The following is a 285,515-nucleotide window of genomic DNA, read 5'->3' as shown; positions in this document are numbered from 1 at the left end:
AGAGGGGAGTTCAGGTCACCCCTCCTCCTCCTGCTCGTTCCTTGATGGGAGGCCCTGCAGCAGGCTGGCAGGTGGCTGCTCTTGCCCTGGTGGCACCTCTGCTGGACCAGGTGCCCCCGTGGTTTAGGTAGAAATCCACGGGGAAATGTAGGCTCCACTTTGCAGATGGGAAAAGAGTGGCAGGGGTTGACAGCTTGTAGAAGGCAGGGGCAGGAGCGATTCAAGTCTGCCTTCTTGTAGCCCTGTGGCTTTGGGCAAATCTTTTTTTTTTTTAATTAAACTTTTATTTGTTTATGTATGTTTCCATTTTAGATACAGAGTTACAGAGAGAAGGAGAGACAGAGATTTTCCATCCTTTGGTTTACTCTCCAAATGGCCACTTTGGCTGGAGCTGAGCCCTTCTATAAGACCTGGGTTGAATTCCCCATGCTGTGTCCAGCCCTCACCCTGACCCTTGCCCCAGCCTGCCTGCCTCCTCATAGGTGCAGGGTCCCAAGGACTTGAGCCATACTCCGCTGCTTCCCCAGGCACATTAATATGAAGGTAGAGCAGCAGTGGAACAGCTGGGACATAAACTGGTGCCCATACGAGGTGTTGGTACCACAGGCGGAAGCCTAGCCTACTCTGTCATGGTGCCAGCCCTAGGCAAGTCTTTCTATTCACTTCTTTTTTCCAGTCTGAGAAACAGGCTGTGTGTCGGGGGGGGGGGGGGTTAGCCTAACAGTGAAGACACCTGTGTCCTCCTTGGGCACTCCTCCATGCAATTCCCAGCTCCAGCTCTTGACTTCAGCTTCCTGCTAGTGAGGACCTTGGCAGTGGCTCAAGTGGTTGGGGTCAGGCTCCCCACCGGGGAAGTCCGGGTTGGCTTCCCCAGACTGGCTCTAACCCTCACCCTGACTCTTGCCCCAGCCATGGACAGCGTTTCAGGAGTGAAATACAGGAGTGAGAACTCCCAGGCTGACTCAAATAAATCAAGCTGAAAAAAGAAGGAGCAGGCCTCAGGTACAGAGTCTGTGCTGGCAACTTTTACTGTACTTTAGTTGATTTTTCACAGTTACCTGTCTATTTCAAGGGAGTGATATAAAGTTTTCTTTAAAAAATATTTTACACAAAAAAGCACTAGCTAATGTAAACAAATGGAGATCTGTGTATTGTGGTATCCTGGCATGGCAAGTATCCTGTCTACAGCCCAAGATTCCAGCTTTAGTTTTGGCAAGAAGTAGCGTCACAGATCTCTCACCTCCCACGCTGTCAACCCATCACTCTCCTGGCTCCATCTCACAGACCACACTCTGGCTTTTCTTCTGTTGCTGCTGGGTTTGGAGTTCCTCGAGTGCTAAGCAAGTGTCCCAGGCCTTGGACTCTCCCTCATCATCCAACACTGGCCCTAGACTGGGACAAGTGGACATTTAACAACTGCTGAGGGGGCCTGTATGGTGGCACAGGGGGCTAAGCTGTAGCCTGTGATACCAGCATCACATATGAGCAGTAGTTTGAAGTCCCAGCTGCTCCATTTCTGATCCAACTCCCTGCTAAAGCGCCTTGGGAGTGTGGCAGAAGATGGACCAAGCACTTGGGTGTCCTGCCATTCACATGGGAAACAAGGATGGAGCTCCTGGCTCCTGAATTTGACCTAGTTTGGCCTTGACCATTATGACCATTCACTGGTGAGTGAACCAGTAAGAGCTCTGTCTCTCCCTCTCTCTAGCACTCTGCCTTTCTATTAAATAACTAAATAAGTCTTAAATACACAACAACAAAATAAGGGCTGGAAACCAGAAGTCAGCTCCCTGTGGTCCAAGAGGGAAAGCAGGAACAACTGAGTTCTGAGCCCGAGCCCGACACTTGCTGGCCATGGGGGTTGGCCAGGTCACTGGGCATCTCGGAGCTCTTCCAGCCTCATGGAGGCATGAAGGGGCTTGAGGCCCACATCCACTTATCAGGATTGGGGTTGGCCCAGTCACAAATCCAGGCCCTTCAAACCCATTTCAATGCAGATAACTGAAAGTACAAATTGGGCTAGAGGAAGCAGGGGTGGCGATGAGATGGGGGGTGAGGAGTAGGAGGGCTTGAAGGTGAGGGTGCTGAAGATTGGGTGGCCCCTTCCCAATTTTGGGATCTGGGCCACACACTACCCCCCTCGCCACTCCTACTCCCAGAGTATGCCACCTCCCAGAAACCTGGTGATTGGACCAGCAGGATTGGCTTTCCAGTTCAGCACTGGATGGCTGGATGACTTGAGTAAGTCACACAACCTCCCTGTACTTGCTGATTCTCATGGCTGATGCCAGCATCTGGTAGGGAGGGGAGGGCACTGCTGTGAGGACTGCAGGGGTCAGGCATGTGGGTTTTTGACCTGACACATGGAAAATTTTCAATGGATCTGAGTTCCAGCAAATTCTGCAGGTTCCTGGAAGATCTGGAAGTGATTCGGGTATCTGATGTCATGTGAGTCATTAGGTACATCATGGGGGCTCCCCAAGGCATCCCTGATTGGAGGTTGGAGTTGGGAAGTTAGAGCATGAATGGCGGATGTCAACTGCACATCCAGCTCCAACTCCATTCCCACTCCCAGCCTCCCACTTCCTTATACCCAGGGCAAGAGCCAGGCCTGTCCTTGGACTAAAGATCTAAGATCTCCTAGCTGCATCTTGCAGATGAGAGAAGCTGCAGGCAGAGGAGGATACACAGAGAAGCAGCAAGGATTCTTGGACCCACAGGGGTGCCTGAGGGACTGGCTAGAAGTTCACTAGACTTTCTGTCTCCTCCACCGTAGGGGGAGCTACGCTGGCCCCCTCTGCAACTCTGGTCCCAGATGCATGCTCCTGCCTCCTCTTCCTGGGAGAACATGGGAGCTGGCAAGGCAGGATACATCCAAGAAGAGGCCGGTCCAGCTCAGCCTGGCTGGCTGCAGCATCCATGTCTGTGATAGTGATCTTCCTGTTCCCACTTTAAACTAGGGGCTGTGGGGATTGGAGAACAGCAGTGCTCCCACAAAGTGGCAATGCAGCTCTGCTTCCAGGATGGTCCACGGATAGGATTGCCTTTTCTCTGTGAAACACTAAGACTATGCGACCCATTTCCTCACCTTTGCAAGACCAATGTGTGTGACAGTTCAGGATTTCACAGACACCCCAAAAGTCACAGTGGCTGAAACAGGACAGAAACGTATTTTCTCCTCTGGTATAAGTAAGATGATAAGTATGCCCAGGCTGAGATGGCGCCAAAATTTCAGGAGGCCAGTTCCCCTGCTAACCCATTCTCCTGGTCCACGAAGATTGCAAGAGCTGCTACCATCACATTCTAGCTCCAGGAGAAGTTCAGTGGCTAGGGGAGTAGAAAGGCATGCTCCTTCCTTTGGGAATATTTCCCAGAGCTCCAGCCCAACATTTCCACGCCCACCAGAACCCTATCAAGTCTTAGGGAGCAGGAATTGGCCAGGGTTTAGTCACATGGCCACAGAACACCAAGAAACAAACAGGGTGACACTTAGTGCTGAGTGTTGCCATTGGCTCCCACAGCCACCTGCCTGATCCTGGCTACACTTGGCTTGCTGTCGCTGCAGGCCTGTCCTGCTCCTTTTGCCTCCATGTCTAGCAACCCACTAGACTCCTATTGTATCTCCCAGGTCAACGTCTCGTTACATAATCCTCCTGCTCCCTGGAGCCTGTAGCGTAAACCACACTCTTAGCAAGGCCTTCAAAGTTCTGCGCAGTCCAACCCCGGCCTCATCTCCCCACAGGGACTCTCTCCTGCCCTGCATACACAGGCTGACCCTACCACAATCCTTGACATCCTTCAAACCATCCATACCCCTACTCAGCCTCTCCTCTTTTTGTAGGTTTAAATAATTTGTCCATTTATTTGAAAGGCAGAATGAGAGAGAGAGAGAGAGAGACCTTCTATCTACTGGCTCACTCCCCAAATGAGCAAGGCCAAAGCCAGGAGCTAGGAATTCTGTGAGTCTCCTGTACAGGTTAGAGGCCTAAGCACTTGCCATGTTCTGCTGCTTGCCCAGATGCATTAGCAGGGAGCTGGATCAGAAATAAGGCAACTAAGACTTGAACCAGTGCTTCCATGTAGGATGCTGGCTCTGTAGGTGGCGACTTAATCTCCTACAGGCCCCCGCTACTCTCCATCTTCATTGCATCCTGAAGACACTGCCTAAACATCATCTGCTCTGTGGGAAGCCTTCTTGGTCCCCTTTCTTGGAACACCCTGTACGTCACATGCTCAAGGGTGTGCGAGAGTACTGGCAGTCAGGAGGGGTTCAAGCCACTCGCCCTCCTGCTGCTGCAAGGTGGACTGGCAGATGTGCATCAATAAGGATGACACCAAGCTGGAAGTCCCTCAGGGCCACTATGGTCTTGTGTCCTCGGTGCAGTGGCCAGGCCTGTCACTCAGTGGAGTGGAGGCAATGAGGCACCCCCAGGGAGGGCAGCTCAGGCCAGGCCAGCCTTGGTCTCCAGGGCCAGTCTCTGGGGGAAGGTGCTTCTGTAACTGCAGAGGAGTCCAGCTGCTCCTTGAGCTTTACAGGGGATTTGTTCCAGAGTTCCCACTCCCCCCACCCAGATCTTCAAATCCTGCAAAGTCCAATTCTCTTGTATACAGTGGTGGTGTTCTTGTGTATAACCCATGCAAGCCTCCCATACAGCTCTCACGCACTCCAGCTTGCAGATCATGTTACGTCAATCCCAGGCAAATCATTCTACTATACTATTTAGGGAATTATATGAGAAAAAGAGTCCGAGATGATGTCATTTTCCTAATCCCCTTGGTTGGCTGTTGGCTGACCATGCAGATGATAAGGGACCGGGCACAGACACTCCCAGGCATGACACTCTGATGGAGCTGATCAGACCCTCGAAGGTTGCCCGCAGCTCTGGTTCCGAGTTGTTTAGTCTACACCGTCTCCACTGACCTCTGGCTCGCTCACAGACACAACGTCACTCCCAACAAGGACAGGAGCCTCTTGACACCCCCTTGGGCTCCAGGGATCAGGGTGAGCTCTGCATCTCTTGCCAAGTGGACTCCAGGCTCTTCACCCCATTGCCAACTCCAGGATGCTGAGGCCAGGCTGCGGGGCCAGGCTGACTGCCTCTGCAGATGGTGTCACCTCTGATGCAGTACCCTTGGTGTGGAGGGGCACAGATCCCGAGGCCCTCCCCTAGCTGCTTCAGTGGATGTCACTGCTGTTTTGGTTTGTTTTCGAGCTCACGCACCAGCGCCATTGTCCACCCTCCATGCACCTGCGGCACTCTGCTCCTTGCATGTGGTTCTTCAGTGCTGATTGTAATTGTCACTGACATGGGATCATTTGTCTCCTTGTCACACATCTGTGTGCTCGGGACACAGTGGGGACTCATGATGGAGGAGCCCTGCGAGCCTTGTCCTCTCTCATCCGCATGCTTACAGCTTATCACTCCATGGGGAAGGTGGTCTTCAAGTTTGGCTCTACCCCTGGAGCACAAAGGGTAAACCTGGAAGTTTCACCCGTGTGGGCCCCTGCACCTAGACGGGAGATCCAGTAGAAGTATCCGGCTCCTGGCCTCAGATCATGCCAGCTCTTCCAAAGCACTTGGGCCATCTTCCACTACTTTCCCAGGAGCATTAGCAGGGAGCTGAGTCAGAAGTTAAACAGCCAGGACTTGAACTGGCACCCATATGGAATGCCGGCATTGCAGGCAGTCGCTAAACCCATTGCACCACAATGCTTTCCTCACTTCTAGCTGGATTTCTGGAGATCAAAAATGTTTGTGTTTCTTCAAGAATGGGTCCAACTCTACAAGAGTGACATTAATCCCTTCTGACACAGCACCTCTTAGAAGTCCCATCATGCCCTGCACATACACTGAGAATCAATCACTTTCTAAGATTTATTTATTTGTTTGTTTGAAAGTCAGTTACAAGGGGAAGAGAGAGATACAGAGATCTTTTATTCAGTGACTCACTCCACAAATGGCCATAATGGCTGAGTTGGGCTGGTCTGAAGCTGGGAACGAGAACTTTCTTCCAAGTCTCTCATATGGGTGCAGGGGCTCAAGCACTAGAGTCATCCTCCTCTGCTGCTTTTCCAGGAGCATTAGCAGGGAGCCAGAGTAGATGCTACGGCTTGAACTTTTGCCCAAATGGGATGTTGGTGCTGCAGATAGAGGCTTAGCACACTGTACCATTTTTCATGACAGCTCTCACACACAGCTTCCTCTTCACAACAGAGTCCCTCACGTTCAGGGGTGTAACGGAGTCTTACATCAAGAATACATTCATATTCATTGTAGAAAATACAAGCCAGCCTAAAGAATAAAATTTAAAAAAAAAAAAACCAGGGCCCAGCGGTGTGACCTAGCGGCTAAAGTCCTTACCTTGAACGCGCCGGGATCTCATAAGGGCGCCGGTTCTAATCCCAGCGGCCCCGCTTCCCATCCAGTTCCCTGCTTGTGGCCTGGGAAAGCAGTTGAGGATGGCCCAAAGCTTTGGGACCCTGCACCCATGTGGTGAGACCTGGAAGAGGTTCCTGGTTCCTGGCTTGAGATCGGCGCAGCACTAGCCGTTGCAGTCACTTGGGGTGTGAATCATCGGATGGAAGATCTTCCTCTCTGTCTCTCCTCCTCTCTGTATATCTGACTTTGTAATAATAAATAAATAAATCTTAAAAAGATGACATCCTGTTGTATAGTGCAGCATGTTCATCATGTACTGGGAATGGCTTTTCCTACCAGCACCATAGTTGCGCTGCTCGAGACCTGGAAGAAGCTCCTGGCCCCTGACTTCAGCTTGGCCCAGTTCCAGCTGTTGAAGCCATTTGGAGGAGTGAACCAGTGGATGGAAGCTTCTCTCCCTGTCTCTCCTTCTCTCTGTAATTTTTAAATCATAAGAAAATAAAAAGATCCCTGGGGAATTTTTAAAAAAATATTTAAAAATATTTATTTATATGAAAGGCAGAGTTACAGGAAGAGGGAGTGGGGAGAGAGAGAGAGAGAGCTGATCACCTGGACCCAACCTGGTTGAAGCCAGAAGCCTAAAACTCCACATGGATCTGAAGGTGGATGCAGGGGCCCGAGCAGTGGGCCAGTCTCCACCGCCTTCCAAGGCACAAGAGCAGGGAGCTGGATCGGAAGTGGGTCAGCTGGGACTCGAGCCAGTGCTCATTTGAGATGTGGCTCCACAGGCAATAGGTTAATTCACTGTGCCACCACACACACATATGCTGGTGCAGAGTGAAGTGTGAGAGTGCAACTGACTGTTGGTCCTGTTGGTAAGGGTTGCAAACCCAGGAAACACACTTCCCAGTCATGGTTTCCTTTAGGTTTGATTTGTTCTCTCCATTATTTATAATACTGTGTTGGGCAAGCTGAAGTTCACTGTCAAATTGCCCTACTGAAAACTTGTGTCAGTTTGTACTCCTTCTTGTAAGGCCAGAGTGTTGAGGTCCGTGCAGCCTGGCAGGCCCTGGGGTTTGCACTTACGTGCTTGCCTATCAGATGCAAGGAAGTCACGCCCCAGGTTTGGCTTTGGACTTGGTTTCCTTGGTGATTAGCTGTATTACTCAGCATTTCACTGCTTCTGTGAGGCACCAGAGGAAAGCAATTTTTGTAATGAGAGAAGATTTGGTTAGATTATAGTTTCGGAGGGTCTAGTCCAATATGGGCAGCCCCACTGGTTTGGCTTCTGGCAAGGGTGATGGGTAACCAAGGAAGAGTGCGCATGTAGCAGGGGTGACGTGGGAATTCTGGAAGCAAACGTGGCTGCATCCATTTTATTTGAAAGGCAAAGTTCCAGAGAGAGGAGAGACAAAGAGATCTTACATCCATTAATCCACACCCCAAATGGCTGCAAAGGCAGGAGGTGAGCCAGTCTAGAACTGGGCCAGGAGCCTCTTCCAGACCTTCTACTGACTTGGCTGACTTGAGACAACTTCCACATTGCTTTCCCAGTCTATCAGCAGGGAGCTGGATCGGAGGTGGAGCATCGGGACTCGAACTGACTCCTATATGGAATGCCAGCACCACAGACAAAGGCCCTTTCTGCTACCAGAAACCCCCCAACACACTCACCCCCACCCACCCCTACCAGCAAGTTAGTTTTTATAATCAACCCTTTTGTAAGAACTGCCTTCTACCATGCCTCCAATGACATTGCACTAGGCCTGCCTCCCAAATGTTGTTGCTGGAATAAGTTACTACTTACTAGAATTTAGGCGTTTGGCATTGAAAAACCTGTATGAATTCAGGAACTGAATGATGTTTAGACCCTGCATCTGCCACTTCACTTAATGTTTTTGTCCGATGCATTTCTTCCAGCTATCTGTCTGCTAGGGTCTTCTGTACCCCAAATTCACTGAAATGGTGTGTGGCATTGCCAGGAGGGCTGCAGGGAGGGTGGTCTGAGCCCCACTCTGGTGTCTCTTGCATCACTGTGGCCAGACAGGCTGCTGCCCGGTGGAGGATGCCGGGAGCCTGGGCCAAAGCTTAGACCCTGTCTGGCTCTCTGGAGGGCTCTTGTGTTCAGTCCAGCTCCCAGAGTAAGTTCCCAGCCAAAGCTCCACCTCCTGGCCTGTGGAGGCCCAGGCGCTGCCGGCTGCCACCCAGGATGATGCTCACAGCCTCCCTGCCGCCTCCCTCCCTGCCGCCCCCCCCCCCTTGTGGTTCTGCAAGCCAGCAGGCAGGCTGACCAGGTGCGCTGGGAGGAGCCGGTGGCAAGGACAATTCAGGGAAGTGACCCCGCCTGGACTCAGAGCTCCTGCCCCAGCAAGAAGCCGCCCACTGGCCACAGTTGCTGAAGCTGCTGACCGTGGCAGCAGGAAGTGGGGCGCTTACTCAGCTCCCGGCTGCACGTGGCTGTGTTTGTGGCTTCTTTCCACTCAGCCTTCCTCCCAGGCATAGCCTCCCAGCCAGCAGCTGGGGGAAAGCAGTGTGGGGAGGAAGCCGGAGGGACTCCCCCCACTCCTCAAAACATCCCCTGCGAAGGCTGCACCTGTGCCCTGCCAGCTCTGGCACCTGTTGCCTCACTGGGCACCAAGCCTGCCCTGCAGCCTTTGGCAGCAGAGTGAGGAGTGGGGCTGGGTAGGGACTGGACCAGCAGGTTAGGAGGGGGACTCTGCCCTGAATAGACCACCCTGTGGGTCTCCTGCCACTCATTCTCTATAGCTGCTGCATGTGGAATCTTCAGAAAGTTCATGGAAATGCACAATGGAAAAAAAAAAACTACACACAGATTTCAATTCTTTTTTGCATCAAAATAAATTTCTTTTTAAAATTTGAGAATCGAACAGAAGTTTCTATCTAACAGTTTACTCACTCACATGCCCACAACAAGAGGTTCAAAGCCAGGAGCTGAGAGGCCAGTGTGATGGCTCAACAGGCTAATACTCCACCTCCAAGCACAGCATCCCATTTGGGTGCTGGTTTGTGTCTAGGCTGCTCCACTTCACATCCAGCTCTCTGCTTATGGCCTGGTAAAGCAGTATAGGATGACCCAATGCCTTGAGACCTTACTCCCATGTGGGAGACCTGGAAGAAGCTCCTGGCTCCTGGCTTTGGATCAGACCAATTCAAGCCATTGTGACCACAGGGGAGTGAATCAATAGATAGAAGATCTTTCTCTGTGTCTCTCCTTCTCTCTAAATCTGATCTGCCTTTCCAAGAAAAATAAGTAAACTTAAAAATAAGCCAGGAACTTTACAGTACAAGTCTCCTACCTGGGGTGGGGAGGCAGGAATCTAAGTACTGGGGCCATGGCCTACTGCCCCCAGGGTCTGCATCAGCAGAAGAAGCGAATTCAGGAGCCAGAAGTGTTAACTAGACCTGGGCCCTCCACCTGGGGTCATGAGCATCTTAACCTACAGGTCAAACACTTGGCCCTAAACTCATTTTTTCTTCATCCATTTTCCTCTGAACCTTCTGAAGTGTGTCTGTATTATCACCTCCCTTAAACAAATAAGAAAACCAAGGCACAGAGACAAGAGTCGCAGAGAACACCTACAAGTGAGGGGACACCTTACAGAGAGGAGCTTTCCTCAGGCACACAAGAGCAGTGGTACAGTGGCCTCCCCGTTTTCTGGAAGGGGCAAGCAAGGCTCAGATGGGTAAAGGTACCTTTTCTGGGTGGCACAGCCTGTGGCAGGCAGCCCTCAGTGTCTCACTCCAAAATATCTCCAGCCCCTGGTGAACCCCCACTCTCCCACGTGCCATAAGCTCACACCTGCTCCTGCTTTTTGCCATCTAGATTCTGGCTTTTTCTGACTCTTCTTCTTTTTCAAAATGTATTTATTTGTTCAAAAGAATTATGGAGAGAGAGAGAGAGAACACTTCATGATGGCTCACATCCTAGGTGGCTGCAATGGCCAGGACTGGACCAGGCCAAAACCAGGAGCCAGGAGTCTCTTCCAGGTCTCCCACATGAGTGCAGGGACCCAAGCATGTGGGTCACCCTCCATTGTTTTCCCAGGCGTATTACCAGGGAGCTGGATTGGAAGTGGAGCAGCTGGGAAACCAACTGGTGCCTGTCTGGGATGCTGACGTAAGAAGCAGTGGTTTTACTAACTATGGTACAACACTCACCCCTCCCCAACCCCTGGATCTCCTGGTTCTTCTTTCTGCTGGGCAAAAGAGACCATGAAGGACCTTGCATAGAAGATAGCATGTGGGGTGTTCCTGGAGCTTCCGGAGTTGTCATCCACTGTGCTACCTAGTTGTCATCCACTGTGCTACCTAGTATCTATGTGTTGGCATCAGCAACACATAGATGGGTTAAAGTTAAAACCGGGGAGAGAGGGATAAGGCTGCTAAGAGGCTAGGGGGCAGCCAGCAGGTTTGGTGCCTGAAAGAAGCAAGCGGTCATCTCCCCAGAACTAAACAGGTGGCCCAGCTCTTGGCCCTTTCATCTCCCATGGAGGTGCTAGTGGGCAGGGTGTCTTTGAGTGCTGGAACAGTCATTACTGCATGGAAGCAAGGAGGAAGGGGGAAGCTGTGCTTAGGGTAAGGTTCTCTGTCTTAATGGTCAAGCTTCGAGTCTGCAAGGTCCACACAGGTTCCCAGGCTATCCCAAGCAGAACTCGGGGACAGGCCTCCAGACCATTTGCGATGAGTGGAGTCTGACATCTGCCCTGGAGAAGCAGCCTGCCACCTCGAGACACAGGAACTCAGAAGATCTTGGCATGGGTCTTTATGGAGGGTACCAGGAGGAACCCTGGGTGTGTGTGGGGGCGGGGTGGAGGCCCCAGAAAAGGGGCCTGTCTTGGCCCGGCTGCTTCCTTCCAGTCCTTGCCTCTTCCCGGCAGTGTCTCCTGGGTCTGGCCTAACTGAGCTGGGCTTCAGCCAAGCTGGCCAGCCTCCAGGTGGATTTGGGACAGACAGCTGGGATGTGGTGTTTCCCGCTCAGAGGAGATGGACACTGGAGCTGAGACTGGAGGCCTGGGGCTGCAGCAGGACTGGGCGGGGATGGGGGAGTGGGGGCAGGAGCAGTTGGAATGATTTTGATGGAAGGTTCCTAGGGGTGGGTGTGTTGAAGGTTCAGGGCCAGCTCCCCTTTTCCCGCTCCCCCCACCATGCCCCACCCATCCCTTTCTCTGGGTGGGGAACCAAATGGCCATTACCCTTGGGACCTAGTAGATCCTACTGGCTGGCTAGCTGCTCCAAAATCTCCTCCAGCGTCTCCAGCCTGTGGCTTCCCTACTGCCTCGGAGCCAGGCCTGCAGGGCGCTGGGCAGCTCAGAGTGCTGTTCCCTCACTGGTCCCTGGGGACTCGCAGAGCCACAGGAACGCCTGGCTTGAGTGCAGACACTGTGTCCATTTCCTTGGGACAACCTGTGCTTGGCCCACTGGCATACCCAGTACTCAGCTCAGCTGCGCTCATCTGTCCATGGAGGCCTGGGTCAGACGGGAAGCTGTCCTTGCTGTCCCCAGCCTGCCCCCGGCGAGGTCATTGACGTCCCCTTCCGTGTTCCCTGAGTATAAGGCACACAGCAGGCGCTGTCAGATCCTGACATGGTCTGTTCTTGGGTTCAGAAGAGCTCCGTGGCTCCTCCAGTGCACTTTTTGGCTTCAGCCCCTCTAAACTGGGCCAGAGAAGCATCCGCTCCAATGCAACAGTCCCCTAGCCTTGGGCTAAACTTGACCTGAACCTGCCCTCCCCCTGGAATTCACCCCCCTACACACACCCTTCCACCATGCAGCAAGACCTGTGGTTACTGGGCACAATGGGAAGCTGGAAACTCATCGAGGGTATGGGAGAACCTTGGGGACCAGGGTTCCTCTAGATGCTGCACCCCTACTCCCCAGAGCCAATGGCATTGCACAGCTCCCATAGTGGTTGCCATATGGCACGTCAGCAGTAGCTGACAGCTCCCCGTGTTAAGGTTGCCGCAAGTGTGAGCATGGAGTGTGTCACTGTGTATGGATACATGTGCATCTATGGGTGTGAAGACTGGAGCAAGTGTGTGCAGACAGGCCCTCTATATGTGCTAGTGTGTTCCTGGCTATGTGTAACTTGCATGTACAGGCAAGTCTGTGTGTGTATGTATGTGTACACATGTGTTTGTGTGCACACACTGATCCAGGTATCCTGAGAAGGCCAAGGCCAGTCAGGCTGCCTCATGCACTGCCCCACACCTCCTTAACCCCCCACAGCTCGCACCCCACATCCTGACTTGTGACAGAGACAAATGAAGCCTCCCTGTGAGGTTACTAGGCCCTGAATGATGAGCAACCATGAGTGGCAGGAGCCCAGCCCTGGGCAACCTGACCCTTGGCCTCCAGCCTTCAGCAGGCCCTGTCTCTGATTGAGCCAGCAAAGCAGAACAAGGAGGGCTCTGGGGTTGGCTCCAGAGGAGATAGGGGTTCTGGCTGCCCAGTCCCCAATCTGGGCATGTGACGAGGCCACAGGAACCAGGAGGAGCTGGGAGGTATGCGGAAAGCTGCATCCTTTGGGGAATGTACTTGCAGTAATAAAGCAACAGGTAACACTGGGGGCGAGGTGGGATGAGACCTCCTTGCCAGCAAAGATGCAAAGGGCAGCAGGGAGGTGAGGAGAACCTGCAGTAGTCCATCAGCAGCAAAGGTTACAGGCTCTGTTTCCACCAAGATTTAAATCCCAGGATGTACCTGCACTGGGTTTACGAGAGGTGGCTGGCACTGAAGAGGCCCGGATGGATGAGCTATCCTCCACAGAGCAGCAATGGGGAGAAAGGTGGAGGGTAGGGCTGGGCTAGTCACCCTGCACTGCTCCAAAACCCCTCTTCATTCCTCCCTTAGGAACCTTTGTACCCCATTTTCCCTGCTGCTGACCCTCCACCCCACCCCAAGGAGCTGCCCCAGCCTCCTCTCCAAGGCTGTCACAGGAGAAGCTGTGCATTCCCTCTGCAGGGCCACCCCCAGAGACTCAGCCCTGCTCTCCCAGGGCTTCCCACCCACAAGAGGTGCTCATAGGCCGAGAGGGGCAGGCACCTGATTGGACACTGTCTCTACACTGGGGTGGTCCTGAGAAGGTAAGACCAGGGCCAGGACCACCTGGGTGCTGGGAGCCCTCTTCCTTGGGGGCTTGGGGACCCTGGCCTCATCTTTTCTGGTAGCTTCCCCTTGCTTTCTAGGGATTGGCCTATAGGAAGGTGTCAAGGGGTGCCCCCCCGAGCTCCCTTTTGCTACCCCCTCCCCCTGGCAGAGGGGTGCTCCTGTGTCTCCCTGGGGAGGTCTAACCCAGGCGAGCCCGGGGCCGAGGGGAGGAGGCCATTCATCACCGCTATTTGTTATTTCTTATGTAACAGAGTATTATGAAACACACAACCTTGTACCAGGCAGGGCCAGGAACTGGGGGAAGAGGACCTTACCAGGAAGGACTTCCTGCTGGGTGAGCAGGTGGGCCCAGGCACCCCCCACTGGGGCAACCTGCAGACCAGCCTGGAAAGTGGAGAGTAGGCTAGACTGGCCAGCTCACTGGGTTGGTTCCACTGTGGCAGGAAAAAAAATGAAGGAAGCCCAGTGGATATGGCAGGAGGCTGCTGGACCTCTTTGGGACTCCCAGGCCTCCCCAGGTGGAAGGAAGCCGAATGTGTCCCCGCTTCCCATCCAACCCCCCCCCCTCCCGCCCCAGCTCCTGCGTCACACCAGGCCCAGACCAACTCTGGCTCCAGGGTGGCCTGGGTCACAGCTGGAGTTGTCACAATATTGACCCAAGAGGAGATAACATCCAGAGGGTTCGGAGCCCCAGTCGGACAAGGAGGGGGGTGTCGCCGGAAAAGATCCTCGGGGCCCCCAGGGGATCAAGCTAAATGGGGCTTTAATAGGTCTCTTCCAGCTCAGATTTCATGGATAATTGGAAGCAGGTCCAGAGCCCAGCCGAGTGGGCAGTCCTAGTGGCCTGCCGGCTGGCTACCACTTCCACAAGATAAGTGGTGACTGGGGCCGGTCTGGGATGCCGCCTCCACACCACCCCACGCCTTGCCTTGCCTCGCCTCCCACTGGGCCCTTCCTTCCGTGACTCCCACTCTGGGATGACGCACTTTAACCCCTTTAGGCAAAGAAGGCGGACCCATGGGGAGACAAGCCCTGACCCAGAGTCAGTGAGTCTAGAAAGAACAGCTCGTCCTGGACCAGAGGTGCACAGGCCTCCACTTCCTGGTCTACCCATGCATTCACACAATGGGCACACCCATACTCCCGAGGTCAGGACCTGCTTTCTGACCCCAGCCTCCTAGCAAGGCACATCCTGAGAGGCAGCAGGGAGGGCTCTTGTAGCTGGGCTCCCGTGCCCCAACACAGGAGACCTGGATCAAGCTTCCCAGCTCCTGGCTCGGGCTTCAGTCTAGCCTCTGTCTGCCAGTATTTGGGAAGCAGCCAGCAGATGGGAACTCCAACTCTCTGTCCATCTCTCTCTGCTTCTCCAATAAATAAAAACCTTGACAAGTGCCAACAACCCTGTAGAAGCAAATTTTAACATTTGTAACAATTGCAAAACAGGTGCATACTTGTTGAAACAAAGTTCAAGATAAACTGTTAGGGAAGACACATGTCCTCCACCTACACATTCCTTTGTTCCCCCCTAACTCCAGGGATTAACCTCATCCACTGCCTCCAGAACATCCTCAGTGCCTTCTGTGCCACAACCTGCTATTTCTGTGCAACAGTGCCTTGTGAACACACCTGAAAGCAGGAAGTAGTGAGCATTTTTCTTAGTTTCACTTTAGACATTAAAAAAAAAAAAAAAAAAACTAAACTAAAACTATGGCCCAGAAAGGTTTTTCTTTTCATCTGAGAGACACACAGACTGATGAGGAGTTATGATTTCCTGAATCACTCCTCCCAAATGCTCAAACCATCTGGGGCTGGGGTTGGGCCTGGCTGGGGCCAGAAATTATGTTCAGGTCTCCCACATAAGTTGGCAGGGTCCCAATGACTTGAGCCATTGCTGCTGCCTCCCAGGATCTGCAGAACAGGAAGCTGGAACCCAGGCTGAAGCCTGGTACACAACCCCAGGAACTTCCTGAACGTTGCCCCTTAGGCTGCCCAAATGGGCTGGCTCTAGACCTGCCAGAAACCACAGAACCCAACCTCTTTTTGGGGGTGGGTAGACAGGTTGGGGCAGAGGGGCCAGAAAGCCCCTGCAGGAGGAAGGGGGATGGCTGGAATGGGAGAGAAGGGGCTAGAGAATAAGAAGGGAGTGGTGGGCCAAAGCAGGGGTGCAAGGTTGGCTCAGCACACACTGACACTCCTCCAGGGTCTCCGAGGAGCCCACGCTGTGCTCATACGAGGGGCCTGGGGCTCTGCAAGCCTGGGCAGCTGGCAGTGGAGGGTGAGGTGGGGTGATGGCACTTCTACTCCAGATGTGTCTGGGCAAGCACACTCTTCCTTGGGCAGTCCCCCTCCCCATGCCCCAAGAGGGCACTTCTTGCCTATGCACACATGCTCACGCACACTGGTTACGTGTTCACTGATAGTGAACACGGGCCCTGCACTCTCCCTGCCATCTCTATCCACGGGTCTCCAGTGTGTGGGGCAGCGGGGAGCCAGCTCCTACTGGCAGGAGGCCTGGGCACCTCTCCTGGGAGAAGAGCAAGTCTGTGTGTGTGAGGGGCAGCCTGAGGCTCAGCCTGAAGTATAAACAAAGCAAGCTTTGCCGGCTGGCCTTCCTCCTCCCTGCCTGGGACCTCCAGAAAGCTGGGAGAAGACGGAGGCTCCCAGGGAAAAAAAAGTCACCAAGCGTTCCCCGTGTTGGCAGACCCAGCCACACGTGTCAGTGCAGGGAGCAGCACGGTGCAGAATGCACTGACTGTCCTGTAGAGATGGAGTTAGGGTTGCCTCACTTGGGCACAGGCCATGTACAGGGGGACCCAGGACAAAAGCTGTGCATTCCACCCAGACCTTGAAGGCAGTGCAAGGATTCTCCCACAAGGCCCTTCTGTGAATGCAGGTAGATGCACTTCCCCTGTGCCTGATGCCACATGGGGTCTGGGAGGACAGAGTCTCACTGCATGGCTGGACGAGCACCAGTCCCCACCAGGAAATGTGGGAGACAGGGGGACTCTACCGGGACAAGCAGGGCTCCCCAACTTGTTGCTAGCTGTGCAATCTGCAGAGAAGTCTTTAGCCCAGCCCTGACAGAAGGGAGGCCCTGCAAGCAAGCAGCTGGCAAAAGGCTCCTGGCAAGGCCAGGGCCTCCTCTCTGTCCCCCAACCCATCCCCAGTCACACAGTTCCCCTGAGGCCCCAGGAAGGAAATCACAGAGGAGGAGGAAGATTGGGTGTCAGCTCCCAAACTAATCAACTTGCACTGGGCCCCAGCCCGAGCTGTTCCCCACGCATAGGCCCCCTCCCCTGCTCTGCAGTCCCTAGCGGCTGCCGCCTGTCAGCCCTGGCCCCTGCCTGGCTGCGAGACCAATTACTGCCGCCTTAATCACCAGGGAGGCGGCGGCGCGGCGTTAACTGTCTGCCCATGGGTCTCCTCCTTCAAGGAGCATGAAACTGGATCTCAACAAGAGCCTGGTGGCCACTGTCCAGGGCAGCGCCTGGCTGCCTCTTGCTGCCTGCTGGTCTCCTCCTGCCGTGGGGCTGGATGGCTGCGACGATGGGCCCAGGACTGCGCATCCCCGGGGGTTAATGCCATTGTTTCCTGCAGCTGGCAGTGCCCACAGCTGAGCCTGAGAAGGCGGGAGCTCCCTGCCAGCCATTGTAAATGAGGTGCCCCGGACACTGAGGTCTGGTTGGCATTTCCTGTGTTGGCTTTGGCTGGCGAGGCCAGGCCTCTGGGCTGCCCTCTTGACCGGAGCTGAGTCAAATGGGCACGTCCTAATCTCTTGAGTGCCCTGGCTTCTTTTGCACTGTGTTCCACTGGGAATCCTGTTCCAGCAAAAAAAAAAAAAAAAAAAAGATACCCCTTTCCCCCGCCCGTCCATCTTGGGTTCATGCTGAGCAGCCTTCCCTGCCTTGTAGGGTGCTCCGATGCTTGTGGTGTGGTCAGTCCTCATCCTGGCTGTCTTGGGGCCTTTCATGAGGCTTGTGAATGGAGCTATCAGTGTTCAGATCTTCCCAGGGCTTCCTGGAGGTGGGGGCATCCCTTAGCATGCAGGCTTCAAGACTATGTTGCCGGGGAGGGTCTGAGTGCCTTAAATCTTAGGCTCCTATCTGTTCACTTTATTTTCACAATTCTATTTTTATTGTATTTTTGCTTTATGTGAAAGAGAGACAGATACAGAAACACACACATAGAATTTCTGTCTACTGGCTCACTCCCCACAAGGCCTGCAACAGCCAGGGGCTAGATAAGGATGAAGCCAGGATCCTGAAACTTAGTCTGGGACCCCCATATTTGTGATTTGATTGGCAGGGACCCCAGTACTTGGACCCTCACTTGCTACTTCCCAGGGTGACCATGAGCATGTAGCTGGGACTGGAAGTGGAGAAGCCAGGTCTGAGACCCAGCATTCTGATCTGGGATGTGAGCATACCAAGAGTGTTCCAAGAGACATCTCCATGGCTGTGCCAAGCATCTGTTTCTCCTGCTCCCTTCTGGAGGTGGAATCATTTTCCCAGCTCCAGTTTCGACCCCTGGGTTCCAGCTCAGGACCCAGTGGAGCACACAAACACTCCCCTTCCCTTCCCCCTCCCCCGGCCCTGCCCCAACAGTCTCATAAAGGCTGCTTTCACTTGGGTAGACTGAGGTCCTCAGCATTGGGTCTCTGGGACATCAGATGAGCCAAAGCAAGCTAACCTCATGATCCTTAACTTCCAAAAAAAAAAAAAAAAAAACCAGCATCTTTCCCATAGCTGTGTCCTCCAAGTGCAGTGTGGTCCCAGGGTGTTTCCTTCCATGCCTGCCCAGCCACGACCCTTTGAGGTACAACCTCTTTCATTCCCTATGGCTGCAGAGCTCTGGCCTAGGAGTTGCCATGGCTTGGCCAGGAAGGCAGAATAAAATCCCACTTTCATGGACCATCCCTGGTCTACAGCTATCCCCACCCTTCTCCCCACCAATCCCTGCAGGTGTGGTAGGGGTGGCCAGGCGCTGGAAGAAGCAGCAGGAAGCAATTGCAGTCTGCAACTCCACCTCAGGAGCAAAATGGAACAATAGAGGTAGCCACAGTGTAGGTGGTAGAGGGCCCTTGTGAGGAGTCCTTGGACACGCAGCCTGGAGTAAACCCTTTGTAAACCCGCAAGCCTCAGCACGTGGTGGGCTGAGCAGTTACTAAGAGGGGTCTGCAGAGGGGTCTTGGGCTACACCTCAGCTGGACTCCACACCCTTACCCTCCTGGTTGCTTTCTTCTCTCCAGGCTGGCTCTACACTGCCATCTCCCGGAGAAGGCGCCAAGTCTAGGCTGGCCTCTCTCCTGAGTCATTTTGCCCTAAAGCCATCAAAATGTGTCACTTCCATTAGATGGACCAGCTCACTGTGACAGCAGCCATCATGGTCATTGACAGAAGATGCTGGGTTCCTGGAATCTCTGTGTGTGGGGTTTTCTACTTTCGTCCAGGAAAAGAACAAGGAGTTGGGGTTGGTGTTGAGGCACAGTGGGTAAAGCTGCTGCCCATGATGCCGGCGTCCTATATGAACACTGCTTCAAATCCCAGCTGTTCCACTTTCACTCCAGCTCCCTGCTAGCGCATCCAGGAAAGCAGCAGAGGGATGGCCCAAGGACTTGATCCTTTATACCCATTCCTCAATGGAGTTTCCAGGCTCCTGGCTTCAGTCTGTCTCCCATTCCATTCCCACCAATCGCAGCCATTTGAGGAGTGAACCTGCGGATAGATCATTTCTCTCTCCCCCTACTCTGCCTTTCAAACAGAAAAATCAATCTTAAAAAAAGTTTTCTAAGAGTAATGCATAGCACAGTACCCTGATGCTTAGAAATTTGCTGGGTTGGGAATGAGCCAAGGGAAAGGGTTTCTCCACAAGGGAGGGGCACCAGGTGTAGGTTTTCTGGGAAGTGTCGGCTGATATGGATCCAGATACCAGGGAGTGTTTCGCGCCTTGATGAGCAATTCTACTTACGCTACTCTCCCTGGTGCCAAAACTCGGGCTGGGCAATGGGAAGCTCCATCACACGTTGCTCCAGGGGCGGGTAGTTGGCCCAGTGGTTCATACGTGGCTCAGGGCAGGGGTGGGGAACCTCTTCTGTGCCAAGAAACTGTGTGGATATTTATAACACCACATAAAATGATCAGCTTACACAGTTGCCCGCTCTGGATTTATTGAGGCTGGAGTGCCGTCTGAGCTTGTCTTGACAGGGCCAGACAGAGGCAGTTCCCAGATGTATAGGACCCGTAGGTTACATGTTCCCATCCCTGGCTTAGGTCATCGGCAGCCCCTATCAGAGTGTCTGGGTTCAAGTTTTGCCTCTGCTTCCTATTCAGACTTCCTGCTGGTGTACACCCTGGGAGGCAATGTAGTGTGTCAGCTTAAGTACGTGGATCCTTGCCACCCAGGTGGGAGACCTGGATTGCATTTGGGGCTCTTCAGCTCAGCCCAGTCCAATCCTGCCTGCTGTGGACACTTACAGGATGAACCAATAGATGGGAGATTGCTGTCTCATTGCCTCTCAATTATCAATCATAAAAAAAGTCTACAAAGATATTCTTCTTAGTGTCAATAGTGAACAAAGAAAAGATTTCATTATCCAGTGGTAAGAGATGGACTAAGAACATCACACTATTTCCATCCATACAAGGAATTAAAGGACAAGTACCACAATTATATTTAGGAAAAAAAATGTTAATGTCATAGCAACATCTGAAATCAGGAAATGTTACTACTGAAAAAATATGAACTTCATCATGTTAAAAAAAAAAACAGACTCCAAATACATAAACAGAATATGACCACAATGGAATATTATTCAGCCTTAAAAAGGAAGGAAATTCTGACACATGCGATACCGTGGATGAAACTTGAAGATACACCCAGCTGGGGAGACAGCCAGGGACAAATGTGGTGGGCTTCTACTTACAATCTGGGCAGAAAGCAGAATGGGGGCTCCTATGGTCTGAGTCTCTCCCTGGGGTGAGAAAAAGTTCCTCTTATGACATATGTATATACACACATAACCAATATTTAAAAAAAAATAGGTCATAAGGAAATGTGTCCAAACATTCATGATGAGTAATTTTTTGAGCAAAGGGATTTGGGGTGAATTTTCATTTCTTTTGCCTTCTCCCAGCTTTTCCCTCCTGGCAGCTATATGCGATTTGAGTTTTGCTTGTTGTGTGTTTGAAGGAAGCTCACGCCAGATGTGTGTGGGGGCTGGGGGCCGGCTGCCCCGTGCAGCTGCAGCAAAAGACGGGAGAACAGCAAACTGGCCAGGCGGGGTCTGGGGACCCACCTCACCCCACACCACCTCAGTCACCGCATGCCCAGCCTCCTCTCCTGCCCGCGTGGGCTGGGCCCAGCGGCGCCTCTCCCCAGGCCTGGCCCAGTTGCTAGTCTGCAGGGGCTGTCTCAATGCTAGTGAGAATGTGGGCTCGGGGCTTTCTCAGCCTGCCAGGACCCAAGATGCCTTCCCGCTGCTGCTGCTGCTGCTGCTCCGCCCCAGTCCAGCTGCAAAAACAACAGCCAGGACCCAAAGCCCTGTTATTGCAGCATAAGGATGGGGCTGGGGGCTGTCAGCCATCAACAGACCCCCGGGCCAAGGGGAGTGGGGGGTGGGTCAGAGCAGGGGTATCTTACTGGGTGGTGCTAAATCCACCACCTGCCCTGCCCTGGGAAGCCTGGCCCGGCAGCAGCCGCGTGGGTTGGGGGAAGCCGTGGAGGAGGGGAGAGATGGGGAGGGAGGCTACTCCCTGGGATGGATGGAGAGCAGCCTCCCTAGGGACTGCGGGAGGTGGAGGCGGCTGGGAGAGGAAGTCAAGCCACTTGGGAACCCGCTGAGCCAGGCCGTGGGTAGGAGGCGGCACCACCGTGGCTCCCGGGCAGGCCAGGGCCAAAGCTTTCCCACGGGGTGCGACTGGCTTCTGGGCTTAGGCAGCCCCGCGCACCCCAGCTTTGGGCTGACTTCTCTTTCTGGGGTAGGAGGCTGGCAGGTGGTATCTGAAATCTCCCAGGAGCTCCCAGGTGTACCCCTAGCATTCCAGTAAGGAGAGGAGAGGACAACTACACACCTGCTAGCTCCTGAGTCACGTGCTGGGGTATAAGGATGTAGAGCTGAAGGAACCACGACCCTTAAGCCTTGATAGCTGGGAGGGACGCCTGGCCCCTGTTTCACCCCTAAAGGCCAATCCTCCCACTCTACCATGAAGGGTGTGGATGTTGTTGTGAAATTAGAGGCACTGTGAAAGTCTCCACGGACAGACCACACCCGGCTAGGACCTGTGCACTGCTCCCCTGGCTGGGCCACTGGGCTGTCAACCAAGCTCTTGTAGTCTCCACATGAACACTGATGTGGTGGAGTTTGGGAAAGCCCTGAGGCCCTTTATAGCAAGACCAACATGGCGCAGGTGGTCCGCGCAGCTCTGGAGTGTGAAATCAGCTGGGGTTTGAGAGACCCTTCTGATCTCGGCGGTCAGCTCCGTTATCCTGCTCCTGCATCCTGGGCGCAATGCTGAGCGCAAGCCTGCAGTGTTGTCCCTTCTGCCCCATTATGCTCAGGAACCAGTCCGTCCCACTGCCCGCTGGACACTGAGTGTCATTAGGATGTTCTGGCCTCAGACCAAGCAGAGCCAGGTGGGAGAGGGTGAACCTTGGGCCCCGGGGAGCAGCCCACATCCCCTGTCTGCAGACACTGAATGTTGTTTCCACACACCCAGAGCAACAGCAAGCTGCTGGGACCAGGCCCAGGTGCCCTGGCCCAGCTGCACCTGCATCATGCAAGGCTGCTGTTCTGAAATCTTCTCAGGTGGTTACAGCAGCTGCTGAGTCCTTGAAGGAAAGGACTTGTTGCTATGAAAGCTGGCACTATTTTTCTCTGGTCTTTGAAGTTACAACCAGGTTCTTAGGAAGGACACTAAAATCACCCCTTCTGGAAGTTATTAAAAAATATTCTATTAGGTAATGACTATCCAGGTCTACTGCTTTGAAGATCATTAATGGTACAAGGTCATTTAGTCTTCAGGACACCACCGTTTACCAAGGGTCACGGCTGTTACCACCCCCTGCATCCCCTGCTAACCAAGATTACCAGCTTGGGACAGGCAAATGTAAGGACAATAGTTTGCCTTTTAAACTCTTTTTCTAAATATATTATTTTAAAATGTATTTTAAAAAATGTATTTGAAAGGCAGAGTTACAGAGAATGAAGTGGAACGAGAGATTTATATTCTAGTTCATCCCCCAAATGGCTATAATAGCCAGGGTTGCACTAGACTGAAGTTAGGAGCCAGGAATTCCATTTGGGTCTCCCACATGGGTAGCAAGGGTCCAAGCACATGTTTTTTCCCAGGCACATCAGCAGGGAACTCGATCAGAAGTGGAGCAGCCAAGACTGACATTGGCACCCATATAGGTTTCTGGCATCACTGCTGGCAGCCTAACCTGCTGGTTCAAATTAAGATTTCTTTACTTTTATTGGAAAGGGAGATCAGACTTATGGAGAGAAGGAGAGATAGATCTTCCATCTAGTGGTTCACTCTCCATGTGGCCACAACAGCCAGAACTAAGCCAATCCAATTGGAAGGGAAGTGAGCAGTCAGGACACAAACCGGCACCCATATGGGATCCTGGCATTTGCAAGATAAGGATTTAGCTATTGAGCCAGGCCCCTAAACTTGGTTTTAAACTTATTTATTTGGGACTCAGACAGATGCACACACACACATAAAGACACACACCCATACAGAAAGAGAGAGAGAGATTTTGTCTACTAATTTGCTCCCCAAATGCCCAAAATGTACCCACACAGGTCAAAGCTAGCAACTTGGAACTCAATCTGGGTTTTTGCAAGGGTAGAACTGTTATTTGAGCCACCCTTGTTGCTTCCCAGGGTACATGTGCTGGAGCCAGGAGCTATAGGCACGTAGTGAACCAAGTACTCTGGGGTGGGACAAGGGCAATTTCACCTCCAGGCTAGATGCCCACTCCCCATTTATGGGTAATTTAGCATTCAGTGTCACCACTACCACAGCTAAGAGAATAACTGGATACTGGACCTTGGTTTCCATTTTATTCTCCCCAGAATAACAAACTGAACTCATTTTTACTTACCTATGTACTTGGTACATTTTTTAACCGAATAGATTTATCAATTATGGAATATCTTAAACTCATAGGGTCATTGTAGACACTAAAAAAAGGGACATGAGATAAAGATTTTTAGTAATAAAAGAAAAGGTAGAAAGATTTTGATTTTAACCCAAAGGCAGAGTCCTCTAATGTGCTAAGGATTGATGTTGATTATTGAGTGTCCTCTTACGTAGGAGATGATTTTAAACATACAGTTATGCAATATGGTGCTTAGCATAAAGGTGTTAAATGAACACATGCTACACATAGAATATGTTGATCTATGAAAAGTAACTATTAATATATAATCCTAGCATCCATAGGGAAGCATTGATTTCTTTCATTTTGTATCAAAAAATGTTATTGATTGACTGATTGATCTGAAAGGAGAGAGCAAGTGGAAAGAGAAGTTCCATCTGCTGATTCATTCCCCAAATGATTCCAACAGCTGAGGCTTAGCCAGGCTGAAGCCAGGAGCCTGGAACTCCATCTGAGTCTCTCATGTGGGGTGCCAGAGGACTAAGTAATTGGGCCATCATCTACTGCTTTCTCTGGCTCATTAACAGGGAGTTAGACTGGAAGCAAGCAGCTGATATAGGATACTGGCATAGTAAGCAGCTTAACCTGCTGTGCCACAATGCCAGCCCTTCATTGCTTTTTCTTAATCACGTTCCCTGGCACTATTCCTGTGTCTGTCATTAGAATTTCTCTCCAGGGTCTGGTGTGGTAGCTTAACAGCTAAAGTCCTTACCTTACAAGCACCGGGATCCCATATGGGTGCCGGTTCATCTACTGGTGGCCCTGTTTCCCATCCAACTCCCTGCTTGTGGCCTGGTAAAGCAGTCAAGGATGGCCCAAAGCCTTGGGACCCTGTACCCACTTGGGAGACCCGCTGAAGAAGCTCCTGGTTTCAGATTGGCTCAGCTCCAGCTGTTGTGGCCACTTAGGGAGTGAATCAGTGGATGGAAGATCTTCCTCTCTGTCTCTCCTCCTCTCTGTATATCTGCCTTTCCAATAAAAATAAATAAACCTTAACAAAAAAATTCCCTCCAAATTCCTAAAAATTAACCATGTTCAAGTGGCAAACACTATGAAGAACAGAGCTAGATTCCCCCAAAATAAAAATCCACATTTTAACCAATATTCAATTTCTATTGTAGCAGAAGCAGTCGAATAGTGAAGTAGCTGACTGACAGATGGGTGGGGTCCTTGGATGACAAGAGGGAGGTTTAGTCAAGGCTCCCACAGACCAGCAAGTTAAGGCGAAGGGGGACGGTTAAGACGTTCAAGGGTGGCCCTGCGTTTGGGGTCGGTTAGATCTAGGGCCTACCCACGTCAGCTCACTTGCCCTTTCTCAGTCTAGAACTCAGTTCCCCTTGGTTCTGCCAGAGCAGTGGACTCCTATATCAGACAAGCAGGGAAGGTGGCCACTGGCCATCCAAGGCCAACCTATTCACAGGAGATCCACAGGGCAAATGACCAGGAAGCATTCACACAACACGTCCATGCAGGAGCTAGGTGATGGATCAGGACCCGGGAGGTTAGGGACTACTTGGAGGCCCACGAGGTGCTTCCACCAAATCACATGGGACGAGAGGGCAGTTCCCAACGGAAAAGGGGGGCAGGCAGACACAAACAACAGGTGTCCGCTACAATAGCACTTGTTCTCAGGTTGCGTAGAGACATGACTTAACCACCAAAACAATCGGAGAAGGATCAAAACAGGAGTCATCCACATACCCAAGCATTGAGTCAAAGCCCCTCAGGAAAAGGAAGTGATCCTGTGACCTAACGGAGACCTTCCAGAACAGAAACAGAAGGACACAGATATTTGGTCACAAATATCCCCTCGATTGAGGATAATCGGTACAGATCTCTTTATCTTTCAAATTAAGTACAAGGAACTGCTACTTGATCATGACTCCTGTCTTCAGTCAGAAGGTATACTATCAGAACACTCTAGCAAAGTGGGCAAGTTCTGGCAAGTTCTGATCTGCATAATCATATTCCTGGTGGAGAAAGTGCATGCAATGAAGGCCTTATTTTTTTCTTCTTCTCCTTACAAATATTTACAAAATGAGTTATAATTTTTTGAAGATATAAAGATGTATTTTTAAATGGGTTATACTTATTATAGACTTTCTGGAAAGTACAGAACACTACACAAACAAAAATAAGTCACTCTTGCATTTACTAAGAGTGGGTACAACTGCAAGTAGGAGAAGCCCCAAAATAACAGTAGCTTGGACAAAACTGGAGTTTATTTTGCTATTCAGCCATATGAAGTTAAAAGATAAACAAACAGCCCAGGCTGGCCCGGGAACTGTAATCCTTAGAGATCTCTGGGTGCCCAAGCTTCTTCCTGTCCTCAACTCTGCCATCCCTGCAGTGTGGCCTGCAGCCTCATCATTTATCTAGCTTGGTAAAGCAGAAACACAGTAAGCAAAAGAAAGCCATTGGGGTCAAGGACCCAGCCTGGCTGTCTGCTAGGGAAGCCTCTCAGAAGTGGCATCACATGACCGTGCTCACATTGGTAAGAAGGTACTTGGGCCTGGCACGATAACCTCATGACTAAATCCTTGCCTTGCATCTGCCGGGATCCCATCCCGTGCGGGTGCCAGCTCTTATCTTGACTGTTCCACTTCCCATTATGCTCCCTGCTTGTAGCCTGGGAAAGCAGTTGAGGATGGCCCAAAACTTGAGACCCTGCACCCACATGGGAGACCTGGAAAAAGCTCCTGGCTCCTACCTTTAGGATCACCTCAGTTCCAGTTGTTGTGGCTATTTGGGGAGTAAACCAACAGATGGAAGATCTTTCTCTTTGTCTCTCCTCTCCATTTTTCTGCCTTTCTGATAATAATAATAATAATAATAAATATCTTTTACAAAGAAGGAGGAGGAGGAGGGGGAGGGAGGGGAAAGTATCCTATTGCCTATTTTTTCCTGTGAAGAGACTGGGAAATGTAGTCTTTATTCTGAGTGGCTATTTGCCCAACCAAGTTCCATTACTATAAAAGAAGGGGAGGGTGGTTTTTCAAGGATTAGGGGTCCCAGATAAACCTGAAATACTACTCAGAGATAATCACTGCTAATATCTTGGTGTGTGTCATTACACACATGAGTATACACATAAGGGTACACCAAAGCATTTGTGGAAAATGCGACACAAAGAGACTGCATTTTTCAAGAATTTTCAAAAAGACCCCACAGAAATGGATAAATATATGAATATGTGTATATGTTTTTATGTGTAATAATACAGAAATACATTAATATTTTAGAAAAATTAAGGTCGCACTAGTACATTATTTTTGCATTTTTAAATTGTAGACTATCTCTTTTATTATTTATTTTGAGATCAAAATGTTTAACAACTCTAGCTAGAGGGTTTTTTTTTTTAAGATTCATTTATTTTTATTGGAAAGGCAGATCAGATTCATGGAAGAAGGAGAAGCAGAGAGAAAGATCTTCTGTCTAGTAATTCATTACAAAATGACCACAACAGCCTGAGCAGAGCTGATCAAAAGTCAGGAGCCAGGATCTTCTTCCGGATCTCCTACATGAGTGCAGGCACGCAAGGACTTGAGCCATCCTCACATGCCTTCCCAAGCTACTAGCAGGGAGCCGGATGGGATGTGGAGCATCTGGGACACAAACCAGCATTCATGTGGGATGTCAGTGCTTGGAAGTGGGGGATCAGTCAATTGAACCATTGTGCCAACACCTATAGCTAGAGTTATTAAAATGACCACTTTTCAAGAATAATGCTTTATAATTTGTGCTTACCTAGATGTTTTTACTTTATAAATCCTAATGTAAACACTTTTTGTTTATGGGAAAATAATCGCAGATTCATAGGAGGTGGCAAAGCAATGTGCACTCTCTCCTGCGCCTCTTCCCTAGCCTCCTCTATTAGTAACATCTTAGAAAACCAGGACACAACATCAAAGCCCGGAATTTAACCCCAGGATGCCCGCTGAACTCATTCGGCTTTCTCCAGTCACACATGCAGTCCCTGCGTGTATGCATATGCATCCGTGCGTAGCTCAATACAGTTTGGTCATAGGTAGCCTCATATAGCCACCAGCACAAACAGGAAACTGGAGAAGATGCCCTTGTGTTAGCCCATTATAGCAACACTCATCCCCCTCCAACCACCCATCCCTCACTCCTTCCAGAAACCAGCAATCCATTCTTTATCTCTCTATAATTATGTTATATCTTGGACGTTACAGAAATGGAATTCTGCAGTGTGTAGATGCAGCAGACTGGTTCCTCTACTCAGCACAATTTCCCTGAGGTTCATCTGCTCTGTTGTATCTGCCAATAGCTTGCTGCTGTTCTTGCTGGGCAGTATTCCCTGGTATGGATTTAGCCGTTTGTTTAAACATCCACCAATTGGAACACATTTGGGTGGTTTCCAATGTGGGGCTATAAGGCTTTTAGGAACAGTCATCACAAGTGCCTCCCCAGACATTCCTCACTCCGCTGGGGTAAGTGACCAAAGGCACAGCAGCTGGGTTATAATGTAAATCCATTTTTAGTTTTGAAAGGAACTGTCAAACTACTTTCAAGAGTGGCTGCATGCAACCTTCTTTTAAACATCACAATATGTTGCCAACTGGTCCCCTTATCTTTAAGAACTCATGTTGTTATTCTCCTAAAACATGTTAATCCTTTATATGACTGTTTGTGTTACAAGCAACAGTGAAACAGTGTGGTTAACTCTTTATGCCTATTTATGAATTTTTCCTTAGAACTAAACAAGGACATGCTGGCTCAAGGGGTTTAGGTGAGCATTTTGAAGACTTTTGCTTGGGCCTGGCATGATAGCCTAGTGGTTAAAGTCCTCACCTTGCACGTGCCAGCATCCCATATGGGTGCCGGTTCTAAACCCAGCGGCCCTGCTTCCCATCTAGCTCCGTTTGTGGCCTGGGAAACCAGTTGAGGACAGCCCAGATCTTTGCAACCCTGTACCTGTGTCGGAGACCCGGAAGAGCTCCTGGCTCCTGGTTTCAGATTGGCTCAGCTCCAGCCGTTGCGCTCACTTGGAGAGTGAACCATTGGACGGAAGATATTCCTTTCCCTCTCTTCTCTTCTCTGTATATCCACCTTTCCAATAAAAATAGATAAATCTTAAAAAAAAATAAGACTTTTGCTATGTTTTTCCAAATTGTGCCACGAGGAGGTACGTCAAACACTCCAACACCTACCTACATAAAACTGTTAGAGCAAAGTTTCTAAAAACATTCATCTCGCAACACAAATGGCGTTCAAATGGTGAGTATCTTTAATGAAGACACCGATCTTACAAATCAACTGAGAAGGGCGGTGGTGTTGTGGTGCAGTGTGATAAGCCTCCACTTGAGACATTGATCTTTCCTATCTGAGCATTAGTTTGAGTCCTGGTTGCTCTACTGCTAATCCAACTTCCTGCTAATAGGCTCATGAAAGTAGTGCAAGATGGTGCAAGTGCCTGGACCCCTGTTAGCCATGTGTGTGTCTAGGATGGAGTTTCTGGTTCCTAGCTTCAACCTGGCTTGGACAGCCATCTGGCATAGAGAAACAGTGAATGGAACATCCCTCTCTCTGTCTCTTCCTTTCTCTGTCACTCTGCCTTTCAAGCAGACAAATCATTTTAAAAATCAACTAGAAAGAGCACCTGTGCTGTGGCGTGGCAGAATTAAACAGCAGCCCACACTGCTGGGATACTGTTGGTATCCCATGTGGGTGCCAGTCCCAGTCCTAAATGCTAAAGACCCAGGAAAGTGGTGGAGGATGGCTCAATTCCTTGAGCCCCTGCACCACCTGGGAGACCCGGGAGACAAACCGATGGATGGAAGATCTTTCTCCGTCTCGGATGGAAGATCTTTCTCCGTCTCTCCCTCTCTTTGTAACTCTGATCTGCAAGTGAAACAAATACATTTTGAGAGAGAGAGAAAAGCAATTTTGGCTTCTGTTAAAAAAAAAAAGACTGTTGTAAGGATGAAAAGTTTTTATCAATTATCCATAGGTATTTATTTTATCAAAAGCATAGATTTTGTTTTCGTTCTACCATCCTCAGCATGTCAACCAAGAGACTACATAATTTTCTCTATTTCTTCCTTTCAAAAAAAGATTTTTTTTTATTGGAAAGGCAGCCCTACAGAGAATACAGACAGAAACATCTTCTATCTGCTGGATCACTCCTCAATGCCAGAGCTGAGCTGATTTGAAGCTAGGAACCAGGAGCTTCTTCGGGGTCTCCCACATGGGTGCACAGTCTCAAGGCTTTGAGCCATCCTCCACTGCCTTCCCAGGCCACAAACAGGGAGCTGGATGGTAAGTGGAGTGGCCTGGACATGAACCAGCACCCACATGGGATTCCAGAGTATGCAAGGAGAAGATTTTAGCTAGTAGGCTATTGTGCCGGACCCATCTCTATTTCTTTCTTAGCAAGGAAACTTTTCCAAATAGACCTTTCTCGTATTTTCTCTGATTACAAAATGGGCCACCCCATACTGGTTTAAAAAAAGAGGGGGTAGAAAATTCTTACATCAATCAGGATTTATTCTTGACTTAAGGCCACTTTCTTTGTGGGTAGAAACCACAAAGAAGAAGAAATGAGTGTGGGTTGACAATCGGAATGTCCACCACATTTAACATGAGAAAAAGGACACACTATACGACTAGTAATTTGTGAGAGAAAAAATGCAAGTGATCCATAAGTATAAAAAAAGTTCACTTGGATTAATGAGCAAAGAATGCAAATTAGAGAGTTGTAGGTACACAGTTTAGCATAGTGATTTAGAAACCTAAATTCCATGTTGGAGTACGTAGTTGGGATCCTTCCACCCAGCAGGAGACACCTAGATGGCATTCTTAGCTCTCAGCTTTGGCCTCAGCCCAATTCCACCTGCATTGGGTGTCTGGGGGTGTGAGCCAGCAGGTGAGAACTTGGTCTCTCTGTCTCCGCCTTTCAGATAATTTTTCAAAATCCGAAAGGAGATGTACCGTATTTATAAAGTAAGCAATGATGAACAATAGTGATCATCATATATAATATCAATAAATATGTAACATGGCCAACAATAAATCTTACACAATGAGGGCAAGATCTGTATGGCGATCGCTTCATGCTCCTGGAAACAACCCACGTTCTTGGCCCCCCTGGACCTAAACGGCACCCAGAAGCAGCTTCTGCCTCCTGCCCGGTCCTAGCTAACGCCGCCATTTCAGGAGTGAATCTCTTTCTCGCTTTTCAGTATACATAACTCCACCTTTAAAAGAAATCTCTTTTTGAAAACAAAGGTTGATACTTTAATTTTATCTGAAAGTCAGAGAGAGGAGAAGCTGAGACAGAGAGAGAAAGACAGAGACCTATGATCTGCTTGTTTACTCCCCAAGTGGTCTCAATTGCCAAGGCTGAGCCAGGAGTTTCATCCAGGTCTCTCACGTGCTGAAAACTTCCGTTATCTTTCCCAGGGCAAAAGCAGGGAGCTGGATGGGAAGTGGAGCAGCTGGGACTTGAACTAGCACCCATGTGGGATGCAGGTGTCTCAGGCAGACACTTAATACACTGCACCATAATCTGGCTCCACGTGGACACATTTGAAGACATCAGAATAAAGAACTTTGATTAAACACATCTCATAGTACAAAAAAAAGCTCTAAACTGAGAGAATGTATTATTTATTTTTAAATTTTTTTAAAAAGATTTATTTATTTTCATTGGAAAGTCAGATATAGAGAGAGGAGGAGAGACAGAGAGGAAGATCTTCCATCCACTGATTCACTCCCCAGGTGGCCACAATGATTAGAGTTGAGTCAATCTGAAACCAGCAGCCCAGAGCCTCTTTCAGGTCTCCCATGTGGGTACAGGATCCCAAGGCCTTGGGCCGTCCTCAACTACTTCTCCAGGCCACAAGCAGGGAACTGGATGGGAAGCAGGGCTGCTGGGATTAGAACTGGCGCCCATATGGGATCCCGGCGCATGCAAGGCAAGGACTTTAACCACTAGGCTACTGCACCAGGCCCTATATTTTATTTATGAGAAAAACAACTGAAAAAAAGTAGCATCCAAAATATATAAAAGCACTCCTATGAATTTACTAGCAAAAGATTTTCTAAAAATCAAGAAGAATGTAAGCAAAAGACACTATCAGATGCACACACACCCCACATTACAAGGTCAACAGACATGTGAAGAAAAGGAAACACCTGATTGGTATTCATGAAAATACAAATTAAGCCACATAGAATATTCCTGTATGCCTACCCGCTACCCAGAAGAAGATACTTGGTAACGTTTCATGATGCCAGTGATACAGATCAGCTAGAATTCAGCGTGGCTGCAGGGAGTACCCATTAGGCCAACCACCCTGGAAGAGGACATCTAGCCACCATGTGGGACATTCACTTAGTCCGTGACCCAGCTGTTCCACATACAGACACGCCAACATACACAAAAGTAGAGTTATTGTTTATACTCACTCATGCTTGCCCCCTAAAAAAAAAAATACTGGAAACAACCCAAATGTCTCCTGAAGGAAAATGCACATGTCACATGTCCTTGTGGTGTGTTCACATGCCAGGAGCGCAAAGAGAACTACAGAGGCATGGAACAACGTGTGAATTCTAGGAATATTCTAGAAAATCACAATACCATTTGTTGAAAGAAAAACTCTCAAAAACAAGCAACACTAAACTGTATGCTGTTTGGGGATTGTTAATATATATACAAAGTATATTTAAACATAATATATATGGATTTACAAATCTATATATATTTAAAGGCATATCATTCAAAATGGTGTTTAGCAGACAAGGATGTGTTAGTATTGTTTTATTTAAATACACAAACCACATGTTATATTTTATTATTTTAAAATTGTTTATTTTCTTTTTACTATAGTTTACATAGTTGAGAGCCTCTGATTCTGGGTGAGAAGGTTCAGGTTACAGAGGAAGGTAGGTGGGACACATGTTTGAGTTTTATTTTTTTTTCTCCCTCACTGCAGGTGAGGAGGGGGAGGGCGCTGCTTCCGGTTGTCAAAGCACATCAGCACCCTGGGATAGGCGATGGTCATTTGATGATACCTTGGAGACCCTGATGAAACCACATGTTTAAAAAACACCCAAGGGCCCAGTGTGAGGGCCTGGTGTGTAAATATTCGCCTTGCATGAGCCAGGATCCCACATATGTCAGTTCTTGTCTCAGCTGCCCCACTTTCCATCCAGCTCCCTGCTTGGGAAAGCAGTCAAGGACAGCCCAAAGCCTTGGGACCCTGCATGGGAGACCTGAAAGAGCTCCTGGATCCTGGGTTTGGATTGGCTCAGCTCCAGCTGTTGTGGCCACTTAGAGTGAACCAGTGATGGAAGATTCTCTGTCTCTCCTTCCATAAATCTGCCTTTCCAATAAAAACAAATAAATCTTAACATAAACAAATAATTGCACCCCAAATCAACCCGGCTGATTTCAAGAGTACGCCTGGGCAGCTGCACTTGGACAGACTGAAAATACTCCCTGGTGTCTTTCAGAGTGTTCCTCCCGAACGGCTGTTGAATTTCATCAAATGCTGCTTCTTGCACTGACTGGAATGCTGAGGCAGCTTTACTTCCTACATCGTTCACGTATTACCTTGAAAGATTTACAAGTATCGAACCAGCTTTGAATTCCTGGTTTAAATTCTGTGTTTAATGTATGCTTGGGTTTGGTTTGCAAGACTTTACTTACATGACACAAGCTTTAGGTGCTGCAGACCTGGACAGAGCGAGAGAGAAAGAGCGCGAACTCTGGGAGCCCACTCAGCCCTCGCTGGCAGAGCCAGAGGTGTAGACTTGGCTGTTCCCATGGCAACGGGACCAGCCACACTCCGGAGGCTTGACTGGGCCACCTCATCGGAGCAGGGAAACCCACTTCCGTTTCTCTGCCGCGAGCTTCCCGTCTCATTGGCTCAGACAGACGGAGGGGTGGGACAGAGGAGTGAGGGGCGTGGCCTGCCGTCACTCAAAGTTGAGTTTTTCGGCAGAGCGGAAATCTGCCTCGTCCGCCCCGGAAGTGTATCCTCCACGGTCTCGGAACAGGTGCGGGTTTCGCCGGCCCGGCGAGGTGGCTGCGGTGGAGATGCCGGGAGCCGCGGAGAAGGACTCGGAACTGTCCGAGCGGATCGAGGGCTTCGTGGAAAGCCTGAAGCGAGGCGGCGGGCAGCGCAGCTCGGAGGACATGGCCCGGGAGACCCTAGGATTGTTGCGCCGGATCATCACGGAACACCGCTGGAGCAATGCGGGTGAGATGGGCGCAGCCTTACTCGGTGCCCGGCCCCGTTTTCTGCCTTACCGCGAGGCTGAGGGTCGCCCAGGCCTCACATTCCGCGTCTTGGGCTGCAGGGGAGCTGATGGAGCTGATCCGCGGGGAGGGCAGGAGGATGGTGGCCGCGCAGCCCTCCGAGACCACGGTGGGGAACATGGTACGCCGGGTGCTCAAGATCATCCGCGAGGAGTACGGCAGGTGAGGCTAGCTCCGGGACGCTGCCCGTGCGAACTCACTCGGCCGCGGGAGGCTGGGAGGCCCTTGGGACCCACCTGCCCGCGCCTGCCTGTCCTACCTCCCCTGGCTGCCCCTGATTCTCCCTCTCCCACCTCCCCTGGCGGCCCCTGGTACCCACCTGCCCTTATCTCCCTCTCCCATCTCCCCGGGTGGCACTGGTACACCTCAGGAGGCCCCTGGTACCCACCTCCCCACTCCTCCTTCTCCCGCTTCCCCTGGCGGTGCCTGGTACCCACCTCCCCACGCCTCCCTCTCCGCCCTCCTTCTGTAGACTGCATGGACGCAGCGACGAGAGCGACCAGCAGGAGTCCCTGCACAAACTGCTGACCTCCGGAGGCCTGAACGAGGATTTCAGCTTCCATTATGCGCAGCTGCAGTCCAACATCATTGAAGCCATTAATGAGCTGCTAGTGGAGCTGGGTGAGGGGCGCGATGGCCAGGTGCACGGAGCAGGCATGGGAGGATTGAGGGAGGTGAGGGAATCGGGGGAAGAGGGAAGCAGGGGGCAGCCCCAGCAGGTTGTTGAATGGGGCAGCAGGGACTTGGGGACCCCGACCCTCTGTGCCCAGGTTGACCTCCATCTCGATGCTCGGGCAGTAGGGCTCTCCCAGTTCTCTCTGCATTCTCTTACCGACCCACCTGTACACCCAGCAGCAGAGAACGTGACTCAGCTGGAGTCTTATTTTCCTTTAAAAAAAAATGAACTCACCAAACCATGCTTGGTAGACTTTTCACTAAGCTTCCTCTTGAAATGTTACACGCACCCATTCACATACATACACACGAGGGGTCCTCAGAAAGTTATAGGAAAACTACAGATTTCCAGAAGTTTTTGCGCCAAGAGAGCTTTCACATTAATGTCCATTTCTTGTGGACTTTGGGGAGTTCCTTTGCCTATCCTGTCACCCTCCTGCTTGTCCTGGGGACCAGGGACCCTGCAGGGGTCCTCGGGATTGGGAGGGGCAGCTGGGTCAGTTCCTGCCTGTGTCTAAAGCTGTTCTCTTGCTGCCTCCTGTAGAATGCAGGTGTCATGGAAGCATTCTTATAGGGGAAGCTCGGCTTACCCCCAGATGTCTCGGGTTGTGGCTTCCTTGGAAAGTTGTGAGGCGCTGGTGTAATGCCCATGGTGGGGTTGGGGAACGCAGGGCTCTGCTGGGAGAGAGAGCTGAAGAATGTGGGAGGCAGAGAGTCCCACAGGAGTCAAGCTGTTAGCAAACTGGAACAGCTCCCCTTTGAAGCCCATGCTACCAGCGTCTGTGTAGCAGGCAGGGTCTCCGAAGGACACATGTCCCCTCTCCTCACTCCTATTATGTGTGTTTGTGGTACAGCGTGGCCTGTTTCTATGTCTGGTTTTGCAGAAGGGACAACAGAGAACATTGCAGCCCAGGCCCTGGAACACATCCACTCCAATGAGGTGATCATGACCATAGGCTTCTCCCGAACCGTGGAGGCCTTCCTGAAGGAGGCTGCCCAGAAGAGAAAATTCCATGTTATTGTGGCTGAGTGCGCTCCTTTCTGCCAGGTGAGGGGCTGTGGACATTGCTGGAAAGGAAGACTAGTCGGGAGGGGGTCTGGGAGAGCTGCCACTTTGGAACCCATCTGTGAGCTGGTGAGACGCTGGGGTGCCAAAGCAGAACAGGAAAGGAATTTTCATCCTGGGACCATTCTGGGATGCTGGTTTCGGAAAGTCGGGTGAGCTGCTGGGTCCTAGGAGGGATGACTGTCGATTCTTTCAGGGGGAATGTCCTTGAGGATAACCGAAGTGTGATCTCACTCTATCCGGAAATCCCTAACAGGTCTCCAAAAGGGAGCGTGTAAGGATGCAGGATGTTGTAAAAGGAGCCAGGAGCTGTCTTGCCTGGGGTGCTTGCCTCTGCAGACAAGTGGTATTTCCAGCTATGTGGCTGCCCCAGCCACCATGGGCAATTAGATATTTACTAGCTTCCCCTGAGCTTCCTGGCAGCCTTCCAAAGAGTGCCTGCTCTCTTCCGGGGAGTATGCGAGGTGTGCCAGGCCACAGTGCCCGCAACTCCCAGCATGACCGAGGGCTCTCACTGTCTCCTGCCCATTCTCCCAGCAAAGGCCTTTCCCTCCTACCACAGGGTCATGAGATGGCCGTCAATTTGTCCAAAGCAGGCATCGAGACAACTGTCATGACGGATGCGGCCATTTTTGCTGTCATGTCAAGAGTCAACAAGGTGAGTGGAGGTAACAAGGTATTTACAGTGATGCTGAATTCACGAAGGTTTTATTCCTGAAAAATTAACATTTTTTTTCCCCCACTCCTCCCATAATATCTATGATAAAAGAAGAAAAATTTGTGGTACTTCTTGAAAGTCCATACCTAGGTCTTTTAAATGTATGAACTCAATTTCTTTGTGTCCATGTCACATTTTTCACAGTAGCCCTAAATGGCTAAAGAATTGACAAGAATGAAGTGGAGCCGAGAGATGAATGCCAAGTGCCAGGGGTTGGCTTGCAGGGCTGCTGCCTTCCTTATGCTCACAGCACGTGGCGATGGTGGGCGATGAATGACAGACCTTCTGGCTTCTCAGGGCCTGTAGATTTCCAGAAAAAAACAGGGCCAAGAGTGTGGGTATTATGCTTCTCTGTCTCATTGTGTGTTCACTCTTTCCAAGGGAAATCACTTTTAAGCTAGAACTTGTGATACTGATCCTTGACCCCTTTCCCTGGATTGTCTTGTGACCACCAGAACACTGGAGCAGGGGCCTGAAGCTGCTGCCTGTTGTAGCCGATGACCCTCTATCACCAGGCAGTCCCATTGTTTGTCTTGTCCCCAAAGGTGATCATTGGCACGAAGACCATCTTGGCCAACGGGGCCCTGCGAGCTGTGACAGGCACCCACACTCTGGCGCTGGCAGCCAAGCACCATTCCACCCCGCTCATCGTCTGTGCCCCCATGTTCAAGCTGTCCCCGCAGGTATGGATGTCTGTCTAGGCTGTGTCCAGCAGAGGGAAGGAAACCAGAGCGTGGGCTTGAACCTGCTCACCCCAGGGTGCCTTAGGTCTGCATTTACTCGCTATGTTAGAGCCGGTGGGAACTAAAGAGAGCCACAGAGGGCTGGATCTGGGAAAAATGACTGGTGGGCCTATCCTGCCAGCACTAGGAGGTCAAAACAGAAACGTGATGACAAGGTGTAATCGAAAAAGTCCCTTGGTGACAGTCACCGCCACTGCCTGCCACCCTGCTTCTGAATGTGCCAAGCAGGTTGAAACCAGGACCACAGGGACAGTATTACCTGCATCCCATTTGGGGACTGGTTATAGTTCCAGCTGCTCCACTTCTGATCCAGCACTCTGCTTGTGGCCCAGGAAAACAGTGGAGGATGGTTCAAGTCCTTGGGCCCATGCACCCACGTGGGAGACCTGGAAGAAGCTCCTGGTTCCTGGCTCTGGGTGAGCTCAGCTCTGGCCATTGTGACCATTTGGAGACTGAGCTAGTGGATGGAAAATCTCTCTCTCTACTTCTCTCTGTAAAACCTTCCTTTTAACTAAAAATAAATCTTAAAAAAAAAGAAGCTAGGACTACAGATTCACAGATTTTTATTTTTGTTTTGTTTTTTAGCATTTACTTATTTTTACTTGAAAAGCAGATTTATAGAAAGGAGGAGAGACACACAGAGAAAGATCTTCCATCCACTGGTTTACTTTCCAAGTGGCTGCAGTGGCTGGAGATGAGCTGATCTGAAGCCAGGAGCCAGGAGCTTCTTGGTCTCCTCACATGGGTGCAGGGTCCCAAGGCTTTATGTTGCCTTCTACTGTTTTCCCAGGACATAATCAGGGAGCTGGATGTAAAGTGGAGCAGCCAGGACCAGAATGGTGCCCATATAGGATCTGGGCGCAGCAGGTGGAGGGTTAGCCTACTGAGCTCCTGCATCTGCCCCCACAGACTGGGTTCTGTGTATCGTTTTTTGAGGTTCTGTGCTTTAAATGTAGCAGTACTAAGTGGAGAGCCATTCATCAGCGATGGGAGCAATTTGCTTGGAAAACTTGAGCCTATTTATAGGTCTCCCTGTTTTTTAATTGAGATGAAATTCACACAGGGTACAATTAGCCATCTCAGATGTGCAATTTAGTGGTGTTCAGTGCTTTTACAGCATTGTGCAACCACCGTTCTTCTGGCTTCAGCACTTTGTCATCTCTGAAAACACCCTGAACCCATTAACTAGTCACTCCCCTGCTCTCCCTCTCGCTGTTTTCTGGTAACCACTCGTCTGTTTCCCATCTCCATGGATTTGCCATTCTGGGATATTTTATGTAAAGAATCATGCCATTTGTAGCCTTTGGCATCTGACTTCTTCCACTTAGTGTAGTGTTTTCAATACAACATCGTGTTGTACTGTGTCACAACTGCCTTTCGTGAAGGCTTAGCCTTTCTGTTGTGTGGGTATATGCTGATTGGTCCAGCCCGCCAAGAGCTGGTTCCACCCTTTGCCTTTTCTGTATAATGTCATTGTGAACCTGTCTGGGTTGTTTCCGCTGTAGATGCAGGTTTTAATTTTCCTGGATTTGTATCCAGGTTTGAAATTGCTGTGGCTCTATTAAAATAAATTTTCCCCATAGTTCCCCAATGAAGAAGATTCGTTTCACAAATTTGTGGCTCCTGAAGAGGTCTTGCCATTCACGGAAGGTACGGGAACTGCGTGTGATGGGTCGGGCCCTCAGTAGAAGTAGACACTGTACTCTTCGCAGTTTACAGAGCTTAGGGACCTGCTTTAGCCCCTGAGATAGATATGTGAGGCCATAGTGAGTTATGTCATCCAGACTGACTGGGTGTGGCTTTGCACATGGTTGGCAACACAGGCAACAACTGAATGGGAAAACGTACTTGTTCTTGGCTGTAGGAGTCACTTCAGTGAACTTGCTGCCAAGGGAGGCGGCCTCTGAATGTTCCCACTCAGCATGGTTGCCTGTGGCCTGTATCCTTTTCTCTGGCTTCTTGTGCGGGCAGCCCGGTGCACCTGCTGCCGCCTCTGAGAGCACGGCACAGGGCCTGGGGTCCTTGTTCTCCTGAGAAGTTGAATCGCCCTGCTCTTGATTTAAACGTTCATTCTTTAGGCACTCTTACTGAGTGCCCACTCTAACCAGCACTACTGTGAGCACTGGGCATTTGACCATAACTAAAATGGGTAAGGCCCTGCTCCCACAGAGATTCCATTGTCTTGTGGAAGACAGATGAGAAAACATTGAGTTCATGGGGTGTTTGAAGAAGAAAACAAGCATGGGTGATGTGACAGAAAGTGACAGGGCAGTGCCTTAGCTTTGGGAAGGTTGTGGAGAACATTCAGTAAGTCCGTGAGTGAGTAGAACCCAGCAGGTGCAGAGCCAGCAAGTAGTGCTGTGAAGCCCAGGATGGGTGTGTGCTCAGCCAGCTGGAAGATGGTGGTCACTGGCCAGAGGAGAGTGGGAGAGATTAGACTTCTGGTATGGGAGGAGGGCTGGAGTTGGGGCTGACGCTGGAGTTTGACTGTGAGGGCTACGCAGAAGCACTGGAGAGTCTGAAGAGGGGACTGGTGGGATATGGAGTCGCCTCTTCTGGCTGACATTTGGCATCCCTGCCCGGGGGAGCTCATCTGCCTGCATGATTGAGTCTGCACTCGATTTGCTACTTATTTCTCATATGAGGTCCCGAATGTCCTCTTGACATTGGATTGCCTTGCAGGGGACATCCTGGAGAAGGTCAGCATCCATTGCCCTGTGTTCGACTACGTCCCCCCAGAGCTCATTACCCTCTTTATCTCCAACATTGGGGGCAATGCCCCTTCCTACATCTACCGCCTGATGAGTGAACTCTACCACCCTGATGACCATGTGCTGTGACCACCTTGGCCTAGGCGGAAGCTGCATCTGCAGTTACAGACCAAGAGGGGACCGCAGTGCTGCTGCTGTAACACCTCCTCGGCCCATGCCCAGCCTGAGAAGTGTGACCTATTCCCTGTCTTTATGGTCACCACGCCATAAGGCCCATCCCCCAGTCCAGGACCACCTCTGCCTCATGGGCTGTCAGGGCAGCAGGTTCCCCAACTGGGTCTTGGGGCCTCCCAGGGACCTGGCTTCGTGTGCCTCAGGGACTCAGCCTTTCTGGTTCAGTGGCGTGTTAACCATAACACTGGATACCTCACTGGGACACAGACTCTTGCTCAGAAGTGGCCCCCACGCCTTTTTGTTGGCTGTGCCAATAAAAGCTGGAAGCCTCATAGCTCAGTTTATTTATTGTCCCGCCCCCACTGGACCTCTCGCCAGAGCAGAGCCCTTGTCATGTTTTCACAGAGGCTGCAGTCAGGTAAGGGTTGATAGCACAGAAGCACATATCATGGTGTTCACTGTTTTCCTGTATAACTCCCTGGAAGTGGCTCGCTGATGAGGTGCAACAGTGGCATCCTGGGGCCTCTGCATGTGCAGAAATCACCTGGGAACTTAGAAATACCCTGCCATATGCTGTCATGGGGAATCCATTTAGAGCATCCCAGAGAAAGACCCTCTTTTATCTTGTTCATGGGACCAGACATGGGTTAGTTTGGAGCCCACACTTGTAGCAGTAGTTGTACAAGCTCACTGAAAATGTTCCAAAAAGCACCTGCAACATCAGCCTTCATCACAGTGGGAGAAAGGTTGAGTGGGTGGTATTTACACTGGCAACATTTTGTCTACACTGCAGGAGAGGGCTTAGAGGGTGGCACGAAGGCCAGGCCGTGTTTTGACTGGAGACTGGTACACCCAGCATTTTATTTGAATTAGTTACCAATATTTAAACATCTGAAGAGTGCAAGCTTTTAAAATATTTTATTGGAAAGACAAATTTATAGAGAGAACAAGAGAAAAAGATCTTCTGTTTGCTGGTTCTTTCCCCAAGTCCCTGCAACAGTTGAAGCTGAGCCAATTTGAAGTCAAGAGCTTCTTCCAGGTCTCCCACATGGGTGCAGAGTCCCAATGCTTTGGGCCATCCTCTACTGCTTTCTCAGGCCACCGGCAGGGATCTGGAAGAGAAATGGAGCAGCCAGGACATGAACCGGTGCCTATATGAGAATCTGGTGCATGCAAAGTGAGGATTTTGCCACTGAGCCATTGTACAAGACCCCAGAATTTTAAAAATTCAAGCGTTGGGAGCTCTGAGCCCACATTCCTAAGTAGCAGTAGTTGGTGGCATCTGATTTTGTTGCTGGGAGAACCCCCTTGAAGTTCTCACCAGATCTGTTTAACTCATATGTGCTATCTACCTAACCCCTATAGGCATTTGCGTGGTCACTTTCACAAACCAGGATGGATGTATAAGGGAGCCTATTTCATTTTTTAATCCCATTTTTTATTATTTTAGGAACAGAGTGCCCATCTACTGGTTGACTTCCCAAAGACCTGTAGTGGCTGGGACAGAGCCCGCCCGAAGGTGGGCATTGGGGATTCAGTGCAGGTTTCTCACAAGGTGGCAGGACCCAGCAACTTGAGTCATTATTGCCTCCCACTGTGCACATTAGGAAGCTGGAATTAGAGGATCCAGCAGTAAAACCCAAATATTCCAGTATGAGATACAGACATTCTAATCTAGGCCAAACACCTGCTCTGGAAGTCCATTGTGTATCATTAAAAACAAGCTGTGGAAAAACCAAGCTGTAGAGCAAGCTTTGGGTGAGCCTTCTGTCATTCCAGCAAACCAATATGTGTATGTGGCACAGGGGGAAAACTTGGAATAACAGCACACAGTAGCAAGTGTGGAGACATCTGATTTTAATGTGTGTATACACTGCTCCATTTTTGTTATTTATTTGAAGGAGAATTCCCAGTTACTGGTTTACTTCCCAAATACTCATCTTGGCTGGGCCCGCTCAGACCCAGGATTTGAGAACTCAGTCCAGATCTCCCATGTGGGTGGATGGGAATGAGCTTTGAAAACATAGGTCACCTGTTGCTTGCCAGGGTACATATTAACAGAAAGCTGGAAGTGGGAGGGAAGCTGGAACTTGAACCCAGGCACTGTGTTATGGGACGTGGGCTTCGCAGGCAGCATCTGCCGGTTTCCGTCTTAATGACATTCACACTTGGCTACTGAAAAGCCTCTCCAGGTGATCTGGATGATGTGTGATACTTGGGAAGCCAGCTGCTGTTCACAAAGGCTGGCCTCATCCCTTGCACCCTGTGGGGGAGGGAGGGACCACCAGGAATGGAATGTTGAACAAACCAGCACCCCGTCTGCATGGGGTTTGGGCAGAGGAGTGGAAGAGCACCGTTAGGAACACTGGTCTGTGGCAGGTTATGAGGGAGGGCCCTGTCTACCCCTTGATTCCCATATGAAAGCCATCATGGCCTTAAGCCTCTGGTTTTCCTAGGATGGAAAAAAATCAAGGCTGAAGGGGGTCGGTCTGTCATTACACTAAGCTCAACGCTGAGTGACTCACAAAAGCCTGACTCATTCTTGCCTCAGTCTTGTCAGTTATTTCTTGAAGCATCTAGGACCCCACGCTTTCTCAAGTGAAGTGCCTTTGAGCTACCAATTACACACAGTTGTCTCCTCCAAGACACCAGTCCTAACAACAATTCACTTGGGTACAATTGTGTGGTTTGGAGTAAAGCGCAGCAGTGAATCAAGGAATTGAAATCTGCTCTTGGCTCCAAAAAAAATGCTTTAAGATGCTTGTCCTTTGTGCATCTTGGTCTCTGTCTAAAATTAGCACCAATATCCTTCCCAGGCGTAAACCAAGTTGGTGAAGGTTGCAGGGTGGAAGCTCTGCCCCGTTTTGGTCAGCTCATAGGGGGCCTGGAGTGGCAGGACTGCAGGCATGCGCACACTGCAAAGTCCCTGAACTGAGCAGGCTCCACGGTGCCTCCTCTTCCTCTCTCCCCTTTCCTATCTGAGGAAGGCTGTGTTGGACAGCTGAACACAGGGCAGGGAAACTGCAGAGCCCATGTCCATGCACCCTCCTTCACTCTTGAGCAGGCAGAACCCAGAAGCTGAGGGGCAGGAATGGGGGGATGGAAGGGACCACGGTTGTAGCCTGGACAGCATTAATAGCAATAGGATTCCTTGCATGTGAACATCTTTCTGAACATGCTAAATAAACCAAGTCAGATAATGCAGTTTGTAAAGACACTTTTTCCCACGGTTTATATCTTCCAATTTGGGCGGAGGGCAGGAAAGGCATAATTCTTGGAACTCAAATAAGGAACAGAAATTCCTAATTTAGCCTGAGAAGAGAAGCTTTTGAAAAATACTCTAGCAATAAAAACCGAAGTTGTAAAGTGATACCTCAAAGGAAGGCTGGGACCCATAGGACCACGAGTTTCACAGATGTACTTCAAAACCATTTCTCAGAGCAGTCCGTCGGTCTCTGAGCTGCTGCCGGCTGCCGGTCACACCCTCCTGTCTGAGCTATGGGACCAGAAGACTGCATGTGCAGAACCGCTCTGCCATCAAGATGACACCAGATGTGACAGGTGACCACAGAGACCCATACAGTCCACCTGTTCTTGCAGACACACACCTAAAGTGACATGAGTGAGCTATTTTGAAATGTGGTTTAGGAATGTTTTTTTATCTGGACTACTTTGCTCTGTATTATTCTTTCATTCACACCACAGCTGTCGCAGGATATTGTGCAATGGCCAAACAGTTCCTATTGAGAGTTGTAGTCTAAGCTCTCTTTGTGTCACTCACATGATAAAGGACAGCCTCTGGGCTGAACTTGCACTTGAGACAGTGATGACCTGGTGTTTGCATTAAATCCTGGGCTATTGGGAAGGATCCCTTCTGCAGTGGTTTTCCAGGCAAGTTACATTTAGAATTAAGACTTGCCTAGGAGGAGGTAGCATTGGGTAAAGCTGCCAGCTTATTGTTTTGCTGATGCATGCTTCCTGGTTTATAAATTAAAACTGGAAAACTTACTGAGCTGCTCAAGTCAGGATAGCTACAGAGACTGGCTACATAATTTATGGAGAACTTTTTCTAACTTTGGGTACTCTCAAGAAGATAGTTGGTGGTTACACATAGCAAAACCTTTTGAGACTGCTCTCATCCTAGAAGAGATACTACAATGTGTTTTTAAAAATCCATAAATTTGTTTTTCACACTCTTGGGACACCTGGCCCCTGTGCCACCTCCAGAGAGTGAGGCAGAGGCCCATGGTAGGCCACTTCCCAGGAGGCTTGGAGACGGCCCCTCACATCCTTGCAAATCCCCTGAAAATGCCCTCCTTCTGAAGGTCATGCTCCTGGTCTGTGAACCCCTCCGCCCTCGTTCACATGCAGGGAGAAGAATAAAGCCTGTTTTTAGATGGCAGGGTCCATTCTTCAGGGATCCGGTGACATCATTCAACAAGGATCCCCGGGAAAATGAAGCGGCCCTTCCCTGAACCTTCTCTGGGGCACACATTCATGAAGGCACCACTTTCACTACAGAGATTCACCCTGGGGCGGCGGGTAACCAAACTTTCTTCTAGATTTGTTTCCTGTGTTAAAAAGTGAGGAAAATCATCTCACTGATCTAAAGGCCGACTTAGGCAGGCTGCTCAGGAAATAAGGAAGTGCACCATCTCGCTGTCACATCCTGGCTGCAGTCCACATCACCAGCTGGCTGTCTGCCTTCACGCCCCTCCCATATGACTTTAGTCTGTTGAGTTGTATTAAACATAAATCACGCCATCGGAAAAGGCAGAGGAAGAGCAGACTCAGTGGCGTAAACGCCTTTGCGAGGTAAGCGCCAGTCTGAAATGAAATCGTAAGCCTATTAAACACACACCATAAAACCAAGGTACAATTAAAAACAGACCAAGAAAACCTTTGGCTCTTTTTGGGCCTCCTCTTCCTCTCTTCCCTTTCCTATCTGAGGAAGGCTGTGTTGGACAGCTGAACACAGGGCAGGGAAACTGCAGAGCCCATGTCCATGCACCCTCCTTCACTCTTGAGCAGGCAGAACCCAGAAGCTGAGGGGAAAAGTACTGAACATGTATGGTTAGATTGGAAGAATATATGTTACCTTTGGATATGACAATTTCTTTCACATAAAGAAATACTTTGTGGGCCCGGCACGATAGCCTAATGGCTAAAAGTCCTCGCTTGCATGTGCCAAGATTCCATATGGGCGTCGGTGCATGTCCTGGCAGCCCCGCTTCCCTCCCAGTTCCCTGTTTGTGGCCTGGGAAAGTGGTTAAGGATGGCCCAAAGCCTTGGGACCCTGCACTGCCATGGGAGACCTGGAAGAAGATCCTGGCTCCTGGCTCCAAATCAGCATAGCACCAGCAGTTGCAGCCACTTGAGGAGTGAATCAGTGGATGAAAGATCTTCCTCTCTGTCTCTCTTCCTCTATATATCTGACTTTCCAATAAGAATAAATAAATCTTAAAAAATAAGTAAAACCACTTTGTAAAGTACACCAAAAAGCATAATAAGAAAAAAAGCCAGATGCATGATATTTCACTGGTTTGGGATATGAAAATCAGTCTCTCAGTTTTTAAAGAGGCAATAACACAAAACCAACCTAAAGCCAGGGAGAGAACCTTAAATTTTCTTATATCGTTATCCTTGTTTCTCTTTACCAGCACTTTTTATCCCTAAAGTAATTTAACTGAGGGTCTGATTGAAGGTTTCAGTGAATATTTTCATTGAGAACAGAGGAATTCTTTTAAGTCTGTGATTCAGAATCGAAAGCAGTAGCAGAGGGAAGTGGAGAAGATTGAAGGGTAGAGAGGGACTAGTGGGAGAAATCTGGAACCGTGTGGAAAGGCAGACCGACCTGTCCTGGAGTTTACCCTTCAGCTCCATGACACATTTAGAAATTTGAGAATTGCACAAAAACAAAATCACAGGAAGAAATAAATTTTAAAAAATCCTCAAACCCTTCATACATCAACCAGCCAACCAACCAATCCATTAATCATTAAATTTTATCCCAGAATAAGTCACAGTCCCTATGATGTGGTAACTGCCCATGTCCACAGATGCAAGCGCATGAACTGTCTTTGCACTTGGATGTCATCTGGCTATTCCCCGAGAGGGACCGTCTGCCCCAGCCAGCCCAACCAGAAAGAAGGCTCAGTGGTCTTGAAGCTGCATGGGTGCCAGCTCCAACTCAGGGACATGCGGACAGCAGCCTTAAACCCTCTGGCTTCTCGCTGCTCAGGAATCCCAGCCTTAGGGTGGCTCACAAGGAGTCAGACTGCTGCACACACTGCCTCATGCTGGAATCTTCTGCTTTCCCAAAGAGATGCCAGGCCCGAGCCATTTTGCGAAGTTTAGCAAGATTGGGTTTATTCTGTGGGTACAAAGAGAATCATTCCAGTTAGTAATGCGAAAAATCAGGTGGCATAAGTGTGTTTGAATATATGTCCATTTACAACTAGTTAGATTTCTAATTTTCAGATTAGGGAAAGGATGTAGGGTTCCTTAGGATTGGGGAAGGACAGCAAACTAGATTCTCATCTCTCCATCACCAGGGAGAAAACTTCTAATTATTTTTTCCTTTGTCATGTTGAAACAAGAGTTTTTAACAGAGGAAAATCACCTGGATGAAATCAGAAACCATTAGCAGCTGAAAACTCCAAGCAAGAAAAGTCGTTGTAGCCCTTAGCAGGAAAGATAAGCAAAGAAAACGCTGGAGGTCAGCAGCATGGACATTACTGTTATGCTTTCATGTTCTGTTTCATTTAAGATTGCAACAAGGACAGAATACGTCCTTAATCCAAACCACTCTGTACTTTTATTGTATTATCCACATCATTGGGCTGCTGCGTCACCGCGGCCAAAGTGCACCGTGGAGGTCTCAGGGCTGGGCTCCCTGCCTGACGAGCCTCAAACCCCAACTCAAGGATCCTTGGAGCTGGCTGGCTGCAGCCACCGTGCACCCTGTGTGCTCACAGGAACATATTCTGCCAACAGCAAATTTGTTGTGTTTCTACCATCCAGCTCCAGGAAAAAACTTCTGTCTCTTAGTAAACCTAGTGCCAGGAGGCAACAGATGTTCCGGACACATACATTTGCACATGTGTCAAGCTGGAGCCCACAAAGTGTCACATGGACAATTCGCCAGATCAGTCTAAGCTCCATTTTTAATTTGAGCTGGAAGAAAAAATGGGTGAGGAAACTTCCAATGCATACATTTTAAAACTCACGGTTTGGAAGGGATTAAAATATGTTTGATTCGCAGGGGCTGGAAATGACAGCAGACCAGGCCCTGTTCCCCTCTGCTCTTGGCGGTGAGGTATGTACCTGCTTCTCCTGCTCCAAGTGATCTATGTTGGCTAAAGGCAGCATAGACGGCCTCCCGTGAGCACACTGGAACGGCAGCTGGCAGCAGGACAGGGCTTCAATCAGGCGACAGCTCTCCTCTAGGCTCAGGCCATCATTAAACTTAATGGCCCCTAAACCAGAGACAGAAACAACAAGTTACGGTGTAGACGATGGGAACCCAGTGCTGCCCCTGGGCCAGAGCCAAACATCTGGAGAAGGCAATGTTTCCTGGTCACTTCGATGCAGCTGTGACTGCCTCCAATGGATGCTCATGGCCATGGCCGTGACAGAGGCTCGGGCTAACTTCTGTCTCTGAGTTTTCCCTTTTGGGAGACCTGGAGGGAGCTTCTGGCTTCAGATTGGCTGAGCTCTGTCTGTTACAGCACTTGGGGAGTGAACCAATGGATGGAAGATCTTTTTCTCCTTCTCTCTGTAAATCTACCTTTCCAATAAAAAATAAATCTTAATAAAAAAAGAGGTAGGAGCAGGATGTTTGCCAATTTCTGATGGGTTTATGAAATTGAGATTATGGTTTGTCTGTGGATTATCTAATATCAATTTCTGTTTCCTGTTGAGCACAGTGGCTCAACAAGCTAATCCTCCACTTGCAGCACCTGTATACCATACTGATGCTGGTTCATGTCCTGGCTGCTCCACTTTCAATCCACTTCCCTTATTATGAACTGGGAAAGCAACATAGCAATGGTTCAAGTCCTTGGGCACCTGTACCCACATGGGAGACTCAAAAGAAGTTCCTGGTTCCTGGCTCAGCTCTGGCCACTGCAGCTATTTGGGGAATGGACCAGTGGATGAAAGATCACTCTCTCTTTCTGTAATTCTTTCAAATAAAAATAAATAAATCATTAAAAATATTTATAATCATTAGTTGAAAGGCAGAGCTACAGAGGAAGACACACAAAGAGATCTTCTAGCCACTAGTTCACTGCTCAAATGACAGCGATGGCCAGGGTTGATCCAAGTCAAAACCAGGAGCCAAGAATCCCAACCTGGTGTCTCACACAGATGACAAGAACCCAATAACTTGGGAGATCATCCACTGCTTTCCCAGACGCATTCACAAGAAGTTGAATTGGGGCTGAGGTAGCCAGGAATTAAACTGGCACCAGGATGCCAGAGCTAAGGTGGCAGCTTAATCGGCTGTACCATGACGCTAGTCCCTGCAACATTCCTGTTACTTTCTTCTAATTTCCATAATAATTTTCTGAAACTACTCTCATGCTGCTGGAACCTGCCTTTATGTACTCATGAATTTACTTGACAGTAAACACTAAATACCTAACTCTGTGGCAGGAGCCTTATAGGCAGTGAATGAGACAATTTCCACGCTTGTGGAGTGTGCGGTCTATCAGGCGAGCAAACATAAATAATCCCAAGATAATTTAAATAATAGAGGGAAGCACTATAAATCACTATAAATCCCAGATTAGGTTAAGAAAGGCTTTCTTGATAAAATGCTATTTGAGCCAACTCCTTAGGCAAACAAAGATGCAGCTGCCTGAGAGAGGGTCAGAGAGGCTCTTCCAGGTCGAGGCAAAGCAGGTGCAAAGGCCCTGAGACTGGCAGCACTTAGCACACAGCAAAGACAAGAGCAAAAGATTGGCATGCGGGGGATCCGGGGAATGGTAGGGCATGCCACCATGACGTGACACCCCAGGAGGCCAGCCTGAGATGGTGAGCGGTGGTTGACATGTTTTAATTAGAATGACAACATGCTCAGAGAGATGCCTTTGAAAGATTCCGTATGGTGCTGAGGGAAGAGCGACTTGAAGAGGAACCAGAGCAGATGTGAGGAATTAAGTAAGATGACGACAAAGGATGACGACCAGGGAGGTGGCAGTGGAGACAGGTGGAGCAGGAAACGGGACAAGGAGACAGACTTAAGGTGGACCATGGTTACCAGGCAGGGGAGCAGAGAGAGGAGAGTAGAGAGGGTGAGGAGGCAGGCATGTCACAGCCTAGGGCCCTCACTGTGGTCTGGGCCCAGATGCAGTGGGTTCTGGAGCTGTCTGGATTCCTGAAGTAAATTCCTCCCAATCCACTTTCTATGCTTTACCACATGACCCTACTCAAGAGGCCTCAATCAATTTAAAGCCTTCTCGATCCAACTGAAAGGCCTTGCTGTGGCCTTCTGGGCTTCCATTCTCTTTCTGTCTCTCTCTCTTTAAAGATTTATTTATTTATTTGCTTTTTAAAGATTTTACTTTATTTCAAAGTCAGATATACAGAGAGGAGGAGAGACAGAGAGGAAGATCTTTCATCTGCTGATTCACTCCCCAAGTGGCCGCAATGGCTGCAGCTGTGCTGATCCGAAGCCAGGAGCCAGGAGCCTCTTCCAGGTCTCCCACAGCAGTGCAGGGTCCCAAGGCATTGGGCCGTCCTCGACCACTTTCTCAGGCTACAAGCAGGGAACTAGATGGGAAGCGGGGCTGCCAAGATTAGAACCAGCATCCATACTGAACCCCAGCACGTACAAGGCAAAGATCTTCTATCCACTCCCTAAATGGTGGCAATGGTCTGAAGTTGCAAGCCAGGAGCTTCCTTTGGGTCTCCTGCATGATTGCAGGGACCCAAGGACTTCAGCTATCTTTTGTGGCTGTCCCAGCCCATTAGCAGGAAGCTGGATCAGAAGAGAAGCAACTGGGACTAGACCCTGTGCCTATGTGGGATGCTGGCACTGCAGTTGGATACTTAGGCAGCTATGCCACTGTGACAGCCTCTCTGCTCTTTCTTATGAGGCACTTCTTGACTCTCCACTGCTGAGTGTCTGCCTCTGTGTGTCTGACCCGCAGCTTTCTGTTCAGGTAGTGAATCCCCATCCAGGCTACAAACCCATTAGAGCCAGAAGTCTGTGTTGGTACTTTATATTGCACAAGTGATTTTTTTCAGGCTTCAAGCATACACATATTCTGTGCCTTGACCTAAGCTGTGCTCCCCAGGAGGTGAGCAGTCAAGGCCCCGTGCTGCTGCCACCACCCTGGCGTTCCTCCCTGTGCCTTATGACACACAGCACTCAGCGGCCGGCATGCTGAGGGTCTCACCGTGGCAGGCCTGGGATGCCAGCACCTTCTGGACCGTCAGTGGCAGCGTCCCCTGGATGCTTCCTGTGGTCTGGAGCAGCTAATGATGAAACACATGAACAGGAAAAAGTACGAGGACGATGGAGCTTGTTGCACATGGTTCCTTGGGCTGAAGCTCCCCAACAGGAAGAAAACTTACCTCCACTTGTTCTCGAAGGAATTCCTACAAAATAAAAAGGAAAACAGGCCTTGATATTGCAACTGTCCTTTGAGTACCTATATAAAATATTCCAATTTTCTTCTTTTCTTAAAAGCTGAGTGAAAGAGAGAGAATCCTTCATCTGCTGGCTTTCTAAATGGCTGTGACCGGGGCCAGCATTGTGGCGTAAAAGGTTAAGACACCGCATGCAATACTAATGTTCGTTATGAGCACTACTTTGAGTCCCAAATGCTCCAGTTCTGATTTAGCTCCTGCTAATCCACCTGGGAAAGCAGCAAAAGATGGCCCAAGTGCTTGGGCCTCTGCACCCATCTGGGAGACTCAGCTGAAGGCCACCCTGGCCACTGTGGCCATTTGGGGAGTGAACCAAGTAGAAGATATTCTCTCAGTCTGTTTCTTCCTCTCTCTCTCTAACTCTTTCAACATAAACAAATACATCTTTTTTAAAAATTTTATTTTATTATTGATGATGTTTACATAGTTGATTAGGATGGGAAGGTTTGAGGATTAGGGGAAAGTGGGAGAGACCACTGTTTCACATTTTCTTTTCCCTCTTCCTGCGTCTGGGGGGAGAGATAAGGGGAGAAGCCACACCCAGCTCCCCAACCGCACGGTCATGCTCCCGACATACAGCATGCTCTGAGGGTTCTGCTCAAATAGTTTCAACAAACAAATAAATCTTTAAACACAAAACAAAACAAAACAAAAAAACACAGCACTGTCAGGAGCTATGACTTCCCTCTGTATCGCTCCCATGGGTGGTAAGTACTTGACTTCAAGTAATTGGGCCACAATCCACTGCCTTCCCAGACACATCAGAAGTGAAGTGGCTTGGACTTAGTCTGGTATTTTTATAATGGAGGCTTAACCGACATGGGGCCATAACACTGACCCTGCCAATTCTAATGCTGAAGTTACATCTCCTGAAAGAGAGGGTCCCAGGAGATAAATGTGCAGGATGCTGAGACTCTCTGAGCCTGGACCACTGAGATGGTGGGAAGACCGCTCATTCCCGTGACTCACTCCTGAGAGCGCATGGGAGGAAGGGGTCCTGGGATTGACATGAAGGGCCCTGATGAGTCAGCTGACTCGGAACATCAGGCAGGCTTCTCACCAAGAGGCTGGCTATCTGAGTTTAGACTCTAAGCCAGAGGGGCCCGGTGCAATGGCGCAGGGTTAAGGCCTTGCACGCCCAGGATCCCATCTGGGCTCGGGTTCTAATCCCGGCAGCCCCGCTTCCCATTCAGCTCCCTGCCTGTGGCCTGGGAAAGCAGTCGAGGACGGCCCAAAGCTTTGGGACCCTGCACCCGCGTGGGAGACCTGGAAGAGGCTCCTGGCTTCGGATTGGCTCAGCTCCAGCCGTTGCAGCCACCTGGGGAGTGAATCTTCCTCTCTGTCTCTCCTCTCTGTATATCCGCCTTTCCAATAAAAAAATAAAATAAATCTTAAAAAAAAAAATCTAAGCCAGAACCAGGGTAGTATTACACACAGGGAGAATCAATACACAAAAATCCTACCGCAATGTATACTCCCAAACACACTTGGGTAAAAACCATAAACAAAAGCCCACCAGCTTTTGGGGGGCAATTCCCTTTAAGTCAAAGGCTTATTTTTCAAACACATTTTGTTGAGAAGTTTCTTCTCCACTGTGTATCTTTGACCCTGGAGTAGTCCTTTCAATAGTTACATCACTACAGGTAGTAATATTTTAAAAGAACTCCAAAGCAGACACTTTCTCATGCTACCAATTTGTTAAAACTCTGGAGGCAGAATAAAAAAGTCTTTTGAGATATGGCACTTTTAATAATTTCCTCATAAGAAAAAAAATACACAGGATTTCTTTATTCTTGGAAATGGTGATGGGGTGGTGAGTGTTGTCATATGGCGGGTAATATTCCTATGATGCATCTCTTAGTCACACTGGTTCAAGTCCCAGTTGCTCCACTTTTGCTCCCAGTTTGCTCCACAGCTCCTTGCCAATGTGTGTGGGAAAGCAGCAAAGGATTGTCAAAGTGCTTGGTTCCCTCACCCATTGGGAGACCTACAAGGGTCTGCTGACTCGCGGCTTCAGCTTTGGTCCAATTACTTCAAGTCAAATACTTGCCCCCTATGTGGCCATGTAGCCATTTGAAGAGTGAACCAGCAGGTGGGAAACTGTTTTCTTTGTCTCTCCTCTCTCTGTAACTGTGCCTTTAAAATAAATAAATCTTTATTTATTTTTACTGGAACGTCAGATACATAGAGTGGAGGAGAGACAGAGCGGAAGATCTTCCACCCGATGATTTACTCCCCAAGTGACCACAATGGCTGGTGCTGTGCTGATCCGAAGACAGGAGGCAGGAACTTCCTCCAGGTCTCCCATGTGGGTGAAGGGTCCCAAGATGTTGGGCCATCCTTGACTGCTTTCTCAGGCCACATCAGGGAGCTGGATGGGAAGTAGAGCTGCCAGGATTAGAACCGGTGCCCATGTGGGATTCCGGTGCATTCAAGGTAAGGACTTTAGCTGCTAGGTCACAGTGCCAGGCCCTAAATCAATCTTAAAAAAAAAAAAAAAAGGAAATGCCTATTTATAAATAGCTTCCTACAAGGGTACATTTTCTTTTCTTTTTAACCAGACTTAGAACATTCTCTCCCCTCCTGCTAGTTGCCATGCTTAGAGATGAACTATTACCAAGAGCAGATACTACATCATGTGTGCTGTAAAAGCTGCCGGCCATCTGCCAAGCAAGCCTGTCCCCCTAACGAGAGCTCAGAGTGGGTGGATAACAAGCCTAATTCCTGGGCTTGTGCCCCTGGAGTGGTAATGTCTAGTCAGGTGGAGATGGGTCTCGTCCTCGGTTCACTTCGTATTTCAATAGTTCAATGAATGTTGGACAGTTTGAACGATGTTTAACAGGCCCACGCAGCAAGCCAGGAGATAAAGCTTCACAGAAGCATGTATTAATGAGCTTTCAACTGGCAGGGTTCAAGCAGCTACTTCCTCAAAACACCAGAACTGTTCCAACTTCTTCCATAGTCAACAAAAGCTCTCCTGATGAGCCTGCCTTAACATAATCAAGATTTTCCGAAACCATAAGCTTTGTTCCAATTTGAAGTAAACTGCTTAACAGTAGTCTTTGAAGTCACTTCAGGAAAAGTTTTCATTATAATTTTCTGGTTAAATATTTAGGGATTGAATTACAATAAGAGATCCTAACAGATCCTATCTTTTGAATTGCAGACAATTGGGAGCAGGAGGTGTAGGAAAAGTGAGCTCCATGGGGAGAAAAGAGCTGAGTGTGGAGCAGCGCAGAGGCTGTCTGGTCCAAGGGCACTCAGGAAGGGGTCAGAGCAAGGCAACCGAAAAGCTGGCCTCGTGACTGCCCTGTCCTCCAAAGGCTTTCTCATCCTCACCTCCCTACCAAACAAACCAGGGTCCCCTTCAGCCGTGTCCTGCCCACACTCCCTGACCACTCTAACTTTCTGTGCCTCCCTCCTTCTCCCCTCACTGTAGCTCTGTCTTCTGCTTCTCTTCCTTCCCAGGAAGTGATCCCACGGGGTTGCCAACATCCTCTTATGGCCACAGGCCACCTTTCAGCTTCACTCTGTGGCCCCTGCTGACCGCGCCCTTCTTGATTAAAACTTTCCTTGGTTTTGCCAACGCCACCCTTCCTGGTTTCCCCCCTTTTCTAATGAAATATTTTCAATCATGCTCACAGCTTCTTGTTATCAGGAGCTTTCCAGACTGTTCCAAAACACATGCACCCTGGATGCTGGCGCTCCACAGACTCTACACTGCCTTCTTGCTTTTTCACTCTTCAGATTCTTCCCGAACAATCTCACTTCCCCTGTGCCCTTCTACGGCTTCTGACAGTATCAAAATATACTCTCTAATAGAAGCATAGCCCAGACTCCTCCATGACCCATTGGACATCTCCACCTGCAGCCACACTCACTGCTTCTAACCTTGGCTCAGAACCTACTTCCTCAGCCGGGTGTGCTCCTCCTCGTGCTTCCTGCCCCTGGCAGTGGGGCCACAGGCCTTCTAGCTCTTTAGGCTGGCACCCCAGTCACTGTAACTTCCCTTTTTCCCCTTATCCTCTCTACTTAGTGGATCACCTGGTCCTCCACATTCTACTTCCTAAAGCATGTCTCAAATATGTTGTCCCTCCTCTCCATTCCCAGTGTTGCGCACTGAGTCACATCTTCCTTGTCTGCTATCTCAGTCAGGGCCATGGCCTCTCAACTGTTCTCCCTGCCACAAATTTCCCCATATCAGTCTGTCTCCTAATTTATCACTAAGTTTATCTTACAGTTCTTATTTTAGATAATAATTCAGATTCCCAGACAAATGAAAGACAAAATGGATGTGGATTTGCCGGTGCTTCAAATAAAGAGAACTAGAGATAAAGGAATAGAAACTGCAATAAAGAAAAGATCACCAGTAAGAAAAAGGAAGACTTGAAAAAGAACCAAATAGCGGGATCCAGTGGATTCGCCTATTGTCTAAAATCCTCGCCTTGCAAACGCCTGGGATTCCATATGGGTGTCAGTTCTTGTCCTGGCTGCTCCACTTCCCTTCCAGCTCCCTGCTTGTGGCCTGGGAAAGCAGTCAGGAACAGCCCAAAGCCTTGGAACCATGTACCCACTTGGGAGACCTGGAAGAAGCTGATGGCTCCTGGCTTCGGATTGGCTCAGCTCCAGCCATTGTGACCATTTGTGGAGTGAACCAATGGATGGAATATCTTTCTGTCCTTCCTCTCTCTGCAAATCTGCCTTTCTAATAAAAATAAATAAATCTTTTATTTTTAAGTAAATACATCTTGAAAAAAAAAAAAAGCTGTATCTGGGACCAGTTGGGCATACGAGGGAGGAACAAGGAGCCCAATCTGTATTAAAAAATGAAAGAAAAGCAAAAAGAAAAGAAAAGAACCAAATAAGACTTATGGAAGTAAAAATGTGGTCATTGAAATAACACTCAATGGATAAATTAGACATATTACTAAGCAGCAGATAAAGATAGTGAGGAAATTTCCCAGGACATATCAAAGGATGATAGAATAATGTAAAGTAAGGGAAAAAGTTCATGGGACAGTGAGAATAGGAAAAAAAAAAAAGATAAATGAGAGAATGGGAGAAGCAGCATTGTTGGATGTGATAATGATGCACTCTTTCTCCCCTCTCCTTGTCTCCCCTCCTCCCGTTCCCTAGGTCTCACTCCACTGTAATCACTTAAATGGTCTTCCTCACCGGAGCTGACTACTAGCACTCAGCAGGTACCATGAATGCTTACTGGATAGAGGAGGAGGACAAGGTTACCCTGAGTTTCCCTGACATCTCCAGCCACAGCTCACCTCCACAATACTCTTGGTCACTGTAGATCTTCCTCTCCGAAGTTCATTGGCTTCTCTTTCCACAAAACAGAGCGGGACTTTTCCCACAAGGACCAGGGAGTCATTGGTGTCTGGAAATATAAATTCAAGGCCCAGATCTTCCAGATTCTTGTGGTAACACCTACAGAGAGAGGCTCAAATGTGAAAGCCTTACTTCATTCACACTGCAGTGCTCAAACCCCTGACTGCCTCTCCAAAGCTAACCTGAGCTTGAAAGCTCAAGCTGCTTTTCTCCCACTTGCACGTGTGCGTTCAGGGCTTTCCTCCTGAAGGACAGCAGTCCCTCTCGACCAGCAGTCCTGCTTTCCTCAGTCCCAGTTACCCGGGGTTAAGAGCAGCACAAAAAATACTCAATGGAAACTTTCAGATCTGAGTAATCCCTAAGTAGTCAACTGTGTGCTGGGCTGCTGTAGGTGAGACAAAGTTGCACTATCTTACTCTATTTTAGCTGCACCACCCCCTTTGTCCAGCGTACTCACACCATAGTTACTTCATAGCCTTCTCTATTATCACAGTGACTACTGCAGAGCTCGTGTTCAAGGAAAACTTGCTTTACTTAATAAAGGTTCCAAAGGGCATGAGTAGTGATGTAATGGGCATGGCAAGACATAAAATACTGGACAGATGAACGCACAGGTTCACAAGGGAAGTGACAGACACCCAGGGTTCAGTCCTGTCCATGATCTCAGGGAATCAGTGGGGGTCCTGAATGCTTCCTTTGCAAGTAAGAGGGTACAATCCCGTATGAACCTCCACATTTTCCCTTTTTTCCATAGGGAGCAGATATCGCTTCCTAACTCTTATCCTGCCTGAGGTCTTTATTTTTCACAGGGGAGTTGCTGACTTCTCCTTGCAGGCATTTGAACATGTTTGGCACAAATAAAACGACTGAGACTGTTTTGATAAATATTACAGCAGGGGGTAATTAACAGCCCCAGGAACTGTGAGGTCTTAATTAACAGGATATAAATAAATGGATATGCCTCTAGCAAAAATTAAACCCCAGAGAAAGAGATATATTGGCAGTAGCATCTTCCCAAATCTGAAATAAACTGGGCGATGAGTCTCTTCTCATCTTCAAGAAGGTGTACTGCCCAGAGTGGGAACTATTCTAATCACTTTCTATGGTAATGAAAGGTTAGGACTCTTAGGATGCACCAAGGCAATGGAGAATGGAAGCAATTACTGCAGTAACTTTGCTTTCAGAAATGGCAAAGCATAAACACTGGCTGTTCCAAGAAATGGGAAGAGTGGTCTAAGCCAACTGCTGGAAAAGATTATCAGGGCAACTCCATGCCATATTCAACAGCTGGGATATAGTGGAAAGAACAGCATTTCAAGCCCAAAGACCTGCCTTTGAGGGCCTGTTCCACCACTTCATAATCATTAGGACTTGGGATTGATCACGTAAATTGTCTTGGCCTCAGGTCCCACCCCGAAACTCTGGGCTGACAGCTGTGCTTATACTTCTAACCAGGATGTTGTACTCTGAATATCAAGTCCTCCTGGTGGTACTAACCATAGCAATCTCCTTTGTTCCTCTGTCACCGATATCTCCAGTGGAGGAATTACAGTGGAAGACAGTAGTTTTTTCCGACCTGACCCTTGTGGCTGTTGCTTCTCATAGGATTCTATTGGGAGAAAAATGGGTGTGTTAAGAGTTGGAAGAAGGCCTGGCACGGTAGCCTAGCAGCTAAAGTCCTTGCCTTGCATACCTGGGATTCCATATAGGTGCCAGTTCTAATCCCAGCAGTCCTGCTCCCATCCAGCTCCCTGCTTGTGGCCTGGGAAAGCAGTCAAGAACAGCCCAAAGCCTTGGAACCATATATCTGCTTGGGAGACCTGGAAGAAGCTGATGGCTCCTGGCTTCGGATTGGCTCAGTTCCAGCCATTGTGGCCCCCTGGGGAGTGAATCAGTGGACAGAAGAGCTTCCTCTCTGTCTCTCCTTCTCTCTGTATATCCATCTTTCCAATAAAAATAAAATAAATCTAAAATAAATAAATAAAGAGTTGGAAGAGAAGGCTTGGTGAGATAACTCAACTTGTTAATCCTCCATCTCCAAGCACCAGGATTACATATGTACACAAGTTTGTATCCTGGCTGCTTCACTTCCCATCCAGCTCCCTGCTTATGGCCTGGGAAAGCAGTTGAAGATGACCTAAAACATTGGTACTCTGCTTCCATATGGGAGATCTGGAAGAATCTCCTGGTTCCTGGCTTCAGACTGGCTCAGCTCCAGCCCTTTGCAGCCACTTGGGGAGGAAACCAGGGGACAGAGATCTTTTCCTCTGTCTCTCCTCCTCTCTGTGACTTTGCCTTTCCAACAAAAATAAGTCTTAAAAAATATTTGGAATGGAATTCTTCTACATCCGACTAAAATGAAGTATGATAAGGCACAGACAAGACATAATTATTCTAGTATTTGTGAATGTGTTTTGTGTTCAGTTTTAGATTTTGAAGTTCTATTACTAAAGTCAAACTGTTAAACATCCAGCCTACTTACTCACTTTAACAGTATTTTCCAAAATAAGGGGGAAAAAAGACTTTAAATATTACAATAAAATGAACAATGCAACGTTCCTGTAGTTAATAAATGTGGTTGAGTAACAGAAGCAAATAATGTGGGTAAATGGGAAAACACATGGGTTTACCACATACTCCCATGATTCAAGAAGGCTTTCCAAGTCCTTCAGAAAAGGTTCCCAGGTTTTGAAGGGAATTTCAAACGGCATAGCACTTGTAGCAAGTTTTTCTAACACTGTTGATATTACTTCTTTCCCAATCCTTAGGCTTTTGTTTTACAAGAAAAAATGCAAACGGTAGTAACCTCATTGACGCTGGAGTTCTGGTAACAGCTCCCATGTCCTCACCTGATTCCGACTTTGAAGCTTTGCATTATTCAGTCCTTGGAGGCTCCTGGGATTTTTATATCACTTAAACAAACTGCTTCAGGGTGAAAAGTCTGAAGAGCAACATTTACCTAGCATGCACTGAACCTGCAAAGATCCCTAGAAAAGCAGCGACAATGGCTGCTCCTGGGACGGAAGTTAGAGGCCAAGGGTCCCAACGAGACTCAGTGCACTTGCCCTTCTGTGCCATTCAAGGGTTGGAGCTATCAGATGACACTCTTCAATCCAAAGAAAAACTAGTGTGTAGGATGTTCAGAGCTGCTGGGACTCTCAGACACACAGGAGCAAAACCATTCTCCTGGCCTGTTTCAGACACTGTGAAGGAGCCCTGTCTTCAGGCCTCACTAGGTTAATAGCAAAGAAAAGCAAATACGCGCTGACCATGTAAGTGAGGCCTACATGTTTGAAGGGGGGAAGTGAACTTTACATCCTTTCAGTTGTGAGCAGCCAAACCAAGGATCTCACTATTAAACACATAACGCATCTTTTCTCAAGACAGGCAGAGACTCTTTCTGGGGGCCTCACCTGTAAGAAGCTGCTCCAAACGAATGCGTTCATGGGCGGCATGCTGGTCCACCAGGACGAGCAGGTTCCCACCTGGAAGGTTAGCAGGTGTTACTGGGGCCCCACAGTCTCAGGTGCGCATTATGGTCATCCTACTGTGCTGAGGCAGGAAAAAGCTTTATTCCAACCATTCAGTAACGTGCGCGCGCGCGCGCACACACACACACACACACACACACACACACACACACACAGACTATATCATTAATACTTCATATAATTTTAATGTGTAAAGAAACACCATTATTTTACTTTCCCTCCATCCATTTAAACATGTAAAAACTGGGGCCAGCATAGAAGGCAAGCTGGCCCTCTTCCTGCAGTGCTGGCATCTGATATGGACACTGGTTCTAGTCCTGGCTGCTCCACTTGGCATCCAGCTCCCTGCTTATGCTCTGGGAAAGCAGTAGAGGATGGCCTAAGTCCTTGGGACCCTGTACCCTCATGGGAGACCCAGAAAAGCTCCTGGCTCCCAGCTTCAGTTCAGACAAGCTCTGGCCATTGCAGCCATTTGGGGAGTGAGCCAGTGGATGAAGACCTCTGTCTCTCCCTCTCTCTGTAATTCTTTCAAGTAAGAAAAAATAAACCTTTTTTTTTTAAAAAAAAAAAAAGAAGTAAAACCTATTCTGATCTATATAAACACCATTCCTGGGGCAGGCCCTGGCACAGTGGGAGATACTGTATCCTGTATTACAGTGCCTTGGTTTGAGTTCTCGGCTTCACTCTCAGAACCAGCCCCTGCTAACGCACACCTGAGAGGCACCAGGTGATAGCTCATGCCCTGAATCCTTGCCACTCACACAGGAGACCTGGACTGAGCACCTAGCTCCAAGATCTGGCTTAGGCTTGGACTAGACTCATTTTTATTATTATTACTATTAAAAGGTAGCATCACACAAAACTAACTCTCTCTCTCTCTCTCTCTCTCTCTCTCTCTCTCTCACACACACACACACACACACACACACATTTTCTCTTTTCCATCCACTGATTCATTTCTCAAATGGCCAGAATGGCCAGAGCTAGAACAAGGCTGCATCCAGGAATTTCACTAGGTCTTGTATATGTGTGGCAGGAGCCCAAGTTCTTGGATCATCATCCACTGTCTTCCCAGGCACAGATCAGAAACAGAGTGGCTGAACTGGATCCAGCACTCTGACATGGGATGTTGGTATCGCAGTAGTTCAACCCACTGTACCACAAGACTGGCCCTGAAATGGATGCTTAAAAATTTAAACTAAAAAGGATATGGTAGCATCACACTGTGGGTTAGGCACTCGCCTGCAACTCCAGCATCCCATACTGTAGAACCAATCTGAGTCCCGACTGCTCCCTTTCTCCTACAGTTCTGGTAAATGCATTTGGGAAAGCAGAGGAAGACTGCCCGAGCTTCTCAGGCCCCGGCCACCCATGTGTGAGAGCAGGATGGGGCCTTGACATATCGTGGCCTTCTGGGGAGTAAACTAGCTATGGGAGATACATTTCTGTCTCTCCTTCACTCTGTCTATTGTCATTCTGTCTTTAAAAAAAAAATCTTTGATTAAAAAATACTTGAGCTTTTTAAAAATAGCATGTCTTTCAAAAACAAAGGCAAACAAGAGACACTGCCTGTAGCAGCTACATGTCAAAAGTGTGCCATGTTTGATGTAGTTTCGTATATTTTGATGAGCAGGCACTTCACCTGGGAGTCTTAAGAAAATGCAGATTCTGGTGTGGCAGGCCAGGGTGGGGACCCAAGCTTAACAAAATTCTAGCCAGCTCCCCAGGCAATGCTATCTACATGCAGCAACGCTACAGACTGGCAAGGTCAAGCCAGGAAGCAGAATTCCGGACCCCGAAAAGCCAAAACTCTAGGAAGTTCCTTTCTCATGGATCAGAGAACTGAGTCTCAGAAGTGCTGGGCTCAGGTGGTTTTCTAATTTACATTTGATGACTTTCCCCAAAAGTGTTAAGGTTAATTGCTATGGATAATATTGAAATGAAAGTCTTCCTCTTGAGTCTGAAATATTAAAAAGTTGTTTATAAGAAATCAAAAAATTTATAGTGTGAAAACTTAAAAGAAAAAAAAAAGGAAGCATCTAATAGTGTGTTCAACCAGAGGAAAGGCCCCCAAAATGTTGAACTATACTCCTTTGAGGCTAGGCGGAGCTGCAGCTGGATGTGATGAACACTGTATTGGGCAGAACAACGGAATAAATAACAAACTATAAGGGAGTGACCTCAACCTTGAAGCCAGTAATTACCAAGATTCAGGGACACCAGGAATTCCATCTTGTAACCTGGCTGGCAGAATGGTTTACCTTTTTATGGCTTACACAGTGTTTGCGACATGTTTTGACTCCCTTCAATGAAGCAGGGTACAGGAAGGTAATTTACTCATCCAGATGCTGCATTTTTTACATTATGACACAATGGAATAGAAGCTTCAAGAAGACAGGAATGTTTGTTCTATTCTCAGCATGTCTAACAGAATCTGACCCATGCAGAATGGAACTAGAGGAAATTATGTTCAGTGAAATAAGCCAGGCACAGAAAAACTATGGACCATATGTGGAGGCTAAAAATGGTGAGTTAATGCCAATGGTAACTAGTGGGAAGAGAGGAGAAGGAGCAGGAGGCCAAGGGGCTGGCACTGCGGCACTGTGAGTTAAGCTGCCACCTGTGATACTGGCATCCTTTATTGGTACTGCTTCATGTCTCAGCTGCTCTACTTCCTAGCCAGCTCCCTGCTGGTAGCCTGGGAAAACAGCAGAAGATGGCAGGAGTACTTGGGCCCCTGCACCCATGTGGGAGTCCCAGAAGAAGCTCCTGGTTCCTGGCTTTAGATCGGCTTAGCTCCAGCTGTGGCAGCCAGTTGCAGAGCAAGCCAGTGGATGGAAGATCTTTCCGTCTCTCTTCTCTGTAAAATCTGCCTTTCCGGTAGAAATAAATATTTAAAAAAAATTAGTAAACTAGAAAGATTTTTCACTAATTCCCTGAAAATTCTGAGATAATTTTATTTTTAAAGATTTATTTTATTTATTGGAAAGTCAGATATACAGAGAGGAGAGACAGAGAGGAAGATCTTCCGTCCGATGATTCACTCCCCAAGTGAGCGCAACAGCCGGTGCTGCGCCGATCCGAAGCCATGATCCAGGAACTTCTTCCGGGTATCCCACATGGGTACAGGATCCCAAGGCTTTGGGCCATCCTCGACTGCTTTCCCAGGCTACAAGCAGGGAGCAGGATGGGAAGTAGAGCTGTTGGGATTAGAACCGGCGCCTATATGGGATCCCGGGGCGTTCAAGGTGAGGACTTTAGCCGCTAGGCCACGCTGCCGGGCCCGTCAGATAATTTTAGGTAATTTGTATTTGACCTATTATTTACTAACTGTATTAACAAAGGGATACCAACACAATGAGCTGCTTTGGGGCCTTAGAAGCACTTTCCTGTGGTCCACCCATGTGGAGGCACTTCGGCCTACAGCCCAGGCTCTCAGCGAAAGGGGTCTCTTCAGAGCCCTCACATCAGGCAGACATACATGGTGGCCCCCCTTATCTGAGGGGGATCCGTTCCAAGACGCCCCAGCAGAGGTAGCACTGAACTCTGTATACATTATGTTCTCTTATGTATAGATCTATGATGGGTTTCATTTATAAATTGGACACACTAAGAGATCAGCAACAACTAATGATGAAACAGAACAACTGTAATAATTATATACTATGATAAATTGGCCAGCATCGCCACTCCTGTGCTTTGGGCCACTGTGTGAAGTCAGGGCGACCTGAAGCACAAGCATTGTGACACCACGACAGCATGTACACACTGTACTAGGGGATCACACAGTTCACTATGGGGCAGAGCAGGACGGCTTCAGATTTCATCCTACCACTCGGAACGCTGCTCAATTCAAAACGTGAGGTTTTATTTCTGGAATTTTCCATTTAATATACTCAGGCCACAACTGACTCGGTAACTGACACTGTATAAACTAAAATGCAGAAATGGGGTGGGGGAGAGTGCTACTGTGAATGTGCTCAAAGTTCTATTAAAGCAAGGCTCCCCTCTTTCTCCTCTCACCCCTCCCCAGGCCCTGCCTTTCACATCACAGACTTGAGTCTCTCCTGGTGGTGTTCCCCGAGCCCTGAAACATCTCCCATTTGCTACAGTCCCTGATCTTCTCTGTCCCCAGATCACAGCCCTCATCTCACACGACACCTTACTCATCTTGTTTCAACGTTGGCTTTGCAACACAACATTCTGCTTTCTTCCTACTACTCTCACTAGTCCACCACAATCTCTTTTGTTGGTTCACTTTTTTTCTACCTGACCACTAAGATTTGGAATGATTCCAGATTCAGTGTTTCTCCTCATAAGTCACTTTTCTTCTAGATGATAAACTTCATCCTAGGACGTCAATGACAAACCTCAGGCTGACACCTCAAATTTATATCTCTAGAGCAGAGAGGCACATTCCCAGACCAGATCTGTAGTCTTCACCACATTCCTACCATCTCTTCTGGAACATTTCAAAGAGAATTTAGACTAAACTCACCTCCAACATCATCCCACAACATCATTTATGGAAACAAGAAAACTAGAAGTCATCTCTGATACACCCTCCCCGTAGCCAATGCAACACCAAGCCCTGTGAGTTCATTGCCTGAACATCTTTCCATTCACTTCTCTAGTCTTTCCTGGTCCCTGCTAACCACAGTTCCTTACATACTGTGACATTTTTCTAACATCACACTTGCTCTGTAGTTAGTGGAACTCCACCCCAAATGCCAAACCACTCTCCATACTACAACTAGAGCACTCTTTCAAAATGCAATTGTGATGTGATACATACCACCCCAAAAACGATACAAAAACAACAACTAAAGCTAAACTTAAAAAAGCGTTTGTTCTCCCCTAGTGTTGGGACAAAGCAAAGCCTGTTACTGGCTCCTACCTACTTCTCTGGGCTCAACTCCAACTATACCAGCCCCACTTCTGCCTATGTCATTTCCCCTCTTCCACACTCAGTTAACTCATATTTCAGATCTCACTTGATCAACAAATCTTTTTCTGACTCTCCTGAGAAAAATCAAATCTCCCAATACATGTTCCTAGAGCATCTTGTACCTCTCTTCTACAACATAAAACTAGCGTTCAGATTTTATGTTTGTATATTTCTGTCTCTCCCACGTGAGTATCTTTTCCTATTATTGTATTCTTACGGCCTGCCTAGTCCTGCAATACACAAGGAACTCAGTCAATACATGTTGAATGAGGAGCAGGTGTTGTAGAACAGTGGGATGTCACTGCATGGATGCCCACACTCATTTTCACAGCGCTGGTTCAAGTTGCAGCTATTTCATTTACGATCCACCACCTTGTTAATAAATCTAGCAATCAGCAGAGGATGGCTCAGTTTGGGAGACCTCGATGGAGCTCCTGGCTCCTGGTTCTGGCCTGGCCCAGCACTGGCTGCTGTGGCCATGTGTAGAGTGAAACAGTAGATGGAAGGCAATTCTAGCACAATTCATCTATCATTATGAAGGAAAAACATGAAAAGCATTTAAAAGTCAAACAACAAAAATATTCTTCAAAATAAAAGATGAAATTTCTTCTTTGCCTACCATTTTTCATTCCTAAGGTAACCACTGTTGATATTTTATGCGTATATGTAATGTATGTACATACATACACATTTAAAATTATATATGTATATATAAAATACATAAAATGAATTGTATTTTAACATTGTTGCTTCATGATATTGTTAGACTGGTTTTCTTTCATCTATCCAAATCATTGAAACCATACAAAAATAACCTTAACAGAAGGTTTCCAGAAGCCTTGCTGGCTATAATTGACGTAAACTTCATCCTTACCTGCTTTGTCATCCTCTTCAGCTTTAGTGCTCATTAAACAGGCGATAAACTTGTTATCCACTTGCCGGAGAACCTGTGATACATTCAAAGAAGTGACACAACACTATATCAAAACGAACAAAGGCCTTTCTCCATAGAAAAAGATTAACACCACACTTCTATTCAGAGTTGTCTTCATTACAACACTCACAATCTAGGACTTAGGTAAAGCACTGACAAACCGGAGGGAGTCATCAGAAAGACCAAAGAATGGGCAAGAAGAGATCAGCAGATACAGATGGGCATTGGGAGAGACACACCAGCAGAGCTTTGCAGTGATGGGTAACCTGACCCTAGAACTGCATACAGAACTGGAGGCTGCTAACAGATAGGCTGAAAGAAATAGAGAAATTCACATTGGAGGTGCTAACCCGTTAAAGCAATGAGAGCCAGTGGTGGGGTGGATGCTTGGCATAGGGGTTAGGGTGTTACTTGGGATGCTCACATCCCACAGTGACTGCCTAGGTTCCAGTTCTGGTTCCATTTTAATCCACCTTTCTGATAATGCACACCTGGTTGGCAGCAGGTGATGGCTCAAGGATCTGGCTCCCTGTTACCCACATGGGAGACACAGACTCAGTTCCAGCCTCCTAACTCTGGCTTAGGGTGTTTGGGACATCAACCAGAGAAGGGGAGCTCTTTTGTAATTTGTCTATGTGTCTTTTTCAGATAAACAAACATAAATCCATAAAGGTTTTGCTTTTTTCCCCCTTTTAAAGCCACAGTGGCTTTAGACCTTGTGGAATCCTAGTACCAAGTCAGTGCCAGCTTGGGAGTTGAACTCAATCTGTCTACCCTCCCAATTTGTTTCCAAATTAGAAACAAGGTGACTGAGACAGTCAAAGCAGTGCACAGAGGGCAAAGGAGAAGAGCCAACAAGCCAGGAAGGTCCTTCTGTTCACAGAACACCTCAATCTGCGGCTTCATAAACTATTGCAGTTTCACCCAAATGGGCTCTTAAAAAAAAATACACACACACACACACACACATACATATACATAAAATATATATGTGTGTGTGTGTATATATATATATACTGGTTCGTTCCCCACATGGCCCCACACCAGGCCAAGCTGATGCCAGGATCCAGGAGCCACATGCAGGACTCCCAGGGACCCAAGAACTTGGATCATCTTCTGCTTTTTTCCTCAAGCCATTAACAGGGAACTGGGTTGAATGTGGAGCAGCAGGGACATGAACTGGTGTTGCAGGCAATGGGATTACCCACTACTCCTGTAGCGCCAGCCTCTAGAGTCATTTTCTAAAGGGCACTGTTACACATTCAATGAGCAAAGTGTCACTTTGTTCAGATAACCAACATACTGTCAAATACATATACAACTATATAAAATCTTCAGAGATACATTAGCAATCCTTGAAACCTTAAGCCTAAATCTATAACCGAGTTTCTCCAAAATTGCTTTGCAACTGCTTTGCAAGGATAATTAGTTCCATGCTTTTCTGCCAAGAGAAAGTTCTGGTAAGATAAAACTAAAAACAAAACTATGTGCTAAGCCCAACATAGTGTGAATCATTAAATAAATTCAATGTCTCAAGAGCTCATCTAGTTTAGGCCTTATATATATATTTATAAGATTTCAAAGTCAATCTTTTACCTGCATTGAATGAATCATTTCTTTGGTGAAACGATACGGATACAAGATGTTGTGAATTTTAACTGCTAAGCTCTCAGCTTGGCCCCTGCTCACATCAACAGCAACCTGGAAAGACACAGCACAAACATCATCTAAACCTCAATTTCTATGTCTGTTGGACTATTTCATCAATATTTTAAAGTGCTTTAAAACATTTTTATAAAATCTACTAAAAATGGGTTGAATTCGGGGAAGTTACAGAGATTCAAAAACTCTACAAATACCTATCTTACATAGCATTTTGTGTTTACAATTAGAGAAACCAATACTGTTTCAGACCCACAATCTGTTTATACTCCATGATCCAGTCCTTTTAAAGACATGGTAGCTGAAGAATTTGCGATTGTTCATCTGCTATCCAGCCTCCCTACAGCACCCATGGTACATTCCAGGGAGACCCGCTGGAAACAGACACCCAAACCTGTCAATGAATCATTCCCCCAGAAGCAGCTTTGCTACTTTAACGATGAAAGCTGCGGTGTCACCAGCCTCAAGTCTACGCCACAGCTGCACAGCAGGGTTTCTAAGAGCAGTAATCACATTCATTCTTCACACACTGATTATACAGGTTTAAGCCAAAAAGTCTGAGCTTCCGAAATCTTAGAAATGCTGATTCCTTCCTTTGTACATTAAACATTAAGTTCAGCGTCTAATCACAATTATAAGTGCGTGTCTGTACTCTGACTAAACGGAGAGGAAAACTGCTGCAGACCCACCTCTGGGTAGCGGGTAAATACTGGGTTGTCCCACTCTGAGAGCAGAGACTGCAGGGATTCACTGCCGTCAGCATCATTCGCAGTATCTAGGGCAAATGGGAAAGGTCAAGTGGGCACGCAGAGCCAGGAGGATAGGCTGGCCAGGACTGCCCTTGGGAGGCAAACTTAAGCCCCGAGATCGGACTCACTGCCTACAACTGACTCACTGATTCTACAAATGCTTCGTGTTCGCTTGAACTCTGAACTATTCGGCTTTGCTACCTTTAAAAATAGAGTTGATGACTATAGCTTTTGGTATTATAGCTTTCCTCCAAACTGTTAACTAAAGATACTCCAAAATATAAGTCTTGAAAAAAACTACAGCTCAAATTAGTAGCCTCACTACCGATAAGTAAAAAACAAAACACAAACAAAATTTATATATATATTTTAGAATAAACTGAAAAAATAGATGTCTGTATAGGCTTTTCTTAAATAAGGCTACTATAACACTGAATGTGACTCCCATTCTTAAAAATAATAATTTTAAAAAGCCTCCCTGATCTCAAGACAGCAGACTATTCATAATCATTCAGTATTGACCTCAAGTCTGGAAAAGTAATTTCTGATCTCAGTGCGTGCAGTGAATTACTTAGTCCTGTTGTGAAACAGGGCCATGGGGAACGCCTGGTTCCAGGAAGGCACAGCTGGCACTGATGAAGCTTAATAACGTGGCCTGCTTTGGTCTGTGAGTAAGGTGGCATGGAGTGTACCAGGTGTCTGGGCAAGCTATACTGCCCCTACCTCTGGAATTCTTTCTCATCACAGTCCTCTCCTCCTGAGCCCTTGGAAGGAAAGGAAGAACAAGGTCACTTCTAAAAGGATGACATCTGTATTGAGACCCTAAACATAAAAAAAGAAAGAAAAACCTACACATTCGAACTCAAAATACAAAGTACTTAAAAAGCTTAAATTACACAAATACAGAAAATCTCTTTCTGGACCAACTGAATGCAGACATAAAGCAGACTAATCCTAAGCTCTTTAATGAAATTGTTCTAATTTAGGGGTTTACATTAAAAAAAAAAAAAAAGATTTGTTTATTTGAAAGGCAGAGAGAATCTTCCATCTACTGCTTCAATGTTCAAAATGGCTGCTAACAGTTGGGACTGGGTCAGGTCAAAGCCAGAGCCAGGAACTCAATACAAGTCTTTCACAGAAGCTTGGGTCAGCTGCTGCTGACTTCTCAGGCACATTAGCAGGGTGCTAAATGGGAAGCAGAGTAGATAGGAATCACAATACCAGCCAAAAAAGGACCAAAACACGCACCACAGTGATTCTCAATAGGACCACTTTTACATGGGGGCACATTTGGCAATATCATATTTTTTCATTGTCACAACTTGGGTGAAGTATGCTGCTGGTACCTAGCAGACAAAGGCCAGTGTTGCTGTCAAATACCTTACATTGCACATGACAAACCATCCAACAACGGATTGGCTAGAGAAAAGCATCTAATCTATAGAGCATACTTGTCACCCACAACCTGGAACATTTATAAGTCCCCAATATATATGTCACATATCCCCACTATACGTCTCCATGAAAACATTCATGCCATCCTAATCATGTTTTGATAACTGTCTTCCCTAACAGACTGATTTCCTGAAAGCAAAGCCAATTAATCTGCAATGTGAAATCTAACACAGTGTGAATGATCAACTAATGCTGACAGAATAGAGGTGAGCAGTAGTTGTCCCTTGGGACACATCTTATATTGGAGTGCCTGATTTGCGCCCCCATTTCTTTGCTTCTAATTCCACCTCCCACTAACACCCCGCGTGGATGGTAGCATACGATGGCTCAAGCACTTGGGTTCCTACCTCTCCCATGGGACACTGGAGCTCAATTGCTGGCACCCTGCATCAGCCTGACTCAGCCTCAGATGTTGTGAGCATCTGGGGAGTGAGCCAGGGATGGAATCTCTTTGTCTCTGCCTTTCAAATAAAATGGAAATAAATGAAGCAAAAATCTAGCTCTTGAATGAATAAATAAATAGCTGTAAGAATCAGAAGTTCTCAAGTCAAACTATAAACTCCTGTACGATTTGGTCCAAACTCTACCCATCTGTCTCTCAGGACAATCAGATCAGAGTTTCAAAAATAATGCAGATGACAATTTTTTAAAATTTTATTTATTTATTTATTTATTTGAAAGAGTTACAGAGAGACAGAGAGAGATCTTTCATCGGTGGTTCACTCTCCAAAATGCTGCCATGGCTGGGGCTGGGACAGGCCAAAGCCAAGAGCTTCATTTAGATCTTCACATGGGTGGTGGGGAAGCCTTTGAGCCATCTTCTGTTGCTTTTCCCAGGCCATCAGCAGAGAGCTGGATTGAATAGAACAACCTGGACACCAACTGGTTCCCACATGGAAGGCCAGCATTGCAGCTGGTAGCCTTACCTGCTATACCACAATGCAGATAACAACTTTGGAATAGAAACAAAACATGATGAAGCTATTCCCCAAAACATAACCTGTCAGATAAGAACTGAAAAGAGAGATTAATTAAGAATAATAAAATTAGGGACTGGCACTATGGCAATGAGGTTAAGCTGCTTTCTGTGATGCTGGCATCCATATGGGCACCGGTTAGAGTTCCAGCTGTTCCATTTCCAATCCAGTTCGCTTTAATGGCCTGGGAAAACAGCAGAGGATGGCCCAAGTGCGTGGGCTCCTGCATCCATGTTGGAGACCTGGATGAAGTTCCTGGCTTTGGACTGACCCAACCCCAGTGGTAGCCAGTGGATGTAAAATCTCTCTAAATTTGCCTTTCAAATAAAAACAAATAATCTTATTAACTGATTTTCAAAAAAAATCATAATAAAAGAATGGAGTTAAAAAATTGTCATGACGTGGGAGTCTTGACACTACTTTGTTTTGTTTTTGGTTTTGACATTACTTCTTAAAATTACCTTTACAGATCCTCTCTTTCAAACATTAAAACCTACCTCTTACTAATTTATCTTAGGTAACGTGTCTAGGTATGGTTTGACAATGTCCTAATGTTCTGCTATACCACAGCTTCTCAGAAAGGCAAAATTCCACCTGAGAGGATGGTACAGAGGGGCCACTTTTTTAACCTACTTGTTTCCATCCCAAAAATATTCCTCAGCAGGAAATGAGGAGTTAACATGGCCCTTGACGTTCACTGTAAGAAGCACTGATTCAGACAGCCAAGTATTTTAAAGGAGCACATGTGTCTGTTGAGTATGACAGCAGAGATGTTTCTCTGTTTTAGCAACAGTCTTCTCACAGTGTAAGGGAACCCAGTTATTTCCTGGCACTGCATCAGGGACAGGGGCATCTAGCACAGAGGAGGTGCCGTGCCTGAGATTTCTCTCTGATACGCTGTCAGTGAAATCCGGACATGAAATGACACCAACCACAAAGGGCAACGTGCTAGTCTCTACAGCGATGCTGACATGAAGGGTTCTTGCTTCTTGCTTAATATTTTCAAGCAGGAATTACTAATTTTTTTCCCATTAAGAAGAAAAAAAAAGAAAACCTGGCAAACATTGAAAACGAAAGGTCTTATTCAATTATAAATAAATCAGAGCCTCCTATTAGAACTATTCCTCCTAAGGAGAAACTAAGTTGATATCTGCAATTCATTCATACAATTTACATTTTTTTAATAGCATTTAAGACTTCTAATGTAGATACAGAGTTGATGTTAATCCTCCTAGTGCAAAGCCAAGATTCTGGCCAGATGGAAACCAGCTTTACCTCTCCCAACATCCAGCCCTCCACATGCTGCCAAAACAGTGTCACTCCTGGAGTTGACTGAGACCTGAGAACAGAGTCCCCATCCAGCCCACAATGTGACCCTTGTAGGATCCAGAAGTCACACAATTGCTTTCTTGAATAGCTTACTATCACCAGGAATAGTTCAAGTGGATTACCATATGCATTATAAGAAAGGACATTTGAAAAGTACAGATACACAAATGTATGCTTAACCTATCACTTGAAAATTTTATGGTGAAAAATCCCACTTTTCTGGAGAAAAGTCCATAAATATAGTACTGTATTGGACCACAAATTTTACTGAGAAATCTAGGATGAATACAATACAGAATTATTCTGGTCCTCAACCTTGGAGTCAGGCAAACTTCCGGAAAAATATACTGCAGGTGCCTCTAAAGACAAATTTCTAGGAGAGCTGTGCATTGGGAAGGAGGGTAAAATGAGGCAGGGAAGCCTTACCATTAAAATCCAACTGCCTTATCCTTTCTTAAACATGTCTTAGGGTCACTTTCATCCTGTATCAGGGTTTCACTGAGCTCCCATACCTAAATAGTGTTGGGCCTAATTCCCCATTCCCTACAAAGCACCAACACAGGTTTCATACCTGTTTTCAAATATTGTATTTGCTGACACCATCTCTGAACAGGGGATCCCTACTTCCTTGGCGTTTCAAGCTATATTTACCGTTTCAAGCTATACTTACCATTCCCAAGAACTACATCCACCGCCATTGTAGTCAGGTCTTTAGTACATGCGCTCTGGATGTCCTCTGTAGGAGCAGTGAACATGCTAAGCCCTGTCATCCTGTTGATGTAAACCATTCTCCCCAAGGTGACATCAAAGTGCTGCTGCCAATCCATGGAGGATGTGTTGGACTCTTCCAGTCCAGAACAAGCGCTTGTGTTAGATTCCTTACTCTCAAAACAGACTGCATCTTGTTTGGGTGGGGAATCCTCCACCCGCCTCGGTGCCCTTCCAGTGGACAAGTCAGGACTTCCTGTTTGCTGTTCTGAAGCTCGGAGAAGAATGTCAGAATCTTTATCAGTAACTTCAAAATTATAAGGTAAAGCCAAAGAGGTTTCTGATATTACACAGTTCTTTGTTGTATTGCTGTCACAATATGTCTCACTATCTTTGTTGGAACAATTATCCTGTGTAACACAATTTGACTTGGGGTTAGTGTCATTCTCTGCTCTCTTATGCTGATTTTCAAATATTTGACAAAAATCTACAGTTAACCCACTGCAGAAAATACTGTCTTCTGCACTGCAGTTTGAATCTGGAAGTTCATTAAGACTCATCTCTCTTGCTTGCGTCTCTCTTTCAGAATCCTTCAGTTTGGATAATTTGGAGGCTAGTGATTTAGGCAAACTGTCAACACCCAAAGGCCTTCTGTTAAAGCCCCATGCAGTTGGAGGACTTTCTCCCAAACGAGCCATCTGTTGCTCCATATGATCTTCCTCAGAGAGTGGAAACACCTCAGGGCACTCGAGGTGACCTCCCGGCTGACAGCTACCACTCAAATCATCACGCATCACAGCAATGCTTTTACAAATGTCAGAGTTGTTAGAGCAATTCTTGTCTCTCAGGGGAATGTCAGACTCCACTTGAGGGCAGAGACTGGTAGGGACTTCAATGTTATTTTCCTTTGCTTCTGAATGGGGAGAACTGTTAACCTTCCCATACTGCCTCTTGAACTTCTCTAAAGAGCCTAGTGGGCAACTCAAGCTTAGCTTCTTACGGACCATGGGTCTGGATGAACTAATCAATGTGTGTGTTTTCTTACCACCATTGCGAATCTGTCTATGTAAAGGGAAGGCAGATGTACCTGGGAGTAACCAGCCTGTGTGTGCTTTTAGACTATTGTCCTGAAAAGTGGAAAGATTTCTATGTGCTGCTATAGGTCTTTGCTTGAACCCATAACCTACACTGGTTCTGCAGACTTTTCTGTTGGGCAACTGAGCAGATTCTTTACTTAAAATGCTGGTTAAATCTTTGACGTCTGCAGTCTCAACTGAATGACGTGTCTTACTCCCAAATGTTTCCTGGGCACTCACAGGACCAGGTCGAACATAATTTTTCAGTGGATGTTCTGCTTCAGTGGATGGAGTTACCTCACTCTGCACCACATGAGTTATGAAGCCAGTAGAACATAATTTAACTGGTCCATAACTAAACTTGTTTCTTCCTCCACAACCACTAGGTTCTTCTTCTCTTTTCTCTTTTTCTCTCTGAGCACCATGGACTCGCAGAAATCCTGTTTCAAAACAAGGAGACGGGCATTCCGAGACGGCAACATCTTCCAGTCTCTCCAGTTGATTCTGAGTGGCATTAGTTTTTAGAATGTCGGCAGCCATGCCATTAGTAGTCCTATTCACTTTTTGTACTTCTAGATCTTCTTCATTGTTCCCCAAGCGATGTGCTTGAAAAGAAAAATTTTCTGAAGTGGTTCTATGTGGGTTTTCTAAAGAGTTAGGGTCAAGGCCAGAGTTTGCATGTTCCATATTTTCTCTCCAGTCTGGGGCGTCAACTGTCTCTCGTTCTATCACTGAATCTGAGCAGGAGCTAGCTTTATGTAACGGTGACGTCGCCATTTCATCAGGCAATGGGCCACCTGATTCATGGGCACACAAAAATGAATCATCTGTCTTTTTTCTGATAGCTTCTAGAACCTGAGAATTCTCTCTATTTACACTTTCTTGAGTAGCTTTTCTTTTCACAGCCTTTGACTGCAAATTAAACATTTCATAGGAATCCAAAATATTATTACATGCCTCCTGGAAACTTCCCTGGTCACACTTCTCTTCAGAGGTCTTCTGAAGAGTAGCACCCAATAAATTAAAATCATTGTCTTCGTTAAATTCCTTAATGTCCTCACCTGATAGTTCCACAAATAGTTTTTCTTGCTTTAAAAACAGTTTCACTCCTTCTTGAATACAAACCAAGGGAGTATCCCAGTTCTGAAACTCAATCAATGTTTTTGCTGGCTCCATGCATACATCATATTCACAGAATGGGCACTGCACATTGATCACATAAACCCCATGGAGTTCTGGGGTAGACCGATGCCGAGGACTTGAACTCATTTGTCTGCCCACAGTGCCATTCTTTGGCTTGCATATGATGCTTTCTTTCCTTAATAAAAAGTCCATGAGTTTATGCAATTTTGTCCTTAAAACCAATCTTTTGTTCACAAACAAAAACTGCATATTCTTATTGTAATGTGCTTCAGAGCTGATATAGCCAGTAAGCTCAAATTCCTTATACTTAAAATGTATTTCTCGTAACTTCTGGGATTTCCCCAATCCATAAATTTGACAAAATCGGGAACATATGTCTTTGGCTTTAGGGAGCTGAAGCACCATGGAACCAGACACATCGTTTCTTAAAGAGAAAGAGATGGAAGGGTGCATGAGTGAGAGAGCTTCTATCCTCTGTCTAACTTTCTCAAATTCCAGCCTAGGGTCCATGCACTTCCTCCTCACAGGTAACTGGTAGAAAAGGTTATAGACCGTGACCGTCGTCCCAGCACTTGGTCTACTCAGATCAGCTTCACCAGCTTTGAGGGCTTTTCCATTCTGAAACAGTTTCACAAACGTTTTCATTGTTCTGTTTTTCCTAGATGAAATTTCCATGGCACTGGCCATGTCAGCTATGCTTGCCAATGCCTCCCCCCGGAAACCATAAAACTGCGGACTCTCTAAGTCCTGCACCAAGCTGCATTTACTGGTGAAATAGCGATTTCCCGCCTTGTCCACGTCTTCACTCCCCATCCCGAATCCATTGTCTATCACTTGAACTTGAAAGGTTTCCATGTTCACCCTCACAGCCACACATGTTGCTTGGGCGTCGATGCTGTTGAGGGCAAGCTCCTCCACACACTGGCCTAAGGAGCTTATGGTCAGGCCAGAACGCAATCTTGCTTGCACTTCAACTGACAAGCACTTGATCATCATGGGCAGGGGTTGGTGGGTATGCCAGACTTGTTCCCTCAAGCTAGGAAGAACTGCCTACAGGAGGAAAACAAAAGCCACCACATACCTTCAAAGCTCCAGATTTACATAGCATAAACCCTCTTTCTTCAAGCAGCATGAAGAAATACCACTTGAGGAAAATGAAACACTCTTAATTAAACCAAACTGAGAAACAAACAAAAAGACTCTCTGATTTCTACGCAGATGACAAAACTCGCGCCTGGTGTCACAGATTTTAACATCTACAGAAATGTTCCTAAGGTCATAATTTTCACTGCTCCTTTCTAAATCCCACATGCCCTAAAGTGAAATCATAATTAAGACTTAAAGCTGACCCATAAAAGACAGTCCTCAAAAATGCTAACAGCTTCACCAAAAACAGATGCCTGAATTAAATTCAGCTTAAAAACATTAGCTAGAAATTATTCATGAAAAAAAGTCCAAGTTCTTTCATAACATTTATACATTACACAATAACCAGAACTTTTAGGGGAGGGGAAAAAAAAAAACATAATGAAGTGCTAAGATACTGTAATAGAAAAGGTGAAGCAACAACAGTAAATTAAAAACATCCAATTTTCCCAAGGAGACAGAGGCACTCAGGGATCATTACTATTATTATTAGTTAGATGTGGTCACGCAGGGGAAAGAGGGATGGGTTGGAAGGGCTAGGGCAGCCCAGCCCACTGTCAAATAAGCCTTTCTTTACCACTTGATTCTTACATCTTGTTCCTGTATGACTTTGATACAAAGTTTCTGGAAGGTCCTTATGAATACTGGTTTGTAGTAAGACTGAGCCTTGACACACAGGCTGGAACTACCTTGGCCTGCTGAGGGGCTGCCTGAGGACAATGTTAAGGATTCTTGCAGGTGACTAGAATATGAAGGCTCTGGGGGGCCATCAAGCCCACCCTGTCTTCCTCCCAAGGGGTGGGACCTCTCCAATGTGGTAAAGCTGGGTTTGCAAACCTGGGAAAACCAGGAGCTGTACCTGCAGGCCACTCCTGGCGTCTTCTAATACAAGGAAGGTCGCTGCCTGCGGCAAACGGGGATTCGACGGTTCATGAATATCCTGTTGAACGCTACGACTTCCTGATTCCACCTAGCTCCTTTTAGGGAATAACGGGACGTGCCGGTCCCGGGCCCAGGCCTCGGCACCTGCCCCAACCCGGGCGCGCCTCTCCTCCTCGCACCCCAACACGACCCCCGGCCCCCGCGGCCTCCCGGGACGATGGAGCGCCGGCTCGGGGCAGCTGGCCCGCGGCGGCCACCAGGGCGCTTCTGCTACTAAAGAGCGCCCGAGTCATCCGTTGGTCACGTGCTCTCCCCCACGTCACCTCGAATCACGCTTCACCCACACTTTCGGTTACCAACGGCCTCGGACACCGGCCGCGCGCACCACAGCCTTCCAGGCTCGTGCACGTACGGCCCGCGAGCTTCTAAGGGGACGCGCCAGCCGCACGCTTCCTGTGCGACACCGCACCGCGCGTGCGCACTCCGCACCCCACCCCACCCCGCCGGGCACCTGCGGTTCCCCCGCCCCCCTCCGAGTTCTTCACATGGGGACTTACAGTTCTCAGTTCTTAAGCGCTCAGGCATGATGTGAAAGGCTGTCCTGGTTGCTGTTTATTTGTTTTTACGTTTTGCCTGCGTTTTCTGACGCCTATGCAAACTGCCAGGTAATTCAATAAATACATTAGCTGAGGTCTTCTCGTTAGAATGTAAGCCGTATGAAAGTAGGGACCAGGTTTACTTCTGTTACCCCTTCTTTTCCCCCATGGATGACAACAGCGGCTGGAATAAATCCAGAGCCTTTCATCACAGAGTTATGGCCTTTCAGAGCTGGAAAGGATTAAAAAAAAAAAAAAAAAAGCTCAACTCTGTTAATTTTCAGATGAGGACACCAAGACTCTTTTGAGTCTTAAGTATCTCCCCGATTGGCACCACAGCTGCCTTTTCTAACTGAAGGAGGGCGGAACTTTAAGAGCACTCGGAATACATGTTTGGGGGAAGATGTTAACCACCCCTGTTCTTGGTGATTTTCATTGAAACTTATAACAAAAATGGAATTTATGATGAATGTGTCAGAACCAGTAAGTGTTAAGTGTGGACTTGTTTAATGACTAACCAAGCCACATCTAGGGGCTTAGACAGCAAAATTCTGATGATTGCTTATCTTAATTTGCTAGAGCAGTTGTAACAAAATGTGACAAGACTCACATGGTGGCAGTTTATAATGTTCTGCTTCAGGAAGCTGGGAGTCGGGTCAGGTGGTTGGCAGGGATGATTTCTGGGGTCTTAGCTTGTAGATAGCAACTTTATCTATGGGTATGCGTATCCACATTTCCTCTGCTAGGGACACTAGTCACATTGAATTAGAGCCTGCCCTAACAGCCTCATTTAATCACTCCTTTAAAGACTCTTATTTCCAAATACTGGCCATTTCGAGGCAGTGGGGGTCAGGAATACTAACTCTGAATTTCCTGGGGTTGTGGATGTGTGTGTGGCAGGGGGAGAGGGGTCAGTTTTGTGAACACAATACAGCCTGTAACATTATGTGAATTTCTTATTCCAAAGAATGGCAGCAGATGTTTCAGGGAGCCAAAAGTTCAAACACATAATCCAAACAGTTAACAAAGTGAACTTGCGGTATTTATTCTTACTAGACATGTGATTTGCACAAGAAAACTTCAGGGAAACCACTTAAATGATTCCCAAGTAACTGCTTTTTCTTTCAAACCTGTTTGATTTTCCTCAAAATCTTCCCACAAATGTGTACCAAATACTTCCTTATTTTGCCCAAAAGGAGTTCACCAAAGACAGAAAAAAAAGTACCCCATCCGTAAGGTTCTAATGTGTTTTTATTGATTAGAATCATACACCATTGGGATCCTTCCATCATAGGCGATATACAGTAACATTCCAACACCTGATACTGAAATAACATACTGACAAGTTCTAATATTGAACACAGAATAGTTGCTGTCTCTATGAACAATGAAAACTCAAACCATTCAGTTTGTCTTGGAAAATTTAAATTCAGGCCATTATTTCACAATTTGGAAATCTGAATAATCCAACTTTGAGATGGCTCTCTCATTGTTGAAGTTTGCCTTGTCAATGTGCGATTTGGGACTTCCTTTTGTCTCAAGCCATTGCTGCATCAGATGCACCTTGGAGATGGGACCTTGCAATTGTCCTTGCACTGTGCCCCGCTCAGTGTTCTGGACCCAGCCTACCAGTCCTAGCTTTTTACCCTCAGCCTAGGGGCGAAAAAGAGAGAAAAAAAGAAAGATCCAATGAGATTGAACAAAATAAAGTGAGACTACAATCTGTTGCCAGATCCTGGCCTAAAACCAAGCCACTGAAACTAAGCTGACATTGTCCAGGAATCAAAACAAAGACAGCAAGGAGGATCTCACTGCTGATCTTAACATCAAGTGTTGGCCACTTAGCTCCCATTTCCTTCTACCCTGTAAAACCCAGGCCCTACAAATTTTCACTATATTGTCAGTTTGGTTGAGTACAAAAGACTGAGCTTAAAACAGATGCTTTCAAAATGATTCTCTAAGGCTGATTTTTGTGAGCATACTGGGCTGTAGCTTGCTCATTTTCCCTGAGTCAAGAATCTGTTGGGTGTATTAAAATGGGGGGGGGGGGAAGCAGGAAGTTATCTGATCCTTCATTTTGTCTTTAACCAGGACCACACCTAAACAAATCCAGATGAGTTAGTGTCCGTTATATCTCTGAAGATCATTAGGGAGTCTTTCACAACTTCCTTAGCAACTCACCCCATTGTTCTCCCCGTAGGGAAACTGTCTCCTGGATATGTTTATCCTGCATCCAGAGCCCACATTCTGTCAGCCTGCTGGGGAAGGAGAGCAGCTGCTGATCAGCCTCTGAACACTGCACTTCCATGAGACTCCATGACGAGTAGGTTTTTCACTTATCTTTCTTTAGATTCTGTCCAAATAATCAACATGACTTTAAAGTTAAATAAGCTTATGAAGACCACATAGTGACTCTAAGTCGTTCTTTAAGGCACTAAGCTGTGGCAAGACTGGCCATGGAGGAAATGCAGCACTGTATTAGGGGTCATCTTATTTTTCTATAAACATATAACCAGGATATCATAGAAGTCACTGATTCTTAATCTACCTAAATAGAAGGGGTTGGATTACAAAAGAAAATGGGAGTTAACATGATTGCAAGTCCAAATGCCAGAATCCTGACCTAGTAAATGTGGGAAATTGCTGGAGCTTGCCAAAGAAAATGTTATGCACAGGAAAAAAAAAAAGTTTGATGAGGAACTGAAGCATCCATCAAATCAGTTATGTTCAAAGCAGACATGGTTTGCATAATGCACAAGAGTCTTTAGTCAAATAAATAGCAGCTTAAAGGACAGGGAAAATTAAGGAATGAGGAAAAATAAAAGATACCTACAGCATGCACTGCTAAGTGCCAAAGAAGAAAACATCAAACAAAAATGCCAAGACTGGGCTCAGCGCAATAGCCTAGTAGCTAAGGTCCACGCCTTGCATGTGTCCGGAACCCTATGGGTACCAGTTCATATCCTGGCTGTTCCACTTCCCTTCCAGCTTCTTGTGGCCTGGGAAAGCAGTCGAGAATGGCCCAAAGCCTTGGGACTCAGCATCCATGTGGGAGACCTGGAAGAAGCTTCTGGCTCCTGGCTTTGGATTGGCTCAGCTCCAGCCATTGTGGCCACTTGGGAATAAATCAGTGGAGGAGAGATCTTCCTCTCTTTCTCTCCTCCTCTCTGTATATTTGACTTTCCATTAAAAATAAGTAATTCTTTTTTTTTTTAAAGATTTATTTTTATTTTTTTTTTTATTGGAAAGGCGGATATACAGAGAGGAGAGACAGAGCGTAAGATCTTCCGTCCGATGATTCACTCCCCAAGTGAGCGCAACAGCCGATGCTATGCCGATCCAAAGCCAGGAGCTTCTTCCGGGTCTCCCACGCGGGTGCAGGGTCCCAAAGCTCTAGGCCATCCTCGACTGCTTTCCCGGGCTACAGGCAGGGAGCTGTTCGGGAAGCGGGGCCGCCAGGACTAGAACCGGTGCCAATATGGGATCCCGGGCGTGCAAGGCAAGGGCTTAACCACTTGCGCCACCGCGCTGGGCCCCCAAAATAAGTAATTCTTAAAAAAAAATGCCAAAACTGGATTTTGAGGAATATTCCACATCCACATGACTTTGTTTAGCAACTGTACTCTTCTGCTTTGAATTAACCTCAGGGGTTTGACACTCTCCAGTTCTCAGATTACCATATGTGGGGAACATCTTTAAGGATGGCTGGCTGGCTTTGTGCAGGAGGGTGCAGCTGTCAAATAAATCTTTAAAAAGGCAGTGTGATTTATATGACTCCTGAGAGTGAACAAAACACGAACATTTTGACTGGTGTTGAGGATTTCGTTAAACTTGATTCTGTTCTTATTTTTCAAATTATACTCTGATGTTGCTCATTCATGTTCAGTTTTGAATAGCTATCTAAACATGTAAAAAGTATTTTTTCTCCTAAGAAAATTTCAAAAAATTTTACTTCATAAGCATCTTTCTTTTTCTTCTTCTTCTTTTTTTTCTTTTTTTGGTGCTGGTTACACTCTAAAAATAAATTTCTCTCAAATCAATATACCAGGAATTCTACCTACAACACTAGAATTGGAGAGCAAAGTAAATCCAAAACAAGCAGAAAGAAGGAAATATAAAGGAGTATAAAGAGTCTAATAAATAGGGTAATAAAGACAGTAAGACTTATAGTTCTTCAGAGGCAGGTGTCAGGCCTGGTGGTCAAGACACGGGGTAGGACACTCACGCCCCCTCGAGGATGGTGGGCCTGGTCCCAGCCACCCAAGGAGGGATGCCGGACTGAGCTCCTGGCTTCCATCTGCAGCTTTTTTCAGCTGGGGCCCAGCTCAGTTCCAGCCGTGGTGGACATGTGGGAAATGAAGCAGTGAGTGGAGGCTTTTCTCTCACTTGTGCTCTCGAATAAGTAAAATTTTAATAAAAAGTCAATTCTTGGGCAGCCCTTGCAGTGCAGAGGGTTAAGCTGTGCTTTGGATACCTACATCAAATATCAGAGTGCTGGTTCAGGTCCTGCCCACTCCACTTCAAATCCAACTTCTTATAAAGCATATGGGAGGCAGCAGATGATGGCAACAAGTCCTCGGGCTTTGGTCATCTGTATGGGAGACCTGGATGGAGTTCCTGGCCCTGGGCTTCAGACTGGCCTCGCCCTAGCCACTTGTGAGCATTGGGGAGTGAATCAGCAGAGCAAAGACTTCTCTTTGCTCTCCCTCTCTTTTCTCTGTAACTCATTGAAAAAATTAGTAAATCTTAAAAAAAAAAAAGTCATAAAATGGTTAGGATTTACATAAAGAGTTACAAAACACTGCTGAAAGTAATTAATGATGTAACTAAGTGGGAAATTACATCGTGCTCCTGGACTGCAAGACTAAGTGTTGTTCATGTCATAGCACTCCTCAGATTGACCTACAGATTCAGTGTAATCCTTATCAAAAGCTCAGGTCATTTTTTTTTTTTTGCAGAAATTGACAGATTGACCTTAAACTCATACACAAATATAAGGAACTCAGAGTTTCAAACTAAAAATAATTTGAAAAAGAAAGAGCACTATTGGATGACTCAGTTTGACTTCAAAACTCATTACATAAAGCATTACATAAAGCTAGAGAGAGGGTGGTTCTGGCGTAAGGATAGATATATAGGTCAATGAACTAGAACTGAGAGTTCAGAAATAAACCTTAAATTGATGGTCAACTGATTTTTGACAAGGTTGCCATGACAAATCAACAGAGGGAATAATAATATTTCTTAACAAATACTGCTAGGACAGCTGGATATGGACATGCAAAAGAATGAAGCTAGACTTCTTACCAAATACCACATAAAAATTCACTCAAACCGGATCAAAGACATAAATTTAAGAAGTGAAACCATGAAACTCTTAGAAGAAGCTTTTATGAGAAACCATAGCATGACTTGGAATTAGGCTTGCTTAGATATAACGCTAAGCATATACAAAGCAAAAGCAAAAACCTAGCTAAATCAGATTTCACAAAAATTAAAAACTTTTGTACTTCAAAGAATACTATCACAAAAGTGAAAAAGCAATGAAACAGTTGTAAATCACACATCTAATAAGGGAATAGTAGGGATATACAAAATGTTCTTAAAACAGCAAAAATACAAATAATTAAAAATGAGAGGTATCTGTTTGGTGCAGTGGTTCCAGTGGAGCTTGCAACACCTGGATCCCCTGTCAGTGTCTGGTGTGAACCTGCCTCATCTGCTTCTGATTGGGCTTCCTGCTAACGCACACCCTGGCAGGCAGCAGATGACGGCCCAAGTACCTGGGTCCCTACTGCCTAGATTTTCTGAGCTCCCTGCTTCAACCTGACTCAGGCAAATTAGGGAGTGAACCAGGAATGGAAGATCTCTGTTGTGTTTCTTTGTGTCTCTCTGCCTTTTAAATCAATGAAATGAGAAAAAAAAAATGAGAATTCCAAAAATGAGGAATGCATATTTGGTCTATAGTGAAAATGTCAACTGGGAGGTTCAACTCCACATCAGAGTGCCTGGGTTTGGGTCCCAGCTCCACTTCCTGCTGACGGGAATCTTGGGAGGAAGCAGATGGTAGCTCAAATACTTGGGTCACTGCCACCCTTGTAGAAGATCTGAATTGAGTTCCCAGCCCCCACTTTGGCTAATCCCCAGCCCTGGCTACTCTCAGCATTTGGGGAGTAGACCAACTAGCTGATATGAGCTCTCTCTCATCTGCCTCTCTGTCAACTAAATAACTTCTTAAAAAGGAGCTGTGTGTTTGAATGGAAGTTTTTCCAAAAAAGGTATATGGAATCTTCTTCCATGTGCTAATAATAAGCACATGAAAAGATGCTCAGCATTATCATTAGAAGACAAATGAAAACCACATTGAGAGTATACACAACAAAATATTATTTAGGAAGGAGGCTCTGACACATGATATAACATAGATGAAGCTTAGGGACATTTTGTGAAAAATAAACATGTCACAAAAGGACAAACACCGTATGATTCCACTTTTGAATTTCCTGTAACAGCTGAATTCATAAAGACAGTCCTGATGGCCAGAGGCTGGGAGGAAGGGAGAATGGGAAATTAGTGCTTGACAGGTATAGTTCTGTTTTCCCCAGAGAAAGCTCTGTGGAGGGGTGCTGAAGATGGTAATACAACAACGTGTGAACATATTTAAGGTCACTGAACTGTGTGTTTAAAAATGGTCAAAACAGGGCCCAGCATGATGGCCTAGCAGCTAAAGTCCTTGCCTTGAATGTGCCAGGATTCCATATGGTTACTGGTTCTAATCCTGGCAGCTCCACTGCCCATCCCGCTCCCGGCTTGTGACCTGGGAAAGCAGTTGAGGACGGCCCAAAGCCTTGGGACCCTGAATCCATGTGGGAGACCCAGAAGAGGCTCTGGGCTCCTGGCTTCAAAAAAGTTCAGCTCCAGCCATTGCTGCTGCTTGGGGAGTGAATCAACAGACAGAAGATCTTTGTCTCTCATCCTCCCTGTATATCTGACTTTGCAATAAAAATACAATCTTAAAAAAAAATAACATATACGCTTAAATGACTATAAATAGTAAATATGCTCCCAGTCTAATGAAGACAAAATGGCAACTTGTTTTTCAAAGCCAATTAGGTTTTTCTGTATGTTTTTATTCTTTGAACTGGGAAGTGGGGGACAGGTGGATAGAGAAAGGTAGGTTATACCACCATCTGGTCCTTTTTCCTCAACTCATTCCTCTTGGAAGCTGTCTGCTCTAAGTTACAGGAATCTGCCCTGTGTAACTGGCAGCAGAACTAACTGGAACATGGCTCCATCTTCAGTAATTCTTTTCTCAGTAAGTGCTTCATATGTAATGCTTTCAAAGAGGAAGAAATGACTTACAAATAATTGGGGATAAAAGGGTGGGGTTGATCATTACTATTCATACTTCAAAGTATCAGGTTTGAATTCAAAGTCCCACAGTTGCAGGAGCAACCCTCACTCACTACCTGTGGCATTGCAGGTACACACACAGCCTGCACACAAGGCAGAAGAAGAAATAAGAGTGCATTTCGTGTGGGCAGGTCAAGGGAAGATGAGGGACTCTGAGGCAGGAGTAGAGATGGCCACAATTTATTCATTCCTTCAAATACTCACTATCCTGACAGTATCCCAAACTCCACACTCAATGCTCCTCCTTGCTCTTTCTGAAATGGATTTTTAAAAAAAATTTTTTTATTTATTTATTTTAGTGGAAAGGCAGATACACAGAGAGGAGAGGCAGAGGGGAAGATCTTCCGCCAGATGGTTCACTCCCCAAGCGGCCACAACAGCTGGAGCTGAGCCAATCCAAAGCCAGGAGCCTGGAGCTTCTTCCGGGTCTCCCACGCAGGTGCAGGGTCCCAAAGCTTTGAGTCATCCTCGACTGCCCTCCCAGGCCACAAGCAGGGAACTGGCTGGGAAGTAGGACCGCTGGGATTAGAACCGGCACCCATATGGGAGCTGGCACGTTCAGGGCAAGGACTTTAGCCACTAGGGTAGCGCGCCAGGCCTCTGAAATGGATTTTAAACTAGAAAAATATAAGCTATTAAAAAGAGAAATGTTCTTTCAAAGCCTAGAACAATCGGAAGGAATCAAAGTGGGAGTCTAGAGAAGGTTAGAGAAAGAAGCGGTTGTGGAGGAAGCCATTAATGTTTTTACATCATCACCACCAATTCACCTTAACGTCATCTCTCAGATCAGTGATAGATCTCTTCCAGGGGCTACTGAGTTTGATGACGTCACACCAGGGAAACCTGGGGAAGCCCTCGACCTTCTTTGAAAGAAGCAAGATCTCTCTCATGGGGGTCTAGGCACTCAGAGACCCATTAGAAAAAGCCGAAGAATATCAGCATGTTCCATTCACATGATCTTATCTTTTTTTTTTTTTAAACTAAACTGCAAACCATTTTCATTCCCTGTACAAACTGCCTCCTGGCCAGGCACTTTGCAAAGCAACAGCTTCTTCCAATGTCCAGGTATCAGGTGATAGCAGATCCCCACAACCTCAAGGCCACATACCTGGGTATACTTGCGGAAAAACACCCCTTGCACCTTCCCAAACACTTCATAATCCACTGATACCAAGCTGTCCCCTTCCGCCATACTCAAACCTGTCAGAGATGGGGAAAGCAGAAACGTAAAGGCCTATTATTCCAGGGACGTCACTCGCCACCCCACCCGGGGTAGGAAAGGGCCCAGGGCACCTGCTTCCTTCCACGACCACCTCTCCCCGACCTCAAAGTCTCTCAGCTCAAAGAACTCAAAGAGCTCAGGGAGTGACCGGCCCACCGTATGTCACCTGGGCGTGGGAGCTGCGGGTTAGGACGACCTCCGGAGGTCTCCTTTGGGGACAATGCCAGGCTCACTTCATTGCCCGCTTACACCAATGCCGGTCTCGCTCCCTCCCCACATGGCTGTCAACCTTCAGCCACTATTTTAGGGTTAATCAACCTGACGGGGGGCCCCTCCCGGGCTCACCCTCCTGAACTGCCCCTTCAGGGTGCGGATCACCAACGCGCGAGAGCTACCACCTTCCCAACGGCTCCCTAAGTGGCGCTAACCGCCGCGTCCGGAAGTGCAGCGTGAGGCGCCACAGTCGCACCTTGCCCCTCAAGGCTCTATTAACCAATCACAAGGATCTAAGCGGCTCTGAGCCCGCCCATAAGGCGGAACTTCATGACGGCATAATAAGGCAGCCCAATGAGCCTCGCGTTCGGGATCTGTCCAGGGTCCGGCTGGACCCCCACAGATTGAGCCCTCGTCTCAACAGTATCGCTAAACGCACCCCTCAAAGCAGGCAGGAAGAAACACCGGGGATACATTCAAGCAGTCCAGACAGACGGCCTGTTGTGTGCTGATGTACAAGGTACCCGACAATCAACATTGAGCATCACTGAGTAAATTCAATGACTAGGACACAATCTTTTTTCTTGCAATTCTCCTCAAATTTGGGGTCGTGCCTAAGCTAGAATTGGTAGCCTGATGCCAGCGGATGTTATTTTCTTGTAGGTTTCTGAAAGTTACCTAACCAGAGCTATCTTACTAAGAAAATACAAAATAATGCTTCACTATCTGAACCAACACATAAGCAGGAAGCAGGTACAGCTTCATAATCATAGTACAACCAGCCAATGAAGCCAAATGACCACATCTGCAGGAATCCAGTTTTGTTAGAAGAGAATGATCAGGGGCGGGAAGTTTGTGGCAGGATAATCATTAAATTAGAATTGGCTTGGAGACATCCTGTGATTAAGCATGTCTGCGGAGCAGGCGTTGTGGCATGGCTGCTAGAGCCTGGCCTTGCAGTGTAGGTACCTGGTATTGGCATTGCAGGTGTCACTCCCAGATGCTCTGCTTCTGAGCTTGGGAGGGCAGCCGAGAATGGGCCAAGTGTTGGGCCCGTGGTGCCCACATGTGACAGCAGGATGGAGATCTTGCTTTGACCATTTGGACATGAACTGGCAGATGGAAAACTTCTCATTTCTACATTGTTCTTCCATTCAAATATTTTTCAAAAAGAATGTGTGTAGAGGGGGGGGAAATGCGACGTTTAGGGTTCCTTTTTGATTTTTTGGCATACATTCTATTGTGGCATAACCTAGGACTCCATATGTGAATATACCAGGTTGGCAGACTTGGCTTAGTGGGATGGGTCTGCCATGGTTGTATGGAAATGCATCATTTCCCTGTTTCCTCACTAGAGAGAGGCTCCAGATCCCAGAGAATCACAACAGTTGAGTGCAGGGGTGGAGGGAAGTGTGTGGACTGAATTTTGCACCTGACAATATTTGGAAATAAGGCTGATGTTATTTTCTTTCTAGAAAATTAATTTGTAAAAGTTTTATATATTTATTTGAAAGAGTCACAGAGACAGAATTCTTTCATCCTTTGGTTCCCTGCCCAGATTGTCAGGACTGGGCCAAGCACAAGTGAGGAGTTAGGAACTCCATCAGGGTCACCTACCTGGTGGCAGTGGTCCGAGTACTTGGGGTCATCTTCAATTGCCTTCCCATGCACGTTAGCAGGGATATAGATGGAAGGTGGAGCAACTGGAATTTTTTTTTTAAAGATTTATTTTTATTACAAAGTCAGATACACAGAGAGGAGGAGAGAGAGAGAGGAAGATCTTCCGTCCAATGATTCACTCCCCAAGTGAGCGCAACGGCCGATGCTATGCCGATCCGGAGCCAGGATCCAGGAACTTCCTCCAGGTCTCCCATGTGGGTGCAGGATCCTAAAGCACTGGGCGTCCTCAACCACCTTCCCAGGCCACAAGCAGGGAGCTTGATGGGAAGTGGAGCTGCCGGGATTAGAACTGGCGCCCATATGGGATCCTGGCACGTTCAAGGTGAGGACTCTAGCTGCTAGGCCATGGCGGTGGGCCTGCAACTGGAATCTGAACAAACTGCCTGATATGGGAATCTGGCAAGGCAGGTTGTGGATTAACAGCTGTGTCAGAATGCGGTCTCTATAACACTCTTTTAAAAAATTGCCTTATAGAATACAAAAATGTATTGATGCCATTAGTTAATATGTATAGGACACTGTAGGCATTACAAAGATGAATGATAACTTTGGCTCTCAAAGTTTTTAATTTATTGTAAAAGACAGATGTGAATGCAAATACTGACCAAACCAGTGTACATGATAATCTAATCCCATCAATACCCATGGGAAGCTCATCAGGAAGGAGTCCTGTGTTTCCACAACAACAGAAAAGATGAAAGAACAGAGATTAGTTCCGACTGGGAAGATTGGGAAAGGGCTCTTGGAGGAGCCCTTTACACAACCACAATCAGGAAGTGAGCGAATTGGGATTCAGTTCTGGGCAGTGAGTCCAGCATCGACGCCCATAAATGCCATGTTCAGCCACCTCCCAGTACCTGGAGCCACTGAGGTAAGAAAACAGCAGTACTAAGGACTACAGAGGTGAGAAAGCAGGAGCAATCAATTTAGGTTAGACCATGTGTTCTCAACCCTGGTTCACCCTCAGGGAAGCTTTCAAAAACATTAATGCCTAGTCCTCATCCCGATATTGCATTCCAGGTAGTAACCATTTTTTTTTCTTTTTAAGGATTTATTTAATTTTATTGGAAAGTCAGATATACAGAGAGGAGGACAGACAGACCTTCCATCCGATGATTCAGCCCGCAAGTGGCTGCAATGACCAGAGCTGCGCCGATCTGAAGCCAGGAGCACAGATCTTCTTCCAGGTCTCTCACATGGGTGCAAGGTCACAGGGCTTTGGGCTGTCCTCTATTGCCTTCCCAGGCCACAAGCAGGGAGCTGCATGGGAAGCAGGGCTGTGGGGATTAGAACCAGCACCCATATGGGATCCTGGTGCATGTAAGGCGAAGACTTTAGCCACTAGGCAACCGCACCAGGTCCTCCAGGAAACCTTAATGAGACCAACTGGGTTAGCCCCAGGGTGAAGGGGAGGAAGGGATGAAAAATGTGGCTGGGCCCAGCACTGTGGCGTAATGGTTAAGGTCCTCACCTTGAATGCACCGGGGTCCCATGTGGGTACCGGTTCTAATCCTGGCAGCTCTACTTCCCATCCAGCTCACTGCTTGTGGCCTGGGAGGGCAGTCGAGGACGACCCAAAAAAGCATTGGAACCCTGCACCTGTGTGGGAGACCCGGAAGAAGCTCCTGGCTACTGGCTTCGGAATGGCACAGCACCAGCCATTGCGCTCACTTTGGGGAGTGAATCATCAGACGGAAGATCTTCCTCTCTGCCTCTCCTCCTCTCTGTGTATCTGCCTTTCCAATAAAATAAATAAATATTAAAAAAAAATGTGGTTGGACCTATTCTTGGGAATTTATATGATAAATTGTGTGTTGAGACTTTATTCTATAAGAAAGAAGAGGGCCTGGCGGCGTGGCCTAGCGGCTAAAGTCCTCACCTTGAACACCCCAGGATCCCACATGAGCACCAGTTCTAATCCCGGCAGCCCCACTTCCCATTCAGCTGCCTTCTTGTGGCCTGGGAAAGCAGTTGAGGGCAGCCTAAAGTCTTGGGACCCTGCACCCGTGTGGGAGACCTGGAGGAGGTTCCTGGCTCCTGGCTTCGGATCACTGCAGCACTGGCTGTTATGGCCACATAGGGTGTAAATCAGCGGGTGGATGATCTTCTTCTGCCTCTCCTCCTTTCTGTGTGTCTGACTTTGCAACAAAAATAAAATAAATCTTTTAAAAAATAGGCTTATTGGAAAGGCAGTGCAATCAAGAGAGAGAGAAAGAGAAAACTCTTCCATCTACTGGTTCATTCCCCAGATGGCCACAACAGAAGCCAGGAGCCTGGGACTTCATCCAGTCTCCATGTGGGTGGCAAGGGCCCAGACCCTTGGGCCATCTTCCAGTGCTTTCCCAGGAGCATTAGCGGGGGGAATTGTATCAGAGGTAGAGCAGCTGGGACTTGAACCAGTGCCAGTATGGGATGCTTGTTCCACAGGCAGCTACTTAATTCACTGCATCACAATGCCACCTGGGCAGACTTGGGTCTGTAACTAAGCAGAGTCAGAGTTAAGCATCTACATACAGGTGAAATCTGAAACATCAGATTTGGTTGAGATCATTTAAAAAATGTATCTGCAAGTGCAGATATGAGAAGTAAGAGGGATTAGGAGACCCTATAAATTGATCTAAGTGCCAAAGGTCGAGAAGACAGAGCTGAGGTATGAAAGAAGAGAACAGGAGGTCGCAGCAGTAAGCACAGAGTTCTAAAAGGTTCGGTACTCAGTAATGTCAAGTGCGTATCCTGGAGAATTTATGTCTTTGGTCCCTGGAAGGTCACCTGCCTTGCAGTTGGTTACAGAGGATCATCACGACCTCGGGACGCTGAGGAGGGGATGAGGGAATGGGGCAGCAAATAGTTTGTAAATTAAATCTTGCAGAGCAGAAAAGAAGTGAGTTGGGATGGGGAAGGGTTCAAGAGGTGGGAGGTCAAGGGAACGTTAGGCATTCTTCAGAACCCAAAAGAAGGAGCCTGCAGATGTACAACTTGAAGTTACCAGGAAGGAGGCGGGAGAAGCGATGGGAGTCAGCTCCTGGAGGGTCCTGACAGGGACCCATTCAGCACAACTCACAGAGAGGACCTCTTCCTCAGAAACCGCAGGGAAGGACGTCAAGAGACAGGGAGGCACCCTGGGAAGTTCAGCCAGAGAAAAACCGAAGGAGTTGATTAAAGAAGGTCAGGGTCTGACCTAGCTGGGAAACATCTGGAGCTGTGAACTTTAAATAAGTTTGTGGAAAAATGGAATTAAAAGATGAAGTTGATCTTAGTCCAAAATAGGCATGCAGTTTTTTCATAATACACATTTCCATGAACTTTTTTTTGACGACCTCTTGCATGCATAGATGTCAATTTTTTTTTTTTGCAGCGAAATAAACTTTTAAATCTATTTCCCATAAACTTTTGGAAGTACCCTTGTATATTGAGAAGGCAGTCTAGTCTACTAGGAATGAAAACAAGGAATTACAGACTGCCCTGGAGGGCCCACCAAAGCATTTCTCTGTAACAAGTAAAAGCTGTAAGCGGATCTGCTGAAGCAGTCACACTGACTCCTGCCGTCTACACGATTTTCCATGTGCATGAGTCTTTTGAGTAGTTACAGGAAAAAAAAAAACGAGCTGCCGGTTCCAAACAGCTTACACAAAACGAACCGAAGCATGAAGAAGACAAATAAACTCTCTTCTGATGTCAACAAGTCGCAGAGTATCATTTAGTGTTGAAACCAGTTATCCTGATTATTTTCAATCTGGCATGTTAACCTCATGATCATTATATTTGGCTGAGTCATCCCCAGGTCCTGAGGAGACAGGGTCAGCTACCACGTGACAACCACACATTTACAATATCAAAATAATTAGATTGGCCAAGAAATCGACCCCGGAGACATACTGTGTAGGAGAAAAAAAAAAAAAAAAAATGGACCGCAAGCTCCCAAGGCTGGTAAGACAAAGCACAGCACACAGCCATACCTGAGGCCTGTATAAGAAGGGCTATCAGCAGGCCTGCTCCCGCCAAGCAGGCGGACCTCAGGATCCAGAGACGCGAGGACGCCGGGGCACAGCGAGGGGCTCCGCCCTTCGCCCGAGACGGGCACACCCCGGGGCCTGGGAGCATTGTGCTCAGAAAAATACAAGTTCTTTGATGGAGCCCCAGAAAAGCCGCTCCCACCTCCTCCCCCCGTTCCCCAAGGGCAGGGCTGTACTGAGCTGCAGAGTTGGCTGGACACAGGGTCAAGTGACAACACTCAAGCTGGACCGCACCCCCTCCTCCCCATCCCCGCCTGCCCAGCTCGGGCTGCCCAGGATGGCGCGCGGACTGCGCCTGCGCGCGCCTCGGCTCTCCCAATAACAGTGGGCGGGGCTCGGGGCGCGCTGCGCTCTCGTTTCCAGGCAACGGGAATAACAGAAGTCCGCTGAGAGCGCCTGCGTGGCCGTCGGTTGGGGAGGCCAGATTTGGAAAAGGAGGTTCTGGGGTTTTCCCACTGAGAAAGAGCGGTTCCCTGAGAGCCTGAGGTAGGCAGAAGGCTGTGGGGGAGTCATGGGGTTCATACCAGGACCTCCTAGGGGCCTGAGGAGCAGGGGAGTAAGGACTTTATTCCCCCAGATCCTCACCTTACTGGAGGGGGTGCGCTGGTTGACTGCCCCAGGACAGAACTTCCGTGTTCCGGTTCTAAAAGCGACCCTTTTAGCCCCCTATTTCTCAGTTTCCGGCCACCCACTGCCTGTGTCCAGGGGGGCCCCTAGGACAAGGTCTGTGTCAGTTTCCTCACCTGTGAGGTGGTGGGCTTGGCCATGGTGTGAACCCTTGGGTCCACAGGTTTAGTCCTGGGGCCGGCAGTGGGAAGCTGCGGGTTTCCCCAAGCCTAGTAACTTTCTCTCCATCGGGGTTCTTCCCCCTTCAAGAGGGAGTAGATTGTGAGTGGCAAGAGCTGGGTCCTGGCAGAAAGGCATACCTGGGTTGTTTTGGTTTGACCCTCCTCTGGGCCCGACCTCTTGTAGCTCATGGCCCGCACTCACCCAGGGCGTCTGGAAGGAAAGAGCCCTGGTGGACCCAGCACCATGTCCCTAGAAGAGTTGAAGGGAAATGTGAGTAGGGAGAATGTAGCAACAGTTTACTTTAGCAGCCAGGGGTGAACCTCAGACAAACTCTGCACAAGTATCTGGTTTAAATCTCCCGTAGGCTTCCATCCAAGCCCTGAATGGCTGGCCTCCAGTTGGCTCCACATCTGCCCGTGGGCGTCATGTTCCCACATAATAAAACAGAAGCTGCAGGGCTCCGCTCTGCCAAGCAGGACCCTTATGAGCAAGGTGACACTGCCCAGCAGTCTTCCACGGGGCATCCGAGGCACAGTTTCCAGAAGAAGCTTTTGAGCAGCCAGGAGCTGCCACAGGAAGCTCTTGCTACTCACTCCACACAGGACACCTGCACCAAAGCCCAGAGCGACTCCTATCTTCGCCATGTGTACATCGGCCAGCGAGACTCCAGAAGCGACCCCCAGGACCAAGGCAAGGGGTTATGGAATGCATCAGGCCATGCATCCTGGCGTCCCAAAGCAACTAACCAAGACTTGAATCCCTTTGGGAAGAAGCGAGTTGGGGTGGACCGGGCCTACCCACTGAAGCCCATGGTCCACCGGAAGTCTCACAGTACAGGCGAGGCCAGTCCTGATGGGAACCAGCATGCCTACGCAAGGTCCCCTGCGCCATACAGCTGCTTGGCTTCCAGGAACTGTCCGAATGTCTCCGTGGTTGGTGCCGTTCTGGCTGCGGTACAGGGTGAGAAGGCCGTGGCAAACCTTGGCAGGAGTGAGTGGGCGCAGATTCAAAGGCTGGAAGCGCTAGGGGAGAGCTTAGAGGAGGAGATCCGAAGAAAGGAGATCCTCCTGAGGAACAAGCTGAAGAAGACCGAGCAGGAGCTTAGGAGGATCCAGAAGGAAAGGGAAGGGACTGAGGAAAATGACCCCTGGGACCTCCAGAGGACACTCCTCCCCAGGCAGAGAGTGCAGGGCAGTGGTGGCCACCCTACACGCCATCCCCTCTTCCCCTCGGAATTTGAGTCTGAGGAGGTGCCCAGCAGAGATAGAAGAGAGGACGAAACCTGGGCATGGTCTCAAGAAAATTGTAATCCATTCCAGTACTCGAGTCATGGACTGCAGAGGCTGAAGAGGGAGAGGCTGGTGGCAAGCAATACCAAACCCAAAGATGGCATCTCAGGGACATCAGAGAAGTGCTGTCAGCCATCGGAAGTGCCTGACCAGAGAAACAGCCCTAATCCCAACCCGCACAGGGCCCCAGGCTCAGCAGGTTCCGGCTGTTCCACCCAAGAGCTGGCTCTGGGCAAGTGTGACCACTGTGGACGCACCTTTCTGCTCTCAAGGCTGCAGAGACACTCCAACGTCTGTAGCCGGATGCAAGGTGCCAAGAGGAAGGTGTTCGACTCCTGCAGGGCCCGGGCCAAAGGCACAGAGCTAGAACAGTACTTGAACTGGAAGGGACAGACTTCAGTCCAGGTAACAGGGATCTTGCCAGCTTCTGCTGCAGTGTGGAACCACTCATATTAATTTAAGGGCTTTTAGGATTAGTGATTTAGAGTTTCTTTCGCTAAGAGTTTAGGGAGATGATGAGAAAAGTCCCTTCTGTGTTCACTGACAATTTCCCTGGAGTCTAGTTCCCAACGAGAAGTCAACATGTTGATCTGACAGATAATGATAGGGTGGGGAGTTACTGTTCTCTTCCTGTTTTCTTTCTGGTCAGCCCAATAATCCACGGAGGATTCCCTCTTTCCTGCTACAGTGGTTTATATTCAGTCAGAACCTAAAAGAATCTTGTTTCTTAAATTCCTAACTATGAGACCTGGCATGGTAGCCTAGCAGCTAAAGTCCTTACCTTGCATGCCCGGGATCCGATATGGGCGCCAACTTTAATCCTGGCAGCTCCACTTCCCATCCAGCTCCCTGCTTGTGGCCTGGGAAAGCAGTTGAGGACGACCCAAAGCCCTGGGACCCTGAGTCTACGTGGGGAGACCTGGAAGAGGCTCTGGGCTTCAGGCTTTGGATCAGCGCAGCTGTGGCTGTTGCAGCCACTTGGGGAGTGAATCAACAGTCTCTCTTCCTCTCTGTATATCTGACTTTGAAATAAAAATAAGTAAATCTTTAAAAAAAAAAATCCTAACTATAGAAACAGTGCAAAAAAAAAGAATAGGTGAGATCTGAGATCAGCTGCCCTGTGGAAGTTAGTGTGTATGTGTGTTGGGGGGAAGGGGTACTTTGTTGCATGGAGGCTGCAGAGAGGATTTGGATTGAGAGGAACCCCCATTCTCCAGGGGTGCCTCAAGGTTTATCCCAGAACTCTGTGCTTTGGGAAGCTGAGTGGTGCTTTGGCCCTGTCGTTCCTCTGGTGTGATCTTGCAGGTGTCTTTGTCCCCCCACCTGACTTATTGGGAAGGTAGCTGTATAGAGAGGAGAGACAGAAAGATCTTCTGTCTCCCCAAGTGGCTGTAATGGCCAGGGCTGAACTACTCTGAAGCCAGGAGCATCTCCCAGGTCTCCCACGAAGGTACAGGGTTCCAAGGCTTTGGGCCATCCTCAACTGCTTTCTCAGGCCACAAGCAGGCAGCTGGATGGGAAGTGGAGCAGCCAGGACAAACTGGTTGTCCATATGGAGGATCCTGGTCCTTGAAGAGGGAGGATTAGCCTGTTGAGCCACACTGCTGGGCCCCAACTATAAACATTTAAAGGCAGGGCCTACATCTCTGTGCTTTGAGCTGAACATGTTGAATACAATTTCCGTAGTTTTCCTCATAGCATCTCCAACACTGATTTTCTTAATCTGTTTCAGGAGGCACCTCACCTGATGGACTGATCCTTTTCCTTTGATAGGATCTCTTCCTGTTAGCATCTTTAATGATGGTAGTGCATTAAGATCTTTCTCATCCACTGATTTGCACTCCCCAAGTGGCCACAACAGTTGGAGCTGAGCTGATCTGAAGCCAGGAGCCAGGAGCTCCTGGTCTGCTGGGTCTCTCACATGGGTGTACGGTCCCAAGGCTTTGGGCCATTGTCTACTGCCTTCGCAGGTTACAGGCAGGGAGCTGGGAGGAAAGTGGAGCTGCCAGGACATGAACGGATGCCCATATGGGATCCTGGCAGATGCAAAGTTAGGACTTTAGCCAGTAGGCTACTGTGTTGGGCCCTTGCATGCATTTTTAAAACCACGAGGCACTAAATGACCTGCAAGTATAAGACCCTGGAGGTTGTGTTGAGTTGTTATGGGTTCTACTGGTATAATTTCCCTATTTCCAAATAATCTGTTCATTTTCTGCATTTTTCCATTTTGTACCTTATCTGGAAACTCCCTCTTAAGGAGGCTGTGGACGAAGCTTTCATGTCCTGTCTCCTCTTATTTTTCTCCAGCCTTATCTTCCCACTCTAGTTGAATCTGGAGTGTCAGCTTTTACATTTCAATGATCATATTAATTCTGTTCACTGATGAATGAATAAATTGTGCCCTTGCTCACATCTATCTGGAGTTAATAATTGACTTAGTTTTCATTCCCTGCATTCTCTACATATCCACCTGATATCAAACATCTGTTCATTTTTAAGAACATTTTTTTGTATCAAAAGGAGGAAGGCTGAGGGGAGGGGACATACAGGTTGTTATTTAAGGTTTATGTATTTACTTGAAAAGCAGAGTTACACTAAGAGAGATCTGCCTTCTGCTGATTCACTCCCCAAGTAACTACAACGGCCGGGCTGAAGCCAAGAGCCAGAAACTCCATCTTGGTCTCCCACGTGGGTGGCAGGGACCCAAAGCACTTGATCCACTGTGTCTAGATTTCCTGAGTCTGAAACCTAAGTGGTTCCATTTCTACAGGGAATAAGCCCCTGTCCTGTGTGCGCAGGTGTAGGACGCCTGACACGGAGGGCTTTTTTGCGCTGCCCCTCCCACCCCTGTGATCCGGTACCTCCCTCCCAGCACCGGCTCTCTCAGCGGCCCCCCTGGGAAGGACGGCTGGAGTTTCTCTAGCGCCCTCTTCCGGGGCCCTGTTGTCACTGCCTCCACCATGGCAGGTCCGCTGTCACCATGCTGTCTCCTGTTCTCCCCCACCTGTGATACCCTTATAGCCTTCCCGTCCCTGCGAAGGAGGAGACACAGGGTGAGGTGAATGATCAACCTTCCCTTTTACGTTGCAGCCCGAAGCTCCGCGGAAGAGCAACTGGAGACAGAAGCACGAGTGTTTCATCCAGACCCTGCGCCAGGCACGAGAGGCCCAGCAGGTCATCGCCAAAGGTGGCAACCCCTCCGACTTGCCTCCCATCCCACCTGTGGAAAACCCAGACTACATCCAGTGTCCTCACTGCAGCCGCCGCTTTGCCCCCAAGGTGGCTGAGCGACATGTGCCCAAGTGTAAGACCATCAAGTGCCGCCCTCCCCCTCCGAGGAAGCATTATGGCTGAATGGCAGCCGACAGTGCAGCCTCCTCCGAGGCTCAGCTGCTTTGTGGTGGCCATGAACAGAAAGAGACTGGCTCGATGCTAAGCAGAAACAAGCAAAACCTCTCCCAAACCCCCAACCCCAGATATGCCTGCAGAGCTAGGCTGAGCAGAGCTGCACTGCACAGCAGCAGGAGGTAGAAGGAAGCTGCAGCTTCCCACTCAGTGACCAAGTAGTAGGGCTGCTGTGCCTTCTGGCCTGGCCCTAAGCAAGGCGGGTGAAGACCTGGAAGACTGGCGAGCAGGTGACATTAAAGCAGTTCTTCTTGGAAGCCTGATCTGTGGTTTGTGCTAGTGGAGTGCCTGCATCTTGTGGCCACTAGCATGTGTGACTCCCTGTTAACCCTTCCTGCTCTTACAGCCAGTTGGAGGATTAGGCCAAGTTGGTGGCAGAGAACCAGGGTTTGCCCAGATGGGAACTCTTAGAAAAGATATTAGTCTATGCCTAGTCTCCCTGGTGCATGGGCCTGGCCAAAAGCCACTGCAAGTATGTGAGGTTAGGGCGCTAGCACACACTCAGCCCTCCCCACGGTGTCTTGTATAATAAAGGAAACATATTTATGTACATTACAGAGGAGGTTTACTTGTTCTTTCCTAATGGATTTCATGTGTCGGGGAAAAGAGGAACAGAAAGGAAAAAACCTGTTTTCAGCTGTTACTAGTACTCTTTTAGATCAGGTGGAATAACTTTTTAAGAAAAGATTTATTTTTATTGGAAAGACAAGATATACAAAGAGGAGAGAGAGAGAGAGGAAGATCTTTCATCCAATGGTTCACTCCCCAAGTGACCACAATGGCTGGAGCTGAGCCATTACGAAGCAAGGAGCCAGGAGCTCTTCTGGGTCTCCTACACGGGTACAGGGTCCCAAGGTTTTGGGCCGTCCTTGACTGCTTTCCCAGGCCACAAGCAGGGAGCTGGATGGGAAGCAGGGCCACTGGAATTAGAAGTGGCATCCATATGGGATCCTGGTGAATGCAAGGTGAGGACTATAACCACTACGCTATCACGCCGGGCCCAGAATAACTTCTTAAATGAGGCAGTAAAATCTTCCCTCAAAGCTATTGCATATTGAAGTGCTACATGCCCTTGATTTATCAACTTCTATTGTAGATAGTAAAAATGGAAGGGCCCCTTTTTATATAGAGAATTGCCTAGCATATTAGGTCCTCAATAATTTTGGGGTAAATTTAAAAATTCTGGCGTGTGGCATATCAAGTTAGCCACCATCAGCATCCTATATAGGCACCAAGTTCATGTCCCAGTTGCTCCATTTCCAACCCAGCCCTCTGCTAATGCACCTGGGAAAACAGCAGAGGATGGCCTAAGCATCTGGGTTCTTGCTACCCATGTGGGAGACCTGGAAGAAACTTTACCCCTGACTTTGGCCTGGCCTCAGGCTGGCTGCAAACCAGTGGACTGAAGAGCGCTGCATCCCTCTCCTTCACTCTAAGTCTGCTTTTCAAATAAATACTTAAATCTTATAAGAGAAAATGAGAGCTAGGCTTATGAAATGGGAGAATACGCAATTGTCCAAATATCAGTTAAGATTACGGAGATTACTATCCCAGGAACATCATTACCATCAGTGAGTCCCATCATTCCCATCGTACCCATCTTGAGCTGGGCCACAATACCCTACTTTATGAAACAATGAAAGGCCACTCTTGTTTCTTCTCTAGCTTCTGCTGAATGGCGGGGCTATCAGAGAACAACTGGGAATCTGTGGCTTTAGCAGCAAGGCTGCCTGATACTAGGCTCAAACAAAACCTCTGTCCAGATTAAGAGCCACATAGATTGCAATGCTTTGTGCTTTTTCAGTTCTTTCAGGCAAAAGTATCACATAATGGGATTTTTGGTTTGTGCCTTTAAAGCTCTCATGGGGCGGCATGGTGGCTCAACAGGCTAATCATCCATCTTTTAGTGCCAGCATCCCGTATGGCCACTGAATCTAGTCCAGGCTGCTCTACTTCTCATCCAGCTCTCTGCTTAAGGCCTGGGAAAGCAGTGGTGGATGACTCAAGCCCTTGGGCCCCTGCACCCATGTGGGGGACCTGGAAGACGCTCCTGGCTTCCAGCTTCAGAACTAGAGGATGGAAGATTTCTGTCTTCTTTTCTTTGTAAATCTTTCAAAAACCAATCTTGAAAAAAGAAACAAAAGCTCCCAGAGTCCCTGGGTATATAACCCACCGAGTACATTGCCCAGGCAAGCCTGGTAAAGACTTAAGTTTTGCATTTGATGTTAAAAAGCTACCAAAGTCAAGTAGTAGTGGCCAAGGTCAGAGAGTGGCAGCCAGTGGACTGCTCTGACCCACACACCTCCCTTGGCTGCACAGCATTACAACTATGATCTAACAACTAAGAATTGAGGTAAGGAAAATTTCTTCAAAAGAAACTGGAAAGTTCTTGAGACAGTAGGCTAGGTATCTGCATAGGATCAATCGGGTGGGGTCAGAACCAGTCACTTCTTCAGGCTGCGCATCCTCACCTGTCTGCTTCACTCATCTGGCCCCTTGGGCAGGGAATCCCTAGCTGACATTATGCAGCCATAGATCAGGACCTCCGAAGAGAACAGATCCGGATGTCTGGGGGAGTGCTTCCTTTGGAAGCAGTTATTTTTATCCTGCTAAGGAAACACAACAGTCGTGCCTTAATGTTTGCTTTGATCTCTATATGGTTCTTGAACCTATGAGGAGGATCTGTTAGATTTTATAGGGGAGCTTGATCTCGTGTTTGGGGAGAATCTTATCTAAGTCTTTCCTGGAAAGCTTGGGGGGATGATACTGAACAAATAACAGTGCTTATGGACACCCATAATTTGGATTTCTTTATCCAAGAAACCTTAGTGCAAGTAAACATCATAAATTTCAAAGTTCAGTGGGTGAAGCCATGGGAAAAATTTCGTGGTGAAACTCACATGGAAACTTGTTTCACTTAAGACGTGTGTGCAAATGTGTTGAGATATTTCTTTAGGGGCAGTGTAGTTATTAGCACAGCACTTTGGGGCCAGCCCTCGCCTTCAGTCACCAATCTGTCTCTCTTCCCTAGCACGTGGGAGGCGGCAGAGATGTGGCAGAGGCGGCTTTCTTCATGTTTCAGATTCTGGAGTGAATGGTTAGCATGTTTATTTCCATAGTTAATCATTATACCAATGACTGACTTCTGGCTTTGCAGCGGGAAGGAATGTTTTAGTCTAGCTCATCCTGCCCTGACACTCCCATGGATAATCCTTCCTTGGAGGCCCAGGGACCTCACTCGAACGAAATTTCTTTAGAACACACTGCTGCTCCTGATTCTTGGTGTCAGGGCAACCTAGAAACAACTTGGGTTTTAGGCTGCTTTTCCTTAAACTTCAAGTGAAATGCTGAGGGGGCTTGGGGAGACCACACCCAATGCCCCCCCTGCAGGGAGGGAAATGCTCCCAGGCCTCAATGGGTTTGGGAGGTGAGCACTGGGACAGCCTCGCCTGTCCACACTTGGCACTTTCAGCACTCTTCTATCAATTATGGGGGAGGGGAGAAGCTGGAGCAGTGGCAAGGATTCTGCTGGCAAGACGAGGAACTGGAAAGAAGCAAGGATCAGTTCTGTGCCCCGGGTCCCCTGGGCTGTTTCTGTTGCAAAAACACTTATTTATATGAAGACTTGCTAAATCAAATATTCATGCAGGCTGAGGAGTTGAGAGTTTTTATCTCAGTGACCAAGGCCATGGGCAGGCTGACTGAGCAAAGCACTGAGAGTTTAAATGTTTATTTAACACAGAAATGCCAAACCACTCCACCCTCAACCTTCCAAGCATCTGGCCAACAATAAGCTAGTTTTTTGGCGACAGTGTCAGAGCTGAGGAGTAACTCAGCTTATACTAGAACTCGGAAACAACACTGGCAAACTTCAAACACCTAGCGCTGCATAAAGAAAAAGCAAGATGCGGTTTCAGGAGGCCCAGCCACAGGAACCATCCAGGCGCTTTTGCAGCAGGCTGTCCCTCCCCTCCCGAGGTGTGCCACTGCCGCCTTGGCACCGCTTTCCCTCTGCATGGCTGTCTGCTGGGAAAAGGTCTGTGGCTATCCCAGGCACAATTTGAGAAAGTGCAAATTGTCTCTAAGGCACAGAACCCGGATTTTCAGCTAGAGTAATAGCAAACCTAGACTTCTCAAGGAAACATGCTAGAGAAAATGGCCCCTGCATCCCACTGCTAAGACTCCTCTCTGGAACCGGAGGTCTGGTTTGGACACACCTTCGAGGCTCACTGTCACCCCATAGTCTGAGTGATGTGCCCATGTCCCTCAGCTCCAGAGCAGAAACAACCCACAGGAGGAACACCCAAACTGACTATGCCTCAGGCCTGCTGAGAAGGGGAGCATGAGGACCTGGGGACAGGAAAGGCCAGGCAGTCCTTAAGAAAGCTGAAGTTGCATTTACAGGATGAACCAAAACCCACCACTAGGCTTCACAGCAAACCCCCAGGTCCCCAGGACTTAGAGCCTTCATTCAGGGTTGGCCCCTTCCCTCGATTTCAAAAAAAGGTTTCAGTGATTACATTAGTACAATTGTACGAGGCTTCCAAGAACTGAGAAAACAATGGGAACATCACAGCCATGGCGATCCCATGAACAGAGTTGCCCATCCCCAACCAATGGGGCTTTCCCCGAGCACCAGCTTTGACACCACTTGGAGGGCAAATGGCAAAAATTTCCACTGCCCAGGTCCTCCTACAACAGTAAACAGATTACCAAACTTTTTTTTTGTTTGTTTGATTTAGGGAGAATAAAACAAAATTTCATTGTTTTCAGGGGTGGGAGAAGAAAGGATGTTGAAACTCACATGGAGAGCCTTTGTGACCCAGAATACTGAAGGAACAGTTCCTAGGGCTGGGCGGGAACACAGAGCTCACCCCGTTCAGTGACGCCATCGAACGCTCACCTAGAACTGGGCTTTATGAAGTTTTATTCTAGGACATTCACTCTCTTTGGGCAAACTAGCTTGCTCCTGTCTTCAAGGATACAAGGAGGATGGGCCCTCACCAAATCCCATCCGCTTGGCAAGGCTGACCTGTCCCGTTTGGCTGCAGGGACTCCCAGGGTTGGATGTTGGCTTTGGGCCTCTCTAGTAGGCACGATGACACAGATTCACCAGTTATGATATGGCTTCAGAAGACAAAAGGGGAAAAAAAAAATACTGACTAGACATACAGAGGGAATGGCTGGGGCTGCTGATGGCATGAGAAGCCTCCCCTGGGTGGAAGAGTCCCTCTTCGGCTCCATGAAGCTGAGAGAAGCAGCCACAGGAAGGCCAGGAGCCTGCAGCCTCATGTCTAAGACTGTCATCTCGCCGAGGTATTTGGAAAGCGAGGAGACCACGCTCTGCATCACCACAGCCTGAAACTTGGCGCTGTGTGGTGGGGAGGGCCCTGCCCTTGGCCACTTTACCCTCGAGGAAAAGCAACCTAAGCCCACTTTTCCTCCTGGAGCCATTTGGCTACACAGGCACTGAATTTTCTGAGACAAGCCCTCGCTGGACTCCCCCAGGTTTGGAGGACTCCTCCCTGCCCCATGGAAACCTGGGCACCTTGCCCAGCTCCAGCCCACTGCAGCATTGCCCTTTCAGCTTCCGCACCGAGGGCACTGCCTGGTCGTGAATTCTCAGGACGGCTTCCAAGTAATGGTGAAAATGATAAATGGGATTCAAGCTGCTACCAGCATAATCAAGGTGAGCATTCTGTCTCCTCTTCATCAGTGGGGTGGACAGATGCGATAGAGCTGCTGCTGCTGTGCCAGTCACTGATGACGAAGCTGGGGCCACGGGGCCCTGCCATCCTCCAAAACAACAAAGTCACTCCTAGATCCTATCTACAAGGCAGTGCCACTCTCCACATGTACAGGGACAGTGCTTCTGCACCATTGCCTTGCGCTTCTCGCCTGCACGTGAACAAAGCCGGGGAAGCTGCTCTCCGCATGAATGCAGAAGTGTGTGCTGGGAAGTTCTTGGCACCCCAGTTTCCCGGGATCCTGTAGACTAGAGGCTGGGTCGGCAGGAGTCTGTTCCCAGGAGGCACCAGGAATCTGAATCTAAGTCAGGCTTTGGATCCATTTCCATCTCTTCCTTTGCTGTCTGCGTTCCTTTGGAATGCATCCCCACCTGCTCAGAGAGAAGAGTTGCACATTAGCAGCAGTGTCCCCTGGGGACAGTGTTTTAATGCTCATCTCTGAGGAATGGCAGCCACCATCCTGTGAGAGCTCATAGTCCAACCAGAGGAAAGTCTGTTCCTTTCGGTGTGCTGGGTAGGGGAACCAACTCTGTTTGGTTCACACTGCAGGGCTTGCTGAAAGCAGAATTCTCTCTTTTTAAAGCTTTACTTGTTTGAAAGAGAGTAAGTGGGAGACAGAGGCCTTCCATCTGCTGGTTCACTCCCCAAATGGCCACAATGGCCAGAATTGGGCCATTCTGAAGCCAGGAACCAGGAGCTTTTTTTGGGTTTCGCAGGCGGGTGCCAGGGCCTTTTAACTTGGGCCATCCTCTGTTGCCTTCCCACCCATAAGATGGGCAGCTGGGACACGAGCCAGTACCCACATGGAATGCCAGCACTACAGGCAAAAGCTTACCCTATTATGTCATGGCACCGTGAGACATTCCTGTTAAACAATTAACTCAGTTCTTTTCAACAAGTCAATGTCATTGAAATACATTAAAAAAAGTGATGGTGGTAGAGGCTGTCGTTCTAGATTACACTGAGACATAGCCAGAATGTAACGTGAAGCTGTTACAACGGATTCTAGTTTAACAAAACAGTGATAAGGGTGCTGATGCTGTGGCACAGGGGGCTGGGCTGCTGTCTGTGACGTGCACAACAGTTCAAGCTCCAGCCTTCTGCTTCCAACCTAGCTCCTTGGTAATGCACCTGGAGGAACAGCAGCAATACACAGCCCAAGTGCTTGGGTCCCTACTTCAAACTTGGGAGATTTGGAAGAAGCTCCTGGTGCTGGCTTTGGCCTGGCCCAGCCTTGGCTGCTGCAGATATTTGGGGAGTGAACCAGCAGATGGAAGACTTCTTTGTATCTCTTCTTACTCTGCCTTTCAAATAACTAAATAATTTTTTAAAAGTTAAAAAAAACTTAATTTGAAAGCAAAGATCTTTCACCTGAAATTGAAAAAACGGAAAAAGTAAGTTAAAGTACCACTCATGCAGAGAGGTGAACACATGCAAAGCTGCAGTAGATCACAGTGCACGAGATGAAGTGTCACCCACATTCCTTTGCTGAAATGGTTCTGTGTCACTTCCTGTTGGCACTGGCGAGAAATGCGAGTGCTCTGCTTACCTCTGACCGCTCTGCAGAAGCTCTTCGTCTCCCCAGTGAAGTGTCTGCTGCAGTAGCAAGTCATCTCTTGCAGCTCTAGAGGAGCTCTCAGCATACATACAACACACGTGACACTAACAACATGCCTGCTGCTGGGCAGGCAGCAATCAAGAGCAGGCTGTCAGTTGTCTGTGGAGTCAGTTAGATGTGGACTTTTGACTGCACAGAGAGTTGGTGTCCCTAGACCTTCAGTAAGCTTCAAGGGTCAACTCTGTATATTCCTTGACTGACACACACACACTTCAATGTGAGAGCACTAACACAGTAACAATGATCACATCTAGGAGGAGGATGGGTGGGTTCATTGTACTGTCATGTTTAAGGTTTTTCATCATAAAAGGTAAAAGAAAAAGAGTGAGAACACATGGTCACAAAACACAACAATAGTGCTCCCAATGCTTTTGGAATTAACTGCATTAAGAGGAAAGGTCTCGGAAAGCAAGTCCATTTTCAGTACTTGGTGTGCGATTCTCAGATTCTTCAAAACAGACCAGGAAGTTGACTTATGTTTTTAATGCTCACCTGCTGCCCTCCTTCTAACTTCTTATTCAGCTTCTGTAGTTGAGTAAAAATCTGGACGTTTTCTTGCTGTAGCTCCTGCTGTTCAGCCAGACACTTTAACACCAGACCCTGTAATCGTTCCACCTCCCCTTGCAGGGTGCTACACACACAGGCAGGGCTCAGGGGTGTTCCCTTCCCAGCAGGCGTCCCTGCAGGATTCAGCCGAGGGGGCTAGAGACAAGGAGAGAGTGCGGGAAGGTCTGCTCAGGTGCCCTGGTCCCCCAATCCAAGCCTCCTTCAGAGATTACTCTTAAACAAACAAGATAAAACAAATGCAGACATGAGCAGATGTAAAGACATGAGAGGAAAACAAAAAATAATGGCAGCAAACATTCCAGTAGCACTTGGCACTAACATAGTAAGGGAAGGCAACTTCGTCCTTTAGGCGAAGGCACTAGAACAACCATCGACTGAGGAAGACAGGGTGAACAATTTCAAAGTGCACTGATGTCCTCTTGCTTACACATGCTGAGGTGGGGATAAGCACAACCTGGCCGGGGACAAGGGCTCCTGATTACAGTGATTGCAGCGAGGACACCGCATCCCGAGCGCGGCGAGGACACGGGGGATCCAGTCAGCATGATCTCACATTAGAAGAGTGAGGTGCTGGGCAACAGAACCACAACATGATTCCAGGCAGCTAATTAACAGCGGGATTCAAATGTTCCCCACCAGATTCCAAGGTTTGATTACCTCTTCCGGGAAGCTGTAGAATTAATTCTACCAGGGGCTTTTCTCCCTTCGATTGTACTTTGTTTAGAGCTAGCGTCAGTTAGTGTCTGCTCCTGGGCCAAGTGCAGCCTACCACCTGTTTTTGCAAACACAGTTTTCCTGCTACCCAGGCTGCTCCCTCGTTCTGTATTATCTGTGGCTGCTTTTCAGAGTTGAGTAGTTGCAAAAGAGACTAGCTGGCCTGCAATGTCTTAAATTATTTCCTTAGCAGTTTTATCAATATGCTCACTGTAATTCCATTTCTGCCCAGGTCAGGTGAGCATGTGCTGTGCCTGCACTGGACCAGAAGCGCCACTTGTGCTTACGGCCTCCAGCCCACACTGGCAGTGTCGTGAGCAACTGCAGCTGAAATTGGGAGGTTTGAGTTTGGTATTTGGAGGCAGAGAGGAAAGAAAGAATCCTCCGGTGCAGGAAAGTGTCTGCCTTCTACAGATGTGAAAGGATAAAAGGGAACCCCTTCCATTGAGCGGAGGGGGCCAGTTTGCAGTAGTGGACAGACAGGATAAGGAATGGATGCAGGGAAGATGATGACCAAGGGAGCTGTAGGTGGAGCGAGCAAGACCAGGAGAAGCAGAGCTCCCAGTCACCGCCCACCTGGCTGGCATTCAAGGGCAGCAGTCTCATTTACCCAGGCTCCAGCTTGGGGCTTGTGTTCTGAAGGCACGTCCGAGGCCACCTTGAGGCCTTGCAGCTCATCATAGGGAAGGGTGTCTTTCTCAGATTCTGAAAAGGCAGCACTCAGGGGAGAGGGACTGTCAGGCATGGGGATGAACTCCGCATTTTCCAGCTCCTGTGGATGTGAAATAAAAGCCCCTGAGTTCTGTTGCCAGTTCTGTTGCCATCTCTTCCAACACCCTACTCTCTTTGCTACAGCTTTCCTCTGGCTTGACGTTAGCACCCTCTAGTGGGGAAGTGGTGGGTAACACATCTCATAGGACTTGGAAATAAACCACCATCCTTTCATCAGGGAGCAGCAGCGACACAAATTCAAATTCAATGACTTGGAGCACGTGGTGTGTTTCATTACAGGATTGCTAATTACTTGGGATGCTCTCCGGTGACAGTACTGAGGTCAATGGAGAGATTGCTAAAGGCTGAGGTTACGGGTGCAGAGAACAGTGGGCTACCTTCCTCCCCTGTTCAGGAGTTTTATAACTTTATCCCTCCCCCACTTTTGGGTAAACTTAAAATTTCAGCAACTACAAAAGAAAATGCAGATGGGTAAAGGAAACTAACAAAGGCCACTGTTAAATGATCAATATGCAGGGTCTGGCGTGATGGCTCACGGCTGAATCCTCGCCTTGCAGGCACCTGGATCCCATGTGGACTGCTCCACTTCCCATCCAGCTCCCTACTTGTAGCCTGGGAAGGCAGTAGAGGATGGCACAAGGCTGTGGGGTACGGAGGTGGCTCCTGGGTTCTGGCTTCGGATCAGCTCAGCTCCGGCCACTGCAATCATTTGGGGTTATTTGGAAAGCAGCAGATTGAAGATCTTTTCTGTCTCTCCTACTCTGTATAAATGACCTCCTTTGCAACAGAAATACATAAAATCTTAAAAAAAAAATCAACGGTTATGTACCCTGGTCTACATTTTCCAGGACATTCTATATTTTCTAAAAGGGTAAGATCATACTAATGGATCCATCATCTTCCACACAACCGTATTTTGTAACCAACTTTCTAACCTAACTATATTCAATATTTTCACTGCTTTCACTTAAACTTTCACAACCATTTTTCTAACATGTAAAGCAATGCAACATCCCTAACACTCCACTTCTATAAGCAACAGTGCAGGATCTGGAAGCTTAATCTCTGCACACAGGGACTACAACTTATACTCATTTAGATAAAACAGATATGAGAACATTGGTTCTCGTGATGCGAAGTTCAACAGCAAAGTGGAAACTCTGAATCCTGACTGTTCTTTTCTGTTCCTTGTAAAAGACCTGCTATTTTATCAGATGTTATCTTTTCCAAAGGAGTCACCTTGCGAAGCCAGCCAGGGCAGGAGCTGCTGGCCCCGCTACTGTTCCCCATGGCCTCTGTGGGACTCATTAAACCTTCCATGCCTCGGTCCGCTTCCATGGTTCCCCGGAAGCCTCCACTTGGGTCAGGAGTTTCAGACTCTTGCGGACTCTCCTCCTCTTCGCCACCACCGCTGACTCCTGGAGTCGAGCTCTGGACCACTGACAAACAAACAGCACAGAGGCAGAGAACTTTGCCATATACTGCACAGAAGATTCACCTTCACCATCCAACAGCCCCACATATGCCCAGGAAGGTTCTTCAGTTGTACGAAGTGGACAGATATGTGCAGGTCAGATACTTGGGGCTGTATGTATGTATTTTTTGCACAAGGTATTTTCTGTATTAGGATCATCAGGATAATGTATTTTTACTTCCCAAACTTGTTATCTTTATCTGTCTGCAGCAGATTACTAATATTCTAAAGCAGAATCGAAAAGTCCCGCAAGCCACAGCGGAGCATGCATACTTACTCTGCTTCTCTAACAGATACATTCAGACTCCAGCACCCTTCACTCACATCCACTCTGCATAAAACCTCAAACCTCTGAGCCAACCACCTCCTGAAGTAGCTACTTACACCGATCCATGACACCCCTGCAGGGACACCTGAGTGATGAATTCCTCAACACTCACGCGAGCTTTAAATTCCCAGATGATTATTAATTTTAAAAACAGAGTAGCTGCTTCTTTTATTCTATGCTATGTATTTCAAGTTACTTTATGGTGTATGATTAGGAAACAAAAACGAAATGTAAGAAAAGAAGCTATATAGTGTGTTCTAGGTTAAATGCGAAGGCTGCTTCCCATCCTTCACTGTGCTGGCTGTGAACCACACTGTGACCCTACTGAAGCAGCCAAACTAGAGGTACCAGATTCAGCCCTGAAGCTTTTTTTGTTTTAAATGGCTTTTAAGAATTACAGTAATTTGGGGTACACGTAGAACCATTTTTAATATATGTGTGTGTGCATGTTTTGATAGCTAAAAATAACATAAACGTGTGTCACTCTATCAGAACTGATATTCTCAAGGGTATGCCAGTCTATAGACTAGTCCTTCCATTTCCCTAGAAGGAAAAGCCACCAATCAAATGTGGCTATATAAAAGTTAAATTCAGTCCCTCAGTCATACTAGCCACCTTCTGAAAGCTCAACAGACACACACAGCTGACGGCTTCTGCTCTGTCAGCACAGAAGCAGAGCTGCTCTCCTGGAGGTGGCTGGACAAGAGCACTGCCTATACAGCCACGCAGCTGTCACTGGATTCCCTTCCTCCCGATGAAACCACTCTGATGCCTACTAGTTCTTCTAAAAAAGCACTTCATCACATATTTGTGTATTCTTCAACACATTTATTTTGTTTCTTTTAAAACTGTGTAAGAAGGCATGGAGTCTGCTGTAATTTGCTTTTTTACATTTCACATTATGGGAATATCTGGAGAAGCGCATTTTTGTTCCTATGTAATGAGAATCCAATAGGTGTTGAGCAATCAAATATTTGTTGAGCAATTTACCATATGCTGGACACCATACTAGGCATTGTAAATAAAATTAATGAATAAAAAAACCCAAAAACTTCCTGAATTACTGAAATTTACATTTTCTGGATAGTGAACATTTGCTTTCAATCTTAGGTTTTTTCTTTAAATACTGTCCCCAAGTCTGCATTATTTTCAATAATTTCTTTTGGGGGAATTAGCCTGCTTTAATTATGGGTGTTTATCTGTTTTGATTCCACAAAATTCCAGAATTCGGGTTTTGTGATATTAGGTATAACAGATGGGGAACCAAAAAGAAACAATTTCCCATTATAATGATCCTATTATAACACAGAACCATGAAGAAAGCCATCAAGGAAAGCTATCGGAAAATTTTCAGTTGATTGAAAGCTTAGCTAGCTAGCTTTTCCTTCTGCATATCCTTCTGGAAGGAATAGTCTGTAAACTGGAATATCCTTGGGAATATCAAAGACAAGGGCAAAACAAACAAACAAACAAACAAAAAAAAAACCAAAAAAACCTGTGGCTCCTAGGATGCTGAGGGAAGGAATAAGTTACAGGACAATGTTGGGCAAATCACTTAATTATACCCACAGGCATTAACAAAAACGAAGCTACACTGTCGCTTTAATCACAGTGTGAAAGCCTTCACTTCTTATGAAAACTCATCAAAATATGATCTTCACTCTGAATCACTGTATTCCTCACACCCCAAAGAAATTCCCTAGCTTGAGTTTTGGAGCCTGCATGGAACCGAAGCCAACTAAAGCCAAAGACCTGCTTTAGAAAACCACCAATAGCAGACACATTGCTACTTACCAGTTCCAATGGATAAGCCGCTACTATTGGAACGGATGGTCTTAGAATTCAATACTTTCTCTGAGGAAGAATAGTCAGTCAATAAGCATTGTATACGGATACAGGCAGGGAAAATGAAAGAAGAGTAGACTAGGGAGAGAAGGGTTATCTTTGATTCCAGATAACATTGTAGCTGTTATTATTTTAGAAATTAATATCCTAAACCAAGCCTCACTAGCGACTCAAACCATATTGACTGAGGTAGCAATTCTCTATTTTAACTGTTCCCTGGGAGCTTTTGGAGAACTTTAGGAAGTAATGATTCCCAGCGGTCACCTCAGATTCACTGGTCAGGGGCAGGGTCGGCACCAGGACTGGCAGAAGCTCCCCAAGGATTGCTATGTGCATCCCTTACACAGACTTTCATATTTGGTCCATAGCAAAGTAATCTCTATGGAAAAAACATTAATGAGATAGCCATCTTTTTAAAGATGTACTGAAAGTTTCTCAAGAAAGGATAAACACAGATTAAACTGCTGATGGACTACTAGAGATAACAAAACTTTACCATGGGGAAACACTCAAAATTACGTTAAAAAAAAAAGGTCAAGATATTAACAGATGGCAGAAAATAAGCTCGGGAAATGAGAATATTTTGTTCCCATCATTAGGCAGGGCTCCGTGACCATTACAAGACTTCAACAGCCTGTCATTCTTCAGGACACCTCTCTTTTCAAGAATGTGACAATCAGTACCTTAAGAATGGGTCTGTCCTCTGCCAAAGCCACCCAACCTCGAACAGATGCTGACTCTTACCAACAATGAGAATGGTGTGCCAGCCACGGCAAGACAGGTCTGGGACATGATGTAGAGATCCAAAGATAGGCCGAGGCCAGGAGGTACAGATATCAGAACCATGTGGTCTCTCTGTGGGGGTCATTGCCAGGCGGCCATTACCACCATTGCCCCAGGCAAAAATGTGATTATCTAGAGGAATTAAAAAAAAAAAAGAAACAGTTCAGTGTTTCACAGAACAACTTCTTCACTCTTTGTATTCCCTGTCTTTGTGGATGCCTTCACAGTAGGGAGAGCATTATGGAGGCTGACTGCTCCTAATAGCCTAAGTTCTTCCTGATCTCAGACAGTGATCACTGCTCCAATGTGCTTACACATTACTTGCACATTCAACAATTTTATATTGGCTGTTCACCCAAACCTTTATTGGGCATCTCCTTCATGTTGCAGGTGATAGCGCAGCTTGTGTGTAACTGACATGCTAACGGGGAGAGAATGGGATGAACAAGTATCTAATATTTTAGGTGATGGTAAGAAGGAAGATTAGTGATGATAAAAATTAAGCAGAAATAAAGGTTTCATTATTTTGGGTGGGGTGGTCAAGAGAAGTTTTTTTAAACACCTGGGCAGAGATCAGACTGAAGGGAGGGAGACCTGAGGCAGAGCAGGAAGAGCCAAGAGAAGCTCTGCTCAGGTGGTGTTAGGGACAGGAACAAGGAGCAGAGAAGCCTCTGCAGTTGGAGCACAATGGGGTGTCCGTTAGGAAGTCACAATGAGGTGACACATGATGAGGTGACAGAGCAGTCAGTCAGAAGGTGGCTGGGTCCTCCTCCAGTAGTGCCGTGCAGGCCACCATGAGGCCCTAGGTGCTGCCTGTCAGACACAGGAGCCACTGGAGGTTTTAAGCAGTGTGAACGTAAAAGGATTCCTTGGGCTCTCATGACAGCTTTTGGGGTACAAGGGTGAAAGCAGAGCACAGTTAAGGTAGCAAAGTTGGTGAGAGGTGGTCAGACGCATGATGCATTCTGAAGAGCATTTGTGGGATGTGAGGTATAGGATGGAGCTGCCATTTACTAAGACAAAAGGGCTGCATGAGGAACAGGACTGGGTTGAAAATCAGAATAAGCTGAGCTGCCCATGACTTCTTATCCAAATCAGGCCATCTCTTTCAATGAAAACAGGAGTGATGCCAGAACAACAGGCATGAATCAGGGCTTACTGTGTAAGTGTGTCACAATCACTCTTTTCCTTAAGGTTTATTTATTTATATTGATATTGATATTTATTTCAAAGGTGAAGTGGCAAAAAAAAAAAAACAGATCCTATACCTGCTGGTTCACACCAAATGCTTGCAACAAGTGGGGGCTGGAATACGTGGAGGTCAGGAGCCAAGAACTCCCAGGTTCTTCCATTAGGGTAGCATGGATGCAAAACAAGAGGAACCACCCACTACCTCCCACAGCGAGTGGCTGAAAAATGGGAGGCAGAGTGGGTACTTGATCGAGTCCAATTACTCTACCCTTAAATAGCCAAGTTGAAGGATTGTTGAATAAGTGAATCCAGGATGTCAGAGGCAGTGACAGAGCTGGCAGTATTTTGCGGTAATTGAAAGAAAAGAACTGACTTTGGAGACAGCATCTCCAGTCCCAGAGTTCAAACAAAAACGTAGACACAAACGAGGCTAGCAAACACAGTGCACAGGAGTAAGAGAACATTTATAAAGAGCTAATGGGCCCAGGCATAGAATCAAATTTACACCCCTTAAGCTCAACTCATGAAGTATACAGAGGTGTTCCAGAAACAATATTTCTCTGTGGGCCTGTCAGAAAGAGTTATGTCACTGCTTGGGAAGACTCACATTTCACACCAGAGTATCTGAGAGTTGGTCTTAGCTTTGCTCCTGATCCCAACTGCCTGCTAATGTGAGCCAGGTAGGTAGCAGTGATGTCTTCAGCACCTGGGTCACTCATGCACTTGGGAAACCCAGAGAAAGGCCTGCCTCAGACCTGGCCATCACGGGCATAGTCATGGGGTGGGGTGTGTGGTCTTCTTGTCTTTGGCTTTCAAATAAAAAATAACTTAAAAAACAGAAAAATAAGGTGCTACTGGACATACAGCACGACACTGATTTGCAGTACTAGTTCATCCAAGGCTGACCTGAGCAGTTTGCTCCCTGCTCTCCCTTTTTATAAGACACAGCAGAGTTTAATGTGTTGCTCTGAAACTGGCTCATCTAACTAAATGTGGTGACAGATCATTTCACTGACACCACTGCTGGGACCCCCTTCATTTGGACACGCTCAGCAAAACAAGGCTACCTTAACATACAAGCAACAGCAAAGTTGATGAATCAACAGACAAGAATATGAAATGATGTGTTGTTTACCAGTCTCAAGAAGTAGCTACAAAAACAAAACAAAACAAAACAAATCAAAATCTGGCGGGGGAGGGAGATGGAGGAGACAGCTGCTGCTTGGGATGTCTGCATCCCATATGGCAGTCCCTCCTCAGCTTCTAGTCAAGCTGCCCACTGACGTGCCCAGGAGGCAGCAGGTGATGGGCTCGAGAACCTGGATCCCCTCCATCTACGTCCCAGGCTCCTGGTTTTGGCCTGGTCCAGAATTGGCTGTTGTGGGAGTTCAGGAGTGAATCAGCAGATAGAAAACTTCTTTCCCCCACCCCTGCCCCATCATTCTGCCTTTCAAGTAAGTATTTTTAAATAAATGAAAAAAGAAAAGAGGAAGGGAATGAGGAATAGCAACAGTGGCCAAAAAGAAAGCAAGCAGTGGTAGGAGCAAGAAGCAGCTGAGATAGACAGCTGTGAGAGAAGAGAATAAACTTGATTGACACACAACACGGGAGGGAAAACAGTTAAGCCACAGCACATTCATCCTCACAGAGGACATGGCTGCAGCATGGCAGACCCTAGGCAAGCAGCTGGCCCAAGTTCTGCTATTCTCTCTCCAAGCCACCCTGTCAGCATTTACTAAAGCCAGCATGGGGCTGGGCAAGACACCCATACAAAGTCAAAGCTAAAATTACAAGAGGAACTTAGATTATTACTTGCCATAATCTACACATCTGTCCTTTAAAAGAAAAAGTTACTAGGTTGGATGTATGAAAAGCTAATGAAACTCACTCTGGGTTAACAACTAGCCACTGGTTTAACACTACAAAGCCAGTGCGGTATCCAGCTATATAAATGACCACCTCTTTCCCCACCAGCAATGAAAACAGCCGTCTCTGCAGAAAACTTGCAACAACACATGCAGACTCACCATCAGTGGCAGCAATGGTGAACTCATCACCACAGGACACCCGGATCACCTGTTTTCCACCTAGGGGTCCCCCAAGCAAGTTGATTCCCAGACGCTTCTTATAATTCCCAACGCCCAGCTGACCACACTTGTTGCAGCCGAAGGTCAGCAACCGGCCTCGTTCTGAGAGACAGGCAAAAATAAGTCATCAGGAACAAATGGACATAGAGCAGAGGGAGGCAGCAGCCAACACAGAATGCTGTAGTCCAGATTCTGATCCCACAATGCTAGCCATGGCAGCCTGCACCTATGGCAACTAGAGCACCCAAGGTTCCACAGCCAATCAGATCAGTAGGTGACTCAATACTCTATTTTCTCTTGGATGGTATGGCATTTTTAACATGGAAATGGGTACCTTCTACTTCCAGAGATCATAATTATAAACAGCAGATACCTGGATTTACAGGTAAGGCTTCTCCATATTGTTGTACTTTCCATACACTTAAAATGTCAATAAAAATGGGTACTTGAATGCTGAATGTGTTAAAGACCTAACACTGGACACCAGGGGGCAAGCAGCAGGACATGTCCAGTTTCAAGAAAAGCTGGAGCTGAAAGAGTGCAACAGCCTGCCTGCCTGCCACCCTGCGGAGGCCCGTGACGCAGCTGTCAACCCACTCACCGTCAATAGCAGCTGTGTGCGTCTTGCCTGGGGCAATGGTGCGGATTTTATAAAAGGACAACTGTTTGGCCAAGGTAAAAGAGGTTGCGTAGGGAACTTCATGGTATGCCTGCAACAAAGCAAAGATTCCTGAATGAGAAGTGCGGGGATCACAGGCCTAGAAGGGAAACGGTCACGGTAACCAAAGGCCTTGGAAGCATCACATCACTAACGGGGCTGGGGAGCTCCATCCACAACAGAATACACCCAAGAAACAAGCTCAAAATTTACTCAGAGACTCGTGTGTGATGGAGGACTTTTGGACCATGAAGGTGAGATTCTGAATTAAGATGTACAAAACGTGAATTCTCTAACTCCAGAATGACTGATACTTGTTTTGTCTATACACTCACCACGCTTAACAAGAGTAGAGCAGAATTAAAGCCCTGAAGAATTTTGCCAGGCCATAAAGCACTTTACTGTGATTCAATATTCAATTAAAAAAAAAAGATTTATTTATTTTTATTTGGAAAGTCAGATATACAGAGAGGAAGATCTTTCGTTCAATGGTTCACTCCCCAAGGGATCACAAAGGCTGGAGCTGAGCCAATCTGAAGCCAGGAGCTCTTCTGGGTCTCCCATGTATGTGGGTGCAGGGTGCAGGGGCCCAAAGCTTTGGGCCGTCCTCGACTGCTTTCCCAGGCCACAGGCAGAGAGCTGGATGGGAAGCAGGTCGGCCGGGATTAGAACCGGCGCATATGGGATCCTGGCGCATGCAAGGCGAGGACTTGAATTGCTACGCTATTGCGCCAGGCCCCAATATTCAATTTTATTTACACTATTTTCCAACTTGTTAAAACTCATGGTCCTTTTGAATGAGTTAAAAACAAAGGGCCCAGCACAGTAGCCTAGTGATTGAAGTCCTCGCCTTTCATGCACTGGGATCCCATCTCTGTTCTAATCCAAGCTGCTCCACTTCCCATCAAGCTCCCTGCTTGTGGTCCAGGAAAGCAGTAAGATGGCCCAAGGCCTTGGGACCCTGCACCCACATGGGAGACCCAGAAGAAACTACTGGCTTCGGATTGGCTCAGCTTGGGCCACTGTGGCCATGTGGAGAGTGAACCAGCAGATGCAGATCTTTCTGTCTCTTCTTCTTTCTGTAAATCTGGGGCCCAGCGTGATAGCACAGTGGTTAAAGTCCTCTCTGTAAATCTGATATTCCAATAAAAATAAATAAATCTTAAAAATAAAACAAAACAACCTTCTGTAAGTTTAACATTGTACAACAAATCCAACTTTTATAATAAAATGCAAATCAGGCAAAGATAATTTTGAAAATGCCTTTTCATCCTGTACAGATCCTCTCTCTAGCTTTGCCCTGAACTTGTATTCTCCCAACTGAGACTCTCTACTTCACTGACTGCTTAAAAATCAATTCTTGGGCCAGTGTTATGTGTGGCAGAGTGGATTAAGCTCCTGCCTTCAACACCAGCATTCCATATGAGTGTCATTTCACATTCAGGCTGCTCCATTTCTGATCTAGCTTCCTGTAAATGCTTCTGAGAAAGAAGCAGAGCATGGCCCATATTCTGTGGGGAGCCAGATGGGGTTTCAGCCTCCTGGCTTAGAATCACGCTAGCTCTGGCTGTTGTGGCTATTTGGGGAGGGAATTAGCAGGTGGAAGATCTCTTTTTACCTCTCCTTGTTTCTCTGACTTAAAAAAAAACTTTGAAAAAAATCAGGTCTAACCTCTCTTTATCGAGTCTTTTAACCTGCTTCTGTAGAAAAATGACCAAAAATTTCTAATACTACAAAGAGAAAACTAGACTCAGTTATCAGTGATGAATTTCAGAAAACCTTGGAGGGGAGAAAGTAATTACATTTTATGAATCTGTATGTTCTGTTCTGAAGAACTCTGTACGGAGGTAATGCATGGGAATGTTTCTGTTCAAAATGCCCATTTTCTTGTTCTTATTTCAATGACATGACTGGACATGATTCTATCATTTTGTTCTTTGCCAGTGATGAATTACTAACATTGCACAGTTTGGAACATTTTCCCATATGCCTATCCCTGTGCCACCAGACTGCGGGCACCATCCTAGGGTCCTTTCCTCTCACCTCCTCTGCTTACACTCACACTCCTCCCAGAGATAATCACTGTTTTGATCACTGCTATTGCTAGGTAATTCTGTCTCGTCTTGAACTTCGTACTACTGTAACTATATAATATGCACTGTAGCTGCCTTCTTTTCCTGAACACAACATCCACACGAGCACTGCTTTTTTCTTAACTGAAATTCCCTGGTCATTAACTAGCAACAGCATCACAAAGAAATTCCAGGTTAGGATACCACAGGGGGGCACTCACTTCATGGTTGATGATGCCAGACATGCACTGATTCAGACCCAGCTTGTTGAACTCATTAAGCCCACAGGCTAGCACTTTGCCTGACTGGGTCAGCAGAAATGTTCCATCGCAACCACATTGAACTGCGACGATGATCAAAGCCTTGGGAACATCCACCTACAAGAAAACAGTAAGTCAGGAAAAGAAATCTACAACACAAATTGCATTAGGAAAAGCCCCTTCTGTTCTTTCCAAAGGGACATGCTGTACTTGGCAGGGTGGTGGCACAAAAGCAGGGGTTGCCCTGTCTCTCAGACTTGCCCAGCAAGAGTTCAGAGCTCACAGCTCAAGTTCCATAACACAAAGGATTAGAGGACCCTGCTGGGTCACTGAAAGGACAGTCCCAGCGGGTCTGTGCTGGTACTAGGTCCTGCCTGGGGAGATCTCTCTGAGGAAAAATGTGATTGGAAAAGCTTCAGGTCATCACTGATTTTGTCCTCCTTGACAATAGCAGATCCTTACTCTGGGGCCCAATTTAGTCACAGATGACAGGGACTGGTGTAGTGGCATAGCAGCCTAAGCCTCTTGGCTGTCACACTGGCATCCTATGTGGGCACTGCATCCATGCAGGATACCTAGAAGAAGCTCCTGGCTCCCAGCTTTGGACTAGCCCAACTCTGGCTGCTGCGGCCATTTGGGGAGTGAACCAGCAGATGGAAGCGTGCTCTAATTCTTTTTTTTTTTGTTTTGTTTTTGGAATTTTTTTTTTTACATTTTATTATTATTATTATCACTTTATGATACAGTTCCATATTCCCTTATCCCCTTTCTAATTCTCTCTCCACTCCCCCCCCACCTAGTTCCTCTATATCATTACTAACATATAGTTCTTCATACTCAGTCATATGTCCATCATTGCAGGCATGGACAATGGCAGAGAGTCCAGAATCCTATTGTCAAGATATAGTAAACAGTTTCATTGTAAGTCCATCTTTGTCTGGAAGAAGAAATGCATACTACACCGCATCCTCACATCTGGATGTTAGTCTCCATTTCACAGCTACTGTACATCCCCTTAAATGAAAAGTCATGATACAAAATCAACAATCTCTCTTTAATTTTACCTTTCCAATAAAAATAAATAAATCTTTGAAGGAGAGATGTGGCAGTACTGAGGAAGCAGCCAGGGCTTCCAAATGCTCACTCCTGTCAACAGTTAATCAGACAGGGCTGGAGAATGGTGGGGTGACAGAACAGGAAACACCGGCTCTGTGTGAAATCGAAACTGCTCGAATCTCACAATTTCTACTATAGTTTTCTCAAAGCTGAAAATGTAAGTGCAGCTGATAACAGCAACTGGAAGAGCTGTGGCCTCCTGGCAGGTAGGCCTGTGCCAGGGGAGGCTGGGAGGGAAATGTGATGGGTCTTTTCCCTCCGTGGGCTTCGGGCCACACGAGCTTCTCACAGGGCCAGCTCTGGCAGTGCTGAGCGTAACTGGATGTATTTCAGGCTGCACAAGCCCTAGGCTAAACCAACATTTTGCCTGGTATTCAACTGTAGGAGGAGAACTGGCTGTGCCTGGGTAAGTAAGACAGCATGCTGCGTTCCAGTATCTTCGGCAGGAGTTTTCCAGGATATATTTAGCTCTGTGTGACTTTTCTGCTGAACCTGCTGATCACAGCAATCATCCCTGAGTGAGAGGTGACCCCACAGTGTTCACGGACCCCTGTCTGCTTTCTCAATTTCCTGAGATTGAGTCAGATGACAAGACCACACGTAGTGCTAAATCGGGAGTCCCAGAGTGGCAGTCTCCCAGAGAGGAAAATGTTTCAGGAATCAACATCTTGATGTGAGAAGTCAGGGGAAGAGAACACAGCACTGATGCCTGTGTGACGCAGGGCACTACTCCAGGCAGACAGTGCTCGCAGTTTTACCTTCTGAGGTGTATAAAAATCCTCTTCGGAATCTAGTCCAAGTCGTCCTAAAACACACATAGAAAAAAAAAATCAATATAATGAGGGCCTTTTTCTCCAATGAAGACACTGTATGAGACTCTCACTTAACACTTCTCCATAAAGGCTGCATAACATGCTGGGGCGCACATCAGCCCGAGTCAGGTTGTGCGCCTGAGAGGAAGTGCCGACAGGGCCACACCTACCATACTCGCCACAGCCCCAAGAATAGACTTCCTTATTTCGAGTCAGAACCACCACATGATTATCTCCACAGGAGACCTGCTCCACTGGATTGCTGAGGAAGAAGTTCAGCTGCATGGGTTCTAGTACTTCGGGGCCAGCAACCTTGTCCACTCCCATGCAGCCGTAATAGTCTGAGCCGAAGGCATACAGCTGACCTTCATCTGCAAAAGGAAGAAAACACAACCTGTCACAAGACTTATTTTTCCAATCAAAAAGCTGGGCGGGGCTGGAATGAGATCTATCCAAGCCAACGAGCTCACACGAGACAATTACATTACAGAAATCTGAAGGCTAGGCTCTGCAAAAACTCGAGTTGTATTCAGGGGGAATCATGCATAAGATTACCATAATAAATAATTGAAAAAGTGGTAGCATTAGCATGTGAAAAGGGCTTAAAATTTTGCTGGGACCTTCTCTACCATATACAATGAAAATAAAACAAAACAGTGAGAGAAGTACCAAGGAATCATAAAGAGCAACGTCAAGACCAAAGCTGAATTGAGCCCACACTCCTGGTTTTGCTACCCACAGACTGGTGATGTGGTCACAAATGGGACATACACATTTCTCTTAATCCTACCTTTTCTTTTACCCACCTGCCTGCTGGCTCATCACTCCCTCACACATAGCAAACTGAGTATGTTATTATTAATGAGTGTGTTTTTTTGCTCATGTCTTTCTTTCAATGTTGTCTTTTGCTGTAAAATCCCATCTAACACAACCGAGCTTTAAGCACAATACCCCTACATCAGATGCACTTAGGAGGTTTTGCTGGTGGCTTACCTGTCACGCAGACGGTGAAATCATCGCCACACGACACCTGACGGATAGCCCTGCCTTGCAGCTTCTCCACGCGCTTCGGCTGTCGGTACGATGCTTTGTCTCCATGGCCCAGCTGACCATGGAGCTTAGTACCCCCCTGCATGTTCTGTGAAATAAACAGGTTTGATGAGTTCTCACTTTTCATTATAAAAGCTTAGCTCCAACCTAACTGTTAAATCACAGAACAGTTATAAGGATTCTGCCTGTGCCGGAGAAGCTGCTACACAGCATGGAGAACAGTCCTCAGTGACTCTAACAACTCTGTAAAGGTAAGCACCATTTCCATTCAGTGACACAACCACAAAGGCACTAACTAACTTCACTGCACTTCTGGTAGCCCCTAGTTCTTCTTTTTTAAAAATATACATATACATATATATTTTTTTCTTTTATTGGAAAGTAAGATATATAGAGAGGAAGAGAAAGAGGAAGATTTTTCATTCGATGATTCACTCCTCAAGTGGCTGCAATGGCCAGAGCTGCATCTATCTGAAGCCAGGAGCCAGGAGCCACTTCCAGTCTCCCACATGGGTGCAGGGTCCCAAGGCCATCCTTGACTGCTTTTCCAGGCTACAAGCAGGGAGCTGGATGGGAAGTGGAGCTGCTGGGATTAGAATCAGCACCCGAATGGAATCCCGGTGCATGCAAGGTGAAGATTTAGCCACTAGGCTACTGTGTGGGGCCCACCCATGATTTCTGGAGGAGTAAGAACTTTAGGAAATAACAGCAAGTCAAGAACACAGTAACACAGGCCAGATAATTTCATCTCTTGCAACCAGTGGTTGACTCTCTGCTCACACAGAGGATCAGGCAGTGAATAAAGCAAATGCAGTCTCTGTCCTTGTGGAGAAGGTATCTAGCAGCTCTGGTGAAAAATGAACTCCCTGAGGGGGTTGGCATCCAGGGTCCACGACAAGGTTGGGAAAAGAAATTGCCGGCAAACAGTCTGAAAATCAGAGAGACAGGCAAGAGAACATGCTGTCACAGACATCAAGACAGAGCTTCAGGTGGAGTGCCTAACCAGGCCAATGCTGCAGAGAGTTTGAGCTAGGTAAGGACTAAAAAGTATGTTTAATTTGAACAACTTAAAGGTTGTTCTGTCAAGACCAGTTTTAACCTCATGGCAGGGCTGGCAGCGGCACTACAGGTGAATGAGGCGTAGGGCAGGGGGCTCAGGAACAGCAGACACAGTCGTCTTAAGTGGCAAGACATGGTAGAGCGCAGAGTGCAGCCAAGGCACTTCTGCACGAGCCACACCTCGCTCCTGGTGGGCTCTGCAAGAATTCCTGACATACTCCGGTGTCCCACTTGTTTACCGGTCTATTCCCTAGACACTGGGTGCTCTGACAGTCAAGGGAACAGAACAGTGTGTTTAAGTGGCTTGTCTGACACCATCCAGTCTCTTGAGTCCACACTTAGGACTCGTTTAATTTTCTCACGTTCTCCTATTCAAAAAACATTTGCAGGTGGCTGGTTTGTATCAGGCACAGGGAAAATATCAGTGAACTAAACAGTCAAAACCCCATGGCCCCATGCCACTAGTCATGCTTAGAGGCCCTGGGTCCAGTCCACAGGGAGAACTGTTCCAAGGTATTCAGTGGTCACTTACCACCCAGGTGTACAGTTCTTTCTCCACTGTGACCACAGCGAAGTGAGTATTCCCTGCGCACACCTGTCGAGCACTACAGCCACTCTTGATGACATCCAGCTTCTGGGGGGTGGATTTCCCACCCCCCCAGACGTAGACTTCACTGGTTCGAGATGTTACCACCGCGATGGGTGCTTCAGTCACAGTGCTTGACCTGCCAACAACCCCACAACAAAGAAAGGCACATTTAACATAAAAACAATATAGAAGAAAAATGCTTCCAGCCTGCTTCCCTGAGAAGAACTGCCAATTACGGTATGAGAAAGTATGCTCTTTCTCGACAACTTCTTTCAACCCTCTATCATTGCAGGCTTTTCAAGTCCTCCCTCAGGGCTTCCTTACAGCTCTGCCAGACTAACACCTATCCTTTTCAACATTCACCATGGTAATGAGGTCCACTTGAGAGTCAAATTATAGTTTTCCTCTGCTCAGAAATGATTTGCTGGCATGGAAGCAAACTTGGGTTCTTGCAAGCATGCCAAGGCGACTGGGATAAGATCACGCCCAGATCTAAGGAAGCCTGCCCTGATGGTAATTTAGGACACACAGTATCAATTCTCACGAGTCTCTCGAGCATTACCTTGGTCTCTTTGTAGGCGCATTCAGCAGAGTAACTTTCTCCTCCATCTCTCTGCCAAAAGAAAAGGTACATAAGCAAAAGGATGGGCCCTTACACCGCAATAGTGCCTCGAGTTTACTTCACAGGTTTAACCTTCTTGACTGCACCCTACAACCTAACATTACTTTCACAAAAGTACCTTGATACTACTCAGCTATACATGGCTGGCATTAGACAATTCTTTTCATGCAAGAGGGCTAGCAGGTTGGGGCCAATTGTTCTTTGTCTCTAAGATCAAGGCTGGAACAGGGAGTCTTGAGAACCTCTGATGTTCATGCTTAAGTACCTTGTGGACGCCTTCATAACCCTTTTCTTTCTGACTCTCTTATTCCTGTCACTGCCATTATTCTCTCGTTATGCTCCTAATAAAGGGACTTACAATTTCAGTCATCCCTGACTTACCTTGCTCCCTTTCTTCAATATTCAAATTGAACAGGTTCTTCCTGTCAAGTACTGGTAATACCCACCTTGGTTCTAGGTGTCTTTATGAGGGAACTTCAAAAACAAGTTTGCAGGAAAGTGTTGCTTTATGAGAAAACTGTATATGGATTTCAGATATTTTTTCAGTTGCCTCTAATTCCATTTCTCCATGAATTCTTTGAAACACCCTCACTTCTGACCTCTTCTGTGGCAGCAGCACCTGACCAGTCTCACTGCAGCCTAACCCCTCATCACGTCCTCTCTCTGCCAGTGCATCACTGACACTGCTTCTTCCCCAGGCAGGCCTACCACGCAGCTTAGGGCCGCCCTCTCACAAACATCCAATACTTGTGTGCCACCTCTTGAATTAAGCACATACTCTTTGGAATGCAAGGCTCCTTTCCCATCATTTTAGACTTCCCTTTCTTTATATCCCATCTTGTGGCCCATGGTTGTCATTCTACTTAAATTGATGACAGCTAAACTACTGGGATAGCATGTAGGCACAAATGTTTTTAAGAAGCTTCTATGACATTGCACTGAGAACTCCAGGTCTAGAACTTTTATAACAGTCAAATAAAACTTAGTGTTTCCTGAACGTTGTGGTTCTACATTTACTAATTTTTTCCCCTTTGGGAAACTCATGTTTTTCATCAAAATATAGAGTATCAACAAAGCATCAATAATTACCAATCAAAATATTTCCATGAGAAATTAAATCAGTGATCATATTGTTGGAAAATATGCCAGACAAAAATGTTACAAAACAACAAACATGTCTTAGTCTCAAAGGCTGATATTACTTGGATAAGCTCAGAACAAATCATAAATGAAAGGTCACAGTGTTACATCTGAAATATTATGTGTAATGTTAGGATCCAAAACCCTGGCTAGTGACAGAATACGGAACTAGAAAGGAATAATCAAATGATATGACAGCAAAAAACTGATACTGAGCAAGGAGCAGGGATTATGCAACGAGGGATGCATGTAATATATCTAAGCACAAAACTTGGAAAGATTATAAATAAATATTTGGAGGATCTAAAAGCACAAAACCGGTACAAGAAAAAGAAGGGGGTAGTAAGGCAAAAATAACATAAAAGGATAAAATGTAGACTAAAAAACTGAAGATAATGTTTTCCTTTAAGCTGAGGTTTGAAGCCTCTTAGAGGAAGTGAAGGCAAAGCACATCCTGCTGGCCTCCAGGGAGCTGGGACCTAGAATCTCAGCAACAAAGCTGCCAGAGGCAACAGGCTTCAAGCTCAAGCAAGGGGTGAAGAGGACTGCTCCAACTGCAACACATAAGTAAGCTCATGTGCTAAAAGCCAGGGCCCAGTCCAAATCCACACCACTACCTAGCAACTGCCAAGTACCTTCTGCAGGCCCTGGCTATGGGACTAGCTCTCTTTACAGAGGAGAAAACAAAGAAAAGAGATGCTAAATAACTGGGCCAAAATAATGACAGAGGCCAACACAACCTACAGGATGTCTGACTCCAGAGCCACCCCTTGTAACCAGCAGAGCTACCAGGGGAGCAGGGCTCTCGGGCCTCATCACCACCAATGTGTAACAAGGTCAGGTAGCCAAGGCACTGACTATCAGGAGCTGCCCTCAAGCAGCGAGAGCCAAGCTGAGGGCAGTCTAGTTGGGATGTGGCACCCTTTTTCTGGGCACTCTCAGGAAGAACGAGGCAGTGACTTCTCTATACTTCACCTCCGGCGTTTCCTGAGGAGGGGGTGGTCGAGCAACTCATCTGCAGTGGGTCTCTGCTCGGGATCCTGAGAAAGAAACACAGGGTCCCAGGTCACTTAAAGGAAATGGGCAATGCGGGATCTACAGAGCCATTCACTTCATTTTAGAATGTTGCAGGTTAATTAGATCACTGCAATCCCAAAGTCAAACTTCTTACATCACATTCCGTGTTTCATGCACTTGTACCTGAATGAGGACATTTACAAGGCCCCTTTCCCACATGTCTAGTTAGAGCAGTGACTTTCCAATGTCCATGTACACAGCACAGGAGAATCACCTGAGTGCCAGTTACAAATCATGGCTTCTAGGCTGTACTCACAGAGACTCCGGTTCAGCTGGTCTGGAGTGAGGCCCAGGAATCTGCATTTTACTTATAAAATTCCCCTACTTTGGTGATTCTGATGCCAGAAGTTCAGGCACCATACTTTGGAAAATACTAGAACTACACAGCAAGGGCACTGTGAGAGATCAGGACTACACACATTCTATACATTTGAAATTCTATATGATCTTTGCAATTTGATAAACCCACAGAAATTAATCTTGATCATACAACATGGAGTACAATTTAACTGGCAAAATCATTTCACAAATTAATACACACAGAGCAAAATATAGAAAGAGTTCATCTGTGGAAACAAAACTATTGTGAACTGCTAATACCTATTCTGGGGATAGCCATAAATATCTTCCATGTTAGCAGAGGTGGATGTGATTTTGTGTCATACCCTAAACACTCAGGCTGGAAGGGAAAACACATGACTGAATCCACACGGGAATCATGCTTACCTGGTCAAGGCATGCATGAACCATCTGGATCAATTCCAAGGAGTACTGGCTAGAATCAACTTCCATTGCTCGGATTCCTTGTACAATCTTCACACATAAGTTGAGTGGATTCTATGAGAAAATGATGACTGCATTGTTCCTGGTTATATAAAGATGATGTTAAAAATCTACCAGTAGGGGCTGTGAGATGTCTGTGACCATTATTTAAAGAACAGCCAACAGTCCTGCCTTCAATCTGACTACTTTTTCTAACTATTGCCAAATAACAGCCAAGTAAGTTAGGGATGCACTGCTGCTGCCAGATGGAATGAAGCCAACTGGTCACCATGGAGATTAAAACAAGGACTACCTGGCCAATAGAATCAAGCTCAGAGCATATGACAATCTGGTCCTTCAGTGAATTCCCCAACAAAGGAAATCAAGATTAACCCTGCTTCTTAGCTTTTAGGTAGCTCTCTTGTCAACTAATCTTGTTTCCTAATTTCTACATCCTAAAGGCTATGGAGGCAACAATCTTGCTGCTACAGACAAGGCACTAAATAAGTTGAAGATGATCATGATAATTACACTATTACAATAACACCATTACTCAGTTTCAATGTAGACTGAACAATCAGTTCCCTCCTGGCCTTTCAGTCTATTTCTTCTAATAAATTTTGTTATTTCACATAATAATAATAATGATAATGATAATAATAATGATGATGATGTTATCATCCACACCTTACTTAGCAAGACCACAATGGACCAACACAGGCATATTACATATGTGATCATTGCGAGCCTCACAAAAGACAGGCAGAGACAATATCGTTATCAATTTGTGTCCTAGAAAATTAGGGCTCAAAAACATAAAGTAATTTGCCTGAAACCAGAGGATAAAAATAGAGCTGTAACTCCAATCCAAGTCTGATTTGGGAAGTCAATTTTCTTCCACTCTATTAATTACAATAACTAGATGATACATCAGAACAAATTCAGGATTTAGAAAAAGGATTAGACCTGATAAAATGTCACTGAAATTCCATAAATGTACAGTTGCATGTCTCACGCACCTTAGCAGAAGATCTGTGTGTGTATGTTTGTGGTGAGGGGGAGAATAAACAGCATACTGTTCTCATATTCTACAAAACAGGGATTGGCATATTGGCTCACTTGGCTAATCCTCCACCTCTGAGCACCAGCATCCCTTCGGGCACTGGCTCATGTTCTGGCTGCTTTATTTCCCATCCAGCTCCCTGATTGTAATCTGGAAAAGCAGTAAAGGATGGCTCAAGTCCTTGGGATCCTGCACCTGCATGGGAGGCCTGGAAGAAAGTCCTGATTCCTGGCTTCAGATCAGCTCAGCTCCAGCCATTGCAGCCATTTGAGGAGTGAACCAGTGGATGTAAGATCTTTCTGTCTCTCCTTCTCTCTGTAAATCTGCCTTTCCAATACAAATAAGTAAGTCTTAAAAGGAAAGAAAATGAAATAGGAGATCAAAGAAATGAGATAATTTGTCTGCAGGCTCACACCTGGCTGGAAGAAGGGACTGGATATAACAGTTACTTAAGTATGGTCCAGGAGCTCATGACAAGAGCGCCATTGGAAGCTGGACAGAAACACAACACATTCTGCTGAACAGAGCCTGCCTTTTAACAAGATACTTTGGTGATTCTGTGTGCATATTAAAGAACAAGAGGCACCGTTTTACACCAGCTTTACTGGAAAAGGAAAAAAAGACTTAAGAGGATTATTGTCCATAAAACAATGATGTTTTCAATATGCATTAGAGAGTATAAATTTTGATTTAAAAAAGTCAAAAACACTTTAAAGGGTATTATATAATTTGCCTTAGTTTTCAAGACATGATGCAGAAGTGTAACAATAGGAGGAAAGAAAGGAAGGAACGAGGAAAGAAGGAAAAAGAAAGGAAGAACGGACATTGCTGGAACTACTTGGTTATGATCATTTCAGTGCAAAATTCAATTTGGAGATAAATTTGCACGATTTTAACAATACATTATTAACCCAGTGCCTGAAAACAGGGTATTTCTGCCAAAAGTTAATGTTTGCTCAACAAATGAGCAGTTCAGGGATAAATGAAGTAGGCACACTTAACTAAGCTGTACTGTTTGCAAAAGTAATGTTAGGAAAGCACACAACTTACTGTAGCATCAAATGTTCTCTTCAGTGTGAGCAGTTCAAAAATGACACAGCCTACTGCCCAGATATCAGACTTGAAATTGTATTTGACTCCTTGGCAGAGCTCGGGAGACATGTAATACGGGGTTCCCACAAGCTGAACAAACAACAAAGAAAATAAAGAATAACTTACCATTCTGAAGTAACTATAGAATACTTCAGTCACTAAATTAAATTTCCCAGAAACTAGTTCTAACAACCATGCAACATTCATCGGCAGATCCCCCAGTGGTTTTTATGAGATGATGACATCATGGGGGAAAAATGTTACTTGTTTCATAAGAAATCTCTGGTGTAAATTATAAAGGGACGATCCGTGTGGTAAAGGCACTGGGCTCCCGGGGAAGCCTCAAGCTTGCGATTCCCAGGCCACAGAAGCACTAGGCACTCATAGCCTGAGAGAGACTTTACACAGACATACTTAGCAAAAGCTCATCACCAAGAACAAAAACCTAACATTGATGGCAGGGAGATGGTAACTCAAAGCAGGGCTTAAGGATTCCCACTGAAGTGCTCAGAAGTGAAACTTTTACAATACCTCGATGCGGCATTTGTCATAATACAACCAGGGAATTTCTTTTGATTAGGAACAGATTAGGAAATGAAAATGTCCTGAACAGAAATCATGCCTCTCAGGGCTAGAGCTGTGGCACAGTAAGTTAAGCTGCTACCTGGAATACTAGCATCCCATATGAGTGGCAGTTTAAGTCCTGGTTGCTCCATTTCTAATCCAGGTCCCTGCTAATGTGCTTGCAAATATCAGTGGAATTTGGCTCAAGTACTTGGGACCCTGCCACCCACTGGCAGACCCAGATGAAATTTTAGGCTTTGGCCTGGCCCATCCCTTGCTGCTGTGACCATTTGGAGAGTGTCCAGTGGATGGAAGATCTCTGTCACTCAGCCTTTTAAGTAAATAAATCTTGAAAAAGAAATTTTTTTTTAAAGTTATGCCTTTCCCCAAAGTAGAGATAATGAAACACCAATCATTCTAATAAAGTTGATATCTCTCCTTAATGGATAAAACTAATTTCAAGTGGCTTAATGGCATTTTCAAATTTTTGTATCATTCCTTCTTTGCATTAACTTGTAAATAAAATAAAACAAAATAGGTCAAGTCTTGGTTTTATCAGATTGTTCTCAATAAGAAACATGAAAATAAAGACATGACTACTTCCTTGGAAGCTCAATTCAGCCACCATCATACCAACAACCAAGTCCCTGAGGCAGAGATTCCCAACCCCAGATGTCTACTTTGCTTGCAGACATAACTTGAAATTATCCAAAAACATCATTAGGACAAAATTAATTTTAGTATCTGACATTTTCAAGTTTTCTTAAGGATAGAGCATGAGAAATCCATAATTCCGAAAAGGATAAGGTCATGATCCTCAAGATACACACATCCAGTCTCTACCAATGGTAAATGAGGAAAGAAGGGAGTCCCAGTGTCAGACTGCGCAAGGTAAAGAACTGAGCTCTCCGGGTATTGGCCTGACACAGGACTTCTCTCTGAACCAGAGGCAGCATTCAAAAGCCACACAAAGACATGTCCAACACCTTGAGCACAAACATTAACTACGAGTTATGCGTGATCCTAAACTGGAAAAAACACTCAAGCATCTGTCGGCTTCTAGAGAAGTCTCCAGCCAAATGTCAGAAACAGCTGTGGGGTCCAAGCTGTATTGTGGACAGTGATCTTGAAATACTGGACCCTGTTGATGAGCACAAGGAGCCTCCTGTAGACTTGGATTATAAAGGTGGATCCAGCAGGAATATTGGGAAGAACATGTGAAATGTAAGGGGTACTAGAAAGGTGCCAGAAAGGCAAAAACGAAAAAATTACAAGGGCAACACGTACCGTCTCAGCCATGGAATACTCAGAATTGAGTTTCTTTGCTAGGCCATAGTCTCCAAGTTTGATCAGGTTTGCCTTGGTCAGAAAAATATTTAACGTCTTTATATCTCTGAAAGAACAAAGATGCTGCCAATGAAGCTCATGTAGACAAGTGTTTCCTCTCAACCCCTGACCCCGCGATTGGTCCAGGGCACAGATGAGGTGAGTGACCACTGCTCAGGGTGTTATGGGTTCTTAACGCTCACACAGCTTTCAAGTGGGGACTTAAGAGTCAAAGGGGAGAATGAATTTCATTTTCCAGAGGTCCCTAGTATGACAACTGTCTCCCAAACCATTGAGGCTGACAGGAAAGCTGACAGGGAACAGTGCTCTATGACCACAATTTCTATAAAGTGTACTGCCTTTCCAACTGCTGGGAAGGCCTTGGAGTGAGTGGTATCAAGGCAATTGAACATTCGGTTATCAGTTTCAAATGATTTGTTGAGGTGGAAGAGGCTGCGTGTGTGTCTCAGCCACAACATGACTAGGCTGTTCAGAACATTTAAATACAGTCAGTCTTTTTCTACAGACGAACTGATGCCATGCAAAACACCACAGTTTGCTTGCTTCATACTCTGGCTTCCTTATTGAAAGATATGAATCACACTCAACTACTTTTAAATAGAAAGCCAACAACACATAACAGTAGCTACTCAATAGGTATCAAGAGCTAACAGAAACAAACAACAACAACAACAACCCTTGTGTATTATAATTCATCCCTTTAAGAAGGGTATAATGGAGTATTTGGCCTAATGGTTAAGCCATCAGGACTGCTAGAGTCCCTCAGTGGAGTAGCTGGATTTGATGGTACCCAGCTTTAGCTCCCAATTCCAATTTTCAATTCCCAGGATAAACTCTAGGAAGTGGAGGTGATGGCTTCAGTGGTTGGGATCCTGCCAGCCATATGAGAAACCCAGATTGTATTTTGACTCCCAATTTGGGCTCCTGTGGCCACTGCAGTCATTTGGAGAGTAAACTATCAGATGGGGTCTTGCTTTTTCTCATTAAATAAAGGGCAAGGGGCGGCAATAACGGGTAACTTACAATGGTTCTCTTCTATAGCTAGAGATGAATGGCAACCTGTTTTGTCTCTTCCTTTAAAGAGTTGGTGAAACAATACAACTGTACAAAATGATTAGACTTTCTTTTAAATCAAAAGAGCTCAACTGTAGAATTAAAAACAATTGCTAATGCTTATTGTTCAGAGAAAAACATTTTCTATGAATTCCAATCAAACTAATACTACTCACAGCACCTTCTAGGCTAAAAGAAGCAGCACTTGGCAACTGAGGAGAGACGCATCCTAGATCAAATATAGTTTAACCTCAGTAAGGGAAGGTAATATCCGTTTCAACTCACTCTCTGCCTGCCTAAGCATATCAATGGGAAAACCTTGACCGCTTAATCAAAAAAACACATGTACTGATGGGGAGGAACCTAGGAGATAGAATTGGAGGCAGGGAATCTGTTACATGTTTTCATTTGTTACCTATGAAGGATTCCAGCTTTATGGATACAGCTCACTGCTGAAACAATCTGGAAGAGGTACCATACTACCATCTGCAGAGACAAATACATTACATTTGAATTAGAAAGTTCCCTGTAGATACCACACACACACACACACCAAAGGACACCTCAACTAGAGGTTACGATTCAACATGACTGGACATCCCTTGCTTGTAGGTTGAGTATGCAAAGAAAAGTGGTAAGGGTAAAAAAAATATAGTAGGTCATTATAAAATAGTTTCAAGATCATTACAAAATATAGTATGGTGAAATGGATGTGTGGGAAGAAACCCAGGAGGAATGCAAAGGTATAGAAAACTGGGCATACCAGTATGCAGAAACAGAACCAGGTAAGCAAGCCCACAGAGAATCATGATGTGGAGGTAACACGTTTAGGAAGCGGCTATAGACAGCTTCCCTGTTAGAGGTTTCCTCTCTCATGAATCCCCATCAGAGCCTGCAAGGAGTCTGAACAAAAGGAAAAAAACACTCTTCATTGTGGGAAGAGTAAATACAGATACAGAAACAGAATGCATTCCAGCACGATGCCAGCTTCCTGCCTCCGGAATATGAATTACCTCTTCCTCAAAGAGCTTGTCCTTCTGACGCAGGATTTTGTCATATAGGTTCCCTCCTGCAAAGAAATGAGAGACAAGCTTGAAGTGCTGGTAACAGGTGAAAGCATGGCTGCCCCTTGCATGGAGTTTGAACAGGTGACACAGGAAGGGACGGGTCTGCTTCCTCTCCCAAGAAAACTGCTCTCCCTTGGCCTTTCACATGGGGACTACTCCTGCAGTATCCCAACTAACAAAGGGATCCTCAAAATCAGACGATTTCCTTTGCCAGAACTCTTTGAAGGAATCTGCTGTTTCTGTAATGACTTTCGCACTATGACTCTGATAGCATTTGAGTGACACCTGTGATTCAATGTTGTGAACTTAGTGAATAACGTTTTTTTTCTTACTGTACAGTGACGTTTTCTCAAAATCTGGGCTCCACCCCTAGATTATCCCTACATGAGAAGGGAAAGTCCTGGGCATACCAGTATGCAGAAACAGAGCCAGGTAAGCAAGCCCACAGAGAATCATGATGTGGAGGTAACACGTTTAGGAAGCGGCTATAGACAGCTTCCCTGTTAGAGGTTTCCTCTCTCATGAATCCCCATCAGAGCCTGCAAGGAGTCTGAACAAAAGGAAAAAAACACTCTTCATTGTGGGAAGAGTAAATACAGATACAGAAACAGAATGCATTCCAGCACGATGCCAGCTTCCTGCCTCCGGAATATGAATTACCTCTTCCTCAAAGAGCTTGTGCTTCTAACAATAACAATACAGGTTCTCTCCTGCACCACAACATCTCTAACTTTGCTAATCTTTCCTGTGGAGTGTTAATTTACTTCTTTTTATCAAGTAACACAAGTTGTAAATGATGGTGGTTCATCTTACCTCCTACTTGCGACTGGCTTAGTTTTTACAACTTCTCTTCCCCTGCAATTTAGAAACCCAAGAGTTCTAATAAATGTATCCTTTGTTCTAGTTCCTTCCAAATGGAATTTAACTGTGTAAGTTTTCTGCTACTTCAAAATTTTCTCATATAATTTACGAATGTGGGGGTTCATCAGGACTTGAATCAATTACAATACCCAAGAGTCTGGGTAAGTTAGCTAGCTCTAAGTGGAGAGTATGCTGGGTCTTGTTGAGCACATAGCTCTGTGTTCTCCTGTATAACAATGGCATACTGAACACCTGCTGCAAACTTAGTATTAGGCTATGAGCTTCACATACCCATTTTACCACAACAGCCCAAGAAGGCAGGCAGTGTTATAAAATAAACTCATTTTAGGATGAAGTATACAGATGCTTTCTACCCAAGAGTATAGCACTAGAAAGTAGTTGAAGTTGGGATATGCGTTTAATCTATTTTCTTAAATAGGCTACCTTGATACCCAAAGGAATCAGAGACCAGATAAATTAGGCTGTTTTACTTTCATTCTGTTATAATCTTTAGACTACTTCTTGGATAGTCTTAGCTGGTTACTACAAATAAATGTCACCATAACAATTCAGTAAATAGTATATCATGTGGTGCCAAGCCACACGATGTCTCTCATGGCTAACTAATGTCACTTTCACAAGGAAAAATATCCTGAAAAATAGATGGAACATCCCACAGGAAAAACAAGTTGAAGATGACGCTATAACCACAAAGGTCAAGGTAGGTGCGGAAGGGAAACACCCCTCGCCTTGTTTCATGTGTCACTTCCAAACTCCCCCATGCCTGGGTTTTCTCTTTAAACTCTTGAAATCCCCAGGAAGGCTGAAATCATTGTGCGTGCCTTTCCCTTCGGGCTAAGGACGAGCCTCGGGACGCCCTGCGGAGGAAGTCCCGCTGCAGTCTGCTGCCTTACCGTTGCAGTACTCCAGCTCGATCAGCAGGGTGGTATTGTCCATGAAGTGATTGTAGTAGGCAATGATGTTGTCGTGCTGCAGCAGGGCCAGGATGACAATCTCATTCAGGGCGTCACGACGCTCCTTTTCAGACAGTCGTGTCAAATCGACTTCCTTCCACACAACCAGTGAGTCATCCTGCAAGACAGGAACAAAGGCAGTGGGCAAATCCACACCGCGATCGCCAGGCCCACAAGGAAAACTTCTGAAAAGCGCAAACATGGACTCCTTTTATTTTTTTTTTCCCTCAAAACAGACTTGAAAGATGCAAGTAAGTATTGTAACTTATTGCAGGCCCAGGGAAGGGAAAGCATTAAGATGCTGTCATTGGGGCTGGTGCTGTGTGCATACACCATGTGTTATGGTGTTGGTGTAGCAAGTAGAACTACTGCCTGCAGTGTTGGCTTCCATATGGGTGCTGGCTCCAGTTCCAGCTGCTCCACTTCCAATTCAGTTCCCTGCTAATGTGTCTGGGAAAGCAGAAGACAGTCCAAATGTATGGGACCCTGCACCTATGTGGAAGATTCAGAAGCAGCTCTAAGTCCTGGCTTTGTCCTGGCACAGTCCTGCCACTGTGTCCATTGTAGGAATGAACCAGCAGACAGAAGATCTCTCTCTTCCTTCTCTATAACTCTTTCAAATAAATAAATCTTTAAAAATGATCATTTTGCTTCCTGATGTCAGCTCCAGGCAAGATATGGGATGGGTATAGGTGGCACAAACTCTACTGAGGGACACTGTGACAGGTGGCTGGTCAGGGTGAGCACTGTGGTAGGGCCAGAATCCTGGAGAAGCAGAGAAATAGACAGCAGTCACAGCTTCACCTTTAGCTGACCAGAGCTGCTAACCTCATAAAACTCTATCACACCAGTTTGCAACTTTCCGTCACATGAGTATAAAGTATCCTCCTTTCCTCCATTCATGTAAACTCACCTGCAGCTCTCCACCTCTGCCCTCCTCTAGGGCCCGTCCTTGATGACACTGCTTCTCAGCCCAGGAGCCCACAGATCTCTCCCCACTCCTTCCCATGCCTCCACCAAGCCTTTACCACTCCAGGGAGGACACTGGTGAACTACATACTGTTCACTGATCCAGATCCTTAATTTCACTCTGCATGCACCAAAAAGTTATTTGCCCATTCTTCTTCATTTACAAATATATGTAACTTAAATGTTGTTTACTAACATAGTTAACTTTTGGAGGGAAATACATGCAGGTAACCAAAATCAAAAGTTTATGGAAGGTCCCAGCGTGGTAGCCTTCAGCTAAAGTCCTTGCCTTGTACACTCCAGGTTCACATCCTGGTGGCCTCATTCCCCATCCAGCTCCCTGCTTGTGGACTGGGAAAATGGCTGAGGATGGTCCAAAGGCTTGGGACCCTGCACCCACGTGGGAAACCCGGAGGAGGCTCCGGGCTCCTGGCTTTGGAACAGCTCAGCTCTAGCCACTGTGACCATTTAGGGCATGAACTAGCGGACGGAAGATCTTCCTCTCTGTATATCTGATTTTCCAATAGAAATAAATAAATCGTTAAAAAAGAAGTTTACGGAAAATGGAATTGAAAGGTAAATTTATTTTGTTACCAGAAGAAATTGAAATCCATGTATATAAAGTATCTTCAAAAAGTTAATGCAAATATATATTATTAAGAACTAGCTTTAGGGCCTGGCACCGTGATCTAGCAGGTGAAGCCATAGCTGAAACAACAGGATCACACATCTGAGGACGTGCTGGAGTTCCAGCTACCCTGATTTGGATCCAGCTTCCTGGGAAGGCAGCGGATGGTACTCCAAGCCCTTGTGGGAGCGCAGGAGGTCCGTTCTGGTACCCCAGCCCTGACTGCGGCAGCCACCTGGCAACAGAATGAACACACGCAAGAGCTCTCTCCTTCTCTGTCGCCCTTTCACACAGGTACACAAAAGAAACCTGACAAAAATGTTTTGAGTATCAACATAACTTTTAAATTCCATTTTTCATAAACTTTTTGAAGAAGCTTTGTACAAACACCTAGAAGGAATAGAATGCTAAGAATGCGGTTTTTTTTTAACCTTAAACTATCAGGGGTAGGCATAACACTATGCAATTTGAAGCATAAACAAATACAACTCGGCACAAACTTCATCAAGTTCAACAGCATAGAGGAGAACCTAGTTCTAGTAGGAGAGTCACTTCTCACCGAAGTGGGCAAGTCACTTAAAAATAGTTTTTCCAACGAAGAAAACAGGAATACCAATACTCCTCTTTCTTATTTCAATGCCAAAAAGAAAAAGCAATTACTAAATAAACAGCTATGCCAACGTCATTCATGAATGTAATGGCCTAGCAGATAAGAAGTGTCTATCCCCTCTAACAACGCCCAGGTGCAACCTCTGCCCCTGGCTGGCTCCCTCCTGCAGATGCAAACCCCAGGAGGCAGCAATGACGGCTCAACAGACCGGGTCCTTGCCACTCCCTGAGTTCCAGGTCCCTGCTTCTGCCCCTCCCTAGCCCCCCGCAATAACAGGCATTTGGGAGGAAGGAGAATTTCCTCTTTGTCTCTTTCAACACCCCAAACCTCCAAACAAAAGAACGACCCAACAACACACTTAGGATAGCCCGTCCCAGCCACCCCACACCTCCACCTGTCAGCTGGCGCGCGACACACAGACCAGAAGTGCTGATGGATGAATCACCTTCAGCAATCCCAGCAAGGCTTCGCAAATGTTTATCCTGAAGCTAAACTTTTCATACTTGGCAAAACTGAACCCAGTCAGCCGAATTTCACCTAAATTAAACACACAAAACTAAAAGATTTTGGAAGCCAAGTCACTACTGCAGGGTTCTTAGCTTGTGACCTCTGGAATTTCTACATGGAATGTGCATCTGTGAAAACGCAGACGGGGAAGAGGGAAAAGACAGAACATAGGTTCTCAACAGTCCTTGTCTCCCGCAAAAGTCAAGACTAACAGCTTAGCATACGGAGGAAGTTTTTGCAAAACCTCACAATCGGAGAACCACTTTGCATTTTTGTAAAGCACCTTCATTGGACTCTCAATTTTTTTTTAAAGCAGCATTTTTAAGGGAGCTATATGATTCGGCCCATTTCACAGATGGGGGAAAAGCTCAAGGACGATTTAGCGACTGGGTCCGTGCTTCCCAGTGGTCCAGGGGATCCCGACAGCAGGTGCGAGCGCGCGGGCGCCGGGGGAAGGTGAAGCCGGGGCCCAGCCGCTACCTCGGTGCGGCGGTACAGCGTGGCCTCGCCGAAGGCGCCGCGGCCCAGGACGCGGATGGGGATGTAGTGCAGCTCCTCCTGCTCGGCCGGGCCGCCGCCGCCCCGCGGTCCCGCGCTGGCGCTGGGCCCCGCGCTCGAGTCCCCGCCACCCCCGGACTCGCTCCCGAAGTCCGAGTTGAGGGAGTCGCAGTGTCGCTCGTACTCGCCCAGCACCGACATGGCGGCGGCGGCAGCAGCCTGCGTGTCCCCCAGCAGCACTGTGTGTGGCCGCGCTCGCCTCAGACGCCGGGCCGCGGCTCCGTCAACCTCTCAACCGCGCCAGGGTCCATGGTGGCTTCGGCCCCGCTCCTTTGCCCGGAAGCAGTTCTTGGGGTTTCCGGCGCGCCGGACGGGCTTTCTCCGCCTTCGTCGGTTCACTTTTTTTTTTAAAGGCCAGCGGCCGAGGCTTCCCGCGGAGGAGGAGGGCAGCTCCGGGCTTTGGGGTGTTCCTCGTGGGAACGCAGGGGTATCATCCCGTGTCCGTGGACCCCCAGGTCCCCTCTCACAGCTCAGAGAAGCCACTTAACCTCATCTCGGCGTCAGTGCCGTTTTCCGGCGAGGCAATGCCTCAAGTCTTGGAAAGGATTCGGGATGTTGCAGTAACTACTGTCAAGACGGTGCAAGCTCAGGGGACCATGTGAGCAGTGGCTGTTATGTTCTGGTTTTATGGAATGTTCTAGATGATGCCGCCTTCTTCGACGCCCAAGGAGCAGACCTCTGGCTCAGGTGACAGCTCAGATGCCAAAAATGTGGGGATTTTACTGTATGTTAACAAAACCTCTGGTGACAGGAGGTCAAAAGACTAAGGTTGTAGCCATTTATGCCCCGAGAAGAGTCTGGACTTAAGAAAAGCACCTGAGGGGTGGGCTTTGTGGGGAAAACCCCACTCCAGCTCTGAATTTGGGTTCAGGTCCCAGCAGCTCCACTCCTGATCCAGCTTGCTGCTAACACATCCTTGGGAGGCAGCGGGTCATGGCCCAATGGTTAGGTCCTTGCTAGTCTCAAGGGAGACTTGGGTAGAACTCGGAGTTCCTAGATTTGGACTGTTGGCAAGTTACTTAGGGAATGAACCAGCAGATGCAAGATTTATCTTTCTTTCTAGACCTTTCAAGTAAATGAAAAGGAGGGTGTATGGACCCATCTGTGAAGTATTTAGAACTTTTGTGACCAGGTGGGACATGGTTGTTAAGGCAGGTGAAAGAAGAGGTAGAAACAGCCAACAAATGTAGGAAGACAGATTGAGTAGAGTATGGTAAAGCGTGAGAGCGAATGAATTCACCTGTCTGCTGCTGACCCGTGCTCCCGCTGTATCTGCAGCTCATTCCCCGCTGAATAGGAGAGTTCCCACGGGGTCTCCATCCTCTTGGATGTGAACACACTATCTCTGTTAGTCTGCCTGCTGAGCAGATTCTGCCTGTGTGTAACTAATTTCTAGCCTTATCTCAGCACGTCGTGCTTATCTGTGAAATGCTAACACTTTGTTGATCCTGTTTGCTCTATGGGCTGGCCCCACTCCTGAGACCAAGTGCCACCATGAGAGCCTGCACTTGCGCTTTTGTTCTCTGTAGCATCAGTACCTAAAATATGGCACAAGGAGGCTGGCATGGCGGCTCAATTAGCTTATCTTTTGCCTGCAAGTGCCAGTATCCCATATGGGCACCGGTTCATGTCCTGGCTGTGCCACTTCCATTCCAGCTCCCGGATTGTGGCCTGGGAAAGTGGTGGGGGATAGCCCAAAGCCTAAAAGAAGCTCCTGCACCTGACTTTGGATCAGCTCAGCTCTGGCTGTAGAAGCCATTTAGTGAGCAAACCATCAGTCCGATGGGAGACCTTTGTCTCTTCTCTCCATAAATCTGCCTTTCCAATAAAAATGAATATTTTATTTTCAAAAGAAAAAATTATTTTAGTAAAGCCTCAGAAATGATTTGTTGGACATGGCGTGGTGGACTAACAGCTGAAGTCCTCGCCTTGAAAGCACCAGGATCCCAACGGCACTGCTTCCCATCCAACTCCCTGCTTGTGGCCTGGGAAAGCAGTCAAGGCCACCCAAAGCTTTGGGACCGTGCACCCATGTGGGAGACCTAGAAAAATTTCCTGGCTTCTGGCTTCAGATCAGCGCAGCATCGGCCGTTGTGGTCACTTGAGGAATGAATCATCGGACGGAAGATCTTCCTCTCTGTCTCTACTCTGTATATATGACTTTGCAATAAAAATAAATCTTAAAAAAAAAAGATTTGTTGTGTAAGTAGTGCATCACTATCCCTTCTGCATGGATCAGGTTTTTTTTTAATTTTTTAAAGATTTATTTTTTTTAATTACAAAGTTGGAGATGATGGCCCAAGCCCGGGGGTCCACGTGGAAGGGGCCTGGGGCCCCTGGCTCTGGCCTGGCCCAGCCATAGTGCTGGACTTTCAGGGAGCGAAGCAGCAGACTGGAGAGCTGTGGATGCATCTTTCCTTATCCCTCTCTGCCTTCCAAATACCAGAATTAAACAGTTACCGTATAAAAACTTACACTGTCTCACATAAATGACCCATTTGGAGTAGAAAAAGGACTATGCTTTTTCCTCTAACTCATCAGGTGTGTCATACTTTTAACCCAAGGAATGTGGTAGGAATGACTGCCAACCAAGACAAAAGTACTTCAGAATAACTGAAACACACACACTGAATGGTTTCTGCTAGCCTTTATTTGAGAAAATTTACACAAAAGTCCCCAATCCAACTCTTACGTAAGTCATCTGTATAAATCCCACATGCTTCTCTCCATTCCACAGAAAAACGGCTTTATGACAGGGGCTCATGACAAGGGTGTAACAAAGGTCACTTGAACTAATATTCTCGTGTATGTTCCGAGGGGGGAAGAAGGTAACACCCCTGTTTTTGAAACTGATTTGCTCCTGTATTTGCCTTTTACCAAAAGCAAATACTTCTTACTTTTAAGGTAACATCAAGGCATAATATCATTTCACTTCGCAACAAAAAGCACAAATGTCTGAGTCGGTAGCTTTGGCATGAGTCAAAGGGAGAGAGGGGAAAAAGTTTCTGTTTGGAGCCACACTTGGGAACAAAATAAACTACTCTCTCCTACTTTCTTGGGCATTGTGTGAAGACAAAAACCAGAGCTAACAGCAGCCTTGGCTGCACCATACAAAGGGAGAGAGGCACCCGCTGGAACTGAGCGAGAGTCTGGGTAAGCTGGTGCAGCAGAACAGCGTTTCACATCTAAAAGCTGAAGGATGGATATTACTCATAAATGTGTTTATTTTCTCTCCTGGCATTCAAGTTTTGTCATTTATGACATGTAATATGACAGACTTTGGCAACACTGGCTGGCCCTGTGGTAAGGAATTGACTGGCAAATTCCCTGAAGCAGTACTTATCAATTCCCAACAGCAGATGGCGATGTTGTGCAAGCTACAGCAAGAACCACTTTCATGTCGCAGAAAAGGAACATGCCAAGTAAAATGGAGTAAAAGCAAACAAAAAAGACATTTCTAGGTTTGTATTACCTGAAACATTACCACAATAAAAAGGGCTTTTCAGCAACTCACCCCTTACTACCTTTTATACCTGGTCAACACAATGATGTTTTCTGCATCGTTGCTGCAAGGTCCATCTAAATCCTTTCATTCCTGTCACCTGTCATTCATTAGACAAGGTCTGTAACAGTAAGCGGATAGGACGGGCATTTGGCACGGTGGGTAGGTTGCCCCTCGGGAAGCCTGCATCCCATGATCAGTATTGGGGTGCCTAGTTGGGGTCCAGGCTATTCTAGGACCCATCCAGCTTCCTGCTGATTGCATCATGGGAGGCAGGAGGTGCCGGCTCAAGACATTGGGTTCCTCTCACCCCAGTGAGTCCTGCCAAGCCTTGGCTGTGGCGGGCATTTGGGGAGTGAACTGTGAATGGAAGATCTCTCTCCATCTGTCTCTGCTTCTCCACTTTTCAAATACAATCAAAGTAAACAAAAGTTTAAAATGAAAAAAGACACTATAGGAAGAACAGCCTACCTAGTTTCCTGGGAGCCGTGGGGAAGGCTTCCTTTGGTGTTTCTGTTAACTGAGTATGAACGTGCTTGTTTGGGTCGCATTTTCTCTGATTTACACGGCCGTTGGCCTCTGGGCAGCTCAGTCTCCCACAGTGACTCTTGGCTTTGTCCTTATAACAATACTCTTCAAGTTTGTACTCTTCATGACCTTCCTAAATGTCTGTTCTATACCTCATGTCTCAATTCTGGAGAGAGAACCTTTAAGGACAGGCATTAGTAAGTGACTGCCCATACAGGAATTGAGAAGGTTTTTCCATGGCAGAAGTTAGATGAAAAAACCGAAGGAGCCACATACCTGCCGCAGAACTTGTGTCCAGGACACCCAAGGGACCCTCAAAGCTCAATGACTAAGAATGGAAGCAGGACATGGGCCAAAGACAGCAGCAAGTATTTCAACAAGGATCTACGGAGGGCAAACAAGCTCATGACAAGATGTTCAACGTCATTGGCCAGGAAGAAAACCCAGGCCAGAACCCTAATGTGACCTTCACACGAGTCTGTCCAAATGTCTGAAATAAAATTTTAAAAAGAAAGAATAGACTTATAAACATGTGCTGCTCATACAGCCTAGCCTTTTGGGAAATGAACACATGTGAAAGCCTGCACATCAGTGTCCACAGCTTTATTAACACAGGCCAAATCCTAAAAACAAAGTGATGATCCATCCACATGAGGGAATATTACTCAGCAAGAAAGGGAACACATCACTGACCCATGTAACCACTCAGATGGGCCTTGTGGAAAATGTTCTGGGTCAAAATTAAAATGTCTAAAAGGACACATTCCACATGATTCCACTTGTCTTAAATAAAATTAGAGATGGAGAACAGATTAGCGTGGCTAGAGGTTGCGTAAGGAAGGGCGGTGGCTGTGGCTGTAAGGGGCAGCACGAGGGACCATGTGATGGAGCTGCTTGCATCCTGCAGTGTTGGTCACATGAACTGACATATGTGATAAAACTGCATGGAGCTAGACACACATACACAAAGAAGTTCAAGCAGTTGAACACAAATATTTTAATTGTCTAAAATGAAATCTCCTTTCAGAGTTATCTGCAGTTCAAAGCTCATTTTGATGAGGTGTAACATTCATGAGCCTTTGGAGCGACATAAAATTATGACAGGAGATCAGAGAGAAGCCATGTAAACATTTCAGCTGAGGGCCACGAGAAAGGGAAGGGTGTTTTTGCAAGGAAATTAAAGGGGACAATGAGAATGAAATAGGTTCCTTCCATATAGTCATAAAAATCTTAGTGAAACAACTCGAGTGGGAGCCCAGGCTGGTGAGCGAGTGGGAGAAGGGAGGGAAATGGTTCAAACAGATCCCACGGGGAAACCCAGTACAAATGCTGGCTTAGGCATTATCCAGGTAACCCTTATGTTTTGTCTTAGGTGACTAATAAAGTCCTATTGTTGCAAAATGAGTCCAAATCCTACCAAGTTGAAAAGAAGTCTCTCACTGACTTGTAGGCTGTAGGGGTAACTCCAATGTGCCTTGGTGGTGCTGTTGGTAGGATGCCCAAGGCCAGGCATGCCCAGCGATGTTCTGCTGGCTGAGGTACGAGGGGGGGAGGAGGCTGCACCTCATTATTCAATCAACTTCTTGGCCTTGAAGAAGCGGCGCAGGTAGAAGACCTGCCAGGTGGCCAGTCCGATGAGGCAGAACATTGAGAAGATGCTGAAGTACAAGACCCGGGTGTTTGTTGACTCTAAAACACACAAAAAATTTAAATGTAAGGAGGGGTGTGTCTCCCCAGCTGCCTAAACAATAGCCTAACAGTAGGACTTCAGAGAATTAAAGTTCAGGAGTGGGCACTTTGGTGCTTGCGATGCCTACATCCCAGGTCAGAGAAGAGTGCCTGTTTGAGTCCCACTACTCCACTTCTGTTCCAGCTTCCTGCTCATGCGTGTGCACCCTGGCAGTCAGCAGGTGATGGCCCAAGTTCTGGCACAGTCCTGGCTGCTCCAGGCATTGGGGGAACGAACTGGTAGACATGTCTCTTTCCATCTGTGCATTTCTCTGCCTTTCAAACAAAATGAAAATAAGTACTAAAAACTCTAAAAAATACCTATATTTAAAAATAAGTTAGGGGATAGCACTGTGGCGTAGCAAGTTAGGTGGCCATTTGTGATACTGCCATCCATGATTGCAGCGCTGGCTTGAGTCCCAGAGGCTCTGCTTCTGATCCAGCTCCCTGCCAGTGTGCCTGGGAGGGCAGCGGATAGCAGTCCAAGTGCTGCAGCCTGCCACCTGACATGGGAGACTCCAGCAGAGCTCTGGGCTCTGGGCTCCTGGCTTCAGGCTCATGTACCTCTTGCAGCAATAACACCAAAACAAACACTTCTCCTTCCACATTGCCCACTTGTGTAAGATGCCAAAAAGGTACACTGGAACTTAAAGTCTGGGGAGTGCACGTCCTGTGTGGGTCACTGAGAACTGGGCGCTGCCTCCCTCTCACCGTTGGTGTCCCGCATCTCCTCCTCGCGCTTCTTCATGTAGGCAAAGTCGTTCACGATGGACTCGGAAAGGTCTTCGAGACGACGCAGCTCCACCTCAAGCGGCTTGAGCTTCTCAACTTTTGCGATCTAGAAAAAAAAGGAATTAGGAACTCAATCCCGGGAACAACTGCTCTGGCAAGAGCTCAGGCTGCGCAGGGGCTTTCGTGAAAGACCGCACCAGAGTCTGCCTGGGCAGGTGCAGGGGGACTCTCCGAGGTTGTCATTGTCACACGTTTGCATTTTTGTACATCACTGAAATTTTTATATTAAAAGGTTAGGCCAAAAACAGCCAGGTTCTGCAAAATCATGCTTCAACGCTATGAACTGCTAAATACTAAAATTAAAATAGACATGAGACAGCTGAATAGTAATCTATAGCCGTTTTAAGGTGTATAGAACCCAGCTGTATATAAACTAATAATTGTAATGTCAATGTAGAAGTCATAGGATGTGGTTCAGAATTTGCACTCTTTTTTTTTCTCCCCCTCTCTCTTTTAACATGCTGGTTACACAATACCATGTCAACTAATTCCATTACATTATAAATTGTTACTGATGTAATGTCGGGTCTTTTAATTGATTGGGATGATACTCTGTTGGCTCTACCTTCAGACCAGAGACGGTCTCCCCATGAAACTGTTGAACTTATCTGGGCAATAAGAGGCTGGGCTCTATGCTTTGTAGATGCTTGCAAGGAAAGAATCTCAACTGAATTTGACCTGTGGTAATGCAACAAGATGGAAGAATCCACCATGGTGGGGAGTGGGTTTTCGGGAGTGGAGGGGGGAATCCCAGTGCCTGTAAAACTGTGTCACATAGTGCAATATAATCAATTTAAAAAAAAAAAAAAGGTTGGGCCAAAAAATTCACCAAATTTAACTTCTCTGATGTCAGTAATACTGACATATTTTAAAATCTGGCTGTCTTCTTTTCCATACAAACTCTTCATATATTTCCATCTAAGCTTTTTTATTTTAATTTCCATTAAAACATCTTTAGAAGTATTATAGTAGGTTAGAAAGTAAGACATAGTATTTTGCTAAGATTTTTGACTTTCATAAAGCCTCTATCTTGTCTGCCCTTCATGTCCAAGAAATAAATAGTATTAATAATGTGTGAGCCTTATTAGAGCATAGCCTGGCTGCAGAAGGAAAATGACTGAGTTCTGAATAATATACAGGAATTCTGAGAATGTGTATATTCCAGCAGAAAATGTAGTAACTTGAAACACAAAATGAGACAATTCTGGTTGATTCAGATAAGTCCTAGAACTTTCACAGTTTTATTTAAATTTACAGCAAGGATGAATCCTTTATTTGCTAAAAAAAAATTCACACCTAAAATTATGCAGTTACCTTTACTTCTTTGAGTTCTGTAACTGTATCGGCATTGTGGCGGACACAATGATCAAAAGAGGACTCCGAGGGTGGCCCCCGTGCTGAGCAGTGCAAGCAAGCAAGGAACCTTCTTCCTCTCTCGTCTTACGAGTTTACACACCATGCCAGCAGGGAATTGATGTGCTGCTTATCATCAATCTAAGATGGCGATCTGCTGTAAGACGGGCTGAGCCACCAGCTTCCCACGTCTTGACATTCTTACCTGAGGGATTCTTTAATAATTCTATTTCTGCATATGCTTCCTGCATATCCTACATTGTCTACAGAACTCCCCATTTTCTTTCTTTTTTTTTTAATTGGAAAGTCAGATATACAGAGAGAAGAGACAGAGAGGAAGATCTTCTGTTTGCTGATTCACTCCCTAAGTGGCTGCAATGGCCAGAGCTGAGCTGATCCAAAGCGAGGAGCCAGGAGCTTCTGTGTCTCCCAGGAATTAGGAACTCAATCCAAGAAACTCAATCTGGCCATCCTTGACTGCTTTCCCAGGCCACAAGCAGGGAGCTGGATGGGAAGCGGGGCTGCCAGGATGCGAACTGGTGCCCATATGGGATCCGGGACATACAATGTAAGGACTTTAGCCACTAGGCTACCACGACAGCCCTACTTTTCTTTTATTCAATTCACTACTCCTTTTCTTCCTCTCTGCTGAATGTTAACAGCAGCTAATAAGGCAGAAATGAGAAGTACAGAGAGAGATTTTCATATTCTCTTTGCTTACCCTTTTTTTTTTTTTACTAAATGTGTGAAAACAAGTTACTATAAAACCAGACACTATTATTAAAATAGGGATATAAAAACTGAGTTTCAAGCTCACGAAAATGTGACGATAAGACCTGCATTTTCTTACATCTGTAAAACGTTGGCCATAGCTATTGATATGACTAGCAGTTGCCAAACAGTTTATCTGGATGTAAGATTTAACCATGGGCTGCTGCGCTGAGCTGACTTTCCCAAGTGCCAGGCTTTGCCCATAACCTAGGCTCTGCATCTGCTGACTGATTTTACACGGTGTTACAGGGTAAAAAGATTCCTTAGGGAAAAGAAATACAGGGGGCACCTAGCAAGCGGAACCGTGGTGTGGTCTGTTGAACAGCTTCCGGCCTGCTTGCCACTTCCCCTTTCAGAGCTTCCGGAGTGAGACGGAACACAGCCAATGGCAGCACACTGCCCAGAGACCAGCGGTTTGAGGCTCCTTACAGGGACATGTGCAAAAGGCACTGGGAAATGAAATGGTGACAGTGCCTCTGCCAGTTAGAAGTAATGTTTAAAAAATGACCTGGAGGACCCTGAGTGCCCCCTGCTCCACCCTGGGTGGGCAGTGTCACGCAGCAACAGTCTAGAGGCCTGAACGCTCCAGAGGTGACAGAACCAAACTCGGCACTGAGAGCAGCCTCGGGAGGTTACAGGCTCCGCACCTGCTCCCAATCCTTTCCCAGTAGCTTAAAAATTATACATGCAACATGTAACTATAACCTCTTGTTGAAAAGTTACACCATTCAGATAAAAACCCGAGGCCTGGGGGCCAGCACTGTGGCACAGCAGGCTACACATCGGCATCACATCCAGAAGAGACCGTGATTGGGTGCTGGCGAGGGCTCTGTTCTGGAGTGGGAGCCTCTGCAACCAGATTTGAGCACCAGCTCAGGTCCCAGCTGCTTCGCTACTGCTTCAGCTCCTGCTAATGCATCCAGGAGAGCGTGCAGGATGGCCCAAGAACTGGGCCCCTGCCACCCGGGCGAGGGAAGACATGCATGCAGCTCCAGGCTCCTGGCTTTGGCCATGTGGAAAGTTAAGCAGCTAACTGAAGACCTCTCTCTCAGCTGCCTGGATTAGAACTGGCGCCCGCATGGGATCCTGGCATGTGCAAGGCGAGGACTTCAGTGGCTAGGCTACCGTGCAGGGCCCTGTAAATGTTATTAACCTCAAGTTTGTCAGATGAGGAAAACTGGGTTTGGAAAGAATTAATGGCTTGTCCAAGTCCTCAAAGCTTGATGAAACTAGGGCTGGAAACCAGTACATCTGAGTTTATAGGTCATGCTGTGGACTGGGAAGTATGAAGGCAACCAGGTGACTACACCAAGATTCCTCTAAATCGAAGTGAACAAACTACACTGGGTCTTGAAGAACTAGGCAAGTTATCTGGTTTGTTTGAATAACAAACTAAATTATCTAGAATTTCCATTGCTCTCATTCTGATGCTGGAAGGCAGAGTAAGCTAGGCCTCTGCCTATGGCACCAGCATCCATTCGGGCACCAGTTCAAGTCCTGGCTGTTCCACTTCCTATCCAGTTCTTGCTTACAACCTGGGAAAGCAACAGAGGATGGCTCAAGTTCTTGGGCCCATGCACCCACATGGGAGACCCAGAAACTAATGGCTCCCAGATCATGGCTTCGGACGGACTCAGTTCTGACCACTGTAGTCACCTGAGGGAGTAAGCCAGCAGATGGAGGATTTTTCTCTCCGTCTCTCCTCTTTGTAACTCTCTCAAATAAAATGTTAAAATAAAAATAAGTACCTTTCCACTTAAACTCCTCACTGACTATTGTTCTGCTCTTCTAAACACCTGATTTAATGCCCAAAGGATCTATTAAAAGAGGCAGATTATACATATTTCATGAAACCAGCTCAGAATTTGTCTAACTTCTCCCCTGCCAACAGCTTTGTGCAGGAGTACCACAGGCCCTCCACTAGGGGGTGCTACACCTCCAGTAATGTTGCAGGCCGCCTTGAAACACAAGCAATGCTTGAGCTACTAGGGACTTCATTTTACAATGAGCCTCTATCTTCACAAAAGAAACAAAGACCCTACAAAGTTATTCAGGACTTTGGGTGGCAGATCAAGATTAGCAGCTTCCTACTGAGGGGTAGCAAAGTATGTATTCAGCATCAAAAGTAGAAGCTTGGAAAGCAGTAGCAGCAGACAGAAGCGGGAGACCCAGATGGAAGCCCCTAGCTTCCACCTGACCCAGCATGAACTACTACTGTGGCCATCTGAGGAGTGAACCAGTGGAAGACCTCTCTGTAACTTTGCCTTGCAAAAAAATAGATTAAATCTTAAGAACAAATCCAGAAAGCACAGTTGAAACCTACTGCACTGGAATCCTAGCTCAACCACGAGGCCGCCCTTCATCGCCTCCCATCCCCAAAGCTCCACAGGCGGCGGCACTACACTGACCCCCTTCCTCCCTGAAGCACAGCTCCGAGTCACACCTCGTCACAGCCACAAAGGGCTTGGACGGCTGCCCTCCCGCTGCACGAGAGTTCAGCCCCTGAACTCAGGGAAATTGAAACCAGTTTGTATTGTCTTGAAAACCTGATAGACAGTAAACACGTGTTAACATCCTATGTCTTCTTTAAAACAGTCAATTTTCTCACAGGAGGAGTATTCAAAAAGTTCACGGAAACTTTGTCCATGGCTTTCAAATTTTGGCACTAAAATAAGCCTAACTTTCTGAAATCCTTTTATATGTAGCCATACCATAGTAAGGTGTAAACTCTGTGTAAAAAAGCAGCCTGCTTCTTGAAAGCCAGCAGTGAGTCCAGCCTCTGGACAATCAAGACCCAAGTGAGAAGCTTCTCCAGCAAGGCCAAACCCAGGCAGCCGGTCTGCTGCTTCTGTGCCCGCCCACTCGGCCCTACAAACCCTGAAGAATGACACGACCAACTAGACGCAGAGTCAAGGGAAAGACACAGGCCCACTCTGAGACCAACCCCACTTGAACCTTGGGGGGAGGTGTTTGAATCAGAGGCTCAAAAAGGTCAACTAGGTATGCAAATGAGCACACAGTTAGGTTGACCTGATTTACTCTGCCCCGGCCACAGAGCTCACCAACCACCGGCCAGGTGCTCTGCCATGTCACTTCACTCAGCCGGGGTTAAGGAAGGGACTTGGGGTGCTGTACACGGAAGCGGAGTTTCCGTCTCCTGATGGCATTCAGAGAAACAGATCTTCCAGAAAGTGTTTAGTTGTTGCTTCAACCAAGGCAACGGTGCTTTGGTGTGTGTTGACAGCAAATGACAGACTGAGAAGCTCCAGGCAAAAACAGGCTTGTACTCCTGCAAGAGGAGACAGGCAGAGGTCAGGAGTCAGAGCACTCCTCAGCCAGCTGCTCCTGTGGCACAGGAGTGGCCCACGTCCCCCTCGCTGTGCAATCAGCTGCACTAGCTCACAGAGCAGCCCGCCCGTTCCCAATGCGGGGTTCTACAGATGAGCCCCTCTGAAAGCCAAAGTAGGACAGGGCTCGGAGGCCCTTCAAATGGAAAGGGGCTTTCTTGGGGTTTCCCTTCTTGGGTTAAGGAAGAGGTCAAGAAGGACTGAAAGGCCCTTTCCCAAGGCCAGCACAGCCCAGGAACGGGAAGTACAAGGGCTCTAATACGTTGCACCACAGCGGTGGCCGAGGCATATGTCATTCAAATGTCAAGTTTTCAAAGGGAGCAAGTGACACTGGGTGTTTCAGAAGGCACCACGTGTCCTGTGATTGAACACAAACTCTTCGATGGTAGCTACCATGTTAAAGAAAAAGCTACAACAGGCAGAATTCTATATCGTAGGAAAGCTTGTCTGTGAAATGGCCTGTGGCGGGGAGTGCCAGCCAGCCCGGATATAGCGTCACTCCTTCTACCTCTAACCTAGCACTCTTCTTACTGTTTTGGATCTTAGAACAGCCTTCAACATCCTTCATACTATTTCAGTACACTGAACACTCCTCTGACTTACAAAGGCCTAAGACATCTTGGGGCAAGCTTTTAGCATAGTGATTAGAATGGTGTTTGGAATGCCTGCATCCCATATTGGAGTCCAGTGCTCAAGTCCCACCTCCGCTGTTCATCCCAGCTTCTTCCTGCTTCCCCATTCCCCCCATTATAAAGGCATTTTTTATATAGAGAGAGGAGAGACAGGGAGAGACAATATTCCATCTGGAGGTTCACTCTCCAAATGGCTACCATGGCTAAAGCTGAGCAGATCCGAAGATGGGAGCCAAGAGTTTTTTCTGAGTCCCCTGCATGGGTGCCGGGTCCCAAAGCTTTGGACTGCCCTTGACTGCTTTCCCAGACTACAAGCAGGGAGTTGGCTGGGAGATGGAGCAGCCAGGGCACAGACCAGAACCTATATGGGATGCTAGTACCACAAAGTGGAGGATTAGCCTATTGAGCCACCTAACTGGCCCATATTCTGGCTTTTTGCTTCTGCGCACAGCGGGAGGCAGTAGGGGACGGCTGAGACAACGGGGTCCTATCACTATCACCTCCGTAGTTCTGAGCTGCTGCCCTTGGCCTGGCCTGGCCTCTGCAGGCATTTAGGGAGTGAACCAGTACATGGGTTCCTGTTTCTTCCTTTCTGTCTTTCAAATGGAAAAGAAACAGAAATTTGAAGAGACCCCCAATTCACTCTGACTGATCCAATTGATAGACTCTCTTGCTTTATTTCTTTTAATGAATTAAACTGCCAGAAAGACAGAAACAAGCAACTGGTAGTTCCTACTAGAACTGCCTTCTGGTCATCATGGTCTCACTTGTTTGTGTTTATTGCTTCTAACCAACTCTATCCAGCTTCGTTCAACTGAACGCTTGCACCAGGGGAAAAGCAAAAAGGAAAGACCCAAAGAACCGTAATTGTTGGACTATTTCCTGTTGAGAATTAGCCAGTCATTTCCAACCTTCTTCCATTTTAGGTTACTTCCCTTCCAGAGTCCGCTTCTCCTGTTAAACCACTCCTAGAAAATTCTCCTAAATCACCTAACCAACTTTCACTTGTTTAGTTTCTATTCCTCAAAGTCACGTACGGGTCTGGTACCCACTTCTTCTTGCCCTTTGGTACGCTTCTGCTGGGTAACAACATTGTCTTTCTGTGGAGATGGAGGCTTGGGTCTGACATGGTTCTTGTGGTTTCTCAGAGGTGCCCTTCTCTGGAGGAGCCAACATGATATGCTGCCCCCGGGTCTCCGTGATGCGGCTGCTGGTTCTAACGATACTCCCACCGCCCCTGCCTGCTGGGAAAGGCTGGCTGTCAGGCCCCCTCCAGGTCAGCTTCAACCTCATCCTCCGGACCTCTGACTTCCTGCAGCATCCTCCCCCCGCCCGGCCGCCCTCCTGTTTCAAGGTTTACTTTACCTTCAAGGGACTTCTGACTATCTGTCTTCAAGACAGCAGTTGTTCAAGATTAAATTGCCTCGACTCTGCCCTCCTTGCCCCAATAAAGGTCATTTGGCAGTCCCTGGAGAGAGCCTTGGCAATGACCAACAAGTTACCCTCTGTGACCTTGAACATCACCACGTACCTGAGGCTCCAGCTTATAAACATTCTAGCGCCCCAGATCCGGCACCTGCCTCGAGAGCTGGCAGCGCGTGCAGGAGTGTTTTATCACACCAATATTTCTAGGGGACAGTTGGCTCAGTCCTTTGGCTGACAGTGCAGCCAGAGTTATTGCTTAGGGCTGTTAATACAACTTTCTGGAGCAGGAAGCCCCAAGCCAGCTGTCACGTGCCTGCCGAGAAAACCGCCTGCGTCTGGGCAGAGCGTGGCCTGGCTGGGTCACGGACACCGCACGGGGTGGCGTGGCACTGCCTCCTCCAGGCCGGCCAGCCGAACGTACCTCTTCGTAATTTTTTGCCTCCACTCCGTGCTTCATGTCTAGGATCACGAGTTGGTCAGGTGTCCGCCCCGTTCCTGAGAAGGAAATCAAAGGATTCATTGTGCGGAATATTTAAAATTCCGGGAAATCACCCGCCCACCCTCCTGCTCCCTAACCCCCACCCTCTCAAAGACAGAAACAGCCGTGACCCCGCCCCCTACTCAGCTGCAGAAAATTCCTGGCTCGGGCTAAGATCACAAACATTCCAGACAAAGCCTGGATCTGTGTGGGGCTGGAAAGCTGCAGGAACACGCTGCTGGCAAATGTTGCTTAAGCCGCTGCCACTGGGGCTCGCAGGGCAGGCGGAGGGGAGGGCAGGGGAGGGGAGAGGACAAGAGAAGAGAGGAAAGGGGAGAACGAAGGGGAGGGGAAACTGATCTAGGGTCTCGGGTCAGAGAGAAACTCCAGTTTAGGTGAAAACACGCCCCTTTTTGCATCTGACAGTACTGATCTGCCAGGTTCCGAGGGACCTACCCAAGCCCAACATGGCCTGTTGGGCTTGGGTAGCTGAGCACAGGCGGGGCTTGGATTTCCTTAACGTGAGCCTGAGCACGGACAGGAACAGGGCTTCTAGGGAACATTCCACTTGAATCCAAACAGCGGTAAGCCCCATTTCAATAGGCAAACAGGACATTATTGGAGCTATTCCCACTAAACCTCTTAAAAATAGTTGTAATGACTCAAGAGGAAAACCTTTTTGAGTCTAAGTCTTAGGGGTGCCTCATAGGAAAATGCTTATTTGGGACAGGAGGGCCTACAAACAATTCTAAGCCCAAGTCATCAAGTAGGGGAAAGGAAAAGGCTCAAAGAGTCCCTGGAAAACTCCATTCCAACCTGCTGGAATCCTCCTGCCTATGAAGCCAGAAACCTACCCAAGGCAATAAAGATGATTTGGGTAACACTGTGGGGCTCTCGAGGCACTGTGGGCCGTGGAGGACATGGACTAAGCCAGTCGCGTAACTACTCACTGAATAACAGTTCAATGGGGAGCTGAGATACCTGTATACATCATAATCATGGTAAACAAAACAAAAACAATGCAGAGTAGTGTGACATTTTTAAGCCAAAATAACTGGTTCTGGGAATCCCAGCTACAGAGACTGGGAACAGATGAGCTGGGACAGACTTCACTCAGGGAGAGCACCTGCAGGCAAGGGCTCAGATACTGAAATGAGGTCAGGAATGCTTACAGACAGACTAGAAAGATCCATTTGAAAGTCAGTGAAATAAGCCTTTAAAGATAAGATGAAGAACAAACTAAGACACTTTGCAGATGTTTCCAAAGCATGCAAGCAGCAAGTGTCAAACGAAAACAGAACGTGGTGCCTAGTGCAGTAATTCCCAGGGAAGATGCAACTCGCCTGCTTTTCCTTTCTCATTTAAAAAGTTGTGAAATCTAAGTCGTTTAAGTCCCACCTGGCTCAACTCATCAAGAGACCCTCTTCCTACCAGTCTTCCACTCCTGCCATTTGCCATGGCACACTCTGAGCACTGTTCTTGCCTGAGCAAAAAACGGCCCTGCCATTGACCTGCTGTGTGAGGCTGGGTCACGCAGCGAGCAGTCAGCCTAACCCCTTTGGCAACACCATGGTCCTCAAGGTTCTCTTTTGCAAAAAAAAGTCCCTTGGGGAATTTTGCTCTCTGCAACAGCCTGGTAAATAGAGAATCCTTTCTTTTTTTTAAAAAAAGCCTTATTTTGTTAGAGTAGTTTTAGGGAAACCGAGAGGAAGATGCACAGCTCTACAATCGATTCCCCTCTCCAGATAGACAGGGACCACCATCAGCATCACCTACCAGAACAGTGCATTCACTACGAATGGTGTACCTACCCTGACAACTCAGCATCACTCAAAGCCCAAGGTCATGGTAGGGCTGCCTCCGGGGTCAGATTTCAAATGCAATGTTAGCAAGCACACGCAGTTCACACATCTTTCACCACACCTTGAAAATCTCTTAAAGTTACAATCAGATTACCATGTGAAATTAAACACAAATTGAAGCAGAAATCAAACGCTGACTGCAGCAAGTGGTACTTCCACGTTGGAGGCCGTGCTCAACCCAGGGAATCACTCCGGCTCACTTACCCTTGCTCTCAAAGCACACTTCAAACATGTCGTAGTCCTCGGTGGTAAAGGCGAACTTCCCCTTGGACGCATCTTCCTTGGAGTACAGAATGTGGCCCGCAGAGTCTGTGATCTAGAGTGGAGAACAGGCAACAATCCATCCTCAGGAAGAGCTCTTGTAGACCCGGGGAGCGTGGGCATAGGAGATGCCTGCACCCCACATCTGCATAGCTTTGCTGAAGTCCTGGCGCTCTGGCTTCCAACCCAGTTGCCTGCTTTGTGTCAGGGAAGGCAGCAAATAATGGCCCAAGTACCTGAGTTCCTACCATCACGTGGGGGACCAACAGGAAATTTCTAGCTCCTGGCCTCAGCCTGACCAGCCCTGATTGCTTCTGGGGAGTGAATCAGTGAAAATCTTTCATAAAGATTTGTTTTTACTTAAAAGGCAGAGTTAGAGAGAGAGAGAGAGAGAGAAGGAGAGAAGAGAGACAGAGACAAACATCTTCCATCCGCTTAGTTCACTGCCCAAATAACCACAATGGCTGGAGCTGAGCTGATTTGAAGCCAGGAACTTGTTCTGGATCTCCCACATGGGTACAGGGGCCCCAAGGACTTGAGCCATCCTCTGCTGCTTTCCCAGGCCATAATCAGAAGGCTGGATAGGAAGTGGAACAGCCAGGACATGACTGGCACCCCTATGGATACTGGTGTTTGAAGGTGAAGGATGAGCCAGTTGAGCCACAGTGCTGGCCCTTAAAAACAAGCATCTATAAATAAACCAGCAAGCAACCTGGGGAGACAGAGACACACCTATACAAGACAGTTAATAGTCCTGAGTATGATGACTTTTTCAGCCATCCCCAAAGACATGAATTGTCACAGATGTATCCATTTAAATAATCTAACCATACCACAGACTGTAATTTTTTATCATAAGATGTTTATCACACCAAAAACTGGATCCAGCTAATATTCCTAACTTCATAAACACAACTTATTGGCAAAAATTCAATGTATGAAGCGTAGACGTATTCTATCCTCTATGTGCACACAGCACAAAAATGGAAGAATCTTCAAGTAGGAAAATTCCAAAAAACACACTTCTTTTAAAAATGAATCTGGGGGGAATCCCAGTGCCTGCCTATAAAACTGTATCACATAATACAATGTTAATAAAAATTAAAACAAATAAATAAAACTTAAAAAAAAATGAATCTGACAGTGCAGCGAGGGAATGAAGAACAGAATTCAGGTGTGTGATCTGAGAATAGAAGAGAAGGAAGGTATACAGAAGAAAATCTGGGCAAGCTAGTCCCGCACATTGTCCATGGGACGGGGGCAGGACTTTGGAGAAGAATCTAGAAGTTTCTCCCACAAGGTGCAGCATCCATTGGCTTCCACAGTTTATTCCTCTTTTGAAGGTTCTCCATATTTTACAGCTCCCTTCCTAGCAAGTGCAGAGAAGCCCACACACGGCACATCCTTATATATAGCCAAGGAAAAGCCTGCTCACTGAGCAGATTAGATCCAGGTTGCTTTCCTAGCTTACACGGCAAGACACACATTTCATCATCTAGGATAAGGAGGCCACCAGGCAATGTAGAATCCAAAAGTAGTGGCTTTATTACATTAAATAGGATCCTCTTCTATTGGGTGTTAAAATGACTCTCGAAGCCGCTTAGGATGCCCATCACCCGAGCTGCAGGGCCTGGGTTTGTCTTGACTCAACTTGCCATCATGGCTCCCTGATGACACACAGAGAGGCAGCAGGTGACCACCCAAGTACCTGAGCCCCGGCCACCCCAGAGGGAGACAGAGGCTGAGTCCCCAGCTTGGGGTACTTGGGGTACTTCTGTTTTTGTGCAAGTGAATGAGTACTGTCTCCCAAATAAAGGTGGAATTTTCAACAAGAAAATTGATGAGCACATATTTAAACATGTACTTAAAATCTCCCTTTATACAGTACTTATTTTGAGACTGCCTCTTTATACTTTTTACCTCAATTTTTACATGGGCATATATCACTTTGGATCAATAATGATATTAATAAAGCTAACCCGTTTCAGAAAATATCACAATGAGAACAAAGCAGCACTAGATAGACTGGAAACAATAGATCAATAACAAGTTTTATGGCCTACTTTCTAAATTCCTTAATAACAGGAGTAGTTAATATTAATGAAGTATTTTCTGCCACCCAACATCATCCATTAACTTGTTAACTATTTAAGATACCTAAATCTGTGCCATTCACTAGGGAGACAAGAGGAGAGGGAGGAGAGCAGGCCAGCTTACCAAGGCTTTGATTTGTATTTCCCTCATCAATGGTGTAAGTACCTCTTCATAGAGCCGCTGGCCATCTGTGTGACATGACAATATTAACTAACCTGTCTGTGGTAATCATTTTATGGTGTATAGTAGAAAATTGGGTTGAATATCTTGAATCTATGCAATTTTAAAATCAGTCATGACCCAATAAAACTGAGAGAAAAACAAACAAAAGAAAGTAAAAGAAAGACTAAAGAGAGCTTAACTGCAATGAGTAAAGTACAAGGACAGAAGCCTGCGCAGCTGCCAGGGGCGGTACGGGAGCAGGGACCTGAGGGACAAATCCCAGCAAGGGAAGAATAGAAACTTCCAGGGAAGTAAATCAGGAAGCTCGAGAGCCAGGGGCGGAATGCACAGAAGCCAACAAACACCGACAGTGCCTTGGGATGTTCTGTCTGCATGAGTGCGAATCAAGAGAGCTCGGAGTCCTGCCGGGCGGGCACTTCCCACCTGAGGGCCAGCGGCAGGCAGGCCGCCATATGTAAGGGTCTCGGAGTCAGTGACACCCACACCACCCGGAGGGGAAAACTTGCTCCCAAAGACAGGGGCCTCCTAGCGGATACTTTTTCTGAATCAACTCTTAGAAAGGTACCCAGCAGGCCCGACATGGTGACCTAGCAGCTTAAATCCTCACCTTGAACGTGCCAGAATCCCATATGGGCGCTGGTTCTAATCCCAGCTGCTCCACTTCCCATCCAGCTCCCTGCATGTAGCCTGGGAAAGTAGTTGAGGGCGGCCCAAAGCCTTGGGACCCTGCACCCGTGTGGGAGACCTGGAGTAAGTTCCTGTATCCTGGCTCCAGATCGGTACAGTACCAGCTGCTGTGGTCACATGGGGAGTGAATCATTGGATGGAAGATTTTCCTCTCTGTTTCTCCTCCTTTCTGTATATCTAATTTTGCAATAAAAATAAACAAATCTTTAAAAAGAAAAAAGGAAGAAAGAAAGAAAAAGAAAGGGACCCAGCATGATAGCCTAGTGCCAGGATCCCAAATGGGCTCTGATTTGTGTCCCAGCTGCTCCAAATCCCTTCCAGCTCCCGGCTTGTTGCCTGGGAAAACAATTGAGGATGGCCCTATGCCTTGGGACGCTGTACCTACATGGGAAACTTGGAAGAAGCACCTGGCTCCTGGCTTTGGATTAGCTCAGCTCAGCTCCAGCTGTCTCAGGCATGTGGGGAGCGAACCAGTGCATGGAATATCTTTCTCTCTCTTTCCCTCTGTAAATCTGTCTTTCCAATAAAAATACAAAAATCTTTTAAAAAAAATATTGGATTCACATATATTATAGACAAAAAGGCTTGAGAATTAATTAAATTCTAAAGTAACATGTTGTCCCCAAGTGCCACTCTTCCTTTCTTTGGGATCAATTTGTCCACACAGACCCCAAAAGCACAGTACCAATTCTGAAGCGCAAAGAGGGATTTCAAAAAGGCAGGCAGCAGGAATAACAGACCAGAACATTCCAGGCTGATCTACAAACACTAATCTGGGTTTGGATCCTCTGAATAAAGTCATAAACAAAGTAGAACTTCTCCAAGATGAGTTTGGGTAAAGTAAGTTCCCTATCTGTTCATTGCACAAATTTAATTCTTAAGAGAGAAAGTTAAGAATTACAGGCTGTGGGCCCAGCATGGTAGTCTAGTAGCTAAAGTCCTCACCTTGCAAGCACCAGGATCCCACATGGGCACTGGTTCTAATACAGGGGGCTCTGCTTCTCACCCAGCTCCCTGCTTGTGGCCTGGGAAAGCAGTCGCAGATGGCCCAAAACCTTGGGACCCTGCACCCAGGTGGGAAATCAGGAGGAACTCCTGGCTTTGGATTGGCTCAACTCCGGTGATTATGACTTGGGGAGTGGATCAACGGACGGAAGATCTTCCTATGTATATATCTGACTTTCCAAAAAAAAAAAAAAAATCTTTAAAAAATAATAAAAGGATGTATGAGCTTTTAGAAATGTTTAAATGAAACCAAAGGCAGCAGAGTGAGCATCAAGGTTATAGCATGGAACAAAACCATCGCAGATTTCCTGCTTGCATGCATTCAGGCCAAGAAAGAGGTCAGCCACCAGCCTAGGACAGACACCCCATTAAACTGGGCTTACAAGATTTAGCACATGTTGGCCCAGCTGCTTTATTTCCTGGAAGAACAGATTAGCATTTTTTATTTTCTCCTAAGTTGTTAAAAGTGTCCTTCAATTTTTTTTTTTTTTAAATTATTTAAGGAGAGGAGTCTCCCTAGATCAGAAAGAGACTAAAATGTAGGTGATAAAAATTTTCATTAAAGCATTGACTCAAAAAAACAAAACAAAACAAAACAAAACAGGAGCACCTTGTAAAATGAGTGAGGCCTGCTATTTCTCTGAAAGACTCCACAAGAGTCCACATGTCCAATTTATTCTCAGGGCAAAAACTGCTTCCACTGGCCATTTCCATTTGTCACCAAGAACCATTCGTTGTGAGGCTTGTCAGAGACTCCTTCTCCAGCACAGCCTCACCACCTCCCGAGAGGCTGAAGACCCCAGCCCTCCCATGGGTTCGCCTTTCAGCAGCGTGCCATCACCTGCCAGGGCTGCCTGTGACAAGGGCACCCGTCTCTCTTCTGTACTCTCCACGACCTTCCGCACACCTAACCTCTGGGAGCTACAGCAGGGCGTTTAACTGGATGTTTGGAAATTCAGGCAGACAATGTGACAACTCAGCTTTCCAGCTGGACTGACTCACATGGATTGTTTTTACAGATTCCAGGGTTTCTCTAAAACCATCAGGTTTTCTATCTAGTTTATGTCATTCAGCAGTTATTTAGGAACCAATCTATCAGTCTTAGGAAAACAAAACAAAACAAACAAACAAACAAACAAAAGCAATCAAGTCTCCTAACCCCAACATCATTACATAAAGCAGCAGGTAGCTAAAATTAGGGACGAGGAAACTGGGCCAAAGTCAATGACTAACCAGAACTGGCCAAGTCTAAAGGGCTGAAATGATGGTTTTTAATTTCCTTTAATTAAAATGTTCTGATTACAGATCACCTTAAAAGATGATCTTAATTGAAAGGGCTCATTTTTCCTTTGAAAATTCTACTGGAGATCCATCTTGGAAATATGCTAAACACTGTTTCTTTCACCAACTGTAACACCAAGCCAATAATGGAGTCTTTTCTTCCCTTTTGAAACTAAAAATATTTATCACAAATTTCTCTAATCAAACAAAGGTAATAACAAGCTGTACAACTAGCCTCCATGACATCAAAGAATAGGAAGTAATAAAGATTTGTTTCTAGATAACACCTTCTGAAGAAAAGCAAACCTAAGTTCACAACTAAAAAACTACAGAAGAAAGTGTTAATTGTACACGCAGAGTAGCTAGCTGGTTTTGAGAACATGTGAATGCGCACACTGAAACTGTTAGATGCACGAGAAGCGAGGTCAGCAGGGAATAAGCTTGTTTGTAATTGGATTTTCTTGGCAAGAAACAGGCTCTGGATCAGGTGCTGTTTCTAAAGCCTACCCCATGCCTTTACCAAACCGTTCAAGAAAACACCCTAATTTACAGGGCACCTGCATGTAGCTTAGGCCAATAAAGCAACTATAAATAAAACAGAACAGAGATTACCTGGAGCAAGAAAAAAAATAGTATCAGGAACCTGAACTGGGCCCCTCCTCTTCAAGTGCCAGGATCCCACAGGGGTACCTGTTCGTGTCCCAGCTGCTCCACTTTCCATCCAGCTCCCTGCTTATAGCCTGGGAAAACAGTGGAGAATGGCCCAAAGTTTTGGTACCTGGGACCCTGCACCCATGTGAGAGACCCAGAAAAACTCCAGGCTTCAGATTGACTCAGCTCCAGCTGTTGCATCCATTTGGGGAGGTGGGCCAGTGGAAGATTTTTCTGTCTTTACTCTGCAAAGATCTGCCTTTCCAATGAAAATAAGTAAGTCTTTTTAAAAATAATGACAAAAAGAACCTGATTTAAGCAAATGATATCTGTACAATAAGTTTGGCTCAAAGTTTTCTGGGAATCAAGATGCAAAGTCTGAAAGAGAAACAAGTTGGCTCACATATCATTTGTTTTCTGATGAAAGCTTACAAATTTATCTCAGGGACAATTTTCCGGGAACTAAACACAAATAATTAATCAGGAATATACTTGTAAAAGGCTTTGACCAATATTAGATTCCTCATTTTCAACAGTCTTGCTATAAAGATACACACACAGTTCAAGTGCATTCATCCATAAGGCTGAGTAACCCGAGGGGCCAGCACGAATGTCCCTGCTTCTCCCTGGCTCCTCAGCATCACCACTATTCTCCCCACGCTAACTCACTTCTGCTGCTCACGGGATTCCTACCTTGCTCTAAAGTTGCAAGAAGCATTGGACCACTCCTGCTACAACAGTTGTGCTTATTAAAAAAAAAAAGGTGGGGGCGGGGGGAAATAATTGGATGGTGGTGGTGGCAGAGTGGGGTACCAGGAAGATGCTGTGGCAAGTAAAGCCATCACCTACAGTGCTGGCACTCCATATGGGTACAAGTTTGAGTCCCACTGCTCCACTTCTGATCCAGCTCCCTGCTAATGTGCCTGGGAAAACAGCAGGGGATATAATCCAGGTTCTGGGGACCCTGCACCTACATGGGAGATCTCGAAGAAGCTCCTGGCTTCTGATCAGCTTAGCTCTGGCTGTTGTGGCCATTTAGGGAGTGAATCAGCAGATGGAAGACCTATCTTTCCTTGCTCTGTAAAAGTCCACCTTTCAAATAAAAATAAGAAAACCTTCAAAAAAATATTTTAAAAGCTCCAAAGTATACACCATCCATGGATTCAGACTGATACAAATGATGGAATGAAGAGGGAGAAGAGCCAAATTTTCCTATACAGTAGACTCAACGGTTGCACAACCTAACTCAGCCCTCCTTCAGGGTGGGCTCCACACAGTGACTTCCTTCCACAGAATCCAGTGGACAAAGGGTGAGGAGTGGGGAGGGAGAGCAACTTTCCAATGGAGTAACCTAATAGCAACTCACCCAGATGCCCCGGGTTAAAATTATTCTCATTTATTTATTTGAGAGGGAAAGAGATCTTACATCTGCTGGTTCACTCACTAAATACCAGCAATGAGCAGGTCTGGGCTAGACTCAACAGACAGGAAGAAACTCCATCCCTGTCTCTACATCAATGGCAGGTGCCCAAAAGACTCAAGTCATTTTCCACTACCTGCTTCTTAGCTGGATTGGAAGAGCAGCCAGGATTCAAACTGCACCCTAAGTAGTAACTTAACCTGCTGTGCCACAATGCTGACCCAGACCTCGGTCGTATCAACAGTGTCAAATCACGTCAATATGGGATGGTCCTCTTCTCCAAATCTTAGCCCTAGTCATCATCGTTGTCTTCTTCATGCATTTTTAAAAATTATTTATTTATCTTTATTAGGGAGGCAGATTTACGAAGAGAAGGAGAATTAAAAGACCTGCCATCTCAGGTGAATTAACATGGCTTATGGGGGAAGTGACAAGAATACTGGCACAGGTCACAGACAACTTTCATTTGCTGAGTCAACTCCAAACCCCACCATCCAAGAATACCTACCCTTTGATCCATTTAAAAATCAAAACAGGAGCTAGCACTGAGGTATAGTGGGTGACAGTGGAATCTCACTCGGGTGCTGGTTGAGTCTTGGCTGTTCCACTTCAATCCAACTCCCTGCTAAGGTACCTGGAAAAGCAGTGGAAAATGGTCCAAATACTTGGACCCCTACTACCCCACGGTAGACCTGGAAGAAGCTCCCGGCTCCTGACTTTAGCACAGCCTAGCTCTAGCCACTGTGGCCATCTGGAGGGTGAGCCAGCAGATGGAAATTCTATCTTAATCCCCTCTCTGTAATTCTGCCTTTTAATAAATAAATAAATTAATTAATTAAGAACAAAGCAAAGAGCCAAAAACAGGACCTGAGTTGTGACTGGGTTAAACCACTGCATGTGACACTGGCATCCCATGAGCTCCACCTGCAATCCAGTTGCCTGCTAGATGTGCCTGGGAAAGTAGCAGCACATGGCTCTAGTGTCTGGGCTCCGCCATAAACATGGCAAACCCTAACAGAGTTCTTGGTTTCTGACTTTGGCAGGGCCCTGCCCCAGCCTTGCAGCCATTTAGTGAGTAGAAACAGAAGATGGAAGATAACTCTATCCCGTATCAGTTACCCCACCTTTTAAACAAATAAAGGCCACAGTGGCCCAAGCTGGGCTGGTCAAGTACTGGCTGCTCCACTTTTGGTTCAGCTTCTTGCTACTGTGCCCGGATAAGGGAGCAGATGTTGGCCTTACTGTGGGAGGCCCAGATGGAGCTTCTGGCTCATGGCTGTGGAGATCACAAATCAGAGGATGGAAAAACTGTCTCTTCCTCTCCCTGATATTCTGCTTTTCAAATAAATAAATACATCTTAAGGAAGGAGGGAAAGAAAAGGCAGTTCAATAGAGACCTATGAGAGAAAGGAAGAGAGGAAGGGAGGGAGGGAGAGAATGAACCTTCCACCTACTGGCTCACTCCCCAAATGGCTGCAGCAGAACCATGTAGGTCTCTTACGTGGCCGACAGGAGCCTAAGCACTTGAGGTATCAGCTGCCGCCTCCTAGGATGCAGGAGCAGGGAATCAGACTAGAAGCAGAGTAGCTGGGACTTGAACCTGGTGCTCTAACACAGGGTACAGGTGTCCCAAGCAGCATATTAAAGCAGAAGGAACAGCTCACTACAAACACAGTTTTAGGAGCTGGCATTGTGTTACAGTGAGTTACAATGCTGCCTGAAATGCCAGCATTACCAATGAGCACCGGGTCCAGTCCTGGCTACTCTACTTCCAATCTAGCACCCAGCTAACATGCCTGGGAAAACAGCCAAAGAAAGCCTAAGGGCTTGGGCCCCTGTACCCACATGGGAAACGCAGAGGAGTTCCTGGCTCCTGGCTTTGGCCTGGCCCAGCTCCAACCATTGTAGCCATTTCAGTAGCGAATCAGCAGACATAAGATTTTCTCTTTAAAATAAATGAATTTTTTTAAAAGACTGTAGTTTTAGACCAGAGAAACAGTATCAGAAACATTTAAGAAGCTAATACAAGTTACCACCATGTCTAAAAAAGGGAAGGACCATGAACAACTCTCTAACCTAGAAAGACTATATATTTTTTAAGATTTATTTTATTTTTGTTGGAAAGTCAGATATACAGAGAGGAGCAGAGACAAAGATCTCCTATCTGCTGGTTCACTCTCCTTAAGTGACTGCAGTGGCTGGAGCTGAGCCCATGGGAAGCCAGTAGCCAAGAGCTTCTTCCTGGTCTCCCACCTGGGTGCAGTGTTCCAAGGCTTTGGGCCATCCTCGACTGCTTTCCCAAGCCACAAGCATGAGTTGGAAGGGAAGCAGAGCAGCTGGGATACAAACCAGTGCCTGGACATGCAAGGTGAGGACTTTAGCCACTAGCCTACTGCTCCAGGCCCAAGAAGACCTATTTAATGTTCATAAAATGAATTTACCTTTCAAACAAGAGTAAGCTCCCAGCCAATCAACTAGATTCCCAAAGCCAAAGGAGTAATTTAAGTTTCACGCAACACAAAGTCAGAAAGACCATGAGCTACATCTGAAATTCTTTTAAATATCTAACACAATTTAGAGATAATAAAGCATAGTATAGAACCATTGATTAAGTTGAAATACAATCATTGAGACTAGAAGGCTTTTGGTAGAAGTGTTGAAACCAGAAATGGAAAATTTCCAGGCACTGGTATGATAATGGATGGATGCTCTCTTCCTGCTTCTATCAGCATTTGCTACATTAACTTAACACAAGCAATACGTCATGCCTGACTTGGAGCAGGGTGAGTGGGGGCGGAGAAAGAGTAAAGGGAAGGACGTGAGAATGTATGACCAGCAACTGTCCTAACAATACTACTGAGGGGGGTGAAGCCAGATCAAATGTTTTTTTTCATACTGTTCCAAAGTTATTTACGGTAAAATCCTCCAGTGTGACCCTTTTAGACACAAACAAAGCCTTGTTCTTTCTTAACAACTAGTCCCTTGATTTCCCACACGTTATGCTGAAGAATGAGGTCGGGGGCACAGGATAAAGCAGATGACATCAACCTCCCTCAAGTCGGAGGCTTGTTTGGGAGCCCAGATTCTGGTCTGTGGCCAGTTGGCTGAGCTTACAGAGGGCTCCACTGTGCAAGGTGCCAGGCTGCGTAAGCACACGGGGGCCGCAGTGCACACCAACCGCCAGTCAGCAGTTCACACAAGAAACAGCACCGCGGTCACCGCACCCCACCAGGCCATCCTTTCTAAATCTGTTCTGCTGTCCCAGAAACTAGATTCAGCCTTCAGAAGTCATCACAGAGGCAGGGTGCAGCCATTTCAGACACCATACTGCCCCCTTCTCCACCTCAGCTCCCAACAGGGAAGGCTAAGGACATTGTGTTCTGAACAACGTAGACTGTGTAAATGAAGCAGCACAGTCTTTTCCAGCTATGGAGAAAGGTTAACTAAAAGCTAGTCAGCTTGTATAGTATACAAAAGGAAGCTTGACTTTAATAACTACTGAATGTTAATGTACCAATTAGCCTTCTGCATCGAAACATCTAGTTATGGCCTTGTTTCTTTTTCTTCTTTAAGATCCATTTTATTTTCCATTGGAAAGGCAGATTTACAGAGAAGAGAGACAGATCTTCCATCTGCTGGTTCACTCCCTAAATGGCCACAATGACTGGAGCCGAGCCAATCTGAGGCCAGGAGCCAGGAGCCGGCTGGTACAGGGTTCCAAGGACTTGGGCCATCCTCAACTGCTTTCCCAGGCTCCAGGTAGGGAATTGGATCTGAAGTAGAGCAATTAGGACACAAACCGGTGCCCACATTGGGATGCCAACACTTGTAGGGGGGAAGATTAGCCAACTGAGCCATTGTGCTGACCACCATGCATTTGCTTCTAACCCACTGGACAGTAAATATAAATTTGACAAGGCCTTATTTGTTTCCCAGGGTATTAAAAAAAAAATCAGCCCAAGGAAAGGTCCGCAGTGTAGTGTATGTGTATACACACAGGATAGAGAGACAGGCGGACACGTAAGCAGAGACTCACATACACATGGACAGGTGCCCACAACAGCCTGGGGTGGGCCAGGTCAAAGTTGGGAGGCAGGGGCGCAGCCATCAAGTCATGTCTCCCATGTGGGTGCCGGGGATCCAAGTGCTAGGCTGTCACCTGCTACCTCCCAGGGTCTAGGAACTAGGAACGGAGCCAGGACTCAAACTCTGGCCCTTCCTCTCTGCAGGAAGGTCAAGATTAATCATTACCAGCAGGTTCTGTCTTTCCTTTCTGGTCAAGATGATGAGAACTCACTATTTAGGCAACAACCTGTGTCAACCTACACAAAAATCAACCAGCCTAAAATGTTCAACATTAACGACCATTCTGAATCATAAAGAGCACTGGATTCTATTAAGCAATTGTTGTATTAGGCTTTTTTTTTTAAATTTAGTCTTGGGGATGAATATATATATATATATATATATATATATATGTATTTTAAGATTTTATTTTTATTGGAAAATCAGATATACAGAGAGGAGGACAGAGAGGAAGATCTTCTGTTCTTCTGTCCACTGGTTCACTCCCCAAGCAGCCACAATGGCCACAGTTGAGCTGATCCGAAGCCAGGAGCCCGGAGCCTCCTCCGGGTATACCATGTGGGTGCAGGGTCCAAAGGCTTTGGGCTGTCCTTGACTGCTTTCCCAGGCCACAAGTAGGGAATTGAATGGGAAGCAGGACTGCTGAAATTAGAACCGGCATCCATATGGGATTGAGCGCATGCAAGGTGAGAACTTCAGCCGCTAAGCTACCACACCGGGCCCTGTATATGTATTTTAAGATTTATTTATTTTTATTGGAATATTAGATTTACAGAGAGAAGGATCTTCCATCCGCTGGTTCATTCCCTAAGTGGCCACAATGGCTGGAGCCAATCTGAAGTCAGGAGCCCTGAGCTTCTGGGTCTCCCATGTGGTTGTAGGGTCCCAAGGTTTTGGACTGTCCTCTGCTGCTTTCCCATCCCACAAGCAGGGAACTAGAAGGCAAGTGGAACAACTGGGATATGAACTGGTGCCTACCTGGGATCTCAGCGCGTGCAAAGTGAGGACTTTAGCCACTAAGCTACCACATGGGGTCTCTCTCTCTCTCTCTCTTAATTTGAAAGGCAGTGTTATAGAAAGAGAAGACAAACATTGATACAGACACAGAGAGAGGGATTTTCTGTCTACCAGAACAGGTGCCAGGTGTTCCAGGTCTTGCACATGGGTGAGGGCTCCCACATTGCTTTCCTAGGTGCATCAGCAGGGAGCTAAACCAGGAGTAGAGCAGCCGTGACTTGAACTAGTGCCCAACTGAGATTAGGTGTCACAAGTGGGGACTTAACATGCTATGCCATTTCCTCCATAGATTTCAATAGAATAGAATTAGGATTTTAAGCCTCTATGATATGACTGCTATATGTTTTATTATGGTTGTGATATAATGGGAAAACTTCTATATTCACAATGAATTGATATTTCCTACTTTAATTTTGTGCAGCAAAGTCTTTGCATCTAGTAAAATACAGCCCAATTTAGCCTTGTTTTGTGAAACGAGTAGAAAAGGGATTGTGGGATACTCAATTGGAAGTCTCAATGAAATGCATTTGAATACAACCCTGAAGCAAAAATCTGCCACAGAATCCCACACGCATCAATCCACTTCTATTTCTGTCTAGAGATCTCCCCTGACGTCCACTCAAATACTCCTGACCCCATCAATCTCCAATATCTTCTACTGCTTGCTTTTTCATTATAGTATTTATCACTACATGAAAAAATTATTTTATCATTTATCTACTGGAGAGGCAGTAGAACTTCCATCCAGCAGTTTACCCCTCTAAAACCTGTAACAGTTGATCCTGGTTGAGGCTGAGCTGGAAGCGAGGCAGGGATCTGGAGCGAGACGGCTAAGCTGGGAATTCAGCACACTCTGAAGTGGGTCACAGGGGCCAGAAATTTTTTTAACTTTTTTGTTTCATTAACCTAATGAACTCAAGATCTTTTTTTATTTTTAAAGATTTATTTATTTTTATTGGAAAGGCAGATATACAGAGAGGATATACACAGACAGAAAGATCTTCCATCTGCTGGTTCACTCCCCAAATGACCAGAGCTGAGCTGATCTGAAGCCACGAGTCAGGAACTTCTTCCAGGTCTCCTATGTGGGTGCGGGGTTCCAAGGCTTTGAGACATCCTCCACTGCTTTCTCATGCCACAAGCAGGGAGCTGGACCAGAGCGGGGCAGCTGGCACAAGAACCAGTGGCCATACAGGATGCCAGTCCTTGCAGGCAGAGGATTAGTCAGTTGAGGCATCACACTGGTCTGACCTCAAGGACTTTTCTTCATCTGCCCATCGACTGTCTCATTTCCATATTCACAGCCAGGAAAGGCACATACCAAATATCTAACAAATGCTCCTTGAATGAAAAAACAATTACAAAATATTCAACAACTCCTCTCATTATAACATTCCATATCTAGTCACTTCAATGACAGAGAGGTTCCCTGACAGGAAACCAAAACAGCAATTCTGTTTCCACTCAATAGAAGAGAACTAAAATCCAAGGAACATAATAGGAAATCCCATAGGACAAAGACCCTGCCCATCTCAGTGAGTCCTAGGGATGCTCTGAGGCCAGGCACTCCATCACACTGACCAGGGCTGGGGAGGAGGGCTAAGTGATTCCTCCAGCACCCCTCATCCTCTGAGCAATGGAGATGCTAGGATAGGAAGCCCACCGACTCTAGATCCAGGCTGCAGAGACCACCAGACCACAGAGCCTCTCAAAGAGATGAAGCAGTCAGCTCAGATGTCCAACAATGGGTATGTGAACCCAAAAGCACCGAGATGCATGGCATGAAGGAGGTCAGAGTGAGCGCCATTCTATACACAGAGAATGCCAGGTCAAACAGGAGGCATTCCAAGGTCAGTGGTGATCCAGGTACGAGGGCACAGCGCTCAGAAGAACTGTTTAAAGTGTTCTCCACGAAGGAAGAGCAATGGGTCAGGGTTCAGGCAGCAGTCCCATGTGCCCGGGACAAGCACAGGCAGTGCCACAATGAAGCAGGTGGCCTTGGCTCAAAGAGTTTCCAGCTAGCACAGCAGCTGGGTCAATACAAATCCGTAACAAAAGGACTTAGTGCAGGCACAGCCACTGGACATTAAGAAGACATGACAATAGGCAGAAGATGAAGCAGGGACTGCAGCCAGCCAGGAGATCTTTCTGGGAGAGTCAGAGCAGCACTGGATGTTGTGACCAGCAGGCCATGTGGTACACTACGGAGGATTTCCCATTCCCCTCCTTCCTGTGCCCACAGCCGAGCTCCAAGGGCGTGTTCACAGGAGACCCTGTTCTGGCAGCTTGCACTTCAGAAGCTGAAACAGTGCATGGACAGAGTTCTTGAGGCAAAGTCTGAGCCATGAGGGGTCAGGACGGGAGAAGTAGCATAATGAAAAAGGTCGCAGCTGTACTCAGGGGTTGGATCCAGCTCACAAATGTGTTCCAGCCCTGTAGTAGGTAAACTGCATTTTTGTGAAATGACACCCAGCTTGTGGTCTCTAAAAACCATTCCTACAAAGAGGGGCTGGACTTGCTCTGGTTAAAGGCTGACCACAGACAAGAGAGGTCAAGGGCACCTTGAAATGACCAGAGCTCACAGAGCCAGTGTCCAAGAGGAAGGAGCCGGTGGCCCAGGAACAGATGCCACTGACTAAAACACAAGGATTCTAAAAACTGAAACCATTTTTAAATACATTTAGCATAACACTGTTAAAAACAAAAACTCTCACTGGATCAATTCCTTATTCTGAAGAGTACCAACTGGAAGGAAGGAATTGTACATTTACACGCTTACATGAATTGTGGATTTCAGGGTCGTCAAAGGGTCTTAACTGATCGATTCCTTAACAAGAATTTCAATTAGTAAACAAGGTAAAAGAATGACAGAAGGAGAAAACCATCATTACAAAACCTCAATGAAAGAGTAAATACACAGGGTCGTCATCAGTGGATTCCTAAGTGAAAGATTAATGGGAAGCTGGTACCACCTGGGTAGCCAGAAAAATGCCACCACATCCCAATTCCCAGAAAGACAACCATCCCATCAGCCACGGGATTGTGGAGAGGTGACTGAATCAAGGTCAGATATGGGCAGGGTTCGGCACGAGGGTCCTTTAGGAAAAGGGGTGGCAGGAGAGTCCAAGATAAAATCGCTGACGCAAGGAAAAGGAGAGGAGTGAGAGAGAGGTGGGGGAAAGGAGCGAGTCAGAGCCAGGATACTTGGCCACTCACGGGCTTTCACAGTCATGAGCCAAGAACCAAAAACGTACTGGGAGGAGTCCCGCCTGCCAGAATTGGGAAGAAACAGGTCAGCTAGCCACCATGTGTGTGGTAACTGGCACTAATACACCCACTGACGGGTGTGTTAGAAGTAAAGGGCACAAAAGGTCTGAGTTTCTGCTGGGATGCCACAACACCATCCACGTAGGACCTTGACACAAAGATTACCCTGAATATGACCACATCTTTATAACATATGATTTATAAAAACGATATGGCAATGAAGTGTATAAGCCGCATCCAAAACACAGAACTTTTTAAAAGGATAATGGATTTCAAGAACTGTGGTAGCAAGTTACATCAAGTTTCAACATATTACACCAAATCAGAGTGCCAGCTTCCAATACAGCTTCCTGCTAAATGCCAGAGAAAGCAGTGGAAAATGGCCCGAGGACTTGTATCCCTGTACCCAGGAGGGAGCTCCTGGCTGCTGCTTCTGCTTGGTCCAGTTCCAACTGTTGTGGTCATCTACAGAGCAAACTAGCAGGTTAAAGATCTCTTCTTTCTATCACTCCACTTTTCAAATAATAATAAAGTAAATCTTAAAACAAACACACATACACAACTCTACGCATAAAAAGGAGGAGGGGGAGACTGCTTAAAGAGGCTTGAGAGTTAGATGTAACTTTGTTAAAAGATTTATTTTCATGGGAAAGGCAGATTTACAGACAGAGCAGAAACAAAGATCTTCTGTCTGCTGGTTCACTCCCAGATGGCCACAATGACAGGAACTGGGCTCTTATCTGAAATTCACGAGCCAAGAGCTTCTTATGGGTGCAGGGTCCCAAGGCTTTGGGCCATCCTCCACTGCTTTGCCAGGCCACAAGCAGGGAGGTGGACGGGAAGCAGGGCAGTGGGATAGAAACTGGCGCCCACACAGGATGCTGGCACTCGGAGGTGGCAGATTAGCCAGTTGGGAGCCACTGTGCCAACTCTTAAAACCTAATTTTAAATATGTATTTTTAAGACCAGAGGGGAAATTGGAATATGAACTGGGAATTTTATGGCATTAAAGAATTAGTGTTGGTTTTGAGGAATAATTAAACTATAACATAACATTGTGGCTATACTCATACATATATATTTAAGAGATTCATGCTGAAGTATGCTATAGTGAAATATAACATCTGTGGTTTACTTAAAACAGTTTGGCAGGGTATACAATGTGGTGCAGCAGGTTATGGCCCAACCTGAAATGCCCAATTTCCAGTTACTGCGTTGCTGAACTAACGCCCCATGAATGGACTTGGGAAGGCAGCAGACAACAGGCTAAGTATCTGAGGCCCTGTCACCCACATGGGAGACTTGGCCAGAGCTCCTGGCCCAGGAACCACCATGGAATTAATCAGCACATGAAAAATCTCTTTCTCCCTTGTTCTGCCTTAAAATAAATCAATCTTTTAAAAATTAGCTTAAAATGATAAAGGAAGACAGTTAAGATGAAACAAGTTTGGCAAGAATCTACTGGCTCGGACCTGGTGTAGTAGCCTAGTGGCTAAAGTCCTTACCTTGCACATGCCAGGATCCCATATGGACAACCAGTTCTAATCCTGGCTGTCCCACTTCCCATCCTGTTTCCTGCTTGTGGCCTGGAAAAGCAGTCAGGACAGCCCAAAGCCTTGGGACCCTGTACCCGCGTGGGAGACCCAGAAGAGGCTCTGGGCTCCTGGTTTCGGATTGGTGCAGCTTTGGCTGCAAAGAGCCAATCAGTGGATGGAAGAGCTCCCTCTCTGCATATCTGACTTTCCAAAAATATAGGCATATCTTAAAAAAAAAAAAAAGGATATATCAGCTAAATCTGGGTAATGGGGGTAGAGGTAGACCCACTTTACTCACACAGTATTCTCTGTAACAGTAAAAATAAACCCACGCCCAAGCTAATTTGAAGTGGCTGGTAACATTTAAACTTTCACATAAACAATACGGATTTCTGAAAAATCAGGTGTGGCAAGAGTGACCACAGCAGCAGAGGATGGCCCAAGACCTTGGGATCCTGCACCTACAAGGAAGACCTGAAGGAGGCCCCTGGCTCCCACCTTCGGATTGGCTCAGGTCTGGCCATTGAGGCCATTTGGGGAGTGAAACAGAGGATGGAAGATCTGTCCCTCCTCTCTCTGTAAAAATCTGCCTTTCAAATAAAAACAGAAACAAAAAAGAAGCTCCAAGACAAGCTGGAAAACAAGTGAGTTTAAGGGCACTGTTCGTGGTAGCTCTAAATAGAATACAAACTGGGAGGTGAGAAGATACACAGCTTAAACACGATCCTTAGGAGCACTGCAGAGCATTCTGGGAAATTTAAGCCATCACATGAGTAACAGTGAGCCAGATGGGTTTGTAAGTATAAAAACAGGAGCAGGTGTTTCACACAGCCGTTAGGTGGCAAGTGTCCTTCATTACAGAACCTGAGCTGGACACCCTGCTCCAGCTCCTGACCCCCGCTATCTGCTCGCGCAGACCCTGGCGGGCGGCAGGGAGGGCTGGCTGATGATTAGATTGGGTTGATGTGGCTCCTGCCCATACAGGTCCCTCCACCTCACCCTACCCCTCACTGACGGGACTGGGACGGGGAGGGAGGTGAGTCACTGCATCGGAGCTCTTTGTCTAACAATAAATAAAAATAAAAAAAGACCAAATCAGGGGGCCCAGCATGATGGCTCAATTGGTTAATCCTCCCTTGTAAGTGCCAGAACCCCAGATGGATGCGGTTCGTGTCCTGGCTGCTCCACTTTCCATCCAGCTTCTTGCTTGCGGTTTGAGAAAATACTGGAGGATGATCCAAAGCCATGGGACTCTGTAACTACCTGGGAGACATAGAAGAAGCCCTTGGCTTCTGATTTTGGATACACTCAGCTCAAGCTGTTGTGGCTCATTGAAGAATGAACCAGTTGATGGAAGATCTTTCTCCTGTCTCTCCTCCTCTCTTTAAATCTGACTTTTCAACAAAAATAAGTTAAAAAAAAAAATTAAAAAAAAAACCAGAGACCACAACCTTGTAGACCAGAACAAAGCCTCTTCATTGTTTAAATTGCTTCTGAAAATTACACAAAGATCCAGAACCATGAACCCCAAAACCTTCCATCAACCAACATTAAAATTATGACATCATGGCTTTCTTGTGTGGACAGAAGTCTGGTGCCCAGAGAGAACAGTAAAAGGAAGGCTCCCAGTGCAGTCTTCTGAAGACAGTTCACACCTCCCAATACAGTGGAAATAAATTACATCCCTACTGTCCAACACCTTAAACATAAATGGCAGCCCTGCCATATCTGAAGTTCTTTTAAGAAAAAAATGTTTCTTCCTGTGTAGTCTAAGCAAAGTCCCATTCTGTTGAAAAAAAAAAAAAAAAAAAACAGGCCACCGTGTGCTGTTTGTGAGTGTATACAACTACCTAAAACTCAAGAAAATCCTAACATCAATTATGCTCCTGATGAAAACATCAGGCAGGTCACTCCTAACTGCAAAATGGGACCAAATGGCACCACGGAAGTAGCTGTTATGGCTGAGACTTTGCCAAGTCCTAAGTCTGACTAAGTCAGAGACTACTCTGACCAAGATCTCAGCATTTTTCCGTCGACACCTCTAACAACCCAACTAAGAATCTTCATGTCCATCTGACACGAGATGACCTCTCAGAACCTCAGTTTTCTCATTTGTAAAATGGGGCCAATAGCACCGACCTACTTCACGGGGTAGAATACGAACAAAAGTGACCACGTGTATAAGTAGCGCAGCCACGGACACTGCAGGTGCTCAATTCATCGCAAGAAACTTGACTGCCTCCACTTATTCTCCTGCAAACTCTAACCTAGTCTCAGCTCGAGGTATCCTGGGACCAAACACAACCGGAGTTTCACTATATCCCAAACTCCAGGGGCCCTGGCTCAGGGGTCAGCACATCCTCCCAGGCCCTTCTAAGGGTTCCCGGACGCGCCCCGCCCACGCCAACCCGGGGTGGGAGGGCAGTGTCCATCGCGAGTCTTCCGCGCCAAGGGCCGACCCCCTTGGCCTCCGCCCGTCTTATGCTTTCCCTGGTCATCGCCCACGATCCTCCAACCCCGGGCCGCACCTTGAGGTGGGTGCGCAAGTCGACAGCGCCCGCAGACTGGTCGGTGATCTCATAGGCGCCCGTCACCAGCAGGTCCTTGTGGATCTCCTCGCGGAGACACTTGCGAGAGTTCACCGGCAGATGGAAGGAGATGGCGAGGACTGAGCTGGGGCCGAGCAGGAACAGAAACAGCAACGCCACCGGGCAGGGGCCACGCTGGGCTCGTGGGCCAGACAAACCAGACATGGTGTCGGGACACTCGTTCTCGATTCCGGGCCTCCGCAGCGCCGGAACCGGGAGGGCCCACGTGACTCACCTCTGACCTCCCCCGCCTCCGTGGCCGTCGGCGCCATTTTGAAGCCTGGCGATTTTGTTAGTTCAGTGGTAACTGAGTCGGCCATGGCAAGTTTGGGCGGCCCTGGAAGTGATTCTCCTTTAACCTCCCGGAAGCTGTACCTCTGAGTAGTGAGGGCGGTGACACCATAGCAACCAAACCCCAATAAGGAATGGCCACAAGGCCCTCCGTGGGGCCCGCCTCCTCCGTTGCCAAGGCGCGCGGGGCGGAGGCCGAGGCACCTGAAGGCCGCGGGACAGCCGGGACGTGGAACGGCTGAGGAGAATGTCCAGTTAGGAATGTGGGCCAGTGCTTGAGAGGACAGTGTGGAAGTGACCCGGTGGTCGTGAGCCGGGACAGCCGGCCCTGAGCTGCCACTTGGCTGAACTGTTTGGCCTCTCGAAGGTGCATTATTTAGCAAGCATTGACCTTCAGCTGTGCTAGATTATGTTCAAAGTAGAGTTGAGAAATGTGTTTAAATGGAGGAAAACAGCACGGCGGTCTAGGTGCTGGGGAAGCGCTCAGCAGACATCGGCTTGACCGCAGCTTGCTGGTAGACTGCAGGTAATTGGGCTGCAGGTCAGAGAGTTAGATGGAGCCTGCTCCTGGCTTTTGCCACCATTTGGAGAGTGAATCCATGGCTGGAACAACTCTGACTCTGCCTTTCGTAGGAAATATAAATAAAATAGAACAATTACCAGATTTGGGGCCAATCTGAGACCTGAACATCATACAGCTTTACCTGGTGAGTGTTTCCAAGAAAGACGAGTATTTATGTTTTAAATACACAAATACCTTTAAGAACCTATTTCTTGTAAGCAAATTCACAGGGCATTCATTCATTCATTCATTCAACAAATATTGATTTACCTACCATGTGCCAGGCATCATAGTATGCATACATATAAAGATTGTTAATTCAACAAATCATCAATGGGATGGTATTAAAAACATGCAGAGTTGGGGCCAGCACTGTTTCATAGCGTGCTAAGTGTGGCAGCACTGGCATCCCATGTCAGAGTCCTGGCTGCTCCACTTCCACTCCAGCTCCCTGCTGCTGCATCTGGGAGAGCAGTGGGAGGTGGTCCAAGTGTTTGTGTCCGTGCACCCATAAAGAAGCTCCTGGCTTCAGCCCTGGCTGTTGCAGTCATCTGGGGAGTGGACCAGTGGATGGAAGACCTCTCTGCCTTTGCCTCTCTAATTCTGCATTTCAGATATATATATATATATATGTTTATGTGTATATATATATATGGCTGAAAAAATATATGAAGTTAAATAAGAACAACTTGTGTTTAGAACCTCCATCTACATTGACAATTTGAGCCTCTAAGAAATGTCCAGAAGTTGGATTGTTTGCCCTTATAATTTAAATGACTGCTTTATATATATATATTAAATTCTTTTTAGTTTTTTTTTTTTTTAAACATGATACCGGTCTTTTTTTTTTCTTAAGATTTGTTTTTACTGGAAAGTCAGATCTACAGAAAACAGGAAAGATAGAAAGAGCTTGCATCCACTGGTTTACTCTCCAAGTAGTCGCCACAGCTGGAGCTGAGCTGATCCAAAGCCTGGAGCCAGGGGCCTCTTCTGGGTCTCCCACGTGGGTGCAGGGTCCCAAGGCCTTGGACTGTCCTCGACTGCTTTCCCAGACCACAGGCAGGGAGCTGGAAGGGAAGAGCAGCATCCAGGACACAAACTGGCACCTGTATGGGATCCCAGCGCTTGTGAGGGGAGGATTAGCCAATTGAACAATCTCCATGGGCCTAAATCCATTTAGTTCTTTTCCTAAAACTGAAGTCCAATAAACAAAACACATAAAAGAATCGTTCAATATTTTAACATTTGGCAAAGGTCATCCAATGATTATTTCACGAGATTGTCCACCTTGGACTATTTCGTTTGTTTTATACCTGGTCTGTTCAAGTTCTTAGTCAATCAGGGACATCATGATCATTTGCATCGGCCTCTGCCTGCCCAGGCACTGGGCACGGTTATCCCGTTCCTGGTGGCCTTCAAGCGTGAGCCCCTGTTGACTGTCCCCAGGTAGCTAGCACATAACGTACCTGTGCTTGTTTTCTTTACATTTCTGTCTTCATTTCCTTGTAGACTATGTGCTTTGATCCAGTGGCTGAAATGCCACTCGGGACACCTCCTCCCGTGGGAGAGGGCCTGGGATGGAGTCTTTGCCTCTCTCCTACTGCTGCTTCCAGCCTTCATGCTGATGTGCGCCCGGGGAGACCCTAGGTGATAACTCAAGTGTTGGGGTCTCTGCTCCCACGTGATTGAGTTCTTGGCTTTGGCCCTGCCCAGTCCCAGCTTCTATTACCAGCAATTGAGGAATAAACCAGCCAGTGGGAAGCTTTTTGCTGTGTATCTCTCTGACTCTACCTTTTTTGTTTGTTTATTTGTTTTTGCAGACAGAAAAGTTTATTTGCGAAGGGACTAGGTGAGCAGGGAAGGGAGAAGGAAGGGGAAAGCACCTGCCAAGAGAAAGCTGGGAGGTGGGGTCCCTCTCAAAAGTAGGAGGGAAAGACACCATATTTTAATTTTTTAAATGTATGTTTAGTGAGCTTCACCAACTTATGTGTTTCTATTCCTCTTTGTAAAGATTTGTTTTTATTGCAAACTCAGACAGAGAGGAGGAGAGACAGAGAGGAAGATCTTCCATCAGTTGATTTACTTCCTAAGCAGCATTCAATGACCAGAGCTGCGCTGATCCGAAGCCAGGAGTCAGGAGCCTCCTCTGGGTATCCCACACTGGTGTAGGGTCCCAGGTCTTTGGGCCGTCCTTGACTGCTTTCCCAGGCCACAAGCAGGGAGCTGAATGGGAAGCGGGGCCACCAGGATTAGATCCGGCACTAATATGGGATCCTGGCGCGTTCAAGGCAAGAACTTTAGCCACTAGGTTACTGCGCCAAGCCCTAAATTAAAATTTTAAAAAAGTGTTTTTATGTATCACAGTGATCTCATTTGATAATTTCACACACCCTGTGGAATAGTCTGAGCAGATCTGCTTATTATGCAGATGAGGAAACTTAGGTTCTGCTGGGTTCTAGAACTTTGGTCTATTGAAGAAGAGAAGTACCCATGACACTTGTTTGTTTTTTCAGACAGAAAAATTTTATTTGTGAAGGGACCAGGTGAGCACGGAAGGGAGAAGAACGGGGAAAGTACCTCCAGAAAGAAAGCCAGGAGGTGGGTTCCCTCTCAAAAGAACAGGGAGAAAGAGACACTTGACACTTGTTTAAAAAAAAAAAGTGAAGCATCTTTTCTTGATTGGATTGGGACTGTGAAGATGGATATCCAAGCACTGCTACAACCCAGAGAGAGTAGAACGGGGTGTGTGGGGGGGGGGGGCGAGATCCAGCTCAACTCCAAACCCATGGAAAAATAGGAATCTACAGCAAGGATCGGGGTAAGGCTCAATGGATAGAAAACTATGAGGAAGAAATACTGGGGGTGGAGCTGACATTGTGACACAGCACAAGAAGCTGCTGATGACATATCAGAGTGTTAGTTCAAGGATGCTCTGCTCCCTGCTAATGCACCTGAGAGAGCAATGCAAGGTGGTGTGAATCCTTGGGACCTTGCCACCTACATGGAAAACTCAGAAGAAGCACCTAACTTCTAACCTAGCCATTGCACTCATCTAGGATATGAACCAGTAGATAGAAGATGTCTCTCTCTGTGTCCCTCATTTTCTGTCTGTAACTCTATCTTCCAAATAAAGAAATAACTTTAGAAAAGATCCGACATAAGCAGAGATTCTAGTAAACTGGCTTAATAGAATTTGTGAATGGAGTTCACACCCCCAAATGGCCACAGGGTAACACTGAGCCAGCTTTTGTTGCTCTCGCAGGCATACTTAGCAGGAACTGGATTGGAAGCAACACATCTGGAACTACATTCTATGATCAGGTATCTAGTATATCTGATATACTACACCACAGTGCCCGTCCTGTTTGTTTGGTTTTTTTTATTAATTGAAAAAAAATGCATTCTGGTTTCCTTGGGCAAACATAGAAAAACAAACTACCCACAATTCTTCGCTCTCCGCTGGGGAATGGGAGAGCAGGATGGAGTCTCCTGGAACCAGAATACTGAGTCTGCACCTGTATTTAAAAAAAAAAAATGACCATGTTATATCCATGTGGGAGAAAGGCTTCCCTTGGGATTTGGAGAGTGAGGAAACGAGTCCCACAAGTGGAGTAAGCACCTCTGCCTGTGTGGCTCAGTCCTGAAACTGCCCTGCCTGGCCCACTAAGAGAGGACACACCCCCGCAGCAGCCTGTCCCCAAGTCACACGTGCCTCTGCTTTTCCTTTTGCCAGAGGTAGCATATTAAAAACACTCCCACTTCAGCCAGTCCTGGATGGTGAAGTTGGTCTTTGTCACAAACTGGCTGGGAGATTCTGGGACCAGGAGTCCCTCCACCCTCTCCCAAGGCCCCCTGCAAGATGCCCAGTTCTGCAGTGTGACATGAGGCCATTTAGAATTCCTGACCTGATGTTCCCACATACTCGTTTGTGTATTTACATGGCTTAGACTTAGAAGTCTTGGTCATGTGTCCTACCTACGCTGACCTAGAGATGGGTCCAAGGACCTCCTCAATGGATCCCATAGATGTTGGATTCTCCCAGGATTTGGTCAGGGACCAAGTCATGTTATCCAATCCCAGTATTGCAAATGCAACCATAGGCAAAACACTCCCAGCTGTGCTGTGCAGCCCCAACCTGCCCCAAGCTCCCTGGCAGACCCAGCCACTTCTAAGATGTATTTATTTGAAAGGTGTAGTGTTCACTGTCCTTCTAGAATCACAATGTCCTTCTACAGTGTGGTGACAGAAAGAGGGGGCGGGATTCTTCAATTACTGGTTCATTCTCCAAATAGCTGCTCTTCAGACAGGTCTGGAGTAGGCCAAAGCCAGGAGCCACAGACTCCATCTGGTTCACTCACATGTGTGGCTGGGGCCTGAGTAGTTGGGCCATCTTCTGCTGCTTTCCCAGGCACTTTAGCAAGAAGCTGGATCGCATGTGGAGTAGCTGGGACTTGAACTGGCTCATATGGGATGCTAGCATCCCAGGTTTAGGTTGAATACATTATCACTATGCTACAATTTAGGGCACATCTCCACTTCAATGACTAATGGGTAACTCATACTTAACTCTTGATTTCCCTTTTTCTCCCCACTTCCAGATTGCTGCTTTCCCATCACAGGAAACAGTTCTGCCTTCCACCCAGTCCCTAACATCTTTGTTCCCTCTTTCTCTTCCCGCTCCCCACACAGAACCAGTTCATCAGCCAGTCCGATCTGTTCCGCATTCCTGAATGTGTGCCGATCAGATTACTTCTCTTTTTTAAAAATCTTATTTATTAGTACTTATTTGAAAGACAGAAATAGTCCATCTATTATTTCATTCTCCAAATGTCCTTAACAGCCAGGGCTAAACTAGACTGAAGCCAGCGGAGCAGACCCCACTTTGGGCCTCCCACGGGATGGTAGGGAGCCAGGCTCTGGAGCTGTCATTGCTGCCACCCAGGGCACACCTAAGCTGGATCCTGGAACCTGAAGCAGGGCCAGGCCTGAACCCTGGGGCATCCCAAGTGGTGCCTTCATTGCTGAACCAAGGTGCCTGCCCCAGTTTCTACTTCTCTGTAAACTAGGAGTGCACAGACTGTGCCCCAGCCAGCCAGGTCAGGTCCTTCATGCAGCCTATTTTTGTATTGCCCAGGAGCCAAGAATGCCTTTTACCGTTTTAGAGAATTGTTTGCAAAGCAGGAGGTAGGGGGAGGAGGAGAATTTCTGACAATCTACGTGACCCAGGAAGCCTGAAATATTTACTGCCAGATCCTTCTCAGATAAGCTTGCTTCTCTCGTTTAGTCAGCTCTGCTTCCTCTGTTGCCCAAATATAATCAGAGGCCCAGATGGATTTTTTTTAATAAAGCACAAATCAGATCTATTAGAATAAAATTCAGACTCCTGTCCACAACCCCCAAAAGCCACTATGGTCTGGACCCTTCCTTCCTCTCCATTCTCACCGTGCACACCGGTGCCTCCCTGCCTCTCCCTCTCCTGTCCTCCTTTACAGCCACCTGGCCTTCCAAGCAGTTCTGACCTGCCTCAGGGCCTTTGCACTGACCATCTGCCTTTCTCAGATCTTGTCTTGAAGACTCTGGACTCGCCATGTGTTCCTGGTCATGCAGTTTCCCATTCCAGTGTCACTTCCCAGAGGGCCCACCCTTCCTAAGCAACCCTGTCCTCAACTTGCCTTCTGTCACATCACCTGATTTTATCATATACTTGTCCTTATCTGAGAATGTCTTAGATACTTCTTTGCTTGTTGGTTATCACCTTGCCCATCTGGAATTTCAGCTTTAGGAGAGCAAAGCTTTGTGGGTTTTATTTTGCTTTGTTGTTTTATTTTGTTTGGTTTTGCTTTCTGCTCATAAAACCCCTGAGACCCGGCAGAATGTCCTGGCGTAGCAGATGCTCAACAAATATTTATTGAGTGAATGAATGAAACCCTACAGTGTGATACAAAGTGCCTAGCACAGAATGAATACGGAGCAGTGGCTCAGTTCCTCAACTGAACAAGTATTGTATTTGCCATTTTTTGCTTGGGGAAGTTGAGGTCCAAAGCTGTTAAGTAAGTGACTTGCCTGGAGCCACACAATGACTCAGTAGTAGAGCTGGAAATAGAAGTGAGACCTTCTAACTACAGACCAATTTGCAGATATAAGTATCATTGCATTTGATAAAGCATCGTGTGTGTCTTTTAGCTTCTACTCTACTGAATAGTACCCTCTCTTAAATTCCTAACACTGCACTTGCAGTTGATACATGAATTTATTTTTTTTAAAGGATTTATTTATTGAGGCAGGCACTGTGATGCAGTGGTTTAAGCAACTACTGGTGATACCTGAATTCCATAAGGCTGCTGGTTCGAGTCAGGTACTCCATTCCCTAACCAGGTCCCTGCTAATGTGCTTGGGAAAGCAATGAAGATGGCCAAAGAACTTGGGTACCTGGACCCACGTGGGAGACATGGAAGAAGTTCCTGGCTCCTGGCTTTGCCCTGGCCCAGTCCTGGCTGCTACAGCCACTGCAGGAATGATAGATGGATGATCTCTCTCTCTTTTGATCTCTCTCTTTTTCTGTTTCTCCCTTTATTTTCATGTATAACTCTGCCTTTAAAATAAAATAGAAATAAAATTTTTAAAGGTGCTGGATCAGAAGTGGATCAACATGAACTGGCGTCCCTATAGGATGACAGCATCACAGGTAGTACATTCACATGCTATACCACAGTGATTAGATAGAGAGAGAGAGAGAGAGAGAGAGAGAGGGATGGTAGAACCTCTGGTTCACTCCCCAAATGGCTCCAACAGCAAAGTCTAGATGTCCCATGTGAGTGTGGGGGCTAAGTACATGAGAGTTTACTTAGGCCATCCTCTACTTCTTTCCAAGCTGTGTTAGCAGGGAGCTGAATTGCAAGTGGAGCAGCCAAGAAATGAACTTGAACCATGACATAGGATTTGGCATTACAGGCGGTGGCTGAGAGTATCAAGAAATCTGGATTTAGGGCCCAGCGTGGTAACCTAGCAGCTAAAGTCCTCCCCTTGAACGTGCCAGGTTCAATATGGACACCAGTTCTAATCCCAGCAGCTCCACTTCCCATCCAGCTCCCTGCCTGTGGCCTAGGAAAGCAGTTGAGGACGGCCCAAAGACTTGGGACTCTGTACCTGTGTGGGAGACCTGGAGGAGGCTCCAGGCTCCTGGCTTCAGATTGGCTCAGCTCTGGCTGTTGTGGCCGCTTGGGGAGTGAATAAACGGATGGAAGATCTTCCTTTCTGTCTCTCCTCCTCTCTGTATATCTGACTTTGCAATAAAAACAAATAAATTAATTAAAAAAAGAAACCTGGATTTTACAAATGTAGTAACAAAAAAAATATGTATTAGGGGAATATACTAATTATTCTGATTTAATTATTACAGTATTATATGCGTATATCAACATATTACATTATGCTCCATAGGCATGTTTAATGATTATGTATCAATAAAAAAATTAGAGGCAGATGTACACTGGGTGAGCTGTGCCTGGTACACTTGCATCTCATGTTGGAGTGCCTGTTTCCAGTCCTGGGTGCTCTGAAGTTCAGATCCAGCTTCCTTCTGATGTGCCAAGCAAAGCAGGGGATGATGGCCCAAGTAACCTGACTTTCATGACTTTCTGTAAGACCCAGTGGGAATCCTGGATTCAGGCTCAGCCTGACCCAGCCCTGGCTGCTGCAAGCATTCTGAATACCAATGGATGATTCATTCTCTCTCTCCCTTGCTCCTCCTTCCCTCCCCTTTTCATTTCTCTGTCACTCTACCTTTCTTGAAAAAAAAAAAAGATTTTTTTTTATTATTGCAAAGTCCAATATGCAGAGAGGAGGAGAGACAGAGAGGAAGATCTTCCAGCTGATGATTCACTCCCCAAACAGCCACAATGGCTGGAGCTGTGCCAATCTGAAGCCAGGAGCCAGGAGGCAGGAGCCTCTTCTGGGTCTGTGATGCAGATACAGGGTCCCAAGGCTTGGGCCCTTCTCGACTGCTTTCCCAGGCCACAAGCAGAGAGCTGTATGGGAAATGGGGCTGCCTGGATTAGAACCAGCACCCATATGGGATCCTGGAAGCACATTCAAGGTGAGGACTTTAGCCACTAGGCCACCGCACTGGGCCCGTCACTCTAGCTTTCAATTACAGGACCATTTGTTGTCATGCCATCCGTTGGGATGTTCACATCCCATTATCAGAATGCTAACTTCATTTCTGATTCTAGCTTCCTATTATTGTGCATCGCCTGGGAAGCAGCTGGTGATGGCTGAAGTGACTGGGTTCCTGCCTTCCACATGAGAGCCTGAGTTGAGTTCCTGATTCCTGGCTTTTACATCCCCCAGTCCTAGCCATTGTAGGCATGTGAGAGTAGACCAGTAGCTGGGAGCAGAGTTCTTTGTCTGTCCCTGTCTCTGCCTATCTCTCAAGTGGGTAAATAGTAAATAAATATAAATGGGGCTGGTGGTGTGGCACAGTGGGTTAAGCCATCAACTACAATATCAGCATCCCATATTGTTGTACTGGCTTTTCTGCTTTTGAGCCAATCCCTGCTGCTGTGCCTGGGAAAGCAGTGGGAGATGATCAAAGCACTTGAGCCCCTGCCACCCACATGGGAGACCCAGACTCCTGGCTTTGGCCTGGCCCAACCCTGATAATTGAGGTCATCTGGGGGAATCAACTAGCAGATGTCAATCTTTTTGTCTCTTCTGCTTTCTGTCATTCTACCTTTCAAATTAATAGAAATCTATAAGGAACTAGGAAGAGTTTTAGAGATGATACAAGCAAAACATTCAAAATGTGTTGTGTCCCTTTTTCTTTTGTTTAAAGATTTATTTAGGGCCCGGCATGGTAACCTAATGGCTAAAGTCCTTGCCTTGCAAGCACCAGGATCCCATATGGGTGCTAGTTCTAATCCCCGCTGTTCCACTTCTCATCCAGCTCCTTGCCTGTGGCCTGAGAAAGCAGTCAAAGACAGCCCAAAGCCTTGGGACCTTACACCCATGCAGGAGACCCAGAAGAAGTTTCTAGCTTCTGGCTTTGGATCGGCTCAGCTCCAGCCATTCCAGCTACTTGGGGAGTGGGCCAGTGAATGGAAATCTTTCCGTCTGTGTCTCCTTCTTTTTGTATATCTGACTTTACAGTAAAAAATAAAGAAACCTTTTAAAAAATGAAAACAGCAATGCTATTAATAAAAAAAGGTTTATTTAAACAAAATTTGTGTTGGTTGGAAACGCAGATTTACAGAGAAAAGGAAATACAGAAAGATCCTCCGTCTGCTGGTTCACTCCTCAAGTGACCACATCAGCCAAAGTTGAGTTGATCTAGTGCCAGGAGCCAGGAACTTCTTCCAGGCCTCCTACATGGGTGCAGGGGCCCAAGGACCTGGGTTGTTCTCTGCTGCTTTTCCAAGCCATAAGCAAGGTGCTGGATGAGAAGTGGAGCAGCTGGGACATGAACTGTGCGCATATAGATGAGTGCAAGGTGAAGATTCAGCCACTGGCCCATTGTGCCAGACTTCCGAAACAACTTTCATAAAACCATTGCATAGCCATCACCACTGCCATGTGTTTTGGGAGGAAACTAAAGTTGAAGAGCACAGGTCTAGGAGGAGGTAGACATTTTCTGGGCATTCATAAACACTGTTTATTTATGGAGAACCTTGGTTCTCAATCAAGTGCAGGGAGATGGTATTCTGGAGGCCAGAAAGGTGGAGTCCCAAGGTGAGAATGAGATGAGATAAATTCACTAGACAAGTGGAGAGGAGAAACCAAAAGACAAATGGAAGAGGAGTTGGAAAGATGGGATCCTGGGAAAGAAGGAAGTGGAGTTGGAGAGGAGAGATGGGAATCAAGTCTGTAGCCAGTTAACACTGCAAAGAATATGGGGAGGGAAGCATCAAGAAACAAAGCAGTAGGGAAGTTGCTCAGGACTTTGTGGAGCAGTCCCAGAGTTACGGTCCCCAGTGGAGGAAGAATGGAGAGGACAAAGGCCTCTCCTTCAAACATGAGCTGCACTCTGTAACTGGGCATCGTCATACCCAAAGCTGGTGCATGAGCATATCCGCAGAGGGCTTGGGATTACAAGAAAGTGCTCTGAGGGGCCTGCACTGTGGCACCATGGGTTGCCACCAACTACAATCCCATATTTGAGCTGTGTTGAGTCCTGGGTGCACTACTCCAGCTCCCTGCGAACGCACCTGTGAAAGCATTGGGTGCTATTCTGAGTACGTGAGCCTCTGCTACCCACGTGAGAGATACAGATGAAGTTCCTGGCTCCCATTCGCTAGTTTGCTCCCCCAAATGCCTGCAATAACAGGGTTAGGTCAGGACCAAAGATAGAAGCTGTGAATTCAGTCCTGGTCTCCCATGTGATGGTCAGTAAGACTTCAATGACTTACACTATCATCATCATCTCGTAAGAATGGCATTAGCAGGAAACCGGAGGCAGGCAGCAGAGCTGAGCACAAACTCAGGTACTGTGGTGTAGGAAGTAGGTATCTGAAATGCCAGTGCCAAGCTAAACATCACCCCCTGCCGCCCGCCACTGTGGGACTGTTTTTTTTTTTAACCCCCTGTGATCCAGTATGTATCCAGGATTGGAGAACAATGCTCCAGCCGAATCCTGTCCCATTCTCTAACCTTTCAGTGCCTTTCAAGTGGCATGTTCTTGGTGAGGCTTTTGTAGTTTGATTCCCATCACACTTCTGCTGAAGACCTGCCATGCTTACACTCAGGAAACATGAAACTTGTCCTCCTCCAAGTGCCGTCCCTGATTTAGCACCTTGAAGACATGGTTCAGTCCTGTCCCAGACATAGCCAGCTCATTCAAGTGTTAGCAAAGAGGGAGCAATGGGAGACCTAGGCCTTCAGAGGAGGAGGAAGCACTCTCCACAGGCACATGGGGAAACTGCTTCTTCTCCCTTGTGGAATACCACGATGGCACGTGGATGAAGGAAATATTAATAACCTTCCTAAAGATACACTTCTCCAACATTTGGTGTTTCACAGACCACAGCCAGTGCTGTCACTTCTACAGATGGCCAACTTCTGCATTTTGGATGACAGCCTCTGAAGATAGCTCCTTTTGCATCCTTAAAGCAGAAGGTACAGCTATGAGGAAGGAAATTATCTGAGCACTAAGCCAGAGGTCAAAAGCTTCTACCCACATGGTGGTTAGGAACAAGAAAACTAACCACCAGCCAAAGCCATCAGAGGCAACAACTCTTGGAGTTAAAGTAGATAACCCTGCAGCATTATCTCAGCCAGGGCTTGAATGGCACTGAGTGGGGCAAGCCCTAGACAGGAGTCCTGGCCTGGCCCTGCCACCTGCTTGTTGGAAGGCTTTGGGCTGATACTTTTTTGGCAAGGGCTTGACTTCCTTCTTTGGAAAACGTGAGGCTAGAGACTGAGGACAGAACCTTCCCTTGACTTCTTACAAGTCTGCCTTCCCAGAGCAGCAGTGCACAGTCAAGTTCACAAACAAATGGACAACAACACTCTGTCACCAACAGTTGTTCTTCGTCATCTTCCTCCAGGTGTCTGCAAGCTGTGACTTCCATAGCTCAGAGTGTAGCTGCAAAGACCTCCCCCAGGGCGGCTTAGATGAAGAGAATGAAAGCATCTGGCTTTCTACCCCAAGGTTCCCATAATGAAGAGCCACCTGCCAGGTATACTCTCTCACAATTCTGGGGACCAGGAGCCTGAAATCAGGATGTAAGGAGAGACAGCTCAGGGTGGGTGGGGTGAGAGTGGGGAATAATTTCTGTCTGCAGCTTCTGATGGCCCCCGACATCTTTGACTTGTTGTAGCTGCGTCGCTGGGATCTCTATGTCCGGTCTTCTCACTGCTGCTTTTGTCTCCACATCCTTTAGAGATCCATGCGATCTGGAATCCACCCAGATCATCCAGGACGGTCTCAACCTCCAGGAATTTGGGCCCAGTGTTTAGTGGCTAAATCCTTGCTTTATAACCATCAGGATCCCATTTGGGTGACTGGTTTGTGTTCCAGCTGCTCCATTTCCCACCCAGCTTCCTGCCTGTGGCCTGGGAAAGCAGTAGAGGATGGCACAGTCTTGGCACCCATGTGGAAGTCCCTGAAGAAGCTCTTGCCTCCTGGCTTTGGATTGGCTCAGCCCCAGTTGTTGTGGCCACTTGGAGAGTAAACCAGTGGACAGAAGATCTTTCTCTCTGTCTCTCCTCTCTAAAAAAAATCCACCTCTCCAATAGAAATAAATTTTTAAGAAACAAAGACAACAACAAAAAAACAAAAACAGCCTTTAGGAATTTGAATTCAACTTATGTTTCTGGGAAGACACATTTCAACATAATACAGCCTCCAAATGGAGAAGGATGGGGGGTACAAAATTGTCCCCTTGTTTAAGGCCCAGGGCAGGTGCTTCCTGGTCTAGAAGACCTCATCCCTACACACCACACTGGTATCATCTCCACCAGGCTGTCTAGTCTCTCCTATTCTGTGTCTTCTTCCCTTACCTCTAGAATCATCCAAGCTATTAACAATGCCAATCTCTGCCCTTGATGTGCCAGCCTCCACCATAAATGCTGTCACTGAGTCAGGCTTTCTGGGGACAGGGCACAGGAGGGTACATTTCCAGTCATCTCCCTGGGCATTTGTGATGTACCTGTAGTGTGAGCTCCTAGATGCATGCTGTGATTATCTGGGCTCTCTGTCTTTAGCTGTCTTACATTTAAGTGTGTGGTTTTGAAGACAGAATGCCTGAGTTCCATTCCCAACCCAATGCAAGCTCTGCCATCCACCTGAAGCCTGTGTGGCTTCAGCCTGTTACTTGGACATCCCGAGTTGTCACTGCTTTGCCTGGGGATCACTCACACACTTCACTGGAGTGTGTGAGATTAAATACAGCGAGAACAGTACTTGCTACAGGGTAGGCACACAGTAGATTAGCAGAGCAGGTGGGCTATGTGAGAGTATTTTAAAAAATGTGTGGAAAATGAATTCGGAGAAAAGCTCAGGGGCAGGCATTCAGCCCCACAGTTAAATATCCTGCATTGTAGTGCCTCAATTCAAGTCCCAGTTCCAGGTTCCTATTAATGCAAACTCTGGAAGGCAGCAGTGATGGCTTATGTAAAATGGGTCATGACCACTCACATGGGAAGCCTGGATTGAGTTTCCAGCTCCCATTTTCTGGTGCTTTTTCTTTCTGTCTCTCAGTCTGTACCCCTGTGTCTCTGTCCTCTCAAATTAAAATAAAAGATGGGGCTGGCATGGTTGTAGTAGGCTAATCCTCTGCCTGTGGCACCAGCAACCCATATGAGCACTGGTTCGAGTTCCAGCTGCTCCATTTTTGATCCAGCAACCTGATAATGGCCTGGGAAAGCAGTGGGAGAATGGCCCCAGGCCTTGGGCCCTTGCACCCATGTCGTAGAGCTAGAAGAAGCTCTTGGCTGCTAGCTTCGGATCAGTCTAACTCTGGTTATGGCCATTTGGGGAGTGAACCAGCAGGTGGAATTTATCTCTGTCTCCATGTCTCTCCTTCTCTCTCTGTGTAACTTTTTTAGGTAAAACAAGTAAATCTTTTTTTAAAAGAAATATTGTTCATAATACACATTTTCCATAATTTTTGTGGAGACCTATTCTCCTGGATCTTTCCTTTCCAGGAACATGTACTGGCCTTTGCATCCAGTATTGCCAACACTGATTGGATCTTTTTCTCTTCCAGGTTTCCATGCTAAGCTCAGTCCATGCTCTCTCTCATTTCCTCTTTGCCACCATGACTTTAGGTTTCTAGTGTCATCTCTCATTTTATGCATGGGGAAGCTGAGTGTCCAACAGGTAAAATAACTTGTCCAAAGTCCTACAGCCAGGGAATGACAAGCAGGATGTGGAGTTCACCAGTGCCATGTTGTGCCCTGCCCATCCTTATCACCTTGGAACCATTCCTGAACCTTCACAGACCCAGCCAGCTCTCTGAGCCAATCCCTGAACCTCGTCTTTTAGCTTCTTTGTATTCCATCTTTGCATATTCATTCCAACTGTGTTTCTTAATTGCTGGCTTGGTCTGAGTGCTCTGAAAATGTGCTTTCCTCAGAGGAGTTGAGCCAGACTGTGTTCTCTGCCACCTTCTGGTGATACCTTTACCTCCTACACCTGTCCTGAAGGTCTGTCCAACCCAGTTCTCCCAGTCAGCATCTCCCGCAGGCCCTAGGGACCCCTGTGTCAGTTGAGAATTTTTCCCCATTCACCCTTCTTCCTTGCCTATCCCTGTAGCTCCTTCTGGCGGTAGAAAACGTGTAGGCCTAGAAACTAAGGGAGCCAGCTCTTGAAATGCCACCACCACTATCCCAGACATCACAGGCTTCTTGGCCTCTCTTAATCCTTTTCCCAAGCCCTGGCCAAGGCAGGATGGTGTCTCATGCTGCCTCACTCCTCATCGCTGGCCCAGGGCATGGTGTGTACCATCAGACACACAGGCCTTATCACTGTGCAAACACTTCCTCTTTTCCCAGTACCTGTTCTCACCCAATTGGTAATCAGAGTAAACATCCTCTGACAATTTAGTGAGCAAACATTTACTATGCAACCACCTTCAGGAAGGTTCTGTGCTAAGGATTGTTGGGAATCCAAACCTGATCTGTGTCTCCAGGAGCCTCAAGGTAGAGGTGAAGCACACAACTGAATGCTGTCAGATGCCAGCATGTGCCTTGTGGCTGACCATACATGTGTTCTAACCTCAGTTACATTCTTCACTCACTGTCTTACTTGGAGCAAGTTACTCACCCTGTCTGAGTTTGATCCTCTATGACTGTGCCGTGAGATTAATGCTGTCTAGGTTTGTTTTAGAAACTGCAAGAGCCAAGGGTAGAAGTGGAAATGTTACAGATGGAGCAGGAATTGATTCGCCAGACATGCAGAGATTTAAACCCCAAAGTCTTCTGTTTACTCTTAGTGGGTTAATGCTACTGGTTAATGGACTAGGATGGAAGCTTGATAGAATTATGATGTCCAAAGGTGGGGCTTTTGGGAAAGGATCAGATTGGATGAAGTTACCAGGGTGGATCCCCAGGGTCATATAATAACATTATAAGGAGAAGCTAGATGAGGGTAGAAGCAGAGCATACTCCCTGTCTGTCTCTGCTTCCTGTGCCTTCTTGTTTGCCACTGACACTTTCTCCACCATCTTCCTGCCCCCATCAAACGCATGAGCCTATAGCACTACCTGACATGCACTAGGAGACTCCAAACTGGGAGCCAAGATGAGCCTTCTTCCCTCTTGAGCTGCTTCTGTCAGAGATGCTGGATGTGGTAATTAAAGGTTGAGTGAGGCACAGGCCCAGTTTTCCGGTGGAAATACCACAGGGTCAGCCAATCAGTAAACAAGGATGCATGAAAAAACCAATGTTTTTGGTGGAGAATACTAACAAAGTAGGAAATATAGGTACTTGGTTTAACTGGGACAAGTGGGCGGTGGTGCTGGCTAGTCAGACTCTGTCGATCTCTCAATAACAACATTATGGGATAAGTGGGTTTCCCACATGGGCATAACTCATAAAGGGGAGATGAGTGTGGACCTGGAGTGTTTGGGACATTTCTTCCTGTGGAGAACTCAGCATGTGAAGTCATAGCAATCTGGAAAAACAGTGATTGACTTCTCAAAGCAAGTGACCCAGATTGACCACTTCTCAACCTACAAGTCTGATTTTACAGCTATTTTGTGATCTGACCTGGGTTTGTGGGAAGCACAAGAAAAAATGGGAGAGAAGGGCTAGAAGGAGCTGGGCAATGGTAGAATGCATTGGGACAGGTGCAGGGGGAGATGGTTATGGTTGGGGCAGGAATCAGAGCCAGCACAAGTCATTCTCTCCTGGCCTCATATGTGGTGTTATGGACAAAGAGATGATGCTGATTATCCTTCCGTTGACTAAAGATTCAAGAGAAGGACACTAAGAAAGGAACAGAGTGCTGTGATGGCAGGTGTGATTCTGTCTGGTAGGAGGCCCACCTTGATGTTCATCAGGCCCTCAGTGCTGACTAGCTGTGACCTTGGTCAACTTACATGACCTCTGTGGGCCTTAGTTTCCTAATCTCTAAAGGAGAACAAGACACCTGACTTATAGAAGAGGAATGTAAATTATGTGTAACAGAGCCCGTGGAAGGTAGGCAAGCGGACTCCCTGCCCCATCTTGCGCTTTTAGGAATGTTCCAGAAATACAGGGATGACTATGTTTAGTGCCTGGCTCCCTCCTTCACCAACTCATGGTTAAATTGGAATGAGACTATTTATGTGCAAATCCCTAAAGCTCAGAAAGTCCATGGTCAAGTGGAAGATAAAGGCATCATCACTTACCTCCAACACATTGGTTGGTTGCTGTCTCTGCACTCTGAGTGGCACATGCCAGTGTCCCTGGGTATTAAAACCCACTAAATGGGCCCTACCACAAGAAATGAAAAGAACCTGGCAACTCCTCCCTTCCCTACCCAGGGTTCTTGCACTCCCATTTACTGGGATTCGCCTCCGGTAATGGTGGATGTGGGGATGGAGGTGGAGGAAAAGGTTACATGTGGATGTACAGGGTGAATGTTCAGGGGAGCTACATGGATGCCATTTCAGGCCGCTGGGGAAAGGGCCCTGTACTAATGGAGTGGCCGAATGTCTGAGGCAGCAGTAAGAGGATTCACCTAGACACGATAACTTTCCTCTCTAGATACAACAGGGTGTTTTGTAAAAAGCACCAGGAGCCTGGCACTGGCTGCACCAAATGGATTAAAACAACACCACACGTGTCTGGTGCGATGTATACATTGTGATCACGTGCACTTGCTTCCATCTGGGCCCTTGGTATGCTGGCACTGCAGGTGCCTGCGTGCCCTTTACATCACAGTGGCAACCCTGAAGTGATACTCTTCAATCTAGGTTGGTCCCATGCCTTCTATGCTTTCACATCTTCAGCCGAATTTGTCACAGTAGGTAACAAGATGCTGCCACCTCTTTATCCCTCACTCTTCACCACTTGTGGTATACCTTGAAGGCTCTATGTTCTTTTCACCCCATGGCTTCTGCCGGAGTTGTATCCTCTCCTGATGGAATGCAAGAGGCCTCCTCCTCAGAGGACCTTTCTCTCACCTGCTGATCTATGCTGGCCACTGCCCCACCTGTGCCTCTCCTCACCTCTTCAGGATACTCCCTCCTGTAAAGGAAGTTCCAAGAGAATTGGAAACTGGCCTCACAGGTTTGTCACTAAGCCTGGCACAGTAAGTGTCCATTGATCAAATGAGTGAATAGACACAGAGCATGCTCATAGGCCAATGCGATGTTTATGTTCACAAATGTCCACCTAAGCCTATATACCATATGATTAGAGGGCTGGAATGGAAATGGACATGCGGTGCTGGGAAGAGGTGAAGAGAAGGGAAAGAAACCACTGGGCATTTAGCAGTGCCAGTCACTATTCTAAAGCTTTAGATGCATTTGACCCTTGCAACAACCTATCAGACATTGTTAGCACAATTGCAAGGATCCTACCACCAAGGACCAGCAGATTCATTCAGTACCTTGGGGATGGAGGTCAGCATTGTCATCCTTACTCTACAGGTAAAGAAACTAACTCTTAGAAAGATGTAACTTGCCTGAAATGAACTATCAACAAGTTACATAGCAGGATCGAAACCCAAGGGTTGGCGCTGTGACGCAGCTGTTGAACTGTGGCTTGCAACGCCAGATTCTGTATCAGAGTGTGGATTTAAATTCTGGTTGCTCTATTTCCTATACAGCTCCCTACTAATGCACCTGGGAAGGCAGCAGATGGCCCCAGTGCTTGGGCCCCTGCCACCCACGTGGGGAGACCTGGGTGAAGTTCTGGCTATTTAACTTCAGCTTAGCCCAGATGGGCTGTTGCAGTTATTTGGGAGTGAACTAACAAATTATTTTTACTGTGTGTGTATCTGTCTCTGTCTCTCTCTCTTTGCCCATGACTCCTGTCACTCTTTCAAATAAATAAATCTTACACACATGCACACACACATACACAAAGAATGAAAAACAAAAACTCCAGAGATATGAGCTCCAAGATAGTCTTGTTGATTGCATCATTCTTTTAAAAAATATATGTTAGGAGCCCGGTGTGGTGGCCTAGCAGCTGGGCTCCTTGCTTTGAATGTGCTGGGATCCCATGTGGGCGCCGGTTCTGATCCCGGTGGTTCTGCTTTCCATCTGGCTCCCTGCTTGTGGCTTGGGAGGGCGGTCAAGGATGTTAGATATGTTAGATTTGTTTTTATTTGAAAGTCAGAATTGCAGAGACAGGGAGGAAAAGACACACACACACACACAGATCTTCCATCCACTGTTTCAATCCCCAAAATGGCTACTCTGGCCAGAGCTGGACCAGCCTGAAGCCAGGAGCCAGGAACTTCTTCCAGGCTTCCCACATGGGTGCAGGGGCCCAAGGACCTGGGTTGTTCTCTGCTGCTTTTCCATGCCATTAACAAGGAGCTGGATCGGAAATGGGACATGAACTGGGACCCATATGGGATGGCGCCACAGGGGGAGAACTTGCCTGATACGCCACCATGCCAACTCCAGATTGCATCATTCTTGAAGGAGAAATTTCATTAATCATTAATCATTACCCCTCTGCACTATCATGGAGTTAAAAAAAATAAAACTGGCAAATAGAGCCCCAGATAGCAGTGACTCACTAATAATACTGGCAGATAAGAGAGGAAAGTGAATTCACTAATAGTTTCCCCACTGGATCAATACAGAATCGACCCTGTTTCTTAATTTTTAAATCTGATAAGAATCTGTATTGCTTTCTTTTTAAAAAAAATATGTACAGTACACACACATTGTACAGTCAACTTGATTTAAGTAACCAGAAAATAACACTAATAAGCAAGATTTCCTGGGCCATCAGGATTTCCTAAGAGTAAAAATAACTTTTTGACCACTAGATTACATAACCCAAAGGGGTTGAGCTTTACTGAGAGCCATTGAGTTCTCTATATTAAAGTTTCAAATCTTTCCAGCCAAAAAGTAAAATATACCCCCTTTTTTTAGGCCCAGCGTAGGATCTTCGTGGCTAAAGTCCTTGCCTTGCATGTGTCAGGATCCCCTAAGGGTACTGGTACATGTCCCAGCTGCTTCCCTTTCAGCTCCCTGCTTTGGTCTGGGCAAGCAGTGGAGGATGGCCCAAAGACTTGGAACCCTGCACCCACATGGGAGACCAGGAAGAAGCTCCTAGCTTTGGCTTTGGATCGGCTCAGGTCTGACCATTGCTGCTACTGGGGTAGTAAACCAGCAGATGGAAGATCTTTCTCTCTGTAACTCTGCCTTTCCAATAAAAATAAGTAAATTTGTTTTGTTTTGTTTATTGGAAAGGCAGAGTTATAGACAGAGGGCTAGCAAAATGGCTTCAATGATGAGGGTTGATATACCAGGAGCCCCATGAGTGTGGGGACCTTACTACTTGCACCTTCCTCTGTTGCTTTCCCAGGTGCATTAGCAGGCAACTGGATTGGAAGTGGAGCAGCTGGGACTTCAGTTGGTGTCCAAATGGGATTTTGTAGTCACTGCATCAGCTTCAAATGCTATACCACAATGCCAACCTCTAGAATATGTTTTTAAAGAATACCACTAAGGACTGGTGGCGTGGCATGGCTAAGCCTCCATCTGCGACATCAGCATCCTGTGTAGGCTCTGATTCTAGTTCCACCTGCCCATTTTCTATGCAGCTCCTGGCTTATGGCCTGGGAAAGCAGTGGAAGATGGCTTGAGTCCTTGGGACCCTGTACCCATGTGAGAGACATGGAAGAAGCTCCTGTCTTTTGTATTGGGATCAGCCCAGCTCTGACTGTTGTGGTCCTGTGAACCAGCAGATGGAAGATCTCTCTGTATCTCTACCTTTAGAAAAAAATAATCTTTAAAACATACCTCTAGAACTTAGTTTATAAAGATACTGTGGGTAATCTTAAGACTCTAGCAACCATTTCTTTTTTCTCTTAAATATCTATTTATTTGAAAGTCAGAATTACTGAGAGGGGTTGGACACATCTAGTATCTGCTGGTTCATTCCAAATATAATGGTCAGAGCTATGCCAATCCAAAGTCAGGAGCCAGAAGCTTCTTTGGAATCTGCCACCTGGGTACAAGGACTCTCTTCACTGACTTCCCATGCACATTAGCAGAGAGTTGGATTAGAAATGGAGCAGCCAGGACTCAAGATGGCACCCATTTGGAATGTATGTGCTGCAAAGCTGTGCCTTCTTTTTTTTTTTTCTTAAGATTTATTTTTTATTTTTTTTTTATTGGAAAGGCGGCTATACAGAGAAGAGAGACAGAGAGGAAGAACTTCCGTCCGATGATTCACTCCCCAAGTGACTGCAATGGCCGATGCTATGCCAGTCCAAAGCCAGGAGCCTCTTCTGGTCTCCCACGCAGGTGCAGGGTCCCAAAGCTTTGGGCCATCCTTGACTGCTCTCCCAGGCCACAGGCAGGGAGCTGGATGGGAAGCGGGGCCGCTGGGATTAGAACCGGCGCCCGTATAGGATCCCAGGCATGCAAGGTGAGGACCTTAACCACGGCGCCATTGCGCCGGGCCCAAGGCTGTGTCTTAATCCACATGCCACAGCACCAGCCCAACCTCCCTCCTTTTATTTTTAAAGAAATATCTATTTATTTGAAAGAGTTCAGAAAAAAGAGAGGAAAAACAAAGAGAAAGAGAATCTTCTACTTGTTGATTCGCTTCACACATGGTCACCACAATCAGGGCTGGGCCAGGCTGAAGCTAGGAGCCTGAAACTTCCTGAGTCTTCCAGGTGGCAGGGCCCAAGCACTTGGACCAGCTTCTGTTGCTGTTCCATTATGGATCTGAAGTGCAGCAGCCAGAACTTCAACAGGCGCTGAAAAGCACTTATATAGGATGCTGGCATATCAGCAACTTTACGCACTGTGCCACAATTCCAGCCTTTCCAGAAACTACATATAAATGGCTAAATAAGAAATAACTTCCTAGAAAGAAAAAAAAATTGAAGAACAAAGAAAGAAAGGAAGGAAGGAAGCAAGCAAGGAAGGAAGGAAGGAGGGGAGGGGCCAGAAGAGTTAATCATGCATCTGCAAGTGTCAGCATCTCACATGGGCATTGGTTCAAGTCTGGCAGCTTCACTTCTGATCCAGCTTTCTGTTAATGTGCCTGGGAAATCAGTAGAGGATAGACCAAATGCTCAGGCTGCTGCACCAATGTGGAAGACCTAAAGGAAGCTCCTGACTTTGGATCAGCTCAGCTCTGGCCATTTATTTGGGGAGTGACCCAGCGGATGGAAGACCCCTCTATCTACTCCTCTCTCTGAAAAACAAAAACAAAAACAAAATCTGCCTTTCAAATAAACATATATATATTTAAAAAGGAATAAAGGAAACAAAATCTGAAAAGAAATGCCTTCTTATTTTTAACTGTCAGAGCCAGTTGTCAAATCTAGTCAAAATGTAGTAAGCCATCTGGTGCAGAACCTCAAGTGCTTTTGGCTAATCGCCAGCACATAACAGATTCTCACACAAGGGCATAGAACTTGGGGCAGAGCCACTGAGACACAGAAAGGGTGTGGAGACTCTACTGGGATGCTGCACTCCCTTCTGAAGGCAATCCGGACCTGTGCCAGCCAACGCTCTTTGGTTCCAGGAGTCAGAAACCAATTCTGGGTTTACTGAAATAAGAGCAATCTGCTGGGAGGATGCTGGGGAGTTCATGGATGTGCAAGAAGAGTGGACCAGGTGAGAGGGAGCTCTCCAGGGGATGAACTGAGGCCGTAACCTCAAACTTCTCATTCCCAAATCCCTTCCCCAAATTCAAATTCCCAAGAGAGGATCTGGTTGGCTTCATTTAGGTCACATGCTACCCACTCCAACACTGTACCACCTAGGATTGATTATTCTCCAGAATTTTCTATAAGAAAAGGGAAATTTTCCCAAGAGTAGATTACAAGACATGTCTCTAGTAATCCCTTATATCCTTGGGAATAATGGATCAATTTAGAGCACATGTACAGGTGCTTAAATCATTATTAATCTCGTCTGATCTTTACAACAACCAATGATGTAATTTTTCAAGTTGAGCAATTGGAATTACTAATTTTTAAAAATATTTATTCATCTTTATTGAAAAGCAGATCTACAGAGAGGAGATACAGGCTACTGTACCAGGCCTAAATTATTAATATATTTAATTTTTTTTTTACAATTCATACACATTTTTAAGAAAAAAATTGTTGGGCCTGGTGCATTAGCCTGGTGGCAAAAGTCCTTGCCTTGCACGCCCACGGTTCTAATCCTGGAGACCCCACTTCCCATCCAGCTCTCTGCTTGTGTACTGGGAAAGCAGTAGAGAATGGCTGAGAGCCTTGGAACCCTGTACCTGTGTGGGAGATCTGGAAGAGGCTTCGGACTCCTGGCTTTGGATTGGCTCACCTCTGGCTCTTGTGGCCACTTGAGGAGTGAATCAACAGACAGAAGATCTTTCTCTATATATATTTATCTTCTCCATCTCTATATATCTGACTTTCTAATAAGAAAAAGAATTTTTTTTAAAAAAAGCTGTTTATTTTTATTGGAAAGGCAGATTTTTTTAGAAGAAGAGATGAAGATCTATTATTGTTGGTTCATTCCCCAAGTGGCCAAAAAGCTGGAGCTGAGCCTATCTGAAGCCAGGAGCCAGGAACTTTTAGGTTTCCTACATGGTTGCACAGTCTCAAGGCCTTGGGTTATCCTCTGCTGCTTTCCCAGGCCATAAGCAGGGAGCTGGGTGGGAAGTGGAGCAGCTGGGACATGAATCAGCACCCATATATCTCAGCTTGTGTAAGGTAAGGATTTAGCCATTGAATCATTGCACTGAGCCCAATATTATAAAACTTCTTAAAATTATATATATGAAAGGCAGAAAGACAGGCAGACAGAACAAGAGAGATCTTTTATCTGCTGATTGATTCCACAAATGCTTGCAACCGCCAAAGCTGGGTCAGGCTGATGTCAGGAGCCAGGCACTCAATGTGGATTTTTCATGTGTGGGTTCTGTCTGCCTGAGGAACCCAGATATTTGTGCTGTCACCTCCTGCCTCCGAGGGTGTGCATTCATGAGAAAATGGAACGGAGAGTAGAACAGGGCTAAGACCTAGATACTCCGAATCAATGGGGACATCTCCAGTGACATCTTAACCTGTGTTTTGAACACCTGTGCTAGCCCTTTGCTTTTTGCTTTTTAAAAAAATAAATTTATTTTATTTATTTGATGGCGATTACAGGGTTGACCAGAGGGGAAGGATCGAGGATCAGGGAATAGTAGATGAAATCATTGCTTCCTGATTTTCTATTTGTTCTTGTCCCTGGGGGAAGGGGAGAAATGAAGGGGGAAGCCACACTCAGCCTCCCAAATGGCCAGTACCCACGGTTGGGGAACTGCCACCCCATATCAACCCAGGGTCCTGCTATATTGCATGTTCTAAGGGTTCTAATCAAGTGGTTTGGATAGTTCTGAAATGCTGTTGATTTCACTGATCCAAGGGTAAGGCAACCCTCCCAATGTCCATTGGCTTCCATAGTTGACCTCAAGTCTCCATTCACTCAGATTTTTGCTGTCACTGTTGCTGGAGTAGTTGCCCAATTTGCTCTGTTTTCCTTCCTCTGCGACGGTATCAAATGTAGCCCTTTGTTTTGAAGATGAAGAAAGAAGTTAGTCTCAGTGGCTCTTCTTGAGAGATTAAGCCCTCTTTAGACATTCATTCACATTTCTTCTTGTTTATTGCATGACTTTCCTGTTCCTGCAGTATTGAGAGAGAGAGAAGATGAGCTTCGAAGTTATTAGAGGAAAATCACTGGGGAAGGAAGGGACCAGGCTGGGAGGAAGCAACTAGACATGAGACAAAAGAACTTAAAAGGGGGGGAAAAAAAAGACTCTGCAAACTCAGCTGATCATTACATCCATCTGGAAGATGGGTATAATCTGCTGAAATGGCCAATCCCACATGTCCATCTACAGCCAGAACCAGAATCCTTTCTGGGTGGTGAGAGGGGATGTGTCATTTCAAACCACATACTTATTTTCCATGGAAATGATTATTCTGCCTTCAGTTGGACATTGGTCTGGAGACAGGCTCTTGGAAGCTATTGGCCCTTTTTTTTTTCTAAATGTCCTTTAGTGGAGTGTGTCATCTTATCTCTTGGCTGTTGCAGTCGAACGTGACCAAGGCTCAGCCATTTGTACTCATTACATTCAGCATTCCCTATCTGCAGAATCTCTTCTGAGATCTTCAGAATGAAAACAAGGACAGAGAGGTGTGGTGGCTCCTAGCTGTACCCTTATTTTATTAGTGTGTCTAGGGCTTGTGGCTTTTGACCGAGACTCTTGCGGACTGACTTTATCAGGTTTTCCTCCAGTCCTGCATTCTCTCCCTCCTTTTCGCTCCAGTTAAGTCTCCAGAACACACACGCCCAAGCCTGGTGTTTCTGTCCTTGTGCTGTGAAGACATGCTGTCCCAGGAGCCAGGTGTGGCATGATGCTGTCCCAGGAGCCGGGCGTGGTATGCTGTGTCTCTTGCTCACCCCACCCTTGGGTCCTGTTCTGAGGCTCATTAGTCTTGGCATGTGATAATTCACTGGTTCTGAGTGGTTGCTCCACGACATAACAGAATAGTATTGACTTTTCAGTAAGAGCTGGATCTTAAACAAAACAAGACAAAACCTCCAGTGTCTGGGAGTAGGACCTGCTCAGGTGAGTGGACTGCACCTATGGTCCCACATTGGTCTGCGCCCTCCTGACAGTGAGCGACCACACTGGAAGGAGTGAGTAGGACAGGGTTTCCTAGACTTTAGTTTGAATATCTTTCTCATGATTTTTGCCAAATGTACATATCATCCATCTGTTATTTAGTTCATGTTTTTCAATACATTAATAACATGTTTTACTAGAGTAATGACTATCATCACCCCAGTCTGACCCTAAACAATCCCATTTTATGAAGTCATTGATTCATGAAATGAAGTTTGGTAGGCTAACTATACATACATTCATTTATTTATTTGGTTAAGTTTTATTGTGTTTACATGAAAGGCAGAGTGACAGTGAGGGGGTGGGGACGGGAATGAAGGAGAGAGAAAGAAATCCATCTTCCTTCTGCCTGTTCACCTCACAAATGCCTTTAAGCCAAGCTGAAGTCAGGAGCTGGCAGTTCAGTCTGGGTCTCCAGCCTGAGCTGGACCCCAGCCCTTGAGCTGTCACCTCCTGCCTCCCAGGGTGTGCATTGGCATGAAACTGGCTTGAAAGCAGAGCATTTGGAACTGGACCTGACACTCCACTAGGTCCAGGGCATCCCAAGTGAGGACTTCACAATCTGTACCACAATGCATGCTCTTAAGTTGATCCACCCTCCTGAAACTGTGAAGGTTTGCTCACAGACAAGCTCTAGTCCTCCTCTCTTTTATTGGGTCTTGTGTGTCACTCTCTGGAAATAGCCTACGGAAGCTAATAGGCGGTGACTCCAGCCCTCTCCACTTGCCAAAGTTTAGGTACCAGACACAGGCACGTTTTCTGAGTGTCTGTTTATCAAAACTAGCCTTTCACATCCTCCTGCTACAGAAGTCAAGAGACATAGCAGGAAACTGAAGCAACCCACAGAGCTGACATAGTCCAGTGGTCAAGCTGTGGCCTGCAATGCATTTATCCAATGTGAGTGCCAGTTTGAGACCCAGCTGTTCCAGGTCAAGTAAATAAAAGAGAATCTTCCATCTGCTGGTTCATTCCCCGAATGGTCACAATAACTAGGGCTGAACCCAGTTTAAACTGGAAGCCAGGAGTTCCTTTCAGGTCTTCCATGTGGGTAGTAGTAGCCCAAGCACCTGCCCAATCTTCTGATCACCAGGAAGCTAGATCAGAAGTGGAGCAGCTTGGGCTCAAATGGGCACCTATATGGAATGCTGGTGCCACAGGAAGAAGATTTACTCAGCACACAATGCCAGCTCCCCAAATATTTTTTCCCAAAAAAGTTACCCAGGATATTTGAATAAATACATAAATAATTCTAGAGTTATTGGAAGATCCAGGAATGGAGTACTTTCTGGACTGTGAACCCAAGCACGGGGGAGCTTCAATTCCTCCCTAGTTAAGGGGGCTTATCATAGGATAGCTCAGGGTCAGAATTCACCCCAAGGCTGTCATCTGGGGGTCAGGGAGCATCCTACCCCTTCTGTCACCAGACCCTCTTGGCCCTGGTACCTCTGGATATTGCACAGTGGCCTGCTGCAGTTCCCCATCTCTCCCTGACATTGCCCCCTTGTACCCTCACCCCATAGGGCAGGGACAGTGCCCTGGTAACGGGGTGGCCTGTCCTGACTCCCTTCTACAGCTTAAATCTCTCAGCCATGAAGCCAATTTGATAGAAACTGCTTGCATCATCTGGAGTCCTCACAGCAGGGGAGTCTGAGAAACAGAATTTACAGCTCTTCTAAGCCTTTGCAGTAGAAGCAGGCCCAGCAATGAGTGGGAATGGATGCTGGAAGCCAACGAGTCCCAGGCAACACACTGCCCACCCATGCCATTTTTGCTGCCGTGAACCAAGAAATCACTAAGCCAAGGGGAGGAGAGCACAATCAACTCAGGTTCTTATGTAACCAAGCAGTTGCTCTTGTGTGAACCGAAAGTGTGTGTGTGTGTGTGTGTGTGTGTGTGTGTGTGTGTGTGTGTGTAGGTGTGTGGGTGTGTAGGTGTGCATGAGTGTAAAACCACGTGTTGGGTAAATGAAAGATATATGCTTGCAGACATACAAGCTAGGTCCACGAAAGTGACTGGGCCGCACAAATGGACACAGCAAGGTCTCTAAGGCTGCTTGTGGAAGCCATAGCCCTTAAGACTCTCTTACACTTAACACCCTCTTGTTGGATGGCCCTCCACTCCAGCCAAAAAGCTCTAGTGTTTGGGCAAGAAAAAAAACAAAAAGCAGCCACCCTCTGCACCCCATCACGTTTCCTGTTAACAAAATGCACAAGGTTGGGTCCCTTTCCTTTCCACAAACCTGAGTTTTCATTTTCGTTCAAGGCCTTACTGTGCTCTCTGCTTACTTCCTACATTGGTCTTACTACCTTCTTCCTAGAGTAAAGTGCTTCCCCTCAGCTGGGACCTGGTTCCCACTCCCTTCATCCCTGCTTTGAGGTGGTGCCCTTATCCTTTGTCACCCTTGGGCTTGGTACTTCTGTCCATGGCATGCAAAATTGCAAGAGGAAAACATTTCCCAATGTGCTCCCCCATCCCAAGACAAAGGGTTGGCAGGAGGGTGGTTTTGATTTCAGGATTCAATCTGATACATCCTTACAAGCAGTGACACCAGAGCTTTAGGCCAGGTATCAGTTGTGCAAAAGAAGGACTGGAAAAATGTAAAGATTCTGCTTAAGCACAGAGGAGGAATAGGCAGCTGGCGCAGCAGTTAAGGCACTGCTTGGAATTCTTGAAATCCACGCTGGAGTACCTGGCTCCAGCCCCAGCTTGGATCCTGATTCCAGCTACCTGATAATGTGCACCTGAGATCAACAGATGATGGCTCATGTATTGGTCCCTGCTATTCACATGGAAGACTTGGATTGAATTTCAGATTCCTGGCTTTGTACTGACCTGACCATGATAGTGCAGGCCATGGGTGAGAAAGAAATCCTCTCCAAAAGTGTTCAATTAGAGTGCAAAACCACACCCTGCAAGAGCTCATGGGAACATGGTCATCCGCTCACTGCCCTCTTCAGGTGCCGGACAATGCAACTGCCCAATCTTGGAGTGTGAAGCTCCAAAACAGTAAACCTCACTCAAACCTTCCTGCTTCCAAAGAAGCTCCTTTGAAGTATTTCATTTAAAGAAAATCTGTCACAGGAAGTTCCCCAGGGACATCCTAATCACTGGGACCTCTGAATGTGATGAGATTTCACTCTTGTGATTATGTTGTGTTCTGTGGCTCAGCTGATCTTCAGAGAGGGCTGGGGACTTTTGGGGTGGTCCTAACCTAGCAGGCCCTTGAGAACAGAGAAGCTGAATGGTGGAACACTACATTAGACAGACCCAGGTACTGTTGCTTGCTCTAAGGGTGAAGGGCATCGCTTAAGAAGGAATGTGGATAGCACCTAGTCACAGACCAACAGGCCTAAGAGCTAATAAACAGGTGTTATATTCAGCCATTAAGTCTGTCCTAACGTATGCTGCAATAGAAAGCTAATATATCTCTAAGCTCGGAGACTTAAGGATCCTTTTATGGTGTTCCGGTTTGGCCGGGACCCTTTCACTCAGCCCTTCAATCTTTGGTGTACTCTACTGACACAATCACAGGCCTGATCTCCCTGGCAATGTTGCATGCCAGGGATCCTGGGGCCATCCCTGCTTGGCATCTTGTATTTGGTTTAAGGACAAGCTCTAATACACCTGGCCCCAGACATTGCCCACATCCCCAACATTTATCATGGTGCCCAGTGCATAGTTGATGCTCAGTAATATGTAGTGATGAAGGTGATGAATGCAGAGAGAAGACAACCTACTGATCCTTTCCCTCATACACTCCTGACATTGACCTTGGCTGCCATGATGATATTGAATGATGTGCAATTCCCAGAGGACAGCACAGCCCTCCCTGCCTCTGAGTCCCTCCATCCATAACTTAATTTTCTTCACCCTCTCTCTCTGTACCTCCCCCTTGGAACAGTTTAGTCTTTGTGTTCTTCAGGATTTGGGTTAAATGCGATATCTTGGAGAAGCTTTTTTGGGTCCCCAAGTTCTTGACTCCCTGGCAATACCCATCATTAGCAATATTAGTCTATGTCATGACTGTAACTATTATTCCTGACCAGCTGGTATGTTCCTGTGGTGGCAAAGATGAGTCTCTAACTTTTGACACTCCAGTACCTTTCATACAGTAGATTATCAACAAATATTCCAAATATTATAGCTGCGTATCTTGTTAAGGTGCAGACACTAATACTTGCACCTGGGTGGAACCATTCTGAATTTCTAGCACAATCCAGTCATTAGCTTTCCACTACTATAGTGAAGTACCTGAGCCAGACTATTTCATAAAGAAAGGAGGTCTATTTGGGCTCAGGTTGCTGTGGGGACAGGGTCCAAACAGCATGGCAGAGGCTCTAGGGAGTCCCTTAGGACTGCATCCCATCACAGCAGGAAGGTGTGTATACGTAGTCTCTGTAGTCTCTTTCCCTGTCCCTACAAAGTCACCAGGATTGAGGCCTGGGGCTCCACCCTAGTGATCTAATCTCATGGCTTTCTGAAGCCATCCTACTCTGAACTCTTTAGGTGGGTTAAGTTTCCACTCTGCTGACTGCATTAACAGATCTTGAGGATTAAGCTCCTGCGTAAGCTCAGTGAGATGGGGATAACTTTCAGCCAGAGCAAAGCAGCTGATCCACAGACAACACTGACTAGTGAGGTAGGTAAGGCGGGGCTGGTGGGAGGTCGGTAGGGGTAGGAGAAGTGAGGGTAATTCTACCATTACCTCACTGTCGCAAAATGTTTGCATTTAAGAGAGCCTAGACAAGATTGGGAAAGCAAATAATGGCCACAGGACAAGATTTCCCTTGTCATTGCTAAACCCGCTGACTCACAGAGATGAAGCCAGTAACCTTGGCCTTATTAACAACTGAGCTAACTGCTGCAAAAGAATAAATAACAACATTTGGCTAATTTGCATTTCAAAACGGCTTCCTTCCTTTGCTCACACTCTAGTGGAGGTGCTAATGAACCATGAAATGTCTCCAACATTGGCAGCAAAAAGGAAAAGAAACAGAATTGACCCATGACTGTAGAACAGCCATCTTCAGACATCATGAGCTTTTAAATGCAGCATGGCATCCTGGATCAGATCTGGGCACACACACACACACACACAAAGAAATTAGCAGAAAAACTGGTGAAAGCAGGATAAAAGAGGAAGCTTCATTCATTGTCGTGTGCCAGTATTGGTCATTTAGTCTTGGACACATGCATCATGGCAATATAAGATGTTGACATTATGTTGGTATTAAACAAAACTGGGCAGAGGGAGTCTGGAAACTCACTGTGTTATCTATGCAACTTTACTATATAAATCTAAAACTATTCACAAATAAAAACTGGCAAGCTAAATCAAGATCCAGATAGTGTAGGTTCTCTTCACATTGCATCTAGTGGTCCATTAATATAAAATAAGTTTCAGTAAGTATTGAACAACTGCTACATCTTTACAATTGGAGATGGGAATTCATGAAAGAAATTCTCTAACCAAATCAAAATGGTGATCAATGAAGGGACTGGATGGATGGTCCTGATGAGGTACCAAACTTTTCAAGGGTACCTGTACTGTGCCATGCATCATGCTGCCCAAGATCTTTGGGGTGCCATTGATTTCTAATTCTGTTCTTCCTTTCTTCAGCAGATCAGAAATTTCTTCCCCAGGTGTTGCCTTTGTCCATTTCCTGCTGTTATAACTGAATATCATACCTTGAGTCACTTATAAGGAATAAGGCTTTATTCAGTTCACAGTTCTGGGGGTCTAAGATGAAGGAACCACTTCTTTTTATTTGTTTGTTTGAATAAAAGCAGCAGAGAGAGAGAGAAATCTTCCATCTGCCAGTTCATTCCGCAAGTGGCTACAATGGCTAGGGCTAGGTGTGATTGGAGCTAGGAGCTTCTTCTGGGTCTCCCACATGGGCACAGGGGTCCAAGAACTTGGACCATCTTCTGTAGCTTTGCTAGGCTGGGGGAAGCTGAAGAAGTGGAGCTGCCGGGACTCAAATTAACTCCCATAAGTCTTGATTTGTTTAAAAAAAAAAAAAAGACTTGATTTGTTGTGCCATAACCCTGAGCCTCTCTTTATAAAGACACAGTCCAATTACCTTAAGGCACTGCCCTTGCGGCCTCATTGAATCTTAATTAGCTCCCAAAAGTCTCACCTCTAAATTTCATAGATTGTTTCCATTCTCATTGTCTTACAATAGGGGTTAAATTTCTTTTTTAAAAAATATCTTTGAAATTTATTTGAGAGACAGGAAAACTAGAGAGAGTTCTCATCTGTTGATTTCACTCCCCAAATGCTTGCAACAGTGTAGACTGAAAGAGCTAAAACTGGAAGCCAGGAACTCAATGCAGGTCTCTCACAGGGATGACATGAATCTGATTATTCAAGCCAATACAGTTGCTTCCTGGAGTCTGCACTGGCAGGAGACAAGAGCCTTAGCTGAGAATTGAACTCAGATCTGGAATGTGGAATGTAGACGCTAAAGGCTCAGTACATTTGTCTAGGTTTGGGCTGAATATTTATTTCCTAGGTTCTTGATTCTTAAAAAGCATTGTAAGCACAGGCATCAGCACAGCTTAAGCATTCAGAGGGTGAGTAATACAGACATATATAGGCCATGTATTAGAAGAGTGGGCCAAGAAGCGAAAGAGTGAGATTGCTACCTCTGTCCTTGGAGTCCATCCATAGGAATCAAGAGAACAAGTGGGTCCAGGAAAAGCCAAGAGCCTGAGCAGTGAAGTGTGAGAGAGCTAACCTCCCTCCCAGTGTGGGCTTTAAGGGGGCTTGGGAGAGGAGTAGTTATGTAATAACTCAACACCACCCATTGTAGGCTCCAGGTAGAGATAAGTGAACATCATTTGACTCAGGTGGGCAGAAAGGAGGTGTGGCTTCAAAACCTGAGACCCTGAATTAGCTGCCTAGGACCATAGCACATTTATTAAATTTCAGCATGAGTTTTGGTAGGGACATTCAAGTCATAGTCCATGGGAATTCCTGGATTCTATACTCAGAGTGGCTTTGTGTAACAACCTTGTCCTAAGCACTTGGTCCTGTTGTTAAATTTGGCCTTCCCCATTTTCTGTTACTAGGAGCTCTAAATCTGGTGAGTCTGTGAACTTGAACTTATCCCTCATTGTCAATACATTACAGATGTGGGCAAATTGCAGTCTGAATGGTTCTCTATTGAATGGAAAAATAAAGAAGATACTGCAGTATTTGAAGCAAATTCCCCCTTGAAACGCAAGAATTGTTCAGGGCCATTTCTTAAGTAAATACATCCTTTGAAGATTTATTTATTTTTACTAGAAAGTCAGATTTACAGAGAGAGGAGAAACAGAGAGTAAGATCTTTCATCTGCTGGTTCACTCTCCAAGTGGTTACAATGGCCAGAACTGAGCTAATCTGAAGTGAGGAGCCAGGAGCTTCTTTCAGGTTTCCCATGCTGGTACAGGTTCCCAAAGCTTTGGACCATCCTCTGCTGCTTTCCCAGGCCACAAGCAGAGATCTGGATGAGAAATGGAGCAGCAGGGACACAAACCAGTGTTCATATGGGATCCTAGGCATGCAAAGCAAGGACTTTAGAAAATAGGCTGCCACACTGGATTAAGAATCAAACACATTCCTTTGACCGAACTTCTCCTTTAGGCCTTGCTCTTGGTTTCTGTCTGTTGCTGTGGAGAGTTCTGACCAGTTCTATAATCCTGGAGGAGAGTGTATAATTTCCCATCACACCTATAGAAAGCAGTGTAGCTCAGCCAGACAAAGCAGCAGGTCTGTGGGTCTCTGCCTGGACTGGGTGCCTCAAACATCCAGCCAAATTCAGATCCCTTTGCCCACTGCATGACATCGTCCCTGGAGCAAACTGCATTGCACAAGCTTACTTGTATTTATCTGGGAGTGTAGGAGTGAGGATGTGAGTGGAAGCAAGGTGTGTCTTTGTCCCAAGAGCCTTTGCCTGTATCTCCCATGTGGCACATGTTTGCTGTTGGGCTGCAATGCCATGAGGTGAGACAGCAGCAGGTGCACGCCAGGAGCTGCTCCCATCTGCTTGGACTTACTAGCCTCCAGAAGCCTGAGCCAAATAGGCTGTTTTTCTCAGCGAATGACCCAGTGTCAGGGACTCTGATGCAGCCTCACCACCAAGGGACTAAGACATCTTCAGGACAAAGAGACTTCACACTGGGCTGTTAGCTGAATGAACAAGACACTCCTCCCACTGGGTTAACCCTGAAATGCAGGGAATTCGCTTGTGACAGTGGCCAGCATAACTCTGAATGGTCAGTTGCTAGAGGCTAGAGCCAGGCTGAATTGCAGATGTCATAAGTAGGAAGAGGCACTGGCAAAACTTCCAGCAACATCTTGAGAGAGAGGTAGAAAGTTAGAGAACGAAATTCCATGGCCAAGTCACCAAGGGATGACTTCCAGAGTGGAAACAGGAGAGGAGGCAAAAGAGTCAGCCACTGGGTGTGCCCTGTAAGTGGGCACGGGAGATCAGCTCAGGGGAGGATCTAGAGTGAGCAAACCAAGTGGGGGTGTCTGTGGCTTGGTGGTCTGTGGCATCGTGGAACACTAGTGGATCTTCCTGCTTTAGAGGGGCCAAGGTAGGGTGGGGGTGAGGAGGCAGGAAGCACAGGTAGCTTGCAGGATGGCTACCTGGTGTTAGGCCAGAAGGATGAATCGAATCCACAAACAGGAAATCGGTCCTGATGTCAGAACCTCCTGGGCTCAGGAAGACATTGGGATGCAGAGCAGGAAATGGGTCGAGGAAAGTGGGTCAGAACTAATGACTGATATCTTTTGGGATCCTCTTGTGCCGTGGAGTCTGGGGAATGAGCCTGGTTGAGAGTGAAGAGGAAAGCGGGGAGCTGGGGAGGACACAGGCCCCATGCAGAGAGAGCAGGGCAGCCCGACTCTTGCTTCTAATCACTGCAGGTGTGTGGTGCCAGTGCCTTTGGATCTCCCCAGATTTTAAGCAAAGCAGGAAATTCAGATTTTGATGTGCAACCCCCTGAGTTTCAAATGCTGGCAACTAATTCAGAAACACCCTGGAGGCCAAAGCAAACACATTTACAGGCTGACCTGGTCCATGATCTGCCAGCTCTTGATCTCATGCTTCAAGGAAATGGGCAGAACCCCGAGCATGTAAAATATCAAAACAAAGCCCATGAATATTGCCTGCAGTCTCTCCTGATTTCCAGTACCCATAAATTGTTCCCAGAAAAAGTTTTGCAATACCTGCTAGCAAAGACACGATGGATTTAACCTTCAGGAAAGCTACGGACTCTGGAGATTGCCAAAGCTATACCTGGAAACCCCCCAAATCCATTGCAGTCTCCTCAAAACCGTCTCCGGCTTTGCTGTTGGGAGCTCATTTTCATGACTCTTTCCATCAAGTGTGTTAATTTTTGAAAATTTTTCTTTTCCCCTTCACTATTCTGAAAGACCATCAACAATCTTGACAGCTGGGTTTCCTGTAAGAGCAATTTATTGGGTGAAAGCAATTTAGAGAACACGTACTGGAGCCAAAGAAGAGTTTTCTCAACTACATTTTATGATAGGAAGTGCTCCCAAGCCAAATACCTCAAAAGTGATCAAAGAGTGGATCTAACTGGTTCCATTTATTAACCTTGGCCTGTGTCTGAGTCAGGGTCATGGTCAGAGGATGTGGTAATGATGGAATCTGTTTCTAGTGGCTTCTGACACCACTGGCTTCCGACCCGTTCGTTTTGGGTACCCCGACTTAGCGTCCCCTGCCTAAGGCTTTGCCTCTCCTCATCCTCCTGGTGGCCCAGGATTGAGATGTTCCTGGGGGTTGGGACTTGGGGTACCGAAGCTGATTCTTGAGCAAATTAGGAGAGCTGACCACCTTGCATTTTGGGGCCTTTTCTCCTTGGTAGGAGGCTTTGACATCCCTTGACTGTCCCTTCAAAAATAACAAAGCACAAAACAAAACAAAAAGCAAAAAGTTCTCTGCCTTGAGGCAGGCTTTGTGGCACGGTAGGTTAAGCCACAGCTCTGGAGGTCCATGTAGAATGGCAATTCCAGTCCCTGCTATTCTGTATTTCCGCTCCAGCTTCCTGCTAATGTAGTCTGTGCATGTGGGCCCCTGCTACCTAGGTAGGCAATCTGAAAGGAGTTCCTGGCTCCTGGTTTCAGCTTGGCCTAGCCCTGGCTGTTGCAAGCATTTGGGGAGTGAAACAGAAGATGGAATGCCAGTTCAAGTCCTGGCTACTCCACGTTCAATCCAACTCCTTGCTAAAAATCCCAGGGAAAGCAATGAAAGATGGCTCAAATGCTTGGGTTCCTGGCCTCCTTGTGGGAGACTCAGGTTGAGTTCCTGACTTCTGGCTTCAACCTGACACAGTTCTGTCTATTTGGGGCATTTGGGGAATGTACCAGCAGGTGAATAATCTTTTTCTCTGTCTCCTCTTTCTTGGTCATTCTGCCTTTTAAATCAATACATAATTTTTTAAAGGCACTAGCCTTTAAAAGGACTAGTCTTAACAATGTTTTTCAAAAAAAAAGGGCTAATACTGGGTTTTTGACCATCAACTTGGAAATGTTATTTTTGTTCTTTAGGAAAAACCTTCTCCCAGGGTTGCGGGGTTGTGTCTTCCTTTGAGGGAGTGCCAGAATCCCTTTAGTTTGGATCATTGAAGCTGAGGGGTGTACACCTTACACCAGGCCTTCTCAACCTGGGCACTGTCAGTATTTGGGGCTGGAGAGTTCTTTGATGGCTGTGAAGTGGGTGACTGTGTGTTATCCTGTGCAGTGCAGAATTTTCTGCAGCACCAGGTCTCTACCCATCAGACCCCAGTAAGCACACATACACCCCTCTGATTGTAACAGCCAATAGCTCCATCAACATTGCTAATTAGATCCCTGGGTACGAGTGGCCCATGGTTGGCATTCACTGCACTTGTTCTTTTACTGAGAAATGCACACAGGTCCAGGTAAGTACAACACACCTGTTCTCAGGGTCCCACTGGACTTTGCCCTGGAGTATCTCTGGGCAGTGCCCAAGGTTACTGTAGACAGTCAAGGAGGTTCTCATGGGACCCATTATCTTGTCTTCTTTGGAAGGTCACCCTGCACCCAGGGGGGATGGCATGGACGGGGTGCTGGAGAGGGCTGCTGTACTAGGTCCAAGTAGCCCTTGTAGGGGTGGCCTGAGTCAGCAGAGCTGTGCTGAGCTGTGGGGATTTCTACGGGGAAGTGTGTGGACAGAATTCCCCCTGGATGGTGGTCTAGACAGGGTTCACCCTTCCCTCTGCTCACTAGGAGCTTCTGCTTCCCCTTTAGGAAGAGGAAACAGCCTGCCTGTCTATTTTGGGGATGAGGATCTGTCCTTTGAATAAGCCCCGGGATGTGAGTGTGCGGCCTTTGCAGGAAATGCACAGTGCCATAGCAGCCTTTCTCCCACCGCAGCATGCAGCTGGGAGGCAGAGGGGTTAGGAAAGAAAGGGGGCAGGGATTGGGCAGGTGTGCCCCGAAGGAAGACGCATGGGATTAGGTCTAGGGAAGCAGAAGCAGAAGTGATTTTAAAGTAGATTAGAAATCGTGTTCTTTCCCCCTGTCTTAAAACCAACCTGCTTGTTGAAAAATCTAAGACAATTTAGAAAAGCTACAAAATAGAGTGAAGCCACACTCCCATGCAGCTGTGGAGGGCTGTAGGTAAAGAGGTTCTCACGGCCAGATCTGTCAAGACCTGGACTCTGGGATCATACTGGACACTCTATCACACCATCTTGTTTTGTTTGTTTCTACCAACTTATTCTTCCTGGGGCAGGTGTTTGACACAGCAGCTGAAATGCTGCCTGGGATGCCTCCATCCCAGGATGGAGTGCCTGGACTTGAGTCTGGATCCCAGCTTTCTGCTAACCCAAACCCTGGAAGGAAGAAGATGTTGGCTCAAATTGCTGGGCTCCTGCCACCCACAGGGGAGACCCAGGTAGATTCTGGGCTCCTGGACTTTGCCTGGCTCAGACCTAGCTGAACAGAGAAGTATGCCTGCCAATGGAAGATCTCTCTCTCTGTCTCTCTCTCTCTTTCTCTCTCTCTCTCTCTCTGAATTTCTCTTTCAAATAAAAATAAATAAAAGTAAAAAATGTTTTTTTCAACCACTGTTTCATGTTAATGATTATGTATGTTCTTTACCACTTTTAAGGGCATAAAAGCTTTTGGATAGTATGAATATGTCAGTGTTACTTTAAAAAAAAAGATTTATTTATTTTTATTGGAAAGGCATATTTACAGAGAAAAGGAGATACTGAGAGAAAGATCTTCTGTCTGTTGGTTCACTCCCCAATGGCCATAACAGTTGCCAGAGCTGATTCGATCTGAAGCCAGCAGCCAGGAGCTTCTTCCCGGTCCCCTATGCAGGTGCTGGGTCCCAAGGCTTTGAGCCATCCTCCACTGCTTTCCCAGGCCACAAGCAGGGAGCTGGATGGGAAGTGGGGCAGCTGGGACATGAACTGCGCCCATATGGTGTCCCAGCACATGCAAGGTGAGAATTTAACTACTGAGCCATCGCACTGGGCCCCAATGTTAGGTTTTTAGATGTTTGTTTATTTATTTGGAAGGCAGAGTTACAGAGAGCTATCTTCCATCAACAGATTCCCAATTAGCCAGTCAGAGATATCTTCCATCAACAGGTTCCCAAGTGACCAGTCAGAGATGGTCCAAAGCTAGGACCCAGGAGCTTCTTCCAGGTCGCCCACCTGGAAGTGGTTGGTGCAGGGACCCAAGCACTTTGGTTATCCTTTGCCACTTTGCCAGGCACACTAGCAGGAAACTATACAGAAAGCAGATTTGCCAGGATGCAAACCAGTAGCAATAGGGGATGCTTGTGTCTCACTGGCTATGCTGTGCTGCCGGTCCCCCGCCATGATCATTTTCACAAAATTCTGCATCTAGCCACTTCAGTAATTCACATTTTTTTGTTGTTATGAATGTTGCCTGCCACATACACATGTATGTTTATGCTTTTGCTAACTGCATTCTTGAAATCTTCTCATTCATTTTCTTTCTTGTTTGGTCCACCTTTTCTACTCGCTTCTCTTGCACTCCACCCACACGAATGCTGACAATGTGATGTGGCTTTTCAGTGTTCTGTCAATGCTTGGTAATGCCAGGTGGTGCTTTCTCACTCGGTCCTCTTTTGGTGAGTCACGGGACGCTGCTCAGCCCTCTCAGGGACTTGGCATTCCCTCTTGAGAAATTCTATTTATAGCCACAGGTTCTTTCCCAGGTATGAGCACCCAGGGTGCTGGGAAAGCTGCAGCTTTTTTCTTTCCATAGCTTCCCCGTCTTCTCAGAGGCCTTGGGAAGAAGGGACCCTCTCCTCAGACTCTGGTTTCCCCGCATAGTAAGTGGGAAGTATGGGGACAGGCATGGTGGCATGGCAGGTGATGCTTCCACCTGTACTGTCGGCATCCCAAACTGGAGTGCCTTTACAAGTTTTGGCTACTCTGTTCCCCCAGGTGCTTGCAACAGCTAGGGCTGGGCCAGGCCAAGGCCAGGAGGAATTCTGACTGTGGAACAGCCGCTCCCTAAAGGCCTGGCCTTACCAGATCTGGCAGAGGACAGAGGAGTAGCATCCAGCATCTCCCATTTTTCCAGACCCTCTCCTTTTTGGCCTTTTCTGGGAAAAGTCCAAGTCCCTTTGATTTTGGGTCTCACCTTATCCTTGGGACAGCAATGTCTTTGCTGTGTCAGCGCTTCCTAGTCAAGGTACCTGAAGTACAGTAGCGACCTCAGAAGTGAGTGAGTGAATCAGGCTCACCCTGGAGACCATGACCTTCCCAGGGCCAGGAGGGCAGTACGCCCACTCTCTGGGACATACCCCCAGCAGACTGTACCTAATGGGTGGAGATGTGTGTTCCAGGGTGGGGCAGCAGATGAGAACACTCAGGCATTCACCGGGTGTTGGCTTTGTGCCCTCCTTGGATTTCCCCAGGAAACCTTGGAAAAGAACCCCTTGAGATGGGAGATGGCACCCTCCTGGCCATACAGATGCAGAGCCTGGCCAGTGCCAAAGCCCCTGAACGAGACAGTGTGGGTTTGACTGACTCTACCTGCAGTCACGTGTGGCCACCACACCGTTCATTCGCTGGTGCTGCCTACTGGCCACCTCCCTTAGTCTGTGAGTGACACTTGGCTGCTCTCCTTGACCCCACCGTGGCCACCACAGTTAAGCCATCAGCCAGACCTGTCTACTTGCTGCCTCCAGCCTGACTCCAGTTCTCTCAGTCTGGGCCAAATCATCATCCCTCTCTCCCCAACTATTGCACTTGCTTCTTCAGAAAACAACAACCCAAGTTCAGCTTATCTATTTAAATTTATTTGGAAGGCCGAGAGACAGATGGAGAGATCTTCCAATCTCTGGTTTACTCCCCAGATGCCTGCCTTTGCCAAGGTCAGGCCAGGCCACGTCCAGAACTCCATGCAGGTCTCCTATATGGATGGCAGTGATCCAGGTATTTGAGCTGTCATCCCTTGCTGCCTCCCAGGGTTCAAATGAACAGAAGGCTGGATCAGAAGCACAGTGAAGACTCCAACCCGGGCACTGTGAGAGCGGATGCAGGTGTCCCATGCGGGAACTTGAACTTCTGTGCCAAATGCCTGGACCTGCAGTTGCTACTGGATTGGTCTCCCTGCTGCCTTACAGTTTATTTTCCATACCCTCCAAAATAACATTTTTAATGGCTTATATTCCTGCCTTCCTGCTTAAACGGGTTCGCGACAAGCCTAGTGAATCCAAACTGCTTGCCTGGCCTTCAGCAGCCCTACAGGATGTGGTTCTGACTTGCTTCTCAACCTCATGCCCACTACTTCCTCCACTCGCTTCTGTCCAGCCACACCACCCTCAAAGAGCCAAGCAGGCACCACCCTGGGACCCTGCAGCGCAAAGCAGGTCTCCCACTCAGTTTCCCGGGGCTGGTACCTGCTTGCATTTCCGGGCACCGGGGAAAGGTTACCTGCCCAGGGAGGCGCTCCCTCACCCTCCGTGCCAAATAGCCAATGAATCATCGGCGGTCACCATCCTGTTTGAATGATCTGCCTTCCACTCACCACTACGGGGTGCTTTTCATTCATTCCGTGGCAAGAACCTGACATGTCGTGGCTGCTCAGTTTGTTGAGCAAATTTTTGAGTGAATGTCTAATGAGTTAATCCTATTACTGTTAATCATGTGCTGGGGACCAGATGCTAAACTAAGAGTCGTGTGAGAAATGGAAATGAATAAGATGCACTCTCAAGAAAGAGTTGATTTATGTGCCCAGTGTGATAGCATAATGGTTAAGGTCCTCTCCTTGAACATGCCAGGATCCCAAATGAGCACCAGTTCTAATCCTGACAGCCCCACTTCCCATCCAGCTCCCTGCTTGTGGCCTGGGAAAGTAGTTGAGGATGGCCCAGAGCCTTGGGATCCTGCACCAGCATGGGAGACCCAGAAAGAAGTTCCTGGCTCCTGGCTTTGGATCAGCGCAGCACCGGCCATTGCGGCCACTTGGGGAGTGAATCATCGGATGGAAGATCTTCCTCTCTGTCTCTCCTCCTCTCTGTATATCTGCCTTTCCAATAAAAGAAAGAAAGAAAGAGAGAAAGACAGGAAGAAAGAAAGAAAGAAAGACAGGAAGAAAGAAAGAAGGAGAAAGAAAGTTGATTTATGACATCTGAGATGCACTCTAAAACATGTAAGGGTAAAAAGTGGTGGAACAGGTGAAGTGAGGCTGGATAAATATGGACAATGAGGCAGCGGGATGGAAAAGGGGTTTTGTTGGATTATTTTTTTATGTTCTTTAAATTTATTTATTTATTTGAAAGGCAAGGTGACAGAGAGAGATGGGGGGGATAGAGAGAGAGAGATCTTCCATTCACTGGTTCACTCCCCAAGGCCACAGGAGCTGGCATTGGATCAGTCTGAAGACAGGAGCCTGGAACTCCACCAGGGTCTCCCATGTGGGTGGTGGGACCATCTTCTGCTGCCTTTTGAGCTGCATCACCATGGAATCTGGACTAGAAATGGGGAAGCAGCCAGGGTCTTGAACCAGCAGCATTCCAATATGGGAGGCCAATGCTGCAGGTAGCAGCCCAACCTATATCTTTTTTAAAAATCGGTAACACAAGATTTTTTAAAAATTAAAATTGCATGTCACCCTTCTAATAGGGAGAAGTAAATTCTAATAACTACTTTGTTGTGGATTGCTGAGTGTGCTCTAAGTGGGAGAACCTGTTTGCAAATATTTACTTAGTATTATTTAATCTGTGCCCAGGCAATGGGCTAATTGCCATGGTAGAAGCATAATGAGCTACACACAGACTCTGCTATTGGGCAGTAGACAGTCCGGTTTAGCTGATAGTCGCAGGGGGAGCAAGGTGCCAAGAGACTGAGCCAGAGAGTCAGGAAAGTGAAGGGAGAGAGAGGTGAGCAAGAACTGGCAGCACGAGGGCTCAGCAGTGTGGAAAAGCAGGGGTGTTCCAGAAACCCAGCATCCCAGGACAGACACAGCAAGGAGTAAAGTGGGAAGAGAGACAGCTGCATCAGAGCGAGGGGCTGGTCAAATACTCGAGAATTCTGCTCCATTACTAGGGGAGCATGAGGAGATTTCTGTTTTTCTTTTTACATTTTAAAAATTTATTTCCATCCCGGGCCCGGCACAGTGGCCTAATGGTTAAAGTCCTCGCCTTGAACGCACTGGTTCTAATCCCGGCAGCGCCACTTCCCATCCAGCTCCCTGCTTGTGGCCTGGGAAAGCAGTCGAGGACTGCCCAATGCTTTGGGATCCTGCACCTGTGTGGGAGACCTGGAGGAAGTTCCTGGATCCTGGCTCCGGATCGACACAGTACCGGCCATTGCACTCATTCGGAACTGAATCATCAGACAAAAGATTTTCCTCTCTATCTCTCCTCCTCTCTGTATATCTGACTTTGTAATAAAAATAAAATAAATCTTAAAAAAAATTTATTTCCATCTTAGAAGCACAGAGACAGAGATCAAAGAATCTTTCATCTGCAGAGGTTCATTCCCCAACAGGCAGGGCTTGACCAAGCCCAAGCTGGGAGCCTGGAACTCCACCTTGGGAGTCTGGGATACAAGAACCACTACCTGTGCATCAGCAGGAAGTTGGACCTGAAGCTGAACCCAGGTGCTTCCGTGCGGGATGAGGTATCTCAGTGGCAGCTTGACCAAAGGAAGGTGGTTCAAAGCAGCTGGGCTGTGAAGCAGGCCTGGAAGTTGGTTGGTGGGGGTGCAACTGCAATAGGCTACGGCAGCCCCCAAAGACCTTCCTGCAGAAAGCAACAGAGTGAACTCTGCTCCGGAGGGAGAGAGTGCACTGTGTTCAGGAAGCAGTGGGTGTGGCCTGGGAGGAGCCCACAGTGCATGCAGGGGCGTAGAGGGCAATAAGCCTCGATAGGAAGGTCTGAGACAAGCGCCAGACCTGGTGTGCTGTGGAGTGTGGACTTTAGTCTGTAGACAGTGGGGAGCCACGGAAGATCTTTTCAGTCATGGGAGAGCTAGGATGAATGTGATAGAGAAAGCAGGCAGCAGCATATTTATTTATGTCAGGGTGGTGTGCCTCTGATCTTTTAGAGTTTGTTCATCTGACTATTCATTTGAGAAAGAGACAGAGAGTTCATGTCTGCTAGTTCACTCCCCAAATGCCCTCCAAGGCTAGGGTTGAACCAGGCTGAAGCTGAGGCAAGAAGGCAATCCAGGTCTCCCATGTGGGTGGCAGGGACTCAGCCATGGGAGCTATCACCTGCTGCCTCCCAGGGCATGCATGAGCAGCAAGCTGCAATCAGGAGAGTGCTGGGACCTGAACCAGATGCTGTGATGTGAGATCCAGGCAACCCAAGCAGCATCTTGACTGCTGCACCCAACACCCACCCTGGGGGGTCTAATTCTGACACCCCGTGGCTCTGTGAGGATATACCATGTGTCAGGTATTGGGCTGAAAGCTAGAAATGCAAGGAACAAGATAGGTCTGCCCAGTTCAGTGGAGCTCACAGACAAATAAATGATGACAGGGCTGTGAGAGGTGGTTGGGAACCGACCTGAGATTTTACCCAAGCCGGGGGGAGGGGTCCCTGAAATGGGGGAGGGGAGCATGGGGACCAGGACAGGCTTCCGGGATGCAAGGGACAGGGTGGGGAGCAGGTGTAGGGAGTGGCCTCAAAGCCAGGCCAACCTATGTAGAAAAGCATGAGGCTTTGACTGAAAATGGTTCAACTGAGGCCACACAGAAGGCAAGGAGAAGAGCTGCAGACTCACTGCAGACAGCTCTGCCCAGCAGACACAATCCTTGCACGGTGCCCAGTGAGCAACGCTAACTCCTTCCCTTTGTTCAGTTGCCTGGGAGGAGGGATGGGGGTCGGGGGAGCTTCCTACCTCGCTACCTTGCCACCTAGGTGTTCTCTTTTCACTCTCCTAGCTGACAACTCTAAGCTTCATACAGTTTTTTGCCTTGGACAGTCTCTGTTGAGATAGCTGGTGTGACTTTTGTTTCCTTCCTGACAGACAGCAGTTGAAGAATTTTAAGTACAAGGAACGAAAGTAATTTTCTTTCTAGAAAGTTCTTTCTGGGAGCAATTCTGGAGAGTGAGGGTTGGAAGCTGGGGGAAGGGGGTTGTCCATTTAGGCAGTGGTGCAGGATTCCAGGGAGGAACTATACAGCCTGAATATGGGGTGGACACATTCAGAGGAAACAGAGAGATCCCGCCTACAGACACATAGGAAACAGAATTAACAGAAGAGACCTACGAAGCGCTTTGTTTGTTTCTGTATTTGTGTGATGCACTATTTCCTGGGACACAAAATATTAGAAGAGTTAGGTAGGGTGGAGGAATTGAGTGCTTTTGTGAGTAGAGGGCAATAACATAAGATGGGAAGGTCAGAAGACAAACGCCAGGCCTGGTATGCCAAGGAGTTTGAACTTTAGTCCACAGACAACTGGGAGCCACTGAAGATTTTTCAGTCATTGCAAAGATATGATCAGAGCTGACCTAAGGAAGGATGCCAGTGTGGCAAAACCAGGCAAGAAAATGTTGCTTGCAAGAGACAATGTTGGATCCAATTTAAACAACGTTTACCTATTTATTTATTTGAAAGTCAGGTTTTCAGAGAGAGAGAGTTCTTCCATCTGGCGTTCACTCCCCAGAGCATGAATGGCCGAGAGTAGGTCAGACTAAAGCCAGGAGCCAAGAGCTGCATCCAGGTCTCCTACATGGGTAACAGGAACCCAGGCCATCTTGAACCATCTTCAGTTGCCTTCCCAGGCCACTGGCAGAGAGCTGAATCAGAAGTGGAATGACTAGGGACGTGAACTGGCATTTCAGGCAGCAGCTTTACCCACTATGCCACAAGGCTCACCCCAGCACGGGTCCAGTTTTAACAGTCAATAATTCCCCAAGGGAAGAATGCTGGGCATTGCAGCATGGTTACCACTTGGGATGGCTGCATTTCACATCAGAGTGGCTGATTCATGTCCCAGCTCTTCTGTTCCCAGTGCCAGCTTCCTGCTATCATGCGCCCTGATGTTGGCTACCTCCGGGATGGCTACCTCGCAGATCATGGCTCCAGCACTTGGATCCCTGTTATCCTACATAGAATTTGGGCTTCAGGATCTAGTCTGCCCCAGCCTTGGCTATTGTGGGTATTTGGGAAGTGAACCAATAGATAAGGAATCTGTTGTTTGTCTGCTTTTCTGTTTTTCTTTCTGCCTTCCAGATAAAAAATAAGTAACTTTAAGTTCATTGAGCCCATTCTATGTGATTGTTGGAGCTGAAAGGTGGCAGAAGCTCTAGGTAGAAATGTTCTGGAGGCAGTTGTGGGCGAGAAGGGAGGTCTAAGCCAGATCAATGGATCTGGAAATCAGCAGGGGAGGGTTGTGGGTGAAGTCATTCAACAAGCATGTGCCATGTGGAGCCCCCTGGGACCCCAGCACTTAGGAGGTGGGCCAAGGAAGAGACACCCAGAGTTAAGCATGGAAGTGGTTAGAAAGAAACCAGGCAGGGAGTTCAAACAACGGGCTGTGGTCTGAGCACCCTAAGGAGGTAGGCTGACCATGGGAAGTATGTGATGGACATGTGGACACACAAGCATTTTCAAGCAATCTCTTCCTCTATGTTTGTAATATTCAGCAAAATGTCTCTCACATCAACCCTGGTGCCGCCTGGCCCAACCCTTCCCTACCTCTAAGTGCGTCAGGGGAAGCCAGCTGGCAGGAAGGAGCCAGGTGGAGCTGAGAGTAGCCAGTCTTAGAGTCAATAATCAGTGATAAGGCCAGATGTGTGGCAATCCGACATAATCAAGAGCTGGCGTCAGCCCCAGTCACCATGGTCCATCGTCTTCAGCAGGGAGACAAGGAAAGGGTGGAGGGATGCCCTGGCCACCTGGGGGTGGAGTGGGAGTGGACATGCACTTAAGGGACAGACCAGCCACAGTGATGAGCTCTCTGCATGTTATCATGCTACACCCTCTCAACCTGAATGCCCCTTTCAGAGATAAGAAAGTCGAGACTCAAAAAGGCTGAATAATCTGCCAAGGCAGCCATCTGGGGACCTAGGATTTCTAGCCACAAGGCCAAGTGTGGGCTAGCCTGGATGGCCCCTGGGTGGCTGGTTATTCCCTTCTAACTTGTAACTCCATATTCTCCTCTGTTTGAGTATGGACACAGAGCTTTCCCGTTGAAGCTTGACCTGAGCGATGGCTCAGGGCCCAACGAGCGGCCTGAGGTAGATATTTTGCGGGGGTGGGAGACTCAAGGCTGGCTCTGCTTGCAAACCCAGACTTCCTGTTTCATCACTCATACCTATTGTCACACCCCTGGTTGGGGTTCTTGCCAAACACCTTCCTTTGCCACTCCCTGCCTGCAGGTGAGGTGGCTAGGGAGCCCATCTACCCAGTCCGCAGAGCACCCAGGGGCACTTGGAACCTGATGAGCTACTAGCAACTTTGGGGGTGGACCAATTCCCACCCCATTTTTGAGGTTCTAAAATATCTCATTTGAGCCTCTTAGGGATTAACTAATAGGATAGGGACAGGGTGCTGTTGGCTTTCTGTGTGCTAAGCCTCGAGCTGTGTATCTGTCAGGTGTGATTCCAGAACATCCCCCATGAGGTGGGTATGAGTCTCATGTGCCTTGGGTGTGCAGGAAATGGGTTATGAGAAAGGTTCCTACCAGTAGTAAGCACCAGATGTGTCCTCGTTAATGACACAGTAAGATCATTGCCACATTGCCATGGCTCTTGTTTCTTCTTGTTCCTACCTCTAAGATGCTGGGCTGAAATTCCTTGATCCACAAGAATCCTCCCAAGGCTAAAGGAAAGTCAATTGCTGCAAAGTAGAATGGTGGCCAATGAACTGTGTGCCTTGGGTATATTCCAAATCTCAGGCAGGAATTTTTATCCCATAAACCTTTTTATACTGAGTTTAATGAAAAGCCCTGTTATGGAGATTTTATTTGTCATTGGCACCAGTAAAAGAAGAGTGTGTATGTGAATGAGTGTGTGTGTGTGCTTGTGCATGCACAGATCTGTGCACACACATGTATATAAGGAAGGAGTAGGAATCAGACAAATCAACCTCATTGGCCTAGTTCCTGCTCCGGAGGTCATCTGCAGTTACAACAGCTGCACACCTGAACAGAAGCCAGAGTGCACACATTGGTCAGTGTCACTGTCTTGGAGAGGCTACCATCACCCAGATGAATGGAAGTCACTCACACAAGACACAAGACAGCTGGCTAAAGGCTCAGCGCATGCGCTCGGGGAGGCTCTCTAGAGGCTCAGAGAGAGATGATGTTTTGCCAAGAGCTGAGGCCTGGCTATGTAATCATAGACCTGGGGCTGCCCACAACTGAAGAAGGCTCTGTGTTATTGTATGCCATTTCCAAGATGTTGTCATGGAAGATCTGATCTTCCCAGAACATACAAGGAAAATGTTATAGCCTAAAGCCAGAGAGCAGATCTGAAACAACATCTTGTTTTTAGGGGGCTATTACGGAACACATGACATGAATAATGCATGCTATTTATACACACACACACACACACACAATGTCATGGAGAACTGAGCCAGCCACAAACCTAAGAGGTTAGAAAGATGACCTCAGGGGTGGGCCCTTTGGCATAGTGCATTAGGCTGCCACTTAGGATACAGTCACTCCACGTGGCCATGTCCAGTTGGGTCCTGGCAATTCCACTATTGACTTGGCTCCCTGCTAGTGCATCTGGGTGGCAGCAGAGGATGGTTAAAGTAGAGAAGGCAGAGATGGGGGTGGCCTTGGGGAAGACAAGGGTAAAAAGGACATAATGGAAGGATAGAGGCCGGGAACAGAGGGTGCTGGTAAAGGAATGGCATAGACCAACCTGCTGAGTGGCAGTGGGGTTGTCCCAAGGGGCCACTTTCCAGTGGGGGCTGAGGCTCCTAGCATGAAGGCAACAGTCCCAAAAAGGGAAAACACAAAGTCTCAAACACCACATTATATGTTCCTTAAAAATATTTTTGATTATTTTTATTTACTTGAAAGTCAGAGAGGGACAAATCTTTCATCCACTGGCTTACTCCCCGGTGCCTGCCAACAGCTGTTGCTGAACCAGGCTGAAGCCAGAAGCCCTGAACTCAGTCGAGATCTCCCATATGGGTGGCAGGGATCAAGTTCTTGAGCCATTGTCTGCCCTCTCCCAGCATGTGTATCAGCCAGAAGCTGGAATCAGAATCACAGCTGGGCCTTGAACCTGGGCCCTCGGGATGAGATATGGACATCCCAAGTGGCATCTGACCCACTGAACCCAATAGTCGCCCTGCCCTGTCATGTTCTTTCAGCTGGGTCTTGGCTTCAACTCTTTGTGACTGCACAAGGTGGGCTAAAATCAGAGGGCAGGGATTTCATTGTTCTGTCTATCTACATGAGCAGTTTCTCGGGTTCCTGGCATCACCCACTGAGCATCCAAGCTCTGTTGGGTAAAGCCAGATGTGTACCCACAATCTTCCTGCACCCCTTATGCCTGGAATTGGAAGAGGAGCAGATCCTGGTTTCTGAGTTAGCTTCTGGATGCTCATCTTGTGTGTGCGGAGAAGCCAAACTGGGCAACTGGGAGATGACTGGGGGGAGCCAGAGGCACTGGTCAATTTGTGCAAAAATCCAGAGTGAAGAGAGAAGTGGAAGGGGTGGGAAGAGCCAGCTTGGAATGTCTACAAGTCTTAAGGGCCTCGTGCAGCTCCAGGGTTTGATTCAGGGAAGAAAACAGCGGAGGTTCAGAGAAAAGTAGCTGTGCCGATGGAGTAAAACCTTCTCAATGGGAAAATGAGGGCCACTTTATTTACTTTTTAACTAAGATTTATTTATTTCTATTAGAAAGGTAGATTTACAAAGAGGAGATAAAGCAAAAACAATCCTCTATCTGCTGGTTTACTCCCGAAATGGCCACAATAGCCAGAGTTGAGCTGATCTGAAGACAGAAGCCAGGAGCTTTTTTGGATCTCCCATGTGGGTGCAGGGTCCCAAGGACTTGAGCCATCCTTTACTGCTTTCCCAGACCATAAGCAGGGAGCAGGATGAGAAGTGGAACAGCCAAGACATGAACCTGTGTCCATATGGAATGCTGACACTTGTAAGGCCGAGGATCAGCCAACTGAGCCATTGCACCGTACCCCAAGGGTTACTTTAAACATCACTTTAGGGGTGGACATCTGGTACAGTGGTTGAGATGCCGCTGGGACAGCCTCATCCTCTGTCCAAGTGGCTGGGTTCAGGTTCTGGCACCACTTTGAGCAGTTTCCTGTTAAGATGCACCCTGGGAGGCAGCAGGGAAGGGCTGAAAGACTTGGATTCCTGCCACCCTACTGGAGAGCCAGACTGAGCTCGTGGCTCCTGGCTTCAGCTTGATCCAGTCCAGTCCCGGCTGATGTGTGGGCATTGAGGGACTGAACCAGTGAGTGGAAAGTCTCTCCCTCCCACTCTTTACCTCTCTCCCTCTGCCTTTCAAATACGTTGAAAAAAAAATGTTAAGTCTTTTTAACTCAAGGACAAAATTGCCCTCACACAAACATGTAACAGCACAGTCTCAGAGGTTATGGTAATGGTATGATGGCTCTTTCCCTCAAAACCACACCAGGCTGTGTCACTCAGTCTGGGCTCTGGGTCCTGGGGTCAGTCATGCTTCCTTCTTTGGCATTTATATCTGGTTGGTAACCAGTGGTCAAAACAACAAACCTTATTTTTTAACTAAAAGAATATATTTTGAGGGCTGGCATCATGACATAACAGCTTAAGCTTCCATTTGCAGCATTGGTATCTCATATGAGTGCCAGTTCAAGATCTAGATGCTCTACTTGCCAATACAGATCCCTACTAATGGCTTGGGAAAGTAGCAGAAGATGGCCCAACTCCTCGGGTCCCTGCACCCACATGGGAGACCCGGAAGAAGCTCTGGGATTCTGGCTTCCGATTGAACAGCACTGGCCACTGCAGCCATTTTGGGAGTGAATCAGTGGATGGAAGATCTCTCTCTCTCTCAAATCAAACAGTATATTAAGTGGTAATGAGAGAGTTGTCTTTCTTCTGCTTGCCATTCTCCAACTGTCTGCAACAACCAGAACTGGGCTTGGACAAAACTAGAAGCTAAGAACTCCATCCCAGTCTCCCCTGTGTGTCACCTGCTGCTCCTGGGGTGTGCATTAGCAGCAGAGCTAGACTCAGGAGCAGAGCGAGACCTTGAACTCAGAACTGCAAATGAGGGACTTGGCACAAGGATAAATTCCTTCCCTAATATGCCATGAAATTTTTTTCTGGAAAAATGAGACTTCTGAGCTGCTTTCCCTCACACAGGAAAAGAGCAAGTCACCTGGTGCTCAGTGGGACAGCGTTCCTGCCATCACAGCTGTGAGCTGTGTGTTCTTGGCTCCCAGGCGAGGTCAAAGCCCCAAGGCCTTCACCCTAGTCAGCTCCGTGTCTCCTCCTGACTTCTTGGCACAGCCTTGGCATCTCCAGATTGTGTGTGCTTGACTGGACTGAAATAAACACAGAAAAACTTGGGCTGTGTTGGTTGTTTATTTAGTTGCTTTGCAGCGTGAAGTTTTAAAGGCGCCGACCTTGACCTGGGCTGTGTCTGACCAGGGAAAAGCAATGTGGAGGGCAGTGAAAAGCAACCCTGATTTGCGTGGGAAGTGACTTTCTCCCCAGTAGCCTAGAGCATCTTTCTCAAAGCCCCAGGCAGGCCAGCTCCTGGCTTCTGAGCTTCCCAGGCTTGAAATAGTCTCAGGGCACGGCTCCACATGGCACGCACGTACAGCCGTGTTCACACACACACACACACACACACACACACACACACATGCACACACTCCGTCTGGTGACAGATTGGGTCTGAAAAAATCTGGCAGGCTGTGTGGCCGATGGCAGAATGTCGAGCCTGTTCTCGCTGTCTCCCTGGAGTCCCTGTGCAGACGCAGGTGCGCGTCAGTGCCTGCTCTAATTTTATCCCTGGTTGATGGAGGAGACTAAGTGAGCAGCAGGGAACTGCTATTTTGAGTCCCTTCGTGGCTGTGGGTTATATAAAGCTTACTGCCGTGACCTGCATTGCTTTGAGGCTGTGCCTCACTCTCTTGCGTGCTCTGTCACAATATGTCATCAGCTTAGACACTCACACACACCCCCGGTTTCTTGGGGAATGAGGAGGGAGGTGTGCATTGGAGGGTGTGTAGGTGTGTGTGTGTGAGAGAGAGAGAGAGAGAGTATGTTCTTGCCAGCTTGCTGAAGGAGGAGGCCTGCATCTGTGACAGGGAGGGGACATGGGACGTGAAGGAGGTTTGTTCTGAAAGGAAATGGAAAGATCTTTTTGATGGAGAAGTGGCAGCGTGAAAGTATGTGTTTTGGGCTTTAGGACACAGTGTGCCTGTGAGCCAATGTTGTGAGTCTGCTGTTGGCATGGTGATAAGAAGAACTTCTATTTCAGCAACTCTTTTCATTTAGAAGGAACCCAAGAGGCTGATGAATTATACACAAACTGCTCTGCGTTTGAATGGCAGAGATTTTTCATCCGGAATTGGGAGCAGCAGCTAGATGAGCAAACTTGGTAGCCTGATTTAAGGGATGAATTGATGGCCTAGGATGGTGTTGCCTACGTTATTGGGAACAAATCTCCCCTGGACGTTTTTTCTTTACAGAACAAACAAAACAAAACAAAACAAAACAAAACAAAACAAAACAAAACAAAACAAAAAACAACCTCCTCTATGGCTGCTATTGTAACTGTGTCGTAAAGATGTATGCTTTTTGCTTGACTCAGTCATGTATGACATCTTATTGTTGTCTTATTTTTGGGCAATATTATGGTGTCTGAATGTTTTTAGAGACACTGACCTTAATAAATGAGTCTACAGCAGAATCCTGACATAACACAGCTTTTGAGTCTATGAACTTGAAAGGATCAAGAGTCTCAAACTGTGAACTATTCCCCTTGGCACCATGGGAACCAGAGGCAACTGTCTGGAGCGGGTGTGTGTCCTGACCCCCCAGCACCAGTAGGGGGAAGGAGCCGCCCTGAGTTCCATCTACACTCCCCCAGGGCACCTTCTAGAGAACACAACAGAGCTGTCAGAACAGGTCTTCCCTATAGGAATGAAGGATTGGTCTATGTGCATCCTGACTCTTGGAGCTTGCCCCAAAAGTGAAGTCTGAGGTCAGAGCTCGTGTTGCTGATTTGGTATTGACGTCCCTGGCAGCTGCCCTAGCAGGTGGACTTCCCAGAACCAGGAACCTCAGTCTTCTTACATATATACATATGTATATATGTACATATATATCAGAGGAATGTGGCAGCTGGGTACATAGGGCTGGGGAGAAACAGCACCTTGGAGAATTCAGGGAAGGGAGCCATGGAGGCCCCAGGAAACAGAAAAGAACCAGAACGAAAGCCAAAGTTTGCAGGGCCGTCCAGCTAGGGAAGCGAGGCATGTGGAAGGTGCCTGGGAGGATCACAGCATGCTCTTTATTACTGATGGACTGAAGCGAGATCTGTGTGCCTGCCCTTTCCCCCATCCCTGGTTGGGCACAAGGGCTCACCCCTCTGGCTCCTGGGGGATCTGCCTGCCATCTGCTGACCTCCCCTCCTGCTCTACCCTGCCGTCTGCATGTTCTTTTGAGAATATAGTCTGGTTGTCCCCCCGTGTAGCCATCCTTGAGTTTTTCCCAGGACAGAGCGTGGCTGCTTTAGAGCTTGGTTTTTACACCAACCTTCTGGGTGCTTCTCTTCCTCTGTTCTACTCCCCTACATTGGCCTCTTAGTGCTTTGTGTGCTGAGCTCTCTTGTCCTGCAGGTGCTGGTGTGGACTGTTCCATCTGCCTGCAGTTTTCTTCCCATTGTCCCTCTCCCAACTCCTGGAGAATGCCCCAACTGCCTGACTTTGCGAGCCTAGGCTCTTATGGGACAGGGACTGTGTAGTTCCCCACCTGCTTTCCTGCTCAGGCTACCAGTAAATGTTGGTTAACTGATGTGATAGGAGCCACATCTTAGAACTAAAGATTCACTCAATGTCCAGAGAGCTGCAGGCACCTGGCCCAGTGATTCAGACTTTGCCCACAACCATGTCACAAAGCCTGAGTGGAGTCCTCGTTGCGTTTTGTATTTCATCTTAGTACTAATACCTCCTGGGAAGTAGCAAGTAATGACACATGAAGTTGGTCCCTGCCATTCATGTAGGACACCTGGATTAAGTCTCTGGCCTAACCCTAGCTGTTGCAGGCATTTGGGGATTGAACCATTGTTTAGAAGACCTCTCTCTTTGTTAGTTAAATAAAATAAATAAGGGACAAGTTAAAGAAGAGCATGATGAGAAAAATGTTTGGTATGGCAGGTAAAGTGTTTCTTGGGATGCCCACATCTAATACTGGGTTTAAGTCCTGGTTCTATGCCTGATTTCAGCTCCCCTCAAATGCCCGACCTGGAAGGCAGCAAGTCATGGTTCAAGTACTTGTGTCTGAGCTACCCATATAGAGACCTGGGTTAAGTTCTGGGCTCCTGGCTTTGGCCTGACTTAGCTCTGTCTGTTGTAGGCATTTGGGGAGTGGACCAGTGGATGAAAGCTCTCTCTCTCTCTCTGCCTTCCAAATAAAATGAAAATAAATGAATTAATTTGGTGGGCAAAGATATCATGAGGGAATGATAGGACTTGTGCACAATATCAGCAAAGCTGAAGAGGGCCAGGTCCTGGGAAACCTGACCTTGACTGAAAGCGATGGGCCTGTACTTGTCTTTCTTCACAGCCTATGATAGAGGGGCACAGAACAGAGCTGGCCTGCCTGCCCCCTTGCTGCACCACACAGAGAAAGCTGGGGGCTGGGGAGAGAGACAGAGATGGGGGAGGGAATCTTCCACCAGGTTCACTCCCTACATGGTTTAACAGCCCGGTCTGGGACAGGCTGAAGTCAGGAGCTTCTTCCAGCTCTCCCACTTAGGTGCAGAAGTCTAAGCACTTGGTGCATCCTCTGCTGCATTTTCTATGCTATTAGCAGAGAGCTGGATCAGTAGTGGAGCAGGGGCTGAAGCTAAAGTCCTCTAGTGGCTAAAGTCTCTAGTGGCTAACGTCTTTGCCTTGTATTCGCCAGGATCCATATAGGCTGTGGTTCGTATCCCAGCTGCTCTACATCCCTTCCAGCTCCCTGCCTGTGACCTGGGAAGGCAGTAGAGGATGACCCAAAGCGTTGGGACTCTGCACATATGTGGAAGACTCAGAAGAAGCTCCTGGCTTTGGATTGGCTCACTTTCAACCATTGTGGCCACTTGGGGAATGAACTAGCAGATGGAAGATCTTCCTCTATGTAAAAATCTGACTTTTTAATGAAAAATAAATCTTAAGGAAAAAAAAAGTGGAACAGTCAGGACTCGAACCAGTTAGGCAGGTGTGCTGAGAGGGTGGAGCAGTGGATGTGACCTGTCACTTGGCTGCCTCCAGGTGACAGCCACTGCACCTTTCTCACCACCGAGGGTAGGCTAAGAGGGGAGGACCTGCTTTCAGGGGCCTCCCCATGACCTCCTGCTGGTCCCACAAACAACTACTCAGCCAGGTGTGATGTTGCCAGCACTGCTGGAACCTCAAGCCCCTCCCCGCTGGGCTGCTGTCAGCTCAGCCTAGATCACACCCTGGTGAGACTGGCTTCAGGGACCTGGGCCCACAAGAAAACCTAGTACACCATAACTGATCAAATTAAATCAGGCCACTGTGCGGCAGAAATCCAGCTCAGCAGCAACAATGGTGTGCTTGAGGAAACAGAGTTAGAGGCTCTAATACATAGGTTAGGTTCAAGTGCACAGAGACGGGTTGCTTAATTCAATCCTTGATGATGCAGTCTTCACATAGGAAATAACTTTTTTAAAAGAAAGTTAATCATCATTTAATTAAACCTTAAGAAAAAAGAGAGAGAAAGAGAAACAAAGACCTTCCCTCTGCTGTTTCATGCTCCCAATAGCTGTATCAACCAAGGGTGGGCAGGTTAAAGCCTGCAGCCAGGAATTCAACCTGTGGGTGGCAGAAATCCAAGCACTTTAGCCATCATCTGCTGCTTCTTAGGGTGCTCACTAACAGGAAGTTGTAATGGGAAGTGGAGCTGGAATACAAACCCAGGCTACAGGCAGCCCAAGCGGCACTTTAAGCCCTGCATCAAATTCTCATCCCAAATGTATGAGTTTTACTATATAAACTTTTACTTACTGGGCTTAATTAAATCAGGACTTGGGCTGACACTGTGGCGTATCTGGCCTTGCAGTGCCAGCATCCCATATGGGTACCAGTTCAAGTCCTGGCGGCTCCACTTCTAACCCAGGTCTCTGCTAATAGGGCTGGGAAAGCAACAAAGGATGGCCCAAGACTTTGGGCCATGTGGGAGACCCTGAAGAAGCTACTGGCTCTTGACTTTGGACTGGCTCAGCTTCAGCTGTTGCAGCCATTTGGGGAGTGAATCAGTGATGGACAATCTCAGTCTCTCCTTTTCTCTGTCTTTCACATAAAATAGATAAATCTTAAAGAAAAACAGAGAACTTACCTTCTCCATGCTCTCATGGCATTGTTGCCCCCTCAATTTCATTTAATTCAAAGGCAAATCTGTGTGACGCATGCGTGAACGCTGGCCTGAGGCTTCTATCTCCTGCTCTCAGCCGCCCAGTGATAACAGGATAATAAGGATGTTAATCCGGAAATAAATAGGCTCTGGGGAACTTGGAGCGTAATTGGCATTTTCCTGGGGGAATCTCCCAGCATCTTGCCTTTTTAGGCTTCTGAATCCCGAGACAGCCTCAGTTCGAGCGGAAAAAGGGACGAGAGGGCTCCCGGAGGGGAGAGGACCGAGGGACACGGGAGAGGCGGCTGTTGGCTGGTCACAGGCAGAGAACAGCTGCAGCCCCTTGAATGGGATGGCACTAGGCTACTGAGGGGAAAGGCAGAGAAGATGCCAGGGCCACGGGGAGGCGGAGAGGGGACTTGGGGCACACAGTGGGTGGGTATTAAAGGGATTATATGTAGTAAGCCATTTTACCATCACCGGAAAAGGCATGCGATGGAACTGCCAGAAAACTACTAATGAGTTGGAATGTCAACCAGGGATGAGAACAAGTTAAGACAATATGTTCTGGGCCCAACACGGCTGAGGTTTCCAAAGCAGTAGCACATTTGACTTTGGATGGGGGAGAGCCTGGACAGGATCCCTGGGTTGTCATTTATTTTGTCTTTTGTTACTTCATGTCCCAGGGCTCTCTGTAGTAGGGCAACCAGCCAGTGTTAACTGAGAGCTAACCTCATGCCAATCACTCCACAAACTACTTCACATCCACCCACTCAGGTGATCCTCACAACTCTGTAAGATAGCTACTCAGAACTCCCATACTACAGATGGGCAGGTGAAGTCACAGAAAGGTTAAGTTGCATTCTTGTGTCTACACAGCAAGGGAATGTTAAAATGGGGATGGGGACAAGGAGGACAAGGAGTTAGCTCAGTGTAAACACTGCTGTATCCGTGTTTGCCAGCCCCGCTTCCAACAACAGCTTCCTGCTTATGCACACCCTAGGAAGCCGCAGATGGTGGGTGAATGGCTTGGATCCCTGCCACCCACTGTGGGAGACCCAGGTTGTGTGTAGGGTTCCTGACTTCAGCCAGGCTGCTTTGGGCATTTCAGCAGATAAACCAGCAGACGCAAGATCTTTATCTGTCTCTCTTTGTCTCTGCCTTTCAAAAAAGAATGAAAACAAATTATATATATATATGTATATATATATATTTTATATATATACACACAAACATACATACACACACATACACATATATTATATATTAATGTTGAGGCTATAATTTGAAACTAAGCAGTTTAATTCCAGATCCTAAACTCAGGAACAGTACTGTATGTTGCTTTGGGGTGTGCCGTGCGCTCCCCAAAGCAACATACGGCCTATTGCAGTATGCAAGGTTGTTCTACCTCAACGCCTCACAGCGGCAGGAACTATGAGGAAATCCTGAATGAACGTCAGCAAGACATCACTATTAATAAATGCTTGTGAATCCAGGTCAGTGGTGTCGCTTTGAGGGTTTAGCAGCAACTGCACCGAAAACTTGGAGTGAGTCTTCTTTCTAGATGCCATGTCCCAAGGACTCAACAAACAAGCCTTTATGGGTCCATCCAATCAGTTTGTTCACAGAGCACCAACCACATCAGGCACATTGTACACACTTCTGGGCTAAGGCATCGACGCAAAAATCAAGGAGTCTGCAGGATGTAAGTATTTATATCTCAACCAATGACCAACCGGCTAAAAGACCAACACTTTCCTAAGACCAATATCTACCTGCCGTGCCTTTGTCCTTGTCTCAGAGGCAAGGGCTGTTGTGGTGCACTGGAACACTGGAAGTCGCTGGTCACTCACAGCTAAATGAGCTGCTGCCCCTGAAAGTCAGCTCTGTCTAGGAATGTCTTCTCAAGGAAACCACAGGAGAAAACCTTGGGACCAGAAACTAACCAGCTGGGAGGGATGGGAGATAAGAAGGCAGAATGCAATCACCATAGCAGGAGGAAAACATAAAGATTAAAAAAAAAAAAGATTTATTTATTTATTTGAAAGGCAGATTTTATAGAGTGAGAAAGAGAGAAATCCTCCATTTGCTAGTTCATTCCGCAAATGGCCACAATGGCCAGAGCTGTGGGTGCAGGGTCCCAAGGACTTAAGTAATCCTCCATTGCTTTCCCAGGCCATAAGCAGGAAGCTGGGTCAGAAGTGGAACGGCTGTGCCCCACTGGCACTCATATAGTATGTCAGCATCACAAGTATCAGATTGGGCCCGGCACAGTGGCCTAGCGGCTAAAGCCCTCACTTTGAACACGCTGGGATCCCACATGAGCGCCGGTTCTAATCCCAGCAGCCCCACTTCCCATCCAGCTCCCTGCTTGTGGCCTGGGAAAGCAGTTGAGGTTGGCCCAAAGCCTTGGGACCCTGCACCGGCGTGGGAGACCTGGAGGAGGTTCCTGGCTCCTGGCTCCAGATTGGCACAGCACTGGGCACAGTTGTGGCCACTTGGGGAGTGAATCATCGGACGAAAGATCTTCCTCTTTGTCTCTCCTCTCTGTATATCTGACTTTGTAAAAAAAAAAAAAAAAAAAGCTGCCACCTGTGACATCAAAACTCTATATGGGCACCTGTTCGTGTCCCAGCTGCTTCACTTCTGCCCCAGCTCCCTGCTAATGGCCTGGGAAAAACAACAGAAGATAACCTGAGTGCTTGGGCTCCCGTACTCACACGGGAGACCAAGAAGAAGCTCCTTGGCTCCTGGGTTTGGCTTGAACTAGTCCTGGCCCAACTCTGACTGCTATGGCCATCTGGGAAATGAATCAACAAATAAAAGCTTCTCTCTCTCTTTGACTGTCTCTCTAACTTTTCCAAATAAATAAATAAATAAATCTTACACAAAACAAAACCAGAAAGGTTTGGGGATTTTCTCCACAGAGCGGATCCTGGAGCTAAGAGGTCCACAGATGATCAGCATCAGGTATGGTTGCATCTGGGAGCTCTAGCACCCCATCTCTGTACTTCTAAGCGGGGTTCTCCCCCAGTGCAGGCTATAACCCCAGGCTGGCAAGGTGGCTGTCAGCAGCTATAGGTTTATGCAAGGGATCTTCAGAAAATGTGTTATGAAAAAGCTTAAACATCTTTTGTACCACAATGAATTTTTCTCTTAATTTTATTTTTGCATAAACTTCTCAAACCTTTTCAGTTTAAGTTTGTAGGGAACCAGTATGAGCTTCTCTTTTGCTGTGCCTGCAAAGATCTCACTGGGTTTCACAGGGGTCATGTGCCCACATCTGGACCAATCACTCAAGTAGGGAGATTGAACAGCACTCTGAGCAGGAACTCTGTGCACACCCACCTTCAGAGTGAGAGGTAGAGTCCATTCCGCTTAATGCACAGGGACTGAGGGGAGAGAAGGGTGACTCCCTGGAGGAATACAGGAGCCCAGCTGCCAGAAACAGCATGAACAGGCAGTGCAGCAAGGGGTCCAACACATCCCCGAAGGAAACTGCAGCTCCATAACTGATTGGCCTGTCCAATGCTTCCTTGGAGCTAACCCTCACAGAAAGATGGAGCAAAGGAATAGCCAATTATTTTAAAGATTTATTTATTTTTATTTGAAAGGCAAATTTTAAAGAAAGAAGAGAAATAAAAAGTCTTCCATCTGCTGGTTCACTCCCCAAATGACCGCAATGCCCACAGCTATGCTGATCTGAAGCTAGGAGCCAGGAGGTTTTCCCAATTCTCCCATATGGGTACAGGATTCCAAGCACTTGAGCCGCCATTTGCTGTTCTCCCAGGCCATAAGCAGGGGGCTAAATTGGAAGTGGAGCAGCTGGGACACGAATTGGTATTCATTGGAATACCAGAGCCACAGTGTGGGAGATGAGCTGGCTGAGCTACCATGCCAGCCCCAGAAATTACCTTGTACTCAGACTAAGACAGGAAGTGAGCAACTCTCTCTATCTGGGAAAGCCAGGTCGGGTGATTTGGAATCAGGAAACTCACAAGGAAGAAATAGGTCAAAGTGAAGCGCTAAATCCATAGGAGAAGTCTAGACCAGAAATGCCAAGAACCCTGGGAGTGGCAGCTCAGGGACTGCCTTTCCCCCGAAAGACAGACACCTGGGATCTCCATCCTCCCCACCACAGGATGGGAACCAGCAGTAAAATGCCCAAGTGCAGTGAGCTGCTGCATTAAGCACTTCGAGAAGGCAGCTGCAAAGCCATGCTGGACATGGGAGCAACCTCTCTGCTGCTCTTTCACTTTTTTCTTCTTTTTATCTGGAAGGTAAATGTTCAGATAGATACCTCCCACCTGTGCCAATTCACTCCCTCAGGTTCCCACAACAGCTGGAGTGGGGCCAAGCTGAATTTGACTGTTCCATGTAGGTGGCAAAGGGATCTTAAGGCCTTGAGCCATGATGATCTGGGGCCTCTCAGGGGGTTGGATTAGCAGGTAGAGTGAGGATTCGAAACCAGGTACTCTGATCAGAGATGGGAATCTCCCAAATGGCTCAATGGCCACTCAACCTCTTTATGTTTTAAGTGTTAGCAACACAAATTGGGTCAAAACAAACCTTAGCAGGTCAGAAACTGCTTACAGACCCCTCCCTGCCTCTTAGCTTGTGGCATTGAAATAGGACCGGCTTGACAAAGAGCACATGGAAACCCCTGCTCCATTTGCGTGGTATGAAATCTGCATGCTCATCTGTGCCCAAATCAACAAGTCCCCCATGACAACCCATGCCCAGAGCACAGCCCTTTCATCTGTACTCGACTCTGAAAAACACTGTGTGGGCCAGGCAGGGTGAGAACTGTACTCTTGTTTCCTGGCGGGGGCGTGGCTATCTTCATGACCTGGGTGTAATACTAACCGTTGGAGGGTTTTACATTGGGTTTCCTGTTTCCTTTTCTTAATAAAGAAAGGAAAAGTGGGCCCCCGCAGCAGTCATACCTGAGTTCCATGGGAAGACACCACGGGGGTTCCGACTTGGCCACAAGCACAAACAAAACGGAACCCCATACCTGGCCAAAAGATCTGTGGGCCCCACAGCTGCTTTGGGTTGTTTTGATCAGCCCCTGCCACACTTTTCCACCCCAGACTCATTAGACTGGTGGTCATACCCTCTATTCTGGGGTTGTTGGAACCACTTCCACAATAGACTGAGACGGTGACCGTGACAGAAGCCACCCTGTATCCAGGAAGGTGACAAAGTGGCTCATGTGTCCCTAACTCTAGCATAAATGCTCTGGAAATTCTTCCTGCTCTACCAACGAGGAAACGGAGGCTTAAAGAACTTAGGAGAATTTTGTCCCAAGTCATCCATCAGTGATGGAACTGGGGTTCCATTCATTCTTTCCCTCATTCCATGATTGTTGGTCACCCATGGGCAAAGTACTACAGGGGAAAGTGTTCTGCTTGCTGCATTGAAGTCATATCTGGAATACTTAGTTTAAGATTTCTTTCCTTTGTTCATACTTGAAGTGGTTACTGTGTTTGGTTTCAGGCTGAGTGCTGCGGGGGGATGATGGGGCATACAAAGTGGTAGAAGAAATTCACTTACTTGGGGCTGGACTGGTGGCTCAAGTAGCTAATCCTCTGTCTGCAAGCATATCTCCTATGGGCACAAGTTTCATGTCCCAACTGTTCTACATCCTATTCAGTTTCCTGCCTACAGCCTGGGAATGCAACAAAGGATAGGGTCCTTGGGAGCCTGTACCCATGCAGGAAACTTGGAAAAGGCTCCTGGCTCCTGGCTTCAATTCAGCTCAGCTCCAGCTGTTACAACCATGTGGGGAGTGAAATAGCGGATGGAAGATCTTTCTCTCTGTGTCTCTTCCTTCGTAACTCTGCCTTTCCAATAAAAATAAATAAATCTGAAGAAGAAATCTAATTTGGGGGGGCATGTAATTTAGCTGGGGCGACGGAGTCCAGGCACTAGAATCTTGTAACAATAAAATGAGAAGTGGAAACTGCATGAACACGAGCAGAGGCATGACAGGCTACAGCAGGCTAGAGTGATCAGGTGGCAGGGCAGAGGCCTTGGAGTAGTGACAGAGTGGAGCCGGCAGCAGGAAAGCTCAGCACGGCGCCAGAGGGAGTGAGGAAGGAAAGAACATGGATACGCAGCTTGGCCTGGCACACCAACTCCCCAGAGCCGTCACTACGCTGCCTGTGCGGGGTATCCACCACAGAGTACCTCTCCACCCAGGTGGCCCTGGAGCCATTTTTTTTTAAAACTTACATTAAGTCTCAATTTCTTAACTCAAAAAGTGGAATAATGAAGCAAGTGGTGCAGGCAAAACAGCATGTGGCATGGGGCCAGCTCACATAGCGGCAGCCTCTGTGGCTGCCAATATCATGGTCTCTCTGTGGGGCTCCCCCTGCAGCTGTTCCACCTGAGGAGTGGAGAGAGACATGAGGCCACACGGCAGGCAGCCATAACGTAAGAACTCAAAGGTGGCCTGGAAACTGCGGGACTGTGAACCCAGAGGCCTTGTGTTATCAGCCCCAGAATCAGATAACATCGGCAAACCACAAATGTGCTGCTCAAGTTTGCAAAGTTCTATAGCGGTGGGTGGGGCTTCCCGCGGCTTGCGCTGGGGTGATGGGAGTCTAGCCACGTCTCTTTCTTTCTCATCAGATCTCACAAGGAAATGGGCTCCCCTATTCAGATTTGAGATAAGGTCCTCTTCCCTTGGGTGCTCCCAAGCTCAGCGAAGTCACTCGTGAGGGTGTTCACTTTCTATCCCAGGCCTGTATCGTCATCAGCTTATTATACTTAGTGGGGACACGGATGAACCCTTAAGCTCGACGCTAAATGGAAGTGAAAATTATGAAGACGTGCACTGTGGTCATACTGAGATGACAATCTAAGAAAAGGAGGTGAGATACTCCAGGGGAAGCCAGCCAGAGGAGGATGGGCTTCTGAAAGGTTGTTGATTTTTGTCCTCAGTAATCCCCGACTATGCTGTGGCTCAATAATTATTTTGGGCTCCATGACTTTCAACCTAACCTCTGGCGCTCAGCTGAGAGATCTATCCTGAGGTGCTGACATGATTTCTCAGCAGCTGTTGCAAATTAAAAGCTTTGGCTGTGTTCCATGTGGGTCCATTAAAATTTTCAGGAAAATTAGCTTTAAGGAATTTCCCAAAGACTCCTTCACCTCATTCCTACTTTTAATATTTTTTTATTCCTTGTGTTGCACATTTGAAAGGTGGCGGGGGTGAGGGTGGGCATGGAGAGAGATCGCCCATCTGTTGGTTTACTTTCCAAATGCACAGAAGAGCCAAGACTGAGTCAGAGTGAAGCCAGGAATCAGAAACTCAATCCGGTCTCTTAAGTTGGTGGCAGGAATTCAACTATTTGGCATCATCACTTGCTACCTGGAAGCTAAGATTGGAAACAGAACTGGGTCCCAAACCAGGCACTCTGATAAGGGTGTCCCAAGCAATGTCTTAACCACTATGCCAAATGCCCATCCCAGACTCCTCATTCTACAAGTGCCTGCTTCCAGATCTCTTTGAAAGGGACCAATACAAGAATTAAAGCTAGAAGGAGGAATATGACCTTGAGGTCACAGCGTTCAACAACCATCTCAGTAGACCAGAGAGAGAGAGAGAAAAAAAATGTAATTCACAATGCCCAAAACTTATGGAGCACTTGCTATACATAGAAGCAAACTTCTAAAAGTTTGTGTTGTTCCTGCCTACAACACCTGCATTCCATATTAGAGTGCTGGTTTGAATCCCGGCTGCTCTGCTTCCCATTCTGCTTCCTGCTAATATACCTGGAAAAGTAGCAAAGGATGGTCCAAGTACTTGGATCCTGCCGCCCACATAGGAGACCCACATGGGGTTCTCAGCTCTCATCTTTGGTCTCATGTAGTCCTGACTATTGCAGCCATTTGGGAAGTGAACTAGCAAACGGATAATGTCTCTCTCTCTGTCTCTACCTCTCCTTCTTACACTCTTTCAAATAAACACATATTTTTTTTTAGATTTATTTTTATTGCAAAGTCAGATAAACAGAGAGGAGGAGAGACAGAGAGGAAGATCTGTCTGATGATTCACTCCCCAAGTGACTGCAATGGCATGGCTGCTGGGATTAGAACTGGTGCCCATATGGGATCCCTGTGTGCTCAAGGCGAGGACTTTAGCCGCTAGGCCACCGTGTTGGGCCCAAATATAATTTTTAGAAAGAAGTTTATTATAAGGCAAAATATTTTTTTAAACGATTTATTTTATTTATTTTTTTATTACAAAGTCAGATATACAAAGAGGAGGAGAGACAGAGAGGAAGATCTTCCCTCCGATGATTCACTCCCCAAGTGACCACGACGGCTGGCACTGCGCTGATCTGTAGCTGGGAACCAGGAACCTCCTCCAGGTCTCCCACGCCGGTGCAGGGTCCCAAGGATCTGGGCCATCCTCAACTGCTTTCCCAGGCCACAAGCAGGGAGCTGGATGGGAAGTGGAACTGTTGGGATAACCCGGCACCCATATGGGATCCCTGCATGTTCAAGGCAAGGACTTTAGCCGCTAGGCCACTGTGCTGGGCCCAAGGCAAAAGATTTTGAAATTACCAAAAAAGATGTTGAAATCTACACATATGTCACAGTCTCCAAACAGTTCATACAAAGTGTATTATGGGGCCCAGCGCGGTGGCCTAGCAGCTAAAGTCCTCACCTTGAAAGTGCCAGGATCCCATGTGGGTGCCAGTTCTAATCCCGGCAGCCATGCTTCCCATCAGCTCAGCTCCAGCCATTGGTCACTTGGGGAGTGAATATTCGTATGGAAGATCTTCTTCTCTGTCTCTCCTCTCTCTATATCTGAATTTTCAATAAATAAATAAATATATTTTTTTAAAAAAGAAAATATGTTATGAAAAATTGCCTGTGTATTTCAAAATCTTTGGGCACCACATAAACTTATCCTTAAACTTCATCTTCCCACAAACTTTCTGAAGTACCCTTGTATATTATCCTATTGTCTTGCCACACTTTAAGAAAGGTGCTACTGTTCTCCTGCTATTCCAGATAGAGACTGAGGCACAGGAAGATGAAATAACTTGAAAGAGAAACAGAGATAGAGCCAGAATTTGGACCCAGGCAATCTGACTCTGGGCTGGTGTTGCTAAATATTACCAAGGTACGTGTGTTTTAGTGGGAGGAGGCAGAGGGAGAGGTAATGTAAGGGGATCAGAAATAGAAAGGTGTCTTGGGAGCACTGGCTTGGGTCTAGCGTGACATCATCCAGTCACAGGAGACTGCCCGAGCCCAGATATATGGGCCATATCGAGGCGAATGCTCAGATGTAGGAAGGCCACAGTTTTGTGCGCACTCTGTGTCTGCCTTTTCTCTCCTGGGGAGAGCAGCCACAGTGCAGCCCAATTTGAGGCTCTCAATATGAGCCTTGTTAGCCTAAGGGGGTCAATGGAACCATCCCTGGCTCGTAAGGTCCTAGTGTTGCCACAGAGAGCCTGGGTGACAGACTCAGATGACACTTCTGGAGGCAAGAGTTCATTGTTCCGAGGATGCCCAGTGAATGGACTTGGGGACCTTGAGGACCAAATGGGTAGAGAATTCTTTCAAAGGGATGGCATGATGGTGCAGCAAGCTAATCCTCCACCTGTGGCTCTGGCATCCCATATAGGCATTGGTTCTAGTCCCAGCTGTTCTACCTAGCAGATCCCTGCTAAAGATTTGAGAAAGCAGTGGGGAGTTGCTCAAATGTTTGGGCCCCTGCACCTACATGGGAGACAAGCTCTGGTCATTGTAACCAGTTGGGGAGTGAACCAACAGATGGAAGATTTCTCTGTGTATCTCTCTGTAACTCTTTCAAGTAAAATTTAAAAAAAAAAATCCTCTTTAAAAAAAAAAAGCATCTCAAGACTTCTTTCTTCTCCCATGTCTTCCCTGACTCTGGGGAAAGGCCCCTGTTTTGCCTTAGACAATCACGTGGAGCCTGGGATATGTGCCATTCCTGGGTTTGAATCTTGCTGCTGCCCGTGCTGGTTTAGGGGAGTTGACTTGATGCTTCCATCTCTCCCTCTGTCAGAGGGGATAATAACAGAACCCACCTCATCAAGTTGTTGTAAGGATTAAATAAGTATATCCACATCAGCCACATAAAGCACATCAGGCACCCTATAAACGTGGGCGACGGTAATTATCCACATCTTACCTCCATTTAAGAAGTGATTCTAACTGTCTTAAGCACCATGCATTGTCACATCCGGTAGGGAGTGGCCACAGGAACAAAGCCTGTGCCCTTGCCAAGCCCCACAGCCATGCGCTCAGGCCTCTGTTGAAAAGGAAGTGGTTGCATCACCCGGCTGTCTGAGCCGGGGCCACTTTCTTCTGGGGGAGGGTTTTCTGTGGTTCTGCTTGTTTTTGCCCTCCAGTCCAGCATGGCTTTGTCACTCTGTCAGCTTCCTCCCCACGCCACTGTGGTCTTTCACAATGGACCCAGATTCTCCTGGATCTAGGCCTTACTTGCCCATGGACAAATGAGAAGCCCTTGGACGCCATGCACTCCTGAAAGCCCATTTGTTGTTGACCTGGCAGGAAGACCATGGCAGGTGACTGATTAGCCAGGTGACCTTCGGCAGTCTCTGGTGTTTGCCTTCACTGTTGATCTATAGGAAAGGATGATAATAATAGTATTCACCTCTTCACCTCTTGGATTGTTTCAGGATTTAAAGAGCTTTTATTGAAACTTCCAAACAGTGCATGGCTCTCAGTGCATAAGCGCTAGCCATGATTTCCCATAGGCTAGAGATGTTTGCTCTGGACAAAAGCTCCTATCAATAAAAGGGCCAACAGAGAGTTCTAGAGCAAGTCAATCTGGCCTTAACATCTTTCTGAATGCTACGACTGTGTGGGAAAACTATCCCTACTTTGTGCATTGCAAGAAGGTTCGTATTTCAACTTTGGGGATACCAGATACCCAGAGTACAGCACCATTATTAATTAGCTGGACCGCTGATAGGCAGAAAAAAAATCCTCGTTGCTTCTCTGAACTGTTAAAATAATACCTTGCTGCCTTGTTCAAAGTCCTGTGTTATGCAGAATTTGTATTGGGTTTTGGGTTTTAATATGGAGAATGGCTTGGGTGGTTTTTGTTTTTTGTTTTCTTATGTGCTGTTGGTGCAGATGATGGTTTTGTTCTACACCCTGTGCTTCCTCGTCTATTTGGAACTGGCCAGAGGAAGCCTTTGGTTTTAGAAGCAGGACTTAAGGGGTTCCTGGGCAGTAGAGACTCAAGAGAACCTAGCCCAAAGGAACTTGACCAACTGGTCTCGGACCTTGGGGTCACCATAGTCTGGCAAGACTGCCCTTTGACCTGAATCCGGGTGACGTTGGTCGTGTAGGTATAGGTGAAATGCTAGCCACACCTGGCTGGTCCATAAAAAGGAAATACTTCCCACACCTTGCTTTTGTACACCGCAGGCTCCAGGTGAAGGCATCCCCAGTGCCAGCGCCGGCTTTAATGCCTGGGTGTGGCTGCAGGAACCACCCAGTACAAACCGGAGTGAACCTGCTGCCCTTACCCCTCCCGCTGCCAAGTCAAACAGAACACAGGGAACACAAATAGAATGATCACAATAAACCGGTTGTTGTAGCCAGACGCAGGAGAACCCACTCCCTGGCACCGCCACCACCCCCTCCACGGGTCCAGACACGACCATGCTGGGCTGCTCCCAGGGCTACGGAAGGTGTGGCCCGTGGGCATTCCTGCCCAGCTAGAAACCCTCTGGCTTGTCTGTACTCATCACCACCCCCACATGTACCTCAGCAGGAGTTGCCTGGGCCAGGAGCGAGGAGGGTCTCCCCTCCCTCCAAGCCCTTGTCACCGGGAAGTGCCCTTCCTACCCACTCGACTTGACTAATGCTGCTTGCCGCAGCCACCTCTAAGGAGGGAACTCTTCAAACACATTAAACTCCCCTAGGCATCTGAGGGTTGGAGGAATTCGTGCTGTACGTGCTTGCCGGAAGGGTCATGTATGGGGGGAGGGGGAAAGAGGGAGCAGAAGGAGGGACCAAGCCTGAGTGACAGCTTCAGACTATCTGGTTAGAGCTCTCCAGGCAGCCAGAGCAGAGATAGTATCCAGACTTGCCTGCCCAGGGCAGGTCAGCAGCTCCCAGCACCTGCCCAAGCTTTTGTGCTCTGTGTGTGTGTGTGTGTGTGTGTGTGTGTGTGTGTGTGTGTGTGTGTGTGCACGTGCCTGTGTATATGTGTGCTTTGGGGTCTGTCTCTCTTTGCTTCCTAGGATCTGAGGCCAATGAGGAAGTAGGTTAGTCCCAGGAGGCAAGGTTCCACCGCCAGTCTGTCTTTGTGATGTCAGCACCTTTTCCTGAAGTTCTTGCAGGTCCCACCCAAGATTCCTGTGGAAAGGAGAGGTTGTGACTGACCCCAGCAGAGATGTCCTGTCCCACTGTCTCCTGGGGCTATAGGAAACACAGAAATTCTAAAACTATGCACCTGGGCCTGGCATAATGGTTCAATGGCTAAATTCTTGCCTTCCAAGTGCCAGGATCCATATGTGTCCTGGTTTGTGCCCCAGCAGCTCCACTTCCCATCCTTGTGGCCTATAGAGGCTGGCCCAAAGCCTTGGGACCCTGTGCGCTTGTGGGAGACCTGGAGGAGGCTCCTGGCTCATGGCTTTGGTCTGGGACGGCTCTGGTTGTAGTGGTCACTTGGGGAGTGAGCCAGTGGACGGAAGATTTTTTTCTGTATTTCTCCTTCTCTCTATGGGTCTGCCTTTCCAAGAAAAAAAAAAAAAACAAATTTTAAAAAAATTAAAAAATAGAACTATACACCTGGCAATTGTCATCCTGACAATTATGGCTGGGGTTGGAAGCCTGGCTTCATGCTGGGGCTTGGGACAGGTGTCTCAGTCAATTTAGCCATCAAAATGGGCCCAAGAAGACCTAGTTGGCAGGCCTGTGGACAGCCTAAAACGAGATGACAGTCCTGAGAGGCCTCTGGACACTCCTGACACATGAAAAGTGCTAGGTAAATCTTGCCCACGATTTCCTTCTCCCACCTGTTCTGTCCGTGGTTCACTGGGTCCTTGATCACCCTGAAGAACAGAAAAGAGAGAGCCCGGGAAGTGATAGAATCTACAGTCAACAGGCCGGTGTTCATGGCCAGATGGGTTACTTCTGCGCCTGGGGTAGTGCTTTCCTATCTGAAACAAAACACAAACCACTTCGTCCCTCTGCCAAAACCTGATCTAATCTTTCCCACCCACAAGTCAGGCTGTCCCAGAACCTGAACTTGAGGCTTTTCTCTTCTTTTGCCTGATGCTCTGGGTAGAGCTGGAAAGGGGAAGGTGGCAACAGATACAGCCAGACCAGTGATGGACAGAAATGGGAGCAATTGTCATTGCCTCCTTGAAAACGTCAAAATCAGTATCCTCCCGCCTTGTCCTAAGTCCTTTACTAAGCACAATTTGTGTTGGGTAGAGAACATGAATCGCAGCCATGGAAAGGAGTAAATCGCAACTATGGTCTTTTTATTTCTTCTTCTTTTATATTTAAGATTCATTTCTTTTTATTGGAAAGGAAGATTTTTACAGAGAAAAGGAGAGACAAAGAGAGAAAGATCTTCCATTCATTGATTCACTACCCAAGTGGCTGGAGCTGAGCTGATCTGCAACCAGGAGCTAGAAGCTGGGAGCTTCTACTGGTCTCCTACGTGGGTGCAGGGGTCTAAGGATTTGGGCTATTCTCTGCTGCTTTCCCAGGCCATAAATAGGGAGCTAGCTGGGAAGTGGAGCAGTTGGAACCCATATGGGATACTGATCCTTGCAGGTGGAGAATTAGCCAATTGAGTCATTGTGCTGGTCCCTTCATTCTTCTCTTTTCCTTTCTTTTCTTTTCATACAGATGACGGTTTTGTTCCACTATCTGTACCCTTCCTCCTCTGCTTGGAACTAGTCAGCAGTTGCAAAGGGCCAGTGTCTTCTATTCAGTGGGGAGCAGACATGGTGGGAATGAGTGGCTGGGCCAAGGGTTTGGGTAGGAGCTTGGGGAGTGGCCACAGAGTGGGAAGGGAGTGAAGGGGGAGCAGTGTGGGGGAAGTGAGTAATGGGTGGCTCAGAGGATGGAGCAAGCCACTGTTGAAAGGGAATAGCTATGCTCTGTGGGCAGGTGGGAAAATGTCTGGGAGCCCAGAGAACGCCGCTGTGCAATAACAGGGAAGGGACCCTGAGGTAGTGGTTTGCCAGAGATGAAGAACAGGATAGGCTGTGTGTTGGTGGAGGAAGGGCTGGATCTTGGGTCAAGCACTTCCACCAACTCCCTCTTCATGCCTCCGCCACTGGAAACAGCCTCAGTCCACTGGCTTGTCTTTGAACTCCAACAGGTAATATACACAGCTAACAGCCTGCAGGATGTGCGGAAAATACAGAGCCCTGGCCTCTGACTGTGCCCTAGCTCTGGAAGCTGCCGACCTGTGGCGGCTGCTGGTCTTTATCCAGTTCCCGTTCACTGATCTGGGCTCGCATTGGCCATGTGTTGCCACAGTCTTGCTCTCACTGTTGCATTGTGTGGAGCAGGAGGGTGGCCCACTGGAGAGATTTCTCACACTGGTATGTGGAGTCCAGACGGGATTAAGCAACCCCCAGCTCCAGGGAGAAGTCTGTTTTCTGTTGCGAGATCTGTTCCTAAAAGCGGGTATCAAGCCCTCCCTCAAGTCTCCGACAAAACTCAAGGACTGAAGATGGGGAGTTGGGTTGCACCTAAGATAGAAAAGGCAAATTTAAACTCTGATTCTCCTCGCTGGTAGTGTTTACTCCAACGGTGAGAAAGTTCCCTACGCTGGGTTTTGCTCCTGTCTCGTGGGCCAGGCAGTTTGGTCGGTGGTTGTCCTGTGGGCCGCTGTCTGGGGCAGACGCGGTTAGGAGGTCATCCTGACAATTATGGCTCAACTGAGGTGGAGGGAGCCGTCTAGGTTTGGCCCTCGGTCTGGAGTCCCAGGCAGCAGCACACAGCGATCTTGGCTCGGGACTCGAGGCTGAGGCGTGCCGGGACAGCCTAGGGGGTGTCCTTGGCTTTCCAGGGGCCGGGGAACCCTCTCTGGCCCGGGGGCGGGAAGACGCCGTGGCAGACTCTGTTCTGGCTCCACTGCCGCCTCAGCACTTTCTAATTGCAGTTCCAAACAACAACAGCCCGCCGCGGCCGTCATGGCAACAGGCCCCGCCTCCCCGGCCTCCCTGCCGGCACGCAGCACGTGACGGTGACGCCCGCGTCGCTCCCCCGCCCCTGGCGACGACGGGAGGGCAGAGAGGCGGGGTGGGGAGGAATGACGTGGGCTCTGTCGTCTCCATGGATATAATGCATAGACGTCAACGTCGCCACTGTTTGGAGTGTAACGTTCTCCGGTCTCCATGGGAACGTCAGGCGGCCAAACACCAGGCCCCAGCAACAGGCCTCCGATTGGCCCGAGGCCTCCACGAGGCGGTGCTCCGTCTCCCGCGCCCGTGTTGCTGTTATGGTTGTTGTCTCCCGCTTGTTTATTTCTCTAGCAGATCTGGGAGGCGGAGGTCTGGGTCCGTCGCCAAGGAAGGCATCCAGGAGCAAACGTGCTCAACGTGCAGCCTGCACTTTACGGAGGACAGGCCAGCGGTGACCGCGTCCCTGGTGGGTGGGGTTCAGGACCCTCAAGCCCCCAGCCTCATCATGTCTGAGAAAGGCCGTTTGTCCTCTCAGCCACATCCCGAAAGCCGTGTGGCCTTCGCAGGGACGCTTGTTTGGCCTTCCCAGAGCAGCTCCCAGGGGCCTTCTCAGAGCTGGAGCACCCATCCCCACCCCGAGGCAATATTTGGCAGCATTTCCCCATCTGGTCCTAATTCTGTTGAATGACATCATTGATCTGCATTCCCACCCAGAGATGTCCAGTATTTTTTTTTTTTTTTGGAGTGACCTAAGTGTATTTCAAAGAATCCCCAAGGACCTGGGTGGATACTTCTATTTATGGATTTATGGAATCTTACCCTTTTTCTTTGCCCATTTTTACTTCACCGCTGTGGATGGGGGAGGGTGAAAGAGGTGGCACTTTCTGTCACCTAAATAAAACAAAAACAACAACAACAAAAACAAATAAATTGAGGTCAGAGGTGGTGGGCCACGTAACAAGTTCTTGGATTTGTTGACCGTCGGTGGGAATGTGGGGATGCAGTTGAACATTCCGAATAGTATCCCCAAGAAACACTTTTCACTTAGCCTGGGCTCCCAGCAGTGAAACCTAGTTAACATCTGGCAAAGAGATAGCGATCTTGCCTCAGGGTTTTAATCAAGTCCTGCATAAAAGAATGTCTTAAAATCTTTGGTTACAGTGTCAAATATAACAATAAATCTTCACTAGCTCATGCACATACAAGTCTGAAATGTTTCATAAAAGGTTTCGATGACCCGATAACATGTTTTTCAAAAGCCGAGAGAGAGAAAAGGGGGGGAGGGAATGACACAAATCTTAAGTTTAAAAAAAAAATTACCTTCATAGATTGGGGTTGATAAGGAAGGGTCCTTGCCACTCTAGTCTCAGCCCACTAACTCCTTTCTTTCTTTATCTGGTCCAATGAACATCCTGCCGATTCCCCCTGCCCCCTTGATTCCCCCTGCCCCCTTGATTCCCCCTGCCCCCTTCCGTCCTTGGCCGGCCTCACAGCCTATAATTTCCTTCGGAGATGTGAGTGAAATTAAATGAAATTGGGAGCCTGCTTAATGCAAATAGAGCCAAAGGGCACAGCTCTTTATCATAATGAACTTCATTCTGATTAAGTCAGGAACTGCAAGTGCTTACTATTTACCCAGTAAATATATTAAATTGCCGGGCAAGTCTCCTGCCCGACACTGCCAGGGAATATTTGAAAGTCTGATATAAGATCATTTTTTTTAGACCATCCAACATCCCTTTCTGATTCTATCATCTCTCTTTGCGTTTCCAGGAATCTAGAGTGTCCTGGTTCCTGAGAGCCAGTCTGTTTGAGTGACACCAAAAGGAAGAAAGATGAAGCAATATTTACGTTGTATGCTGAGGCTGGCCCAGAGAGCGGGAGAAGTGACTGCATGACTCCCGGCATCTCAGCATGGATGAGAAAGGGGGAAGGTGGGAGACGAGAGTCTCGAAGTGCCCAGATCTGACTCCGGTTCTTGAACCAGAATTTATGATCATATCCAGGAGTATCACTTAGAACCTCCAACCTGCCATCCTTTCATTTTGTTAGATACCTACAGGACAGTGTGTGGTCCAGGAAACATAAGATAGATTATGGTTTTGGTAGTACTGTAAGAAGCTGTTTGTTTCAGATGTGTTTGTACGTAACGGTATGCATATGCATATGTGCACACCCATAGACAGACTTCCCATCTTGTGTTTTGGCCAGGTTGCCCCGTTTAGCTGACCGAATTCAATGTAAAGACCATGATATCCTTCTTTGCTGCTGACTTCCCCAAGCCATGAGACAATTAATCTCCCCAGCTGACTTCCCCTTTTATACAATGTGATCTGGAGAGCTCAGTAATCTTACACGTTTGAGTGACCCTCGACGAGTGTCACGCTTTGTGCTGATGAGTCGGCCCTGTGTAAACACCAAATGCCATATGGGGGCATCCCCCCAGGACCTCTGCATCCTAGTGCTGAGTGGAGCCTTTGTCACCATGTGTCCATAGCAGACTGGCCATGTCCCAGGCCCCGCTGCAGAGGAATGCCAAAGCACAGGTATACACACTCTACCTCTTCCTGCTGGAGGTCAGCGCCTCAAGCCTGGCTTTCTTTCTATGTAAACACAGAGATATTGCTATCTTTTAGGTTCCAGGTGATGGCCAGACTTGGTCAGTACTAGGGTCAAGGTGAACGGGAAGAATGTACTTCATGGGCTGAGTGCATGTCCACCCATGTGTGAGTGGACCTGTACCATGTCAAGTAGTGCTTCCTCATTGTCCCTAAAGTTTTATGACCAGGAATAGATTCCTTTGGATAAAGTAGGTAGTGCTTCCTGCAGTTCTTAACTTTTCAAATCCAAATTCTGGTCTGACACAGTGGCTTAACAGGCTAAATCTTTTGCCTTTGCAGGGCTGGCATCTCATATGAGCACCAGTTTGTATATTGGCTGCTCTACTTCCAATCCAGCTCCCTGTGTATGGCCTGGGAAAACAATGGAGGATGGCTCAAGTCATGGATCCCTGTAGTCATGTGGGAAACCCAGAAGAAACTCCTGGCTCCTGGCTTTGGATTGGCTCAGCCAGCAGATGGAAGATCTCTCTGTGTCTCTCTCCTTCACTCTGTGAATCTGTCTTCTAAATAAAATAAATTTTTTAAAAAAAATCTGAATTCTTGGGTGGACATTTGGCCTAGAAATTTAGGTGCTGTTCATACATGCCCATCCCACACTCGAGGGTTGGAACTCAATCCCCTAATTGGGTTCCTGGTTCCAACTTCCTGTTAACGCAGACTGCAGGAAGCAGCAGTGGTGGTTCAAGCAGTGGAGCCCAGCCAGCACACCGTAGACCTGGACTAAGTTTCTAGACCAGCTCCACCCTGATTCTTATGGGAATTTGTCAAGTGAACTAGCTGATAGGATCTCTCTCTCTCACTCACTCACCCTGCCTCTAAAAGACATGAAAATTAGAATAGGAATCCTCTTTTGGGCAGCCAGCTCCTCAAGTTTCATGCACATCAGGTTACCAGACACGTTTTCCCCTGGCAGATGAAATGGCATCATGCGTGACTTCTGGGTTCCTGCGAAAGTCTGAGAAATGCAATTCTGATGAGCCTAAAGGCGATGATGAACGTAAATCAAAGCCAGCCCTCACTTGGTGCTGTTGCTGACTGAGGATACTCAGCGCCCACCTGCAGACCTGTAGCTCCACTCATACAAGGAAGGGGTGGCTTCTTTTTCCATCCTCACCCTAAATTTTCAAACACATCACCGTTCCATAATCTAGAGGCTTCCATGCTAAAGGTACAAAGTTTTTTTTTTAATTAGTGAATTGATGTTAGTGGCCAAAATTTAATTTGCCATTGACTATCACCAACATTTCATTGAGTGGGAGATCATTTTAGCACTCAGAAAAGCCAGAAGGACATTATTGAAAGGACAGTCCATTTAAATCAAATAGATAAAATGGTATGATAGGTCCCTGCTTTGTCTTCACTTTTCCCATTTTTTAAAAAAGATTTATTTATTTATATTGAAAAGGCAGCTTTACAGAGAGAAGGAGAGAAAGAGAGAAAGATCTTCCACTTGTGGGTTCACTCCCCAAGCGATTGCAATGACCAGAGCTAAGCTGATCCAAAGACAGGAGCCAGAAGATTCTTCCAGGTCTCCCACGCAGGTGCAGGGTCCCAAAGCTTTGCGCCGTCCTCTACAGCTTTCCGAAGCGACAGGCAGGGAGCTGGATGGGAAGTGCAGCCAGGACCCGAACCAGCACCCATATGGGATCCTGGTGCATGTAAGGTGAATATTTAGCCACTAGGCTATTGCGCAAGGCCCTTTCTCATTTTTCTAACACTGCTCGGTGTCTTCTAAATTCATGGGTGGTGCTCACAGTGCCAAACAATAGATCAAGAAATCAAGGAGAAGTAACGACTTCACTTAAAATGACTTAATTTTTCTGATCACACAGGCTGCTTCTCACACTATTCATCTTGGGGTTGCTTCCGTGGAGAACAGCAAGGTGTTCTCCCCAGGAGGGCTTCCTGGTGTCGGGAACATACCAGTGCGAGCAGTTCTCTGGGCATGACTCCCACTCTGGGGCATAGCAGTTTGTTTTCAGTTGGTGGAGTCCTTGATTGGCCCATGCTCCATCTGCCTGAACACTTCTGGTTTTGCCTGGAGAGGCAGCATTACTGACTGCCCCAAGCTTGGTTCAGCCAGATCAGATGGGCCTGAGCGGTAGAGATTGGCATGGTTCCCAGAGGAAGGAGAACAAGCCTGCCTTCCAACTGGTGTCCCAGGCAGGTGCAGGAGACACTGGAAGAGCCAGTTTAGCTAGCATCTTGAGCAAGATTTGGCCCCTGTTTTTCCTGCTTTTTCCTGCTTGCAGTTTCTCTGGGCAGAAGTGGAAGTATTTTACACATTATTTGGCATCACCTGAACCCAGTGCAACCAGCATCACAAGAGTACATTTATTTCGAATGCCCAAGGTATTGAAAAACCAAAGCTATTTTATTGAATTCCAAGCAATACATGTATAACTAAGCTCCATAAAACAGAGTGTTGGTCTTACCAGTCTCTCCCTGGTAGGTACCTAGGGAAATAGTTAACTTATTCAGGTCACCAGAGCACATCTAGTGCATTGGGTGGAATAGTTAGCACAATTGTCCCCCATGGATGAGAAAATGATCAAGTCATTGTTTTCAAAAATTTTACTGAACCTGTTCAATCAAAATGCCCCCAGAATACATACACCTATATCACTGAATTGTGGTGAATAACGTACTATCTGCAGAGCGTTTAGCATAATTCCTGACCAAGCACTCAGTAAACACTAGCTATTATTGTTCCATTCATTCAAGTGTTTTCTGAGCAGCTAGTATGTGCCAGATAGTGTGGAATGGGTTAGAAAGTCATTGAAGCGTGAAATAGGCAGGGTAAGGTGTCTGCCCTCCTGGAGCGAGGAGGTATTAAATTAATTCAGCTCGTAGTATCAGGCCTTTGATAGGTGCCGGGGGTGCAGGAGGGGGCACGTCAGGGAACAAATCGAAGCTCCCAACCTTTGTGGAGCTTATCTGTTAGATGTGAGCCCAAATGCTTTCTCAATAAATACATGTTATGAAAACTGGCGGTCAGAGCTGAGAAGGAAAAGCCTGGGGTGGACTGAGGGCTCCTAACGCAGCCTTAGTACTGGGGCAGGGGGCAGTCTTCCATGTGGGTGTGACACCTGATGGTTGAGGTCTGGACAAGCAGTGGGCTGAATTGAGAAGTGGGAGGTGGGGCACTAACCCCTGCACCATGTGGGAGCTCACATTTCATTCTATGTCATGGTGCCCCTTCACACATATCCTAGATCCCGGGACTGCCAGATAGGAGAGGGTCCCTACGACAGGAACTGCAATTGGATTGGACTTAGTCTTTGGATCCAGGACACATGGAGTCCCTGACAGCTGACAGTCACTGCCTCAGCTTCTGCTGGATTCCATTGTCTGCTGCAATTAGTACCAAGGATGACCTCTTTAGAAACTGACTTCAGCTTCTTGCACTTGCTGTAATGGAAGTCACCCTAGTGCCCCCAGGAATGTGTCAGCATACATTTGCTTCCGGATTTGAATAATCACACACAGGCAGAATAATCAGCCACTAAGAGCTGAGCTCTGTGTGGCCCCCAACACACATCATCCTGTAGCCTGCTTTTCCCTCTGCTGTGGAATTTTCTCTCCTTTGAGCTTTAATGCTCTTCTGATGTTATTCCTATTTGCTAGTTTTCACAGCCTGGTTCAAATTCCAGCTATGAAATAGTTCACATAGTTCAGTGTAGACATAATATTTACAGGAACTGAAGATGAGTGGGTTCTGATAGAGGCTCATGGAACAGTCCCAGTGCAGTCAACAAGAGCAAAGAATTCAAGAAAATGAACACTTCTGAGAGTTCAGTCCCCCATACACTTCCCATACGTCCTTGAAAGTCACTTGAATCCTCTGTAAAGCTCAGCAGAATCGGAGGTGCAGGGCCCCGGGCTGGTGAGAAAGCCTGGTTTGTTCAGTGTTGTTTTACAGCACACATTCTAAGCTAAACTCTGTTTATTGTCAATAGCTCCCTAACAAAGGGCAAAATGGAATGCGCCTGTTTTCAAATTCCTGTGGAGGGAAAAAAGTGGGGGGCCCTGGAAGAACTCAGAGCCTGGTTTGGGGCAGCTTACTGGGCTATTTTTCAGTGCTTTTCTTCAAGATTCCCTAAGCCATGAGAGAGAAATCTTCCTAAAGAACAGTGCTAAGTGGGCAGCCAGATCTACGAGGGCTGTGGTGGCGTGAGAATCGGATACAACTGTCTGTATCCTGTTTCAAGTATAGGGTCAGCTAGGAAGGAAACAGAACTGGGAGTGGCTGGGAAATTTCCAAAATTGGCAGCACCAAACTAAAAGCCTGGTGCTGTGGCTCGATGGCTAAATCCTCACCTTGCTGATGCTGCAATCCCATATGGGTGCTTGGCATATCCTGGACGCTCCATTTCCCAACCAGCTACCTGTTTATGGCCTAAGAAAGCAGTAGGATGGCCCAAAGCCTTGGGACCTCACATCCTCTGGGGAGACCTGGAAGAGGCTCTTGGCTCCTGGCTTTGGATCAGCTCAGCTCCAGCTGCTGTGGCCATTTGAGAAGTGAAACAGTTGATTGAAAGGTCTTTCTGTTTCTTTTTCTCCTTCTCTTCATAAATCTGACTTGCCTTTCCAGTAAATAAATAAATCTTATAAAAGTTGATGTTCAATATTTGGAACAGGAAGAGATGATTTTTTGGTAAGTCAGATGGAAGTGTTTGAGGTGCACCAAAGTCAACCTGGGCTCAGACGTGTGAGGGGGATTGGCACTTGGGCTTGCCAATACTTCACTTGGGAGTTACCTCTGCCTAGAACACCCTTCTGTATTTCCATGGCTAGTTCCTTCTCGTCAGTCACACTTCTCATGGAAAATGGCACTGCCTTCCACCCAATCCAAAGTAGCAATATGGTGCTCACACAGCCTATCCTTCCATTAACCATTCTTGTTTGTGAAACTTTGTTTATTTATTTATTTATTTTTGTTTGAAAGAAAGAGAAAGAGCACTTTCATCCACTGGTTCACTCAAATGTCTGCAACAACCCGGGCTGGGCCTGTCTGAAGCCAGGAGCCTAGAACTCGGTTCACATCTCTCACATAAGTAGTTAGGACACAAGTACTTGAGGTATTATTGCCTGCTGCCTCCCAGCAGCAGGTGCACATTAACAGGATACTGGAAATGGGAGCAGAGTCAGATCCCAGAGATATGAGCTGGGGGGTGTCCCAGGCAAAGCCCTAACTGCTATGCCAACATGCCAACCACAAACCACTGTCCCATCAGAGCCTTTCATTTTAATCACCCAGCCAGTCCTTAACTTTGTTTTCTTGTTAACCCATTACAGATTAAGCTTCACATTAGCAGGAAGCTTTTCTGTTTCCTACAGATTCCAGTAACAGGCACATAGTAGATGTTTAAAAAAAAAAAAGTTGAACGAAGGATACGTGACTACACAGCCTCAGTTAAGAAAGAATTCACTTTGTGGAGGCCCTGCCCCCATACCTGTCAGTAATGTTGTTGTTTTTTTTTTTTTTCCTGGCTCCTACAAGGTAATACTATTTTGAAGAATGTGAAACCACTTTCTTCCCTGGAGGGAGTTCTGAAACTACTGGGAAAACAGAAAGCAGGATAGAGATGTCTGATAAGAATACAACTAAATTCATCTCGACTCACTGTGTGCTATAAACGCCTCAGGGCTGCACTTATCTCAACCTGCCATCTCTAACCACTTCATCTGAGACCTTGCAGCTTTCTGTAGTGTCTCTGGTCATTTTACCACAGGGGCCAGAATGGGGAAGAACCGGTGAATACAGCATGCCTGCAGCTGTCACTGAGGAGCCTGACCTGGTGACCGGTGAAGAGAGCCCCAGTCGGAGAACATCAAGGTGTTGTCCATTTCCCCTGCTGTTTCACAGTCCTTGACTTCTCCTCCAAATCCCGAGCTCAGATGCACGGCAACCTGGTGAGATCTCCAGTTCAAATACACTGGACTCGCAGGTTGGAGGGACTAGCCCCCAGCAGAGTATGAAAGATTTTTCACTCACAGACACCCACTGGATAGGTAATCCATGGTTTATCCCAAGCTATCTGATGAATGGGATAAAATAAATGGGATGGCTCAACAGGAATGAGCCCAATGGAGGGTGCCGCTGGCCCATCTCACCTGTCTGTGCTAGCCAATGGGAAGCAGGCAGGCATTCTATTGACAGCTGCTGTGGCCACTCCAGATGAAGCAAATGTATGTGGCCGCAGCATCCAGGCCTCAGGTCATCCTGGGGTATGGGATACCACCGTCCCCAAGGGCTGTGCAACCCAGACAACTGGTAAATCCTGACCTGACCCCAGCCGTGTGCTCTGTGACGGCTGGATGGTCCCAGAAACCAGGTAAGCATTGGCTGGGACAGCGAGGGGGGCGGGGCGGTGGAAAACCTTCAAAAATAGCGAAGTTGTATCTGTGGTCCTGCTTATTGTCCAGGGACCTGGCAGTCAGCAGTCTTCTCTTTCTCTCTGGGGAAGGAGAAAGAAAGTGTTGATGAGGACTTTGGCTCCCTTCACTTGAGAAGGATACAGGTAAGAAGTCTCCCGTTAAGGTCCGTTGCCTAGCAAAGGGAATCCATTCTGCTGTCCCACGTGTAAGCACAGAAGTAGATAACTCATTTAATTAATTGTTCATTCATCCCACATTTGTCAAGTGCCTGCTAGTGTCAGGAAGGAAGGCACCAAGGACAGATTGAAGAAGAGCAGCTCAAGGGGCTGCTGTCAGGATGCGAGGACCCAGCTGCCATGTGTGATGTGATGTCTCTTATGAGCATCAGTTCCAGTGCTAGGCTACTTTGCCTTTGATGCAGCTTCCTGCTAATGTGTGTGGAAGGCAGTGGGAGCATGGCCTGAACTTTTGGGTCCCCGCCACTCACGCTCCTACCTCTGGCCTGGCTCAGCCCTGGCTGTTGTAGCCATTGGGGGAATGAATCAACAGATGGAAGAGATCTCTACATCTTCTTCTCTCTCTTTCCTCTCTCTCAGTTGCTCTGCCTGCCACATAATCTTAAAAAGAAGAGAAGATGGGCCTGCCGCAGTAGCCTTGCGGCTAAAGTCCTCACCTTGAACGTGCTGGGATCCTATATGGGTGCTGGTTCTCATCCTGACAGCCCCACTTCCCATCTAGCTTGCTGCTTGTGGCCTGCAGTTGAGGATGGCCCAAAGCCCTGGGACCCTGCACCTGCATGGGAGAACGGGAAAAGGCTCCTGGCTCCTCGCTCCAGATCGGCTGAGCTCCGACTGTTGCTGCTGTTAGTGGAGTGAACCATAAAATAGAAATCTTCCTCTCTGTTTTCCTCCTCTCTGCCTATCTAATTTTCCAATAAAAATAAAGTAAATCCTTAAAAAGAGAAGAAGAAAGACATATAAGGTCTCTGCTTTTGTGTCACCCTTGGCAGAGTGAAGAACGACAGATGATGAAAAGGCATATAAATAAACAGAGTATCACAGTGATGTGTGCTTCAGAGAAAAGAAAAAGCGGTGAGATGACAGAAAGTGACTGGAGGGCAGGAGGGGGAGGGACACGCTGGGCAGTGTAGGGAGTGGACAACACGGGCTTCCTGGAAAAGTTGATACTTGAACAGGTGCAGACCAGGGAGAAAGAGGTGGGAAACAGGGCCAGTGGCAGAGCCAGTTTGGCACCCTGAAGAAAGAAACATGACAATTTGATGGCAACAGGTTGAGGGTAAGCATATCAGGATGGCTCAGAAGGCTAGGCTGGGACTGGCTCCAACACACCGGGAGAAAAAAAGTGTGTAATTTTTTTTTCTCCTCAATGTTATTCTGCCAGCAGATTTGAGGGTGGTAGGGACTAGGTCTGTAGGGAATCAAGGCTTAATTCATAGCCCCCTAAGGCAGGAAGGAGGCCCTTTGGGCAGCGCACAATCCCCTTTTGTGCTGCCGATGACCTCACAGGCAGGGTTGGGCCAGAGTCTGAGTGTGGAATTCTTCAGTAGAGTCATTTGGGGAATTTGACCAGTGATCTTGAACTCCTCGACACTCCCAGTAGAACACCAGTGGGGACACTCAGCCCCAGAACTGCGGCTGGAAGTTTTCCTGTAGAGTGCAGGAATGACAACGAAGACCAGGAGTTGTCACTGTAACGATGAGCCAGGGATCTGTAGTAGAGTCCTAGCGCGGTGTCACTCCAAAATCCCAGTGAGATTCTTCTGGTTTATAAACAGGGAATCTTTTTTTTTTTTTTGGCATGACAATGATTCGTGGCTCTTGAAACATCTGTCTCATTGTTAAATAAGGCAGGGGATAAAGTGATGTAATCGGCGTTTAAGATATCTTAACACCTTGGCCTACGTCATATACCAGCCCATCTTAGCCACCCCCAGCCTTGCCCAAGCTGACTGTGAGAGTTGCTCATTGGCGGAAGCCTTGCAGTTGAGGTTTCTCAGTCCAGGCATGTGTTGTTATCCTATAGGCTTAGTGACGTAGGTGGGGGTTCCTATGGAATCCTGGTAGCTAAGGCCACCAGAGCCATGGAGGTCAGCTCAGGACATCAGAGGAGCTTGGCGGACAGCCCGGTGGAGACTCACTGTTCCGCCGCTGGGGCGTTGTGTTTGCGTCTATAGCGAGTTCAGCACGATTCAGGGACAGCCGTGCATCCCACACTGCCCATGGCTGTGAAACGGGAGGTGAGCTGGGGCTGGCGCGGGCTGTGTTCCTCAGCTCCAGATGGACTGTGTTCCAGGGACCACACAGAGCTTTGTGGGAATGCTCACATTAGCAGCAGGATGGGGATCCCATTGAATCATCAGCTCCTGTCAAAAAGCCAAGAGTTGTTCAGAATGAAAACAGAGTTCTTCCCCAAGAGGCTAAAGCCCCAGCACTAATTAGCTGCTCTGTGTGTGCGCGCGTGCGCACATGCACACGGGAAGACTCATCCCGTGCCTCCAGTGTTTTAAACAGGGGTCTGAGCCATGGGGTGAGTAACCTTGACCTCTAAGACCCTTCCTTCCCTGGGCTCACATGTGTGTGAGATCCCCAGGAACTACAGAATGCTTCTCCTTCTTGCTGAGGCCAGACATTTGCAATGAATAAATGAAAGGGTGGCACTAACTGGGTCTTTGGCATGCACGCAATGTGGTGTTTATGTATAGGCACTGGCTGTTTTTCTCACAGGCGCTAAAACAAGGGTAGATCTGATCTTCTGTCATGAGCCGTAGGCATGTTACCCATAGGCTGTACCAGCTGAAAGTAGGCCAAACATCTTGCTATTTTCCTTCCCCAATTTTTGCCTATTCATAGCCATGAATAAAAGACCCAGTCTATCAGTCCTCTGAAAGCACATTATCTCTCTGCTTTCTAAGTGCCCATAGAAGACAGTCCTAGGGTCTGGCACCATGGCACAGTGGACTAAACTTCTGCCTACCCCTGGCTCCCCCCATATAAGCATTGGTTTGAGTCCCAGCTGTTCCACTTTTGATCCAGTTCCCTGCTTATGGCCTGGGAAAGCAGTGGAAGACGGCTCAAGTCCTTGGGCTCATGAACACATATAGGAGACTTGGAGGGCGCTCCTGGCTCTTGGTTTCAGATTGGCTCAGTTCTGTCTATTGTGCCCATTTGGGGAGTGAAATGCTGTCTGTTATCCTTCTCTGTCCTCTGTGATTCTGCCTTTCCAATAAAAATAAATAAATCTTTTAGAAAAAATTATTTTTATTGGAAAGTCAGAGTTACAGAGAGAAGCAGAGACAGAAAGATCTTCTGTCAAGTGGCCACAACAGCTGGAAGTTAGCCAATCCAAAGCCAGGAGTCAGGAACTTCCCCCAGGGTCTCTCTTGCAGGTACAAAGTCCCAAGACTTCGGGTCATCCTCTACTGCTTTTCCAGGCCACAAGCAGGGAGCTGGATGGAAAGTGGGGCACAAACCAGTACCCATATGGGACCCCAGTGCATGCAAGGCAAATACTTTAGCCACTAGGCTACCGCGCCAGTCCCATAAAAGTAAATCTTAAAAAAAAAAGATAATCATCTATGTTTATTTTGCTCAGATGAGGGCATTCATTCATCTATTCAGCAGATATATATTAAACACATATTATGTGCCAGGTCCAGTGCAAGGCACCATATCAGGACCTTGGCCCCACATTGCCACACAAGTCTAAGAGGCAACTTCCCCAAGTCCCTGCAGGAGTTGATTTTGCTATACAAATCTTCCTGACTTCTGGTCTCGTGCTCTGACCACAACCCTTCACCGCTAGACCACACTTCCCCGAATAAATAACTGCTTCTGCAGGCTGGGGACAGGCCATGTGCGGCAGCATTTACGTAGGCGTCCCACACAGCAGCCTTTCACTGAGTGTGGCAATAACGCAAGGCTGGACAACTGCACTGACTTCACAAGTTAGTGAGCAGTGTGACGCAGGTCAAGTCTCTTCCCTCAGGTGCCACAGGGGCAGTGCAAAACAGAAGCTGTCTGTGATCAGGAGGAAAAGCTGCCGAGCCAAAGTGGATCTGTTTCCTAGCTGGGTTTAGCATCAGCTGGGGGGGGGGGGTTCTGCTCTTCACTCATGGCTCCCTGGAGAGGAGACTGAGGGCACAGCTGATCACATACTCTGTAAGCTTGCTGTTAGGCGCATAGGCATGGCCAGGTGTCTGGCCTGCACAAAAGTGCCACCATGCAGCTGTGTCACAGTCTCACCCTGACCATCACAAACAGCCACTGTAATTTTTCACGTTGGTTCCGAAGGGCTTTTATTTTTGATTGCCTTGTGTAAGCTCTGCTTTTGAAAATGTGGTGGTGCCGTCCAGAAATGGATGCCTTGGGTAGTCTGGGAGGTTGGGTCCCTTGGCAATAGCTCAAGTCACAGGCTAGTGGACTTGGGAGAAGTTCTAGGGCTTGATAGGTTTTTATGGTTTTTTTTTTTTTTTTTAGGTGAAAGGGGTTTGCTTTTATAGAGGTGCACTGGCCCTTGGCAAACTTTACAGTTTCATTACTAACAGACCCCATGCCTCAACTCCAATCTGTCCTCTGTGGTACCCTGTTCTTACCTCCTTCAAGTCTCTACCTGCCACTGTGCAACCCTCTGTCGACCGCTCACTCTTCCTCACCGGGCAGACTCTCTCGGAGGCAGAAGAGGTGCACCCATCAGTCAGCACCAGCTCCCAGTCCAGGGCTGGGGGCCACAGGAGGCGCTCAATAGTTTTCTGTTTTGTTTTACTAAAAAAATAAATAAATGAAAGAATAAACACATGATTTTCTCAGAGCATGGCTTGTATAGGTCTCCAACTTTTTGGCTTAGGAGGAAAGAGGTTAAGCAGCATGGAGGAGAAGGGACCCTCCAAAGACTTCCTTGCTGTTTTTATAGGCGAAGGCAGATGATGGGATGTGTCTTGGTTATAAAAATCCAGACACATGTTTTAGGAGTTGGCCCCAGCTGCTGCAGACTTGAAGGAGAATAAATCAAACACCTGGAATTTGCTCTTAAGTGGTTCTGAGATCCAGCGGTGAACCGCCCAGGAATTCAAAGCTTGACCTACTTTGTCAAAAGCCAATAACACAAGGAGATGGATTTGTCTTCATAATTTCCCCCTCTCTCTCTCTGCCTGTCTCAGTCAAGGACAGAAAAACACCTGAAAGCTGTTGGACCCCAAATTGAAGGCTGTCGCCCTGCTTCGGGATGCCGAGCAGCTGCAAAAAGTCCCTGTTTGTGTTTCATGCATTTTTGCCTTTTCCTCCTCCTTTTTTGAGTGAAGGGGAAAAAAAAAGGCGCCCAAATTCCCACCAACACACACCAGTGATATACAATGATGAAACTCTGTTTTCACCTCTGCCAGTGACAGAGAATGCAAAAATAGCAAGTGGCCCAGTTCCACGAATCCCCGCCCTCCCTGCTCGCGCGCCGGACTCGGATCTCTAAGAACGGAGAGCCACGCACAGCCCCGCGCCAGCCGCGCTCCGCCCGGGACGGCGGATGATGTCAGGCGGCCAGGCAGCGGCCGCAGCCGGCCGGGGCCCGGGGAGGCCTCGGCCCCTGGGGAGCGCGGAGGGCGGGCCGGCGGGCTGCCTGGCCCCGCCGTCGGCGCGCCTGGCCGCGCGGCGTCGCCTGGAGACGGCCCTGGCGGCGCAGTGTTGCTGTAAACAGCCGCTTCCCTGTTACTATCTATAGCTGGATCGCCTGGCTCCCGGGCGCGGCGGCGGGAGGCAGGTCCGCGGTTCCGCTCCCCGCACGCCACCCACAACCCGCCCGCCGTCCTGGCTCTGCCTCGCCCCTCCTGGGCTGCCCTCAGCGGGCCACGACCCCCGCCACCCATCCCCCAGATCCCAAGAGCCAGGCAGGGGACTCGGGAGGCCTGCACCGTTGTGCCCGCGGCCGTGCTGGGGCAGGGTGACCCTGGCGGTGCTTGGCTGCAGGCTGGGCAGGAGGCTGGTGGGGGACGGGGGGCATGCACGCCGGAGCACCTGACGGTTCCCCGCCCCTCTCCTCGTGCGGCCCCCTCTTGCCCAAGTCCGGTTTTCCAGGTCCCGGGGCCGCAGATCCGCCTTCCTGAACGCTGCTGGCATCGACCTTCCATTTCCCCGTCCTACCCCCTCCCAACCGAGCCTGGAAAATCACCCGCTGCGGGCGCCCTGTGAGTCCAGCTTCCTGGCGGAGCCGAACCGGCCTCCCCCGCGTCCCCAGCTTTGGCTTGCGTCCCCCAAAAGTTCCCTTCACCTCGTGACCCCGCACAGCCCACCCTGCCTTCAGACCGCCCCCCCCCCGGGGGCCGCAGCTCAGAAGGGGCTTAACGACCACCCCCCTACACACACCCACCAGGGCACCCCTGCACGGAGGTGTGTGTGGGGTGTTTGCATAACGTGATCGGGCCCGCGTCGCACGGATGGGGATAGTGACGGTGACACTGATACCCCCCACGTACAGCTCAGGAGGAAAACAAAACACAAGTGCACGTCTTCCTTTAAACACGAAAGCGGATCAGTCAAAATCAAAGTCCCCCCGCATCGCACCTCAAGGCCTCCTATCGTAGCCTCGGATTTTACATCCTTCACTCTCTGCTTTCCAAACGTAGTGGCAATCTTGGGACCGTTCGAGCCCGGGGGCGGGGGGTTGGGCTCTGGGGCTGGGCTCTGCGACCACACGGTGCGGGGCACTAGGACCACCAGAGTCTGGGGGAATGGGGTCTGCCCAGGACTGGGTGCAGTGTGCTGGTTCCTTCCATAACCTGACACTCACAGCTAACTCCGTCCCTGCACTGGGGTAAGAGGGTGGCCCCCAGGGCATCCCCCTCCTGACCCCGAGGACAAGGGTCCGCATGGAGCCAGGTGGGAATGTTCGCTGGCCTTCTCCGCCTTTCCCGCCTCCCCTCCCCCGCCCCGGCACGGCCCCCGCCTCCCCCCTGCGCTGCACCCTCAACGTTGGCTGCAGCCCGGGAGCAGTTCCCGTCAATCCCTCCCCCTCTACACAGGATGTCCATATTAGGACATCTGCGTCAGCAGGTTTCCACGGCCGTCCCCCGTCGCCGTGGGGGGAATCACCCCCGAAATCGTTCTTTTGGGGGGCCCGGAGACGCTCCACGACCCTCGTATGGACATGCACACAGGGTGGGCACGCTGGGCTCTACCGGAGTAGGGGGCTGCGTGCGTGTGTGGGGTGATGGGGCGGCCGTAGAGACGCTCGGGCTGGCGCGCCCTCACCCTTGCACCAAATGGTAGCGTCCGGCATGACGTGTTTGGGCTCATTCACAAAATGCTGTTATAAAAGCGGCGGCTGCGGCGTCTCGTACTCCAACCGCATCTGCAGCGAGCAGCTGAGAATCGGAGACAGAGCCGGCGGCCGCGGCGCAGCGAACGAGCAGTGACCGCGCTCCGACCCAGCTCTGCCCCAGCGCTCCTCCGGCCTCGGGCCCCTCGCCCAGCTTGCACTCAGCTCCCTGCGACTATGATGTTTTCGGGCTTCAACGCCGACTACGAGGCAGCGTCCTCTCGCTGCAGCAGCGCCTCCCCAGCCGGGGACAGCCTCTCCTACTATCATTCCCCGGCTGACTCCTTTTCCAGCATGGGCTCTCCGGTCAATGGACAGGTAAGGAAGGTGCGGGGGGAACTCGGCGCCGCTGCGGGAAAGGCGGGCTGCTGCTGCCGGGACAGCCCTAGCCAGCCGGGGAGCGCACGTACACTCGGTCAGCGTAGTAAGATCTAAGTGCCCTCCTTGGAGCGCCAGGGTCATTCCAAGCAGCCTCCGGCCCGCACTGTATGGCCTGGGTGACGCGACCCAAGTTCGAGACCGGCTATGCGGCGCGCAGCTCCTTGGGGTGATTGGAGGTGGGATGGGGGGAAGCAGCTGAAGGCAGGCGGGAGCAGGCAGGGAGGAGGGTGCAGCGGGCGGGTGTGTAAGGCAGTTTCATTGATAAAAAGCGAGTTCATTCTGGAGACTCCGGAGCGACGCCTGCGTCAGCGTAGACGTCAGGGATATTTATAACACCCCCCCCCCCCTTTTCCAGCGAGTGATGCTGGAGGGATAACGGGAACGCAGCAGCGGGGATGGAGACGGAAGGCAGCGCGCTGCGGAGACCTCGGGGCGGTGGGGGGTGTAAGCGGGGAGGCATCCCGGACAGGATGGAGGACAGGCAGCCCCTGGCAGACCCCTGGAGCTCGGCGCGCCCCCCGCTGTGTGCGGGACCTGCAAGCTCATGGCAATCTCCCCTTCTGTTTTCTTCCAGGACTACTGTTCGGATCTAGCCGTTTCCAGCTCCAACTTCATTCCCACCGTGACCGCCATCTCGACCAGTCCCGACCTGCAGTGGCTGGTGCAGCCCACCCTGGTCTCTTCCGTGGCTCCCTCGCAGACCAGAGCCCCCCACCCTTATGGAGTCCCCGCCCCCTCGGCCGGGGCTTACTCTCGGGCTGGACCAGTGAAGACCCTGACCGGAGGCCGAGCTCAGAGCATTGGTCGGAGGGGCAAGGTGGAGCAGGTGAGCTGCGCTTCTGCACCTTCTGGTGATGGAGGAGCGGGGGGTTGGAGTCGGGGGTGGAGCTTAGTGGTGGAGACTGGGGTACCCAGCAGCGGGCGCGGGAAGCCACAGTTGGGACTGTCTGCGCATCCTGAGCCGCAGCCTGAGCCGGGCAGCCTGGCTCCAAGCCATACTCCGATAGTCCCGCCCCAAGAAGTCCGCGCGCAGTTTCTAACCCGGAGAGTTTCCCGTCTCCTGGCGCGTTTAGCGAGGGCTCATCTTTGTTTGGCTGGGGATCTTATTTTAAATGCAAGTCACACCCTTGCCTGACTGCTGCAGGTTAGAAATGTTTCTCGAAGGAGGTGGAATCCGGGAACTGGGAGGCTGCAAGCGGCCAGTGTCCGCAGAGTGGTGGCAGGCACTGTTACTGAATGGCCATCTCCTTATTGTCATTCTAGTTGTCGCCCGAGGAAGAGGAGAAGAGGAGAATCCGAAGGGAGAGGAATAAGATGGCTGCAGCCAAATGCCGAAACCGGAGGAGGGAGCTGACAGACACACTCCAAGCGGTAGGTAGACCCGTGGGGATCTGTCTTTTTTTTGCAATTCCAAGGGGGAAAGCCGCAGGGAGTCTGGGCCTCTTGAAGTCGCACCGTGTCTGACGCTGCTGCTGATGCCTCCCCCTGCAGGAGACAGACCAGTTAGAAGATGAAAAGTCCGCTTTGCAGACTGAGATTGCCAACCTGCTCAAGGAGAAAGAGAAGCTCGAGTTTATCTTGGCAGCCCACCGGCCCGCCTGCAAGATTCCCGAGGACCTGGGCTTCCCAGAGGAGATGTCTGTGGCTTCCCTGGATCTCAGCGGGGGCCTGCCGGAGGCTGCCACCCCGGAGTCCGAGGAGCCCTTCGCCCTGCCCCTGCTCAACGAGCCCGAGCCCAAGCCCGCCGTGGAGCCGGTCAAGACCGTGGGCAACATGGAGCTGAAGGCTGAGCCCTTCGATGAGTTCCTGTTTCCAGCGTCATCCAGGCCCAGCGGCTCCGAGACGGCGCGCTCCGTGCCAGACATGGACCTGTCTGGTTCCTTCTATGCAGCAGACTGGGAGCCCCTGCACGGCGGCTCCTTGGGGATGGGGCCCATGGCGGCCGCCGAGCTGGAGCCCCTGTGCACCCCGGTAGTCACCTGCACTCCCAGCTGCAGCACCTACACGTCTTCCTTCGTCTTCACCTACCCGGAGGCTGATTCCTTCCCCAGCTGTGCCGCGGCGCACCGCAAGGGCAGCAGCAGCAACGAGCCCTCCTCTGACTCGCTCAGCTCCCCTACGCTGCTGGCCCTGTGAGCCGGGCCGGGAAGGAGCGGCAGCAGGCCCGCGAGCGAGCTGTGCCTCTGCCCGAGTTGGTGCATTACCGAGAGGAGAAATAACGTCTTCCCTCGAGGGTTCCGGTAGACCTAGGGAGGACCCCATCTGTTCGTGAAACACACCAGGCTGTGGGCCTCGAGGCCTTGAAGGCACCCACGTGCGGACTCCAGTCCTTACCTCTTCCGGAGATGTAGCAAAACGCATGGAGTGTGTATTGTTCCCAGTGACACATCTGAAAGCTGGTAGTTAGTAGCATGTTGAGCCAGGCCTGGGTCTGTGTCTCTTTTCTCTTTCTTAGTCTTCTCATAGCATTAACTAATCTATTGGGTTCATTATTGGAATTAACCTGGTGCTGGATATTTTCAAATTGTATCTAGTGCAGCTGATTTTAACAATAACTACTGTGTTCCTGGCAATAGTGTGTTCTGATTAGAAATGACCAATATTCAACCAAGAAAAGATAATGACTTTATTTTCTAGTAGATAGAAACCAATAGCTATATCCATGTACTGTAGTTTTTCTTCGACATCAATGTTCATTGTAACGTTACTGATCATGCATTGTTGAGGTGGTCTGAATGTTTTGACATTAACAGTTTTCCATGAAAACGTTTTATTGTGTTTTTAATTTATTTATTAAGATGGATTCTCAGATATTTATATTTTTATTTTATTTTTTTCTACCTTGAGGTCTTTTGACATGTGGAAAGTGAATTTGAATGAAAAATTTAAGCATTGTTTGCTTATTGTTCCAAGACATTGTCAATAAAAGCATTTAAGTTGAATGCAACCATTCTTAGGCTGTCTTCATTTGGGAAGCTTTGTGAGCTCTGGGAAGGGCCTTCTCAGACCAGTTTGTCAAGAAGGGTAACTCCTGGCGGAGGGCACGCCCCCTGAGTCTGATCCCTTAGCCAGGAGGAGAAGGAAAGTCCAGAGCCAATTCTAGAACTCTCCACGTTGCCAGGGGCAGCTTCCCTATTTACTGGCTCCAAGGGTGAACCTGCTGTGGACTGAGTCTTCCAGGATACTTCTCATGTCCCAGAAAGCTCCAGTGGGGACCATTTCATGTACTTGTAACACAGAGCTGAAAGGCTGACACTTTCAATTGTGGTCGGAGGGCGGGCGGTGGGGAGGGCTTGGCTTCACTTTCTGTTCCAACAGTCATGTGAGGTCGGCCCCCATCTAAAGGGTGAGGACACTGAAGAAGAGCTGGAAAGAAAGACCTTCCCAATATTCTGTCGCTGGGATGGGAAACTCAGGTTACCTCTCCATGCCGTCCTTCTGCTGAACTGCCACTTGGTTAAAAACAAGAAAAAAGCAACTCCTCAACTCTTCACTTAACCTGCATCCATATGGTCGGACTGTTTTATTTTCCCCAGAAAAAATAAGGCTCTGTCCTTAAGCCCTTAGTTATAAATATGTGATCATCTTTGAGGCTTCTAGGGCCATATGCCTTCCATTCATTCCAAAGGGAAGAGAACAATTGGAGAATGCAAACGAGTTGGGAAACCATGTGATAAAATGTTACATAACAGTAACAAGTCAACAGCACTCTGAATAAGCTTTGACTTGGAAACTTTATCACCTTCAAGAACCTGACCTTTGTCTAGGAATGTCCTGCTCATGGGGCACTCACACGCACACATGCAAAAACCACAGAGAAAGGAGACTGTGTCCTTCGGGCTCGGTTCCCACACCCCATGCTAGGGACCAGGCTTCCACACAAGCTGGCTGCAGGGGGAGCTTTGGTGCCAGGCTTTGAATGCGCTGCTGATCATGAAAACCACTTGGGTGGTTCAGGGGTGTCCTGCTCCGTCAAGTTCAAAGCATAAATTTACAATAGCAATTCCATGAAACTTGAGCTTCTCCCCTTCCAGCTTTGCATTCCTCCCCTGCTCCTGGACACTGGAAAACAACGTGCAGTTCTTGTAGAGGGCACACCGTCACAGCCCGCTCACGCTCACAGGTTTTGCCCGGCTTGCAAGAGTGTTGGGAGCTGTAGCCACCTTGTTTGCTGTTCAAAGGGCAGATATTTGATAGCCTTTAAACACAACCTAGACTAAATACAGAATTCACGCACGTAGTTAACAGGGTGATAGGTAGCCTGCAAGGAAGTTAGCTGGCTTCCTGAAGAGGAGTACAACCAGAGAAAGTAGAAGTTCCACATGGAGCTCCTGCCCTGGACATGGGCTTGCTCTCATGGGACTGTTCCAGTGGACGTTGATGGTCCAAGGCAGTCCCTGGCTGGGACTCCCTGCAGCTGAACTGAGGCAGGCTGCTCCATCGAGGGTTCAGAGAAGGGCACCCTTATAGCCAGGCTCCCCTCGGGGGCCATCCAGGCCTGGGATCCCACAGGCTCCCCGCTGACAAGTTGCATGGCCTTGAGAGCACCAAATTCTCCATTCTGGACCACAGGCCCCAGGGCCAACTGTCTTCAGGCAAGACTTGGCCTCCTAGCCCCAAGCTGTGTCTCTGTGAACTCATCTCAGAGAACAGCTATCCCAGGACACCGTCCTTCAACTCTGAGGACAGACAGGCAGATATAATAGAATGTAGTGGGAACAGAAGTCATTTCTTTACAGGGATCTAATATAGTTTGGCACATCAGTAGATCCTCAGATTTAGCGGGAGCTGGCACAGAGTGGGAGTGGGGGTGATGGCGGTAGCTTGTGACTGGCATACTCATCAGGTGAATGAATCAACTTGGCACAGTTCCCACAAGCAGAAACACAAGTCTCTTCTTCCCTACCCTCTAATTCTTTCTACTCGGGATCCTGTTGAGATATTAAGCAGTGAGGACCCCTCCTTTTACATCTGACTGCAAACACACAACTCCCTTTCTATCCTGGGCTCCTGGAATTTCTCCACTGCACCTCTGGATTAACTCTGCCAATTTGACTTCAAAGTGAACTGCTTTGTGGGCTCCTAAGAACTTCAGATGGGAAAGGGGATAGAAGGTTTATCATTTATCTTCATGGAGCTGTGGGCTGCAAACTTTGTCTTTGCATATCGTTGTGTTTTGTGTAATGAGCAAAACTAAAGGGGACTATTTAATAATTCATTCTAATGATACTCATTTTATATCAACTGCAATTCTGTGTGGGAGAAAGTAAATCAGTGACTTTGCCTTTAGTGAGTGGATAAGGGAGAAATTGGGATACACGGGTTTGCTCTGAGGAAATTGTCTCAAGTTGGCTTGTTTTTCAAGGTCAAACTAAAACAGAGTAGATTTTTTTTTCTTTTTGTTTGTTTACTTTTAGTGGAAAGTCAGATATACAGAGAAGAGGAGAGACAGAGAGGAAGATCTTCCATCAGCTGATTATTTCCCCAAGTGGCCGCAATGGCAAGAGCTGAGCTGATCTGAAGCCAGGAACCAGGAGCTTCTTCCAGGTCTCCCAGGTGGGTGCAGGGTCCCAAGGCTTTGGGCCGCCCTCAACTGCTTTCCCAGGCCACAAGCAGGGAGCTGGATGAGAAGCAAAGCCACTGGGATTGAAACTGGTGCCCATATGGGATCCTGGCACTTGCAAGGAAAGGATTTTAGCCACTAGGCTATTAGGCTGGGTTCCAGAATCCGTTCTTAAACTACATTGGAAACAGACTTTTTCCAAACACTGGATTATCAAATTCCTCAAAAAGCAAGCAAACAAACAAAAAGAAGCATGGACAGCCCTTGAATGCTGAGTTTTTGCAGAGGGGTGTCAATGATGCTCTTTTGTTATGACTTTCAAATAGGTCACAGAAATGGATACCATGTTTAAAAAATATGTGTACTGCATGGATTTCTAAATGTTTTGCACCAAAGTAAGCTTATCTTTTAATTTAATGTTTCCAAGAACTTGTTGAAGTACTCTTGCATTATTATCCAAGGGTTGTCCCTTGACTCCAATTCTGTCTCAAGTTCTTGGTTATGAGCACTTAGTCCAGGGGACTTCATTCCATTCATGGACTTGGCCCTGCAGCATGAGCTTCACACGTGCTGGCCCTCTGTCTGAGCCACTTCTCCAAGGTTGACTCCCTTCGGTCCTTCAGGGTTCGACTTGAAGGACCCTTGCTCTAAGAGGTGTTCCTGGCTTATTCCAGCTGCAGTGACTCTGCCCTCACCCACCCCCAGCTTATCCCAGTCTCCTGCTTTGTTTTGATTGCATATCTTACAATTGCAGTACCTCATTTATGTCCCCCGCCTTTTTAAAGATTCATTTATTTTTATTGAAAAGCAGATTTTATAGACAGAAGGAGAGACACAGGGAAAGATCTTCCATCCACTGGCTTACTCTCCAAGTGGTCACAAAAACTGGAGTCAAGCTTATCCAAAGCCAGGAGCTTCCCTCCAGGTCTCCCAAGTGGGTGCAGAGTCCCAACTTTGGGCCACCCTCTCTTTCCCTCCCAGTCCACGAGAAGGGAGCTGGGTGGGAAGTGGGGCAGCCAGGACATGAACTGGTTCTTATATGGGATTCTGGCACATGCCAACAAGGACTCTAGCCACTAAGCTACCATGCCAGACCCTGTTCTTCTCTTTAAACTTACTCTGCTCCTCACCACCCGTGAGAGTAGGGACTTTTCTATCATTTCTGTGTTCTCAATGTCTACTACTCAAACACCTGTGGACTGAATGAAGATGGACGAATGGACAAATACAGATGGAAATTAGGAGTTGTCTTAGGAGGAGAGTTAGCAATCAAAGTGAAGATGACCTGGAAATTCAGATTTTTTTTTTTAGGATAGAAAAATTTGTTTAAGAGAAAAAATCCTCTTTAAGATGTTAAGATGATGTTAAGATGAGAAAAAAAAGGTTTGGGAAGCCCTTTAAGGAGTACAAATAAAACAAGATATAGGTTAGTGACACTTATATAATTCGAATTAGAAGTAGTCTCAACATCAAATGTAGAATGGACACATTTATAAAATTTGGGCATAACCACCTTCAAAGAAAACCTGCAATATTTTCATTCTTATTGATTTAAAAATTTCAGTTACCCAGTGGAGTTCCTGATTTCCAGCAATCAGAATGCTTAATGATAGGACCTGCAGTTTCGTCTGTATTCAAACAGCAGAAGGAGGGTTGGCTATCACTCACATTAGCGCCAGAATTGTAACTGTCCATCAGTCACACATGCGCCCAGACCAGACATGGGCAGGAGGGACTCCACTGAAACCTGATGGATGAGTTCATAGTCTCAGAAGGGGGCTGGTGGCTGGACCACTTTCGCTTTTCTTTGCATACGAGAGAAATCCACAGAAACACAAACAGGTTCGGTTGCAACACCATTCCCTTCCAAGGCCCAGCACGCCAACTTTCAGGCTGAGCTGAGCGGCCTTTCCTCTGCCCAAGGGGCATTGCTGGGTTGCTCAAGAGGTCACAGAGCAGAAAGGGCTCTGGCAATTGTCCCCAGGAGCCTGTCTGGCCTGATGGCCATCAGCTCTCCTGAGTTAATAAGCTGTCTTGACTTTTCGGGTTTGGTACCACCAGGTGATCAGGAAGTCTGAACACATTGGGTATCAGCTACCTTAAGGGGGAGGCTGCCTGGGGGGCGGAGGAGGCTGTTACAGGGGCTGGGAAAAAGACAACACCTCCACACCAAAGGTAAACAGCCCAGGTTTTAGTCGCTGCTGTGTTTACTTGGGAGAACAGTTTGGGAACTATGTATAGAAGCAATGGTTAATTTTCAGATTTTTCGGTTCACCAAGTGACTATCATCACAACTAAGCTTATCAAAGCAGAATGACTAATACGGGGCTGAGGAATTGAATTCCCAATGTCAGAGTAGTCCAGAACACAGACTCAGCTTAGCATGCAGCTTCCTGACCTTGGAACAATGACATACACCCTCTCTACCCCTTCTATGCCTTAGCTGTACAATGGGGTTGGTCATTGCTGTGCTTACTTCTTGGCACTGTTGTAAGCATCCAGAAAGTTCCTGGGTACAGAATGCTTGTCACAGGTCCTGGGCACACAGCAGTATGACAAAGGGGTTAGATGCAACTATCTTTTTATCATTTAGTGAGGCAGATGGATTTGGGAAGCAAACATGGCTCCCTTTCATGGAATAAACACTTTCTGGTGACTACTGGGGGTCAGGCATTGATTTTAGATGTGAGCAAGATGCAATCCTGTCTTCAAATTGTTCCTGGTCTATGCTACAGAGGCAAGGCACAGAAACACCAGTGCCATAACCCACTGCAGCCACGGAAGTGAGCACCAGGTACAGGGGTTGAACAGGAGAGGGAGTGGTGAAGTCCAGGAGCGTCTCTGGGGAGCTGACCTCGGTAAGCAGGTCTGAGAGTGCACGGACTTTGCCGGCTGAGTGGATGGCAGGGTGGAGAGTCTGCGGGCGGGGACCAGTGCGGTGTGCACAGGCACCTGCTGCAGTCAAACTCAGTTCTGTGGGACTACAAAGTGTGGGGAGGAGTGGGATGGGAGGAAGGGAGGGACGTGTAAATTGCAAAACATCGCCTCAGAACATGGGAGTTCAGTTACATCAATATTGTAGCATCAAAGGGGACCGTTGGGCTGAACAGGGTCAAGAAGAGGTGACCTTGGCCAGATCAGGGAGGGACTGGTATTTACTTAGTTGGGTCGTGTGTAGGCTGAACCAAGCCAGTGGTGGCTGCAAGGCAGGGAGTGAGAGGTAATTAGGGGTTAGGACAGCTGGGACACAGTGATTGAGAGCATGTGGGAGGTGAGAGACAGGGAGGCACCAAGGACCTTATGACGTTGACCAGGCTTGACCAAGACACAGGGAGGCTGGGGTGACACCGAGGAGCTCGTGATTACAGGAGGGGTAGGTTTCCACACCAGATCCAAGGTAGATGTGATGTTTGTGAAGTTTGTGCAAACCTCCAAGGAGAGCAATCAGGCAGTTGGAACTGCACACGAGAGCGTGGTTGGGAGGCATGTGGCTGGGATGGACTAAGGTTGATAATGCTCCCGTTTTACCCGAGCTTCCTGTGAATATCATGCACTCCACAGGCAATGACTGCTTGTCTAATCATTGTTCCTCTAGCAACTGGCACATCATAAGCACATGGGAAATTTGTCCGAAGCTCTCGTTAAGTCCACAATCTGTAATCACATGCTTAGAACTTAAAAGTAATAACAAGATCAATGCAGTTGGTTTACTTTGTTTTAAAAGATTTATTAATCTATTTATTGGAAAGTCAGAGTTACAGAGAGAAGGAGAGACAGAGAGAAAGATCTTCTGTCTACTGGTTCACTCCCAGTGGCCACAGCTGAGCTGAGCCAGAAGCCACCTCTGGGTCTCCCACGTGGGTGCAGGGTCCCAAGGCTTTGGGCCGTCCTCCACTGCTTTCCCAGGGCACAAGCAGGGAGCTGGATGGGAAGTGAGGCAGCTGGAACACAAACTAGTGCCCATATGGTGTCCTGGTGCATGCAAGTTGAGGATTTACCCACTGATCTATTGCACTGAGCCTAGTTGGTTGTTTCCAGCTGGCAGTTCTAGATTCTGTCAATGTATATTTTTCTTTCAGAAAAAGTGCTCACTTTAAGTCTTCAACTGTCAGGAACACTGCAAGAATTTGAGTATGTTAAGCTCTTTTACAACTTGCAAATCCTGGGGTCTGGCATAATGACTCCATTGGCTTTCCCTTTCAAGCACAGGGATCTCAAATGGAGCTGCTTTGTGCCCTGCTTTTTCCACTTTCCATCCAGCTCCCTATCTGTGGCCCAGGGAAGCAGTAGGATGGCCCACACCCTTGGGACTGTGTACCCACATGGGAGACCTGTAAGAGGCTCCTGGCTTCTGGCTCCTGATCAGCTCGGCTCTAGCTATTGTAGCCACTCAAGGAATGGAGCAGAAATGGAAGATCTTCCTCTCTGTCTCTCGTTCTCTCTGTCAAAGTGCCTTTCCAATAAAAATAAGTCTTTGGAAATAAGAAAAAACAAACAAACCAACAAACAAACTTAGACTCTTTAACAAGCACTGTGTGTCCCCTAAATGGGAGCTCCCAGCTAGTGTTAACAGCTGCCCGGACACTCAGACCCAGTGACGTGCCTTCTTTTACCAGTAAGTTTTTAGGTTCAGAATACTGTGAGATCATCTGGGATGCGGTACGTATTTCCACAAGTACATAACACACTGTGTTTCAACAGATTAAAAAAAAAAAAAAACAGAAATAGCACACTGAGTGTGAAGATAAAGGAACAGAATTTGAGTTCCTTTAGCTGTTTTTCTAGGAGACCTGTTGGTGTGTTTGTGCTTAAAACTTTAAATTCATGTCATGCTCTGTGAGCTTCCTATTCGATAAATGCTGCCTGAGTCAACACGCCCAAATTTTGCCACATTTGAATATTGTCCTGAAAATGGAAAATTCCTTTTACATTGTTTATTTGAAAACCAAAGAACAGACCAGGAAAACAGAAACATTGCAGTTGCGTGTTTTAGTAGTAGCTGCACCACTAATTGTAGATAAACTTCTCAGGGTCTAAAACCAAAAATAAACAGCTGGCACTGACGGGCTGAGGATGTTTCCACTGCCATACATACGTTCGTACTCTCCCATACACTAATTTTTAAAAGTGCTTCTTTTGCAGATCCTATAGTCTGCGGCGCAGGAACACCCCGCTGTGGCAGTGTGGAGTCTGAGTCCAGGGCACTCTGCCGCTGGTGGCGGGGACAGAGGGAACAACGCGCCAGCGACATCTCCCCCCAAAGTCTGCAGGTTGCAGGAAGCCGCGGCCCTTGCTGGCTTCCCAAAGCCACCTCTATGGGGACGTTTGGGGGTGGGTGCCCTCCCCGCACCCTCGCCAAGCCCCTGCCCTGCTGCGTCTCTGGTCAAGGGTTTTCTCCTGGCCCTTCCCAGCTTCCGGCCCTCTGCTCCAGGCCAGGTCGCGGGCGCTGGCGGTGCCAGGAGCTCGCGGGCCTCTCTGTTTACTGTTTGGTTTCCAGGGTGACACGTAGGCGGCGTCAGCGCCTCCCGTCAGCCGCCCCGCCGCGCGGCCCCCACCCCGGCGCCGTGACGTCCGCCGGCCGCTTCCGCTCTGCCCATATTTGGCACCGCCGCGGCGCCGCGGGGCGGGAGGAGGCGGCAAGCGGGATCCCGCCGCGCCCCGCCCCCACCCCGACGCTGACCCCTAACCCCTGACCCGTCCCCCGACACGCAGGGTTCTGGGACCCCCGGCGAGGGTGCAGGTGGTTGATTCTTGTGTCGCCCACCCTCCCCGGTGTCTCCTTGGGGTGGTGTGGTGGGTGGGCGACCCGGGATCCCGACTTCCTGCCCGGAAACCATGGAAACAGCTGCCTCTCGCCCGTCTCTGTTTTATATTTTACAGGCTTCAGCTCAATATTTGAGGCTTTTGAAAACAGGACTTCGGGGGTCCCTTCTGCCCCCCATGCCCCGGAGTGGGGAGGCGCAGGACGGATGACCTTGGGGGAAGGCCACCTTCCCGGCGCAGTGCCCCGTGGTCAGCGGGGGCAGCTGGGTCTGTGGCGCCTCCTGGGCGCCTGGTGCGGTGGGGTCTCTGTCACTCTTCCCTCCCCTCCGGGTCTGAGCCCGGTAGCCCCCCAGATCTGCGCGTTTCTGGGGTGCCTGGCCCGCGAGGGGCGAGCCCTGAACTTGGCTGAACTGCTTTTCTGGGCGGATGGTGAGTCGCCGGCAGGTGACGCCCCCCGCTTTTCACCTTGCGGGGCCCGAACCCCCCGCAGTTCCTCTGACGGGCGGAGGGACGGTGGCGGTGACGAAGGATCGCGCGGCGGGGTTGCTGAGGTAACGCGATTTGCAGATGTAAAGGGCAATAAACATTCCTGGGAGGAATCCGGCGAGATTCCAGAAGTCTCGCAGAGACGGAGCGAGCCGTGGGCGTGCACCGCGGGCCCGGAGGGCGGGGGCGGGCCGTGCCGCAGTGGCCGCCGAGCCCCCGCACCCCACCGCACCCCGCCGCAGTCTCGGGGGGCGGCCCGGGCAGGGCTGGGGCACCCCGCAGTTCCTCGGACCCATGCAGCGCGCAGGTTCAGGATTCCAGGATGTCAGGCGCATCCAAGATAAACCTTCCTCTGATTCGCCTAGAGACGCGGGTCCACAGCTGCTTAGATAAAAAGTCCAGATTTCTGGTTTTCAGCTGCGACCTGGCACCCTCACCCGGGAGCGCTCACCTGCGCTCACCGGGGCGGGGTACCTGCGGACACTAGGGGTCCCCTAGAACCGGGCGCACCTGCTGGCGCGTGCGGCCCACGCCAGGGCCAGGGGCCTGACCCAGGGATGCGCACTCGCTCGGGCCACTAGCACAGCTCTGGAGGCCCCGGAGCCGGCCTTGGATCACTTCGGGCCATCACGCAGGCCGGGGCATAGAGCACGTCGCAAACAGGACTGCAGCCCGAGGCTGGAGCGGCGCCACCTCATCCCGGCGCTTTGCCGCGCCGCCGGCGGCCGGGCCTGTCCTGGTGTTCTGGGGTCCCTGGCCAAGCGCACAGGTCCCATTCCTGCTGCTCTTTTCCTTGTTCCTTTTCTCCCCACCCCCTCTCTGACTCTCGCTTTCCTCCCCGACTTCCCAGTTGGCACTGCTGGGGGTTCAGACGCAGATGAAGGGCGCTCGCGGGTGGGCCGGCCGGGCGGTGAACCCCGACCCTTTCCCGGAGGGTAACCGGGCGCTCCCTCAGCCCAGCAGCAGCTCTGCCACCTGGTGGGCACGCGAGAGAAAAGTGTGTCTTGGCTTACGCAGAAGTTGCTAAACACGCAGGGAATTCAAAAAAGACCAAAAATACCAACCCAAATAAACTCCGGAGCAGAACACACAGTCAGTCACTCCTCCCTTTGTCTCGCCCTGATTTAGTCTTGAGGGATTGGCACAGGTTGTTGCAGAAACCATTTTTGTTTCTTTTTAAAACATTATATTTACTTTTATATTGGAAAGACAGATACACAGAGAGAAGGTGATTCGGAGAGAAAGATCTTTCATCCACTGGTTCACTCCTCAAGTGGCCGCAATGGCCAGAGCTGAGCCGACCCGAAGCCAGGAGCCAGGAGCCTCTTCCTGGGTTACCAACATAGGTACAGGGTCCCAAGGCTTTGGGCCGTCCTTGACTGCTTTTCCAGGCCACAAGCAGGGAGCTGGACCGGAAGTGGAGCAGCTGGGACAGGTACCGGCATCCATATGGGATCCCAATGGATGCAAGGTAGAGGATTTAGCTACTTAAGCCTACCACACCGGGTGTAATGTTTCTCTTGCTGGGACTGCCACCTCACCCGCCAAAAACCCTGTTCCTTCTTTCACACCCTATTTCATATCTCACCTTCTGCATAGCAGCTTCTTAACATTTGTTTGGAAGGCAGAGTTTAAAAGGAGAGGGAGAACAATGTGTCTGCTGCTTCACTCCCCAAGGGGCTGCAGTGGACGGGGCGGGACCAGGCTGAACCCAGGAGCCTGAAATTCCGTCTGCATCTCCCACGTGGTTAAGGCCGTTTTCTGCTGCTCTCCCAGGTGTACTAGCAGGGAACTGGATTGGAAGTGGAGCATCCAGGACTTGAACCAGTGCTCATGCTGGGGAACAAGAAAGACAGTAAGCCCTTGCTCATTAACTGGTCAATGTCTACAGAAGCAGTCCACGCTTTTGCTTCAGAATACTGAGTTCTTTGGGGCAGGGTGCATATTGGGGGGAAGGAAGGGGAAACGACACTCCAGTGACGTAATCGAATGAACCTTGCACAATAAGCAGTTTCACAAGGCCATTTCACCATAGACACTAACACCACTCAGCACGGACAGGCGCGGAAGTGGGAGGTCTGGGGCCCGGGTGCTCAGGTGGAGCCTGCAAGATGGAAGGAGGCAGACCCTGGCGAGGCCAGCCTCTGCGCTAGGGGATCACAGGAGTGGCTCACACTGTGTCCAGCCCTGCTGCTGGCCGAGTAGCCTTTTCCTGGTTCATGCTCCTTTCTGCACCTCTCTTTTCTCTTTGCAAAGGTGCCCATCTGGCAGTGGCACCCAGGGAGGTGGGACTGAGTTTGTCAACAGCGGCACCCAGTACATGGCAGGTGCCATGCTCGGATCACTGTGGAGGTGAATTTTCCAGCTTCCTTTGTGGCAACGTGAATGCTGCGGGGTCAGAAGTTCTAGGACCTTGGGCAGATCCCTGCCTTGCTTAGGGCTTCCTTTTTTTTTTTTTTTTTTCTTTTCTTTTTTCCATAATTGTGGCTGCTTCAGAAAAGACTATTGGGGGTGAGGGGCAGGTTGTACTGTTGTGGCACAGCAAGCGACGCTGTTGTTTGGGGATCCTATATTCCATATGAGTGCCCATCTGAGTTTCTGGCTGTTCCACTTCCAGTCTGGCTTGCTGCAAACATGCCCGGGAAGCCGGTGAGTGATGGCCCAAGGACTTGGGTCTCTGCCACCGCACATGGGAGATCTGGATGGAGTTGCTAGCTCCTGGCTTTGACCTGGCACTGCTCTGGCTGTGGCAGACATTTAGGAATGAAACAAGAAGATCTTGCTGTCTGTCTCAGTTACACTGCTTGCCAAACAGCTAACTTTGCTAATAATGGGAACACTGAGCACACAAAGGGAGCTTAATAAGCAGAAGCCGTGGTTATCCCAGGGGAGGAGAGGAGCTACGGGTAAACCCTTGGGAGAATTCCTAAACCCTTGGAAGTTTCAGGAAAGAGAGCAGGAGCTGGAGGCGAGGCAGGCCTGGGTCCGGGCCAGCAGAGGTCACAGCATCAGACATGAGCGGGAATGGGCTGGTGTGCACAGCGGCTCCAGGAACGGTTTCTGCTGGAGGGTTGAGGGTGTGGCCACAGTGGGGCTGGGTGCCAGGAGTTGCTGGCCCCTCCTGCCCTCTGCTCCAGGAGGGGGACACTCCAGGGGAGGGTGTGGACCTTGGAGACACCCTGCTGAGTGTGTGTGCCTGGAGCTGGGGGGTGGTGTGGCGGGGGGAGCGTGGGAACAGCTCAAGAGAGATCTTGCCCCCGCCCAGGCCTGGCGAGGCTTCTCTCACCGCAGATCCTGCCCTTGGAGCTCAAGGATTCCCCTGGGACGGATCTGCAGCCCCTATCGGAGGGATGGGGGCTGTTCTCAGAGCCACAGCTGTCCTCATTCCCTTCACCTCTGGGTGTGGGATGGTCGTACACCACGGAGGGTACAAACGTTTCATGTCTGGGAGAAGGAGGCGGTAACCCAGCAGTCTGGGAGTGGGCTGTGTGTTGCAATCACCCTTACAGCTCTGGGTCCTGAACTCTCCAGTAGCTCAGGCCCCCAAGGATTGTAGGCCCTGGAAGAGAGGGCAGAGCCACAGCTGGGGTGGGCGGAGGGAGGGTGCAGGGAAGGCTGCTCTGGGATCTGACACCTCCTTCTCAGTCTTTCCAGTAAGGGCTGCAGGGTGGCTGGGCTGGAGGCTGTGTGTGTGTGTGTGTGTGTGTGTGTGTGTGTGTGAGAGCACGCACGCACAAGTGCTTCCTTTTTGCTTGCCTGTACTTTCTCGTTTCTTTGTCTCTGGCCAACCCACATTGCTTTTGCAATAAAAAAAAATTTCAGCAATGTTCTCAGCGGAGCGGCGTGTTTGTGTATGTGCGATGGATAGCAGAACATCACCAGTGGGAAGCGTCCAACTTTCCTTTTTATGTTTGCTTCTTGTCCTCTTTCCAAAGGAAAGAAATGTTCCTCATAGACATCTTTGAAAATCCAGATATTCACAAAACACTGAAAATGCCAAGGGACTTGAACGCCATCGCTGACGTTGTCCCTGGTGGCCTACTTCAGGACACTGAAGTTTTGGTAAAAATAGGACCATGGGATAATGCTATTTTATAATCTCTTCTGCTTGGTAGATTGTGAGCACCAAATGCTTTTTCGATGTGATTCCTGCAATGATTATCCACAGAGGGCTTATTACCAAAAGAGTATTTTAAAGGCAGAATGACGAAGAGATAGTTTGCTCATTCAGTTGCTAGAAGGTTGTAACCGCCTGGACTGGGCCAGGCTGGAGCCAGGAACTCCAGCTTGGTCTTCCATGTGGGTGTCGAGGGCCAGAGCACTTGGGCTGCCACCTGATGCCTTACGGGGTACAGTCCCCTGGGAGCTGCATTGGAAGTGGAACAGTTGGGATGGAACCAACACTCCCTTTCAGGATGTCGGTGTTGAAATGGGCAGGTTAACCTGCTGTGTCATGCCATTGTCCCCAGGCACACAGGTTCCCAAGTCGTAAGCATTTTACCTTTGGGCCTGTGGATTCTTATAAAAAATCTTTTGCCAGTGTAAACTTGCTGCAATTATCTTTAAGACTAAATTTTATGCACATCCAACATTCTTTTATGTGGCCCAAATAGAGTTCATGCTCAAGGTTTTTTGTTATTATTGTTTGTTTGTTTTTGTTTTGAGAGGCAGAGAAGGAGAGAGACATCCACCATCGGCCGGTTCACTCCCCAAATGGCCAGAACTGGGCGAGTCTGAAGCCAGGAGCTAGGAGCTTCTTTTGTGTCTGCCTCGTGGGTGCAGGAGCCCAAGCACTTGGTCCATCTTCTGTGATTTTTCAGGCACAGTGACAGGGAGCTGGAGTGGAAGTGGGGTTGGAGGGATTTGAACTGGAGCCCATGTGGGATAGCTACAAGCATAGCAAGCAGAGGCTAACCTGCTATGCAACATCCAGTCCTGCTTATTAAGGCTTTTGCAATGTAGCTGTGTAGTTAGCCCAGGGCCAAATACCTGGTGTAGACCCTGGTGTCAGGAGGGCAGGATTGGCTCCAGTGGTTTCTGTCTGATCTTGAGAAAATCACCTTCTCAGTCCATTTTCTGTTGCTGTAACAGAATACCCGAGACTGGGTATTCTGTTAAAAGTTGGAGTATTCTGTTAAAAGTGAGGGTCGTGGCATAGTGGGTTAAGCCATCACTGGGGCGGGGGTCGGTATAGAGCACTTAGTTCGCACATCATCACAGTGCCAGCTGCCTGGCTGCCCCCCTTGGGACAGCTGCTGTCCCAGATGTGTCGGTTTCTAGTCACAAGCCTTGGGTGGGAGGCAGCAGATGACGGCTCAGGCGCGTTGGTCCTGCCTTTCACATCTGACTCCTAGTGTTGGCGTCTGAACCCATTGGTGGAAGATTCTGTTTCTTTTTGTGCCTTTCAAATCAATGAAAAATAAGCAAGCATTAAAAAGAGGCTTTTTTAAAAAAGGATTTAATTAGAAAGGCAGTTTACAGAGAGAATGAGAGACAGAGAAACAGCTTCCATCTGCTGGTTTACTCCTCAACTGGCCACAATGGCCACAGCTGAACTGATCAGATCCTGGGAGCCTCTTCCAGATCTCCCACATGCGTTGAGGTCCTATGGCTTTGGGCTGTCCTGTACTGCTTTCCCAGGCCACGGGCAGGGAGCTGGAGGGCAGTGGAGCAGCCTGGACATGAACTGGTGGCCAGATTGAGAGGATTAGCCTGTTGAGCCTGGTTCTGGGGATCCAAGAGCAGGCTTCCAGAATCTTCTCAGCTTCCGGTGAGGGCATTGCAGCAGAGTGGAGGAGCAGGTGGTGGAAAGGAGGGGGTCTTGTGTAACCTCTGCTCTAGAGAGAACTGAGTCTCAGGAGAGACACCCATGCCTTCCAGGCCTTGCCTCTCAGCTGTCCGGCAGAGCAGCCACATCCCCATCTCCAAACACAGCACCTTGTTCACACTCCCACCTCCTCAAGTGGGAGCCCTGGGCAACGATAATCGCCACCTGCAGGACTGTGGTGACCACTGAATGCCAAACTTACTGAAGGGGTGCCTGTGCCTGGCACAGCACGTGCCGGATGTAACAGATTCCCGGATGGCCTTTCAGGGGAGCAGAGCTAGCTTGGAGATGCAGGCTGAGGGGCTGGAGTAAGTCCAGAGGAGAAGCTAAGCAGGTGGAAGTGGTGAAGGGGAGGATGGTGAGGGAGGGGCCTGGCGGCAGTGCAGGTGGGTCCCACACGGAGGCTGGTTCTCCCCTCCTCCCCCCGTAGGGTGCAGCTGCTGTCTGCCTGCCTAGTGGGAGCGTCTTGCCCCTCCAGGCGGGGCCTGCTTCTGCCCGGCTCCTCCCTGCGGTGTGTCCTAGGTACATTCCTTTCTCTCTGCCAGGAACGCCTTCTCTGCTCCGGGCTGGATTCCAGGGGTCCCTCAGCGTCCTGGCTTGAAGATCATTTCTGCCGAGTCGCTTTCCCTGACTGCTGCGATCAACTCGTCCTCCTTCGCCTTGACTTTTACTCTGTGGCCCTTTCTGTGCACCTGCCGAGCAAGGTCAAGGTGGCCAGCTGTGTGTGTGTATGTGTGTGTGTGTCCTCACTGGGCTGAAAGCACTGGAGGTGGGGGTAAAGAAAGACAAGCAGTACTATAGGGGGCTTGCTTGGGCCAGGTGGCAGCCAGGAGCTCCAAACTGAACTGGGGTCTTTCAGGGGCCCAGTTACTTGAGTCATCATGGCTGCCTGCCCTGGGCACACATTTGCAGGAAGCTGGAACCCACAGCAGGGCTGGGAATTGAACCCAGACCCCTTGATACAGGATACAGTATCCCCCAAGCAGTGTTTTAAGCCCGGCACCAAACACCTGTTCAACTCAAATCCATGCTGGCTGGTGCAGGCTGCTTGGTTGGAGTTGCCGACAAGAGGGTTCAGTGATGCCTTGATCCGCTCCCACCCCGCTCCCTTCCTCCATAAGTCTGGACCCGTCCAACCTGCCCTCCTCAAACTTCCATATTTGTATATAAATGACTGACGTGTCTTCGATGCAAATCCCGATGCAGGAGGTGTGGCGGCAGGGTCTGAGATCCTGCAAACTTCAAGGTGATGCGCAAAGCTGTGGGTCCCACGATGACGCAGTGACTTGCAAGGCTATGAGTTACCAGGGTCAGTGCTATCCGTGTGCCAGGGGCCTGTCCATGCTGACAGTTAAGTTGCTGCGCCCCCTGCCGGCCCTTCTGGCATATGACAATTTTTGATCCAGGCATCCGAGACTGCATATGCACGCTTTAAAATGTGTAAAACGCTTGTGAACAAGAGTTTTGGCTAAATACAGATGGGCACAAAGATTCTGATAGCATTAGGGAACTTCCTCTTAAGAATAAGTCTTGGGGGCCAGAGTGTTGGCTCAAATGGCTAATTTTCCACCTCCAAGTACTGGAGTCCCATATGGGCGCCATTCCGTGATATTCACCCCCAGCGCTGCTTTGAGAGGGTGACCACACTGCACAGGTGACACAGCCAAGATGCACGTTCTGAGTGGGTTCCCTGGGCCAACATTCAGACATACTGGGACGCCTCAGAACTGCCCTGATAGAGGCCACCACCAGCCGCGTGGCACTCGTGACAAAGCGAGACAGAGGGTGGCATTGCCATATTCACTTATTGGCAGGGGGCAGAGGAGGGATCTGAACTCTGAGCCAGTTTTCCTCCCAAGGCTGTGTCCTCCGCGCCGCGTCCTCCAACCGGCTGCTCGCCAGGCTGTCAGGGGCCGGGGTCGGGGAGGGCTGCAGGTGACCTTGGGAAAGCCACAATGGCAGCGACAAGTGGCAGGAAAAGGCATCCGAGGGCATCATTTCACAGTGCCACTGGGGACCACCGAGGTCTCTGGGAACTCCCTGTGCTGGAGGGGACGCAGGGCCAGGAAGCAGAGGCCGGGAGGCAGGCCCTGAATATGGAGCGTGAAGAATTTGGGCTCAATCTAACGTTCAGCGGGGTAGTCTCTGTTTCTCGCTTGATGCATAAAGCAAGGCGGTTTTATCCGTCTTCTGCGCAGTGGGTACGTGCAGCTCACCTGACATTCTCAGGGATGACTGTTATCCCGCAAGGGTGGGGAGCCTGGGCGTGACTGAGGCTGTATCTCCCGGGTCTGTGCTCTCAGCTCGCATCTGAGGTGGGAATGGGCACTGATCGTGGCCATCGCTGCTCCAGGGGCAGCCATTGGGAGCAGTGCGACTGGAGACAGCAGTCAGCAGAGGGCGCTCGTGAGCGGAGGTCAGCCGGGCTGCTGGTGACCTGGACACCTGGCATCCGCGGCGACATTTCCAAAGTCGGGCTGTAGGGGGCAGTAACGTTCTCATTAAGAAAGAAGCAGCACTTTGCTTCAAATCTATTTTCCCCTTGTGATGTCAGCAAAAAATATTCACGCAGCAGTTTCTGTCAGCCTCTTTTCCAAGCAGCTGCTCTTGAGATTACAGACTAAAAATAAAACGGAAAGACAATTCACCTGCAGTGAGAAGTTGGGAGGAAAGTGGGCGAACACGGAGGTGCTTTCAATCCAATTCTATCCATTATTTCTGCCTTTCTCATGTGAAGGATTGCTCCACTTACAATAAGCGAGGTGGGTCATCTGTTAGAATAGTGAGGGAATCTTCACAGCAAAATGCATTAGGAATGAGAAAAGGACACAGTGTAGGAAATAGGAGGGAAAAACCAACATCCAGGGACAGCTTTTCACAGCGTGGAGTATGAGGAGTTGACCCACCTGTGTTGAAACTTCAACAACTTCTTCCTCCTCTTCTTCAATTTCCCTCCTCCTCATCCATTAAGATATATTTATTTGACAGGCAAAGGGACAGAGAAGGGGTTGTTGGGGAGATCTTCCTTTCATTGTTTCATTCCCCAAATAGCCAGGTCTGTCCCAGGTCCGGCCTGGGAACTTGGAATCCCATCTTGTCTCTCGCATGGATCGCAGGAGTCCAACCGCTTGGTCACCCTCTGTTGCCTTCCCAGGCGCGTTAGCAGGAGGCAGAGGAACCTGGACTGGAACCCGAGCTCCGATGTTGGGTGCCAGTGTTGCAAACAGCGGCATAACCTGCTGTGCCACGATGCTGGCCAGAACTGCCGTGAGGTTCTATGATGTCATGTGAGTGAGGTAGCGACACAGAAGAGAGGGAAGAGGGGAAGGAAAGAAACGGACACATGGGATGGGGCACTGTGGCCACTCTGCTTCTGGCCAGCTTCCTGCCCCTGGGAGGTAGCAGCTGACGGCCCAAGCGCTTGCATCCCTGCCATCTGTGTGGGCGCCTATTTAGTGTCAAGTTCTGCTCTGTGTGTGCCTCATGTAATGTTCAGATCAGAACAAGCCTGGCATTTGCTATTTCTTGGTGGTGATAACACTTAAAAACCCATCTGGCTTTCCTGAGACACACAGCACCCTGCTGTTGTCTACCGGCCCCTCTTGCCATCTTTCTCCCAGCCCTGCCCTGCCCCCCCACCCCTGCCTGGTCTCACCTTCTGTGTGGCATCTTTGGATTGCCGGGAAGAGCAGACTGGTGTTGGGTCATGAGCTTGGCAGCCCAGCAAGCACAGCGCAGTGACAAGGGCTGCTGGCTAAAGCTGGCTGTGGGAGATCTGAGCCCTGGTGGGTTACCTGGGGAACAGCGAGGATCTGGGCATTGCCTGAGCTGCCCTCTCCCCCCTCCCCAGCTTGGTCTGGGGGAGATAGCCTTCCTAATTGTGGCAGGAATCTGCTGTCCTTGCAGGGAGCTCACTTCCCGGTAGCCCAGGGGCTCTCAGCTCAGCTCCCAGCAGCCAGTGGGCCAAGGAGCTGCTTCGAAGGGACAAACCCAACACAGAGCAGCCCCTGGCAGCTGGAACCCAAACAAACAGACACGGGTGAGGCCGGGAGGGGAATCAGGCCTGGCGTCACCCGGCTCCCCGCCAGCCTGTCGCTATGGGGACGGCCAGTGCGTTTACCAGCGGGCTAGCTGCGCCAGTTCTCTGCGGGGGTGGGATGGTGGGGAAAGCCCAAAAGGAGCAGGGGTTGGGGGGGGCAGGGATATCCTGGGAGTGCCTTTGGGCAATCTGCCCTGGTGGGCGGGGGTGGGAGAGGCCAGCTTGGTGGGAGGGCAGTGGCTCCTGAACCTCTGGAAAAGCCTGGAAGCCTTTCCGGGCAGAAGGAAGTTGCAACTGTGTTAGCTTAACTTGAAGTGGCTCACAGAGCTGTACGAAACAAAACTCCCCAAAACTGCACACGGAGAGAGGCTGGTGGAGGAGAGGGGGGCACCTTGGAGACCCCAGAGACAGGGTGGGAACAGCATAGGGGTGTCTCTAGGACGCTTTTTGTGTCTTCTGAGGATCCACAGTTCAAGGACAGTGGGTTCTGCCTTTGCTGATTCAACTCAGTACAGCTGGAAAATGTTATCCAAAACCAAAAAACCTTCCAGAGGGTTCCACAGAGCAACACTAGGATTTGTTACATGCCAAGCCCTACGTAGACTCCTCACCAATGAGATGACATCTTAGGGATTGTAAGTAGCCTAGAAGTGATTTGAAATTGGTGTGTGTTTGTGGGGGAGGTGGGATGTATGGATGGTGGGCGTTTTGTGCAAGAGAATTGAGCATCTACAGATTTTGGCAGTCGCGGTGATGCGGCAGTAATTGCACCTGGCTACCGAGTCACCCAGGTTACCTTGGAGAGCAAGAGCAAGGCCCTTGGTTCAGTGTGGGGTCAGATGGCAGGACATAGTCTGGCTGACCTCTCAGACCGCCTGCCTGGGTGGTATTCTTGCCCAGGAGGGGCAGCGCTTGTATTCAAGGGTGTGGTGCTTGTGCCCGTGAAAGGCAATGCGGTTGGAAGGACTGGAAAAGTCCCAATATCTTAGGAGACCGGGAGAGAATTTTGGGCTCGTCCTCAGGAGACTGAAGGCAAGATGGGCTTGGGCTGTTACAGAGACTTAGAATACTTCTCCCTTTTGCTCAGGCTTTGTTGAGAAACAGGGTAAGCCCACCCATTGGGAGGAAATGAACAATGTCAAAACTTGACCTCTCAAATTTCATGAAGGGAAATGGTGCAGTTATGACACCCTGCTGTGGTGAAGTGTTTGGGATCTGGAGCTCAGGTGCACAGGCCAAACCCGTGTCACCCTCAGAACTAGTCCCTAGCAAGAGCTTATTCAAAACAACTTTTCATACCTTTAAGGACATAAGCCATTTGTCACCACCACCGCCTCCTGTGCCTGTGCTACAGCAGCTTATGTTAACATGTGCCATACACCAATCACAATGCAGTACATACCTTTTATCTTTTTGTTCCTTCCAGGAACCATGCAAGGTGAATCATTTCTGTAGATAAGAACATGAAGACTCGGGTTTACCCACTGGGCTGATACGGTTCTTGGGTTTTTTTTTTTTTTTTTTTTGATCTGTACAACAAGAATAATGTTACAGCTTGTGAAACTCAACAGTTTAACCCCATTCACCTAGATGGGAAGTCCTAAAGCCAGGATCTGGACCCATGTTCGTCTGACTCCGGGCTCAGCCCTGGAAGACCGTGGTGTGGGAGACGACACTATTGCTAAGGGTTTAGGAAAGAAAAGGGAGAAGAGCTCTGCTCCAACGGCAACAAACTATTGGTCTGATTGTTCACTGAGGATGAAGGATTGTTCGGTTGCTTTATCATGGTATTGCATGTTATCATGGTGGTGTGCTAGGAGGAAGAGTGGTGATATCACGGTGTGTATGTGTGTGTGTTGTGTGTGTGCGTGTGTGTTCAGCTTTGAGCTTGGGTGGAGCCACAGTGCATTACAGAGTCCAGGATGTGAAATGCTTCTTGGCCATGTTGTATGTGTTGCCTATATTTTGTTGTGCTATATGTTGCATGTGTTGTGGAGGTGTGGTATGTGTGTAGGGTGGTTGTATAAATAAGAGAGACTTGCATGGTGGCAGAATTCTTCATTACATCCCAGTGATCCATGCTGCCTGGGAGCCACATATCTCACTCAGACGTATGTAGTCTACACAGCAGCTGTGTGCAGTAACCAGCACTTCTACCCGGATCGCATGGCTAGAATAACGGAGACTCAGAAAGAGCAAGGAACTTGCTCTAGGCATCCTGATAATACAAGGCGGAGCTAGGACTTGAACTCACACGTGTTGGCTTTCAAATCCATGATCTTCCATGCATGTCTTCATGTGGGCCCCCAGATCCCCTTGTAAGGACTGGTAGAATTGATCTCCCCTGCGTGGGAGGGGAAGCAGAGACGACATGCACAGGGATTGGTGAAGACAGCACCTCTTAGATGTGAACCAAGATAAGCCAGCCATTGTAGACCTTGCAATTGCTATAAACTCAGTGATTAAGAACCGGAGGGGTGGGTATTGGGCATGGTGCATTTCACATTAGGTCAGATATGTCTCAAACAATTTTTGGTCTCACTGATTTGTCCCTCTGGTACTGGGTGCCATCTCGAGATGGCCATGGAATGTGGTTTAGATGCCCGTAGGCACGGAGGTAATTTATTTTCTCTTTAGAGTGAGACAGCATTTCACTCATCTTTCTCCAATTCCCTCCCTGGGGTGGTTCAAGTTGAGGATGACAGAGGGGGGTCCTTGGATGTGGTACTCCAGATGGAAGAGGAGACTGAGTCTGTTACTATAGCAACCTAAAGGCATTGGCCACCCATCCATCCATCCATCCAGCCAGTTAGAAATCTAGCAACCCAGCAAATGCTTATAAAACCTCTAATGCGCCAGGTATGATTTTTGGTGGCAAAAGCTTGGTGATGAATGAGATGAAGCAGCCATTATAGTAGAGGAAAGAAATCATTGTAACTTCACCTGAAAACAAAACAAAAATACCGATAGGAAAACGGGCTATGGAGCAAAGCGCAAAGGGGAGAGAAA

General features: G+C 47.8%; 7 protein-coding genes and 1 long non-coding RNA gene across 13 annotated transcripts; 4 read left to right on the top strand and 4 right to left on the bottom strand.

Moving 5' to 3' along the window:
- The first annotated feature begins 33,664 nt into the window (after nt 1-33,664).
- EIF2B2 (eukaryotic translation initiation factor 2B subunit beta) lies at nt 33,665-40,379 on the top strand. Its single transcript, XM_040975275.1, has 8 exons — nt 33,665-33,901; nt 34,002-34,122; nt 34,433-34,581; nt 35,520-35,683; nt 36,264-36,359; nt 36,965-37,102; nt 38,746-38,812; nt 39,845-40,379. Exons 1-8 carry the CDS (start codon nt 33,739-33,741, stop codon nt 40,000-40,002), a joined length of 1,056 nt encoding a protein of 351 aa, XP_040831209.1. The 5' UTR covers nt 33,665-33,738; the 3' UTR covers nt 40,003-40,379.
- A 5,155-nt stretch (nt 40,380-45,534) lies between these two features.
- Nucleotides 45,535-76,027, bottom strand: MLH3 (mutL homolog 3). 3 transcript variants are annotated; one of them, XM_040975272.1, is made up of 12 exons: nt 72,262-76,027; nt 68,554-68,652; nt 67,771-67,856; nt 67,016-67,120; nt 65,360-65,432; nt 59,460-59,531; nt 57,544-57,655; nt 55,986-56,145; nt 50,632-50,655; nt 50,454-50,532; nt 47,374-47,525; nt 45,535-46,420 (listed from the first exon to the last, which is right to left on the bottom strand). In XM_040975272.1, the coding sequence occupies exons 1-12, from the start codon at nt 75,512-75,514 to the stop codon at nt 46,310-46,312; spliced, it is 4,326 nt and encodes a 1,441-aa protein (XP_040831206.1). In that variant the 5' UTR covers nt 75,515-76,027; the 3' UTR covers nt 45,535-46,309. The 3 variants fall into 3 exon arrangements, with proteins under 3 accessions (XP_040831206.1, XP_040831207.1, XP_040831208.1); XM_040975273.1 differs by lacking the exon at nt 59,460-59,531; XM_040975274.1 differs by lacking the exon at nt 68,554-68,652.
- A 2,348-nt stretch (nt 76,028-78,375) lies between these two features.
- ACYP1 (acylphosphatase 1) lies at nt 78,376-86,431 on the bottom strand. 3 transcript variants are annotated; one of them, XM_040975596.1, is made up of 3 exons: nt 86,176-86,431; nt 85,664-85,755; nt 78,376-78,795 (listed from the first exon to the last, which is right to left on the bottom strand). In XM_040975596.1, exons 2-3 carry the CDS (start codon nt 85,745-85,747, stop codon nt 78,580-78,582), a joined length of 300 nt encoding a protein of 99 aa, XP_040831530.1. In that variant the 5' UTR covers nt 85,748-85,755; nt 86,176-86,431; the 3' UTR covers nt 78,376-78,579. The 3 variants fall into 3 exon arrangements, with proteins under 3 accessions (XP_040831530.1, XP_040831528.1, XP_040831529.1); XM_040975594.1 differs by having other exon boundaries at nt 86,123-86,249; XM_040975595.1 differs by lacking the exon at nt 86,176-86,431 and adding an exon at nt 85,944-86,116.
- A 5,654-nt stretch (nt 86,432-92,085) lies between these two features.
- Nucleotides 92,086-97,137, top strand: ZC2HC1C (zinc finger C2HC-type containing 1C). Its single transcript, XM_040975593.1, has 3 exons — nt 92,086-92,169; nt 92,837-94,166; nt 96,852-97,137. The coding sequence occupies exons 2-3, from the start codon at nt 92,856-92,858 to the stop codon at nt 97,113-97,115; spliced, it is 1,575 nt and encodes a 524-aa protein (XP_040831527.1). The 5' UTR covers nt 92,086-92,169; nt 92,837-92,855; the 3' UTR covers nt 97,116-97,137.
- A 2,470-nt stretch (nt 97,138-99,607) lies between these two features.
- NEK9 (NIMA related kinase 9) lies at nt 99,608-137,010 on the bottom strand. The gene is made up of 22 exons (XM_040975271.1): nt 136,685-137,010; nt 133,431-133,608; nt 131,602-131,657; nt 131,004-131,074; nt 129,476-129,581; nt 127,583-127,714; nt 125,434-125,544; nt 124,606-124,670; nt 122,431-122,481; nt 121,812-122,004; nt 120,164-120,308; nt 119,341-119,541; nt 119,117-119,163; nt 117,204-117,359; nt 114,854-114,962; nt 114,193-114,354; nt 110,936-111,106; nt 110,141-110,200; nt 107,784-107,983; nt 106,423-106,584; nt 105,024-105,233; nt 99,608-103,284 (listed from the first exon to the last, which is right to left on the bottom strand). Exons 1-22 carry the CDS (start codon nt 136,901-136,903, stop codon nt 103,162-103,164), a joined length of 2,928 nt encoding a protein of 975 aa, XP_040831205.1. The 5' UTR covers nt 136,904-137,010; the 3' UTR covers nt 99,608-103,161.
- Nucleotides 137,011-141,774: 4,764 nt separating this feature from the next.
- Nucleotides 141,775-173,506, bottom strand: TMED10 (transmembrane p24 trafficking protein 10). The gene is made up of 5 exons (XM_040975270.1): nt 173,196-173,506; nt 153,385-153,496; nt 151,262-151,335; nt 143,232-143,358; nt 141,775-142,481 (listed from the first exon to the last, which is right to left on the bottom strand). The coding sequence occupies exons 1-5, from the start codon at nt 173,418-173,420 to the stop codon at nt 142,360-142,362; spliced, it is 660 nt and encodes a 219-aa protein (XP_040831204.1). The 5' UTR covers nt 173,421-173,506; the 3' UTR covers nt 141,775-142,359.
- Nucleotides 173,507-173,750: 244 nt separating this feature from the next.
- On the top strand, nt 173,751-246,056 carry LOC121152958. The gene is made up of 3 exons (XR_005883328.1): nt 173,751-174,253; nt 185,649-185,780; nt 245,896-246,056. It is a non-coding gene; the product is annotated as an uncharacterized LOC121152958 (long non-coding RNA).
- A 14,416-nt stretch (nt 246,057-260,472) lies between these two features.
- Nucleotides 260,473-263,775, top strand: FOS (Fos proto-oncogene, AP-1 transcription factor subunit). Of its 2 annotated transcripts, XM_040975267.1 has the most exons (4): nt 260,473-260,765; nt 261,403-261,654; nt 262,092-262,199; nt 262,320-263,775. In XM_040975267.1, the coding sequence occupies exons 1-4, from the start codon at nt 260,625-260,627 to the stop codon at nt 262,962-262,964; spliced, it is 1,146 nt and encodes a 381-aa protein (XP_040831201.1). In that variant the 5' UTR covers nt 260,473-260,624; the 3' UTR covers nt 262,965-263,775. The 2 variants fall into 2 exon arrangements, with proteins under 2 accessions (XP_040831201.1, XP_040831202.1); XM_040975268.1 differs by lacking the exon at nt 262,092-262,199 and having other exon boundaries at nt 260,479-260,765.
- Nucleotides 263,776-285,515: the final 21,740 nt, after the last annotated feature.

This window comes from Ochotona curzoniae, unplaced genomic scaffold (genome assembly GCF_017591425.1).
Source record: "Ochotona curzoniae isolate NIBS_2020 unplaced genomic scaffold, NIBS_Ocur_1.0 contig_2688, whole genome shotgun sequence".
Lineage (NCBI taxonomy): Eukaryota > Metazoa > Chordata > Mammalia > Lagomorpha > Ochotonidae > Ochotona > Ochotona curzoniae.
This window is presented reverse-complemented; position numbering and strand designations above follow the sequence as displayed.

Bases quoted from the DNA above. Each gene is read 5' to 3' on its own strand.
- EIF2B2 (XM_040975275.1), top strand. From the start codon at position 33,739: ATGCCGGGAGCCGCGGAGAAGGACTCGGAACTGTCCGAGCGGATCGAG. The intron at 34,123-34,432 runs GTGAGGCTAGCT...CTCCTTCTGTAG, and splicing joins ATCCGCGAGGAGTACGGCAG to ACTGCATGGACGCAGCGACG. The intron at 36,360-36,964 runs GTGAGTGGAGGT...TTGTCCCCAAAG, and splicing joins TCATGTCAAGAGTCAACAAG to GTGATCATTGGCACGAAGAC.
- MLH3 (XM_040975272.1), bottom strand. From the start codon at position 75,514: ATGATGATCAAGTGCTTGTCAGTTGAAGTGCAAGCAAGATTGCGTTCT. The intron at 57,656-59,459 runs GTGAGGCCCCCA...TTCTCCCAATAG, and splicing joins TTTGGAGCAGCTTCTTACAG to AATCCTATGAGAAGCAACAG. The intron at 56,146-57,543 runs GTTAGTACCACC...CTCTCTCTGTAG, and splicing joins GAACAAAGGAGATTGCTATG to GTGTTACCACAAGAATCTGG.
- ACYP1 (XM_040975596.1), bottom strand. From the start codon at position 85,747: ATGGCGGAAGGGGACAGCTTGGTATCAGTGGATTATGAAGTGTTTGGG. The intron at 78,796-85,663 runs GTATGTGGCCTT...TTTCGCCCCTAG, and splicing joins TTTTCCGCAAGTATACCCAG to GCTGAGGGTAAAAAGCTAGG.
- ZC2HC1C (XM_040975593.1), top strand. From the start codon at position 92,856: ATGGCTGGCCTCCAGTTGGCTCCACATCTGCCCGTGGGCGTCATGTTC. The intron at 94,167-96,851 runs GTAACAGGGATC...TTTACGTTGCAG, and splicing joins AGGGACAGACTTCAGTCCAG to CCCGAAGCTCCGCGGAAGAG.
- NEK9 (XM_040975271.1), bottom strand. From the start codon at position 136,903: ATGTCGGTGCTGGGCGAGTACGAGCGACACTGCGACTCCCTCAACTCG. The intron at 131,658-133,430 runs GTAAGGCAGCAG...ATTTCTTTGCAG, and splicing joins CGAGCTGGAGTACTGCAACG to GAGGGAACCTATATGACAAA. The intron at 103,285-105,023 runs GTGAGCATTAAA...CTCTCTGAGCAG, and splicing joins AGTTAGAAGGAGGGCAGCAG to GTGGGGATGCATTCCAAAGG.
- TMED10 (XM_040975270.1), bottom strand. From the start codon at position 173,420: ATGTCTGGTTTGTCTGGCCCACGAGCCCAGCGTGGCCCCTGCCCGGTG. The intron at 153,497-173,195 runs GTGCGGCCCGGG...TCTCCACTCTAG, and splicing joins ACTTGCGCACCCACCTCAAG to ATCACAGACTCTGCGGGCCA. The intron at 143,359-151,261 runs GTACGTTCGGCT...TTTTTTTTCTAG, and splicing joins AGGCAAAAAATTACGAAGAG to ATCGCAAAAGTTGAGAAGCT.
- FOS (XM_040975267.1), top strand. From the start codon at position 260,625: ATGATGTTTTCGGGCTTCAACGCCGACTACGAGGCAGCGTCCTCTCGC. The intron at 261,655-262,091 runs GTGAGCTGCGCT...TTGTCATTCTAG, and splicing joins GGAGGGGCAAGGTGGAGCAG to TTGTCGCCCGAGGAAGAGGA. The intron at 262,200-262,319 runs GTAGGTAGACCC...CTCCCCCTGCAG, and splicing joins TGACAGACACACTCCAAGCG to GAGACAGACCAGTTAGAAGA.